Genomic DNA, 286,971 nt, shown 5'->3' with positions numbered 1-286,971 from the left:
TGCCACCTCTGCATTCCTGGCTTCTCCTTCAGAGGCTGCAGCTTAGCAGACGACACTGAGCACTGGGAAGAAGTGGTGGTGAAGGTCTGGGGAGCCCCTGTGCCTAAGCTGGTCTGGGGCAGCAGTGGCAGCTCCTGGCACAGGGGCTCTGCAGCTGCCTCTGCCCCTAAGGAGCCACCTGGCAGCTCCAGCAACAGCTGGGGGATTTTATTAGAAAGTTGTGTTTTCTGAAACTCCGCTCTGTGCTTGTGCTTTGATTTGCTGTAGAGAACCTCCTCAGAACATTTTCAGACTCTCTGTGTCTCATTAGGTGTAAGAGACCTGCACATCTCCCTCGTGATGGGAATGTTCTGTACATCTCCCTGCTGGAAATCTCCTGCACTCTCCCTCATGCTGGGAATCCCCTGATGCTTTCTGGAAAGGCTGCTCCTGTGCAGTTGGGTCTCTTTGGAGCTTTGCCCTGGAGTAGCTGTGGTGGAGCCTCAGCAGCACAAAGTGGGAAGCAGTATTCCCACATTGTTTTTCTCATTTAATTATCAGGGGAAAACCTCCAATTTTTCTAAAAATCCTGTCAGTCTCACTTGTGAAATCTGACGTACAGCCTAAAAATAGCATTTTGGTGAGAGCTGAGAGCATCGACAGTGAACTGACTGGAGGAACAGAAGTTGGCAAGTGCACACTGCTCAACATTTCCAAAACTAATTTTCCACATCAAGTCTCCTCTTCCTTTTCCCTGTGCTATTTAAACAGAAATGTAAAAAGAAACTGTTAAGGAAACCCACATATGTAATTGTTAGGGGAGGAAGAAAGTTTTGTGGCTGAGAAACAGGAGAAGAGCCAGATGATCCTGTTACTTCTCCTGCCACAGACTTACGTGACCTTGGCAGGCCGACGTTTCCCAGAGCGTTGACTCATGTTGGCTGCTGGTTCCTTGGACACTCGGGGCAGGACGGCTCGGCCGGCTGCTTGCAGAAGTGTTGAGCTTTCAGATTTCCACTAGGCTGCTCAAAATGAGAAAATGCAGTTTTCAACCCTGCTCCTGAAGTTCCTTTCTGTTCCTCTGAAGCGATGAAGGAAGTCTGCTCTGGTAGCTGGGAGCAGTGGGGCGCTGGCCATGGAGATGTGATCACTCAAACCAGCTGAGTTGTTGTTCCACATTTCCTCATCTGCAGGATATTCCATCAACAGTCAACAGTGAGTTCCTGTATTAAAAAAGCCCTGTGCCCCCAGGAGCTGGGGAATGATAAGGCTCCAGGACTGCACAGCCCCCCCATTATACTCCTGTTTCTCCAGAGAGTTGGATTTCTCAAGTGCAATTTGTGGTGTGGTGTTTGGGGCTAATTTTCATGTGAATAAATGGGTCTGGTGAGGGATAATCAGGGACCTCTTCTTGGTGAAATCAAGCCATGAAACCATCATTCCCTAGAAGGGAAAAGAAGAGGTTGTTTTTATCCTGCACCTTCCCAATATATGAGGGAAGGCTTTGAAGTACAAAAATAGTTGCTGTATTATACACATATTGTAGGATGTTTACCACTGGAGGCTAATGCCTAAACAATGAATTTCCAAGCCACTCCAAATGTGATCCGACTTTATTCTAAACAGTCATGAAAAAAACCCTGATTATAACAAATGAAACTCTGCTATTTGTTTTCTTTTCACAGTTGGAGATTCTGTACACACAGAGAAGTTGCTTAGAGTCTGAAAGTGTTTATCCTGCCAAAAATAAATGTTCTAAAAATGATCACTTAGCATTTTCTGCATCTCTGCATATTTGTTTACCATGAAGAATCTGCTTACAGAGCTTATATTGTATTTTTTTTTACATTTCAACTTCAGTGAAGAAAAATTGAGCATGCTTCTTACCAACACCCATTTCCACTTAAAGTCATGAAACTGTGTTGTAACTATTTTTGTGTGGGCTGTGGTTACTCCAGAGAAGTTTATTTAGCAACCAAAGGTGATTCGAAGAGCCAGATTTTCAAAGCAGCCTTCTAAATACAGCATGATGTTTGAAATGGCTTCTGTTTCTGTGTGTGAGAGCTTGTAAACTCGCAAGTTTTCATGAATACAGATGGTTTTGTATCCAGTATTAGTAAATTTAGAAATAATAATATTAGCCCATTGAACAAAATTCACATTACAAGAGCAGTGCATGTATCAGAACAGCCTTTTTCCAGGAAACTGCAGGAGGACATTGCTGGGGGAGATTGCAAATTCTGGATGTTCTCAGCCCCACCTGTGGTTTCTCCTCCCCTACAAATACTGGTTTGTTTGTGGATTTGCATATTTACAGAGAATCTTTACTGTTGTGTTTGAATGTTTTCAGAATTAATGAATTGAGCCTCCAATGAAGTTTTATCACCATTTTACAGAGACGGAGACTGGGAAAGAGAAGTAACTTTCCTGAAGTCTAATAAGATGTCTGGGGAGCTTTGGAAGATGTACAGCTCTTCATCCTTAGGAGGTGGCAGCTTCTTTTACCCTGTGCCCACCATGGCTGTGCCATCTTTGGAGGGTGAGCAGTTCATTGACCCTATTGCTCTGGGCTTAATGATGGTCTCCTGGGGAGGCTTCTACAGTTCTTCCACTGCGTGTGTTAAAAGTTTGTCTTGTTCCCTTCCAGACCTGTAGAAGCCACTCAATGAATTGCTAATGTGCAGTGGGAGGAAAAAGCCTCTAGAAGCTTTGCAAGTGCAAGATCACAGAGCACTTGGAAAAGCAGAAGCACGGTCTCCCCTTTGGCAAGGGGATTGGAAACCTGGCTGTCTGCCTGAGGCTTATTTGGTGTTGGGAATCCTTTCCCCTCTAACTCAGCTGAGCAGGAGGAATGGAGGGCAGGAGATTCCTCAGCGGGGGCAGAGGAGCACCTTGTGGGTGCTGCACCCTGAAAGTGAGGGATGTGATGGTCTCCCAGTGGGGGCTGGCTCATGCACAGCTGCCAGGGCCAGCATCTGCTCTCCCATGAGCAGTTTGCACGCTGGAGTGGTCCCCTCTCTCAGTGGGAGATGGTTTTGCCATGAAGTGTAACGCTCTTGCCTAAGCTTTGGAAAGAATGCTGTGAGTCCTGTGTGGAGCAGACTGCAGACAGGTGAATCAGCTCTCACAGGGTTACTCCTTACTGCAGCTACTCCTCGATGTTTCCATGTGCAGGCTCTTACCCCTCTTACCCCTCTCTTTGGCCCTGAATCACATCTCAAGTACCATGGGGTCACACATACATTTAGGACTTGTTTTGGTGCTGGTAAAGCTGCCCGTGAAGCTGAGGAGCATCACCCTGCCCACGTGTGAGAGGGGCTGTGCACCAAAGGGTGCCTGTGCCTGGGAGCACAAACATTCCCCGGGCAGTGGGAGCTCTCTCCTGATGCAGTGGCTCATCACTGCTACTCTGGGGTTTTCTTGAAGTAATTTTTAAATAGTTGGATAATTTTCAATCTACTTTGCATAAAGCTCAAAAAACTCTTCTTTATTCTCTCTCCTGATTGCAGATGAATATAGAATGCATCCCTTAGCAGAGAGAGAGAGTGATGAGGCTATTTCTTCTCTTGCCAGCTTGGTGCTAGGCAATGGGATTTCAGAAACCACCCAAACTGCTGCTGCCAAGGCCAGATTACATGGAGAAGAACCTGTTTTCTCTCCTGCCCAGTCTGTACAGATGCTGCCATTCAGACAGATGTGAATCAGGGTGCTTTATATTGCTGGCTTAGTGTCCTGTTCTTAGTTATTCTATTTAGTTGTTGGTTAAAATGGTGTTTAAATGGGCATGAGAAGTGAGCACCAACACTGTTAGAATAAAAAAGCAGGTAGGAACACTTGATCATCAGAGCTGTACTGTTCTTCTTGTCTGCCTCGTGGTGGAAGGAGCCTCTTGACCCCTTTTCAGGTAAAGGCACTGTTGGTGTCAGTAATGAGCTGTGGGTGGGTGAGCATGTCCCATGGTTTTTGGTGACAATACCCATGTGTTGTGGACACAGGTGCTCAGCAGTGTTGCCTTTTGCCTTTCTGAGTGCTCCAGGACATTTATTCACCTCTGAGGACACTGTTAGTCCTGCCACAATGAGTTTTAAGGACATTTTGACTCTGACCTGCTTGGAAAGGGCTTGGTGTCTTCCCAGCTGAGCAGGTTGATCTGTCTTGCCGTGACTCTCTAGTATGAAAACAAGGGTCTCCCTTTTCAAACAGAACATATGCTGGGCATGCTGGTTGGTGGCAGATACATAATTTTATTTTTTAGCTTGTCTATCTCAGTATGTTTTTATTATTAAGCCAGTGTCATTCCACCCACTATTCAATATAGAAGACATGATGATCAGCCATAAAGGTGAGGAGAAGCTCTCTGTGTTTGCAGTGAGTAGCAGCCTAACAGCTAAACTCTTTACTGAGCCATTGTCAGATGTTCCTGTCTCCATGGAAGGGTGCAGTGAGGTGAAGTGCTTTTATTATCGTGGCACTGACTGAGTAGAGCTCATCTAAATAGATGTCACTTGCCACTTACCATGAGTGACAGTTGCTGTGTCATAGCTCGCACAGACACCTGGAACTGGAGCCTTCAGCATTTCTTCTGACACCGTTGCTTCCCAGCCTTTCTCTAGGCCACTAGTCCATGCATTACCTGTGGCTTGGCATGAGGGGTGACTCAGTCCAGGATGTTCTCATCTGCTGTCACTGTAACTCATCTCCTGACAGCATGTGTTTGAATCCAAGCCTCACATGCAGCAGCCATTTCCCCTCCTGGAGCAGGGATGTTCGTTGCAGTGTGGATTCCATTACAGTTCCATGCCTCAGGAGCTCTGCATTCGCACTGCCAGCCTGGGAATAGTTGGCATTGAGCAAAAATTGCTATTGTGTCAAGGATTTGGCCTGGCTCCCTACATGATGAAAAATAGGCACAAAGCCCAGACAGCATAATGCACTTGGTTTCTTGCTGTTTTTACCTGCCAGATCTGGAGCAGAATAAGCACTTATGGCTGATGTCACTCTTTTTTAGGTTCATATTTATTTTTACAGGCATCTGACTAGCTAGATTAGTGAGATCTAAACTCATCCTACGTAACTCAATGCAAATATGTCACATGACTGTTTTGACATTTCAGGTTCAGGGAGTAAAGTACACCCTGACCTGCTTGCCTTTAAAATGCCTGTGGTCTAATTGAAGAGCTCATAAGTTTTTTCAATAACTAGTTGAGATTTTTCTGTTTCCACTGCAAAGCATCTTTCCCCAGTTTTTTTCACCATATAGCCAAAATGAACAACACAAACATACCTAAAACTTGCTTTTAATGCAGTCCTGGCACCACGAAATACTAGGTTCAGTAATGAAGGCAGACATGGGATCCACATCCCATTTTGGAATAAAAGAAGGATTTCCTGGTGCTGGAAATACAATAAATTGCCCACATATCAATACATTTTAGACCTCACATACATCCTGTGTGACACCTTGGCATTTCTTAGGGTAAGAAATATTCCTTGCTGCAGCCACAGAAGACAAATCCCACAGCAGTTGTTGCTTCCTCAAAACCCAGCTTTGACTGCAGAGGCAGAGCTCAGCTGTGCCCTCCTCCAGCACAGCTCAATTGTGCTTGAACTCCAACAAGCAAAAAGTTATTTTGGCCTGGAAAGCTCTGTGTTCAAGGCAAGGCTGCTTGAGCAGGACTGTTTCCCTGCTGGCCCCCTCCCTGCCTTCCAAGGAAAACAGCAGAGCTGGGCTTGTGAGCTCCTTGGGGCTGCAGTGGCCCCGGGGTGGCAGGGCTGGGTGACATGGGATCAGTCCCTTTGGTGCTCAGTTCTGCAGCCCTACAGCCCAGATCCTGAAAGCAGATCCTTGAAGAGAAAGCTCTGAGCTCATGCAGATCAGTTTGCAGGACTGAGCCTCAAGAACCACAGTAATTAATAACCACTTGGCAAGGCTGTCCTGGATTTCAATAGGAGTTTTGCACTAGAGCAGGATGAGAATACAGCATTAAAATAAGGCAGACAGTTCACAGCAGGCTGAGGAGAGAGGCCAAAATCAACAGGATAAAACTCTCCTCTTACAAAAACTGCCCTAAACCTTTTTGTCCACACACAGGGCCTTAATTCAAGGCTTGTTGAAGTCAATGGGGAAAAAAACTCATTAATTTCAATGGGTTTGAATTAGCTTGAACCCCAGTTCTGGCCAGAGGACAAGTATTTATAAGCTGGCCATGGATGAATTTAAATTGGAAACTAGAGGCAGTCTCCAAGTGCAGAGCAGAGGGGTTCTGGAGCCACCTTCAGCAAAAGGAGAGGTGGCAGAAATATCTTAATAATCATCAAGATGGAGCTTGACTGACCTAAAAACGAGGCTGTGTAATGTGGTGGGGCTGTATTGCAGTGCAGAGGTCTCTGGTCCCTTCCCACACCAGCCAGGCAGTGGGGTGCTGGCCTGTCACATTCCTTCTTTTCCTGTAACTGCAGTTCACAAACCCCTATTTTAGGCAACTTCTATTTTATACTTAGCTTCATTTCAAGGAGGTGATCTATCTCCAAATTACTGAGTATTGGGGTTATTTAGCATCAAATGCTCCTGACAGGCTTCACACAAACACCACACTGTCCCAGCTAACTTGGCCTTCTTGTTATTGTACTGACGATATGATTTCCAATCACGCTACTTTTTCTGTTAGAGAATTTGTGATTGAAGTATCTTTTTCTGAATCCCCTTGTGTTTCATCTGAGCTTTCATTCCCTCCCCAGCACGTGCTCCTGTGAATTCCTGAAAGCCACAATGACAAGAACTTCTAAAGCTCAAACCTCGATGTTTGGTGTTTCTCAGATTTTGTGACTGTGCCTCATAAACAGCTTTGATGTGGGTTGGCATCTTCCCTGCTTTCCCAGATTGTCATCTTCTCCCTCGAAGTTTCTGCTTCTTTGCTGTGTTTTACTTTGCTTTGTAGTGCCATGAAGTTGGATGGGGATTCACAGGATCAGCAAAGCCCCGGCCCCCATCCCTGCAAAGAAGGATGCTCAGTTCTGGCATCTGAAGTGGGCAGAGTTTACAGCCAGGGTAGTGTTTGTAAGCATCTGGAATACAGAAAATCCATTTCCTAGAGGTTGGTGTGGTTAGTAGGAACCACATCATTAGGTATTTAAGGAGCTGTGTATTGTTGGATGTTATCGTGAGGCTGTAACTCTGCTCTGCTCTGAGCTCCCTGTCACTGCCTGGCTCGTGTACAAGTATAGTATTAGGCCTTTAATTAACATGATGTTATATAAAATATGTGTGATTCGAATAGCATGCAGTCCTCACTACTGAAATTAATCAGACTCTAAATAAAATTAAACCTATTTTTTGGCTATCAAGTTTAGCCCACTTTAATGGAAGAATGATAAATTACTTGCCGTAAATATGCTGTAGTACTGAACATAGCTTTGATCCAATTTTGATTTCCCTTAAAATCCTTTACAAAGCAGTACTGTCAGATATTTAACTTATTTTATTGCAAAATTTAACTAGTACATTTCCAGTGTCTCTTTCCTTATAAAAAAAACCCCAAACCAAAAAACCCCCAAATTTAAGACACTGATAGCTTTTCACAGACAGTAATTTTTTTAATCAAATCACAAGTCAAAAAATAACACTTCTCAGAGGATGTGAATTAGAAAATTATTTCAAAGTTAAAACAAAATTATATTTTTTCTTGCTTATTTATTCTTAGTGCAGAGTGAAGCATTGCCAACAGTTAATTAACTATTTTTAAACAAGATTGTTAAAATAAAGGTTCTGACAGAGAATTTAGTAAAATCAATAACCCAGCTAGAAATGGTGTTAGGTTTCATAAGTTACATTTTGATGCTAATGACATGGTAAAAACCCCCTTATCTCACTTAATTTAATCATCCCTTGTGTCAGATTGAGAGCTACATTGTGAATGAATAGAGAGCAGTTTAACCTGGAGGATTAAAGCCTGTAAAATTACTCTGGGTTTGCACCAAAATAAATCAGAGCAGAAGCTGGTTCTTTTTTTTTATTCTTCCAGAACCAAAACACAAACATGAGTGCTCTGAAGAACCTTCATGATACAGATTTGTTTTTCTGAGCAACTGTGAAATGAACTGACTTAGAGCTTGTGCCAAATTTGGCTAAATTCCTGCCAAGTCTGGTGTGCTGATTTGTGTGGCAACATTGGCAAGCAAAGTGAAGGTTTACGTTGCCTGGGAGGTTACACATGGAGACAGGACTGGAAGTGGTTCCAATTCCCTCCTGTTCTGCTCTGTGCCCACAGCCAGGCTGAGGGAACGCTTCTCTTTTAATGAGCTCGTAGTGAAAGGCTTGGGCTGAGCTTTAAAAGCCATTTTCAGGGCACATGGTGTGGTGTGGCCTTTTATCAGCGCCGCTGTGACATGTCAGGAGCGTGGTGGTGGTGGGAATGGGGCTGTTTGCTCTCTGGGTAAGTGCAGTCACAGCTATTTCCTGCGCATTCCAGGGATGGAGGAGCCGCCGTGCCAATTCGCTCTTGACATATTTACAGGCAGAGAAGCCACCTTTGGACTAGTTCTTGCAAACATCGTGTTCCATTATGAAAATGTTCCCAAGGCTGAGGGTGAGGAGTCTGGCTCAGAATATCTCCTGGCCCAGACAGTGTGGGCCAGTGCCTGATCTCAGCCGTGCTGGGGAACGTCTGAAGGAATTCCATTAACTTTTCGGCATGTGTTCTGGATGAGCAGTGGAGCTGAGGTTAGAGCCTGGTCTTCATCCTTCAAGAGGTCCAAAGTGGACTGAATTGCTGAATTTTTATTTTCTCTGTTTTCTAAGCAGGAAATAGTCCCAAAGTGCCCTTTTATGGGCCCTGCTTTCTCAACTGTGAGAGTCTGGAAACTGCAAGGACATCCACTGGTATCCAAATTCCACAATTAATAATGCATTCCCAGAGTGGAGGGGAATCGCTGTGGTTGCCAACAAGGGCTGGTGATTCTGCATGTCAAAAGCAGTATTGAAGAGCTTTGTGAAGGCAGCTCCAGCACCATCAGGGCCATGAATAATGAATAAAATGGATGTGCAGTTCTGATATCAGCCAAGCTTTTAAGTCCATTCTTAAATCCTGGGACCTAAAGCTTATGTACATAGTGCTTTACCAAACAGAGCTGGCTATCTGAGCTTAGGCTTGATTTAGATGAAATCATGCTGTACAGAAAAGAAAACAAATGCAAATGGAGCAGTGAGTGATGTTTTCATGGGGCTCTGAAAGTGATGGGAAAATTCCCACTGCCCTTTAGCGACCCTCAAACAAAGCAGCATTACTGCATGGGTCTAGAGGAGGAGAAGGCAAAAACCTCTTTGGGAGGTGATGACACTGGCATCACAGTCTGGCCACCTCAGTGCTGAAATGGAGGTTTTTCACTTTGCTGCCAAAGCCTATTTGCCCTTGAGCTGAGAGGTGTCTCTGCAAAATGCCACTCTGGAGTAAAATTTTTATGACCAAATTCTTACCTCTTGGGAAAAGACAGTGTAAGAGGGTTGCTAAACTTCTCACATGGGCCTAAATGCAGGCCCATGTATTTCTGTGCTGAAAAAGGCCAGCTTGTATTAAACCTAGCTGGGAGTAGGCAGTGCAGATGTTACAATGATGTGATGTTTAGGTTGCATTTTGCAACAGGTAGGTTTCCTGGCACTGGAGCTTGACAGCCTAGTTTGCAAAATTACTGAGGTGGATTCTGCTTGCTCTTACACGTCCTTGGCCACTGGTGAAAAATGAGAGGTAGCACCACAATGGCAGCTGGCCCATTCTCTTCTGTTTCATCAGGTATAAGTGTCTGTTCTCTAGTGACAAACCTTGTTAATAACAAGTAAGATACAGTAAAATGGTGAAACTCTTTAATAACAGAAAATATATCTCAAAGAGAGCCTGGTGGGTCAGCTAGTCCATGTGTCTATGGGCATGCTGGGCAGGGAAGAGCTGCTGCTGAACCCCAGAGCCTGCTGCCTCCTGACTGCAGCAGAACCACCAGCCAGGTTATTTTTGTGCTGGACAGGGATGTCTCGAGTCTTCCAGTTATCCCTGTTGGTGATAAATTTTGCCAAAACACACCTACTACTGAAATCATTGGATGTTTGCCACTGTCTTTGTGATGAACCAAAATGGGTCCAGAGGGGCGTTGTCCTGGAAAAGGAAGGGTTTTAAAGCAGACCTCAGCCAGAGCCTGTGGAGATGGTGGAGTTTGTTGTGGTTTGGCTGAAGCCTTCTCACAGGACAGCCCTGGCAGGTCTGTCCTTGCTGTGTGAGGGTTGGGTGCCTTCTGCAGGTTCTGCTGTCAGTTGTGGTCCAGGCTGGGATTCAGGAGCGTCTTTCATCCTCGTTGGAAAGGCACAAACAATGCTGGGGGCAGAGGAGCTGCTGCTGGGTGTCTGCTGGGACAGAGTCTGCCAGGCTCCCCGGGGGAGGCAGGGCAGCCCAGCCTGCCTGTCCCACAGCACCCTGCCCTGTCCCACAGCACCCTGCCCTGTCACACAGCACCCTGCCCTGTCACACACCTGCCCTGTCACACAGCATCCTGCCCACAGCCACTCCTTTGAAGCCAGGAGAAATGGGACATGGCAGCCTGGGAATGGTTTGTGGTGCCAGAACTGGCTTCCTTCTAATGCTGAGTGTCAGGTGGGATCCTGTGGGTCAGGGGAGAGGAACAAATCTGGAGCAAACAGTGTTCAAGGGGTGAATGCACCAGCCTACCGTGAGGAGAGTTTTAGTTACAGACGTCAGGAGCCCAATGGGTCTGTGCTGTCACCTGATGGAGCAAATATGTCCTCACTGGGTAGGGAAGATGGGAGTGGATTCATGGCATCTTGTGATTTCAGTAAGTGGCAATCTGCCTGTCATTATCACATGAGAGTATTGCACAGGGATTCCTCAGACTTCCTGAGCCTCTTGTTGCTACAGCTTATGGATGACTTCCTCAGACACTGGAGTATCTCCTGCTGACTTCTTGGAGTTTACAAGTGTTCATTGTATTTCAGTGCTGAAGATATAATGTATTTCAGTGTACAGTGTATAATGTAAAATGTGTATAAAGTATAATGTGAAGATACATGTATTTCAGTGTTAAAGGTATGAAAAGAGGCAAAGCTGAAGATGTGACTCAGGTAATGAGTCAAAGAAACAGTGGGATTTTTAATTAAGTTTGCTCATTTTCTTTAAGGCTGACAATACATCTGAGAATTTGACATTTATTTATGAATGCATTCCAGGTTTGCATGCTGCATATCAAACCCGAGGACAAGCCTAGAGAAGGGTGGGGTGCTGTGCTCAGATACTGTATCTGACTTGCCCTCCTGCCCGCAAGAGAAATTCTTTCCATCTGAGTCCTCCCGAGGCGGTGCTTTGGCAGAAGATTGTCTTGTCCCTGCTCCTGCCCTGAGTCAGCTGAGAAGGTTTGCTTTGCTTTCATCCACTTCTGCCTCTCCTCTGGCATCCTGTCTGCCTCTGAGTGGTGGTGAGTCCCCTCTGCTGTGCTCACCAGGGTGACAAACCTGTCACCTTTCCTGCCTGCTTCTTGTTTCTGCTCTCTGTTGGAACCGGTCCTTGGGATTAAACAGGATCCCTCTCCTTTCCCAGGTGTCCTTCTCTGCTGCCTTGACCCACAGTGTGTCCTGACACCACTCCTTTACTTCCAAACGTGTTCATGTGACATTCTTGGGGAGCAGAAGGGTGGGGAGCTGGTCCCTGCCCACGGTGCAGGTACAGCAGCTGCATCTCAGGGCAAACTCCAGACTGAGGTGCTGCTGCTGCACAGGCAGGCAGCAAAAAGCAGGGTGGCTGTTCTCCTCCAGGCTGTGCTGAGCCTGCCAGCCGTGGTGAGCAGCAAGCACAGTGATTGAGTCCTCAGTGGCTCCTGAAGCCAGGCTGCAGCGTGAGCCCAGGTGGTGCTGGCTCTGCTGGGTGAGGAGGCAGCGTTTGGGGCTGACAGGCGCTCTGCTTTGATGGCCTTATCTGCTCTTTGAAGCCAAGCAGCCGCTCCCTGCCCGTACACAAGTGATAAGCTCCATCAGATCCTGCAAAAATAAGGGGCTGAGTTGACTCAGCCAGGACAGGAGCCTGTGACTCTGAGTGTGGGTGTGCTGTGGTTTTCCCACATCCATCCCGAGTGGCTGGCGTGGGCACAGGGTGGCAGGGCTGGCAGCTGCCTGAGGGGCTGCCCAACATGAACAGGCTGGGCCTTGCTGATTTAAATGCCAGAAGAGGCATTAGAGTCATTCCCACCTCCCAGGCCCACTGCACAAAACAATGCCAGGTCCTCCATATCTCCATTCAAACCCCAAAGTGGTCACTAGCTCAAGAGGATGTTTCTTTAGGATGGTTCAGGTGTCATATGAGGCTTGCAGGAGCCCACAGCTGTGGTAGGGCTTTGCCCTCTAAATGTGGGGTCACCAGAACTGGCTTGGGGTAACTCAGCATTGAGCCATTGCTCATGGGGCTCCTGTGGGTGGAACGTGGGGAAGTGGTAAAGAGCTGGAATGCAGCCAGACAGCCAAAAATACCAGGAGCAGGGCACAATTATTTACAAAGCAACGGAATATTTTTCCTCCCTTTCCCTCAGATTTTTAACAAGCTAAGAATTTTAACCACTAAGGAATTTCATCCTAAAGAAAAGTGGCAATTGACTGAGAGGCAGAGGTACACCTCCACCACATTGTTTAATAACAATGAACTGAAAGTCCTAATGGCAGTAGATAGTGCTTTCTGACCCAAAGAATGCACATTCCACCTTGAGAGGAAAAAAAAGGAGATAGAAAGAAGATAATGAGAAAAAAAATTGGTTTGTGTTCATAAATGCTTGTTTGAAGCCAAAGGATTTCATGGCAAAAGTCTCTTAGATCCCTACAGTCACTACAAGCAACACATAGAAGATTTGAGCTCAAATAACTGCAAGTGTTGAAATTCAGGCTATTTTGGGTCAAGAAGCCAGTGGGGAAATGCTGTCTTTGTGAAAATTCGGTTGAAGCTAGTTTAGAGCAGACAGAGAAAATTACTTGAAGCTACAAAGTCAAGTTGTCAGAAGTGCGTTTCCCTTACCAGGCTGAAATGTGGCCTAATTCAGCTCCTACAAAAAGTTCTGGAGGTGTTTCCATTGATTTCTGTGAGTGCTGAGTCACCAGTAGCTGCTGAGTCACCAGCCCTGAGCACCCATCAGGACTGTCAGAGCCCTGGTGAGAAGGCAGCTCTGATTCAGCTGAGAATATATCCTTATTTTTATGTACAATATAATACCAGTTTGTGTTATTGCCTTGCCTGCAGCAGCACTGTGCAGAACAGAATTGCCTGACAGCTGATGAAGTGAATGTTTCTTAAAAATACCTTCTGAAATGACAACTGCTTTTTGTCCCTAAAATATATAGGAATTTTGTATTCCCTCCTTGGCTTCCTCTCCCACCTTCTGACAACAATAAGAAAAGAAAGCAAAGGAAAAAAATCAGCTTCTCAAAAGAACTAGATTGAACTTATTGCAAATTGCTTTTTAACAGCATATAATCAGGAAATTTTGGAAACTGGTTTTCTTTTTGTGAATGTCTCCTCAGTGCTGTCACAATTCAAAACAAAGGTGGATGTGCTACATGCTTGTTTTGGAGTCTCTGGGTGCTCTGGAAGGGCTGCTTGTGAGTCCATCAGCAGCACGTGCTGCCTCTGGAGGGGCAGATGCAAGGGCCATCCGAAGGAGCAGGGGGGCAGGTGGCAGCTGGGTGGGTTGGGGACAGGTTCTCAGCCACCTCCAGTCTCTGGCCAGGAGCTCAGAACCACAGGGCTGCCCTGGAGGAGCCGTGGTCGCTGGGAAGTGCCAAGCAAAACAAACAGTACTGGAGGTTAAAGAGCTCAAAGGGTGTTGGTATCACAGCCCCCAATCTCTGCATCTGCTTCTGCTGTTCCCAAAGCATGACAGAGCAGCCAGCGTTGGGAGGTCACTGAGATAACAGGACCCTGCTGGTGCAATGCTGTGTCTGTGAAGGAGCACTCGCCCAGCTCCAGGGGGATCTGCTTTCCTTTCCTTCTGCTCGTGCCACTCCAGACAAACTTGCTAGTCAGTCTAATAACATTTAAAGAGTTCTAGTAACAAAAGCAATGGCCAGGACCTGGAGTAGCCTCTGACACCCTTTTATTGATGTTGATGCTCGATGGACTGGTGCTGTGACACCTTGGGGCAGAGGGGGCAGAGCCTCTGCTCAGAGACCTCTCTGTCTGCAGTGACACACATTGTGAGGTACACGGGCAGGAGGAACGTAAAGCTGCCAATCACAAGATCAAGCAATTACTTGGGCTGACAATAATCTCAGTTTGAATTGCAAAAATGTGTCTGATCCTCACTTACAAGGGCATGAACTGCACGCGGCAGGGCCGGCCGGCAAGGGCTGGGCCGGGCGGTAAATTTGGTCTCATTTGAGGAGATAAGGGGAGGCAGAAAAACATGTTTACAGTCTCTGCTCTGGTACTTTTGGGTAATTGATGGTATTTTTAGATGCTCTGGTACTTGTAGGTGTAAATAATGGGTTTTACATGAAATGCATGAAATTTGGGGCCTTTTCCAAATGATGTCGTCAGCCCAGGTGCAAATTGTCAGTGCCATGCACAGCTGGGAACAGGGAGCAGTTGGAAATAGCAGATTTTGATCTGTAAATCCTAAATTCGCCTGTTTCCACCTGTATCACTCCTGCAGCTCATCCCTGGCAGGCCCTGGTGCTGGTACAACACTGATCTCACCTGGAAATCGCACCTCAGTGCCTGATGTGTTTTATCTCCCTTCAGCTGATGCCTATCTGGTAATAGAATTTCCCATGGGTTATCAACGCTTCACAATTAGATGCTTAACATCCCACTTAATGCAAAACAGATTACATCCTGGGAATTAACAAAACAATCAAATGCCTTAAGGGATAATGGAAGATTTTTTAATCGACATGTATATGGTTTTTTATATATGTATATGTTTATACATACACACATCCATAGTTGTGAAATCTAGAGATGCTGATCAGCTTTCGCTGCTTGATTGGTCTGGATGGCTCATTCCTGTGTCTGTTCTATTTTTCTTTCCGGTAGAACCCGTGTTCCGTGGTGGCAGTGCCGTGTGTTGCCCTTCCTGCGGTGGCAGGGGCTGCCGCAGCCCGAGGGTCCGGGCGGTTCCGAGCGCTCCCCTCCGTGCCCAGCCGGCGCTCTGCTCCCTCTGCTGGCACCCCGAGCCTGCTCTGCTCCCCAGCGCCTGTGCCCGCCAGGTGCTCAGCGATGGGACCCGGCAGGGCTGTGCCCACCACGGCCAGGCCACTCGCTTTGGGAATCCCTCCCTGTGCCAGGGATGCGGGTCCGGTCCTGGTGCTGATCCCAGGACAGCCACAGCAGGGGCTCTGCCTGCTGAATTTAAATATATCTGGTCATCTCCAGCTTTATCCCAGAGCTGATCGTCTTAACCCCAGCTCTTGTCATACTGGGGCTGGAGCTGTCAGGAATAGTTGCATTGCAGGAAAAAGCCAGAATTGTTTCCTTTCTGCTGCCAGCCTCCCCACGGAGCAGAGCATTTTGCCTGTGATTTCCAGTCCTGCTGTCACAGCACTCTTGGCACTCTGGCTTGCAGAGGAGGTGCATGGTTCAGCTTCATGGACCTGGCCCCTGGGACTGGAGGAGGCAGTGAAGGGACTGAAGGGTCACAGGAGCTGGTGAAGATTTATAAAAATTACTCAGAAATAATAAGTTTTTAATACTATCAAGAGAGGAAAAATTTATTCAGTTCACTGCCACAGTACCTACACATGATGGGCTGAGATGCCCAGCAGTGAGAGCTGGGTCCTGCTCGCTGCCTTCACCCACTCGTGGGTGCCCTGGACACCCTCAAAGCCATGCAGCTCTGACCTCTGTGACTCTGTCTCTGCGTGACCTGTCCCCCCTGCCCGCTGCTGTGCCCACCCCAGCACACCCAGGCTGGAGCAGAGCCCTGGGCTTCCTGTGAGGAATGCTTGGCGTGCCTGGGGTCTGTGTGTTACTGGGTAAATTGTGCTCTTTTGGATGCCTGCCCTCAAAGAAGAAGAAATTCCTGTTGCTGTCTGATCATCCTTCCAATAACTGACCAAATGCAGTAGTTCAGGTCCTGACACACACAGTGCTGATTCATTTAACTGGTGATTTCTGGAGGCAGCAGCACCATGATACAGTGCACCACACACACACAGAGAAAAATCCAGTTGTGCTTTAAAGCATGCAAATAAATGCCAGGCATATCAGTGCTACCTCTCTTCTAAATACACAGATATCTCTATCTGATGGATCTTTACAAAGGCCAATATGCTTAATCCCAATTTACAGATTGGGAAATTGAGTTTTCATCCATAATCATCCAGCAGGCCAGAAATAAAAACCTGGTCCTGTGAGTCCTGCCCCTGCTTATCCTGTCCCAGTGACAAATCTCATCTCAGTAACTTGTCCTGTCCTCCACCACAGATGAGCTGTGGGGTCCCTGAGCCTTCATGGATGTTCCCAAGGCTGCTGCTGGGCGATGGCTTGGGAGGAGGTGAGGAGCCCAGATCCTTGCCTGGCCTCACCTCTGCCAGCCATAGGCACTGCTGGCACCAGCCAGCATCCCTGTGCTGCTGGAAAAAGCTCAAGTCCTGGCGTGCTCCAACTTTGTGCTGCAATTCATTTGCAGTTTTAAAGCAGAAAGTGACTCTTGGAGCCAAACAAATGCCTGGCATTTGGCTGTGCCTGTGTTTTCCTGTGGCCAGGCTGACCTTTATGAACACTAGAGTCACAGCTATGACAGGCAGCTCACTTGAACCCTCCCATCTGGGAGCTGGGGAGGTTTTGTAATTGCTGGAAAAGCCAAAAAGTCTATCTTCAGACCCTGATTTTTCCTTAGCAACCAACTTTCCTCCTTGATTTCTCTTCTCTTCACCTTTCCCTTCCATGTAACTCACAGCTGATCCTTGTTCTCATAGCCACCCTTTATTGATGCAGATGCAATCAGCAGGGACGATGAGCAGTTGCAGAGTTCAGCCCAACCCCATGAAATCACTCAAAAATGTGCTTAACTTCAGTAAGACTGTTCTTGTGCTCAGTCTTAAACATGTGCTTTAGTATTTTTCAAGTCCTTAGCCCTCTCACAATCTCAGCTGGGTCATTGATTACCCGAGGAATGGCAGGTTAGGAAAAGGCTCCTGTTGGGATCTGTGTGAAAGTGTTTTTCTGAGCCCACAGTCAGTGTCTGTTCTGATGGCAGATGAGTACAATTTTGTTGTCCAGGGAAGGAGTAGAGCCTGAAATCCCCTACTGAAGTCCTCTTAGATATACCTGTAAAATGCTGAGTATTAGGGAAGTGCCTGTGGCACAGCTGCTGCATGTTGTGCTGTCCTCATCACTCCCAGCTGCTCACCAGTCTCTCGTTGGCTTTTTCTCTACTTGTTCTGACCCTTACCAAGTGTCCATCTCACTCAAATGTAAAAAAAAAAAAAAATTAAAAAACCTCAAAACCATCTCCCCCCAACCCAAAGATATCATCACAAACTTATGGAACAGATTTTTAAATTTAAATTTTCAGTTGGGATTTGCTGTGTTTGCTTCAGGATGTCCTTGACATATTTACACTTTGCCTTGAAACCATGAGCATTAGGCATCAGTTCTTTTCTAGTGGATACAGAATGCTCCCCTAAGAGCTGGCTTGAGGGATGAAAAGAAATTGTGTGCTCCATTACTGCTATGTAGTGATGTCTTATAGAAACTGTGGTTAAGGTCTGATTTGCTAAGTGACTGTGAGGCACATAATTTAAAATGTTTTGAAGCTGAATTGATATTGCTCTCATTAGTTGTGTATCCTTTGTATCCTGCCTGCTCCTTGCTGTGTTCTGTACACCACCCAGCACTCTGAGTGAAGTTCTCAGCACTCTGCAGTGAAGTTCTCAGCACCTGCTGAAGGCAAATAATGATAATTAGTTCTAATGCTGTCCTGTTTCACACCTCTTCTAGCCTGCCAAGGTAGATCACTAGGAGATGTCACCAAAGCAAATAATCACCACCATGCCAAATGGCTTGGCATGATTTCAGTGCATAGCACGAGGGTTTGCCTGCATGATCCATGACAGGAGTGCTGAGCTTCTGCAGCTTTGCCTGCCTGGTATTATCTGTTCCCAAGTTATGATTTGCACTGGTTCTGAGTCTCGCTCGTGCTCAGGGCTCTGACATACAGGTGAGTTGCCACAATGAAACAGGTTCCTGCATGTCAGGTCCTTCACCACAATTGCCTTGTTCGTGCTCTTGCCCAGCAGTGCAGTTATCCCCTTTTTTTGTGGCAGGGGAAAACTACTTTGGCTTACTTTGTATTTGCCGAGGGGGCAGAGAAAGCAAAAAGACAATTATTACAGAATAGCTGATACCTGTTACCTTGTGATGTTATTCCTCTTCCTAAAGTTACTTTGTGTGTTGGGGTCATGCTCGTGATTTAGGGTATGAACTTGGTACCAAGCAGGCAAATGCTTTCATGGATCTCCTCCTTACCTTCAAACCATGAGGAACTGTCTCCATTGGATGTGTGTAATAGATGTGCCTGGGGCTGTTCAAGCTGGGGCAAGATATCACAGGCAGAAAAGAACCAACATAGGAATATTAACAATGCGTTCTTTTGCTGGTGCAGTTTTCCCATATGATTACAAGTGATGAGTGCTCTGTGGGAGTGAGGGAAAGGAAGATCAGCCCTGTACCAAGAGGCTGTGCTCGGCTGTTCACAGCCACACTCTCTTTACTGTTACTTCATTTGTTTGCTCTGATGCGTCTCCATTCTGTCCTGAAGGCTAACCACATATCATATATATTTAAAAGAACAGTAGCATGCAACTGGTAGAGATGTTAGGGTTCTCTTCCCAAAACATGATATTCCTGCTGAGAATATGAAGATAAAGGCTTTAATCCTTGGGAACAAAAGGGCGTGAGTAATTCCATTTCACTGCATGACCTGGAATCTCCACCCATATAAATACATCAAAGAGTAGGTATGATTTCACTCTCTGACACCCATGCATTGAGGTTCTCACCCTGGGAAGCCAGGAGCTGCTGTGGCTGGGCTGAGCAGTGCCCATGAGGCTGGGTAACAGGGATATTTGCAGCATTCTTTGATCTTCCTACTGGACCAAAATTATTCACATCTCCCTAGTGTTGCTGAAAACTTATCCAAGCACTCAAGGCAATTATTTTTAAATGTATGTGTGTTTTGGGCCAAGTCCATGAATCCTGACTCATGACTGACTCAGCCCTTACTTAAGCAAAACTCCACTTGATTTCACTACAACTGGGGGCAGGACTCTGTGATTCCTGCCCCTGCCAACGGGAGCTGCAAGAGCCCAGCCCCAGCTCTCGAAGCCTTCTGCAGCTCCCAGCACATGCCAGTGCTGTGGAGCCTCCTGCACTTCTCTGGATCTTGCAGACAGCAGTGCTGTCTACCTAAAAAGAGCTGTCCTGCTTGGCTGCCCTGCTCAAGCCACCACATGGGTGATGGAGAACCACGCTGGTGCTGTGTTCACTGATAATGCTTGGAGTAAACCTGCCAACAGGCCACAGGAAATTCTCTGACCCACATTAATCAGGAGCTCAGACTCGATGGTTGTGATAGCCTGACCATCTGGCTGAAAACTGTTGCGCTGCAGATTGGCTGTAACTCACTGGAGTATTTTAATTCTATTATAAATTCATTTCTAACATGCTCAGCTCTCCATTGCACACTAGATGCCAGGATGGTTAGGGTAAAGAGAGAAATTAGGTGATATGAGCACTGGGAAGAGTAATCTAAAATACCCAGGCAGGTCTGCATGGCAGAAGAGTAGCTGGTGCTAATGAGCTGGGCTGCTCTGAGCTGCTCTTTGTGCCCTGTTTCCCAGCACTGCTGGCTGCAGGAGGGCACAGCACTGCTCTGACCTGGCTCCCTGCACTCATGACTGCAGGAGTCAGCTCAGGTCTCGCCAGCCTTATTAGCTCTGGCTGGGTGCCGGCAATTCCTATTCAAGCTGGCTCTGTGCAACGTGCCTGGCTGTCTGTGCCGTGCACATCCCGGCATGGGAGTGGTGTCCCAGTGTCAGGAATGTGGGACAGAGACGCTCTGGCTGCCTGCTGAGAGCAGCACGGTCACATTCACACAAAGGAAGAGCTCTGCTGAAGCGAGCTGTCCTGCCTGGAGGCAGCCCAAGTGTCTCTGTTCTGGCATGGATAAGCCAGAAGTCACCCAAGGGAGACTGAGAGTGAGAAAATAGTAATAAACTGTCTTGAAGTGTCCCTGCTGTCCAGCAGTCCCAGGAGAGCTTATTAAAACCCAACCATTTTCTGCATAGCAAGGGTGACTGCCAGTTTGTGGCTAAAGCAACCAAAAAACTTCAATGGAAATGTTACTTATGTGTGTCATTTAAGATAAAGCCCCTGCGTTTTGCATGGCTGCACCTTGACAAATGGCCTGATTGGTTTTATTCCTAACTACAGCTAGAAATAACAGAGCTGCTGTGCATATTCCCATCATTTGTGTTATTTAGATTTTTGGCCTCAGAAGAGGAAGCATTTGTGGGATTGGACTCAGTGTTTGGCCTGTCAGCTGTTGCTGCACCCTTTGGTGCCTTAGACTGTTTCTTTCATCAAAGTAAACAGGTTTGATCTCCAGTTTGAGTAACCTACTGTTGTCTTTTGTAATGCTGCATTAGCAGGCTTGGAAGATACATTTTCTGCCAACATAAACACTTTCTTGACTAATAGAAATGAGTCCTTGCTTGCATTAGTTTGCTGCAAACATTACAAGGGCTATGAAATAATTGTAAGTAGATGTCCTCATCTGAATCTCCTTTACACTACTGCAGGGCTCCCACAATAATGACTAAATGAGGGTCTCCTCTCAGCAGGCAAAGGTTTGAAAGGTTTGTTCCTTTATTCTCCCTCCTTTTTTTTTCTTATTTTGTCTCTGTCTTCTTTTGAAAAGAGAAGAACTGGAAGCTGCCTGGCCCAATGATCCTCTTTATTGCTCTGTCTCCCCGTTGCACTCCAGACTTCCTGGGAGGACACATAAAAAGTGACTTGCCCTGTTCTGCACAGCACTTCACCTGTGTCATATTTGCAAAGGAATTTTGTCTCAGGTATTCTTGAGAGGTCAGTGAGTTGCACAACAGGATTTAGTCATTTGTCCCTGGCCATTTCTGACTGAAGTCTCACTTTTACTGTCACAGCTCCTGCTTTGCTGTACAGACTTGAGATCAAAACCCTTCTGAAGTCAGCAATTATTCAAGGCTACCTATGGCCCAAGCAGCAACTGTATCAAATAGAGACAACTCTTTGAAGAAATGTAAATTTCAGCACATTCACGTTGAATATGGTTTTGGCTCTGTAGTTGTGAAAAAATACAGAAATTACCAGTTGAGTCACCAAGATCTAAGTCAAGACTAGGGAAAACTAGTGAGTAAGGAAATTCTTCAGCATTTGTTCTTTTGTGTTCACATTCTTATGACTTGAATTCAAATATCTGCCCCACACTGAAGAACCTGGAAACAAGATCTTCAGGTCTTTCCTAGTTGTAATGAGAACACGCCCAGAGTACATGAAGAGAATTAAAGGAAGGAGATTTCCAAAACCTCTTAAAACAGCAAGCTTCTTAATTTTCCTTTAGAATTCAAAGGAGCCATCCTACAAAATATTTAAGGACTGAAGCAGCTCAGCCCCAGCAGAGTGCGTGGCTGGCTTGGTTTGCTCAGGCTTATCTAAATTCGGTCCTGTAGAAGTGTGAATTATTGACTCCTCTTTTCTCTCCTTTACAGTCCTCAGGTACCTGGAGGGCATCCCAGAAAAACAGGAGGGTGAGCCAGCCTGCTCAGACATTGATGCTTTCTGAATCTCACTGGCTAAGCCCAAGTCTGAATATTTAAAATCCCCATGCAACACCCCCTGCCCCAAAAGGAAAAGCAGCAGCTTCCCTGGAAAGCCAGACCATGGCCAGGGAGCCAGGACACCTGCAAAGACACACCTTGGTCCAGAGGCTGGGCTTTGATTGCTGTGGGTGAAATTCATAGTGTGTGTGGAGAGAACCAACAAGGCTGGCAGTGCAGTGGGAGTGAATAATGCAGAGCCCTTTGCTCGTCCTGTTGCACAGGAATGATTCCCACATCCTCCAGGCAGTGCAGAGTGAATCAGGTTTGAAGAGCCTCTGCAGCACTACTGCAGCAAAGCAGGAAAAATATTACAAAGTAGAAAAGACTTTTGGTCAAATGCTTTTTCTCTGGTTGGTCATCTGACTACTTCATGCCTAAAAGTGTGTTTTGTTCGTGCAGCTGCTGGAGTTAACATGCAGCACCTATTTATGGGTTCCTGGGCAGCCACTCCTTCCTCAGCACAGCACCTCCACTGACTGCAGCAGGATCCAGCCAGGCTGTTCTGTGCCTGCCAATCCTCCCTGCTGCCCATCCATGGACCTGGGACTGGCACAAAGCTCAGTGTGGCCTCACACTGCACTTGCTGTGCTTTTCACAGGCTCCTCACACCGTTTGCTTCTTTGTGCAGGACAGGGCTTAACACCCTCCTTTGTCAAACCTTGAATTAAAAAGCAGTGTCTTAGCAGCTTTAGACAGGATTAAGCAGCACAAACCTCTTACACACAGAGCTTACATTAAGAAAGCTTTTCTAAGTTACCAATGTGTGATGTATCTGTCGCTCTCCTGTCACTTTCCCTCTCAGCTGGGTTGTTTCAGAGGGGATAACGGGAGCTTCACTTCCCCTGGGACTTGGGTGTTTGGTGCCTTTCTGGTCTTCTGGTGCTCCAGCCAGGATTTCTAGAAACAGGTGCCAAAGCCAGACCTGGTGTGGGCAGATGCAGTTTCAATTGCCTCAGCAGGTCTGTGCCAAACTGCAGCAATTGCAAATCTCAAGGCAGCCTGTGCTGGGAAGAACAGGGGACTGTGGCTAATCCTAGCCTTGTCACTGACCTGCTGTGGCACTTTATCTGCAGCTCTGCTATCCCCTCAAACCTGTATTTACATATTTAGAAGACATGACCTCTGGATAAGAGTTCCTTTCTTATTCTTTTATGCAGAAGTTCACATAAGGGGTTACAGTCATGCAACACTTGTATTGCACAATTCAACGTGTGAGAAGTTTTCCTGCCCCATGAAGAGGCAACCTGGAGAAGAGGGGAAAGCACTTGTATCTTTTTTTTTTTCTTGCCCTTCCTCACAGACTCCCCTTTGGAAGATATTTATTAGGTGGGGAAAAGTACAGTAAGATGCTGCATGGCTCAGCAAAGCACCTTCCTTTCCTACAGACATAGGCTCTCGTTACATCTTTAAAGAATCACAACAAAGAAAAGGAGCTGACACAATGAATTTTGATCTGGAAAATGAAATCTGACATAACCAGTAGTTACATTTTTCTTATTCCCTGGTAGTTTGCCTAAAGGCAGCTTTTAAATAATTCCTGCTTTTCACCTCCTGAGAAATAATCTATTTGCTTCTGAATTAATTAGGCAGCATCATAAAAACCCTTTAGAGACTTTTCAAGCTGCTGATCTAACTCTTAACATATATAATGGGCCTGATCCTTAGGCCAGACAGTGGGAATTCTGCTTTTAATTTTGATGGGAAAAGGAGCAGGCATTTTATGTGTGATGCTACTGAAAAAACAGGGTTCTCAGTAAATAGTACTGGATGTTGTTTTTGTATGAGAGCTTTACTGGTATCTGTCTCTGTGCCTGGTATCTGTCCCCATAACATCTTGAGTCTCACAGTGATGAGAGAGAGTTGGTCCTTCCTTATTTCATCTTCCTTGGACAATCAGTGCCAGAATTTCTGTTGTGTGCTGCCCTGAAGAGCAGACACGTGCAGGGTGGTTAAGTGCTGTCTCTCCACTTGGAAAGTCCAGAGTGTGATTGATCTGCCCCAGCTGGGCCACGGTGCAAGGCCAGGCAAATCAGTGGAGCTCTCACGTGCAGAGCTGATCATCTCAAGCTTGGCTGTGAGATGTCAGCTACTCCAATACTCACCAGCTTAAATCAGCATCAACCCAGCAATAACATAGCTTCCTGTTAATCTGAAAGGTGAAAATAAACAAAATAGATCTCATTGATACAATTCTAATTTTTTAAAACATAAAATACCACCCAAATGGAGTGTCACTGACCAAATTTAAAACATCTATACCAGTTTGTTTGCAGGGTGATGTAAAAGCTTTTATTTGACAAAGTAAGAGATTCAGGTAAGTTTCAGGCTCATGAGTTTTTCATGATGTTGGGCTTTATGGCCTGGATGGTCTCTCTCTGTTCTACCTTCCTTTGTTCTCACATTCCTGACTTTGCCTGTTGCCAGTGGCAATATCACCAACACAAGTCAGGACAAGGATTAGATCAAAAGGTGCACGAGGAACCAAAGATGGCTCTGAGTAAGATGTGGAGCTCAGATTAGGAGATCTAAACACCTGTATGTCTTTCAGGTGTAGGTTTGGGTACTTCTGGCTCTCTGCTGAGGGGTTTGCTTACACAGCTCCAGGAACATTCATGGTCAGCAGGACATCTGGTGACTTGTCCCATGGCACTGCACTGCTCTGCTGAGTGCCACAGGCTAGAGAAGCACGGATTTACAATATAAACCAGAGAAAAACTCGTTTCAACAATCATCATTTCAAACCTCATTACTCTGCAGGGGTTTCTGCTAGCGTTTAGAAATGCCACAATGGTGTCCATACTAACATTGCTGTTGTTTAAAACTCAAAAGCAAATTCTTTCCTAAACTCAGGACCTGTTCCTCTCTCTTTCTGTTACCTGATTTTGAGTGCAGCTGTGACCTTCCTGCCCCTTCCCCAGGCTTGGCTTTGCCAGAGGCTGGGCTGCCCTGACAGTGCTGCCTTGGGGAACAGGACAAGAGAAGGATTTGACACAAGAAAACCCAGATTGTCAGTGAGAGCAGGAGTAGATCTAGCTTTGTATCAGTGCCATTCTCCTCAGCTCTCCTTGCAAAGCAGGCAGTTTGGTGCTTTCCCTGTAAAAGTTTTGGCTGTTTAAAAGGTTGGTGGGGAACCCAGTAATCTGGGAGGTGGGGACTCAGGAGCCAACTCCTAAACCAAACCAACTCATTCCAGCAAGATCTGTGGAGTGCAATTAAAAGCCCTAGGCCCAGAGGGCTGTCATCTGGCATGTTCTTTTTTCAGCTGGTGTCAGACTTTGCTTGGGGTTTTTGCTGTTGTTTTTTGTTTGGGTTTTTGCTTGTTTGTTTGTTTGTTTTTGTTTTTTACAGATCTGCTCATATACATTTTATGTGCTGGAGCTTTACAAAGAATGAATTATTTTTCTGAAATAGAGAGGTCAGTTACTTGTGTTCCTGGAATCAACTTGATCTTCCATGTCAGTCTGCCCTGGGAGGTTTTTGAGTCAGTGTGTTCTCCCTGCTCTGTATCAAGCCTGAATTTCTAGTTAGGAAAAAACATTGTTGTGGGCTAATTCAAAGAGTTACAGCTTTATTTACAGTTTAGTTGCCACCTACAGCAATGTAGCTCATCACTAGGATGCCTTGGGCATGTTTCCACTTTATAACTTAGTGAGGCTGTTTACAATATTACCAACAGAAGAAATGAAGGACCAGGGTAGAACTATGGCCCCACTTAAATCAATGACAAAACTCCCATGGACTTCAGTGGGCCAGCATTTCACTTAGTACTGTATGTGAGGAGCACATATTTTATTGTGGCCTCGATGTCTCCTTATTCAGCTGCTTTTCTCAAAGCATTTTCAGACCGTGGGCAGCCTCGTGGGCCCTGGCAGTACCTGGGTACCTGTTCTGTACTGGTAAATTGCTGGTTTTTTAATGTCACATCCATCCTTTGCTGTCCTCAGAGCCCTACTCTTTCTCTCTGGATCTTGGAAATTCTTTTGCTTCCTTTTCTACAGAAGCTCTAGATCTGCATCCAGATCACATAGGGAGGAGAAAGAGGAAAGGATGGTTTTGGACTTTTCATGGCTCCCACAAGGATCTGGAGCTGAATTCATGGGTTGGGCAGGAACATCAGTGAGAATTCCCCAAACTAACAATTCATCCAGTTCATAGCAGAAATGGGTTCATCCTTCTGTTCCCTGCCCACAGCCTTCTTTGCCTTCCCCCCAGTTAACTTGTGAAATTCTGGGCAGATTTTATGCACATACACCTACTCAGCCTACTCTGTAAAGGCACACACATAGGTACACATAAACACTCTGCACAGCCATGCCCTGCACATGGTGTACAGGTTTGGTAATATTATTCCTAGCAATTAATCCGCCTGTTCCTGAGTTTCTGGATTCCTGTTTAATCTCCAGAAAGATAATTTCTTTCTATATCCTGAGTGGCAGTGATATGTAAAGGCCAAACTGCACTGCACAGTGCCCTTTGGGAAGAGACTGCTGCTTAAAAGCCTTCCAGATCTTGCTTGCCACAGAAGATTATATTTGGAAGGATGGGAAAGCAACACGAGAGGCACATGGAGCAAAAGCTGTGAGCATCAGCAGTTTACTACAAGTAAACAGTTTCACTTCTCGAGCTGTTGTGTTTGTCAGTCTAGTAAACAGGATCTGACTGCAGTGAGATAACAAAGCTGTAGGCCTAAACCTGTCCTCCTCCTCTGCACTTTGAATTATACACTGCCCACACTCCTGTCAGCCACCCTGTTTCTTCCCTCTGTGATCCACTATTGCAATATTTAAGTCCACCATTGCAGGATTTAATTCCATTATTGCAATGTCCCTGCAGAGTCCTTGGTTTTGCTGGGAGCAAAAAATCACCAACCTGGCTTCCTGCTCTTACAGGGATTTACAGAAGAAGGACTTAGTTAACTGTCTGGGATCAGGCAGCATACCATAGCACTCCCAAACTCCTTCTGTTTGGAAAATAGGATATTGCTGTCCATTTTTTGTCCAGGTCACCAAGAGGCAATGCTGGGAGCTGTTTCTGCTGCCCTGCTCAGAGAAGCCAGTGGTACCCCTGTTTCTTCCCTCTGTGATCCACTATTGCAATATTTAAGTCCACCATTGCAGGATTTAATTCCATTATTGCAATGTCCCTGCAGAGTCCTTGGTTTTGCTGGGAGCAAAAAATCACCAACCTGGCTTCCTGCTCTTACAGGGATTTACAGAAGAAGGACTTAGTTAACTGTCTGGGATCAGGCAGCATACCATAGCACTCCCAAACTCCTTCTGTTTGGAAAATAGGATATTGCTGTCCATTTTTTGTCCAGGTCACCAAGAGGCAATGCTGGGAGCTGTCTCTGCTGCCCTGCTCAGAGAAGCCTTGTCTGATAGCATCTGCTTTCCCTGAATAATTGCAGACATTCCCCTCTCCACTCATCCCTCCAAGCACCTTGGAGTCATAAACTGCCATGCTAGAGCAAATGGAGTCATGCTCAGGGAATGATCTTCCCATTCAAGGTGAATCTTGATACCTGACTATGAGAAGACCATGCACATGCTAAAAATTCCTTGCTAATTTGGGTTGCCAGTTCATCAAAAACATCCTCCCAAGCACGCACAGGATGTATTAAGTTATGGTATAGTAAGTGATCAGCTTGTCACACTGACATTTCTGCTCCTTGCCAGAAAGTCCTGGACTTCATTATCTCTCTCAAGAAATCAGATCTCTGGGTGTCACCCTGCAATAAATTTGTGTAACTGGAAACCTCTCCCCAGGCATACAAAGATCTGAGGACAAGTGGGCATTGCTGTTCTCTAAGACTGGTGTATAAATATATCCTGCACTGCCATCCCTGCTCTGGGACAGCTCCAGTGCAGCCCTAGGTGTGCAGACCCAACCTCTGGTGTTCTCTAAGACTGGTGTATAAATATATCCTGCACTGCCATCCCTGCTCTGGGACAGCTCCAGTGCAGCCCTAGCATCCTCTGAGTCTTTGTCCAGGGGCACTTTGGCACAGGCAGTGACATGTGGTGAGGTGGGATATCTTTGGGGCTACCAAACAGGTTCAATTATGTCCAAGTTACTCCATGGTGTTGCATTCCCATTTTCTGTTCTGCTTAGAAAAGCCTGGAAGTGCTGCCTGTCCTGCTGCAGGGCAGGTTGGCAGGGTGGCCCTGGCGGTGTCAGGACATGCTGTCACCTTGGTGACTTGAAGACCAGTAGGAACAGCACTTGTAAGTGAAATTTCCTCTGTGTGGTGATCCTGTTGGTGAGGTTGTAGATGGCCAGAAAAATCTGGGATCTCCAAGCTGCTGTCCCTGTACATGATCTCTGACCAATTTTGTGAATCAATCTCTGCCTCAGTTTCCTTTTCTGAGAGCTGGGGTTCCTGCTGAGTGTGTCAGTGGAGCTTGGGGCAGCACAGCAGCTCAGTTGTCCTCTGTGGCTCCTCAGTGTGGGGAGTGAAGAGTGATGTTACCCCACATGGTCTGGGAGCCACTCCAGCAGGGCTGCAGAGGAGCATCCAGGCTGATCTCTGCTGATATTATCGTGAGGCAATGATTTCTCACCAATGATGAGACTCATAGTAAGGACTCCAGATTAGCTTGCAAATGCAATGTAGCAAGGCAATGATTTCTCACCAATGATGAGACTCATAGTAAGGACTCCTGTGGCGTAATAATTTTCCAGATTAGCTTGCAAATGCAATGTAGCGCGTAAGAGTTTGCCAGGCACTCCTTGACTTCCTTCTGAAGCTGATTTTTGGGATACTTTCTCCATTTCAACATTACTTAGAGGTATTCTTAAGGAACACCAGTATAAATAGTCTACTGTGTTTTGCAGAGTTCATGCCAGTCCATATTCTGTTTGCCTCATTCCATCCCAAGCCATTAGCCCACATGATTGTCTATTATTTGCAGCCTTGGCTCATTAAGGTGATAATTTGATAAAGCAGGTTGTTGTCTTTACCTTGGGGGCTCTCCTGTGGGCTGGTAGGTGGCCAGCCCTGTCACTGTGCCCCTGTTCCCAGCACGTCCCGCGCTGTGCCTCTGTGATTTATGGTCCCCAGCGAGCGCAGCCCGGCGCACGTCCTGCTCCTGGCACAGCCAGCCAGGGAGTGTCCTGGGAAAAACCTGCAGATGGAGCGTGGGGGAAGGACTGGGGGAGGTTTCTGGGACCTTCCAGGCTGTGTCTCTCCCTGGGTCCTCTCAGTGCAGACAGGACCTCAAGGAGGAGGTTGTTCATCTCCTCAGAGGAAGAGCCTGGTGTTCAGTAACTCAGGTACTGCAATAGGCTGAGGAGGTCACAGAGGTCTGTGAGGGTGTCCTGGGTAACTTTCCCTTCAGAGAGTAGTCAATACAACACACAGAGAGTGGAGAGAGCTTGTTTCAGCCCAGCAGCAGGGTAGAGGCTTGGCTGGGACCACCCTGCTGCCTTGAGGCTCAGTTTGTCACCCAGGGGCCTTGGAGAGACCCAAGGGGTGAACACAACTTCATCTAGCAGTCCCATGCAGGGTTTGTGTCAGAGACATCCCAAAGGTAAAGCTGAGTCGTGGGCATGTGATGGTGACACAAAGTGGGGCTCATTCAGGAGCACCTGCAGGGCAGTTCCTGTCCCTCATGTTCTGCCTGTGTGAGAAAGCTGCACATAGAAACCTGCCCAGCACCAAGAACAAATCATTTCCATGCAGGGACAGCTTGGAGATTTATTAGTGGCATTCAGTGGATGTTACATATTGCTGGGAAAATGATTTTTGGAGACAGAGTGTTGATAAAGAAGTGTTTCTGGGAAGAGGAGCAGGCACTGGGCATTACTGCAGTGGACTGGAGCAGGTATGGAGCCTGGCCACCTGTGGGAGAAGGTAGAAATACCAAAGCAACCCTTTTCCTTTTACTGTCCAGAAACTTGGTGCCAAAATGTTGCCAGTTCCTCCCCAATGATAAAAGGACAAGTTAAATAATTAATAATAATCTGAGTCTCAATGTGACTGCTAAATAATTTTCTGTTAGACATTATGTAAATTTGAAGTATTTTTTTTACTGTTCCTGCATAATAAAATAACTATGGTGATTAATTTTTCACCCTCAGAGTTTAATTAAGATCATTCAAGAGGTTTGGACTCATACACCAGGCTATAAATCACAATCCAAGGCACTGAAATATCTGCCTGGTTTTCAGATTAGATAACAATGTTTTGGGGAGGAAATCTTGCTGACAGATAGTGACCTGAGTTGTCCAGGTCTGGAGGCCATTTGGTCCTCTGCACACTGAAATGATACATACTGGTTATTAATACACAAAATTCAATGTGTGCTTTTCTAGGTTTAATTTTAGGGATGGACTCATTCCATCATCTGTATTCCTGCACAACTCATTGTGGAATAAATAGAGCCTTGTTCTGTGTTACCCTAATCCTCTTTTAAAGCCAGTGCAACTGGACTCTCCAAGGGAGTGAAGTGGGTAGTATCAAGTCACATTTTATTCCAGGATAAATGTGTCCAGGTGTGGTGTTTTGTGGGAACAGCCGTGCGCTCTGTACGCATAAACTCAGCTGGAATCCCTCCTCAGGCTTGGACAAGCCTGAGTTTCCCAGTTTCAGCAGAAGCTGTGAGATGCACAGGGGTATTTATTGTTACTGCAGCTCCCAGAGCTCTTCCAGACATCCTGAGCCCATCCCCAAGGAGCTGCTTTCTAGCACCCCCACAGTTTTCATAGTGCAGAGCAAGGTGAGCAGCCAGCACACTGAGAAGATGGGAGAAAATGCCTGGGGAGCTGTATCTCCTGTGGCACTCCTGGATCCAGAACTTTCCCTCTGTTTTCTCTGGGTGTCTCCCTGTGCTGTGCACACCCATGGCTTTGCCCCACGAGTCAGAGCAAGTCTGCAGGATGTGTCAGTGCACAGGATGGACCCTGACTCACAGGGAAAGCATGTATGGAAAATGTTGCCATACTCCTACAAATGCTTGGTTTTCTTTGCTGTGTGATTTTTTTTCTCTACTTTAAATAAAAACAATAAAAGCTAATGCTGAAAGGAAGCGGTGCAGGTGAGCCCTGTAGAATTTCTCACTGCATTTATAAATAGAAACTCTTTTCAGAAAAGAGAGTCAACTGGGTTTGAAAAAAATAAGGTGGAAGGGAGTTTTTCGGATGACCAGAAGATAAAGCATAAAATGACCATCTTGCTAAATCTTCCCTGCAAATTGTTACTCCAGAGTTACAAAAAAACCCCCCATACTACTCTGGAACACTTATTCCTAAATTCTGCTGGTTTATTCCAGAATGAAGAGTATCTTTGAGGAACAATTCAGTCATAACTACAGTACTTTAAATTCACACCTTGTATTCCTCCCAGTTAATTGTCAAAGGCAAATTCTAACTTTCCTTTTAGTCTCATTGCTGTAAGTCCAGAATTCCTATTTAACCATTAATTTTCAGTCATGGCTATGAAATGTGTCATGTCAAAGGAATCACTCTGAATTTTACCCCACAAATGTGGCCCCCAGTGTGTGAAAAGAGATGGTCTGGATTAATCACATCAAGCCCTGCCTTGGCTGAAGCATCTCAAGCAGTGCTGCAGCAGTGGAACAGAACAGGCAGCAGTTCCAGCTTTGAAAGTCAGGGAGAACAGAATATCAACACAATAATTAACATCTAATTTAGCAGTTAGACCAGGATTTAGGGGGATTCCTGAATTAAGTAATTGCTTCCAGAGGTAAGCAGTTCTGGGGCTGCTCACTCCACTCCCAGAGGCCAGGCACCCACCTCCCTCCAGCTTCTCCACAGCCAAGGAAAGCAGCTCCATTAATGGTGCTTTGGGGAGTTTTGTCTGTGAATGCTGTGAGAAAACCCCTCTCTTGTGGCATTAAAGGAAATGCAAGGGTAGAAGCACATCTTTACAGTCAGGCTTAGAAGTAGGAAATATAAATGAATTTTGGCACATCCTAATTTTCATAGAAGATGAGAATCTCAGTATAATCATCCTTAAATATCTGCCAAAGGCGTGTGGTTTGTGTTGGAGAAATTGGCCACTTATACAGGGGTGTCTTCTGGAAAAATGTATTTTGCTGTGCCACATCCTTGATGAGTAATTCCTTCACTCTGCAGCTTGGGTATCAAAGCACAGTGGAGCACTGGGAATGTCCCTGGTGAGTGTCCATCTTCAGTGCTCCCGTGACCAGCCGTGGCCTCAAGGTGACAACCAAGTCTCCCCAGGGATTCAGGATTTTACATTCCCACCCCGCGGCTCTGCGGCCTCACAGCTGATTCCGACGGCTGAACCACGGGAAGAATAGAAGCTCTGTTGTTTGGGAAAGCTCTGTGATGAAGCTGTGTAACGTTTCCAGCCTCCCGGGGAGGCACAGGGCTCCTGCCGTGCCCAGGACCTCGCAGCATCCTCGGTCCCCTCGCTCGTCTCCTCCCGGCTCACGCAGCTCCGTCTTTCCGCGGCGTTTGGCTCCTCCCCAAGGAGGCTGCACGGCTTCAGCACTTCTCCTTTTTCACGAATGCTAGATGCAGATTCCGGCTTTGATAATTGAGTGCTGTGTGAAACATCTTTCCGATTTCTGGAGCCTCGTGCTGCAGCGGCAGGGCAGTGGGACCCCGCTGCCCACTTGCAGGCAGCTGCTGCTGAGGTTTTAATGTCTGTCACTGGCTTTGCAGTCTCTTTGTTCAGCCTTTTAAATTTTCCTTTATTGTTTTAGCCTGTCTGCAAATATATTTGTTTTCCTTCCAGAAAATCTTTGGCTTGCTCAATTAGCAAGGCAGCTCTTTGTGGAGAGTGCTGGAGCTCACTTTGTGCTATGGGGAAGTGCTCCTGGAGCCTTTGGCTCCTGCACACGGAGGGTTTGCTCCTGCCACCCTCACACCCGGTGCCACTGGACAATCTGCTGCCCAGATTGCTGGGTGCTGCCTTGAGGAAAGGAGATTTTGTGACACAGAGGTCTAAGTGTGTTGCTCTGGTTCAGACCATGCTGTCCCAAGCTGTGATTCTTACCTGCAGATTTTGCTCCCTGCCCTGTTGGGTCAATACCGTGTTTTCCACACACATAGGCTCTTTCACCATCCAGATTTTTTATTTGCTTTTGTCTTACTTAATGGCTGTGCCCCTTTGTTTAGAGCAGAGGTTACAAGGGTACAAGTCGAACATCACCCACCCCATTCAGATCTGAGCCCCAGCCTGGAGACACCCACCCTCAGTGGGGACTGGGCATGGCTCATGCAGCACAGGAGGGGTTTGTAAAGCAGGTGTTGATCTGGAAGGCAGCCCCTGCCTGTCTCTGGGAGGATCTGGAGGCTGTCCCCAGCCTGCCTGTGGCTGGCTCCCATGGAGAGCTGCCCTCCTGTGCTGGGACACCCAGGGGGAAGCCTTGTGGAAGAGGCTGCAGAAACCTCTGCCATTACATCTGCACTGAGTGTTTGCCCGGACACTGGATGAAGAATTTCTCCTCTCAGGGGATTTGTGGCACTCTGTGCTGCTATTTTCCCTGGTTTTGCAGCCTGTTTTAATTGTGGGTTTGCCCCTACAAACTGAGGGCCAAAACCTAATAGAAAGCTGTTTACAGTGCTGCTTGCAAAGTCTTCACAGAGTTCAGGGGCTATATCAGCAAGACATTCCTGAACAGTTCTTCACTTCATATTGACCCCAGTCTGTTCTCCTGTCCACTCTCCATCCTATATAACAGCTCAGGCTGTGCCAGCAGACCCACAACCTTCTCATGCTATTTTGCAACCACGTACAAATTAATGTCATGACTTTGCGAGTGTCCCATGAGCACAGGTAGATATTAGGACAACTCCTGGAGCCTCACAGCTCACCGTGGACATGGGAGATGCCTTGGCCTAAAAGTTGGGCGGATTTGATTCATTTTTCAGGGCAGAAATCATTCTTGCATAGTACCCTCACTGTTGGAGGACGTGGCATTAGGATGACGTCCACGAGGCCCTTTTCTCACAAGTCCTGTGATCTCTGAGGACCCTGCCCCGTGTGCGTGTGAAGGCTTGCGGGCTTGCCACTGGCACAGGAGTGACATTTGCCCTTGCTGGATCTGGCAGTTGTTGGAGAGGTTATTTGCTCTGTGTGATTGATCACATCTGGGCACACATAACGCTGCCTTGCGAAACAGCCCTCGTATGTGTCAGGCTGACTCAGTGTGGCCTGAGGTAGACGTAAGGGGACATTTAAGGAACAATGGTATTTCACACAGAACCATGCCACTTTTTTATTTCTTTTTTTTCTCCTAGAGCAAAAGGCCTTTGTCAGCTGGTGGGAACAGGGTACAATGTCCCAGGGGGCCAGGGGGTCTCTTGTGAGGGCTGTGGACATGGGAGCTTGGCCACTAATGCTGCTACACTCCAACCCAGCCTCTGTCTCAGCAAGGTGAGGCTGTCTGGCTCACACCTGTGTCCTTTGATGGAGAGGATGACAGAGCAGGCCTGATTTTCCCTGCATTGGTGCACCCCCTGTGTGATCTTGGGGAGCTCAGTGTGAGCCACTCCACAGCAGCATTGAGGCCCTGAGTTTGCAGCTCAGTGTGCATCCTTCAAACTCCAGGGGATTTGTCAATAGGAACTGGGCCTCTGGAATGGGTCTGAGCCTGTATCTTTCCTCAACTGCTTTGTTAGTTTTCCCATAAGTTTGCCTTTTACCTATGAGCATGCCAAGCACAGAGTGATGTTTTTGCAGTCCCACAGGCTCAGTGTTAATGCTGGGGCTGTGGAACAGAGCAAATCAGTGCCTGGCTGGCTCATGGCCTGCTGTGATTCCAGAGCTGAAGTTACTGGGAGGATGGGCTTTATCCCTTCAACACCTTCCTATCACTGCTGAAGTGATGCTACCCTTACATGTCAACACTGAGAATAGATCTGCAGCTCACAACCCTGCTACTGGCAACCAGCTCTGCAGTGAAAGATGTCCTCTAATTAATAAACAAATCATCTGTAAATGGATCCATGCGTGGAGCCAGGCACTCCTGCCTGAGCTGTGGGGCTGCTCGTGTAAGGAAGGTCTCCTTGAGCTCATCATTTACATGACTGGGCCTTGAGCTTTTGGCCCAGGATTGTAAAATCAGTTCCCAGCTCCCCAGGCTGCAGTGGGTTTTGGATGCTTTGGTGAAGGCTCACCAAGGCCACCCCTGAGCAGCCCCATGAGTGTCTCAGGAATCAGGACAGCCTGGGGCAGTGTCAGTGGTCCCTGCTCTGCCCAGATGTGGTGCTGACTCCAGGCACAGGGCAGAGCCAAGGAGAGGTCTTGACACCTGGGCTGTTGCTACAAGGTCCTCTGAGTCCCGCCTGAGGCTGGGCTGCAGAAGACAGATGACCTGTCATCTAATGCTTGTTTGTCTGGCCCTGCCGACTACAATGAAGTGCTTTTGTTTTGCCAGGGAAATCTGGGCAGGCCCATCCTGTGAACTGTAAGGATCTGGGTGCAGGTGGAGGATGGGATGCAGCCCAGCCCTTCCCAGGCCGTGGTTCTGCAGTGCCACTGCCCAGGCTGTGGTTCTTCTTTGGCCCTTTAACAAACAGAGGGACTAACAAGTGCCTGGAGAGGTGTGGGAGCTCTGTGTGACTCTTGGCTATGAAACCAGGCCAGCACCAGAACCCTTGTGCATCCCTGGTGAAGCTCTCAGTGACCCCAGACTTGCCTGTCCGTAAGGAAGGGCACGGATGTCTCTCCATGGAAGCTGAACCAGCACACGAGCAGTGAGATCAGCAGCTTCTGACTAAGAGTTATGCAGAACAACCAGGGGGAAGCAGTGCCTGATGTGGATTGATCAATAATGCTGTCTTTTCAGTGTTTCCTGGCAAAAAAAAGTATTCAAAACTCTGCTAAAGGAAATTATATTTTAGGTTGAACTAAATATTTCAAGTTATTTTGAAATACCTTTTTCAGCCTGGAATCCTGTTTGGTTTGGTAGCAGAAAACCTGTCCAATAGTAAGCTGAAAATTTTGAATTTTCAAAAATTCAAAATGTTGAATTTTCAAAAGGAAGTAGAGGCAAACAACTGCTGCATGTGTTTAGGGCAGTCTTAGCTCCTGCTTAGCTCTCTGAGCATCCCAGAGAGGGTTAAAGGGATGAGGGTGTGTCAGTTCTGTGCCAGGTAGTGGATTTCAGCCTGCAGTGGCAGCAACTTTCACACTTTTACCATAGATTTTCTTACAGTTGTTTTTCAAAGCTCTGGTTCTTCATATCCTGTAATTATGTGATAATTTCAGTATTTTTTAAAGCTGAAGGTAAATTGACAACTTTTGTGATTGTACAGAGTATCTTAAAAACAACCAAAAAGTTTTAAAAGGAAGAAAGGCAAATAGAGGAAACCCAAAATTATGTTTAGTTGAAATCTCAAGATTTGTAAGGCAAACTTGTGATTTTGTGGCCTAGGACAGGACTGCTAAGTGCTTGGTGTTGGCAATGCTCTGTTTATTTTCCGTGCTTGGATTTCTGCATGGCTTTATACATATTATGAAAAATGCAGTATTTTATGTTATTTTTTTAAAAGGAAGCAGATTGCTTGGTTGGATGATCTCCAAACCAGACTGTAACATACTATAAAAATTCTACAGTGCACTGTAACAAGCTACAATAGGCTAAGATGTTACTTTACCAGCATAAAAACAGGCATATTAGGGAGGAAAAGAATTATAAGGTATATTGCTTGTGTTCATGGCCAAAAAGAGGAAGAAAAAAAAATACACTGTGTGTGTAAACAGCCCATTGGAATTACAGAACAAAATTTAATTAGATCTTTATAATAAAATCCACATACACTGATTTATGATATATTTCTTTCTCAGCCTTTGAAATGATGGCTGCCTTTGCTTTGAAAACCAGTCATTTGCAGACAGCAGGTCTGTAATTCACAAACTGGCACAACCAGAAGTTTGTGGATTTGAGTTGGCAACTGCCAGTCCCAGCATATCTCCTTCAGAGGCACAGGCTGGGATTCCCAGTGCAGGAGGCAGGGGAAACACACTGCAAAAGGCATCTGGAACACTTCTTTTTTTCAAATGTGTAATTATAAAGATTAAGTAACTTATTTTGTTCATTAAAAAATCAACATTAATGTAATACATAATTATAACCAAAGAGAAAATTTATGGTCTTTGTAGGCTCCATCTAAATGTCATTTTTCCTAGAGGGAATGCTTCATGCTATATTTGCAAAAAAATATGTGATTAGTACTCAAATCAAGGGTGAGAACTAAAAGCAGCTGGAACACAGGCCTTTTTCAGGGCTCAGGACTGGACCAAGCCCTAATTAAACATGCATACAAAAGGCTGGATGGAGCTGCCTTTGCTCACACTAATGAAGCATCAGTTTCTTCTATTGCAGTGCTGTACCATGGACTTCCACTTCTTTGCCCTGCACTGACAGCAAGTCTGACCTCCAGTGCTAAAGACAGGAGTATTTAATGTCTTTGGGAGTTTTATTTTTGTCTTACTTTGGAGTCTGCACGTCACAGGGCCCAGCTCTCCTCTCTGGTAAATGGGCAGAGGCTGAACCAGACAGCTCTCCAAAGTGGGACTGTCACTGGCTGATGGCTCTGTCTCTGTGATATTGAAAACAGACATCAAGGCACTTTTCACTAACACATTCCATCAATGCTAGAGACTTGTCACACAGGGAGCAAACACCCAGCGAAGCAAAGGAAGCATTTACAATTTGCTGCCATGAAAGGAGACAAGATAAATCAATAGGAACTAAATTAGCACAGCCAGTGGCCCTCACACCTACTTTGGAAACTCTATTAAAATCCATGGCCTAGAATTTGCAGGAGGGATTATGTGCATGAAGGGTGAGTCAAGATTTTAGAGTGAGCTAATATAAGTGACACCCACTTCTCAAACTGCCTGAAAACACTTACTGCCAGCATGTGCTGCCAAAGACAAGAGTTCTAGTAAGTATTTGCTGGCTGTCATTGGCCTCAGATAAATCCGCTGGGAGGGGAATAGTGGAGGAGTCAATCAAAAGATAACACTGAGTAAAACTCAGTTGCATAACACAACAAGAAGTCAAATTTAACCACGGCTGAACATATGTCTGAGTACCGGGGGCACAGGCAGAAGTGTGATGGCTCAGTCAGAATCTAGAGAGAGTCAGATTTGAGAAGAACACACAGGAACAAGATCTGACAAATACCCCGTGTGATTGAGCTGGTTGTGTTATTGTGCTGCTCTTGGGTGACCTTTTTGATTCAGCTGAAATTATATCTGTCCTGGGTGTTTGCAGGATTTGTGGATTGATGACAGCATCCCACTGACAGGCTGAGGTACAGGAAGACTTGCTAAAAGCCAAGTGGAGGTAAATATTTCCTTGCAGAAATCTGTTTATTGGCACAATGAATGCAGCATTTGCAGGAAGCATCCTGTGTGTGTGTTCTGTGCAGTTGATCTGCACACACGGGGCAATCTCAGACACTGGGATTGTTGTAGAAGCACAGAGCAGGCTCAGATCTTCAGGGACACGTGTCTGTTGTGTAGCTGATCCTTATATATGTGACAAAACCAGGAATGCCAAAAGTCCAGCAACTGCTACTCTCAAACTGGCTGCTGGATAGCCAGGAATCCTAGACAAGCATTGTTTATCTCTATTTCCCTTTGAAAATTCCACCTTTTCAGCAAATCTGTAAAGTCTTCTAATTCTGCTATGCATGACTTGTATGAGGGGAAAAAGAGCTATCCAGGAGAACCTGAACACATGGCAGCTCTGTGCAAAGAAAATAATTGTCAGCACACTTAGTCCTGGCTCCCAAACACCTTCAGGAGAATTTCCTTTTTCTGGTACTGACAGTAGCTAGTAAAGCCCTCAGGACTTGCAGGGGAGGAAGAGCTGGATCAGGGCTGGCTGCACAGCAGTGCATTTTTCAGCTTTGCCCTTTTGCAGAGCTTCCCAAGGAAATGGGTACGTGCAGGCACTGGCTCTGCACTGTGGAAAGGGCAGAGAGCTCAGTCACTTACCCAGGGGAGCTGCAGGGATAAACTAGTCTGGTCCTGCACCAGCTTGGCAGCAGTTTGCAGAGGAGCACAGGCTTCTTGCAGGAGCAGAAAGGCACCACTCAGCACTTTACAAGACAACTTTAAATTGTCAAAATGGTCACAGAGTAGGGGGTTCTGCCAGACTTGGCTGTGTTCTTCAGCTGCATTTACCTTTCTTTACTGTTGAGTCCTTCACCTGGCAGATGCTATAGAAACACAGGGCATTAATAGCATGGAGCACACAATAAAAGCTAAACAATGCAAACCACATGCAATATAAGCAGGAAGATAATTCTGTGTGTGCTCTCTGCAGTTGCTTGGGCCTTAACATGCAGTAAATTGCAGCAAGTAAAGCCTGTGGAGTACAGATCATAAACTTGAATTCCGCTGCTAAACTGTCAGGGCAGAGATCTGACCAACATTATAAAATATGAGAAGTGATTTTAGGAGCCTCTGTTTTGATGAGAGGGATTTCAGAACTGCTTCCCAAAGGTCGGCTGCGCAGCATTTTCAGAATATCAGGCGCCAGGGTTGCTCTTCTCTTTTGTAAACCCCCTGATGTTTCTTGTGCATTGGCACTGCACCTCGCTGGGGGAGACTTTGTTTCACAATGGGATATTTGGGCTGTGCAGTAATGGGAACTAGGGAAAACTCAGAAGGACTTTCATGCTGAATCACAGCTTATCTCCTGCACAGCAGAAGGGAGGATTCCAGATCTTTTCTTCTGCTTTTTACCTTTGGGAGATTTGTGACAAACATCTAAAATTATCCTGGGGAAATAAATGTCTGTCTCCCCTTTATTTTCTGTCTTGACTACAACAAACAGCTGGGAGATAACTCGCCTGCAGCTGGTCAGTCAGGCTGGCTGTGCTGACTTCACGTGCTGGAGGTGAGCTGGGCTGGCAATGCCCACTGGCTCCCTGGATGCCATCCCAGAGTGCTGTGTGCTGCCATATACACCTGGATTTTGCAGAGCAAGAGATAAAACCTAAAAGATGGACTTGCAAAGTTTCTGTAGTGGGTTTTTGGTGGGAAGGCTTGTCCAGTGCTTATACACAGGGCAGCTGTTGCAACTTCTGATGTGCAAAGTGTCTCTGGTTCATTTTAGGGGACCTTGGGACTGCATGGGAGGTAAATATGAGAAGGGCTGCTCATGCAAAGCCTTTGTGGTTGTGCTTTTAATGATTGCTAGATATCTTTAATGTGGAACATATTTTCTCTTCTCCCTGTGTGGTTTGGTAGGGTTGGGAGAGCCTGTGGTGCTGGAATTCTGCCTTGGATGAGCGGAAAGGACCTTGCAGGACTTCACTTGGGGCTTGGGGTCCTGTAGGCCTGGACCTTCTTCCTACTCCAGCCCATTTCCACCTCACATCTGTTCCGTGGTGGTGCCTGCAAGTCAGCCATGGACCACACTCTAACTGAGAGGGGCTGCTTGCCCACCCCAGCACAAAGATGCTCTTGGAGGGGAGAGCTGGAGGGTGTAGGGTGGCTGTACCTGTACTGTGGAGCACCAGAGAGGAGTCCCCTGAAGAGAAGGAGGGCACAAGGTACAGGCATGGCCAGGTGAGGTACAGGGGTGGCCAGGTGAGGTACAGGGGTGGCCAGGTGAGTACAGGCATGGCCAGGTGAGGTACAGCATGGCCTGGTGAGGTACAGGGGTGGCCAGGTGAGTACAGGGATGGCCAGGTGAGGTACAGCATGGCCTGGTGAGGTACAGGGGTGGCCAGGTGAGTACAGGGATGGCCAGGTGAGGTACAGGATGTCCAGGTGAGGTGCTGGCAGGTGGCAGCTGCTGTGAGAAGTGCCCAGGTGCCTGTCCCTGAGCCTGGCCTTGGTGCCAGGTGCCTGTGCACTCCAGAGAGGAGGGTGGCAGGAGCTCCACTGGCTGTGCCAACAAAGACTTGTGCTCAGCCTCTGCCTGTGCCTCTGGAGTGCTGGGCTTTCCCAGGGATGGACAAGGACCTTAACATGTATTTAAACACATGCTTATGCTGCCCTTGCTAAGGGAAAGGTGAGGAACATCAGCCTTGTGCCTTGTTTCATCCAAAACACAAACCAACAAAAGGGGAGGGGACTTCATTAGGGCTAGAAACCAGTGGATTCCCAGGGAGAGTTGCTGACTTTTCAAGTGGCTCCACCAGAGGCTTGGAGGACTTCAGGCAGAGCTGGTGTGAGGAGGGAGCTCCTGTCCCCAGGGGCTGCTCTGGAGCTGCTGTGCCTGGCCGTGGCACAGCTCCAGCCCTGGAGCTCCTCCTTGGCACTCGAGCTCGGTCATCCTGCAGCTCCCCTGCATCCCAGTTGTTATTGATGGCACACCTGGTGCCAAGTAGGACCTTTTCCATTCTTAATCTGTGATTAACAAGGTTGTTAATGTCATTCTCGGCTCTGCTGAAGCCAAACAGAGTTTTATGTGACATACTGGATAAAGGCTCTGTTTGAAGTAGTCTTTAATCTTAGTTCTAGGATTAAATCATATGTAAACAGTCACATTTTATCAGCTCCACTGCAAAGTAATTTATTTGTTAGTCTAATTTTAGTAACTTGTAGGTAATTCAATACTGTTTGAAAGAGGTTATATAGGAGTGAACAGATCTAATTTTCCACCAGTAGAACAAGTAAAGCAGTCCCCTGGTCCTGCAAAAGGCCTTGCCTGTTATGGATAGCTGCATGGATTTTAGAAAAGCCATTCCAAATGTGTGAAAAAGCAGCGTGACTGCATGTGGGGCTTTGCAGGACCAAGGCCTGCCATTGTGTTTTTTTGGCAGAGCTGTTTGACATTGCAGTACATTTTTGTAAGTGCTCGTGTTGCATCTATTTTTACTGTGTTGTGCAATTGGACTTTTAGGACAGAGCTATAACTATTGAGCACTGTGCTGGAGTCACTGTATCTCAGTGGATGAGATAAGATTTTCCTTAGATCTAGGGGAGGATATAGCTGTGGTATCTCTGTGACAATTTCACAGACATTCAAAGATGGGGAGTGATCCTTGTGAATATAATTATTAGATCAGCCTTTACTATAGGACTTGATTTTTCCTATTGGAAAAATTATTCTGTGCTGGAAGTCTGAAAGTTGTTCCCACGTGAAATCTGATGTGTAGGATGTGAAACTTTTCCCTTTGCATGAAGGCATTTCAATGTGATTCCTGAGTGAACATGGATATGGTTTTATTGCTGCTTGGTGCTAACAGCTGAAGGAGGTTACAGGAGAAAAGGGGCTGCAAGTGGATTGGCAGTGAGTGATCACAGTGAAACTTGAACTCTGGCCAGGAATATTTCACAAATGGAGACTCTCCTCTCCTTACAGCACCTGGGATTTCCAGGTGATTTTGATGGGAGTAGGGGACTCTCAAAGACTCTATTTCCTATTCCTGCTTCTAGCTAGACTTTGTAGAGTCTAATTCCAAATGGCCTGACTGTGCCTGCCTTAGCTCCTCTTTGAAAGACAAACCTTACTCTGTCATGGGGGAATTTCACCCATAAGTGCTGAGCTTTTGTTTTTCTGTCAGGAAATTCAGGCTGAATAAATGCCAAGGAAATCTTAAATGTTCCCCCTGCTTTTCTGCCCAGCCTCTTGCATGCTAGAGTATTGGTTGTATCCAGATCAGTCACACTGGTAACTGGAATTCCTCCCTAAAGGATCAAAGCTGTGCAATGTAGAGTAGGAATGCCTTTATTTGGATAAAATTGATCTAGAAATTATAGCAGCTGGCCTGAATTCTTGGCCATACACATCCCAGTGCTTTAGAGGCAATGTTTACAGGAAACATTCCCTCTTTTTTTTTGCAGTTCAGCTGGTTGAAGACATCTCATTATCTGCCTGGCTTGCATGTCTGCATTTGGTGAGGATTTGAGTTTAAAACACTTTAAAGAATGCTCTGAATTCATAACCTGCCAGGGCTCTCTCTTGGTTTGTCTGATTGGGAAATCTGGATACCAGGGCAGGAAAGGCCAATATGAGAAGAATAATGTGACTCAATTGACTGTGAAATTCTTCTAGGAACAGGTGTAATTGTGATCATAAACATTTGTGAGATGTTTTACTACTAGCTTTAATCCCTGCAGAGGGGAATATTTAGGAGCAAGGGAATGAATGTGAAAGTAACTTCAAAGGCTGAGTTAAAAGATCAGGAGCTTGAACCTTGGGTCCAGCCAAGGAGTAGCTGAGCACTGAGGGGCTGTGGCTCCCTTTGGTCCATCATTCTTGTCCAGATCAGTTCACCTGGGACCCCAAGAGGCCCTGAAGGGGATCCTCAGGGTGGTGGTCACCCAGCCACTGTCCTTTCCAGCACAACCTTGCATTTTCCATTAGTCATGTTTTTTTTAATGGGGTAGCACAAACTGTGTAATGAACAGATCACAAAACCCAGGAGGGGGGGAAGAAATGAAGAGCAGAATTGTGCAGCTGTGGATGTCTGTGCTAGAGAAAGGGATGCTGGGCTGGAGTAGCTCTTTGAGAGGGGGCACAGAGAAAGCAGGTGAAAAAGGTCATATTTCCTCATGCCTTGTGCAGGGCACACAGCTTTTCTTCAGAGAATGCACAGGAAATGTAAAAGCAGGCAAGGGTCTGAGAACTGCCCAAGGAAGTTTGATATAGGTTGAAAGTTCTTCCTGTGCTTAGGGCCAGCGTGAGGAGCAGAATGCCATTTGCATTCCTCAGGAGCTCAGGTTTGCTCAGCTCCTTGCAAAGGCCTCTCTGACAGATGAATTTTTCCCACTGCCATTAAGGAAACACAACTCGGGGGTGATTTCAAAGAGGGAAAACAAGGAGCTCTAAAGACAAACATGTAGGAAGTGCTATAGAGTGATAAGGAAGCCACAATGGTAAATCAGAGCCTGAGGAGGAAGGATATGAAGGGGCACACAAGTATAAATCTCTCTAAACTGATCAAGGAGCTGGTGGGGCCTTTAGAGGGATGTGAATGGAGAGTCAGTGGCTGGAGCTGTGAGGAGCTGAATGAATTCCTTGACTTGATAAGCAAGGAGAGCAGCTAGAGGTCACATACTCTATGGAGGACAGGGAAACACAGTGGTTTTCTATCTGGGGAGAGAGAGAAGGCGTATTATTTTAAAGTTTTATGTGTGTGTAACTCAAGCAGATAGATGGGAAATTAAAATTACTAAAATTGACAAGTCACCAATTTTAGATTAACTTCAACCTACAATAACTGAACTTGGTTTCTGGCCTTGGTGTTTGAGAGATCCCTGGGAAAGCAGTGGTGTCTGAGGAAGGAGACACAAAAAGCATTGTCTCCTTATTAAAAAAAAAAAAGGCATATAACAGCAATTAATAAAAAATAAATCAGGCAAGTTGTAAAAAAATTTGCCTAAAGTAGCTATTACTAAAGAGCAAGCAGCAAGCAATGTTTGAGAGTCATTTGGTAGAAAGTGAAGTAGCCCTCAGTACCCAGTCCTACATTTCTGAAATCTGTACTTTAAAAGGGCTGAATGTACATTAAAAGCAGCAGCTGCCACAAAGGTCTGGTTTTGGAGACAAAGATCTGGTTTTGGAGAGAGCTCTGAGGTGCTGCTGCAGTACAGACTGTCCCACAGAGCAACCTGCACGTCAGCACCTTCCTGATTCCCCAGTGCCAGTGAAAATGGAAAACACATTCCAGTCTTAATGGGGTGGGATTTTAGACTGCCCTATGGTCAAACCTGCAGTGTTTTACATCCCCTCTGTGCTACTTGTGGCCAGCTGGAGCAATGGCAGATGAGCAGCTTGGTCACACTTGTGCTTCCAACTGCGCCGATCTCTTGGACTGATGGTTCCAGCACACTGAGACACAGGATGCAGGACGCAGCAGGATGCAGCAGGATGCAGCAGGATGCAGCAGGATGCATCTCTGCACTCAGAAGTTTTCATTGTGGTCAGAACTATTGCACATGGGATTTGATTGAATGACAGGGTCTGAGCTTCTGCCAGACCCCCTTCTTCCACACCCAGCGCAAGCGTGAGATTTCATCCTGTAGATGCTGTGCTGACAGCAGAGGACCTTTGTCAGATTATTTCAGCTAAGCTATGGCTTTTCAACTTTATTTTTAATTTATGGAGCTCTAAACATTTGACACTGCAGATCTGAACCTTTTTACAGCAAACCTAAGCCTATTTACTGTCTCCTTGCTCATGTAAATTCTTAGGAGTTTTTCCAGAAAGAGTCTGTGTGCCCAAAGGGACCATGGTTTAATGAAGTTACTGCTACTCAGAGCCTTTTTCATTAGCTCTGTGAAGATGGAGAGAAGCAGAGAGAAGGATGCAATACCCCAAGCTCTTCTCACCTTCCAGAAACTAGGAATGCTCTTTATTTAGAGGAGAATTTCAACAGAGTTCCTAAGACCCATGTCCCACTAAAGAGCAGAGGCACAAGGCTCCTCTTGTGAGGTGTCACGTTACCCAGGAGACAGACTGAGCAACTGAGAAATGTTGCAAGTTTTTGGAAAAGAGATTTATATATAAATGTGTTACGGGAAAAAATACCACTGGTCATACACATGGTAATTCTTCTGTCTTACTTTGTTTGCTATCTTTCTTTCTTTATTGTTTTCAAAGATTTAAAGGAATTTAATTAAAAAGGCACTTTAACTACCCTCTTCTTTCCAGATAACAAACACTAAAATAAAATGAAGTGAAATAGCAGAGAGCCTGCTTTATACCCCTTTTAAAACGGAACACAAAAGCCAAATGAGATCATTGGGTTTATCGGGCAAGCTGTTTCCAGAAAAGATGAGGAACTGCTCCTGCCACTGTGCAAGGAACAGCTGAACTTTCATCTGAAAAGCCATGGACAGTTCTCATCATCCATCTTTGGGAAGAATAAATCCAGAGTGGAATTTAAAGGTGACGGGGACAGTGAGTGGTGCCTGCAAGGAAAAGCCAAAGGAGTGTGGGTCCAGTAGGAGAGCTGGAGTGAGGGCACTGCTTTCTGCAGCTGCTGCAGAGGAAGAATATTATATAAAAGAAAGGAAATCTTTGGCTGGCAGAATAATTATAAACTGTCATGCAATACACTTAAAATGAAAACAGGGAGGGCTCTGAGTCTTGGAACAATGGGTTCTGCAAGACCTCGGATTGGGGCAGCAGAGCAGGGTCCCATTTTGTAACCTGTGCACAAAAGGGATTGAATGTGGAGCTGTGGAAGTGTCTGGCTGCAGTGATCCTCTCCAAGCCCACATGCTCCCAGAACAACATTAATTTCTTCTATCAGCCTGATACTCCATAAGCAGCTGTCTAGCTGTGGTTTTCCAAGGAGCCCAAAGTAGCTTTTATCCTCTGATGGAGCTCTTTCTTAGAGCTGGGAGATGGGACAAAAGTGCCATCAGTGAGAGGTTACAGACCAACAGGACATCCATTGCCTCCTCTGGAGGTGGCAGCCTGGCTTTTCTCCTGGTGGCTTTGTGACAGTGACCTGCATCTCTGCAGGGTGTGCTGCCATGCCTTCTGCTGGCAATGGCTGCCTCTGGAAGCTGTCCCCTCACTGTGGGGACACCTGCAGCTCCTGGTGGCTGCAGATCATCCCACTGAGTACCAATAGAGCCTGGAAATGGGCAGGAAGGGGAGAGATGTGTAAGGCTGCTTTCATCCTGCCCCAGAACTGAGCTGTCAGTGAGTGTGGAGCAGGCCTGGGTCTCTCTGCTGGTCCCTCCCAGGGCAGGAGCAGGAGCAGAGCCTGGGTGTCAGATGTCTGTCTTAGCCTCTGACCAGCAAGAGAGCCTCCATCTAAATCAACAGCAGCTCTCCAGACCTCAAAACATGGCGGGCGGGTATTTTTAGAAGCCAATCAATCAGTGGTGACTGTTCAAGTTCAGACAAGTCAAACACAGCCTGCAAAGTTACACACAAGTGCTGTGTGTCGTGGAAGGTTGGTGAGCCTGCTTGTTCAACAAGCTGTGCCAAATCTGTGAGCAACAGAGCCCAGCTCTTTTAGAGAGATAGCTGGAAGAGGTGTAAACAGACTGTGGACTGTAAAACACACACTTTTTAATTGAAGCAATAAATTGCAGACTGGCTTCTAGGAAAACCTTCTTTCAAGGTGCTAGAATTGTTTTCAAAACCTGGACAGACCCCTAGGTTGTGGGGTTTCTGTCTTGACCTTATTTGCAGGTGAGGAAGTTGAGGCACAGTAGAATGAGCTGTAGATCACTAATATTGAGCAAAATAAAGGATCCTCCAAGGAGCTTGCAGGGTCCTCTAGATGCTATTCTAGTGTGTGGGGATGAAATAAAATAATAATAATGAATCATCTCCATGAAAAATGCTGGTGCAGCCTGGACTCAGACTGAACCTCTAAAACCAGAGACCAACAAGTCAGCACCCAGATTAAAAAATGTTATGATTTCCAAACCCTCAGTTTATCCAGGTTGAAAATTATCCTGGTGTTTTCTGTTGTCATTGACCACAGAGAACAGAACCTGTGGCTCTTCTGTCTGCTTCTGTGCTGCTTCTTGTCCTTCCCTCCATCACTGCAAGGCTTTGGCTCCAGAGCTCCACACCAGAGTCCTTGCACAGCTGCACAAATGCAGTGCATGATCTGATTCTGAAGCTGGGCTGAACTCGTGTGTTCAATGCCAGCTGAATTTATGCTGATGTATTGGAAATACATTTTTAGGAAAGATTCTCTATAATTATTGCATTATAGCTACTGTAGGGTTGCTCAGGGTACAGTAAACAATTGCTATGCTTGTTAGAGGCCATGAATACAGAAAACCATTCCTTCCTGTGAGGTCTGCTGTTAAATAATAACTTGTCATTTCGTGGCGTAGGGAGTGAGTGCCCTCGAAGGGACAATGCTCAAGCCAGTGATCCAATTCCTGCAACTTCCACCACGTTCTCAGAGCTGCCCTGGGCAGGAACACTGGATGTGCTGAGGGGCAGGACTGCAGTTCCAACATTCTGCACCTGGATCTTCTCACTGCTGCCTCTGTTGCTATTTTGCAGTAGCACTCAGGGACCCACTTCCCCTGGAATTTGGGTCTCGGGATGAAAGGCAGGTGAGTGGGGAAAGCTGTGAATGTAACAACTAGGCAGGGTCCAGCTCCCATAGGAGTGGCAAGAGAAGGTGTTCAGGCACACTGAGGTTTTTAAGGAATAATTTCCTGATCAGCAGGTCTAATGAGCAGCTTTCACCTGTGTGCTGTCTCCTGTCTGCTGTGAAGGGAGCACTCACCACTGCCTTTTCCTCGGGGAATACTAATGGTGTCTGTATCCTCCAGCTGTCCTCCCAGTCACCTCTGGGAGCTTCAGAGCTTTGAGAGATCCTCTCCTCTCTTGTGTTGAAATTGTCTGATGCTGTTCTAGAACTACTCACACACACACAGAGTCAATACATGTAATGCTTTGTTTCCTTAGGAATCCCAGGCTGAACAACAATCACCTCACCATTGTCCCATATGTAACATGCAGTTGTGGTTTTCATGGTGCAGCAGAAATGTGGGGACACAGCTGTGGCTCAGATCAGTTAATAAAATGCAATTAAAAATCTCAAGGCTGGAGCAGAACCCAAGAAATGTGATGGAGCTGCAAAAGCTGGGCTCAAGCAGTGAGCACCAGGCAGGACAGGTGATGTGTGTCACTCTGGTGTCTCTCAGGCCCTCTCTGTGGTGGAGGGACCTGCCCCTCATTATATGGTCACAAGAAAACAATGGAAAAACATGGCAATGTAAAAACTGAGTGTGGAAGCAGCTCAGCAGCGATGTGTGAGAGGAAGAACACTTCAGGTGCACTTTAATGATGGTTTATATAGATTGGAGAGATATGGCTGAGGATGGACACCAGTTGCCTCTGGGGAGATTGCACTGAAGCAAAACTCTGGCAGAAGCTACAGTTTTAGGAGGTCAGTGCTATTGAATTCTCATCTTGCATCAGAGTGAAATATCTGCCCCCACTTGTGACCTGAACAGCTACCCTGGCACTGGGGGAAGGAGCCAGATGTGGATACAGATCTGACATTTCCCAGAGGAACGGTGACCCCTGGGCCCTCCACCCCTCCACCATAACACTCTCCATGTTTAGGGAGAAGAAGAGGATGATTGAAGGAGGGAATGGTTGTCTCCATACTCAGCCCTCCTGCTTTTTTTTGGTTTGCATTGCAGACTCCATGTTGTTTTAATGTAGTTCCTTGTATTTAATGTGTTTTTATTGCTTTCTCTAATAACACTGACCAAGCACTAACAGCCAAATTAAACAAGCTGTGCCAATAAGCCAAACATTTCACTTCAAGCAGCAAAGAGGATGCCTCTTACCCCTACTCAAGCTCAGACATGTAAATGAAGGACCTCACTGCTCATCAGGGACAAGGAGGCAAATGCTGCTGTGGTGCAGGGCAGGGCTGGGCAGTGTCCCTGCCCTGGGCTCCCTCCCTGCACATGCTGGTCCTTATCACCCTGGGTCTTGAGGTGGGAGTTGGACAAGGTAGAGGCTGCTTGCTCTCAAGGTTGTCATGTAGCTTCTCATCTCATGGGCTTTATCAGGCTGGGTCTTGTGTTCTTGTGGCTGTAAGCACCTCTGAACCACTCTGACTTCAGTGGGAGCTGAAGTTCATGTTCTGCATCACTGAAAGCCTTTCCATGAAATTAAAAATCAGCCCCAAACCTCCTCCCCTGGTGCTGATCTGTGGTGTGATGTTGACGTAAGTGTACAGGAGTTTCAGCAGCTGGGTTGCTGGCATTTTCATAAGTCATTTTTCTAATTCTCTCTGTCATTTGCATAATATTCCAGAAGTTTTTTTCACTGTTTGTTTTTCCCCAACATGTCCCAGCCTTCATCTCTGTCCTCTTAGTGCTGTTTCCTGATGTTCTCTGTGATCTCCCTTGTTCCATCTTTCTTTTCTCTGGTTTCCTCCCTTTCATATTAGCCCAGATTTGTTCACACTGGCTCAGCCCACCATCCCAAAGGGGAAGCATATCTGTTTCATTCCTTTCTCCATTTTCCTCCCAGCCCCACAGCTGTTCCTTCTCTTTCCCATTCCTTCAGGCCTCTCTTCTGTTCCCAGTGCCATCACTGCCTTCTCCTTTTCATCTCCCTGTCCAACCCCTTTCTTCCATCACTGGAGGTCAACAACAGAGAAAACAGAACATGAACCAGGAGGGAGATGTTACAGCCAAGAATGATGTGCCTGGGAGATGCCAAGTATTGTCTCCCCAGCGTTAGTCCAGACTGCTTTCATCTGGCTGGGCCGGCTGAACCCACCAGCTCAAGCACTGACACAGTTTTTGATGTTTTGTGCCACAAAAAGAGAAATTGTGCCACACCTGAGAAATTCCAGCCTTTTGCTCCGCACATGTTGAAGGCCAAAAGCTCGGCAGTGGAATGAGGTGGAATGTGCACATCATTTCCAACTTTTCTTTTCCCCACCATGTGCTGCAGTTTCCCAGCTAAGCACCAGCATCTGTAGCTGCCCATGTCTGTGCCTTGGCCTGTGTAATTATGTGTTTTTTAGTTCTGCTCAATCACAAGCAATCACGGAGCTGCAATTTCAGCTGGGACAGAAAATGATCTAACAAGTTGGCTCGTGTGCGATTACAGAAGATACATTCTGCCGCAAATTTGTTCTGCCACTGCTTCGTGCTCCTAAGTGGAAGGCCCCAGGGGCACAGATGAACACGAGGGTGGCTGGTGTGTGACTCAGGTCTGTCTGTCGGCTGGGGTGAATCAAACCTACAGCTTAGACATGCAAAGAGCTTTTCACTCTGGAGGGAACTGCGCTGCACTGTGTGTATCTGCCTCAGAAACAATCTGACCTGCCTCAGGCATCTCTTTATGGATTATGGGGAACCTGATCTATCAGCAGGTCTGCCAAAACCTAATGCAGCCCACAGCAACCCCCTGTGCAGCGCAGAGAGTGCATGGATTCCCCAGAGCTGCTGTTTCACTCCCTCCACAGCTGTGGCTGCACCTCCTGCCCCTTCCCCCTCACCTTTCCCTGTAATCCCTGGCTCAGGCTTTGCCTTGTGCAGCAGCAAAGGCAATGTCATGGCAGCCCTCCTTTGGCTGTGCGGCGGGCTGCGATAGCCGCAGTCACGGCTGGGATTGCGTGGAGCTCTCTGTGCCATTATTGTTCTCTGCTCCAAGCTGCAAGCAGCGAGGAAAGGACTCTCAGCCTGTCCCTCTGGAATCATCCCCCGGGCTGAGCGAACCTTCTGTGTTGTGGGGTGTGCACCAAAGCCAGGAACGGCGATTTTTTTGTGGGGAAATAAGGAGAGAATCCTCCACCTGAATTTAGAGTCAATATCCAGTTCTTTCACAGTGATTGCTCAGCACTGATTGACATTTCAACTGTGTTTAAAAGGACAAGTAGAGAAATACAGGAGGGGAGTATGAGAATTTCCAGGGCCAGTGCAGGGTGTGCTGAAGGAGAAAACAATGCAGCGATTGCCCCCCTGTCAGACCCTCGTGGGGACAATGAAACTTCTTAGAGGGTTCTTATTGCCAGGGTTTGGGACAGTCAGAGGATGTTTCCTCTGGGAGCAGTGATCTGCTCTCACAGGTTCCTCTCCAAACCTGATTCAGAGCAGTCGGGTACCTCAGTGTTTAGCAAATGTCACAGGTGATGGCTTGGAAATGCCCATCAGCAATTTTAGTGGTGAGTACGTATGGAAGTGAGATGAAGGAAAAGTCAGAAAACACTCTTAGCTTGCCTATCCCCTTCCTAATGGAGATGAGAGAATTAAAAAGTTATGCTGTGCAAACTGTCCATTTCTGATCATACCTTAATGTCCCCCTGCCAAGCTCCATGGCCCATGAAAATGCCCACCCTGCTCATAGTATTTAATTGTTTTAGCTTTTGGTAAATGATCTGTTACAGCCTGTTGAACATTTTAAAGCATTTCTTGCTAATGGATTTTCACAATGTGGTTTAAGGGATGTTGTTATTAATAAATGTAACTGCACTGAATAGTAATTTGATAAAGATGAAAGAGGCATTTATACATTCCACTTCCCCTTCAGCTGTTGCTAAGAATTCACTCCTTCAGAATATATTGAATTTAATCTTGATTTTTTTTGTTAAAACCAGGCTATTATATTCTTATTTTATAAAGGGAATATGAGTAGGGTTGAAGCAGTTGTGAAGTCCCCTGTGAAGTCCCCAGTTCTTCTCAGCACATCAGAGAGGTTTCCTTGATGTAAGAGAAAACAAAACTGGCACAGGTATCACATCCAGCATTGGTGGAAAAGTGTAAAGGCAGTTTGGTATTGGGGGAGGGGTTTTTTGCAAGATGATTAATCAATCTTAATATTGATGGAAACATGAAAAGGAAATAATCTCTCCATGCATGATAGCCAATTTTTGCTAATGGTCTGCTCTCCATTACGCTTTCATTGCAATGACTGAAGTGCTTTGTTGTGTATAAATTAATTAGGGACTTGCATCTCAGTAGTGAACAGTGAGTGATTGGCTCCAGTGAAACAGGAAATGTGGAATGTCTAAAGGCTGGTATCTGCCACAAAAATGGCTCTGTAAACACTCGTGGCACACAATAATGAGAAGTACTGTGAGTTATGTTGGGAGTGCATCATAAAATTATCATTGGGCTAAACAAGGGAAATTGTGAGGAGGAATACTTGGAGAAAAAAAAATGAGAAATGTTCTTTTCTGAGAAGAGAGCTTTGCTTCATTAAGATTTGGTCCATGCAGAGACTGATGTCTTCAGCACAGGAGACAGGTATTAATCATGGGAAAGAATTTGTTTGCACAACCAGCAGAAAGGCAGTTTTCTTAGCAAATAAGAAAAAATTACTTTCTCTTTCTGAATTGAACTTCCAGTTAAAGATGCATCATATCCAAATGCAGAACCAAAAATGAGCAAAGGCAGCATGAAGCTGGAGGGGGCTGAGACAGGGACTTTACTCAGCTGCTGGCAATGTGACATTGTACAGCTCCTTCTCTTTTCTGTGGCCCTTCCATTCCTCCCACCTTCTGTGTATTTTCTTTGTTGGCTCTTTTTGAGAGCAGAGGATTTCTCATAGCCTGTGTTAGTGCTGCGTGTAACTGCTCCAGATGCTATGGTGATATTGAGAGTAATAGCTCATCTGCCACCCAGCTCATTCCCTCAGCTCATTCTTTTGCCAGGCTGCACATTCTTGTGAATAGGCAGCTAAGAGATTGCTCTATAAAGCAGTAATATGGATCTGCCTCTTATAACAGGAATAAGTTCAATGAAATTCAGCAGGAATAAAATGGGTACTTGTTATAGAGGAACTGAGACAATCTCTGCAAAATACACAAACAGTACTTACAATAAAGTTTAAAATTCAAGACAAGAAAATGGTGTGAGATGTCGGCTGCAACTTGCACCAGACTTCTCCCTGGGGATGAGTGCATTACATTATAATCATTCTGTTTTTCTGGATTGCTTTCCTTGCAGAGCAGGCTATAAATAATCATTATTGGTACTGCAAGGAGGCAGTGGGTTTCTGAACAACCATGACTGAATTCTTAATTTGTTAGTTACTGATACAATGCATCTGTTTTACTAATTATTTTAATGATGTTTTATATGCAAAGGAAAGAATCCAAAATTACTGAGGGTTTTGGGTTGGGTTTGTTTTCTTTTTTTTTAGATTGCCAGTCAAATTGGAGGACAACCTACCTGTGATTGTCTGTGTGTTTGTAAATCTTGGGTCTGGACTGGTGACATTCAGTTTGTGTGTATGGTTTAGCAATGTCAGCCCCGAGCCCCCAGCTACTCTGCAGACAATACCAATGTGCTACCAGCATCCCAGGGGGGACATCTTATTACTGGAGGAGGATTCTCAGGAATGAAAATGCAGTTTTATCCTTCTCAAAGTGCCCCTTGCCAAGGTCAGCCAGGAGCCCTTACTCCGAGTGATGCGTTGTTAATATTCCCCTGACTCGCTAAGTGTGAGGCAGACACGGATTGCAGCTCCTGTCCTCCCCAGCCATGCCCTCGTGGACATCCATGGCCTGACAGCTCCCATCACTGAAGTCAGTGGACCTAAAAGATGAGGTATTTGATGTAGGAGGAAGATGAATCAGGACTGTGGCCAGAGTCCCCTTGATTTCAGGGAGCAGGGCTGTGGCCGCTGTCCTGCAGAGCTTGAGAGCAGAGTGCTTCAGTGACTGTCCCAGGGCCCAGCTCAGTCACTGTGCTACAGGCAGGGAGCACAGCTCCCTGACCTGGCATGCTGAATGCTGATGGGTGGCCCAAAATGTAGTTTGTGGCCAAAATGAGCTTATTTCCTCTTGCAGATCCCATCAGGAGAGCTCCTGAGGCAGTTCTGCTCTCCTCTGTGCCTCTCCCCCAAGGAATGCAGGTCCTGACCACACACACTGTCCACACAGAACCTCTGCCTTGAACTTTGTGCCTCAGGCTTCAGCTTTGTGAGCCCTTAGGTAGCCCTTCTGCAGCTGCCTCAGGCCACACACAGTCATGACACTCTGCTGGAGGTGACAAAGCTGGCACTGGCTCTGGGAATACCTCTCCTGTATGGAGTTAGACAGGTGAGCATAATCCACTGGAATCCTGAGCACTTTGGCTTAGCACTTATGTGGAACAGGGTGGAGTGAGCCTGCAGCTGGCTCAGGAGGCAGTGGTGCCCTGCAGCCCCTCCTCAGCTCCTCACACAGCATGAGCAGCCTTGTCCTGAGGGGCTGGAAGGGCTGAGGGCGCTGAGGGGCAGCATGAAAGGGTGTGTTTCTGATTTGGTGTCATTTATAGGTGATGTGCTGGAAGTCTGGCATTGCCAGAGTGAGACCTACCACAAACTCAAGACAACAGTGTGGAACGTTGGTGTCTCCCTGCTCTGAGCTACCTCACCTGCAAAGGCTTTTGGAAATGAAGACAAATGGAAATGTAGCCTTTGGACTGGTTATTACTGTTACTCAAAAGCCTCAGACATCCAGGCTCTGGCCTGTTTGGGCAGTTGCTCTGTGCTGCTGAGGATGTTCTGCTCCTTTTCACTAGAAAGCAAAAGCAGTTTTGTGCCCAACAGGCAATAGGCTTTCCTCTTGTTTTTTGTTGGTCTCCTCCACTGCCTTCCCCTGCAAGGGGGGAGCAAAGGGTGGTGCAGCCTGTGGGTTTAACTGGACACCATCCCTTTAATGTGGAGTTGTATTTTTCTCTCAAGGCCAAAAATAAATGCTACTGAAGGACTAAACAGACATGAAAAGAAGGCTTGGACACTTGGAAGACAAGACTGCTTTGTGTTTCCCAAAGCAAAGGGCCTGTTCACAGGAGGTTACTTTTTTAGACAAACACTAGTCCTGTGACACTGCCAAGGTCAGTAGGTGCCCAGCAGAGCACTGTGAATTCGAGGCAGACATGCTCTGGGAGTGGGGCACAGCTTTTCTCCCCGTCCAGAGTATTTACAGTATATTAATGGAGAGGAGAGAAATTTGCTTTGCTCTGCCATTTCATCTCTCCTACGGGGATGGAACATGCATCAGTTTGCCAACAGAAGAGCTTCCATTCATCTTCCATCTTTCTGGGACAGCAGCATGGCCTTAGTGCTGTGGCAGGTGTCTCATGCTGTTTTGGGAAGTGAGGGCTGTGCTGCTGCCATTCTGCAGCTCAGAAAACAGGGAAAGCAAGGACATGTCACAGGCAGGATCCTGGAGCGATTCTCATGGCAGCGGGGAAAGGTAGTGAGTGGGTGGGTGACCCCCTGCTGAGATTCAAGTCCCACTTTGAGTACAGATACCCCACATGACAGTGATTTTTAAAGGGGTTTGCATGACCAGTACATTATTATGATGTGTATTTTCTAGAACTGGCCCTGTACAGCCAGTTTAAGGCAAGCCTCTGCTGCTTGTCCTGGCTGCATGTCTAGGACAGGTCAATCCAGGGTCTGGGTGAGCTTTGCTTTCTTCAGGAACCAGACAGAATTCAAAGTGAATAGCTTGGCACAGACACCTCGTTTTCAGGTGAGCAAGGTCTGGCTGCTGCAGCAATCTCAGTGGGGTTAGCAGGCTTTGTACTTCACCTCAGGCACTTAACTAATTCCTCGTAGAGTGCAGTATGTTCTGAAGTGTGATCTTTATGTCTCAGTTGTCTATAAAATGAAAATGCTAGTTCATCCTGAGAAGGATTACAGTGTCTCACACACACAAGAAAGGCAAGTGAAGTTCTTTCACTGTCTCTAAAGCGCTGAGCTCTGAGTCATCCAGAGCCTGTGAAGACTCTGGTTAAGAGTTCTTCAGGGTACCTCATTAGGGCTGAATCTCCAGCACTGTCTGGAGTCACACACCAAAGTATTCATCTCTCAAAGGACAAACGTTGAGAAATTAAGGGAACAAAGGAGTGGAATCAACTGCACTGAAGACCTGAGGAGCTGAATGTGATGGGAACTGGATTCCAGAACTAGCTGGAACATGCAGGAGGACAAACCCTCAAGGGAAACTCCAAAACCAGCCCCAAACACATGCAGGAGTTTGGTGAGAGCAGATGAGGGATGGGCAGAAGGTCTGAGCAGCAGTGGGTTCAGGTGCAGCCAGGGACTGAAATCAGAGATCTGTAGGGGAACCAGTGCAGGCAATGACCACGTGCCTCTGGAGCCCATCACCCTGCACAGGGCTGAGCCCCTGTGCAAGGGCATGTTCAGTCCAGCAGTTCTGGACCTGCTTTGTGAGCTACTCTGTCACCTTTGCCAGGAGTGTGGCATCAGAGAAGAGTGTTGGGGCAAGACTGGAGGAACTATTTGCCTCAGTGTTCCTGTTTTAATTTGCTGAGGTCAGAAAATATAAGGGTAGAATGAGAAATGTCAAAAGTAAAGTTGTGAACCAGATTTTGAAAAGGAAATGAAACAGATGGTAGCAGGTTTCAGATAAATACAGAAGAGGAAAAGAGGAAAAACGTGGTCATTATATAGTGAGAATGGGATTGAGATTAGACTAGTCTACATATGGTCCAAAATCAATTAAAACCACTTTACCTACGTTTTCATTAGAGATTATCATATTGGACAATGGGCAAAGGTGGGATTTCTAGTAGGAACATACTTAAGGGAATGAAAATTATCACATGTAAGACGGAAGGAAAAGCTTAAAGAATTCCATGTGCTCAGATCAAGGTGCCCTGGCAGATTTCCACCTCAGGATTTGGAAAGAACTGGCACATTAAAGGAGCTCAGCGTAACCTCATATTTCTCTTTGATGACTGATTTTTTTTTTCCCAAGACAAATGAAATACAGGTGATATATTCTATCCAGACATGAGTCAAGAATCTGATATTACACCACATGGGAAATTAGTAGCTGAAGTTGAGAAGATGGGGATTAGTGTGGATGGCAAATGCAGAACTGCTAAAGCCAAGGACAGGGAGCTCTGTGGGAAGGAGAAATGCTGGACAGAGAGTGGAACTCCTCAAGGCTCAGTCTTGAGCCAGTCTTACTTATTTTGCTAATGATTCTGGCACAACTGTAGGATTGTCATAAAGAAATTTGCTGAGGACACGGACTTTGCTAATACAGAGAAGGATCAGAGCATCAATCAGCAATAACTTAATGACAGAATTCGAGATAGAATAGACAAAGTATAAAGACAGGCAGTTAAAAATTAATCATTAGAATATCACATTACTCACTTGAGAAGGACAAAAGCAGGGTGGTTAAAAAAAACACACAGAGAGAATTACTTGCTCTGAGGGATAACTGTGAGCCACCAATCTGATATGGAAAGGCAAACACAGTCCTGGAAGATACAGGTTCACTCATGTTCAAGGAAGATTAGCAGGTACAGAGAAGGGCATTAAGGATCATCAGAGGGTTTAGAACAAGAGGAGACTAGAAGAGCTTCATTTGTTTAGTTTCTCAAAACAAAGACTAGAGCAGATAGGATTGTTTTTGGTAAATACATCTGATAGGTAAAGATCAGAGAAAAAAAGAGAATTGTTTAAACTAAATTATGATGCTGGCACAAGAACAAATGATATTAGGGCTGGAAATTTAAAATGAAGTGTTGGAATAGCCTGCCAAAAAGTGTGATATGATGTAATTGATTGTGATAGTGGGAGACTGGCTCAGTAATGCTGAGCCCTGTGTTCCTAGAAATGTGCAGCAGACAGGATTTTGGCAAAGTGGGCACTGGCCTCTAACAAGGAGGAGGAGCCCTGTGCTGCCTGTGGAAGCAGGAGAAAGCATAACTGGCCAGTCACCAGCTTTGGAAATAGGGGAAAGAAGGAAGCTTTGATTTCAGCAGCTAAAGTGAGATCCTTCCCTCCTCCTCCCCTATGGGAACTGGCAAACTCAGCTCTTTAATGGTTCAAGCTCATCTCAGCCTTGCCTATAAATAGATAAATGAGATTCCTCCTGTCCCAGTGAGTAATTCTGACATCCTCCCGCTGCCTCAGAGAGCTGAGTCACAGGCACTCTGCACTCCAGGCCCTGCATTACTTACATGGTCTCAAAGGAAATTTTAACACATCCAATGAATCATCAGGGATTGGATCATGTTTAAAGTTATTCCATTGGCATTTCCCTTCCATTGTAGCAAGTCTGCCAATACCTAAAACTTTGGCTAATCTGGACTCAAAACACATTGTGGAAATAGCATGTTGACATATACAGCTACTAATAAAATAATAATAAAAAGTCTTTTTAAATTTGCACCAAAAAACCAAGTCACCCTTAATGGATTCCTCTAGTGCTTTTGGACCTGCTCATTTTGTCAGACTTTTCCTTTTTCTTTAGCTGCTTATTTAAAGGATCTTAAAATTTGAAATGTTTAATATTCAGTCATTAGGCCCCTAATTTAATCTCCTGCAGATTTCCTGCCAAAATATTATTTGCACTGAGATGAAGCTTGCAGCCCCATGCTCACTCTCTCTCAGAGACACACATTCCTGGTCTTACCCATGATAAAAATGAAATGCCTGCAAAGCAAAGACAAAACCAGAGCAGTGGTAAGTACAGCACACAGGGCAGTGATATCACTGTATGAGCCCCATGGGGCATTGTCACTTGTCACCTTGCCTTCTCCCAGGTGGTACAGAGTGGTCTCATTGGCTTAGAAGCAACACAGCATTTGAAATGAGAACATCTCTCTTTCTCTCCTTCCTTCAGAAAACATCTGGAAGAGCGGAACATTCTCCAGCAGAATTTGGGGGCTGTGAAACAAATACTGAAATATTTCTCTCTGTTGGTTTTCTGGCTTGCCTTTCATATCTTAGAACTGGTTGGGACATTTCACTCATTATTACCAGACTTGGTTGCAGTCAGTGAGAAATGCTAACATTTGCTGGTTTGCTGCTGTGGTTTGGTATCCTTAGACCTAAAACCTGTTTTGTTCTTTTGATAACCCTAGGAAATCTGTGTCGTATTTAAATAACATTTTTCTAGTACCTTTTCATCAGGCAGTTCTCTGCCTGTGCACAGATTGTTAACAAGCTTTACTCCACACATTCCAGCCAGCGCTGCAGTCGCTCCATGAGACGCTTCTGTTGTGAGGCTGGCTGGGTTATTTATCAGCCCAGCACAGCCTTCTCTGCCAGTGCTGCCAGCTGTTAACTATACAATAGCATTGGGAACAAAATCAGTTCTGGCTCTGCCAGCAGAGTTGGACATAATTCAGCTACCTGTTGACAAATGATGATTTGTTTAACAGCATAAATGATAATATTTTTGTAGCCAAAAGTTTTCACACTCCTCTGCAGCTGGTAAAAAAGCCTGAGGAATTCCCAGAAGTTCCTCACTTGTGTCTTTTTCAAGTTTTCTTACAGCACTGCCTTGTATTGTTGTCTCTGTGCAGGAAAAGCCATCCTCCATGGGCAGAGCAGTGGTGTCTGCATGCTGCTGGAGCAGGGCAGCTGCACTCCTTGGTGCCACTTGGCTGCTGGGCTGGGCTCTGAAGCAGCAATGCCCACTGGGCAGCTGGGCTGTAGGGATGCTCCAGGACGAGCCAGAGGCCTGAAAACAGGCCAGGGTTTCTGTAGAGCATTAATCACCCCGTGCAGGGCCGGGCACTGGAAGGGGTGAGAGTGCTCACAGCACACACATGGTTTCTATCTAAGCTTTGTTTCAGCTGGATCTTCCCCACTAACGCATCCTCCTTTAACACCTTGTACTCATTTACTGCAGGGCTGTTTAGCAGCACAAATCAATTAAGTGCTGCAGAAACCCACTGAGACAGGGAGAGTTCCCTGCCTCTGGTTCAGCCAGGGTGGGAGGCATGCAGAGGTTAAGCCTGTGCTTTTTGCCACACAGGGAGCGAGGGTGAAGCATGGAGCAGCCCCCAGCTCATCTTCTCCGTGGGTTTCAGCCCTCCCAGCACCCTCAGGGAGACTCACAGCTGCTCCAGGAGATCTGAGGGTCTTGAGGAGCTTCTCATCTGGCATCAAATGATCAGAGGACTGGAGAATGCTGGCCCTGCTGCCATATCCCACTGAGACTGGCCAGGAAGCCTCACTGAGAGGGCTGAGCAGTCCTGAGGTACCCAGCTGTGTCCTGTAACAGGGATAGGTACAGTGAGGCCTCCAAGCTCACCTGCATGTGTCTCACAGGTTTGTCCCTCATGAAATTGTCTATACCTGCTGGGGAAATCACTGCTCAGTGGTTTAGCTACAACTGGCCAGAGGGACATGGTCAGGAAGTAGCAAAGTCACAAAATATGAATGAGAATAGAGTCAGAAAAAAATGAGTGGCTTTAAAACAATCATTTGGTTGGTCTTGTTCCAAGTGTAGCACCAGCTCAGCGTGCCAGGCAGAGCTCAGGAAGTGCCCCATGGGAACAGGATGCAGAGATGTGCCTCTGCTTCAGGCTGGGCTGGAGCTGCTCACGCACAGCACAGGCTCCAGAAACAAGAGAGAGTAATGCAAGCCACATGATACAGCTGATCCACACAATGAAGGAAGATAAAGCCTAACCAAGCAGTTCCTGCTCCTCGGGGGTGTCTCTCAGGAGGGCCTGAGGCTGTGGGACATGCCCTCAGCTCACAGAGACCATTAATCATGAGTGTGCCATGGTCCCTGGCTATTTTAATCACTGTTGAAATACACACTCCTAAAAATGGTATTTGATTCCAATGCACATGATTTCCTCTGACTTCCTTTCCCCCAATTAAGTGCAAGCTGTAACTACTTGGAAATCCACACACTGGGACCCACAATTTGCTTCTCACCTGTCATGCAGCACAAACCACTTGGTCTTACACATAGCATAAGATCCGTGGCACCAGACATAAATAGCTGTAATGTCATGTAATGGGGCTGGGGTCTGAGTGTGGTACCAACCTGTCCTGTGCAATGGCACACTGGAAATGTCACTGGCTCCTACTGGATCATCAGTCCTTCCCTGTTCTTTATTCTGTAATGATTGAAAACCTCTTATACATGCAGGCACTAATCAGGATGTCAGTCTCTTGTCAGAGAAGTGAATGAATCATCAGAGGTGGATGAACTGGGAGTATATTTGTTAAGGGTAGGCTGTAGAAACCAGTAAGTCTTTAATTTTTCCTTTAAAAATGCTAAGCAAAAGTCTCAGGAAGTTTAAGGAGAAAACAAATTCTTCTTCCACAGGTTCAGAAGTGCAGCAGAGAGTCCTTGTAGTGCTCAGCTTCTCTCGTGAGGCAGATGAGCAGCCTGAGGAGTCTGGGGCTGCCTTCTGTTGAGTGCAGCCTAAATGCATCATGCCCAGCTCCATGGGCTTAATGGTGCCCTAAGTTACAAACTGGGTTGCTACAACTCTGAACTTCTCTGCATTTCTTGTCTATGAGGCTGTTGCTATTGAGCTTAAAGAACCAGTCTGAGTTTACAGACATAAAGAAAAAGTGAAGTTTACAGGAATATCAACTTAAAAATATAAGGAACATTTTGAAGGTACAGTAATCATCAGGGACCCCTTCAGTATTTGTCACACTGAGCCAGGTCAGGGGCCCATGACACCAGAAAAAATAGCTAAGAGCCTCCTCACAATTATAGTGTGGGATTTAAATCACTAGACTTGACAACATTATTTACCTGGGACACCACAGCTGTTTTTCTTGTATCTTTAGTATTAATGAAACAGCACATACTTTTTTTTTCCTTTTGTTCTATTTCTTTTTTAAGCTGCATGTAAGCAGCATCAAGCTCAGTAACAAGAGGACTTTCTGTCTGTTGGGCTTCCAGGTTAAGAAGACAAATCCTGCTACAATGACATAACAATTTTTTCGAACTTGATGTTGCAGAGAAAGGCACAGTCATGCTGTTCTAAATTAGCTGATAAGTTTGTGTGCTGAATTTGGGACCTAGGGATGTCAGCTCACTTTTCTGGGGTATTGTTTTAGTTTTTCTGTTTAAAAAGTACTAAGTATCAGCCTTTGAACCCCAGGCAATACAAACTGGGCACCAGAACAGGGTCCAGCGTCCAGTTCATGTGAAGTTTGGCCCAGCCATCCCACTGGAGAAGGTGTAGTTTCTTTCCCATCAACTCCAGCAAATGTTCTCTCGGTGAAACGTGGCCAATTCTGGTCCAATTAAAAAGACAAAGCCCAATAACCACCTGCTAAAGCTAAAAGTTCCTTGAAAGCTTAGATTTATTCAATCTTTCTGAAAATCAAATGTTTAAACTATGACAAAAGTTTGCCTAAACAACTGTATTTGCTCTGTGAAGCAGCTATTTATTCATCAGAAACTACACCAAAGTACCACAGTGCTTCAGTAAAAGAAATCCATACATTTGCCTGCAAAATGTATTTCCTGCTCTGATTTTATTCCACATATGTGTCTGACATACAATTTCTGTTTGATTGAACATACCACATTAAACTGTTCTGGACTGGAGCTGTGCACTGAGAGCAGCTGATAACAGTGCAAGGCATTTCAGCAAGCATCCCCTGCAGTGAGAGATTCCTTGCAGGCATTAACAGAATTACTTGCACTTGAAGAGAATTTTTCCCCCCCTTTTCCCTGTTGGGATGTCACCCTGCACCCTTTGCTCTGTGCTGCCTCAGGTCAGATCTTTGTGGGCAGTCACCAATGCAGATGCTCTGCACCTTCCAAGGATGGGCAAAGCAGCACCAGTGGTGGCTCAGGCTCAGTTCATCTGCTATTACCTGTTTCTCAGAGGAAAAGTTGTGTGCATGTGAGGGTGTTTTATTTCAACAGGATCTATTTTCATGTTCATCATGCTAGCACAGACTAGGGATGGCAACTTGAAGGAAGTCTGGGGCAGTGCTTAACAGCAGTAGAAGCTGAGGGTATCACCTGAGACTGAGTCTGAAAAAAACCCATAATTGCCTGCATGTGCTTTTCAAAACACCTTCATTTTAGGTATTTCTGCTTTTTTTACAAGCTAAATTGGAGGTGTTAAGTGGCACTGAACTTTAAAAAGAAAGAAAATTCAGCCTAGTCAGATTTGTTCTTGAAGTCTTAGTGGCTTCGTGTGGGCACTAAGAAATGCACTTTGGTCTGCTGACAGTGTCCTCAGGTGCTAAAGAGGGACCAGCAGGGCTGGATCCCACTGCAGGATGTGCACAAGGGATGCTGCATGTGAGCCCCTGGCCACGTACCAAGTGACCCTACAGACCTCTGCTGCACCAACCCTCCTCTGACAGGCAGTGTGGCACCTGGGGGAGCTGCTTTGGGAACACATCTGACAAAAACAGCACCAAATCATGGTGCTCTCCTATTTCCCACGTGCAGTCACACACATGGAGGGTTTTGGCCAGGATAAGCAGGCAACTTGCAGCTTGCCAGAAGGAACAAGATACATTATAAAGTCCTGGAACAGCTTCTCAGACATTTCTATAGGCAGAGCTCCCACAGCACATAAGAAAAACATCCATTCATCAGGGTCTGGGCTGCAGGATGAACTGCAGGAGTTGTGCTGTGTGCATCCTCTGTTAGAAGTTCTGACTTGACCTTAAAATCCATGGGTGGCTTCTCTTCACAGTGGCAGAGCTGAGGTAGGAAGAGGCTGGGGAGGCATATTCCAGTATTTCAGGGCAAAAATGTATTTATTTTAACATATAAATATCCCGATTTAAAGTGTTGATACTAAAGATAAAAATTGTAACAGTAACTCATCCAAAAAAGTTACAAACCCCCATTCCCGATCCTCCTGTTTTCATCACAGAGAATATTCCACAGCAGCAGAGTGTTGCTTTGCAGCCTGTGAGCAGAAGAGATGATTGGGTCACTTGACTTGTAGGTGTCAGAATCAGAACAGATTAAACTAATTCCATCCACCCATCTTGCCAAGGAAACATTCAAGCCCTCTCATGTCATTTCAGTATCCAAAGAAGACAGAAGAGTTGCTGGATACAGAATCCTTGTGGAAAGGAGCAGCAGATCTGGGGTTTCCTATGATGAGGCAGTCTCAGAAACCACAGGTGTCAAAGCAGAAAGTCCCGACACAAACAGTTCCAAAAGTGTCACATTCCTGGAATCAGCTGGCACAAAGGACACTCCTGGATAGTTCTGTGGGGCCTGGAGCAGCCCAGGTTTCTTTGCTCCCTGCAGGTTGAACAGAATCCATCCTCCATCGATAGCAGTGCCTTCCTTGTGCCCATTGTCTGTCTTATCTGTCACACTGTCACTGGGACAAGGATTGTCCTTTAGGACTTGCTTACACAGCAGCTGCAATAGCTACAGCAGGATGACTCCATGTGAACACTCATTCCACAGCCACGGGATCAGCTCCTGGTTCATACCATACCTTAAGTGGAGCAGCCTCAGTGTGTCAGTGTGCCTTACAAAGTTAAGCCAGACCTGGGACTCAGCTCAGGGTTTCTAGTCACTTCTCCTTTATAAAGAATTCAGCTTTAAGAAAAGCAGTTGAAATGCTCCTGAGAATGACAAATAACAAATGAGTAAATCTTGCCCCAGAGCCATAAAACCCAGTTTAAAGAAAAAAAAAAAAAAAAGCATGCACTCCTAATCTATTGGCATGGGCAGCATGGGCATATAAAGCAGTATTAATTGATAATCATATCAATTAATTGATAAAAATGCTAAAAGCCATAAACAAAGCCTTTTCAGAAAGGTAATAAATAAGTAATCCACACAGACAATGTGAAAGGACTGCTGCTGCTGTGGGGCCAGGGAGCCATTAATTTGTGTATCCATACCCCTAGAGTTATTAAATGATAAAAGCTTTGAACATTGTTGCAGAGTTCAATGAAAATAAAAAAATTTACTCAGCATACAGAAGATCTCAGAAATGCAAGTAAAGTATTAGAATGCATAAAGATGGCAAATAATTGAATATTATGGTTCTGTATAACAAATTGCTTCTTTGCATGCAATTACTTCATCATGGTCTGAGACACGAGAGCAGGAATAAAGCTCAGAGAAAAATGATGTGGATGACCAGAGACCTCCAATGAGTTTGCTCAAAGAAGAGTAAAACAGATTTGGGAGGGGAGGAATGGTTTGGGTAAAGGCTCTTTCTGTGGGCTTGGGGTGCATCTCTCTAGTTGCATTTATTTCTGGCGGGGGGAAATGTCAGACAGACACAACAGGGAGGGAAAGCACTTGGCTTCTTTAATTTCTCCATCTTTGTGCTCCAGTTCTTGTGCCCTGAGCATCATGAGAAGCACATGCTCCACACCACAGGTCACAACTCCACGTCCTTGTAGTTCTGCTCCAACAGAAACACTGTCCCCAGCCTGACACCCTGCTCCGGCTGCCAGCCCTCCCTCCCCAGGGCCGCCTGCCCCCGAGCTCTCCTTGCAGTGCCACAGTTGACTATTGCAAGAACAATAAGGATTTTTAGGGGCATTATGACTGGGTTAGTAAAACACAGCTGCCCCTGAAAGTCCCTCATTTTTCTTGCTGCCGTTCAGTCGGTCCCCAGGAGGGCAGGGTCTGGCAGGGTGCATCTCTGCAGCGTGGCACACACAGCTCTGCTGATGTGCCCAGAAGTGCCCCAGCCCAGCCCACATGGCAGGGGAAGGTGTGCAGCTGCCTTGCCATTGCTGGGGGCTCCTCCTCAGTGAAGGCCATGCTGAGTTCCAGCGGAATGCCAGATGGCTCGTCCGTCACTCGCAGGGATGCCACCAAACGGAGCTGGCACAGCTCACTGCAGGCCCTGGAACACCCAGCCAGGGGGGCAAAAGGCAGGATTACCTTGTCCTGTGGGTACTCCTTGCTCTGACACCCATGTGAGCAGAGGTCTTTGGCCAGAGGAAGTGGAGACCCCAGGGCTGACCGGCCCTACACACATCCCACACTGGGTCACACCCTGCAACCCCGGGGGCCCTTGGAGCTCCCCTGGGGACTCGCAGCACTCGGGTCACAGCAGGAAAGTTCACATCCATCTGCAGCAGCAGCTGCCTTTAATTTATAAAAAAGTGCAGAATTTTAGGGAATTACTTCTGATTTCTTAACAACTTTCAGCTAAAGTAATATCTGAAGAAGATCTACACATTTCCAACTAAAAAGGGGCTAAGTATTTGGCTGGGAATTTTCAACCCTCATTCACAAGTCCTCCTGGAAATCCCAGCCCAGCCCTGCATGTTCTTAGGGCAAGGAGTAACACTTTCATTTCAATTGATCAGTATTTTGATGGCAATGGACTCAACAGCAACTACAGGCAGATTCCCACAATTCTGCTCCGTTGTTTCCCCATGAATTCTGCCTGCAGGGAGCTGGGGTGGGCTCCATCCCATAATGGGCTTGCAAGCTGTTGCCCTTGAGGACTTTGTGACATGCTCAAGGACCTCCAGGAGAGTTTGTGTCAAAGCAGGGAACCCCTCAGCACTCTCAGGTCCTTTCTTATTTTCCTTCCCCTTGCAGAAAAAGCATCAGATTGGTGCCTCAGTAAGGGACCCTTTGCCAGCATCATGCTTGCAGGAGTTGCCATTCACACAAGGCACCTCCAGGGACACACACACAGCTGGTGTGACCAGGGACGCCTGGGGAGTCACAAAGGTCCCAGCCCTGTGCAATACAAGAGAAATATCCTCACCCATCCCACATGGGATGACACTCCATGGCAACAGACAACCTGGCATCCAAAAACCCTGGAGACCCTCTCACGACTTATTTTCATTTACTATTTCTTCTGTAAGTCGACTGAAAGCAAACTTCAGTTGATTTACAGAAGAAGTTTGACCCATCCATGGCAACAGACAACCTGGCATCCAAAAACCCTGGAGACCCTCTCACAACTGCACAGAGCCACACCTTATTTTCATTTACTATTTCTTCTGTAAGTCGACTGAAAGCAAACCCTATTCCCCGATTTGGTAATAAAACATGAGCCATTATTTGGATCCAAATATTATTTGCATCTCTGAGAAAGTTACAACAGCCGTGTAACAACAGTAATAATAAAAAAGGCAGCAGCCTTCTAAAACCTAATGACGTTGGTGTCCTAAATGAAGCATAAAAGCCAGAGCCTGTGAGAAGCAGAGCATGAGTCAGAGCATCAGCAGTCCCACACTGAAAGCAGCACTCCTGGTTCTTCATTCATTTAAGGAATCAATTCTTTTGGAAAGAGCATCAAGTAGTTTTTAGGACTAAAATGAAAATGAAATGCATGTTGCTATTATTTTCAAACATTTTTTGTTTTTATTTTCTTCTCCTTGGATTGACAATAAACAACTCTTTGTAGCTGAGGGGAGCCCCAGGCAGGATCAGATCCCTGCTGTACCACTATGGAAGAAAATTTGATGAGCCCCTGCCCCAGGGAGAGGACAACCTCCCCAGCAGCCCCCACCATGAGCAGGCAGAGCAGACCCAGGGCACAAAAATGCAGTAAATGGAGTTGTTGCAGCCTGGGCAGGCTGTCTCACCCCAATTTTATTTTACTGTCATTGGGTCATTGGCAGAATTGAGTGAGGATGGATATGTGCTGAAGGGGAACACCCTCCACAGAGGTTTTGCATGTTCCCTCTTGGATTGCAAAGCCAGCACCAGGCTGTGCACTACAAGAAGAGTGAATATTGCCTAAGCTGCTCTTGGCTCCCTGCTGCCCCCGTCCCACTTCCAGATAAAGCACAATCAGATTCTGATGATCAAAGCATACATCTCTAGGTTACAGTGATGTTAACTCAAATTATTTTTGTCCTGCTGTATCTGAAACTTAGAAAATGCAAGAGTAGAACAAAACCAAAGTGAAGGTAGAAAATTATTGCAGTTTCTAGAATTCTTCCAGCTTTAGTCATGGAAGGGGATTGTTAGAAGCGGACAAAAGGCTGTTTCCCTTAATTTTTTTAAGTGTGAATTTTGTCTTGACAGTTTCCTTTCAGAAACAAAAATTGAAAACAAATTGTCCCATACACAAAACAAAGGGACAGATCCTCAGCTGGAATGGACTGGTATTACCAAGTGAGTAACACCCACTCACAGGAGAGAGTCTGAGCCTTTTAACCAGCAGCTGCCCATCCTGCTGTGGCCCGACAAGAGCTTCAGCCTCCTCCATTCAGTTTAGATGGCAGCAGTGCTGGATCTGCATAGCTGGGAAAAGATACAGGGCTGCCTTCAGAGCAGCTGAAAGTACAGCAAGGCTCTGAGGACTCTGGGACTGTACACTTCCCAAACCTGGAGCTGACTCGAGGTGCATGAGCCAGTTGACACGACACCAAGGGAGCAACCCATATCAGCACGGCCCTGAAATTAATGAGCTGCTTTGGAGAAACGCTGGCAAAGCTTCCAGAAACCATTACTTGTGGGGTTTGCTTTCTGGAACAAGGGGTGGCTCTGATTCTTCTCTCAAAACCAAGATCAGGCTGCCTGGGACCCAAAAGGGCAGGAACACTGGAGCACTTCCCATCCTCCAGGGTGCTCATCCAGGGCTGACAAGAGGTGGGTTTGACCACGTGCATTTGACATCTCCTCTCTCTTCACAATCCTCATTTTGGAGCATCACTTTTCTTTTCTCCCACTCCCAACACCAGCAGAGGAGCTGGAAAGCCAAAGTTATTTTTAGGAGATGGTACATCTAGGCTCTGTTCATCTTGACTGGGTCCCTTTGAAAATGGCAAGGTTGGATAATCAAACACATTACACAGACTTTCCATAGAGGCCACTTTGCAAACGAGCCTCTCACCATTCAGATACCCAGGCACCAATATTTCAAAGAGGAGCTTTTGATGCTGCCCTGGTTTGCCTCAGCATGGTGACCTCACTAGCATTTATACACAGAACCTTGGAGAACAAACAGATTAAAGCAGCTGACTTTATGTATATAAAATAAAACAATTAGTCATCAAGAAGCTACTAGAGGCTGCCACATTACACTCAAGGGGCAAGAGACCAGACCTAGCTGAGGCTGGCAAAGAAGGTGGCAGTGCTGCCTGGTCAAATCACCCACCCGGAGCAGCTCAGGTGGGAGCTCGCTGGGGTGACGGCTGACACGTCAAACTGGCTGGCACCAGGACAGGGACAGGAAGGGAGAACAGTAGAGCAGCAGGAGAAAAATGCCAGGGGAGGAGCTGTGGCTGGAAGAGGCTCCATGATTCCTGGCAAATTAATCAGGGCATGGCCAACTAGCCCAGTCTGGCCACTGCTGTTCTTGTTAAAGTCTCCAAAAGAAGGGGGGGAAAGGAGACACATCCCAATAGCCTCTTGATAATGGTCCATCACTCATGCTGAGTTTCAGACAACGTCCAGGACTGGCTGGAGGAGTGCCAGGTCACAGTTCTGCCCAGGACCATGCTCAGCACCATCGGCTGGTGGGTTCAGCAGGGCAGTAACCCAAGGCTCTGGCCCAGCAGTCAGGTCACAGTTCTGCCCAGGACCATGCTCAGCACCATCGGCTGGTGGGTTCAGCAGGGCAGCTGTAACCCAAGGCTCTGGCCCAGCAGCGCTGGAGCAGCTGGAGAGGGCTGGGGCTATGGATGATGACCAGCAGTGCCTGTATGCCTGCTGCCTCCAGAGGAGAGTGTTCCCACAGAGCCCTGCCCAGACGGATCAATGGCAGGAAAAGCAGCCACGCTGCTGGCCTCGACCTGCCAGAGCTGGCCCCCAGGGCTCAACCCACCTAAACCCTGAGCAGAGAGTTAGGAGAGAAGCTGCCAGCAAAAGGCTGCCCTGCCTGGGCTCTGCTGGGCTGCCCAGCACTGAGGGAAGCAAAGAGTTATAGGAGAGCAGCAGGGAATTACCAAGCAAAAGGGTTTTTAAATAATTTCACTTTAAACAAAACTGAGGCATTACCATAAAGAAAATGGCCACACCTTGCTACTTACTCAGCTTTGCTGACAAGACTAGCTTTTCCGTAGCTATTCAAATCTAACAAGTTCTGAGTGCCTAACTCACTCTTTTAAGTTCATTTTCAAACTCCAGCCAAAAATCACTTTCTGATTCACCACTTTCTCAGGCACAGTATTATTCAGAGAACGCCTGCAGGCAGGTACTGTGCTGTACAAAGTACATAAGCACAAGTTTAATTACTCTGTGGACAAGGGATGTGATTAATTGTATGCTTTAAGTTAAGCATGTGCTTAAGCATGCTACTGACCTGGAGCTTTAAGTAGCTCTATCAGGTGTTCTGGTGCTCTCCACTTACCAGTTCTTTGAGGTCAAATAAGTGGAAAGAATGTAAGAATACTCCTGTGCTCATACGCTCCAAAGAATTCACACAAAGTCCAGTTTCTGACTTTTTTAAAAATTACACATTTGGACTTATTCTCCCTATTTTTGCACCAATACTGATTATGAGTGTTACAACACTGTATATGGTCAGAATGTATTAACATCAAAACATGAATTTTTAAAATTACACATTTGGACTTATTCTCCCTATTTTTGCACCAATACTCATTATGAGTGTTACAACACTATGTATATGGTCAGAATGTACTAACATCAAAACATGAGCTAATTATTGTAATTTTCAAGCTTTTAAAAAGCATTTGGTTTAGTTTTTTACTTTGCCTGGATACTGCTTCAGGTAAGAACTTAGATTCATTTCATTTGCAGACTTTGTGGATTAGTTCCCTTATGTCTGGGCAGTGTACAAAGTCCTAAAAAAAATAGGGAGCATATAATTGAAACTATTGCCCCTGCTAGCAGTGGGCTCATTGCATGGAAGAAGTCAAGCATAAAATGTGCAACAGCTATGGGTGGTCACGTAAATGCACATTTCATTAGCCACAGCTTACATGATCCTGGGAATTTTTTTCACTGCGCTTTTCCACCTTTCCAGAAAAGGCTTATTCCTAGTTCAAAATAATACAGGAAGGTCAAATTGTGTCCATTCCCTGGGGAGGAGCAAGTAGAGAAGACTGGGACCTGAAAGCTCCACTTTTTGGTTTTTTTTTTAAAGACACAACTGCCCTTTTTGTGGTGCTTGTGGAGCCTTGATGGACTGGACAGAGCCACTCCCCAAGGCAGGCGTGTGACCCATGTGCAGTGCCAGCATCCCAAGGGCAGGGAACACCCACGCCCAGCTACACCCACCAGCAGTGACATTTCACAGGGACAAGCCAAGAGACTTTCACTGGAGCAAAGCATGTGCAAATCAATTTTCAACAAGCGAGGGAGAGCACAGAGCGTTTGGTTACAAGCGAGGAGGCACGTGCCTCTGAAGGGAGCCTTCTCTGAGGAAGTAAACAGATACAATAATTGATAAGTGTTTTGGCTTTGCCTCATCACTAATCCCATCACATGCTGTTCCTTGCCAGCACATTCATGAAAAGTGTCTATTTTGGATACTGGGGCACAACAGAGAAGAGAAAAAACCCCGCAGTTCCCAGAGAGACAGCTGGCCGAGCCCAGGTGCACTCCCTCTTCTCGAAGCACATTGATCTCGAGCTTTTAAACTATATTGCTCTCTGCTTAAGATGTTGGTTTTTGTCATAAGCTTAAGCTTTTTTTTTTTTTTATACTAAATGCAGTAAAATCTTGCAAAGAAAATGAAGTTTACATTATTAGGAATCCCAGACTTAGTGCTGCATGTGTGGGAGAATTTACATGACTTTTCCCTCTCATTTCAGCATTACTTCTTATGGGTAACTCTGAAATGTTTTTTTCCGAAGGAAGCAGATTGCCAGGTACATTGGCACTGGTTACTGTGGTTACACTGGTTACTGTGGAGAATGCCCACTGGTTTTGGGGTCCAACTCTATATATATATAAGCTCCTTACAGCAGCAAGTCACAGGACAACCCCCCTCATTTGCTGAATGTCATTAAACTACACAGGATTTAGCAACATGAAGCTGAGCTAGGTGTCCTTAAAATTGCTATTAGTTCAGAGCCATAAGAATAGGTTAAAGAAACCAAATTCACTTGCCATGGAGATTGAAAGAAAGTCACAGCAACATTCAGAACAGCTGGGTGCTGCAGGCACACCCTGGTGCTGGTGCCTGCGGGTGTTCAGTGCCCAACCACCAGTCCCCTGTTACAGGAGGAGCTTCTCATCTACAAGTTTTAGATCTCTCATACCAAACATATCAAGCAAATCTAAGAGTTAAATGAAACATGTGGTTAAAAACCTTTCCATTTGCCTCAGCGACTGGGAAGCCTTCACATCTGTGACTCAAAACTGATTGTACAAACTTCCTGATTAGTGAGGTAAGAGCTGTCTCCCAGCCTCAAGTATTAACTCACTCGGTGAGACACCCTGACCCTGGGGCCATCTCCCCCTTCCCTCTGCCTTGAGGGGAAGTCCAGACCAAGGCCCCACTGTTTAGACGGATGAAGTTAACTGAACTCCATACTGGGTGAATGAGGAATCATTTTGCCAGATACTTCTAATGAGACGCTTCAGTGAGAATGAGATGTTACCACTCTGTGAGTGTCCAGGTTCATGGCTGCCCTTCAGTACTGCAGGGGGCACACGAAATGCTTGGCAAAAGGGGAAATTCTATCCCTTTAAAAATGCTTTTAATGAACAAGAGGCTTCTGGTTGTCAGGTAATAGCTCAGCAGCGCTGCTTGCATTCAAAGCTGTGCCTGGAATAGTGAAGTAATAGCAAATTTCATTAAAAGTAAAAGCTTTGGTTGCTGTGGAAATCATTCAGGTGGGAGACTATTTCTGGAGGCTGTATTGGGATGTACTACATTTCTTTCACTCAAGTGTTTCCTTCAGGGTGTGAATTGACTCAAGTGGGACAGGAGACAGGAGAGGAAGAGCTCAGCCTGGTGACTGATTCCATACACCTCCTGTGCACTGCACAGGTAAGAGAGGCACATGTAACACAAGATCCTGAGCACAGCTTTTAAAGAAACCCTAATGTTTGCAGCCCACCAGGTCCAGGTCAGAGCTTCAGGGATTATAATCCCATCCAACCACCCTGCAGCACAGCTCATACTGTACTTTGCAACAGCCTCTTCAGATGTATTTTTAAGCACTGAAACCCTGATTGCTGCCTGCAAACAACTGACTGTAATTTGGCATTGATGTAATACTGATAGCTGACCAGTTAGAAAATAGTTCTGTTTGGAAAACACACTTCAAAGTTGTAGAAGGTTTGAAAGTATCAGAATTTCTCAGCAGTTCTGAGCATAGTGCTATAAAATGATAGCGTGCTCGTGACTGTTTGTCTGAAAACATTACCCGTCACCAAAATTAGAGCACGGGATAAATCCTGGGCTGGTGCAGATCAGGAGATCTCTGCTGGCTTACAGGAGATGTTTTATTTAGCACTGGGCACACCTGCTGTTTCTTTGGAGAGCTGTAAATTCGTTCCGTGATGTAGCCACATCTACAAGCCAAATTTATGTATTTAAAGACAAAATTACTATCAAATGTTTTTAAATTAAATTACAGTTTGTGTTCTTTTTGAAGGCAATAATACCATAAAAGTATAAAAACATCCAAAACTTTATGTAACTAGCATTACATAACACCTTAAACTGCTCATAAGCATTTTTCTTACTCTGGATTTATTGCATTTTTATTTGGGGCATGTGAAACAACTCGCTGTACAAGTGCAGTTACATGGGGCTGGGCTGCGGGGGGGTAAAGAGCTCACTGATAGAAATTCTAAAGTGAGAAACATTGCTATGTTTGCAAAGAAACACTGTCTGAAAAAAAATGTTTCATTGTTTCTCACTGCCCTTGATGGCCATTGATACAAAAATTAAATGAAGCCCTGGAAGGGGGCTAGAGGTAGCATTAGTTTTAAAGGCTGACTGCACACAGCCCCTCCGACTGCACAGAGCATTAATGCCATAAATACGTGTGAATGTTCTCATTCAGGCTGTAATTTATTCCCCAAGGAGATGCAAAACTAGCTCAAATATGCTGCAAGAAAACCAAACTCTTCCAATGAAGCGAGTGCAGTATGTGAATCCTGGAGCTAAATTTAGGCTGGGACTTGGAATAAAGTAATGCTACTCTCAAAGTAGCACTTTGAGTTGCAGTAACAAACACTGTGCAAAGATTCGGGGAAGTTCTGCTCCTTTGTTACAATCTATTGTGCATGACATTTTGGGAGCTCTTTACTGACTCAGATTTAAGAAATTCGGCTTAAGTTACTCAGTTGAATTTTATTGTTCAGTGAAGTTGTTTAAAACCCCCCTTCATTTAGGTTGTTTCTAAAATGTGGATTCAGGCTGGTTTTGGGGTGTGTACAGGAGGACACATTCTTAATGTACTGAAAGCTTGATGTAAACCATTAACTGCAGTGCTGAATAATCCACAAGATGGAAAAAATGAATACTGTAAATATCTGATTAGGTTTTTTTTTTTTCCAAATGACTTTTTTTTTGTGTTATGGTCCAAGGTAAATTAAAATGGGTGAGCTCACTTGTGATTAAGCACCTTTCTGTTTCTTGTTCTGTACAACTGTTATTTGCATGGAAATGTTTTTCTTCTCCAGAAATATTTTCTTCCACATTAACAGATAAAGTCACAATTATACAAAATGTCTCTGTAGTCAAAAGCAGATTTTTTAATAAAAAGTACTTTAATATGCAACTGAGACTTCAAGTCTTTTATAGTATCCTTCAAGTGTAAAATACACCCATAATGCAGGAATTGAGGAAACCTTTATCTTTCTTTAAAAAATCAAAACAGCATTTACAGTTTTAAATCAAGCATATTTTAACTGAACTACATTCAAATTCTTTATGAAACAATCTCTCATTTCATACAAGATTTTTCATGCATATTCTGGCTCCAAAGCTCCAAATCAGTTTGCCACAACTTGTTTCACTGGAATTCATCAAAAGACTAAAAAGCCAAGTGCCAAGGAGCCGAGTTCTGGCTGCGGCAGAAACTGCCCAAGCAATCCCCCCTGGAAAGCCCCAGTTCTCAGAATTAGCTGATGCTTTAAACAAGAGATCATAATCAAAATCATAATTCCTGACAAAGTCTCAATATTTCACTCTATAAATTCTTAATTCATTTTCCAGCCATTTGTAGGTTACTGCTGGCTCCACCCTCTCAAATATCAGCAATTGCTGCTGCTCTTAAAGAAAATTCCACTTTGGGGAAATGTGATATTATTCCAGATGTTTCAGTCCACGGCAGTTCTGCCTAACCCAACCTGATCGTTGCTCTGTAATGCAGCTGAGCCTTGAACAGCTTCTGGAATTTATTCCTCAAACTACTGCACTTGCATATTTGAATTTAACCCTACCAACAGTCATATACTCAAAAGTCCTGTTCTTTGTAACAACAGAGCCACCCCTAAAGAGGTTTTTTTTTTCCAAAAACATAAAACCATGACTAATTTTAGCAGGCCTTTGGGCCACTGTAAATTAGTTCCTACAGCCTGCTGATTGAATTAAAGTCTTTTAAATTGAGTTCCTCATCATACTTCAAAAGTTATCATGCAGAGAGATTTTGTTGAATCAAATCTGCTTTCAAATTTTATAGTTTGAGGAAATTCCATACTTGGAACGGGAAAAGAAAAAAAAAGTGAAGTGCATTTATAGAGATTCAAACCAGTTGTGAGAACTGGAATGCCACTATTTTCTTTCATTGGATTTCACCAGCAAAAGGATGGGAAAAGATCCTGGCCAGCCCCCAGCCATCCAGAACTGGCCCTTTCAGCAGACTGGACGGTTCAGGTGATGTTTGCTCCTCAGAATCCCACCTGGAGCAGTGGGCATTATTCCATGGGTGACATCTGCCCACCACTGGCCAGGTTCTGCACAGTAAATGCCTGAGCAGGACTCCAAAGCCTTGCTCAGGTGGGATGCTTTGCATATAAAATAATAATAATAATGAATTACAGCTCTATCAGGCATGATCTAGGAGTCACAACTCCAGCCCTGGACCTATAAATGGTGTCACTAACAAATCTGTATTGGGAAAATACTGAAATCCTGCAAATGGGGGCACAACAACCCACATGGACATCAGGGACACCTGAAGGATTTTCTCCCAAAGGCCACAAAGTACAAAGGCCTATTGCCTGCTGCCATAGAAGGGAAAACCCAACAGCCTAAGCCTCATAAACTGACAGGCCAGCAAGAGCCAAATAAAATTCAGGAAATTTATCCAAAATCAAATCTACCGACCAATGTCTTGGAAATATTTTGATTCATCAGTGCTAAAGAAATATGCCATGAATCCAAAGCCCATGAGTTGGGAAGGGGAAGCTGTCCCCCGACCATCATCCTGGCTCATCTTCTTCAGTCTACAGCCACATGATTTCATTTCCACACTGCTGCTGGCTCACACCAAGGCTCACACAAACACCCAGGCTGGCAATGGGACCTGACAGAGGTATTCTGCCTTCAGCAAGGAAGGGTTTCCCTAGCCCAGCCACCAGACACTCCCATCTTTGGGATCTGAGCAGTTGTAACCCTCCTTCTTCTCACTTGCACCCTCAGAGCAGTCAAGCCCAAGAGAAACCCCTCGACTAAGCAAGAATCACACTGGCAGAAGGCGACAGCAAAGTGCTTTGGGAAAGTCATGCAGGTGCCACCAATTTACCTTTGACAGGGCTGTCACTCGGGCTGTGGCAAGGAGCCAAAGCTTCAGAGGTGTGCCCCCGCTGTGGTCCAGCACCAGCCATCCTGCAGCCTCCTCCAGGCTCTCCTCCCCTCCTCCCCTCCCCTCTGGGACCTGGCACTTTTGGGTCCTCAGGAAGGGAAGTGATGAAATCAGCAGGAGCTGGAAGGATTTTCTCAAGTAGGCCAGCAGTGGGAAGGAGAAGCACATTCCCCTCCCCGTCTGGTTTGCCTCTGAGAGCTGAAGAGCTGGCCTGGAACAGGAGCTGGCATGGAGCACAGCCCAGCTCGGCGTTCGCCATGTGCAGATGGAGCCAAGAGCGGAGGGGAAAGCGCCTGCAAGCTGGGCACACACTCACTGCTCCAGTGCTGTGGGGCTCAGCCCTCCCCACGGGTGCAGGGCTCTAACACAAGCGTGCCCAGCGTTCTGTGAAAGGTCTGCACTGAACAGCAGAGCAGATCCCAGGCACGATCCGACTCCAACCTGTCCCTGATTACACATATCTGTAACCCAGACAGACACCACAGGCTCGCTCTGCTCTGTGCCCTCCTGCAACTTCAAATACAGCCCTGGCTCGAAGGTCTCTATTTGCAAACATAGAGGAACAGTGGTTCTTAAATTGCAGGCAAACATTTGACTTCACTCAGGGCAATTCAAAGAATATCCTGCACAAACCCCACCCTTCTGCCTGACAACTCAAACCTTAATGCCTAGATAGTTTTCTTTCAGGCCTTATCACAGATAAAATATGGCCCTTTTTTTTTCTTTTTTTTTTTCTCTGAAGGAGTAAAACCTGCCAAATATTTACCAACTCTTTCAGAAGGCTGAAAATGTCACCCCTACAGTGTAATAAACTTCCCCGGAAAGGCCCTGATAAATAGAAAGCCTTGCTGTACTGCCCAGAACTAGTTTAGTGTGGCCTGAGTATTGCCAAGTCTGACTGACAAAGGAAGCATATTTGTACACACAGAAAGATTAGCAAGAGAGGCATAAAGTTTATAAGTGAAAATAAAACAAAGCCCCATTATTAACCGGGGAGGGGGGAATAATTGAATCTGCATCCCAGAGAGCACAGAACATTATGAAAGCCTCAGAGCTAAAACAATAATTTAAGAGCTTGTCCACAACTTGCAGCAGAAGCTTGAACCATCTTCTCTAGCATTTGGAAAGTGCTAAACCATGGTCTACCCCCAACCCAGCCTTCAGAGCAATATTATTTAAAAATAAAATATTTTTACTTGGTAATTTGACCCACAAAAAGTCACTTGGGGCATGAGGGAATGTTCCCTTCCAGCCTGAACATTAATTCAGAGAGAATGTTTAAACTCCACAGTGTAAACCAGATGCTGAGAAGTACATCTGCATTGTACTGTATGTTCTTTGGGGCACAGACAGAAGTTGGAAAGTGCCTGTCAATGCAGTGTGTGTGGCTATGATCTAAATAATCCCAATAATGTGGATGAATGGAGAGAAAGCCACATTCCTAGTACCAGCCAGTCTGTCAACAGAGTCCTTGCAGCTATAGACAACTATATCCACACTAGTGCAAACAGATGAATATTGCTTAAAAAATGTGTCCTTTCACCTTGGCAAATGCCATTAGGAAAAAAACTCTAAAAGTGACTAGGGAGTTGGAAGCTCAAAGGTACACATTTAACAAGCCTTGGTGACCGTAAAATGCTGAGCACTCACTTTCTACAGAAGCCAGGCTTCCACTGAATCCTGACTGGTACACTTAAACGAGAAGGTAGTAACTGAAATTATGCTGTATAGTGCTCCAAAATAGGTTTCAGAGGGACAAAAACTACTTAAAGGCAGGAAAAAACTAATTGCTGCTGGGAAAAAAAGAATCCAGATTATGTTAAACCTGACAAAAGCTAAACTCGGCTGTTTACCCAGCTTAACAAAGAACAGCACAGTTAAGAAACTCTGGTGTGAAAGGGAAAACTTCATTTTAGCCCACCAGCATGTCCAGGAGCCCGACCAGCAACACACCCAACCTCCAGAAAAATCGCTGCTTGCCAGAGATGCCTAACAAGTTGCACAAGTTGGAAGGAGTGGGCTGAGGAGGCACAGGAATCTGCTCCCCGTCCCCCTTTCACACCATCAGGTTTTAATGTTAATGACACGGCTCCGCGTGCCTGGAGTATTTTTACACTATGCTCGTCTTCTTGTAGCGCCGACTTGTTCCAGGGAGGATGATTAGAATCAGATTTCTGTGATTTCACTGCAGATTTGTTTCGTGTAGGGATACAGATCTGCAGGGGAAGATGGCTGCAAACAGGCCAGCAGAGTGGGCTCCGAGGGGCTCTCTCCTAAAGGGGTAACAGAATCTTTGCATTTATTCCTTATGTTCAGGTAGTTTTCCTGTTTGTGGCCACTAGACTGGGTTCTTTGGAAAAACAGGCATATAGAGAAAAGAAATGGGCAAAAAGTTTTCCTTGAAATTTTGGTTTCCAAGAAAGCTCCCAACCAGAATAGGTTCATGAAGAGAACAGGCCCAAGTAAGACCTGACTGCATCCACTGTCCCCCAAGTCAAAAGAAGCACCTGAGGGACCAGACACAGGAGATAATTCTGATCTGTCAGGGTCTGTATGTGCTGACATGTGTCAGAGCAATAGCTATTAATACATGTTAGTGTGCTGCACGCAAGTGTTTGGATATAAAGGGCTGAAGGAGAAAAAAATATGCAGAGGTCTGTAACAGCATTTGTAAATTTCTCCTAACTGCAAAAGAAATAGCACTTATTTTTAATGGGCAATGGCTACAAAAAATTGTGCTGAAAACCGAGTTTGTTCGTAAAAATTTCATGGGAACAGAGCATAAGAGTTGTGTGAGTCTGTGTACACTCATACAGAATGTAGACTCCTACAAAGCTATATCAGACAGAAAATTAAATTCTAAGTGGCTCAAAAAACACATAGGAAGATTTTAATCTTCCATTCGCTTTTATAGACCTTAGCCATGAGAATACTGTTGCCACTTGGCCTTTTTCTTTACTGGAGGTCAATATCATTGACTTTTTACAAGAGAGAAGTAAAAACATCTCTACATAAATCAAAAAATTATGAGGACCCTCAAAATAGTTCTAAGAACTTAAAATGCAATGTAACATAACACAGAAGGGCACAGAAGTTATAAATATGACGCTATACAAGCCAAGAGTAATATACACACCCGGAGCTGTATATACACCCGTGCCCAAAGAAGGAGCACAAACCAATGTCTGCAGACGCGCAGTGTGCCGAATCGAAATCCGACAAATAATAAGGAACTCCGGAATGCTGGGTGGTAAAAACGCTTAGGTGAGTAAGAGAATTTCCGGCAGCCCGCCTGCTCCGTATGGATGTGACTAGATTTACTAAAAAAAGAAAAAAAAAAAAAAAAAAAAAGAAAAAAAAAAAGAGAAAACACATGTGTTTTTAGAAAGTGAAAGCGGAGGGAAGGATGCACATGGTCCTGCGGGAGCGAAAGCGAGCGCTCTCTCCGCCAAGGCAGGGCCGGGCACAGCCGGTCCGGACCGCCGCGAAGCCGCGGGGATGGCGCCAGCACCGGTAGGACGCGCACGTTTAAGGCCTTTTCCGAGGCAGAAGAATACAAAATGCACTTACGGTTCGCGGAGAACCAAAACANNCCCGCGTCCCGCCCGAGCCGCCCCGGGCAGCGCCGGCGGCGCCGCCGCGCTCCGTCTTCGCCCGCTGCGCGCCCGGCAGGTCCCGGGAGCCGAGAACTGGGACTTTGTAGGCCAGTTGAAGACACGAACCTCTCATCTCGCCCGCAAAGACCCAGCCCTCAGCTCGCCCATCAGGCGCAGGCGACCACTACTCACCGCTATCTTTAACGAAACCCCCGGCGGCGCAGAGCCCCCGCCCCGGGGCCATCGGGGACCCCGCCGGAGGGGGATCATTCCCCCGGCCGAGGAAGGCAGCGATCCGCGCCGCCCCCTCCCCGAACTTGAGAGCTGTCTCGGTCCCGGCTCCCGGAGCCGGTCCCGCACCTCGGGCCGGGCCCCGACGCCCATCGTGACTCGGCACCGCTGATCCCGCTCCTGCGGGAACTTCGTGCGCGGAGAGGCGGGAGCGAAAACACCAAACAGAAAATCCCGAGCCCCTCCGTTACCTGCTCTGAGTGGAGGGGGGCACGGGAAAGGGGCTGGTGGGCCCCCGCCGCCGCCTCCCCGCCCAGAGCCGCAGGTCCTCGGGAATCCGCACGGGAAGGGCTCGGGCTGAGCCGCAGCCGAGCGGGAGCAGCGGCAGCGGGCGGGCGGCCGCGCTCCCCTCTCTGCCTCCCGCAGCCGAGGGACTCGCAGATGGGTATTTAAGCCGGTATTGATCACGGTGGGATTTTTCCTACCCTTTCTCTTTGCCCTTGCAAAAGGCAAAAAATAAAAATAAATAAATAAAATGCGTTGCCACAAGGGACGTTGCAACATTTCTCTCGGCTTTTCAAACGCGGCGTTTGCCCCAGCGAGATTGAAGTGTCCCAACACAAGAGCAGCAGAGAAGTAGGGGAAAGAGGGGGAAAAATACCAAAACCACCCAAAAGCAGAAAGAAAAAAAATAAAAAAGCCAAAATCCAACACCCAAAGCCATCAAACCGGAGAGAGACGAGCTTGCTCCGTGCAGCGTTGCGGTCCCGGGCGGCGGGGCTCCCGTCCGGCGCAGACACGCGTCCCTCAAAAGTTCGCTCCACGTGTTGCGGCCGCGTCCCGGGAGGGTCGGCGCGGCCCGGCGCACCGGGGCGGTGCGGGCTCGCTCCGCCGGTCCCGCGCCGTTTAAGGAAGCGGCCAGTCCCCACCCCTGCGCCGGGCAGCTCCCGCCGCAGCCCGGCCCGGCGGCTCCGGCAGCTCTCCCGGGCTGCCCTCCCCACCCGCTGCCCTCCGCGACGCCGCGCCGGCACGGNGCCCGCGCACCGAGGGCGCGGCGCGCCCCCTGCCGGCCGCTCCCGGCGCTGCGCCAGCGGGGCCAGGGCCGAGCCGGGCCGGGGCAGAGCCCGGGACAGAGCCCGGGACAGAGCCTGCGGACAGAGCCCGGGACAGACCCCGGGACAGAGCCCGGGGCAGAGCCCGGGACAGACCCTGCTGACAGAGCCCGGGACAGAGCCCGGGACAGAGCCCGGGACAGAGCCCGGGACAGAACCCGGGGCAGAGCCCGGGACAGAGCCCGGGACAGAACCCGGGACAGACCCTGCGGACAGAGCCCGGGACAGAGCCCGGGACAGACCCCGGGACACAGCCCGGGGCAGAGCCCGGGACAGACCCTGAGGACAGAGCCCGGGACAGAGCCCGGGACATTCCCTGCAGACAAACCCTGCGGACAGACCCTGCGGACAGACCCCGGGACAGACCCCGGGACAGAGTACGGGACAGACCCCGCGGACAGACCCTGGGACAGACCCCGGGACAGACCCCGCGGACACCCCGGCATCTCCCGGCGGCGACACCCGCTCCGCACCCCGCACGCACCCAAGCTGCTCGCAGCCAGCATCTCCCTACACTGCTCCCTGCACATGTCCCCGTACTGCTCTATGGGTATCTCCCCGTACACCTCCCTGCACATGTCCCCGTACTGCTCTATGGGTATCTCCCCGTACACCTCCCTGCACTGTTCCCTGCACTGCTCCCTACATATCCAGTCTTCTCCTGCACACCTTGAAGTGGGCATGGACTTCATACCTTGGGATTCGATACCTTGAGTGTATCCCAGGTATATCAGAGGACAAATTCTACCCTTCCATATGTGCCAAGTCTCTCCAGTAAAACTGTCTATGACCAAGAAAATCTGGGCACAAAGCGCATCTGTACCATGTATGGATAAATTGTGTAATTTCTTTACACGACACTCAGTTGTAAATGTGTTTTTTAAGAAAATGCCACAAGGACCTGAAAGGTTTTGGGTTCTTTTGGGTGACTTTTGTGCTCACGCATTATGTAATGGAGTGCTCATGTGTGACATAATTGTGCACTTACGTGTGACGTAATTATGTGCTCATGCATGAGGTAATTGTGTGTTCATGCATTAAATAATTGTGTGCTCATGCATGACATTATTGTGCCCTCATGCATGTGGTAATTTTGTGTTCATGCATTATATAATTGTGTGCTCATGCGTGAAAAAAATCAAAGCTAACAGCCAGAGGCCTCATCTTTTAAATCTTTGGTTTCAGCACCCAATGCTCCTCTCTGTCATCTACACCACATTTTTTTCCTGTGTCTATACTGAGGACAAGGCAGCCCTGTGTATGCGTTGTTATGGATGTGGCAAGTGACTCTACCTGGCCTGCGTGGACAGAATGCCAGAGAGAGAACTTGAACTGCTCTGCCACAGAACTGCTCTCCATCAGCACTGAAGCCATCCTCTACACAGAAGAACGTGTTCCTTGGCTAGAGGCCTGATGAATATGTAGAGCCAAGGAACATGTTGTATAAAACTGATAGTAGAATGCAAAGTGAATCATGGACCATGGGCGAAAAGGTTGGAAGAGGGACAGAGCTCTATGAGCCTTTTGAAAATAAGACATTCTGGCAGAAGATAGAAAAATAAAGAATTTCTTGACCATCTGGAAGGGTTCTGCAGAGATGATGCCTAGAGAGTACAGTAGAAATTAAGACTTCCCAAAAAGGTGTAAAAGACACTCGCCTTTTCTCTGGTGAAGGGAATAGCTGCTGTAGAAAGCACTTACATTGAACAAGAAAAGGCTCATCAGCTTTTAGGAAATAAGAGACTGCTACTCTTACAGGATGCAAGTTACATCTGCCAACCTCACTCTCATTTTTTAGGGTTTTTTTAATACTTTTTTTTTCTCAGTCTCAATCCTGTAGCTGCTTGAAACACCACAGAATAATTCCGAGAACAACAAATTCACAGCAAAAAAATGTACCTATGTGTATGGAAGGTAGAGCATGAGCCAGGGAATGGAGTTCCTCCCTAACTGAGCTGATGGCACATTGCTTCTCTGATGTCCCGACCAACTGCTTAATTTGCTATTTTCAGCAGCCTCAAAACATGTTGCCTCTTGTCTTGACCTGGCCCCCACTAGTGCTGATGTGAAGCGCCACTTAATTTTCATGAGAGCAGAGCAAGACTTTCACACAACATTTTTGCCCAGCAGGAGCTCTTTTGCAGGGAGCCTGATCCCATGGGATGTGCTCAGCTGCTGGCAGCCCATTCCCACTTCCACTGATGCCCCTGGCAGCCCTGTGGTAGTAACAGGATAAGGCATATTTCAGACAAGTCTTCACTTGGCAGGAGGTACTTCTGTACCTGAGAAGGTCAGGTCTTAGGACTTCATCTCCTCTCACAAATACCTGCTGGCTGCCCTTCATGGTGTGCAGAATCCATGCACAGGGAATGCATGAGTACACCCCTGTCTGGATGGGAGCTGGGAAGAGGATTAGGTCTGCATAGAATTCAGATGTAATCACAAGCATATCAAGTTGTAAAGCATCACAACTTACACAATTCTAAAAATAAACATAACCAGTTTCTTTCAAGCTGTTTGGCAGGCAAAAGGTTAATATATTAATAATGTTTGACTAGCAACAGTCCAGAACAATAACTATGGAACAACAGGTTCTGTCACTTCTGAAAATAGCCCTCTTTGGGAAAAAAGAAAACATTTTCACAAGAGCCACAAACCAGATGGAGCAGCTTCTTTAGAGGTGTTCACGAAGTAGAAGCCAGGTGTGAAATTTCTAAAGTCAGGAGGGATCTTCTGTGGGTGGGAGAGTGCCCTGCCTGCTGCTGAGTGGGACATGGACCCTGTGGATGGTGCTTGGTCCAGGTGAATGAATACATGCATTAATCTGAGTCTGTCTTTCTCAATCCTGCCTGTGCTTATGCAGTACCTTTCTCTGCCAGTAGATCCACTGATTTGCTAACTCTTGTGTGTGGTACTAAGCAGCACGTGAGCAAGACTGGCTTGTAGCCAACAGTTTGGTATTTCGGCATCTGACCTTGTTGGGAAAGAGAGTGGATTGTCAAAGATGTTAAACTTGAACACAGTGTAACGATAGAAACAGTTCAAATCCACTGATGGCACAGGATGAAATTCTGGTCTTCACCCGCAAATATGAATCCATGCCAGAGACAAGGGTCAGATCTGTCTCTCCATCTTTTTTTTTTTTTTTTTTTTTTTTAAGCCAGAACAGTAGGAATAACAAGTTTGTGATTAAAAGTTCAGAAATGTGCAAACACGATGTACTGCAAGGAGCTGGCCTGACCCCATGTACCTGAGCAGGAACACCAAGCAGGCAGGTTCATTAAGGATGCAGAGGAAACTGCAGTCCTTCCTCTGAGATCCTTACTAGAAGCTGGTGGTTCACCTCAGAGCACCCATGTAGCACCAGTGAGCTGCAGCCTCCAGTCACTCCAGTCACAGACATGCTCTGGTTCTCTGCTCAGTGGCCAAGGCTCTGCCTGTCCAAAGAACCTCTGGCAAATCATCCATACAAGAGGAATGCCCTACCAAAAATTGGGCCTTCACATTTAAAGCATGTGTGCGTATATTGGAGAAAGGAGAAAATCACAGAACTAATGAGCTCTGATTAAACTCAGAAATAATGGTTTCCTGTTCAAACACAGAGCTCTGTCTCTTCTTAGGACAACTACCTCATCCCCAATTGTGTCTATTAAAGACAATTACTGGGGGAGACAGATATGTGTAACCAGATGTGGAAATAACGGTCAGCACCATATGCAGTTTAAATTCTTTGGGCCTGAACAAGTTACATAAAAAAAAATTGTGTGTGTATGTTTGTGCACTGTGGAGCAGCTGTCAATGGGGAAATCCCCTTAGCCCACTTTAATCCTACGTTCCACAATCCCCAGGGATTAAACAAATGCACTAACATTATTTACTGTAATGCTCCCTCCCTGGGGGGCTTCAGTCCGTGAAATCCACTCCAGCATTTGCAAGTTCCAGTTGTGAAATAGGCTGTGCACATTCTATATTTGGTAGCTCACAAGTACTCTTTCAGTTGGGCCCAGAGTGATGAAAGGACAGGAGTCAGGAATTCAGCCCAAGCAAGTCTCAAAGGGACCAGGCTCAGTCTTGGAGCTCATTTCTCACTGTGCAGGTCTTGCACAGGCACTGAGGCATTGCAGTGACTGCTGAGAGGGGACAGTGATCGCAGGACTCTACAAGATGCTTCCCCAAAATTAAAGATGCTGCCACAGTATGAGTCCTCCTATCTGTACTCTGGACATATTAAATGAGGCTTTAAACCCTGATACACAGTGGAGCCTCACACAGCTCCCACTTTCCTTTTCCTATGATGAAATCTGTGCTCAAATCCCAGTGAAATTAGGAACAGGGATTCCCCCAATCCAGATGCATAATCCTACAATCCCAGTAAGGCTGTGACAGTGCAAACTGCACACCATTGAACTCTTGTAACCATCTAGGTACAGTTGATGGCCACAATGCCCAGCAATAACCCAGACAAGATTCAGGCTCCCAAGGACCCTCTGACATACTTGCAAGGCCAGCTGATTGCTCCATCTCTTGCTTAAGCTTCCCATCCAAGTTTATTACAGCTCCTTCAAAGACAGTAAACATTACATTCTATATTAGGCTGTCCTTGCCTTGAATTCATATACAGTTTAAATTCTTTAACTTGGGTGATTGTACCAACTCAGCACTAGTTTGAAGCAGTGCTGCCACAAGTGAGCTGGCAAGGCAGGGCCCCAGAGAGCACCCTCTGAGACAGGCACTGCTCTTAGTGCAGGGATGGTTTGGCCCCATGTCCTGCAGGCACAGCAAACAGTACAATTCAGAGGCAAAGAAGTTTCACAGAATAGCTGAGGCTGAACCTCTGGAGGACATCTGGTCCCACGCCCTGCTCCAGCAGGGTCACCTAAAGAAGGCTGCCCGGGGCTGTCTCTGGATAGCTTTTGAATTTCTCCAAGGATGGAGACTGCACAACCTGTTCCAACATCAGTCCTGCTCACTTGGAAAACTCTTTCCTTATATTTGCATGGAACCTCCTGTGCTCCAGTGTGTGCCCTTTGTCTCTTGTCCTGTTTGTTGCTGAAGCTTTTGCACTGATATCTCAGGCTGGCCTCTGAGCCTGGCTTTGGCACTGTAATCGCCAGGCCTGTGCAGAATGCAAAGGCAGTTCCTCTCCATGAGATGGCACTGCTCTTAGTGCAGGGATGGTTTGGCCCCATGTCCTGCAGGCACAGCAAACAGTACAATTCAGAGGCAAAGAAGTTTCACAGAATAGCTGAGGCTGAACCTCTGGAGGACATCTGGTCCCATGCCCTGCTCCAGCAGGGTCACCTAAAGAAGGCTGCCCGGGGCTGTCTCTGGATAGCTTTTGAATTTCTCCAAGGATGGAGACTGCACAACCTGTTCCAACATCAGTCCTGCTCACTTGGAAAACTCTTTCCTTATATTTGCATGGAACCTCCTGTGCTCCAGTGTGTGCCCTTTGTCTCTTGTCCTGTTTGTTGCTGAAGCTTTTGCACTGATATCTCAGGCTGGCCTCTGAGCCTGGCTTTGGCACTCTAATAGCCAGGCCTGAGCAGCTGTACTGTGCAGAATGCAAAGGCAATTCCTCTCCATGAGATGCAGAGAATCACTTAGGTTGGAAAAGACCTTTCAGAGTCCAACATTAACCCAGCACTGTTAAGTCCCCCACTAAGCCATGTCCCTAAGCAACACATCTTTTAAATCCCTTCAGGGAGAGTGACTCAACCATTTCCCTGGGGAGCTCTTTCCAAGGCTTGGCATCTTTTTGGTGAAGAAATTTTTCCTACTATCCAACCTAAGCCCTTCCCGGTGCAACTTGAGGCCATTTCCTCTTGTCCTATTGCTATATTAATCCAACACCTGACTCTGCTCCCATGGCACTGCATTTACAAACACATAATTTCATCAGCTCAAATAGAATTTTTTTCCAATTTACAGAAAGATCATCACAATAAAAGCTATACTCATGTTACTGCTCTTCATCCTGCAACAGCTTGCTCACTGCAATGAACTTCATTCCTTGGTAAAAGCAAGAGTGTACACAGATAAAGAACCCTGCACACAAACCTTCCAGGCCTAGGCTCGGATACTCTTTCTAATTATTTTTTTTCATATAGTTTACAGCCAGGAACATAAGAAAGTCCATTTCCCTGGGGAGCTCTTTCCAAGGCTTGGCATCTTTTTGGTGAAGAAATTTTTCCTACTATCCAACCTAAGCCCTCCCCGGTGCAACTTGAGGCCATTTCCTCTTGTCCTATTGCTATATTAATCCAACACCTGACTCTGCTCCCATGGCACTGCATTTACAAACACATAATTTCATCAGCTCAAATAGAATTTTTTTCCAATTTACAGAAAGATCATCACAATAAAAGCTATACTCATGTTACTGTTCTTCATCCTGCAGCACCTTGCTCACTGCAATGAACTTCATTCCTTGGTAAAAGCAAGAGTGTACACAGATAAAGAACCCTGCACACAAACCTTCCAGGCCTAGGCTCTGATACTCTTTCTAATTATTTTTTTTCATATAGTTTACAGCCGGGAACATAACCTGAGAGGGAGTCAGGGAGAAGAGCAGGGCTTCTGTGAGCAGCAGGCCTGTGCTGCTGAGGTTAAACAGGCTGTGAAGAAGGGATTGGTTATCTCCCATCCATCCCTCTTGCTCCTCCTTCCCTGCATAATTGCAGTCATTTGAGACACACTGCCTGGAGTGTCAGCTGGCATTTTCTGGGTTCCCCAGAAGCAGTAGCTGCCATTCAGCACCACTTTCTTAATCTAAAATCTGTTTCACAGGTTCTCCTGGGAAGCTGAGCGCTGCTCTGCACTACATCAGCACAGCAGTGAGGACTCCACTGCCTCTCGTGGGTGCCCTCGGAGCTCACTCACAAAATCCTGTGGCTGTCATTCCCACTGGTACCCCTGGCTGTCAGAGGAGCAGCAGCATTGCTGTGCTGGGCCCTCCATCCTTCCTGGCCAGGTAGGAACACCCTGACCTCTCCGTTAATATCTAATTACAGATGACAGTAGCAACCTTGGGGATCTGTGTAAGAGTTTCTACTCCTATAGCAAAGCGAAAACACAACTGGGTTCCTCACAGGGGAACTTCCCAACTGCTCCCCTCACACTTCTGGAGAAGTGTGTTACTGGACACCAGTAACTCCGTCCCTTGAATACAGAATAAGGATTCTCACTCTGTCTTTCCTACAGTGACATAAACAGAGTTTTCAAGGGGAAAAAATAATTCTTATTTCCTATCTCACTGTCATTTTTAAAATTACTGAATGCTGCAGCATTCAATGGATTACTATTCACAAACACGTACCTGCTCCTCTGGCAGAACAAATCAAGTAATTTCTGTTTCTGCTGGAGCCTTCGGCATGCAGACAAAAACATTTTTTATTCATCAGTGGTAAAAGGCTACAGCCATTTGACTTTAAACACAGACATGCTTCTGGGCTCTCTTCCAGGAAGTCTGTGTCACCCAGGCTTTAGATCGATATGTTTGTCTGCAAAGTCACCCTTTTGATCTGTAATTTTTCATTTTGACACAAGAAATGCCTTTTGGTCAAACTTCAGCAGTCCATTAAATTCCAGGCATAATAGAAATGGGAATCACATTGCTGTAGCCATGTGAAGATTTCCACAGTTTGGGGTTTATTTACTCACGGGTTAATTTACTCTGCCATATATTTGGGACTCGGACAATGCTGCAAATGCTGTTCTGTGTCTCATCTGAGCTCACTGCTTCCTGCCCAGTTTGGGGTGGTCTCACTGGCACTGGCAGCTTTATAAAACCCTTTGTATGTCTAGTTGTCCAACCTGCAGGAAATGTTGTTGAGGTTCAGGACTGAGCACATGAGCATCCTCCCGCCCTGGCCATGCTGTTCACCTTACAGAGAGGGGTCTGGGCTGCTGGGAGAGCCCCCCATCATGGGAGGGCAGCTGTGCCCAGCCCGTGGCCCAGCTGGCTCAGCATGGTCACCCCTGGCACACCACGCTCTGTTTGCACAACCCAGCACAGGCCTTTTCTTTCCAAGGTCAAGGTTTCAGGGCTTGGGTGGCTGGGTTTTTTTCCTCTCTCTCCTCCCCCCCACTTTTTTTTTAAGGTGCCAGCCATCCCATGGAAGTATAACCCAACAAGCAGAGAGGTAGGAAATCAGTCCAACACATTATTAATGGGAGAAGCGGATCTGCCCAGCTTTTGGGCCAATCCCCCTGCCTGGCTCCATGCAGCAAGGTCCCAGCAAGGCTTTCCAATGATCTCACTGCTATTTCTGACCCAGACACAGCTCCTGCCGTGTTCCCAACACCCTGCTTTTTGGTTGCTGAAGTTTGACCCAAGGGAGGATGCAACAGACACTCAGGAGAGTCGCAAAGTGTTGAAAATGTTCATATAATCCAAACAAACCCCATTATTTTCAGTGCCCATTCACATCTTACCTTTCAAAAGCAAACATTTTCTGTCAGCCTCTTAAAAACACATAACTGAGAAATACTGCTAAAATTGAAATTTTTCAAGAAATACTGTAAAAATTGATTAATTTTTACACTTATTTTAAAGCAGTCAGGATTCTGAATAACTGGTTTGTCAAGCAAGAGAGGACAGGGAATTCTGTATTTAAATATGGCCAAGATTTCCAGCAGTAACACATCTTCTAAGTACTTTAATTGTAATATGGTTTTATTAGGTAATTAACAGGATCCTCATTTTAATCCTCATTTAATAGCTCCTCATTTCATAGAGGTGTTATATTCAGAGAAAGGCAGCCCAGTATTTTCTGGGAAAACAAAATCAAAGATCTTAAAGCAACTCAAAAGGGCCACCTAAAAATTTTTATGTTTTCAGTCAGGACTTGTGTCCAAAATAAACAACTCTTTCCTCAATCCACCAAAACCCCCAAGCACAGCACAGCTATGATCAGATCATAAATGCCTTGATTAAAGTTCATTGGCTGGCACTTCAGGACTTTAGCTACTAATTAAAGCCAAAATCAAATTTATTGCCTGAGTGAGTAAGAAGAGGGGGCGGGAATTTGGGAGGTGAGCAAACGTGACCTGCCCACCACAGCCCTGCCCTGAAGACAACAACAAGGGCAGGATGGCACACACAGAACTGCCTGTCCTGAGCAGAAAGGATCCATCCCCTCGTGGTGTTGTTCCAGAGGTGAAGATGCACAACAGCAATCCTGGCCAAGGCTCTCCCGTGGGCCTCTCCCTGGGAATTCAGCAGGAGCCTCTGAAGGACCTTCCTCACAGACACCCAGGAGCTAGAGGGAATATTCCAGTTCTGCAGAGACTGAAGTTAAGCAACTGGTGAGCTGCCTGGATGTGTTATGGCCACAGAGAACAGCGATGCCAGAGCTTTATTAAAATACCTGGTTCACAGTCCTGGGTTCATGGCACACGTTTGGGCAGGACCTGACTGCTCGAGTTTACAGGATGGGAAACCTGCTTCAGGGAGAACCTCAGTTTCACAACTGGTTTCGACCAGAAACAAACCCACAGAATTCTGAAAATCTCTGCAAAAGCTGCAAGATGGCTTTTGAACCAGTAGAAACATTTTGGTTTGACATTCCACTGTGAAATGATGTAGGGGGAAAAAAAACATCAAAAGAGGGTGTTTCAAAGCTGGAACTTTCGTCCTCAAAAGCCTCCAACAATGGTGATGGGATTTGACAGCACTCTATTTTGCAAGTAAAATAGTGTCTGAATTTTTCTAAACAAGTTCTAAACTGCATTTCCTGCTTTTATATCAAAACATACTACGGCTTGTTTTGTGGGTTGCTAATGACATCCTGCACAACCATGTTGTACAGACCTCCCCAAACACCTCATGCACACACACTTCCAGTCCCTGCTGAGAAAGGCAAACAGCCTCCTGCCCAGTCAGGTCCAGGCCAAGTGTGGCACAGAAAACAGCAAATCCAGCTTTTTCTTAAGCATCAAAGGAAGCAGCAAATTGTTTCAAAGAGACTCCTCTGCTCTGCCCAGATATCTGGCTGTTGCTGACTTTGCAATACAATGACTCTACTCTTCACATATTGCAAGCTCTCTGAAAGCAGCAATAACCAAAGTGATGTTATACAGAGGCAGCAGAAATACCCTTGCACGTGTCATACTTTGCAGAGACTGATCAAGAACCAAGCGATTAGGGTAAATTCTGGTATAAACGGTACAATCTCATGGAAAGGGTGGTCAGACATTGGGACGGGCTGCCCTGGGAAGTGGTGGAATCGCCATCTCTGGAAAGGTTAAAAGATGTGGTTGTGGCAGTTTAGGGGTGAACATGACAGCGCTGGGTAAATGGCTGGACTCAATGATCTTACTGGGCTTGTCTAACCTTACCAATCACATGATTTTAACTGCTTTAATAAGCTCTTGCTTATTCCAGGATTCGGCCTGTTTGTGAGAAGTACATCAAACCCAGCACGTACAGAGAAGGCGCCAGCAGGAGGATTCCTCACACCGAGCGCAGCATCACAGGGCAAACATCTGCTTTGTTCCAGCTGTGATTCACCCAGTTCAGGACACAAGTCCTGGAAGTGTCGTCTGCAAGGGGCTTTCTGTATCTGGGGAGCTGTGGGTGGCACCGGGGCTCCGGGGGATGCTTCCCCAGGGCTGCCCGTCCCACCCAAGCTGTTCTGCGGCACAGACACGCGGCCCTCGGGGACACGCGGCCTGCCGCCCGCTGGAACGTCCGCCGACGGACGGATCACCGGCACTGACAGCAAAAACGAGCTGCAAACGAGGCGGCGTCCGCGGCCTCCCCGCGGCGGGGCTGCCAGCGCACCGCGCTGCCTCGGCAGGCACGGACGGGGTTCGAACCCGCGATCTTCGGTTTACGAGACCGACGCCTTACCACTTGGCCACCGCGCCCGACGGGCTGGCTGCACCCGCGCGCCGCCAGTGGAAGGCAGCGAGCGGCGCGGCCGGGCCGGGCCGGGCCGGGCGGGACCGGGCGGGACGGGGCGGTGGGATCGGGGCGGGACCGGGCGGCCGCGCCGTGCGGACGCGGGGCGGAGCGCCGGGAACGGGAGCGCGGGCGAGCCCTGCCCCGCCTGCAGAGCTCGGCATCCCTTGCCCCGTGTCGCTGCGGCGGAAAGCGCCTCCTGCTCCTCGGAAAGCCCCTTCCCCGCCGTGTCCCCGGGCTCCGCTGCTCCGGCCCCGCGGAATCCCCGGTGAAGCTTTGCTTTCCTTCCTCCCGGTGCTTCTCACGGCATCGCTGCGGAACCACAGGGCTGCCCCGGGAAGCAAACAGCAGCTGCTCGGGACGAGGGCGGTCCTGCCGGGCTCACACACACCTGCTCCCGGGGCAGGAGGCAGCCCTGCGGCACCGCCCGGTGGGGCACAGCTCCGGGCACGGCGGGGACTGTCCCGGCACGGCGCAGCTCCGTTCCGGCACTGCCTCCCGTTTCCACCCCTTCCCTTGGGACGCTATCAGGCAGTCTATGTTTCCTGATATTCAAACTGAATTTTCACTTTTTACTTCAAACCCATTACGTTCTGTTTACATAGTCAAATCATAATAGCATAAATCATAAATACAATACTGCATTATTAATATTTCCTCCTTTGGGTTTCCAGCTACCAAATATTTAGTCTTATGGCTAACACTTGGTTAAAACCCAAGAAATGAATCAGCTCTCATTTTTATCACCACTAGCTGTAGGGCAGGAGGGAAGAATTTGAAGGTTGTGGTTTTGAGCTATTATTTAGCTTTGAATTGAAATTTTTCATCCTGGTTTTTAGTTTTGAACCAATGTTGGGCAGCAGAAAGTAATCTGGTATACATACTCCTCCTGAAACTGCAAGCCAAACCAAACAAACAAAAATCAAAAAAAAAATCCAGGCACAGTTAGAACTAATCTGACATAGTATAATCACTATTTTCACTTTATGAATTTGTAACCAGGCCCCACTCTCTGCTGAATCAGATCTGAGTTACACAACCTTTATTACAGGGATGCATCCTGTGTTCACAATGCGCTCCTTGCTCAAATAAACCAACCATGTGAGGCCTGATCAGCTCATTCCAAAGAGAAACAGTTGCTTTCCTGAGGGTCCCATTTTTAGGTCTTCATATAAATACTGCAAAGAACCTATCCAAAAAAGTAAGGTTTACTTTTTGAGGCTAGAGTCATTTGGGAAGTCAGGATCCCAGTGATATTCAGATCCCGAAAACAGCAGGATGGCAGGAGCTGCTGGGGTTGCAGAACTCACAGATGTTTTTCAGCCACATCCTGCACCCTCTGGCCCTGGACTTTGCATTTCAGGGCAGTGAAACATCCCTGAGCACAGGACAGCCCTGGCAAGGCTCCTCCTCCCTCCCCAGCTCTGGCACCGTGATGGGGAGAGCCCGGCTCTTTTCTGCTGCAGGGAAGCTCTGCTGTGCCCATGGCCCAGCCCTGCTGCTCCCTGGAATGGGGCCACTGAGAAGGGGCTTCAGGGCTGCACCTTTAATCCAGATTTACACTGTATTTCCAAGAAGGAAAGCAAGCCCCTCTGCTGCTTTTCTTCAGTCCCCCATTCACTGCTGTGCACAGCCAGAGCTGAGGGACAGCCTTGGACAGGGGTTATTCTCTGCTGTGTGGGACAAGTGCTCAGGCTGACCAGAGGATTCCTAAAGGGCTGAGAGCAGCTCTGCCCAGTGACCACTCAGGTTTCAAATAAAAGCTTGAGCACGTTGAGAAAAGCCGCAGGGTGGCCAAGAGAGACAGTGCTTCACAAAACACAACCAGCAATTTTCTCCAGTACAGCAGGGAGAGAGCAAGCACAGCCTTTCAGCAGCTGAGCTCCATTACCTCTGCTGGTGCCACAGCCCAACTCCTCTGTCTTTTCAGCAACGTTTGTACTTGAGTCATAACCCCTGTTACACACTATCACATCAAAATACAAACTGCATCCTCGTCTGCTAAGGCACAAAGATCCCCGTGTGATGGAAATTCAGATTTAAGCACCATGCCAGAGGACATGCTGACATATGATCATTGCAAAGTCATTTAAAGATCACCATTAACCCAAATAGCTACAGTTATACATCTGGGACAATTTTCAATTTACTGGTCATATGGCTCTAAGGACGGATTTCACCCTGAGTTACACAAGCTACGAAAGTCCCTGCTGCACTGTGTATGTCAAAAGGCATTTAGAGAGGAGTGACACATCCCAGATCCCAGTCTGCCATCAGAGACTCGGGACAACACTGAAACATGGGCCATCACGAACAGGGAACAGAGCAAGGGAAAACATCAAAGTCAGGGCCTTGAGACTGCTATGCTGAAGAAAATGTGTCAGCCAAGACAACCTGAGCAGATCAGAGCCTGCTGCCAGACTGCAGGAGTTGGGTGATGTACTCCTTTGGGGCTCCCATGAGATGTATTTCCTCTTTGTAACAATTGTCTTTGTCACTCCCCGATCCTCTTGCAATCTCTTTCCTACTCTGCTACTACCCCAGCTAGCCTCTGTCTGCCTCCAAACCCACTTTTTCCCCCAGAGGATCAGAGCAAGGCAACAGTCACCTCCCAGGAGTTGTGAGCTTTAATTCCCGATTGTAAAATGACCGAAGGGTCTCGCGTCTCGCCAGCCGGTGAGAACAGCATAACTTGCTAGAAACCACTACAGACTTTGTGATACGTGGTGGGGGTGATTCCTGCCCCCAGAGTAACACGTGATTTGCTTTCCCACTGTGTCATTCTCGTGTACTAGCAAGTGACTGCTGTGCAAGTAGGTCAGTAGTACAGCACATTAGACTGAGCTGCTGAGGTTTGGGAACAAAACTGCTCCCTGTCTCTCTGTGAAGTGGTTTAGCATACACAGTAGGGAGTTTTCTTTGAGCCTGCTGTTATAAATCTGAATATCCAACATCTCATTGCTGGGAGGAATTTGGGAACAGGAAGCCTGAGAAGACACACGGGTACGATGCTCCATGGATTATTCGTGCAGTATCTTTGCTCTGATTCCCCAAATATCCCCCAAATATCTGTACCCACTGTGAGAAAAGCTACCTCAAAGCCTCATGGGATGGTACTCTAGAAGACATATACCAGGTTTAGAGACTACTGTCAGTCAAATGAAAGCTCTTTGGTATAGTATGATCACTTGAAGACCATCAACATGTTTTTGAAAGGAAAAAATTTGCCCTGCAAGGCTTGAACTGACTAGTGAAGTCTTTTCAAAATTCCCTTTCCTCTTCTGCCTTGCTCCAAGCCCAGCTGGAGGCAGAGATCTTACCACCTTAAACTCTGCTTTGTATTTTAAATAATATGCCATAGGCTTGGTTCCCTGGCACCCTTCACTATCTTTCACACAGGTGCAAAATGGTCACATTTTGTTAGCCCAAGGACACGAGGTGACTCTGGAGGTGCAGGCTGGGGGTGGGAGCAGCAGCTTCTCAGGAGTCAAACTTCAAACCCATGTAATCCCCTGTGGAAACACATCCCTGAACCACCTGCACCCCGTGGCTGTGTCAGGGTGGGCTTTGCTGGCATTCCCAGGCCAGCCCTGATGGTTTAATCTGAGATGCTGTTAGGCAGCTTGGACAGGGCAGGGAATTGCACTGGGCCGCTTGAGGGGACACCTCACCCTGCAGCGTCCCCAACACATAAAAAAAGGCTCCCTTTTTCCCAAGCAATGAGCATCCAGCATTTCTCTGGGCTGACAGTGTCTGCCTCTCTGTCAGCAGCATTTTCCCAGAGCACTGGACCCCTCCGTTGGGCAATGTGCCCACAGACACCAGCTCAGGACTGGCTGCCCGTGGGGACCTGCCCATGGCACACTCCCCTCCCTCCACACAGATCTGGAACCTAAGCTGCTCCTCACTTGTTATTGTCTTAACTCCAGCAGTTAAAATAAAAGCCCAGAGAAGAAGCCAGCAGGTCTGGTGGCTCAGACTGGAGGTTAAAAGAAACAATTACCTCAGAGTGTCGGTCGAGCAGGCCCTGGGTGTGTCCTCCGCCCTCGCACCTCACGCAGAGCCTGTTCCGCCAGCGCGGGCTGAGGTCAGTCCTGGCCTGAGCCAGGCCGAGGGTCTCCCCTGGTCTGCACACCTGGCACCTGTGACAGGTCCTGCTCCCAGTCACGCCAGAGTGTCCCAGCACTGTCCTGGTCCCTCACGGACAAAGCCTGTGGTGCTGCTCCCAGGATGGCCCCGGTACACCCGGGAGCCTCGGCCTCGCCGGGGCCGCCCATGGCAGAGCTTTCCCTCAGGACTCCCTCTGGAAGCTGCTGCCTTTGTTTAGGTGTGAGACTCCCCTCAGCACCTGCCCTGGGGTGGTCGCTGCTGGCCGTGCCAGCTCAGAGCCAGCACTGGATCCCCAGGACACAGCGCCAGGCTGGGCCCTCCCCGCAGACAGCTCACCGCTCCCCAAGGAAGGAGACACAGCACGTGCTCGTCAGCTACACGGGTCAGAAAATAATTGTATTTCAGTCACATAAAAAAGCTGGAGTCAAAAAGCTGCAAACAGCTCCCAGCTGGAGTTCCCATCAATTGAGAAGGGCAGCGCTGCTGGTGGAGACATTAACGGATTGGTCCTGTGAAGCTTGGGCTTGGAAATTTAACACAACTGTGAATGTCAGGTAAGGCATGTACTGAGCAAGCATCTTCCCTGTGTAACTTATGCAAAGTTAATGAAGCTGGTGTTGGGGCAGGTGAGAACAGAACTGGGCAATCCTTCTTTAAATGAAGCACAGAAATAGAGGTGGACCAGGGAGGAAGGTAAGTAGGGACACAATCAGTCACTCATCACAGACAATGCTTTAGTCATGCAGGGAAAGCAAAGAATTTATTTACATATCTGATTGTACATTACAGCTACCTGAAGGATTCACATCAGCAGGGACAGTTTTATTGTCCCCAAAAAGTATTTCAAGAAAATACAGAGAAAATAGTGTAATGGCACATTGCAACAGTACTGACATCACTTCACTGATGTTATAAATTACAGAATGAGATTTAAAATAGTCATATGCCACTTCTGCTGGCTGCTTTTTTTCAGTAACAATGGAGCAAGTGAACTTTGCTCATTTTCATACCAAGCAGCCTTTGAAATAAAAAATAAAACCACTCCTTGCTTCTATGGCAGCTTCCTATTCTGTGAAATAGGTGTCAAATTCAGTAAAAAAATTTCTGCTCTGTGAGAGTGGAACATATTCTTTTACAGATAAAAACTTTGTTTTTTAAAGATTTAGGGGATATTGATGATTTTTTTCCTTCAGACTTACCACAGTTTATTATCTCACTCTCTGGGGGCTGGTGAGTGGGGTATTGATAAACAAGGTGTGAGAGAGGGAACAATTGTAGGATCTCATCACATGAGCAGGGTCAACACTCCAGAAATGAAACCACCAGCTCGAGAAGAGGTTGGAAGGAGGGAAGGACACTTCTAGCACCAGGGCCCTCGTTGCCACTTACAGATGCCCAGGCTCACAAAGCACCTGCACAGCTTCCCAAATGCTGTGGGAGAGTGCTGTGCTACAAACCCCAAGGGAAAGAGTTTGTTCAGCATCTGCCAAAATGTGAAGAGCAAGACACGCAACCTCTCACATCTGCAAGAGGAATGCAGACCCAGGTCTGTCCTTAGGAAACGCTGCCACAGAAGCCAGGCAGGGAAGACAAGGAGTAACTAAAGCATTTTAGGCACTCTAAGACGGAGAGTCTATCAATTGGTAATGCTATTTCTTTTTCCATTTCAATGGTCAAAGTAAATCACTTGCCTGATCCCACAAAAATAATCCCAGAACAGAAATTAACCTGAAATGAGCAATGTGTTCAAATGAGGTTTTGGTCTGGTGCCCATTTCAAGTATAAAAGGAAGCAAATTTGCTTTAATGGAAATAAAAACTATAATCACCAAGTCAGGACTGTAACATTTAATTAAGTGTTTTATTATTTTGAATTAACTTAAGCCAACAAGTGGGTCTCAAAACAATACTAAAACAATAAATCTGCAGAATGTGTGTGACATTGCCTTACAAGAGACCAACCATCTGACACAACATTCCTAAAAGAAGACAAAGAACTGCTAATTATGTTAAATTTCATTTGCTACGTAATTTAGACCATGACCTAGTGCTTCTAAAAAAACCTGTACAAAATGAATATTTTTTACATCTCAGAGGCACATGAATACAAATCTGATCTATTTTATATATACACATGTACATTACAAGAAACCAGATGATTAAAGAAGTGTATATAAAAAGTGTCCAAAACCAGATGATAAAATGTGAAAATAAAATGTATCTTCACAAGAGAGAAGTAAAAGGCACAAGTACTAAAATATGTAACCATGCAAAAAAAGTGACTAGTCTGTGCAACAGAGAAAAACAAATGGCTCTCACAACGGATTTTACAGTAATTCTCAAAATGTCTCAGCATTTAAATATATATCAGTGCAACATTTACTGCCCTGTAGTGTACTGAAGTATTCACAGGATACTAAATTCTTGGTTCTCCTTCTGATGTCCTTTCTCCAAAGTCAGAATAATTTAGCTATGGATAAAGTAGTAAATAAATCAGGGCTGATGCTGGGGAGTGTGAGTTCCTCACTGGGAGGAGGAGTGTCTGCAGCCCCCTTAGCCCTGCACAGATGTGTCCCCCAGAACAGTGACAGCAGAGCCGACAGCTCAGGTGGCACAGCTGCTCCACTCACAGCACCTCCATTCCAGGGCTAAGCTGTCCAAATTACATGCAGAAGGCCATGTTTGCTAATGTTTTCATTAGGTTTAAAGTTTAAGTAAAAACGAATCAGTCTAACAGTGTGTTTGAGCAGGTCCTGCTCTTGCAGCCGAACAGAAGCCCCAGTGAAGGCAGCAAGCTGAAGCGCAGAGAACACCAGGAGCCGTCAGCTGGCTCCACACTGTGGCAAGCTGTGGTAGCCCTGCCTGCAGACGGTGCCTGCAGATCCTCAGGGGCTGCTGCTGTGAGCTCTGCCCTGTGCTGGCCACGCTGAGCTGCAGCCTGAGCCTCCAGAGCGTCAGCAGAGCGTGCAGTGGGACAGCTGCACAGACCGAGGCACATCCCAGGATCCCTCCCCTGGATCACCTACTCACCCTACCTGCTTGTATGCCATGAGAACCAGCTACAACGTTTTGTCACGTACATGGGACACAACCACAAAAAAGGCAAGGACAGGACTGGCCTGGTATAAAGACAGGACTGAAATTCTTGCCTTGGTAGCTAAGGTCACCCTGAAGCCAAGAATATTGAATTTGTCCCTCCCATCTGCTCAAAGTTCTGCCCCAAGGCACACACTCAGTGGTAGCTGGGGAAAAGACCAAGAATGTAAATGTCAACAGAATGCTGAGGCCCCAGAAAGAAACAACTCTCTTGCACATCAGACCAACTCCCAGTGCACTATGCAGAATGACAGGATTCAGACCCAGCACTGACTGCAATCTTCATCAAACTCTAAAGCTACATGCAGAGTTTCATTAACTAGAAACCTATGCATGATTTAACAGCAAACTGCTCCTAGGATCATTATTTTGAATTCAAAAATACTGAGATGCAAAGGAACAAAATGTCAGAACTGTGGTACTATGTTGTCTAAAACCAACCAGTCATGACTTCTTGACAGTATTTCTTGATTAACAAATGACTTGACATGAATATGAGCATTGCTGCTTACAGCAGGAGCTGCTCAGTTAAAGTCTGAGTCAAGTTTTTACTTAAATCAGTATAAGCCAAGCCACTGATTTGGCAAGTGTTTGATCAGCTGCTACTTCCTTCCTTCCTTGGAAAAAAATCCCTCAGACCACACCATACAGTATTTGTTTTAAGAGAAAACCACTGCATATTCACTGCCATTAAAGAATGTAAAAACCCCATTATTTTATTTGTAAATTCTAGTTTTTAGACTCATCACATGTCACGGGCACTGTGATGCACAGACCAGTGAGCAGTGCCTCATGTAGAGCCCACAATGTGTGTTTATACATCAGCTCCAAGCCCTCATTTCCAAGCCAGATTAGGGAGCCTAAATACTGTCGGTCTAGATCCTCTCTGGAGAGCAATGCAGTTCTACCAAAGTAAATGGAGCATTGCTGCACTCAGACAGAAAAATATTTGTTGATACACATCTTTGAGAATTAATAATGCTGTGTTCAACTCCCTACAGAGCTGGCTGAGAACTATCTGAATTTTTTCCCAAAGACCGTGAAAGGAAAGTTGGCAACAAAAGTTCATTGCATGCTGGGTTTCTTTGAAACTTCCTACACATTTGCATATTTAAAATTCCTTTAAAATAGATGGGATAGTTACAGTTCATCAATGTTGCATTTAAAGAAAAATTCTTTAACAGCTTCAGTCTTAAACAGAAGCTATTCAAAAAGCTGAAAAATTGTCTTTTGATATCAAAGCAGTTTTGATTCAGCATCATTCTGAAATCAGAACTAGGCAGCAGCTGAAGACGAGTCTGGAGGGAAGCAGCCAATATCAGGTTCATCAATGTTGCATTTAAAGAAAAATTCTTTAACAGCTTCAGTCTTAAACAGAAGCTATTCAAAAAGCTGAAAAATTGTCTTTTGATATCAAAGCAGTTTTGATTCAGCATCATTCTGAAATCAGAACTAGGCAGCAGCTGAAGACTGGAGTCTGGAGGGAAGCAGCCAATACCAGAAAAAAAATTGAGAGACTACATTTCAGGTACTCTTTAAGTGCAAGTTTTGAAAGAGGTAATTTTTCTGCAGTACCTTGTGTGGGATTAGCAGCTTCTAGCCAAAAGCCAGTCTTTTTTTTTCCACTGTCCAGAAATACCTGTAGTGGTTTGCAACAGGTTTGTCCAGAATATCATTTAGCTTTTCAGAATCTAAGGTCAAATGAACCAAGGAACAGATCAAGATACAGTAACTGGGATTGTTTGCATTCCCAAGGGTTAAATGTAACCTTGGGTTTGACACAGGAGTGTTCACTGCATCTGTGTATTGCTAGAAGGAGATGATACCACGTTTCTGTGTCTGAAGTGATTTACCCAGCTTTTCAGAATCTAAGGTCAAATGAACCAAGGAACAGATCAAGATACAGTAACTGGGATTGTTTGCATTCCCAAGGGTTAAATGTAACCTTGGGTTTGACACAGGAGTGTTCACTGCATCTGTGTATTGCTAGAAGATGATACCACGTTTCTGTGTCTGCAGTGATTTACGAAGGGAAGGGAGGCCCTTGTTCCACCAACAGTAACACTGACAGAGGCAGGCTGTACTTTTCTGGCCAGCCTGAGAGAACAAAGGATGTCCACAGCAAAGAAGTAAGAAATTTATCAGAGAACAGACAGCAAAGTTGTTGCAATTGGGGAGACACTATCTCCTGTCTGTTCTGCCAGTGTCTGACACTTGATCAAATTATGCACTCTCTGCAACACTGGTATCAGATTACTCTTCTCCCTGCCCCAGTGAGCCATCAAGTGATCCTTTATTACCAAATTACCTGCATGTCATAAAACACAATGACTTCTTTTCTGGGATAAAAGGGTTCTCCAGGGCTTGAATTGCAAGATGAGTTGGTCTAATATCTGCAGTTACTCAGTCTAAGAATGCAATTGCTAATTAGTATTTTTAGAGGTGGATACCTTAGAGGAAAATATATCTGCCAGTGAAATGCCTCTCCCACCTCCAACTCACATTATTTGTCAAACACAGTAAGTATCTGGATATGATTTCCACAGTAACAGATGGCAGTACCACACCAAGGGCCCCACAGGAGCAGATACCTCCTTTACACAATAAAACACGGCTACAAACACCACCAACATGGTGGTAAGACATCTCTTCAAATGCAAACACTGGAGCAAGGAAGAGTTTCTAAATACTTACACAGCTGGGTACAGAGCTGAACAAGAAGTCCTGCAAGTTTTAAGAAATTTCCACTGCTGAGTACCCTTGGCTAGAACATTCCTTTTGGGATATCAGCCAGATTCAGTGACTACATGTCACTACTAGTGACTGTTCACCTCCTACATACAACAATCACAAAAACTGCACAAAAACTTGGCTTTCTTTATAGTAATGTCTTCTGTTCAAGTCCACAGGCTTTGCTTTCAGTGCAACAGTCCTCAACATTTGCTGATGTTCCACCCTAATGGGAATGGGCTTTAGATCACAGAAATTTTGAAGCAGAGTCCAATTTACTTAAAAATAATTATGGGAAAACATTCAGTCACCAGCCTCAGCTGCAACAGCTTCACTCTAACTGAAATCCACTGCATGAGAGCAGGACAGCAGTGCAACACAGCCAGCTCCAGAAGCAGGGCTGCTGTGTCACCCAGCCCTGCTGGTCACAACAGGTTTGCAACAACCTCCTGACAGTGCAGAAGAGTTCTCTGTGGCCTGCAAAAAGAATAAAGTCTCTGGCACTACCCACAAAGAGCACCAGGCAGAGGGAAATGCCACCACTGAAGTGCAAGTGAGGAGTCCTGCAGGCAGGAAGCACCGAGCTCGCTGAACTGTTCCTCTCCCACCTTCTGGGCAGCACATCCAGAAGCAGCAGCAGGTGGGAAAGGTGGATGTGTGGGCTTTCCATGGGGTTCCACCTACTTTCTAAACAAACAGAAGCTGCTGCAGTGTTGCATCTTACACCATTCCCAGGTAATTTCCTCCAACTACCCCAGAGCCTCAGGAAGCCAGCCCTGTGTTTGAACCAGCCTGTCCCACTTCTCCCAGAGCACTGCAACCTTTGTGCACTGGGTGTTGTGTCCCCCAGTCATTCCTCTGGTTCCTCTCTCTTTCCACTTACTTTACACCTACCTATGCAGATACATAGAAACAAACTGGTTTTATTTTCTTGCCTTCAAGAAAGCCTGACTTCAGTACATCCCCTGCTTCCCATCACTCCAGTAACACATCACTGAAGGCAAGAGCACAGAGATTGCAGAAAAAAATATATATTTACATCCCTAAATGAATACAGTTTTATGTATTCAAATTCAGGAAAAATGCATCACATATACATACCGAGAAACATCAAGAGAATACTAGGGGCAAGACACTGCCAACAGCAAGAAATACACAGAAAAGCACAGTCATTGCTACTGTAACATTCTTCTGGGGAGTGTATTCAATAGAGGAAACATCTCTATGCACTGGGGAAAGCCAGATACTCTGGCTGATTTTTCTGTGCCAGTTGGTGTGAATCAAAAGTGTGAAATTTTTACTTTTAAAAAAAGTGCATGGAATAAAATTTGCTTTTAGCATTCAATTACCCAAATAATTCCATAAGCTCCTTATATAAGCTACATTATTAATTAAAAACATCCTAGCCCTACAGTATGGATCCAGCTCTGGAGAACACAGGCACATGTTGAAGTCATCCCTATTTAAGGCAGCATTTAAGCATACACTCAACTTTAAAGCTTAATGTTCTGTCCCACTGACATCCATGAGCAGATGCAGTACACACTTCAAGTTAAGCACCTGCACAACTGCTCATCTAAACTGGGATGTGCTCCCTACTCAGAGCTTTGGATATGCACATGTGTATGCACATATGGACTGGCAACTCCTGCAAGATGAAGCTCTTTTCTTTTTCTTTTTCCTGCCCTACAGGTAGAAGCCACTCTGTATCAGACTGTCCTCCACTGCTGTGCCAGGACCAGCAGTTCCTCTGCACAGCCCACCCAGAAAATGCCATTCCCAAAGGAGTGCAGCTGTCTGGGGTGGGAAAGCAACTCAGCACGTCATGTCGAGGGCTGGTCCTCCTCCTCCCCCTAAGGTGAGATATTTCATGCAAATACTTTTTGTTCTGTTTCTTTTTTGTGTTTTTTTTTTAAGAACTGGAATGTGTTCCTTCAGGGAAATCTTTAAAATCAGGGTGAGGGGAAGGGGAAGAATCCCAGAATTCATCTTAATGGCCCATAATACACCCCTGAAAATAGGGGAACAGATTTGAAACCTCTTTGCCTCAATGCTACAGGAACCCTGGCATAAAAAAACACACATGCACACACACTAGATAGAGAGCAGGCTCAGAGCATCTGAAAGCAGGCTCCAAAGTGATTTTACATGAAAAACACTTGGTGTTGACAGTGGCAAACAAATGGATGGTGATTTTTCATAAATAGCAAAAATTCTGCAGTATCTTCTTTCCTTCCCATTTACTTTGTGTCTTTTCCCAAATTTTGTGGGGTTTCGTTGTGTTTTTGGGTGTTTTGGGGTTTTTTGTTAGTTTGTTTTTAATCTGATGTGTGGTTTAAGTACTAAAACTAAATAAAATAGGAAATTACACAGTCAGCACCAGTCAGGAACTGAACCTGGGTATGTCAATTGGCTTGTGGTACCCAAATTCCAGGAAGAACAAAGAAAAAAATTCTTGCTCCTAAAGTTAGGGCCACATCCATATGTTTCCATTGTCTATTTTTACCTTTACAACTAGAGGTAGAGTCATTTTGTCCAGTATCTAAAACAGCATGATCCAGTTATATTGTTATTACATTAATATACAGTATCCATCTCATCACAGGTATTGAAAGTGCATGGAAAGTCTAACCAAGCCAATTCAATGACAAATAACAGTGTACCAACATCATATAACACACCCGTGCACCCACACTCACACCTAGTGTGTATTATATAATTTATAGATTCATTTACAGTATCGGAGTGCTGCTTAGATCCAGTGGCATGTGCAGAAATATCAGGCAGTTGCTGCTTTTCCTTCTCATATTCTCTTCAATTCTTTATTTCCAAGATAGATGGATTGTGGTCCAGGATTGCCAAAATTATCTTGTCCATATACTGTCGCAATCTGTAATTTATCTCTTCCTGTTCTTTGAGGGCTTCCATGAGCTAAAACACAACATTTCCAAGTTACTCCTGAAATATTCTCAGTAATTTATGTAGCAGCCTGAAACTGAGACAAGTGAGAGACCAGTGCCTGCTCAGGATCACTAATTCCTTTTGTGACACATTTTCTAAATCCAGCTCCTCCCTGTATCTGTATTAGAAACAATTCTGTATGTTACAGGTCTTTGCTATCAAAGAAGGTGCTGAACAGTCATCTCCAGGGATCTTCTGGCAGGTCATTTGAAACAAGTTCCCCACCTAACATGCCAATCCATCCTGCATCCATACCATGGATCAAATGCTTCATCTCAGAGCAAGGGCTTCATGATACTCTATATTTCATAACTACTGAAATCTAAAGTTGTTTGCATGAAAGGCTGCTGAACAGAACAAATATTTCAGTGTTTTGCACCAGGAAAAACTTGTGTTTCCTCTGGATCATGTGCATACTCTCTCTCAAAAAAATCCCCAAAACAACCACTACATACTCCACAAGAACAACCCACTTGCTATTCAATGTTCTGTATTAAACACATGTGTTTCACCAGATTTTTGGGCTGTAGAAGGCCCCTCAACCTCTCTACAGTTGAAGACTGCTTTGCTTTTTATCTCAATGTTTAATGCCAAACTGAAAAAGCTGCCAAGGCATGTCAGAGCCCCCAATCCTCCTAAAGCTCATGTTACTTGCCTGGCCATTTTCATAGGACTTCACAGAAGTCCCACCCTGAATCTGCAGATTGTTACCTCTGTTCTGATCATGCAGGAAAAATGGCACAATGGGAACAGTTTGTGCAGGTCTGTGACGTTTTGCTGAGTCTGGGCCACAGCTTTCAGGTAGTTTCCTCCTTTAAAGAGGGAGTGCTGGATACTCCTCACATGAGCCAGAGCCACGAGACTGAGAGGGACAAAGTCAAATTTTTCTTGACAATAGCAAAAGCCAGTTTGCTTTTACCTAATTAGAGCTCCACAAGTAAACAGCCTTTCTTCACAGTGCTCTGGTTCAGCAAGAAATTAAGTTCTCAAATATATGATTCAAGGGCCTTCACTTCAAGGGCCTGCCCAGGAGCTAAGGCTGACAGGTCAGTCCAGTACAGACTGGGTAGAAAGGACTTTTCTGTCTCACAACTTTTCTTGATGAAGAAATGGGAAGTTCTGTCTGGAAAAGATAGAGCATCAAGGACAAACCATTCCTTTGATCTCCTTCACCACTAACCTGTCTTCTTCCCTGGGAGCTCTCATGTATCCACTGGCCTGATCTCACAATCTGTCCTGGAGCTCAGAGGAAGCTACACCAGCTGGACTCAGCCCACATACAAACAGGTTTCCCAGAATATCTTTCAAACACTACCAAGTTATTATTTGCACAGAAGTTACTTTCTCCAAGAATTCAGCTCTGCTACAGGGAATATATAGTTCAAATATATAAGTGAGACCTTGTTACTGAAGTAACATAGACCTAAATCTAGAACAGAAAGTAAAAATTTAAGTAATAGCAATGGCCATTTTTGTATGAAATTAATATCATACTTTCACATTACTCTGCAAGGTACAAGATGTTAGAACTGCAAAACAGTTCACGGTGATCCTAATAATTCAAATTCTTTTGAGAGAGAAATGGGAGAGTTATAACATAAGGATACCAAAATAGTGTTAGATTTAAGGTAATCTTCTAACATCCTTGAACTCTTAGCAAAGCAGAATTTTCTGCTGTTCATTTGTCAACTTCAGATAGGTCAACCTCGACAGTCAATTACATTGAAAATTCTTGGATGTAATATCTGATTGCTGATTAGAAAAGCACATTACCTCATCTCTTGATGCAGAATCGATTTCAGCAGCCAGTGACTGGGCTTTTGTTTGTGTTGCAAAGAGATTTTTAGCTTCATAAAGACTGAGGCTTAGAATCTGTCCATTAAGATCATCATTTTGGTCACGAAGTTTCTGATTCTCCTATTCAAGGATGAAAAGACATGGTCTTTTAAGTTCTTCTTTCATTAAAAAAATATTTTAACATCACAGGTAGCCTGGATGACACAGTGAGGGTGAAGCTGCCACAACTCTTACCTCCAGTGACAAGGCCTCCCTGCCTGAATTTTCCTGGGGCACAATTTACATCACCAGTGCAAAGAAGTTCTGCATGGAAGCAACAAGGCTCTTGTGCTTGTGTGAGAAAGGGGGGACAAAATCTCAAGGCAGAGTACTTGGGCTTGCATTTTTCAACGTATTCCTGTACATTTGATGTAGATTGAGAGGCCTTCCCTGCTCACCTGCTTCAGCCGTTTTATTTCATGCTCCATTTCCACCTCTCTGGTTTTGGCGTTGAATTCACTCAGGCTGGAGGAAGAGCTTCTCCCGCGCCCAGGACGTTCACATTCCAGCTTGTAGAGCTGCAGGTGCTCCAGCTCCTTCCGCAGGTCTTCGATGAGCTGTGGGCAGCAAAGAGGCCCTGTCTGTGCAGCCCTCCCTGCAAACAGCCCCCTCTACTCCAGCAGAAGCACTCCCTGAGGCCACAGTCCTACAACACAGCCTCTTCCTCTTCCTTTGCAAGCACAGGTCCCCTAAACAGCCCCAGAGCTGGCAGTGGCTGTGATCACTAAGCTTCATGCATGAGAAGCATAATTTCCCTTGCAAACAGAGGGAAACGTTAGGGCACACACCTCTCCAAGAGCTGTAAGCCTTTGGGTCAGAGATTGGCACTTTTTAAGTATTCTTGCAGCATTCATTGCTCTCCGGGCACCCTTCCCACAGAAACACAATCCAGCAACAGCTTGACTGGACATGGTGTTCTCAGTGCTCATCCTGTCTGCCCATTCCTTCTCACCAGGGCTTCTATACAGGTGATATGAAACTGCCTGGTCTTGCATCCCTCTTCACACTTACCTCCTGCGTGGCTTCCCTCTCCTTGTTGAACTCCAGCCTGTTCTGCCGCAGCTTGTCCATCATCCTCTTGTACAAATCCATCTCATCCTTCAGTCGCAGGCTTGTGTCCTCCAGTCTGTCTGACATGCGCTGCCTCTCCTGGAACGAGAGGGGCACTTCAGAACAGGGGCACCCCAGGGGCACTTCAGAACAGGGGCACCCCAGGGGCACTTCAGAACAGGGGCACCCCAGGGGCACTTCAGAACAGGCTGCCAGGAGCAGGACACAGCTCAGCTTCACAACAGGAGCTACAGGCACAGCTGGCCATAAACTGCCTTGTGTCTCAGGATGTTCCTGCCCCTAAAGGCGACCAGTGTTCCAATTTCATTAATAATCTTGTTTAGGGAAGGAAAATTTAAGAAGCTGGGCCAAGCACTGTAAGAGTTTGCTCTTACATAAACTGCTGTTAAATTGCTCAAGGACTCAGGAGTTTTGTTACCTCATCCAATCTCTCTGTTTGGGATTTCAGCCGTGTGACAGTGCTTTTCAGATCACCATTTTCTTCTTCCAGTTGCTGAACCCTGTGTTAATAACAAAAATCTTACAGCAAATACCTCTTCAAGAACATAGACATGCACAATAGCATGCTCTAAAAAGCCATCTCACTTGCAACTTGATACAAAGACCAAACAGGGAAAATCTTTCTAATCACAGCACTTTTTAACGTGCATTTTTGCTTGTTCAGTTCTAAGGCCCAAAATGCTACACTGACCCTCACATTCTTGTGCTCCTAACAACAGGTAGATGAAAAAACATAAGTTGTAAAAAACAAATGCAGGCACAAACGTTTGCTAGAACTGGTCACAGTTCCCTCCTTGAGTCTGTGCCAAATATCCAGTTAAGCTGTGTACATGGGCCACGTGGATTAAAGCATTAATGTAAAGCATCCTCCAAGCTTTTGGGCATTAGACATGTGACTGCAGAGCTACTCTACAGAGCTGCCAACCTGCCACCATCTGTGCACTGCCTGCTGGAGAACAGCCTGCATTTACAAGCAAAGTAAAAACAAAGAAAAGCAGACCTTTTGCCCTGTTCAGAGGGGCATCAAGATGTTTATTACCTTGTATTTAGCAGTTCAATTTCAGTGCCTTTCTCTTTTTCATACTTGCTGTAAGCTTCTCTATGTCTCTTTATCTCTTCTTCCAGAGTCTGTTCTGCTGAAGTTTCTTGGTCTTTCAATAATTCTTCTAGCTCATGAACTCTAAGGAAATAAGATCTCATTTAAGTAACAGCTTCAGAAGCAAATTCATTGCCTCTCTCTTTCCTGCCTACTCCTTTGTTTCATTCTAATTCACCATCTATTTTGGCATTTAACCTCTCCCAGTATCTCTCATATTTACTAATAAACACAGAATTAAGCAGTATCAGTTCATCTAGTACTCCTTCAGTCTCATGAAGCTGAGACTAAGACCCAGCCTTCTGCTCTTGCAAGGAAAAAACCCCAACCACCAGGAGTAACCTCTCTTACAGCAGAAGAGTTTTTTTCTGTTCAAGTCAGTAACATCTCTGTCAAAAACACTTGTCTGCAGGCTTCTTCTTGCTGAAAATTCAGCAAGGCAGCCCTATTCCACCCGGACTTCTCAAATGAACCCTTATTTCATCTGTCAGCATTAAGGAAGAAGACTTGATCATACTCTAGAGGTAGAAATATTCCTTCCCCACAACTGTGCTGGCGAGGAGACCTGGCTCTGTGCTTTGTTACCTGTGAACCAGCTGAGTGTTCTCTTGTTTCAGTTTGCTCTTCAGGTCACCATTTGTCAGGCTATCGTTCTCCAGTTCTGTCACCTTCTTCTCTAGGTACGTTACCTGGAAGGACAAGCAAAAAAGACTGAGTTGAATCTCTCTTCAAACACCCCTTCACTGTTCCTAACTGCCATTTAGCCACTCTACCATTTTAAAAGGGGGCATATTTCTCTGCAAAGCCAGCAACAAAATTAAGCTCCACACTTCTGAGTTCCCCAGACCCTGCATGTTCCTTGAAGGTGATCACTGCAAATACTCCATAAAGAAGTCCTAACACAATGCCTAGATCTGTGCTTGCTCAGTTCTTGTGTTACTGCCAAGCAAAGTTGTAATAGTAATGAAACATCAAGGACATTTTGAAATAAGCTACTTCAGATCATGGGCAATTCTGAGCAAGACCTCGATCCCCTGATACTGAGCTCCAGCAGGATTGGCTGGGTACATTACTCACAGGGCACAGAGATTCTCACCTTTTCAGTGATATCATTATCACACGAGTCTATACTGTCTCTGAACAAGTCTTCTGTGCTGCCATTACTGCTGCTGAAGTTACTGTTGTGGAAGAGTTGTCTGAAAGATCAGAAGGATCATTATTTTGCTTGATGAGGAGGGAGGACAAAGAGTCTGGCTTCAGACGTTGAACATCCATGGTAAAATGTGTGCAATCATTTCAGTGATAATTACAACTGTTTAAGCCCAAGTCTTACAAGAGACTGGTAGCTAAATGAAGTCATACTGAGCACAGTCAATGACATTAGTTCTATGGAGTGAGTTCTTTGTTGCATTTGATAGGATCTGCCACTAGCATTAACATAGTTTTAAAAATACTTAAGTCTTATTCACACTAAGCACTGAATCATATTTGCCTTATTACAAATTTAAAATAAGGTCACCACTGCACATTGGTTGGTACAGTTAAGCTAGAAAATTTCATACAGTAAGAACTTCAAAAAACCAGAAAAAATGAAATATCAAGCAGTTCCCACTGCAGAAGAGAGTCAGAATATGTAACACTGGAGATTATCTAAAACGTCCTTGAACCTTACAGCCCCCCCAGACCAGGGCTGGTTCACTCAATCAAAGGAAGATGACAATTCTGTATGTCCTTTTTAAAGGGGTGCTCCTGCTTTCCGTCACATTTTGGCAACAGCAGCAAGGCCCACATTATGAGGGTTAAAGAAGCAGTAGCTGGACTGATGAAATAGCAGTACACAGGAATACATTTGGCAGACAAGGAAGCAAAAACTATCTATATTTTTAACAGAGCTGTTTTCCAGTTCAGGAGCCTGCTCCAAGAGTAACAGGGGCAACATTCATACCCAAACACAGGCCCCCTCCCTTAAAAACTTATTTTGGTACATTTTTGTTTTTCTAAAATTATTCCTACTTTTGTCTCCCACTCCCACTTATGGAATTGTTATGGCTGATTCCACAAATATTCATACAAAACTTGTAGACTCTTACCTTCCAAAAGCTGTGCTTGATATTTTCCTGTTAGGGCTACATGGATACAGAAGGAATGATATAGGAATTAGACACTTATTTGATTCAGTTTCAATTGCACAATGAAATATAATGGACTTTTTTAGCCTACTCAAAAGATGATTCTGTAAAACAATATTCTTTAACAACGGAATCAAAAGCTGCAATTACTAGGAACGCAAAGATGAGTGAAGCCACAAATTACTGTGATCATTAATAAGTCAATTTGCAAATACTGTTACATGTAGCAGAGATTTGTCAGTGTAAATCAGAGAATCTAACATTAGAAACACCACAAAGGGACACCAAGTTAGTGATGGACATTTATTCTGGATTTCCAGTTTTTAGATGATTTTATGAACAGTTAGTTTATCCTTCCCCATAACGCTTCCCAGTTCAGCACAGGAACTGAGGTCTTTCCATTTTTACAGCTCCCTTATGCAGCCAGAGACTGGTGCTATCTAAATGAAGACCCCTTGCTGCACACAGCACTGGAACCAGACCAAAATATCCTGCTGCATGTCTCGGTAAGAGGATGTCACATCTCTGTGTGCACACACACAGCTCTTGGTCAGGCATTTCCTGCCTCCCTTGGAAAATTCCCAAAGCCCTGGCTGGCCATGGTCTGGATGTTGGCAGACTCCTTGCTAGGGCAGGAACATTGTTCATGGCAAGTTCCACACTGCTGTGCATCACGAGAAGCAGCAGGGCAGTGTGCTCCGTCCCAAGGATTATGCCAACAGGCAGGACTCACATCCAGTTTCTAGGGGGAGCTAAAATCCCACCAAATAATTCCCTTCAAAAACTCTAGGTGATTGTTAGAAGCACTTTCTAAGTGCTCAGCACAGCTTAGGAGCAATGGAGTGGCAGAGAGAGAAACGTAAGGAAAAGGCTGAAATTGTAAAGAACTCCAAAAATAATTTCTGCCATAGAATTTATCATTTTTCAAAGTTTTGCTGACATCACAAAAAAAATCCCAGAGAAGCCAAGTACCTCTGCTGACCAGTAGCTTTAGGAGAGGTATATGTAGGGTTATGTGCATTAGCCAAGGATCTGGAGATCCCTCCTTCCCACCTGGAGAAAGCAGGAGCTAACTGTAGATCTGCACTAAGCAGCACAGTGGAGCCCACTTCCTGAGAAAAAATCCTTGAAATATCATTCTCACTCTGCAATCAAAGAGCTCATTGGTTAAAATATTTGAGTTTAGCAATGATATCTGCACCTTAAATAAGAAAAATATTTAACAGCTGATGAAGAAAAGCATTTTGATTTAGGCTACATATGCAAGTCTAAATTTCTTACTGTTTTGTAAGAACACGTGTAAGATGGAATGGGACACAGAAGGGAAAGGGCTTCCTCTCCCTTTCCTCCCGCTATCAGCCAGTCCCATGTCAAGGGGGCATTGCCAAAAGCAGTGCAATAGGCTGCTTACCTGTTTGCTTTCAAGTTTTTCAGCCTGGCTTCCAAATCGTTGAGGAGATTTATCTTTTTGCAGCACTGTGAGCAGTAAACATCCAGTAACTCGCTGTTATAAACATGTCTCATTTTTCGGGGGGTTTGGCCAGCACTGTTTGCAGGAAAGGAGAGATGTTACTGGCTGTAGTAACCAACCCACAACAGGTTCTCCTCGTGACTGTGTGTCAGAATCACAGATGAGGGACTTGAAGAACCATCTCTAATCACAGCTCATCTATGTCAGAGCTGATGATGGCGAGTGCTACTCTTAGGGTAAGTCCACCTGAGCTGAGGCCTTCCAGAGGATGTGGATGTTTCTGGGTGGCTGTGTAAAGAATCAGTTTGGGTGACCAAAAGAACAGCAAAAGGTACATGTGGTCACTGTGATGCACATAGCAAAGGCAGCTACAGGAGTATATTCAGCCTCAGCAATGCTCCACTCTCATCTTGCCCATCTTCCCACTAGAGCCTGGCATGCAACCTGAAGAGTCTTCTCTCCAAGAGAAAGGCAGGAATATGAAGAACAGTGGTCTGGTAGGAAGTCACATGAACCCCCTCAGATGATAGGATGATAGGAACTCTGGAATGAGGAGGAAGGGAGAAGTGGACACAGGTCTACAGAGGAGATAACAGTACCTCTTGGCATGATAAAGAGAAAATAAACTCAAATAAAATACAGCAATCATGGCATGATGTGCACTGAGCCCCAGGAATGAGAATGAAAGTGCTGCATAAACCTGAGGAAAGAGGGGATGAAAGACACGAGCCATCACCATGAAGGGGCAGTGGAGAGGGGTCTGGCTTTGCATGCAAGAGACGTGGCCAGGCTGGATTGCAGAAATGCTGGAAGCACAGGGAGCACGTGGGGCTGCATGCAGAACAGAAGGATGCAGTGAGCTTGTCCTGCACTAGCGATGAAGACAAGACCTCCATGGGCTATTGATCCAAGCAGACTAATCCTAGAGAACCTTCATGCTCAGCTCTTCCCAACCCTGCTCACCCACTCCCTTGCCTGAGGGAACGACTGGACAATCTGGACCTGCCTTGGCCACAAGACCTAAGAGCTGCAGAGACTGAGGATACACACAGAAGGCAAGGGCACTGCTGTGGATTTGTTGCTCCTAACAGACAGCAGCTACTTGCTTATGTTTCCCAAGACATTCCAAGTCAATAGGATGCTTGTTTCAAATAACCCCCTGAAGATATTGCAGCAGTTCCCCTCACAGATTAGTGCTAAGGATTTGCAGTATCAGAATGCTAAACGGAAACAGCTCTCTTGTAAGTCTTCACTATAGCAGGGTGGGTACATAATGCTACATTGGTTTCCTTTGCAGCAAATCCCTTCCAATACTAGCCCTGAACTGAGGAATTATTGTCTGCACTAGAAAGAAATCTTTACAAGCGAAATAGCCCAGTTATTTCAACAGAACCCAACAGAGGTTATCAGAAACAACATATTTGCTATAGCTCTTATTATTACATGCAGTCTGTCAATTAGAAGGCAGGAAATGAACTGATAATATTTTGCTTTTAAGGTGAGTCTATCTAACCAGTGTAAACTCTGCTATGGTCAGAGAAGAATAAAAATGAAAATTGTTTGTTAATGAATAAGAAGCAACCTGGAAGATACAGATGAGCCAAGGTCAGAGTAGGCGTTGGTTCTGGTCTCATCATCAGGACATGGGCTACTGGGAGTAAAATCCACATCATCTCCTTCCCCATAGTCTTCAAACTGTTCTTCATTACTGATCAGGGAGGCGGTGGAATAAGTGGAGAGGTCAGATGCTGCAGAAGGGTTGTGAGGACTTGACCTGAAACAAGAGGTCAAAACATCTCGAAGGCCGACTTTGACAGCACCTCACCTCACATGGAACCTTCCACCTTCACAGGCTGTCCCCTCCTTGAAGCTGTAAACCACCTTTGTGTTAAAGCCCTGAAGTGCTAAATGTACCTGATATGCAGCTGGCAGTGTGCCTTGAGAAACAAGAGCATGAGAATCTACCAACAAGGTACCTGTGTGATAAGTTTGGATCAACACAAACCATTTTGTTTTAGAGAGCACACTTTGATGATCCTCAGCCACCACTTCCATGTGAAGACCACATGGGGATTTCTGCTCTGAATGCAGGAACCATGCAGACAGCTCTGAGATGCATGGGATAGTGAGAGGAACGTGTAAAAGGCAGAGGCTGTCACTCTATTCCACAATCAGAGAGTTTCCCAGTAATTCAGATACACCCTCTCCCACACCCCAGCAATTCCAGCCACTCTCCTCTGTGTGCTCAGAAAGAAACCTCTGCTCAGCATTTACCAGAGAGTCACTAAAGCTACTGAAGTGACTAATGGAGGCTGGGGTCCTGCCCTTCCTTCCATCAGGACAAATTCTGTCTTGCAGAGGAGATATGGACCACAAGAAAAGGCTGTCTAGCTACCAAAAAAGTACCTAAAATGATGTTAAATGGGTAGGGAGTAACAGGACCCAGTGACTTCAGAGAAAGAGGGCACGTAAGTAAACAGACCAGCAAAGTCAGGCACCACAGGAAAGCAGCTGGCAGAGCAGTTTTGAGCACATCAAATCCAATAAAACAGAGCAAGGTGGCTGCAGAGGGTACACAGGGTTCACCTGCCCAGACTCCAGACTGCCCTGTGCAGTGCACCTGCAGAGTGCAGGTGTTTTACACAATTGCTCAGCTCCTAGCTTGGTGAGGCAGTCAAACAGACAAGCCAGTAAATTCACAAAAAAAGTTCTTACAAACAAACTTCTCTCTGCAGAAAACACACCTGGAAGACCTGAAATAGATGCTTCATTTGTGAGGCCCTGGCATTGCCTAGCTGCTCTCTCTGCAGCAGAGCCCAAGGCCTCAGCAGTACAGACCAAGCACTAATGGACTCTGCTGGCACTTTATGCAGATTGGGTTAAGTTTTTCTCTCCCTCTGCTTCAGTGCACAGTGCTTGTATCTCCAGCTCCACCAGCTGAGCCATGGGACAGTAATTCCCAGGTGACATTGCTCTCCAGCAGCTCAACAATATTTCCTCCTAAACTTCTTCTGAGTCTACCTGGAGCCTCTCAAGCTCTCTACAGGGAGAGTCCTCTTCCTGCAATTCTCCACTTGTGAGCTGTAAACAAGAGATGCACCAGTGCTCCTTCGGTGGATGGTGCAAGCATCATTTGCATATCCCTTCCCTCCAAAAGCAATTAGTAGAAGAGGAAGCCTGCCAACATTTCAGATGTATGCTCTTTTGTTTCCCCTGTTTCGATGAGATCCATTTATAACCTGCAACTCATTTATCTAATTCGCATTAACAGAAATTAGTGCAACTCAAGCCAGGCACACTATTGAAGGATAAAGATAAGAATACTCATACAAGAAATAGATGAAACTTATCTAACAAGGCTCCTTGGCTGAGGGATTAGTGAGAGGCTCAACATATCACACTAACATTTATTCATTAAGTGCTGCTGTACCACAGACATACTTGTATTGGTAAGTTTTTGGGAGATCTTACAATCCTGCTGCTGTCTGCATCTCAACTGCAGTTATACCAAGTGAGTTTGGGAAAAGCTCCTTGTAACACTTCCACCAAGACTAGAGGCCTAGCAATCACACAGCCATTTGCAAAGGAGTTGCTAAAACTGACTGATTTTCCTCACTGTAACACTTTCTGAAGGGAACTTTCAAGTGTTTGGTGCTGTTTTGTTTGTTTGGGGTTTGTTTTTGAAGGTAATCTCCTGTTCTTCAGAGCAAGATTTCAGAGGGCTGATACACAACCCACCTGCTTCTCTATTGCCCAAAGTAAATAGTTCTAGTGCCTCTTTTAGCACAAAAGCATGAAGCTTCTCATGCATTCCCCCACAGATTTACCAAAGCTGAGGAGGTCTCAGAGGATAAATCAAGGTCTATCAGAGCAGAGCAGCTCTTGGTAGCTCCTGCCTGCCCTAGAAGGAGGGTAGAGGAGGCACAATGCCTTGCCCACCCCCTTCACAAGAGCCTGACTAGCACAGCTGGGAGGAAAAACATTTCAAACACAGCATTGGAAAAAGTCAGTCACCACAAGGATGGGGCTTTGGAGAACTGGGAATGGCAAGCAAAGGAGACAAGTTTGATAAAGAGCTGATGGAAACTGTAATTATCTTGATAAAGTCTCTGAGGTTGCTTGGGCAGATGGGAGAAGGCCAAAACTCAGCTAGCTGAGAAATTCAGGAGGAGGGCAGGAATGAGGCAGCACAGGGAGCATCCGAGGAGGCCCAGGAGAGAGAAGAAAGGCTGCCTTAGCAACAAACAAAGCTCAAGAGGCACAAATCAAGATGACAGGCCAAAAATAGGGAAGACAAGGCAGAGGCTTATAAAGCAAGCCCAGCTGAGCTCTGCCTGGTGGTAACTGCAGGATTAAGCCAAATTAGGTTCTTTTCCCCCACAATCATCTTTAACCAGCACTCCCAGGTACACACCTGGGAAGAGTGAAGTTAGGGTTACAGAGACACTGGTGTTAACAGCAAACTATGGTTATACACACACATGCCAGGACACCCCGTGTTAATCACAATTTACTGTTGCACAATAAAGGCTATGGAAAATTAGAAGCACAGAGAATTACCTTGGTACATGAATTCGCAAAGCAAATCAGCAGAGCCCACAACACCAGGTACACAATTAGATGTACAAAAGACTGCAGCAGTATTCCCCATACTAAACTGCTTCGCAGGAAATATTGTTTTAATTCCAGCATATAAAGCTTATAGCAACAGAGAAGAACCTATGTTTTGGGGGATGCTATTGCAGTGATCTGGAGAGACCCAATGCTTTCACTTCAACACACAACATGCAAGTCCTGTGAGTGCTCACAGAACGTGCCAGAAGGAGCCAGGACTGAGACTATCTAAGCCACTTAGAGGACCTGGACATCCGTCCCCCTTATGCTGTAAAGGGATGTTAAGAGTTTCTAAATCCATCAGGCATCCTCAGCCTCCCCCAGCAGGGATTAGCCACATCAAGGCTCCTTCCTCCCCGCACGCGCCTTGGAGCGGGGCTGGCAGCACTCACTTGTCACCGGGCAGGAAGAGGCCACCGAGCACGCCGTCCTTGTCCTCGCCCCGACAGACATCCGAGGCCTCGGAGCTCTGGGCGCTCTCGATGGCACTGTCCATGTCAGACTCATGGTGAACCTCCTGCTGCGCCAGCGTCATCGCGTCCTCATCGGGAAACAGCTCCGACTCGCTGTAGGTGCTTTCGCTGTCCAGGTAGGCACAGTCCTGGATCTCACCGCCCTGGCACGAGGAAAATCGGGAGTCGGTTCAGATCAACCCTGAAGGCAATTCAGCAGACACACGAGAAGCAGCAAGACACTCTCTGGATGCCCTGGTAAGCAAGACTGATACTGAATAAAAGCCATGAAACAAAAAGCTGACCTGCTTTACAAAGCCAGCTCCTACAAGCCAGTAAAGTAGCCTGTACCTTCCAGAGGGCTCATGTACTGCCTCTGACTTCACAGGAGAGAAGGACACACCACCCAGCTATAAAATGCAGTCAGTTTCACCCTAATTCACTAACAAAATGTACTCGAAGTAATAAATATCCTCGAAGTTTTACAACAAAACCAGGCATCTTTTGAGAGATGGTAATATATTAGTCACCAAGAGTTAGTCCTCTAGTCAATATTACAGATTAAACAAAAGCAAACCAGATAAGCCCAACAGTTTACCCTGTCTTTGAGGATGGACAAAAATTTCTAAGATGAAAAAATAATTGGCAGGCATTAAATTGTTTAGGGTAAGTCTTGGTGATAATCAAAGGTACATAAGAGCAGGAAAAAAAAGGGCAAAATCATCTCTTCCTGCTTCCTGGAACCACATGTCTTGATTAGATATCAACTAAAATAAGACATCATTCTCATTACTGCAACTCCTTGCTCTTGCTGTCTGCCCTCTCCCTCCCCTTCCTGCCCCACAAATACTAAGAATAGCCAAGACAAGCTGGGTTCTATTTGCTTGTCCCTGAGGCACAAATAAAAATTCTTAATTGAAAAAATAAAGGCTAAGATTTTCCTCTATCCTCTGATAAGCAGCCACACAATGCTACTTTGACAATTCCCATCCAGCATGACACAAATAACTCAGAGCTGCAGAGCAAGTCCTGACTCAGAGCTCTACTCCAAAGCTCATCTGGAAGCTCCAGAGGCAGCCTGACCATTGAGCTACTGCTAGCACGTGAAGCTTTTACAGCTGAGTTCATTGGCACAAGGAATGGAGCATTTGAGGGATACACCTCACGTTTAGGCACAACTGTCATCCCACCCAGTAATCCCAAGGCACTGGCACTATCACAAGCACTCCCTGCCCTGCTGCTGAGCACATCTGCTGGGACACTGGCCCAGTGGCACCACTCAGCTTCAAGTCCACCCCCACAGCCTCTGGACACTCTTCTGCTGGAGCCAAGGAGGCTCAAATCCACTTTTACAGAACAGCGATATTCTGTGCTGATGACACCAACTGTCTTTTCCACTTCAACAGGAAAAGAGTCAGGCAGAAACTGCAGCTTTTCAAGATTTGCAGAAACTCCTGTTAGAAATGCAGGTCTCACCATCCACCTTTTTCCTGAAATACCAATTTATATAACTCTGAAATCTCCTAGCATATGGAGGCTGAAGAAACTCCAAACAACCCCACCTGCTCAAATCTCATTAACTAATGAATACCCCAGCAGGGAAAAGAACAGCACTGCCTGCTGTGTTTGAAACTCCAGGTACACACTCAGAGCAGACACCTGGATGCTTTTCTAGCTGAGCTTTCAACAAGCCTTCCAGATTAACAAGCAATGTCAGTGAAACACCTGGCACTACTCAAAAAGCCTTTTCCCACTTTTCTGTGTCAGCTTTATTATGCCTGAAACTTTCCTGAGGTATTGCTCTGAGAGGTGTCCCACAGGATTTATCCTTGGTCTGTACCACACAGTACTTATTGAAGCCACGCTGCCTCGTGCAATCAAATTCACAGCTCTGAGCTCCTCATGGCCAGCGAGCCCGGGTCGGGCAGGTCAGACAGCAGCCCTGGAACCTGCCCTGCCCCAGCCCCGGGTTCTTCAGCACACCCGACCTGACCTGCACCCTCCCAAAGCCAGCAGGGACAACGCCGCTGCTGCTCTCTGCAAATTACCTTGGGACATACACATAGCACAAGCAGTAAGTCCTTTTTAGTAGGTGTTGAAAAAGCAAAGATTGCTAAGAGCAATTACCATGTTTCAGGAGTACCCAGAAGTGTTTATTTATCTAACATTTTCCCCAAGTTTCCTCCCCCACGCCGAGCCCCGCAGGCACAGACATTATTTTCTTAACAAGTTTAATACAATGAAGCCTGACTGCTATTATGGAATTGCACCAGCTGGTAGAAGTCTGATCCAGGAGGGAAAGAGGGGCAAGCAGTACACAGTGGATCCCTGAAGCTCCCAAGAAGCATGTCTTTTTCAGAGAACTTGGAGAAGTCTCCGCTTAAGCAAGTTTTTACAGCAGGAATATCTCTCCGGTATTAAACAAATTAACACAAGAAAGTAAAGGTCAAGAAGATCAAGAAAGACTCCCTTTTTGCTCCCTGTAGGTAACACCACACATTTGCTGTTCTAATAATAGCAGCTGAGGTGCTTTTTGAGGAGTCCATTAGCAATTAAATGTGCAGTGTCATCTCTATGGGCTGAGGCCTCACTTCTCCTCTCTGCCCCTTTCTGGCAACCTTCACACGTTTACTTGTACAGGAGAGCTCATCTACACTACAGCACACACTCCACTGTCCCCAGCCTGCTCAATGCCAGGGATTCTTTTCCAAAGTGTAATTCCTCTATTCCAGCACTTTAAAGAAGTCTGGGGGGAAAAAAAAGGAAGAATAAAATAAATCAATTTTTCGAGGTGATGGTCCTCAACACCTGCTTTACAGCTTCTGAAATGTCTCACTGCCAGACCTGGAACCCCTTCTGGGAGCAGGTCCTCCTTTCTGCTGATCCCATCCTCGAGCAGTGGGGAGCTCAGGGACTGATGGAGCTGGATAAATGGAGAACAGGGGCCAGCCGAGCTCCTTGGAGGAGCTGCCCCCAGCTGCTCCCCCACAGAGGGAGAGCGGATGCCATATCCCAGGCTGCCAAGGCCCCTCTCACAAACCTGGCCCGACCCCACTGCCTGATGCAAAGTGGATGTTTAGGAAGCACATCTCAGTCATGTCACACACTGAAGACCTCAGCCCTGTCAAAGCCAGCAGCAGCACGAAGGACCTTGCCGGGAGCAGCAGGGCTCAGCTCCAGCTGCTGTCAATTCCCGCTTTTAAGCGCTCAAGGTCCACCTCCAATCGGTGCTAACACAATTTCAGGCCATGTTCAGCAGCCAGCATCAGCGACAGCCACCGTGCTCCAGCCTGCCTGCCTGCTCCCTGTGGGCACGAACTACACTCTCCACCACCGGGCTTTGAGAGCTCAGAGGTGTGGAATCCCTGTCCCTGAAAACACAATATTCCTGGCACATGGGGACGCCTCGTGCAGATCCCTTAAAGCACAGAACTCTTATAACACCACTCTGGTATCTCTTCAGCTCCCTGGGTGAAACCAGCCTCCAGTGCAACTGTCACAATCACATATTTAATTAAAACTTTTCCTTCTGTGGCCTAAATAATCAGTGGGAGAACACAGACAAAGGATCTTTAAAAAAACTGATACAGGTTTAAGTAAGCTATTACAAGACAACAGAATCTGGCTGTGCCACTGGTAAACAATATACAGGCATCCACACCTTACTGAGTAAAGCTGTAAGTTATTTGAAGCTGTAATTGTTCAGTGATCATAGTTTCTCACAGAACTATATTTCCAATGATGACATCTAGCACAAGCTGCTTACAAACCACACCTAAGGAAATTAAATTTAAAAAAAAAAGGAAAAGTCTGATTGCACACATTAGCCTCTCAAATTATTCCTTCATAGTTTAGATATCTACAGTATTTCATGTACCAAATTAGAAGCTGGCAAGAACAAGTGTTATTCAGGTAGCCTCAAGAGAGCTAACTTGAGATTAAGGAGAGTTTAAGAAGTTTAAAGATGAATAGACACTTCTAGCCTGAGTCATTTGTTTCCAGAGCACATGTCATTAGCAGAAACCAGCAACAGAATGAGGTTCTGACGACTTGAATATGAATCACTGGGGTTGTCGTTCTCCTAGGCAGCTTCCTTCTTTGTTGGCCGAGTCAAAAGAGATAAAGCTGCTGCTTCTGATCTTGGAAGATTCTCATAAAAAGAAAACCCAACCCTGAACGTTAAAACACCACCAACACAACATAGCTGCGGGTATCTTTAAAGCCCTAAGTGGTTTGCACTTTATCCAATCGGATGCTCAAGATAACTCCAAGTGCTTCACAGGCAGCCGGCCAGACGCTTGTATAGCAACTGTTGAATATTCAGCAACAGTTTGCTCTATAGAAGCACCTGCTGCCCACAGATCCAAGGCCACTTCACAGAAACTAATGAATTCCCTTCCTCGAAAGAGGCTTTGTGTGGCTGCATTGAAGGCAGATGAGTAAGCCCAGCCTGCCTTTGCAACAGCCACCCCAAACAGAAGCAGGAGCCAGAAGACAGCGATTCCCATGGATTCCTTCTGATCCTTGTGGGGCAGGAAGGCAGTGTCAGCATTAGGTGGGTATGGGAATACAGCTCTGCCTTGCCCTGCAGTGACCTGACTGGGCTTTCCCAGGTTGGAAGCAATCCCCGAAATATGCATATAAAGCAGCTGAAAGCTAGAAACTTGGCTGACTGACAGGCTACATGACATGCCTACACCAATACATTCATGCTGAAGAGCAAGCCTCATTAAAATTCGCTCCCATCACAGCCGAATCACCAGCACCCCTGACATTTAGACAGCCTCACAGTATGCCAGAGGAGACAGGGAAGAAAAGAGGATCCAAGTATCCCACCACTCTGCAGTCTGATTAGTAAGAGCTGGACCCATCACACACAACCAGAAACAAGAAATGCCACATGCAGAAGAGCCATGGCCCTTCCTTCACCAGGATCATGCCTCTGACCCCTCTGACAAGCTGAATGTGCTGTGGGACAGATACAAGCCTGAGTTCTGCACCTTCCCCAGCCACTTTCTTCCCAGCAAAAGCACAGGAATGCAGAAGAGCCATGGCCCTTCCTTCACCAGGATCATGCCTCTGACCCCTCTGACAAGCTGAATCTGCTGTGGGACAGATACAAGCCTGAGTCTCTGCACCTTCCCCAGCCACGTTCTTCCCAGCAAAAGCACAGGGAAAGTCACCTCAGCACAGCTGGAAGAGGTGCCATGTGGAGGTGTGCCAGGCTTGGTCTCAGATGAAAGTTACTTACTGTTGCACTCCATCATAAGAGAAAATCCAGGCTCTCTCATCTTTATTTAAGCAGCCACTGCATTGGAAGGCAAGCATTCTCTTAATTACCGACTGACAAAGAAGGGTGTGAAGCATTTCTCACTAATGTGTTTTAGAAACAGCCACTCCTCTACAAACATTTGCATATTTACACCAAGTGGGCTACATTTTTTAAAGCACAGGTTTTCCCCAGCGTATTCCCTTTCCTTTTCAGTTGTCAGGCAGAGGTGGGGAGGTGCTGAGCTACCCTTTGATCTGAAGGGAACCGGAGAGATGAGGAAGAGACAGAAGAGGAGAATGCAGAGATTACACATGTGGCTCTGTGTCCATGACGTGAGCGAGCTCTCACCCATGGCCGGCTCGCTCCTGCCCACATCTTCCTCTCTCACCCAGGCTGCTGTGCCTGTGCACAGGGGACAGCAGGCTGCTCACGGGTAGGCTGATGGGGAGGGAGGAAGTCACAGAAACCACTTCCATCTCCTGCTGCAGAACACGGAAGAACACCCAGTCTCCTCGTATAACTGGGAATATAAAAGCTCTCCAAGTTCAAGATCAGCATGCAGAACACTAATATTCTGCTAAGCTGTTCAAATATGAAGAAGTTATTTAGGGCCAAAAGTTAGTCTGGTCAACGCAATAGCTTCCTGTGATTGTTTAGTTACTCAAATCTAATATTTGAAGCTCCATTTAAGCAAAGCTTCACACATTGTTGTGGGTATTGGAAGGAACTTCTAGGGGAAAGATTATTCCTAAAATCCAGATCTTGGATTGAGTGCTGGACAGCATCCTGGAAAGGCAGTGAGGAGTCCCCAGAGAGAGGGCAAGCCATGCTGCAGTGCACTGCCAGCCTCGCCTCCCTCTGCAGGATAACATCTGTCTCTCCTACAATTGTGCAATCCAAGGACAACAGGTTTCGACTGGAAGACCAAGCTTCAGCTTCTGGGCTGTTCCTGCTGAACCACCCCAGGAGAGGGCACGGAGGTTCTGAAAGGCTGCTCTGTGCTCTGGCTGGGAAGTTCAAAGGGACATCGTGCCTTTTCCAAGGCAGAGGAGAAAGGCCATGTGCAGCCAGGAGCCAGCCAGGGATCGCAGGAGTCAGGAGTGTTTACACTCAGATGTCACTTTAATTGGCCATAATGGAGATGCCAGACTTCATCATATGCAGGGTCCAGATCCAAGCACTCCTTTTCACAGGTCATTGTTTATGCTCTGGAAGTTTTAGCATTAAAAGGCTTTAGCAGATTGCTAATCTGATCCTCTGAAGAAAGCAAAAACATAAAAAGCTCTTCCTTTTACTTTGAAGTTGTGTCCCATCACTCCCTGGGCTGTTCCCCACTACTAGACTATCATACACTCATCAGCCATCACTGGAGGGTCATCAAAGCAAAGAGAATCCCTTTGCAGGCAAAAAAAATATCCTAATTTGCAGTGTTTGCAACAAGAGTACATTACCTTCACCATGGATGAGGCCAGCACATCAATCAGAGTGTTCAGATTTAAACCCACCACATCCTTTGGCACTTTGTTCCAGCATTGCTTAAGTCACTTTTTACCTCTGAACTTCAAGACAGTTTCCTTTTTCTTTCACGTATCTAGAGAAAGAGGTGTGAAGTGGCACCGTTGCTGACACACCACGAGAGTGTCACAAACATCACTCAGGAAACCCCCAAGTTTCCACTGTCCACTCCAGTAAGAGCAGAAACGATGTCTAATTACCCGAAAAGTCTCTGGTAACATTTCTAGAGTGAAATGCTTGTGCCTGTGCAAGCTGGCAGACCTGCTCAGAGCGGTGACACAGCCCTGCCCAGAGCGAACTGCTGGGACAGCCCAGCAGGGACCCCCTGCCACCCCCTGCTCCCCGACCCTGCTCAGGCAGCTCTGTGCTGAAATGAGCAGTGGGAGCTCAGCATCACCTTCGAGCGTGTGTGGGAGTGCTGCAGACCCTGGTTTATAAAACCTGGTGTACAACTAAAAAAAAAAAAAAAAAGCCAAACCCTCATATTTGCCTAAAAAGATCTGCAGAGCAGATAATACATGTGACATAATGAACCCTCTTGAGAAGCCTTTGCCTTGAGATGAGACAATCTCATTCTATTTTTAAAGTCAGAACGGCAGTAACAGGGAGGGAGGACAGAAAATGTCAAACTCTCAGCAGGGTTTGTTGCCTGGGTCTGAACCTGCCAGCAGGGCCATGAGGGCAGTTCTGGCACACTGGGGGCAGCAGCATTCACCATTCCTTTTGGCAGGAACACTTGGTGGCAAAACTGTGCCCTGGGTTGTGTCCTGAGTGCCCTGGCCAGATGTCACAGCACTCCTCACACAGCAAACACGGAGCTCAGGGTCAAAGGCACCCTAAAGATCCCCCAGTACAGACCAGTCTTAGAACCAAGGGTCACAGGAATGGTCAGGTTACCTTGCTTTGAAGCAATGGTACAATGAACACCCATGCTGATAAAGAGCTGGAGGCTGCTTTCAAAAAAAAAAATGTCCTAGTGCCTAAGGCACAGTTGAGCATTCACTTCTCAGCTCAGACCCCTAATTAACCAGCTCGAAGTTACAAGATGCTCTTTGCCAGCGGTGGTTGCTGCTCAGGGGACAGCCGAGCTCACGGCCAACATGTTTTCCTTAACCAGCCTCAAGGTCACCCTGAGGGGCCTCAATAAATAACAAAACCCTTGCATCACACTTGCCCGCGGGTGCTGCAGGCACATCGGTGAAGAACTCCCTGAGCTCAGTGCTGCCCCAGCCCCTGGGTGAGGAGGAGGAGGAGGAGGAGGAGGAAGCACCTCCTGGCACCTCCACAGCACCATTAGGCACAAACAGCGCGAAGAACAGGAAGAAGCTGTCCCAGGCAGGAACAGTTCTGCCTGTGTCTAAGCTAATTATTCACAGGAACACTGGTCAAACTCCCTTCCCCCAAGGAATTTGGAAACTATAATTTTGGCATTTATTTTCTATACTACTGCAAGTCTGGTCTCCAGCAAACACAAGGAAATAAAGCCATTTAAAGAAAAACAAAAAACAAAAAAACTTTTGCCTCACAACTCTTCTGTCTTGCCACCCACCCGGGTTAGATTACACTGCAGTCTCCAGCAGGGAGGGATGCTGGGGGAATGGGAGCAATTTCAGACCCCAAGAGGTAGAGAAACATCTCGAGTTTCTCCAACACAGTAAGAAGTCCAGCCATGCCTGATGAGGAGCAGTTTATGTTGGCAAGCACAGGGAAAGCATTAAGGATGTGGCTTTGCTGTAGTTTATACAGAAACACTTCCCAGAGCTCTTTGGTCACTCTGATGTACACAAGCCTAAAAGGTAATTTAGGCTTAAACTTCATGTTTAAGAAATACTGAAGTAGCTCTGAAGAGCTCCTCATTAGGAGAAGAAAGGAGCTGCAGGACCTTGGCTGCTCTTCAGCTGGGCAAACCACAGGTTAAGGCATTTCTCTTGCAGGAATAACTGGAATTGCAGCCTTTACCCAGCAAAGATTGCAAGTGCTGAATGTTAAAAAATTTTAGTCTCCCCATCTATTTATGAAAGACATTTTATTTATTTTTAAACAAAGTCTCTCACATACCTGCTCTATTTTTCAGTGAAAAAGTGTTTTTTTTCAGTTTCAGCTGGGCAAACCACAGGTTAAGGCATTTCTCTTGCAGGAATAACTGGAATTGCAGCCTTTACCCAGCAAAGATTGCAAGTGCTGAATGTTAAAAACATTTAGTCTCCCCATCTATTTATGAAAGACATTTTATTTATTTTTAAACAAAGTCTCTCACATACCTGCTCTATTTTTCAGTGAAAAAGTGGTTTTTTCAGGTTTTTTTCCTTTTATTCAGTTTCTACAGTGAAGTTAAAGCATTTAATTGCAGAAAGGCTGCCACGCACATCATCAAGCTCCACATATGACAAACACAAACTAAGAATCCACTAATCATAGACCCTGGCTTGGTCAATAAGCTGGGTTTTTTTGATTTACACAGTAAATACACATAGGCAGGAGATACCTTTGAACCTGCACAGACAAAGCAGATGGGAACCAAGAAATCCTTTATAAGATTAGGCTGCAAACTGAAAACACAATTCAAAGCAGAGTCATATGCAGAGACCCCCTACTCCTAACCAACACTATTCAGCATTGGCTGCAACACAGTGCCCAGAGCACTGTTCTGTGCTGTCAGGAAGCACTGACAGAGCCTGTCCTGTGTTTGGTGCAGCAATCAACCTAAATGAGTAAAGAAAGTACAAAACGAGTGACATAATTATGCTGCATTTCAGAATTTTAAGGGTAAGCTGCATAAACATGGCGAGCATTTGAAGGTATTAATATTTGGATAATGGTTAATACAGAAACAACCTATGATTAGTTTAATAACCACTTAAAGTGTTTCACTAAGACACTATTTAAAAGAAAAAGTTAAGATCAAGCTATGCTCGACAGATGTAACAGCACTGGTTAATCAATAACTGGAGCAAAGCAATTCCATTACCCCTGCTATTCTGGCATGGGAAGTGTTTTGTTTTGCACATGGCAAAGATTCCCCGACTACCCTGGTGGTAAGAGCCCCGTCAAGACAACCACAGCTGAGAAACATCTGCACATCAGGTGGCTTCTGGGAGACTTGCTGCTGTGTGCAGTAATTCTTCAAATAACAAACTTGAAAGAAACCCATTAAAATGATTTTAAAACTGCTTGGAGGCTGCCACATCTTGTGTTGGGTACAGCTCATGCTCCTCTCAGTTTGGGCAGACGCTGCCAAACAACCACCAGAAATTCCACCCTCCTTCTGTGCCCAGTTGTAAGAACAATATTCCACGCCACTACACATATTTGGTGGTGACACCAAGTCATTCCCCACCTCCCCCAAAAATCAGAGGCAGAAGAATAACTTATGTTGGGAAAGGGCAATCCAGTCCCATCACTGGAGCAATCCCCCATTCGCATGCCATCTGAATGGAATAAAACTATTTTCAACCGAAGTAGTTATGATAACATAACAAAAGGGATCAAAATAATCACAATTTATACTGGTATAAAGGTAATAATATAATATACTAGATACAGGTATCACTGAGATCACATTTAGGGAGTCTACTCTGAACCCATTTCAGAAGTTTTCTCCCATCTGTGCCTCCTCCTTACCCACAGCAGATAAATCAGCCGAATACCATGAGAATAAATAATTCTCTCTGCCCCCAAAACCACCAACCTTAAAAATGTGCCACAAGCAATGAAAATATTGCTACCACCAAAGCAGCAACATTAAAATTCCACCTCAAAACCGGCACAGCACAAAGCAATGAGGGTGCCTGCCTGCCCTGGGATCTCTAACCACACGTCACTTCTGCCTAACAGAAAAGCACAATTGCCCTTCTCCATTTCAGGGACACGACGAATTCCAGGCCAGGAACTGCTCAAATCTACAAGATCTCTGCTGTGAAGCTTTCATATGGTGCCAAACACATCTCGCACAGGCCCACGGGGGCAGAACCGCTTCACCCACCGCAGCAGGGCGATGCTGGTCCCACACGAGGGCTGCAGGCAGCATCTGCACTCCCAGCACAGGCTGCCGTGACAGCCACACGCTAACCACAAACCATCTTTTTCTGCCTATGTCACTCGCATCCCGGAGCCAGCAAATGCATTCAGAACCACATTTGGGTATTAAAAACATTCAACAATAAGTAATGGCAATCCAAACACGTTGCCAGCGCCACAGAAAATAATTCCAGAGCAAGCCCCCTGCTTGCATTCATCCTTAAAAAGTACTTGTTTTTCCTCCTCTTCCCCTTTTAAAGGTTTAAATTCCAGGTATTTGGGCAATTCCAGGTTAGAGCTGAGAGCTGTAAGAGGCTCAGCTATGCAGGAAGACATCTGCTTCTTGCCCTACACCCCCATTTCACCCCACACAGCTGCTGACAGACACATACGCTTTTAGATTCTCCCGTGTAACAACATCCCCAGGACCCGCTCGCTTCCACAGCCCAACCTTCCAGCACACACAACTCCGGAGCGAAAATCCCCTCCTTCAGCAAACAAGAAAAAAAACCCCAGCAGATTTCGCTCTACCTGCAATTCCACGCATTTCACGACAACGCCGACACCGCACCGAGAACCCCAGCGATGCTTTCCCCGCTCGCTTCTGGATCCCCACCGCAGCAGAGCGGCCTCAAGGATCCCCTTTCCACCAGGGATCCCCCTCTCCTCCGCGGGCTCCCCGGAGCGGCAGAGCGGGAGCCGCGGCGCGCAAAACCCGCAAAACCCCGCCGCAAACTTCCTCCTCACCGCGCAGCAGGCACCGGCCGCTTCCCGCCTTCTCCTCCTCCTCCTGCTGCTGCTGCTGCGGGGTTCCGTACCTGGCTGGGCGCCGGGAGGCCGGAGCGGTGCCCCCGCCCCGTCCCCGCCCCGCGGAGAGGCGGCGGCGCGGCCCCGGGGGCGGGCGGCCCTCGGAGCGTGCCCGCCCCGGCGTTGCCGGGAGACGCGGAGGGGCCGGGCCGGGTACCCCCGGAGCCGGGCCTGGGTCCCCCTGGAGCCGGGCCTGGGCACCTCCGGAGCCGGGCCGGGTCCCCCCGGAGCCTGGCCGGGTACCCCCGGAGCCGGGCCGGGTACCCCCGCAGCCGCAGCCCCAGCGCGGTGCCGGCGGACAGCGGCGGAAGGGCCCCGCCGCACGGGCTGTGTGCTCCCGTGGGTGTGAGCGACACACCCGACCCCGCTCCCGGGTTTAGTCGTACTCACTCGGTTTTGCTCGAAAAGAATGCGGTCTTGCTCAAAATTATCTGTAATTAAAATTATGCGCAATTGCTGGTGAGGGGGGAAGATGCCTAGGGTTCCTGAGGAATGAAATGTGGCTTAAAACCCGATTAAAACCCGATTATTTCTCTCTATATTATATAATGATATATTATGTAACTTTGTATTATATATACAATAAAAATTTATGTAATTATATGTTCATTATTTATGTATTTACATATTACTATGCAATGTATATGTTTTTATATAATTATGCGTGTGTAAATGGCACAGCTTGCCCAGAGAGGCTGGGGATGCCCCATCCACAGGTGTTCAAGGCCAGGGTGCACAGGACCTCCCCATGCCAGGGTTATGGACAACCTTCCTGCGGATGGTGAGTGTGCAGGAACACATCTGAGATGGAACTGAAGAATTTTTACAGACTGATTTTGGATTTCTGATACTTCCTAAGTGAAGAGGCTGCAGTAGCAGGTGCTGAGAGCTGTCAGGTCCCCAGGCAGGGACAATCTCTGGGGACATCAGGGGTCAGAGGGCACAGCCTCACCTGCCCGGTGTGCCCTCATTCCTACAACAGAGTCACAACTGAACACATGTACGGCCTCCCTGTGATGGTGACAGGCCAAAGCACCCTCAGTGTGCTCAAAGCAAAACAGATCCTGTTAGGAAGTGATGTCTGTTTTGTCCTTGATTTTAATCCCTTTAGTTACAAGATAATGAGAAGCAAAACAAAAAGGCTGAGAACAGTCACACTGACTTTGTTATTTTATATTCGCTTTACTTCTTGGAAGTTGTGTAACTTCCTTTTTCGCAACACCTCATAAGAGCTGTGTTTACTGTGCTGTCTGTGCTAATAAAGAAAAAAAATAAAGTAAGAAAAAAATAAAGAAAATCTGTTTCTGTGGCTTTGCAGCATTAGACTACAAGGCAGAAACAAGAATACAAAAAATCACATTTTTCCATAAAATTTCTATCTGGGAGCCAAACCCTGCCCTTACTGACTGTCACAGTTGTCACTGCTGCGTCACACATGGAAGGAAATCTTGCAGATTCAGCCAGCAAACTAACACCTCCCTCCCAACTGTAGTGGCACTGAAAGTCTGGGAAAAGGAAAGAATCCCCAGTCGTTACCCTGCCTTTTGACCTGGCCATATTCCAAAGCCTCTCTTTAATGTCACCTCCAGGTATTTCAGAAGGGGCAAAGCTCTTTGGGGTGTACTTTTGAAACAATGCTCATACACAGAGTTACAAAGATGCTGTACATGTAAATCACTGAAAGATCACTTAAGTACTTTATAATTCTAAAATATTTTGGACTTTATTGTGTCCAAAGACAGGGCACTTTCCAGAGAGGCCCAAAAGTTACTTGAAGCAGGGGATAAGGAAATTCTCAGAAAACAGAGCAAAGCAGGCAGACACAAACCCATCTACCAGCATAACACCTCATGTCCCATGTATTCCCTGAACCTACCCTCATTTTCATCACAGCCAGTGATTCCTAAGTGTAAAACATTGCTGTGCAAAAAGCAAAAGAAGAGAAATTAATCAGCCCCAATTCTTATATATATGCAATGCTTCAAGCAATTCATTGAACTTGACCCTTTTCACAGTTCACTGAAAGAAAATGAAAAGAATTCCATCTCTGCTGAGCACAGAAGTTTTGGAAGGGCGGGGGATGCCTGAGGTTCAGTGGAACAGAGTGAAACAGCGACAGATGAAAGCCAAGCGCAGCTTCAGCCAGCACAGACTGCATCCCCACGTGTGCAAGGAGGGCACTGGGACTGGCAGGGCACAGCTCGGGGATGGGCACAGCTCGGGGATGGGCACAGCTCGGGCAGGGCACAGCTCGGGGATGGGCACAGCTCGGGGTAGGTCCCCGCACAAGGGGACCCAGCAGACCCTGGGCTCCCTGCGGGAAAAGTGGGGCTCCAGGGATGCTGAGAAACTGATCATGAACGGTACAACAGGAATTAAAAACCCCTCCCCAAAATCCTCCTATTCATTGATCTAAATGAATGGCAAAGCAATTTCTACAAGATGGATTTAGGGATAGACAACTTTGCTGCTTTTTAAATAGGACACTTCTAAAATAGACTTCTAAATAGGACTTTTAAACAGACTTCTAAAATCTGCTTTTCCTTTCAGTATTCAATTTGAGAGAGACAGTTGTATGTCAGGGGCTCACTTCAGAATAAACAACAATCACACTTGAAATAGTTACATGCGTGGTACATTTTGTAATTGTTTCCTGAAAGACGCAAGTCAGAAGTGTTTGTATTGTTACACAGATCAGGCACTACTACGGACGTTATGAAACCTGACAATTACAGAACCATTACCTGACACAGATCCACTTTCAACAGCTTGTGATAAGAAAAACATAAAATAAGCATTAAACTGATAAAGCAGCAATAGTTAAAATGAATATTATAATAGAAATGTTAAGAACATATGCACAACTGTGGTACACCTGCTGAACACACTACTGAGTTTGCTACCCAGGGCTTTATATTTATTACACAGTAATAATTGAGAAGGCACAAATCTCTCATTGATAGATGCATTTCTCATAAAGGTCCTAGAAAATATATGGACTTTAGACAATCACTCCTCATTAAGGAGTGACTGTATAAAATCTTTATTAAGTAATAACCCTAGCTATAATACAGGTTCATTTCTCACTTCATTAAAGCTAAGCCTGATTAAGTAGAGATTGTTATAAGCTGCCTTTGATCTCCATTGAGACAAAACCCTTATTTTTATACATTTCATAGTAAAGTGATAATTTTCTGTTTAATATGACTTATTATTTGTTTCCTACAAAGGGAAAAGCAGAGCACGCCGTCATGGCTGAAGGAGGGCAGGTGACCATCACTGGCTTCTCTTGAAGGAATGAGGATTAATTTTGGGAGTGACACAGGCCTTTAAGTGTTTCATGCCTAAGAGCAGCAAGGGTGCAGAGGCAGGGTGTCTGCATGTCTGCCCGGGACAGCAGCTTCCCCTTGGTGCAGCTGCAGCTCAACCGAGTCAGTGCCACGGAAGCAGAGCTTGCGTGATACATTTTTCCCATCTGAGACTGGAGGCCATTCTCCTGTCATGATTTCAGGCAGCTGAGGAATTAGTGCAGGTTAGCGATTGCTCAGATGACCAGAGACACTGAAATAAGCTCCAGGCTTTGTGTGTGGTTGCAGGAGCAGGCTCTGCACACTGAGACCTCCTGAGCACGGTATCTGTGACCCCTCAGCAGCAGACCTGCTGCCTTTCAGAGGAAAGCCCTTCAATGCCTACACTCAACCTGTGCCATCATTGCTGGACCCTGGAAACGGCAGGGCGTCCCTTCACAATCAGTTTCCACCTTAATTAATCTTGTTTTTTCCTAAGTCTCACCCTCCATATGCCACTTGTATTAACTGAACCTGCAAAGTACCTGTGCTGAGTCCTCTCCAGGGTTTGAGCAAGGAGCTGTTAACAGAGACTGAATTTTATCCTCATTACCACAGGAAAGAAAAGAGATAGGTACATTGGTAAAAGGATGCTTGGCACTGCCAGATCCCACAGATCTCCCAAACAGACACCATGCATCCTGAAAAAAGATGCTTGCAGAAGTATGCCAGAGAAAATCTGGGGAAAATATTCATTATTTGGATGGTTAGAAGAAGATTGCTGAATATATCACTGAGTGCCTAAATCAAAATTACTGCTGTCCCCTTCCCTTTGCGGGTGGTGAGGCACAGCAGGCAGCTGGAATGAGATGATCTTTAAGGCTCCTTCCACCCAAACCATTCTATGGTTCTGTGATTCCATGATTTCCAGTAGCACCCAGAGTGCCTGGTGAAACCAGGGGCTCCTGGCCAGGAGACACCGAGCAGGGCACATCACTGAAAGGGCTGATGGCAGGGAAACCTGCTGATCTGGAACAAAGCACTGCAGCTTCTCTGGAGCAGCTCTGAACAAAGGCTGGCACCTCCTCTGCTGTTCCAGAGGCAGAAACCTTCCTCTGCATCTCACTAAGAGATCTCACTGCTCACAGGCGAGTCACCCTAATGACAAGAAACTGGAGCTGAAATGTGAAGAACAGAGACTAATTAATAATGAAGGTAATGAGATCACCAGAATATATATACACCAAACCTGCATCTTAATTATCTCATGAAAACTGGCAACTCCAATCATGCTTCAAAAGCCTTTAATCATGCTCTCTCTGATGAATATTGGTGGCTATTTTACAGAGACTTATGTAAAAATACCTTTTGTGTAGGTTTTTCCCCTACAATAAGAGCTGGCCAAGTTACTACTGTGTATAACTGCTCTGCTCCAAAATGAGATATCTCAGACTTGCAATTACAGCTGGTCTGATCTTCATTTCATCTACTCTCATCTTATTTTGGAGTGCTTCCTTTGAAGGAAATGCAGTAAGACTGGTGTGAGTTACTGCAGTATTATTACGAATCCCTTTTATTATGACAGAACAAACCAAGAACAATCCCTAATTAAGGCAGTTTCTGCCAAAACACAGGGAGCGTACAGTCCCTGCCCCAAAGACCTTGCAATCACAAGAGGCAAAGACACTTTGAGGAGGGAAAAGAGGACAGAATGAACTTGCTCCCAACTACAACTTGTTCCCATGATTTAAGGGGAAGTCAGGAGGAGGCTGAGATAGGATGAACACAGGACAAGTGAAGAGCAGGGGAGCTGAAGACTGCAGAGGGGGCAGAAACAGGCTGCATTTACAGCTGGCAGAGCCTTTCCAGAACTTTCTGCAGTTTCTTCCCTGCCCTCCCCATCCCTTCATCCCTGAACAGGGTGAGGAGGTCAGCTCCAACTACAGCTGCAGGGGAACACTGCTCTGGGTGCAGCAGGCATAGCTCAACCCCTGCTCCCACCCCAAAAACCAAAACCCCAAGTGCCTGCAGAGAGGCTTATTTTAGTAAGTAAGGAAGCAGCAATTTAGACTCTACACCACAGGGGTCTGCTCTCCCCACGACCTTCAGAGCAGAGAGCTTGCTTGTGTCCTGTCCCCAGGAACAGCCAGGCACTTCAAACAGCTCCAGTCAAGTGCAGGGCTCGCTGGAGAAGGTTTCTGTGCAAGATGAGGGCACTGAAGGCAGGACGGGGCCACGAGCATCGACTCCTTGGGCCTGGAATGAACTTGGGCCCGACTCTGTGACATGCAATTACAGCATGAAGACATTTCAGGAGACTCACCCACTGCTCTCTCCAGAGATGAGCTGCTTGTAACCTCCCTGCCATCAGCAGGTTATACTTCGGTTGCTTAATGAGGCGCTCAGAGGGATTTTCTGTGTTCTCTCCAAAACCCCTCATGAGGGACAAGTAGTCAAGAGCTGTGAGTGCAAAGGCCAGCTAATGGCACAGGATACATATCCCCCTCTGAAATGCAGTTTATATTTTGTCCATCACTGCAACTGTACCATTAGGTTTTCATGTCAAGCTCTAAGGGCATCTCAGAATTGTACCTGTGAATCCATGATTAAAGCACCTTTGTGAAAAGCATTACAAAAATATGCCAGACACAAAATCTATTCTATTTAACCTTTGTCAAAATGCTCAATAAGAAAAAAATAAACCAAAACAGGCTACATGAGCAAATTCAAGTGAAAAATACATAGCCTGTCCTTTAGAAATGGGCTGGGAAGGGCATGGACACATCCACTTTGCTGACAAGAGCACAGAAAGGAAAGGAAAGTGTGATCATTCCTCAGCCACCTCTGAGTGTAAACCAAGGTGGAGGCAAGTGGCTCCATATTTCACCAGACAGATGGAATCACATTTACTCACCTGTCTCCACTGTGGCTGTAGGGAGAGGAGGCTTCAGTGCTTTTTCCTAGCCAAGCAAGCAACTGGCCAGGGCTCAGGTGAGCCTGGAGCTGCAGATGGAGCAGGGGGCTCTGACAGCCCTTCTGACACATGAACCTGCTGGATTATGCTTTGCATGGTCTGTAGAAGACAGGCTGCTGCCAGAAGAACTTTTTAGTAGTTTCAGCTTTGAGCATGTTTTTACAACATGTTTTTAAGCTTTTAGTCCCTTCTCTGTGCAACACAACTGGTTAGCAGAGGAAAGGAAAAGAAAAAGAATCAGTTGGCCAGGGTAAGAATAATTCATGCTCACCAGGGGTTAGTATTTCTCTCATGGCACACAGCAAGGCTGCAGGACAGAACAACCAAAAGCAAGAACAAACCTGCACTGAGCTCATGGGTGCAACTTCACTTTGGTCCTATTGCTCGTTTGCATTAACTCTCTTTAATCACACAATTAAACACTGCTTCCCACTGGTCTGGATGTGTTCAGGACCCTGGCTGGCTGGTGCTTGGCTTATCAGCAACTATTCAATATCTGCTTTAGTCTCTTGATCAAAGTGCAGCTTCATGTCTTATTTATGGCTACTACTAACAGCCTGCTCTGCAGACAGAACTATTTATTTCCCCCTAAGCTTTTCTGTGGTGTTCATCACTCTGACATCTGAGTGCTCTGCAACGATTAATTTATCTTCATAAAGTCTCTTCAAAATGAGAGAAGATGGTATTCCAATTTTACAGATCAGGAGCTGATGTGCAGACAGATTGAGGTCAAACATTTCCACTCATGATAGGTCCTAGTATGAAATGTCTCAGATCTAAATTTTTTCAGATACCTTCAAATATAATGCAAAAAAAAAAAAATAAAAACAAACAAGGTTTGTGTGTTCAAATAAAACTCTGACTGGCTTCTTAGAAAGTCAGCTGCAAGAACAGGAGAGGATTAGGGACTGTAAATGTTGGTTATCAGGAAGCAGCATGAAAACTTTCTGACCACCAGTCTCAGGAACACTGAAAACCAGTACAGATAACCCATGTGAATGCAAAATGCATTATGAACCTTCGATGAAGCAGCAGAGTATACCTTAAAAAACTAAACACATAGGGATGTCCTCAGCAGCTTAGGACACAGGACCAGATCCTCAGAGCACAGTTTAACGTAGGAGGAATTGCAGGTTCTCTCCACTTCTTGGCCCATTGAGCATGGAAAAAGCAGAAAGCTCTGTAGGGTAGAAGACCACCCTGGTAAGGAAAGGTTTTGTTTTATCACAGTGTTAAAAGCATCTGTGGATCAAATGTGCCAGTATCACTTTACAGCATGAAAATGCTGCCCAGGGGACTCTCAAGACTCATCTTTTAAAATGCTGATACCTCTTTGTCAGTTTTAATAAAAGACAGCTACAAAAACAAAGTGGGCCATGTGGTCTCAATGAAGCAGAGACTGTGGCAATCAATAACAGAAACAATCTGCACTTACTCTCTGGGAGAATTTGCTTTTAGCAGCAACATTTCTATAATAAGACATCATTCAAGAGCTCCCTTCAATTTTTTTTTGGGACAATGAGCCCACTGTGCCCAAAGCACATCTGTGCTTATGGAGATTTGCAAACCAGGACAGTGTTTAGACTGATAACTTGACCATGCACCATATGATGATAGATCACAGCTTGCAGGATGTTTGATCCTTCCTTCTCTGCCCTCAAATGAACAGTTTTCTATCTCAAAAGAAAACTTCTCTGTCAAAATATTGACTTTTAATGCAACATAGACATTAGTTTCTGCTTCAACTCATGATCTCTTTCACAGAAGGCCTCACAAGTGCTCACAGGTCTGCCCAATAAAAGCTCCTGTCTCCAGCCCTGTTTTTTAGCAGATGAATAAGGTTAGGAAAGACAACAAAACCTGGGGAGAAGAGGGACATGGAAGTTAAAAGAAGACGTTTTTAATTTTCTATGCCTGAAAGACACCAAACTGTGCCACAGGAAATGCTTTTTAGTTGGGAATCCTGATACATCTCAGGCCCCAGACTGTGTCGGATTTAGATAATCTAAATTACATTGCAGATCAAAGTTTTATTTGTTTGGAAAATTGCATCTGATACCATTAATCTTTTCTGTCTTATGAATCCAGAGCCATCTTCATGTAGCACATATCTATAATGGGACTCCTGAAGCAGATGGTCATCTATCCCAGTGCCACCAGGGAAAAAACACTCACGGGCACGAGGTGGCCTTGGCTCAGCCCCTGGCACTGACAGCTGTGGCCTCTCCCTGCAGGCTGAGTGGAGAGCAGTTGTTTTCAGAGGCATGAGAAGGTTGCAAAGTGCAGGAGCTGAACTGTTTGCTGTGTTTGGCCATTTCCCCCAGGTCGTGGTGTGGCTCTGCTGTCCCACAGTGACCTGTGACCTCTGGCAGTGCCAGCACTGACCCCTGCAGGGCCCTCCCCGCCAGCTGAGCTCCATCTCCCTGTCACCTGTGGCCACGTGGTGACAGCAGGGTGACAGCCCCAGCCCCTGCACTCTCCATGGGTACAAGAGGGACATGAACTCATCTGGTTCTGTGGCTCTGCACTTCAGTGACATTGTGGCACTCGGCTGCTGCACCTTTTCTTTCACTTTTGGCTCTTTGCTTCACCAAATGAGGAACCAGATGTTTCCAGTTCCTCTGACACAGAGACACTGCCACAGTTGTGAGCAGGGAGCTGGACTGTCAGGCTAAACCTGTTTCAGTATGTAATGTTCATAAAATCATTTCAGTCCAAGCTGCAGCTGCAGCAAATTCCTACATGCCCGGTTTGGGATTACTTTTGGGTTTAGAATCTTGGATCATGCAGAATGTCAGGAATGGGCTCAATCACCAGTTCTATCCACAAACAGAAATCTCATTCTTGGATATGGCTAAAAAGTAGCAACCACTAAAATATTAACATTCAGATGGGAAACCCCCACTACTTCCTATAAGTATTGCCTACAAAGCATTTCAGAGGCATGGTTGGATATTACCAAGCGAAGTCCAATCTCAGTAAGAAACATACAGATTCTAATTTAAAAGTTACACAGGGACAGTCTTATCATCTGGAACATGAATTCTAGCTTTAACAACTCAGTACAGACATCAAAGTCATCCAATTTCCAACCTGGGCCATCCCTAGCACGTTCCTTTACCTCTGTGATTTGTGGCTCCTATCCATCACCCATCTCCATCATACTGAAATCCAGCAAGCCAGGTACTTCCATGGACTCTGTACTGCAGCAGCAAGAGACAGGAAATCAATTTTCTGTGGCACCAGAGAATGGCAACTCAATGCTTTCCATGGTATATCATTTTGGTGGATTTTAATCTTGTCCATGAGAGACAGGAGCTGTTGTAGCCACTGTCGGTTTGAGGCTCTTTTTTGCAACTCACAGATATATAATAAGCAGAAGTTCATTGGGGAGAGAGAAACAAGATTTTTGCGTGATGAAAGTGGTGCTTTGGAAAAAGCTTCCACAACTCCAGTGAGACAGAAACACAGAATAAAAAAGAAAAGGTAAATTTTTATCAAGCCTTGCAACCAGAATTATACTGTCTTCCTCCACGCCACCCTCGCCCAGCCAGATCCCTCAGTATTTTGTTCTGGTCTAAGCCAAGACCCAGATTTGAGGCTCCCCAGGGGCACAGCACTGTACTGAGGTAAGCCAGCTGTGTAAAAACCTGCAGTTAAGTCAACAGAGTTCAGAGAGCACTGAGAGAGTGAGCAGCAGAGGGGATTTACCTAGAAATGGAGCATCTGTGAACCACCAGTTGTTCATAGGGACTAATGGACTTGCCTTGCTCCCCTGGTATTTTTACTTCAAAGGTACATAAAAATGCCTAGAAAGCTCTGTCTTGATACTACAGCAAACAGCCCTACAATGACTTTGACAAACTAACACCTAATGCTGATGAGAAAGCAACAGGGATTTTTCTTGTACAGTCATTCCGTGTTTTGCCCTTTGCTCTGGCCCAGCCAGCTGGAGCCTCTCAGGGCACAAAAACCCAAGATCCCAGACCACAAGACATAAAAACATTTCTGTGCACTGATTGCCTCCTCACAATAACCTCATTATCACAGCTGTCAGTCACCAGGACAAACCAGTCACTACATGGGAACCACTGATAAGGGGTGCTCACCCTCAAATGCACTTGCTGCCTGGAACAACACAAGGGATGGCAGCTTTAGCACCACACGAGGCTCCTCCAGGCCAGAGGAGCAGGAGGTGTCCTGTCCCTCCACTGCAAGGGACTGCAGGGGTCCCATGAAGAGATTCCCTTCAGCCCTGTCACACCACGGGGCTGGCTCAGTGTGGAATTGTTCAGCCCCTTCAATTCCACGCTGAGCCAGCACTCACATTGAGATGATTGTTTATATCTTCTAGAGGTCCTGTGATCAGGCTGGAAAATGTAAGGGCCTTTTTTCTTACAGATTTCCCAGCACATAAATCTTGTATCCATGTGCTATCCTGACTTAAGTGGTTCTCCAAAGCTGCCATCATTAATCATTCACCTGGTGCATGATCTCTCTATTTTATCCAAGTCCTTGATATACTGATAAGGAGTGGCTACAGTCCTGACCATGCCAATGTAAGGCTGGATCACTCATATCCAGTTCTGACCTCAATACTCCTCAATACAGTGGTGCTACAGTGAGAATTTGATCATGATTTATAAACCTGAGTAAGTAAAACGTTTTTATCAAGTTTCAGAAAAATGCTGTTAACATTTTAAAGTCAGCAAAAAATCTTTCCCATGGCAGGAATTTTCAAAAACTTACCCTGAACATACATTGCCTGAGCCAGACACTTTAACAGATTGACTCAGAAAGCATTTTTAATATTGGCTATTAATAAGTGCAAATGTTCACAATGACAAATGCAATGTATTTTTAGTCTGTACTGGGACAGCAGCCTGGTCTTCATCAGCACTTTTTGTCAAACCTTCCTTTCACACAAACCCCACCTGTAAGCCTGAATATACAGGCACACAATCAGGAGCTCCTTCCAGCCTCACCTTCCTGTTCCACAGCGAGGTCTGTCAACACTCACACTGCTCTGACTGCCTGCCAGGTGTCTCTGCTTCCTCTTGTCTTGTTCCTCTCCCAGAACACAAGAATGTTCTTACAACTGGGACTGCTCAGTGACTGTAGCTTAGTTAACCTGGAATTATCCAGTGTAAATCAACTCAGCCTCAGGCTTTGCAGCTAAAATGAATGGATTAACTCATGATACAGTTAAGTAGGAGGAACAGGCTCTGTACTGTAAATATCACAAATGCAAATGTCTTTCATAAAGTCAATTCTTTTGTTGTTATTTTTCAGAGTATGAACTGGGCAGCAGTGAGGAGGGAAGGGGTGGCTGTGAGCCATCTGTCCTCAGCAGCACACGTACAGGGTCCCTGTCACCTTCTGCCCTTGCTTTAATTCCCAGCTCAATACCTGGGGCACAGCTACACCAACAGCTCCAAAATCCAGCACTGTGAATCACCCTTGCCATGCTGTGAAGCCTGGCTGCAAGCAAGGCAAATATTTTGAATTGGATTCCTGTGGCCTTTTCCCTGGGTGACACACACAGTCTTAATGGTTCCCAAAAGAACACTGTGGTAACCATAAACTGTGATAAGTTTGACAAATGCCAGCTGATGTAAAATGGACCCATTGTGTGTGCTTAACTGGAAGCATTCAGGAACTCACATCTTGAGTTTGTGGTTTCTTCTGGATCATTGCAGTAGTTTCTACACATCACAAGTTTAATCCAATAGAGGGTCATTTTTAGATAGAGAGCACCAGAAAGGACATGAGGAAACCTGGGGTTATTGCAGAGGGAGCCTGCACAGGTGGCTCAATGCTGCTCACCTGCAGTGCTGCTGTTTTGTGAACAAATAGCTTCACTCGTTTCCCCACATGGCCCAGGAGAAGCTTTTCTCACTCACTGGCCTTTTGGAGGTCCTGGCATGTGCTGCGGGGCAGACAGGAACGAGGAAGGAAGTTCCACAGCACACAGCTGGGATACCAGCTGTGTAATTTTAATCGGTGTCATTTTCTAACACCTGCATGAAGAGAAAGAGTGGCTACTGCCATCTCACTGCAAAGAAATCTGACAGAGAGAGGCTGTGCTTTTAAAGGTGGTCAGACACCTACTTCCCATCCTTTAATTGCTTCTGTTCCATATTTGTGTGATAAAAGCTCCAAGAAACACAGGCTTTGCTGAACAGCAGGACTACAGCCTAGGTGGTCTCCAGCCCTAAAACTATTCTCAAGTGACCTCTCCAAGCTCAGACAAGAAATGTGAGAAAGTCAGGACTTGGATGCTTCTTTCCCCATTCTTGCAATGGCACCCCCAGGACTCAGTGCAGTACCCTGCTAGGATGGATGCTGCACAGGACTGGAATTACCCTCATCCTGGAAACATCTTCCTCAAGTATTTGGCTCCACTGCTTCCCTCTTCCCTGAGTAATGGGGAAGGGTAGGGTGAGAGTATTTCACAATTAATTTTCTGCTGTGGAAGAGAGAGAGGTTGCATTTCCTTCTTCATCTGTGCTTTTGTTCAGTGGTGCTCAGACAAACGACTGAGCCCTGGGCAGCAACCTGGAGTGACAGCACTGCTCTGGCTCCCCAGCAGACTGACTCAGCTATCTGTGAGGCTGCCTCACTGGACCAATTCTCTCTCCTTCCCAAGTCATGCTGCCATTTTATCATTAAATCACCATTAATATCAAACATGGAAGTCTCCTCAAGCCCTGAATCAAGTCCATCACAGAGCTCTCCAGCTGAAACCAATATTCCAGCTGCTGCTCCTGGGAAAACCAATGACATCAAACTATGCTAAAAGAAGCTGGCCACCAGATAAAGGCAGCCCAATGACTCAGTGAGCACCAGCACTTTTGCCCAAGCCTGGTCTGAAAGCTACTGACATCAGTAGCAAACCTTTATTTCATTTGGCATTAGCCCTCAAAACTCTCATTCAATTAATACTCACTCGTGTTGGGTCCCAGCTGCACTTCATGAACATCTCTGTTGCTTTAACCCCCCTGTTAGGTGCTGTTGTGCCCTGCCTGGGGACAGTATTGATCCCATGAGTGCCTCCAGGCAGCCAAGGCTTCCCAGAGCCAGGAGACAAGTGGGAAACTTCTGGTGCCCTTCATCCACCAAGCTTAAAGGGGGACAGGACAGGAAGTGTGTCCCACCAGACTGCTCTGCTCCTACACCAGACTTCCATATCCATCTTCCAGGTCTTCTCACTTCCCCCATGTTTTAATTGCTTCTGTTTTACATCTGGCTGACCAAAGCTCAAGAGAAACAATTTCAAAGGCTTCCTCAAATCACAGTATAACAGTAGGTGGTCCCCCTATGGCAATCACACATCTGAAAGTTAGGAAAAAGGAAAACGAAGGAAATAATTGCAGTGTCTGCACAGGCCCCATGCTGTCAGTTATCCCTGATGAGATGTGCCTGCTCCCTGTTTCCTTCCTGCTAGCTCAGCCCCAGGCAGGCTAGCTCAGCCCCAGGCATCCCTGACAGCCCAGGGATGGATCAGCACCATCAGTCACTCCTACCTGGTGTCCATCAAGACTGAAATTTGCCTTCAGCTGCCTGAATACAGACATTTAATGCCACTCCAAAACCTCAAGGCATTCACATGGATGTGACACAGCCCCTCCAGGAGCCCACATGAAGTACCACGAAGAGCAGGCACGGGCACCCAGGAGAGAGGGTGAGAAGAGCCACAGCCTCCATGGGGGCCTGGCTCCTTATCCCATGTTTTGGGATGTGAACACCAGTTCACTCCACAGCTGCAGTTTGCTGGGCTTCTTAGGCTGCCTGCGTGGCTGGAGCTAAAGATACCCCAGTCAGAGGCATGAGCCTTTCTACCACCTGAGCACGCCCTGGGCGTGTGAGGTCCGTGTGAGCAATCCCTCCTCAGCCCCTTCTGCAAAGTGCAAATGCCTTTCTCCACCCCAAACTCAGGAATGCACAAGACCCAGGGGATTGTCCTTCAGGCTGCAGACACTGCAGGGACTCACCTGGGAACACCCCAAAAGGTACACTGGCTCCTCTCAAGACACTTATCGGATTACTGCTGCTGGCTCAATGCTTTGTGCTGTAGGTTCTGCCAGACGGCTTTAATCAGCTGGTAATGTGACACTTCCTTCTCTAAAGACCTGGGATCTACTACCCTGGCAGCATGCCTTTTCCTCCAGGAGGTCAGCCTGCATCCCTGATTTCTCACGTGTTGTGTCAGAGAGATGAAGGGGAAAAAAAAAAAATCAAGGCAGTTGTAATTTCGATGTAAACCTGACAGGACATCCTGCTCAAAAAGGATATCTCAAGGAGCTCTTGAAGCTGGCTCATTCCAGCTTCAGGCAGCAGGAGAGGCTGAGCTCAAAACTCTTGACTTACTCCAAATTCCCACTGGGATTAAGTGCTTGACGTGATTAAGGAATGAGAAGTGAATCTCAAAAGAAATCAAAGGTGACACAACAAACCGTGGATACAAATTTGAGCAGAAATGCACTGCAAAAGGGGTGTTATCTACTAGTCCAGAAAGTTTAGTGAATAACCTACCTTATGAGGTTTCTGGAGACAGGAGTGGTGCTCAGATCTGGTGCTCAGATCCTAACTGCCCCAAAAGTTGCCCTCCAATTCTTACTTCCTTTACTTTTTATGTAGTTTTCTTGTCCAACTCCCATCTTTCACCACTCTCCACTCTTTTGCTAAGCCACATGTAGCAAGCAATGTCAAAAAATGTCACAGGAAAAAAGCCAGCAAAGGTGCTCCCTCCACAGCCATATGTGATCTTCACTTTGAAAAGTCTTACAAAACATGCTGAGTAAAATACTTCCTCAGGCTAAAAACTTGGACACCCCATCTCCCCTGGACGCACTGGTACCTTGCTTGGAGAAGGAGCTGGAATCACCTCCTGCCCCTCTCTTTACCCAGCAGACAACAGGATGAAAATTTCTGGCCGGTCTCTCATGCCACACGTGACCAGGCAAAGCCAATCTTGTTATTGCTAGCATGCAAACTTTGCTGTCACTGCTTGCTACAAAAAAGCTTTAGTTGGGCATGAATGAAAGGCAATGACTAAAACATTGTATGAAATTGATTTAATAAGGTTCAATGATTGAAACAGGAAAGATTTTCCTTGACAAATTGTTACAGGCCAGATTCAGCCTTCTGTGACCAGCTCTGCTGTCAGCCTAATTGAAATGTGTGCAATAAAGGGGCAACAGCTTTTGCTCTCAATTAACTCGGAAGAAAAGTAGAAATCTTTTCAATCCTTCTGAATTACCAGCCCTTCTTTCATCTGTTTGGGTTGTTGTTTTATTTTTTTTTCCTCTGTGTATTAATACAGCTATTAAGAATATTTGGGGATACCATAATTCACAACCATAATTTAGGACCATGTATTAAATTGTTTTAAAAGACAGAATTAGAGAACAGGAGCAAAATGGTATTTTATTTTGAAGAAGGAGGTAGCAATCTGCTACAAATACCACTTATAAGGGCTGCATGTAGTCCCAGCTCATTCTGTCACAGACTTCTGGCTGCAGATTGATTTGGATGTATAGAGTGTTTCCTAGATTTTGGTTACAGATATAAAAACTCCAATTCTTCCACTCTTGATTGTACTGACCAGCACATCCTTTGGAATTACTCCTTAAGGCTTAACTAAACTTTGTTTGTGGGGAAAAACAACACCTCCTGGTAAACGAGTGCTTGAATCCGGATACAACAAAATTTGGGGCCAACCACACCTTGTGTGTTTCATCTGAGCCAAAGCCACACTCCCAGGTGTGTCTGGACATGCTGCTGAGCCCTGTTTGCCTTGAAAGCAGCAACGTGTGTGTTGTCACCCAGATGGGGATCCCAACATCCTGAGCAAGCAGGAGGCATTATCTGGGCTCCAGGGAGGAGCAGCCACTGAAGCTGCAGGCAACTTGATGTGAGAATCTCCTTCTCAGGAAAATATCCTTATTAATAAAACAGTAGGAAATGCAGAAAAGCAGACTGATCTCAGAGTAAAATGTTTCTTTGGAAGTTCCCTGAGGAGTCAGTAGCAGCTTGTTATGGAACTAACAAGGCTTTTACTGCTGCAGCCATGTGAATGAGAAATATTTCAGTGTTAGGAGCAGCTAATAGAGGCACAAAACAGGAAAGCTGGGCAAGCAGAACCAGTGCCTTGAATAACAAAACTCACAGTGACTGAAAACCTCCTGAAAGGTTCTGAGTATGAAACAATCCATGACCTAATTAGGTGTCACTGTTGCTGAAAAACAGAGGAAGGAACAGAAAGAAACCAGGGGGAAGATTAAAGTGAGAGAGACAGAGAGTCCTTAATACTCAGGAGATGAGTCCAAGCTGGAGCTGACCAAGCCTGACGCTTTATTTAACACACACAAACACTCCATGAGGGAGGAGGGAGGCACAGATGAAAGGAGACTTGCTCCATGCTCACGGAAAGTCTCCTCATGGAGCACATTTTATACACTGAGATGAATGAGGGAAACTGACAGGAAACACCACAATATGTTGGGATCTGGAATTAACTAATATCCATGCTGATTTCTGCTACAAAAACAGCACATTTTTCTCCAAGGGGAAAAAATGGGTTAGGAATCCCTAAGCAGCCTTGTAGGGAACAGGTATTACAGTGAACTGGGCCACAGCATGATATGCATGTGATCTATTCTGCATCTTTCCCACGATAATTCCCCATCAGCCATGGCAGGAGCACAGTTCAGAGGCAAACTGGCACCTCTGAGCCTGACAGAGGACAGTTCACGTGCACAGGTTACTTGGGTGACACAAAGGAGTTCTCTGCAGGAACAGCTCAGCAATGCCAAAGCTACACTAAACCCTTGAGGCCATCACACGAGGCTGCAGGGGAGTAATCAGAAATATCCATATGGATACTGCTGTGGAGGGCATTGCCTTTTCCAAGGCAGGAGGGAATCCCAAACCATCTAATCAACAGAGACTACACCCAAGGAGTTCACCACACACCACCCCAACCACCATCTGCCCAAGGGAGCACAGGACACACCTCTCACTCAGCAGGGCTGTCAGATTCTTTCTGAAAACATGACAGGCCAGACTCTTAATTAGGGTGCACAGTCCCAGTGTTGACTTCAGTGAGCTCTGCTGGTTTAAATGACAAGGTTCTGGTATCTCCCATGTGATACTGGAAGTGGAGGACAGAGGACCAGCCAAATCCTTGTCACCTCTCAGCCCGAGAGGTCCCTGGCTCTGTCACAGCTGGCTTCCCACAGACACTGCTGTGAGCAGCTCAGGGCCAAGGAGAGCTGATGAGGTGCAGCAGCCTCATCTGGCTGCCAGTCAAGTATGACAGCCTGCACTTGAACTACACACTCATTCCAGCAGGGAACCAAAGCTACAGGGATTTGGCCTGAGCATCAGATGTGTGAAGCCTTTGAACTAAGTTCCTTTAAACTCACAGTCTCCCCACAGAAAGCATTTGTACAACTGCCTGATCAAAAAGCATCGATAAATCGAGTCGTGACTTCCCTTCCACTCACTGCAGTGCCCCCTATTCCCAAAGGATCAGGTCTGAGTCCCTCACTCACTGTACTCTGTGACTAATCTGCTTCGTCCCCACACCAGGAGCTGCTGCTGTTGTGGGGTGGTGGCACAGAGGGTCCCTGTCCCTGGCTGAAGGACAAGCAGACACACTCAGCTCCCTGGCAGCAGCCTGAGTTACCACCCAGCACTGATGGAAGTTGTGTTCCTCAGGATCAGGCAGCTGAGCTGTTGCAGAACTGCACGTGAGGAGCTGTGCCACTGCCCTGGCCTTTCCCTAGAGCAATACAGGTACCACTGCAGGGAGCTGCGTGGTGCTGTGAGTCCCACAGCTCTACCCTGACATGTACCTCACAGGAACGTGCTTCTTCCCAGGATGTGCCACTGTCTGTGCACAGCTGTGCCCCAAAACGCTTCAAGCAGGAGAGCAGACACGCCTGCAGCCGCTGCTGTTTGCATCAAAGGCACAGGGAGAGGTTGCCATGAGCACCGAGGCAGCCAGTCATGCCCACCCACGCCAGTGCAGCCCACGCAGGGACATCACATGCCGGGGAGAAAGGCTCTGTGTGGGCTCGCTCTCAGTGCTCAGGGAGAGCAGCTCCTTCCCCGAGGCCACACTGAGGCTGTGACAGAGGCTAGAGATGGATGCAGACACCCCTATCCTAAACCAGCCATACACCACAATCATATCTTCTCCTCTGACTTGGGATAAATCTCCAGGGGTTTTCCACAATCAATTTTGCTCCACTAAAACCAAACACAAACACTTCAGAAAGCAGAAAAGCTTGGTGAGAATAAAACCTCACAGCACATTCCAGTTCTGCTTAAGAAAATAGACACCTTAGAAAACAGGGAACAGCTTAGCTCAGTTTTTCTCTTCAAGCCTGCTTCATCACAGTGCCCAGGGAGTGGGAATGGCTCTGCAGGGCTCCTGTTGCATCAGCCGTGCAGGGGGAGACAGCAGAGCCAGGGGCTGTCCCTGCTCTGCTGTAGGTACCACTGCACACACAATGCCACCGGCTCACCCTGAAAAGAACAGGCTGACAAAGGGGGAAGCTTTCCCAAGGGGGATTTGCTTTCCCAGTCTCTAAGGTTTTCTAAGCCTCCTTCAGTCCCATACCACTCAGTGAATGGCTGGTTAAAGCAGCTCCACACTAATTGAAAGCAGGCTGCTGTATATTTTAACTGCGCGTTTTAGCCTGATTTTTATCCCTGAACTACAGCACGCTTAACAAAGATGACTTCAGAGGGGAAAAAAACACTCCTTAATTTAAAATTATACTTACTGAGAGTGACTGTGAGAGTCTCTACGGGAACTGCAGTGTCTCTAAAGCCCGTCTCGGCAGCAGCAAAGTTTTCTCTTGCCTTGCACGAGCGGGATGCGAAGCCAGAGCCGGGACACGCTGTGTCCGCGCTGCTGCGGGCTCTCCGCTGTGTATCGTTGCCAAGACACCCGGGGCAGACTCCAAAGCTTCCACATCTCGCCCTGGCCAAGGCATTCCTAATCAAATGCTCCTTTCAGCACGGCCACGGGCATCACACAGGGCTGGGAACAGCATTGTTGTCTTTGATTCAGGTAAATATAAACTTCCATTAAGAGCTCTCATCAGTTTGAAATAATGCTTATTAGCGAAACATTTTCTATCTGGAATTGTAACCGATGTTAAAAACTATGTAAATTTAAAAAAAAAAAATAAACTTTCTGCCTCACCCCCCCTGCTTTGAGCTGCTCCAAGATCTCAGAAACAATGGCAGGATTGAAGTCTGCCCCCAGGTTTGATGCTAAAATCTGCAGTGGAATCAGCTATTTCTGAACAACTGTAAAAATCTGCCCTGCCAAAATGTCATGATCTGCAGGTAAATGATTCTTGATGGAAGCACGGAATCCATAACATCAACTACTGAAGCCACACACAATTAAACTTTCGCATTATGGCAATAGGTCCCGGACACTCAGTTCTCATGGTGCCAAGGTTTTTCTCAAAGATATCACAGTCCAAAATACAAGATGTGTGAAGTTTCAGAGCAACAAATAGTCAGATAAGAGAAAGACAGAAGTCTCAAGTGCAGCAGAAGCCAAAATTGTCTATTTGAAAAAATTACAACCTCTCTGCTACCTCTCAAATCAGTATTGCATGTGGTCTGTAATATTCAGACTATTACAGGGGTATTTTGGGCTCTCATCTTTTTGAATTTGTTTGTCCCTTCATAACGTGTTAATTGTGTTAATGGCTATTCCGTCTTAGTGGTGGCTAAGATGGAAAAGGTTCACAGAGCTCATGGAAGCCTGTGCGAAACCAGAAGAGGTGAACAGACATTTAAAAATCCCATTTTCCAGTGTTACAGCTGATCCTAAATGCACTCCAGCTTCCTTGTTCAACATTAATAAGTGTTTCTACAGGTAAGTTGACTACAATAAGAATGTTTACATTATGGAAGTCAGATCAAAGCATTTTAAAACTATCAGTATGATGGATCTGACATGTTTTTTTCCCTTTTTTCCCTACTGCTTACAAACAGGTCTGAAAATTACTTCTTGAGTTAGGGGAGGCAACATTTTTCAGTATCTTTCAAATTTTAATGGTATAGAAAACATACCACCTGCCCTTTTCTATAATTCAATAATAAACTATACCAACTACCAAAATTCAGATTTCTGCAACAATGGAAATTTTTGAATGCTGAATTTTGCTGATGGGGGTTGCTCAAAGTGGAAAGGATCAAACATTCCCAATAATTAAGTTTGCAGGGAGGATATACTTTAATCCTCTTCTTTCCTCCTACAGGTACCATTATGGGTGAGTAACTTAAAATGAACTCCTCGTACAAGGCCACGTGTAGGATGGCCGGAGTAAAGCAGTTAAAGGTGCCCTCCCCGAAGGGCCTCAGCTCCTGACTTCAAATAACAGGGTGGTAAAGGAGAGTGGGAAGCAAAAGGAGACAATGAGGTCAAAAAAGTATCACAGGAAGGTAACTCTGGTTTTGCACCTGAGTTTTGACACTTCACTGTACTCCCAGACACATTCTGGAAGAAGAATGAACTGCTCTTCTGCCAGCTCCTGGCACTGCATTTACGCTGAGCCCTGGAGTGCTCTGCCTCCAACCAGTTTCATCACTCAGCCCAAAAGAGATTAAGCGTGAATAGTTCTGCCAAAAGGATGATCATCTGTTAATGGAACTAGTTCTGGGCACCGCAGGGAGCGAGGCACCTGAGACAGCTCATGCTCTTTACACACAGATGCTGAAGGCACAGGCAAGGCTCTGTTTCTAGGTCAAACCACTGCACAGTTGGGGCTGGTGTCGGTAAAATTTAGGAATACAGAACCAAGGGTTCAGGGCAGAGAGTGAAGATTGTTTTCCAGCAGAGTTAGGATGTCCTGGGATATGAACTGAGAGGGAAAGGCTCCACACATCACAGCAAAGACTGGCAAATGTTAGACTTAAATAAACCAAGCATGTTTAAAAATGTATCTCTCCCATTCACAATTTCCATGAATTTTTCAGAAGATCTAAGAAGGTCTAATTCTGAAAAGGTAAATTAACTCCTTATCTGTTCGCACTTAAAGCTTTTTAAAAAGCAGGCCTGAAGTCTGGAATAAATTCAGCAGGCAGCAATGTCTTGACCTTACACAGGAATATTTGCTTAATAAAACTATGGCTTTATCAGGCTGTTTCCTTCTGTTTCCTTTCTGGTGGGTAATGGAAGGTACACCCACCACTTCACTTTGACGTGTGTAACCCAGAAAAGCCTCAGCTCGCTGTAAAAACGCCAAGTGATACGTTTCTTTGTTAGAAGATGCCTCGGGGCTCTTGTCGCATTCTTCTAAACACGTCAGGAAAAGCGAAATGCATTGTTAACAGCTAGTAGAAAAGCACTACACATTAGTCATTCTTCTCCTGAATGGAAAAGAACAATTTCTCATGAAATATCGTTCCCATTATATTCCTAGATTGCTTTGCTGGGTAGCTGCCCTGTCTTTCACAAGCCTTAGGCTGAAAATAGGGATTCTGAAAGAGAAATTTTGATACTCCTGAAAAGAATTAAAGGAAAATGTGAAAGTTCTCGCTAGAAGAATTGTGTAAAGACTGGTGCCAATCAGTTTCTTGAAGTGTTCTTAAAGATGAAACAAATAAAAATCAAGTCAAAATGAAAAACGGAAGCCTCTACTCTTGAAAGACATCAAAATGAGAAACACTGAAATTCACAAATAATTTCCTTTTCCCCAAGCCAAAATGTTGTCAAAATCAGCATTTTATGGACATTTCAATTCTGAGAGGAAACAGCTTTACCACTGAATTTGGCACAGCCAGCATCTCAGAAATGCCAAGGCAAGAAGAGAAGCTGCAAGGCCCAGCGAGAAGCAGCAGAGCCAGCGGGTGCCGTGTCCGTGTGCCCAGGGCTCCCCGGCCCTGGGCCAGCCTGTTATGAATAAAAAGTTGTCTATTTTGTTTTAGGTTGCAGAGTTAAAAACAAGTCAGACCAGTTGCTGTTAAGTTAGTTTCATTGTTAAGAGTTCTTCTTCAATTACCTGTTAATGGTTGGTGATTAAGCATTGTCCCCCTGATGCTTGCCAGGGAGGGACACCGGGACAGACCCTGCAGGTACCAGGAGAATGGGAGTGGTATCAGAGCTGGTATGCAGATGAGAAATGCATTGCGCCCCGAATTTTGCAGTTTTCCAGGAAAACCCCTAAGAATTACGAACCAACATAGAACTAAGTGACGTCTAAGGATGGGAACGTAGTCCAGTACCTGCTTGGACCCTTTTTGCTTCTCACCCTAACCTAAAAAGATGTTGATTAAAGAGACGACCCGGGGCGTTAGACCAAAAAGCAGGAATCTGCTAATCTCCCGTGAGGACGGAATCCCCAGCTCTGCCTGCAGACCAGGACAAAGCTGCATCACCCTCCTCCTCCTCCTCCGTGCCACGCCTGGGAGCAGCGGCGGCGTGGGCACAACCTGTTGATTTCTCCCCACCTGAGCTGATTCTTCTTAATAAAGGCATTAAAAAGGAGAAAGATCTCCTGCCTATTTATTTCAGTTCTGGCACCTGCAAACTGCCTGGAGGAGAGAGAAATTCTGTGGACTGGCTGTTGTAACAAAGCCTGATTCCACTTGCTGGAGTTCCAGTTCTTTAGGATCAAAATCTGGGGGGAAAAAATAAAAATCCCAGCCCTTGGGAGACTTAACCAAAACCTGCACCAGTAAGAAAGAGACTGAGTCCCAGCATAAAAGAAGGCAGACCCAGGGCAAGGTGTGAGCTCCCTCCAAGAGTGCATGTTGGAAGTTGCAGTTTTTCATAGGAAGACTTTATTTGTTTCCAGCTTGCATGATTGCTTCTGAAAGCATGGCTTCCTCCTTTCAGGATTTTCCTGCAGAACATTTTGCGAGTTGCTCTCCAGATGATTCACATTTAGTCCCGGAGACTATTTTTAGCTGCTTTTATTTCAGCACACGTTCTTGGAGAGCCCCTGCTATTTATGTGGTCGACATTTCCCTCCTCTTGGCTCCTCTGGGGAGAAGCTCCACGAGGCAGTTTTTGGGAGCACAGCCTGCACATCATTCCTCCCTTTGTGTGTTCCACACAGCAGAGCTGCAGCACTCCTGAGGTTGGCAGCAGCAGTTTTTATCACCATGAAGACAGATAATGGAAAGCAAATAAGCCAAGGAAAATCAAACACACTCCAGCTCCTCAGAATGTTTGCAAGGCCATTCTCAGGCTGGTTTGGGCAAAGGTCTGATGATCTGGACACTGAGGGCGTAATCATGCAGCAAACACAGAGGCAGTAGCGTACAACTGAGCAATAAAAACCATGAGAAAATTGCTGCAATATGTCTGGGGTAAACCTGACACCAGGACATGAAGTCACCTCTTTGTTAGGGTCACAGAGCTTGGAAAAAATGGGAGATATTAAATTATCAGTGGGTCCACAGCCAACATCAAGTTAAGTGTACATATGCTGTTCCAGTTGGACACTGATGTCTCAGGGATTAGTTTTATAGTGTTGACACAGATATTATGGGATCTGGCTAGCAACAACCCAAATCATACACACCTAAATAATGTTTCTAGCCAAAGAAGCAGCTCTGCAAGTGGGAAACTGCCTTGTATCAGCTGTCACTGATTTCTTTCACATATGGGAATAGTGCTGAAGTATGAAATCATTTTTGCACTGGTCAAGTCCCATGGATGAAGTTCTGTCTTGCTTTAATGAAACCCATAAAAAAGGCTATTTTTATGACACACAAAAGATTAATATTGTAAAGATTCTGTTGTTCTTCCAAGTGTGGTTAAAATTTTTGAATTGGTCTAAATTTTTGGCTGAATAGAATTTGGATTCATGCATGCACACACACAGTTAGGACACATCACAAACATTGGGGAAACCCAACTAAACCAGAAGGGAATGAGCTGGAGGCAGAGGCGAAAAGCAATTTCAAGGTACACATGTTAAGCAGTTTTAATTTTTATCTTTACTGTCTTCCCTGGTTTATAAGTAAATCTTTACCATGGAGACATCCAGCACACTCTAATATACAACCCCATCTTTTAAGAGCATCCTCTATACTGATCCCCAAAGTATGGCTCAAGCTCATTATTTTATAATCTGCTAGGTTAGGAAGAGCTCCTGGGAGCCAACATATGGATGCACTGTGAGCACATTACCAGCAGCTCCATTGCACTGAGCAGTGGAGCTGGGCACACTCTTTCCTTGTGGCCAATATGGTAATAATTAGGGCTGCTCTGTGGTTCAGTAGACTAAAAGATTTGACAGACCCAATTTATCCCAGGAGTAATTCAAAGAAGATGGAGGAGTTACACCAGGAGTCATGGCCCACTGTGCTCTTCTCCTTGAAACCCCTGCTTGAAAATATGAGTTATTTGCACAATGAAATCAGGGCTACTAAACAGTAATTAGACAGCTACATGGGAAAGAATTACCTGATGATTAATTAGTATGCTGTCAGATATGATTATCCTGGATCTAGGGAATACAGCACATTTGTTCTTTGCTCCTTACAAGATGACAATGGCTACATAAAGCACTTCTACCCTAAATCCCTGAATGAACAGCACAAGAGCACAGGCACTAGCACTCAATACCCAGGGTTTTAATGAAGGTAGGAATATGCAGGACAGACTGACACAGCTCTGTCCTGTCATGGTAGGTCAAAACAGATAAGAAAACAGCTTCACAAAGGCACCTGCACCATACCTCAAATACACTCAGTGCACCACTCCTGACATCAAGTGTGCAGCCTTACAGCAGGAGAGAAGCAATTTCTGACCACCTCTGTTTGGCCATGTAGGCATCAGGCTTCAACACCATCAGCTCCAAATTTTAGCATTGCAAATTTTTTTCAGCCTTGTAAATTTTAAAGATGCCTCTAGGGACTGGAGGATAAACAGCACATTCACCTGTGGCTCCTGAGACACCAGGGAAAGGCAGGAAGGCTGATGTGTAGGGAGAAGCAACATTTCCAAAACTGGCTGCTTCTAGCAAAACACAGCCTGACCTAATCAACTGAACATGCCTTTTGTACAAGGGTGCAGCAAACTTATAATGCCACCCTTGTGCAGTTCTGTAAAGTAGATTTGACACCTACCAATCTCCCTAGACGAGGACTTCATAAACTACTGCAGGTAAGCAAGACAGGCATGTGCCTTCAGCACCATCCCAAGCTTTGATCCTTTGCCTGGCTGAGGCAAAGGAGCCCTGCTTTGCTCTGCCTTTAATTTGGGCAGGCTCTGCAGACAGAGGAACAAGGAAAAGCACTCTGGAAAATTATTAGCCTTTGAGATTCAGTATCAAATTCCACCTACATGCACAGAAGTACTGCTATTATAGATGCTCAGATAGAAAAGCTGGCCCAGCAGACAGGGCACCAGCTGAGACCCAGGTTCTCACTCCATCATGGACATCTTCTGTGACCTCAGTGGTATGCAGGAACCTGGCTTATCTAGAAACCAAACTGACTCTGCCACCAACCTGGCCCTTATCCCTGAACAGCTCAATTTATCTTCAGACTTGGATGAATAACAATTTTCTAGCTCCCAGAGAAGCTGCAACAGGAATTCATTAGAGCCTGTGAAGCACTTTGATAGTATAATAATGGAATAAGTATTGTAAATAGTTTTTATGCTAATTCCTTCATCTACATAACTCTGGCCTCAGCCTCCAGGAATTTAACTGATATATGGGATGTGGAATAAATCTCTCTGAAGTTACAAGCCTCTCTACCAAGCTTGCAGATCATTTCCACATCTCTCCACCCATGCAGGGCCACCCCACAGTTGTCCCTGCTGGATAAGGGAAAGCAGCTTCTGTGGGATGACAATGAGTGATAGCCCCAGTGCACTGGGAATTGTGCTGCTTCCCTCTGCTTTGGCACCAGCCTTCAGGGCAAACAAGAAGGATGGCAAGCCCTTTAAAATCCCCTAATGACTGAGGCCATGCCCACCCAGCTCTCTGGGATGGAGGTGTGTGGGCAGCTTTTCCTGGCTGGTCCATTGCTCCAGCTGGGGTCTTCCCACTGCTCTAAGTAAATGTCATTAGCACTTCTCACATTCCAACCCTCCTGCTGGGGCAGCTCCTGCCAAATTCCTAATTCCAGATAAACCAAAGCACACAGGTGCTTCAGAACCAGCCCCTTCAGAAGCATCAGGAATAAAGTCCCTGTGCTGGTGACACAAGGCCCCCCAGGCACCACCTCCCTGGGAGCCCTCAGCAATGCCACCAGGGTGCTGAGCACACTGTGCTGAGCTTGGCCTCTGCCTCACCCCTTAGCTAGACAGCTCCCAATTAACAACCTTGTGTGGGCCCAACCAGCTCCAGACAATATTTTCAAATGTGACCACTGTGAAAGGAAAAAAAAAAATAGGTCAAGGGGATTATGCAGGGTGACTAATGATTGCTGCATGCTGGGCTGAGATGTGAAGTCTGGCTGTGTTTTCAAAGGTGCATAATAACATGTCCTGGTCTGACCCGTGGTGCTGTTGACACTTTTTCTGAGTTGATGCCTCCTCACAAATCCCCATTAGGCTGGAAGCTTGAACACCCACCATGAATGATGGCAGTTGAGTGGAAGGACTATCAAACTTTGCAGAACTCCCATTTAAGTTTCACTTAATTTCTTAAAAGCCAGGCAGCAGAGGCAATTATTTAACTGTCAAGCCCTTTTGGAGTTGTTTGTTGAGGGATGTTCTCTGGCTTGGGGCAGGAAATGGTAATTCAATGGCAGTTCTTTGGAGTTGGACAAGAGATAAGAGGAGGGGGCTACTCTGCTCAGTAGAGCTGGCAGCTACAGTCAGGTGAATATGCCCTGCCAGCCAGCCTGCCATCCAGCCAGCCAGAACTTACAGTTTATACTTATTTTACTGATAGGGAGAACAGCATGGTATATGGAGGGCATGGTTCTGCTGCCCTTCTCAAAAATCATGGGAAGTTTGTAGCAATAGGAAAATGAATTCAGCTGTTTTCTCACCTGGTCCTGTGTTTAGCATTAGAGTCCCTCAAAATACACCTTTCATTAACAGGGAAGATAGAATTCATTTTTCTGGGCTGACAAATATTCATTAGCCAAATATCTGTATCAACTTCTCTATCCTGGTCACAGAAATACTCCTCTTTCTAGCTACAGAAATTGGAAGAAAAAAGAACTCGGCTATAGCTCAGCCAAATCCACAGTTCCCCACAGGAACTCTGGGGCAACAAGTGCTGCAGCAGCCTGAGAGAAGGACAGAAAGCAGCCTTTTGTTTCTATTATGGCCCCTTCACAGGCATTAAGACTATAAATATCAGCAGAGCGAAGTTTCCTCGACAAACACAGACATACCAGGAAAAACATAACCTCTGGTTCAGCTTCACTGTGAGCAGGAACTGGGAGACATTTGGTGTCAGCAGCAAGGCCTTCACAGGGGCTGTTGGCAGCCTGGCAGGAGCAGGGTGTGATGATGCCAGACTGGGTGCTGCTGGGCTGAGCCTGGAGCAGGGAACAGCAGGTGCAGATCTGCTCTAGGAGGCAAGACACCTTCAATTCCTACAACATTTATTTCAGGGTGCCTCAGGGAAAACTCCCAGCTTCAGCAGAAATGTACAGCTGCCCAATAAAGCTCACGAGTGTGGGCAAGGCTGTGACAATATTAGCACCAGACCTTTCAGACTGATTGGAGCCTTTTGGGTGATATTTGCATTTATACAAAGCATGAGGAAGGGCAGCACCTAGGTACATCCCCTAGCTGCCTTTAGATTAGATCAGTTTTAATTCCCAGGTGATTCTACACTGGCCAAAGGACAGAAATTCCTTGCTGTAGCAAGAGCAGAGCTCTGAGACTTAACAGGAATGGCCCAGGCAAGGCCCTTCAGTGGGGTCCCACTGAGGCATTGCTAAGCCCAGCCTTGCAGAAGGCTTGAGCTCCTCACTCCTGAGGTACAGTACAGAATGCAACAGAGGATCCACTTCTGCCCCATTGTTAGATCTCTGCAATCACAGGCTGAGAAGAATAATTTTGTACAAATCCCCTGATTTAAATCAACCCCGAAGTGACTTTTTAAAGAAAAGCCTGCTGGAGCTAACAGTCTGATTGTTCCATAAATCAATTTCTTTCCCAAGTGTAAAATTTCCATTTGCTCATTCCGTGTCTTTCATCCTAATTAAATAGTGATGTGAAGTAATCAGCAGTATTGTCAGTGGCCTGGTGCTGCACAGATACTTCTGAATATACAATATTAGAGGGAAATGAAGCTAATGAAGAAGATTCCCACCCAGCACCTGCACCATGACCTACAGTGCAGACTGGAAACATCCACTGAAAACCAAGACACCCATGGCTGTGGGGTGAGTCCAGCCAGTGCCCCCTGTTCTGTAAAGAACAGGTCATGGAAGGGGCCCTCCCTGTGCTAAATATGCTCTTTCTTTACCATTTCAGCACGGAGCAAAACACCTCTACTTACCTTTCACATTCTATTTCCATAATCTGCTCAAATTAAAACACTGAACTACTCTTAAACACTGATCCCTGCCCTTGACACTCACCTCTCCCTTCTAATTAATCATGTTCAGTATGGAAGTGTTCTGATGCCATGGGAATAGAGGCAGTGAGTTGTCAGCACGGGGGAAACTTTGAGACCCCCTGAGTCATGCAAGAAGCAGTTACAGATGGTGGAGTGCCCCAGGAGGCAGAAGGTGTGTGGTCCACGTGGTTCTTGTTAGCCAGGGGCTCTCGTGGAAGCATCAGGAGTGCCAGGGCAGCCCCAGCCTCCTGGAAGTGGGATGTGGTGCCTTGCCAAGCTGGCCTGCACATGTCAGCCTCAGGGAGCTAACAGAGGTGAGAGGGGATGTCCTAACCCAGTCTGAACTCCTGGGAGCTTATTCAGGAGAGCCCTTCCTCTCTTGGGTATCAGTTCCCCCACAGGAGAGAAGACATTGCATAGGAAGGTGAGTCCATGCACAATGGACTTTAAGTCAAATTAAATATGACCATTTCACTCAGTAAATCTTGAAATACTCCTACTAGTGCTGGTTTCTTCTCTTTCCAATGTCTTTCTTCTAAAATGAAATGATCTGTCCTCCCAGGAGAGAGGCAAAAGAATACAAGACAAGCACTATAAAAATAGAATCAAGAGAGACTGTCTCCTCCTGTGAAAGTTTTTGATCTAGTAAGACTACACACAGCCTAGAGGAAAAGCATGTCCCTCAACAGTACAGCAAGTAATGCCCTGGCTCTATGTAAGGAAATATCTGATGATTTTGTTTATGGGGAAAAATTAGTGACCTTCAATAACTGCAGAGAAAGTGCTCCAGGACTTTCCCCAGCTCTAGGACCTTGCCTCATGAAGCACATGGGGCAGTGTTATTCAGTACATTTCACTGCTAAAACTTTTCTTTGTAAACCAGCAGGGTATCAGTCACTCTTGGCAGGGCACCTTCTACAATATCTGAGCACAAACTCCTTCCCCTTTGATTTGAGAACCACAACATGACACAGGATATCTCCTGATGGCAGTGTTTTGTCAGGGTGCAGTAATCTGAGAAGGCTTCCTCAGAGGTTCTTTATAGGCAAGGAATTGTACTAGAGAACGGCTGAACTCTGAATTTACTGCACAAAACTCCCTTTTATAATTCCCCATTATATCTCACCATTGCTTGGCAGTGAGACAAACAGAAACATTTAAGTGCAGTTTCAAAACACAGTTGAGGAGAGAAAGTTGATGATTTACTCTGCCACTTGACTAACAACTTCCCATGTGACAAACCTGTGGCAGCTCCCACAGCCAGATCACCCTGCAAAGTGTGATTCATAGTGGGATGGTTGTTGATGCTCGTGCTGAACAGTTCAGAGGAAAACAAATATCTGTGAAAGGCAATATTTATCGATAAGTCTCATAAAATATTTTGTATTACTGATTTCCATAAAAATCAAATCTCAGAGATGCAGTGAAATACTGACTTCATTCATTATTCAGGCCTCCTCACTTTTTCACAATAATAACTAGTCTGTGAAAATTCTGAGGAGTGACAAGCCATTTTAAATTCTGAAACGCTGAAAACCCAAAGAGAACCCTGTCGAAGGTGAAGCTGTAAGAGTTGGAAGGAGGGATATATATGGGTAAAGCTCCTACTGTAACAGTCTCAAAAGCTTACAAGGTGGGAAAATAACTCCCAACCAGCGCAGCAGGAACACAAGCTTGTTTCTCTCATGTTCTTAAATTGATTTTTATCATCTAAGAATCTGACAAGCAGTTCTTCGTGGCTCTTCAATACCCCTCTCCATTAAGGACAGTTCCCACCTTCCATGCACCAGACCTTTCCATGATTGTGCCTCAGGGCATTGTAACCATATGGTCCATCTCCTGATGAAAGACACATGCCCCAGTTACCCACAAAAACGTTCCCCAATGGCATTAGCCTTCAAGGACACAATAATTAAGAACTCATTGAAGAAACAAACACCAATCATTTTTTCCACATGCATATGACGGTAATAAATACAGAACAGTTACAGACATAGGAAACTTCTTGTGGAGAACATACAGAAATACACAATGTTCTGTCTGTTACTCTGTCACCAAAACACGACAAACATCCTCTCTGTCAGTTGAAGAAGGTGGCAGCACAGTCAAATCAGTTGAGAAGTTCCCCCCATTTTAAATGAGGTCAGGCTTTGTTGGAGTGCTATGAATAAATTTCTACCGTGGGCGAGACAATTTACCTAAGTATTGCAATATTCTATACAAATGGGTAGCCAAAATCTATAATGTATTTATACCATACATATGTATATACATATATACATTAATACCATATTTATGTATTTGCTCTACCTATTAAAGGGTGCAGAGTCTGCAAACCTTCTCTCCTCCAGTCATTATCCTGCTTGGCTCTAGTGGCATTGCACAAACACACTGAGAAAGCCTCTTCCCCAAACAATATGTGGAGTGACCAGAGACTGATGCCCAAAGGTAACAAAGGCAGGATTCACACCAGGGCTGTCTCCTCACTGACTCCCAGGCTCCATGGCTCAGGACAAATCAAAACCTCTTGTGAAGTCAAACACTTTGTTATCACAGTCTTATTTACACAGGCTGGAACAAGCTCCAAGGAATCACCCTTTTTGATATGCCTTTTCTGCTTTGTGCATTCCCTTTCCAAACCTCTTCAAGTCCTGGTGGTTCAACTGAGCCACCAGATTCACACTGTCAGCCCAAAATGCTCATCAGCATTTGCGTCAGCTCTGTATCAACACTGCCATGGTTATATTATTATTATTCTAACTTACACTTCCCAGCAGCTTATCATAACTGAGTTCCAAAACAAGCCTGGGATCAGGGCACACATCCACCCAAACAGGCTGCTCTGTCTCATGGCCTGCTCCCCAGCTGATGCTGGAGTCAGCTGGGCATTTACACGAACGGCCTGGGTTAAAAGGTGAGCCAAAGACCAAGTTTGGCAAATTAAATCCTAATTAACATAGCCTCTCAGGGGCCTAATTAATCTTTCCTAGCTCTCTGTAAACTCAGAAAATGTAACAATTGATAGTTTATTTCCTATTTCTCATCTATAGCAGTTGGAGCAAGGACAGTTTCTCTCCACTTGAACCAGTGCTGAAACTGGTTTAGGTTCTGCAAGGCAAGAAATTATCTCCCTGTTCCATGGAGCTTAGGATGAACCTCAGCAGCCTCTTGCTGGCACGTAATTGCTCAACAGAAGCTGCATTTCTCTGCATCCCCATCCTAGACAGGGCCTCTGTGTCCCTGACTGAAAGAAGGTCAAATAGCCCATATCTCTTCTTAATTTTTAATCGCAATTTCATGCTGTTATTTCAGCTGCTGGAGGCAGTGTAGCACAAATCCCTCAGGAGTAATTCCTAGATACTCTCTTGTAGGCTGGCCTACTTTTTCTTCCTGTTCAGTTACAAATTGCTTCTCTGAGCCCAGATGTGTGACAGTGCTGGCAAAGCCTGCCTTCACCCAGACAAAGACATTCTACACTGCAGCATGTAAAAAAAAAAAAAATTAAAAAAAATCACCTTTTGATTCTTCTCCAGTTTCTAAAAACAGACAGGATAATCTGGAAGATCTTATTTTAGCTCTACCAGCCCAGCTGAGTACTGGTTTAATTTTGAACAGTTCTGTTGCCTCTGACACAGGACATTGCCATGGTCCCCTTGCAGCACTTCAGTGACACTTGGCTGTGGCTGAGTCCCACAGCAGGAGCAGGTCACAGCCATGCCAGGACAACCTGCAGGGACACCTGAGAGAGGAGGACAAAGACCACGTGTTTTTGTGGGGACTTTGGATGTGGCAAGAGCTGAGACTGATGTGAGAGACAGAGGACGTGGGAAAGGTGTCCTGGAGCTTTCGTAACTGGGAGAAGAATTGGGCAATGTCATGAACTGTCTGGGTCACTTTGGTGGCAATTCCTGAGGCTACTGAAATAATGTATTTGAACCCTACAATACTGTCTCAGCACAGCAACAGCTGTGTGACAGAAACGACTCCTGTAAGGTTTCATCTATGGAAGAATGTTTTTATTTTACTGGGAAAGTTTCTAGCAGTATGTGCTGCTATTGTTTTGAAAAATGAAAGAAGCTACCTTCAAAAAATGACACTGCTCTCAGGTTCATCAGAGAAGTTAAAGAAGCAGTCAGATCCTTTTTGTTTGCTTGTGCAATGAGGGATTTTGCTGGTTTTATCAGCTAGAAGAACCCTCTGTGGTTGACTTTACAGTTTCATAGTAACCTGGAATCTTGGTTTTATCAACCAGCTTTTACACGTTTACATAGACATTTCTTCTTCTGAAAAAAATCAACAACCAAACCCACAAACAAAAAAAATACACCAACCAATTTAAACCAATGTTATTTACTAAAAACCCACAATCTATATTTCAATTTCACAGCCTTACCACTGTAAATCCTCCAAGAAGAAAGACAATTGTGCATTGTCCACAATCTTCCATAAATTAAGCAGAAATTTCCCCAAGCAGCAAGGAGAAATGATACAAAGTAGAATAAGAAATTTTAAAAAAAGAACCACCATCAATTTATGAACTGGAGGACAAAGGTTTCCTTGTCAAGCAAGTGTCAAGCAAGTCAGTGAATGCTGTGTGCCCTGCCCTCACAGAGCTACTTTTATTACAGATATTTTGGTATTTGTGTGTCAGTCAGGACTTGCTCACCACCCTCTGACCGAGCAGTTGCATTTCTTTCACAGGAACACAAAGCAAAGCGAGTGCTGTCATAATATTTCTTTGCTTTTGCTGCTAAGACTGCTGTACTCAGGACACACCACAAATTGAAGTGGACAGATTTTCCGCACATCAAACAAAAGGCAAAAGGCACTAAACCACAAAGCCATACTTACCTGAAGGACTAAATCAATAAGGATGTGACTTCCTCAATAAAAGACACCAACTTTTAGCTTTCAGTCATTTCACAGCTTCTACCTAAAGACTGTGCCACAGCCTAAATTGGTTTATCCAAGGATGGGAGGAATATTTTGCCATAGCAACTGACAATTTCAGAAAAAACACCCCCAAAACTGTGCTCTGTCAGAAAATCAGCAGATTAAAAGGTTGAAGATAATGACTCAGAAAGAAAATTCAGGTTGAGACAGAAAATGTCTATTAAATGGTTCTGCCAAAGAGAGGGGTGACAGGCTTCAAAATGGTAAAGCTCTGAATGCTACACAAAACTCAACCTGGGCCTAGAAAAGAAATACTCAAAAAAAAAAAACAAAACAAAAAAAGAGATACTGATAACAATCAGTGTACAAAATTACTTTGCTGTGGATGCTTGGAAGGATGCTCAAGCTGGAGCTTCATCTATGCTGCCAAGCACAGCTGTGACGTCTGAACCAGGCAGTCACACTTCCCCGTCTCAAACCACCCAGCCAAATTAAGCCCTAAGAAACAGTAAATTTTAACTCAGACACAACCCTGTGGGGAAGTAAACAATCTCTGGCCTCTCACTGATTTATGCTTCTATTACAGGAGACCAGTGGTTCACCTGCAAGAGCAGGTGCTTAAAATTTAAACCAGCTCACTGGTAGAATTTGTACAAAAACACGGTCACAAATTCAGCCCAGATGCTGGATTCTCGCAGTGCCCTACCTGAATCAACACTTTGCACTGAGACACTCCATGCTGAGGGCTCTGGCTTCTCTGCCAGGTCACCCCCAGCCCTGCTGGCCCCAGTGGGATTGCATTTGGGGTGTTGTGCCAAGAACTGCATGGCAAAAGATTTCTCCAGCCTACAGGCTTGAAGGTCTCAGAGTATTTTGTTGACCCAGCCCAGATGAGAAAGTCAAAAACTCAGATTTCTCTCTAAAGAAAACTTAAAACACATTTTGAGAAAGATAAGAATTATTTTTGACCAGGCTAGAGTGTGTTATTTGAGTTATTTTATACCGCAACTGAGCAAAAATGAGTCAGGGGCGAAGTAATTTCCCCTTTAAAAGTGTCAGTGTGTGATGTTCCACCAAACCAAAAATGCAAGCTGGTTTAATAAAGAAAATAATCTTCAATCTCTTTTATGGCTGTGTTTGCAGGAGTTGGCATTTATTTTGTTGAAAGGTGCCTGCCTTGCCCCAAGTGCAGAACTGCTCATTCTCAGTCCAGCAGTTCATCAGGGCAACATTTCAGAATCAGCTTGAGCAGCCAGAGAGGCAGGCTATTTTTATGCAGGTGTTTTGACCAAGGACAGTTATTTTTGCATGTATGCACAAACCTAAAAAATAAAATTCCGAATATCGCCAGGTGAAAGCAGGCAATTTCCATGTAAATGAATCCCAAACGGGGGCACACCGTGCTCTTCATTGCTCTTGGTAATTGCTCACTGGGGGTTTCTCAGCAGTTGTAGTTAATGTTGCTTTTTGATGCTTGAAAAAAAATAGAAAAATGAATTGCTGAGGGTACTGCCTGTGGAGGTTACAATAAACTTCTCACTGATGCAGACAGTGCACACTGCCTGTGTAAAATCCTGCCTAGGAACAGGCACTTTTTTCTCTCTATAGCTGCATGGCTGTACTTTACCAAGCTTTTCTCCCACCTTGCTCCTCCAGCAAGGACTCAGACAACGACCTTGGGAACAACCCCAGATGTAGATCCAACACCTGCCAGGGTCTAAGAAGTGTTTCTACCAACTTCAGCAGGGGCTGGGATCAAGCCTGAGGCTGGGCCTCCCAAAAGGCCATCTCTGGAGATGCTGAACATATTTATTTCTCAGGGAATGCAGCAGAAGCTGAGGGGAAGGAGAACCTGGCAGATTTAGGAGCACTAGGTCTAACACAGACCTCTGGATGTAACAGGTCCCATGGTGGCAGCAGGACACAGGAGCCCCCCAGCAGCTTGGCAAGGGGAGCAAACATGCCCTGTGTGATGCCAGGGGGCAGAAACACCCCAGGTCCCAAGCACAGGGAGGGGAATCTTCACACTGAACATCTGCAGGGCTGAAAACACAATGGGAGCCAACGGTGACAGAGTGTGGGTGGTGGAGAAAACTGGAGGATGATGATAAGAAACGGGAAAAAAGCTTCAGTTTGATGTATTTAATACTGCTTGTCCTTACCACACAGACTGATTTCTTCCCTTGGCCATTGGTTGAAAAGGTATTTCCACCTTAACCACTTGTGTACTTTTTTAAAGATAGGAGTGTCTCCACTATTGCTGCCACAGAAGGTGGAAGGGAAGATGTATTTCACATTAAGATAAGCAACACCTGTGTTTGATGTTAGGAAAAACACTATCAAGAAAAACCTTCTAACAAATGAGGTCAGTTATTCTCTCCAATGGTGGAGTCATTGCTTCTAAACACAGAATATATGAGATGAAAATTCAAAATATTCTGGTTACAGGCTCTCCTGCTACTTTCTTCCACAGCCTAGTGAAAAACCCATTTGCACCACAGTGTCTTCATAGTGCAGAAGGTCCCCTCTGCTCTGACACAGGTGTCTGGAGATATCCTCAAGCAGCTAGTGGGGAAAAAAAAAAACTTTTTTCAGAAGCTGGTGAGGGACTCCTAATTGCTACTGAAAATATTTTCAAAGCAGCAGAGCAGCCAGCAGTCCCAGCTCCATCCCAGAGGCAAACACAATTTATTTGTCATGTTTCAACAATTTTTCTGCTGTTCATACAGTGTAATTAATCACTTGGCAGGCAGGGGAACACACAGAGGACTGAAAAGACAGCTCATTCTTTGATATGCAGTGATTGTCCTGTACTTTGGGAAGAGACAGATTCACTCTTATTTACAGATGGGAACAGAAAAAAAAAAGGTATGTGGCAAGTCAATACAGCAACAATTAATAAGAAACAAACAGCTTTGATTGAAACAAGGACCTGCCATTATTGCTCCTTACAATATGCTCTTCCACTGGGTTTACACATATGGCTTTTGGCCATTGATTCCAGCTGAAAAGGCAACAACTCACATGTAAAAACAGCCTGTCCCTTGACAAGGAACACTCAGAAGTGCCCTGCTAGCTGATGGTGAGAGGCTCTGTCACTCAACCCCCTCTTCTGTCACCTACTGGGGTGGTCTAGAGTCAGGCTCCCTTCACATTTGAGCAGCCAGAATACACCAGGTGAAGAGCTGACAAAGGAGCTCCTGCTCCAATTCCCATTTCCCTAAACTTAGAGCACCCAGACCCACAGCAGTGCCTGTCAGGGCCTGCAGTGCAAGCCTTGGCCAGGGAGCTGCAGATGCAGCCAGCCTCTCTCCCCAGTCCTGGGCTGGGTGCCCGGGCAGCCCGAGCCAGCCCGTTGGAAATTCGAGACACAGGCACTCTGCTTTGTTTGAGCTGGCTCAGTTGGGCCTGGCTGTGCACACACAAACTTCAGCTGTGGACTTTGTGTTGGTTACCACCTCCAAAAGGCTATCCAAGGGCTCTGAAGTGCTACTAGATGCCCGTCACAAAGCAAACTGGACTAGGGAGACTTTTGTCTCCCTTCAAACCGAAGCCAAAACAAGAGTTGAGGCCATAGCAGCAATCACTGGGAAAGGAATTTGGGATTGACAAAACGGCTTTTGGCAGATTCTGAGTATTTCTATTACCTCTCTAAAGGCTGTGAGAGACAGAAATTATACTAATGAACAGCACTTGACTGAAGCAGTGCCTCAAATGGAGCACAATACAGATTTTAACCAAATCAACAGACTCAACTCACAGACAGAAAAGGTTTATTTCTAGGTCCCAGAGCTGAAGGGCTCTAGAGCTGCTATCTCCTAACTGCAATCCCATCCTCCTAAGTTTCTTTGGACCAGCTGTCTCTGGTCCAAAAAGAAAACACACTCTGCAGCCAGAATCAATGCTGATGGAAGCCAGTGGGACATCCTGCAGTAACCCACAAAAGTCACACTCCTTATGTTCTGTATATCACACCTTAACAGCCTTGAGCTCAAAGGCAGAGCTCTCTATTTGCCTGTGGTATCACTCTCACAGCCTCTCAATACAGGCCATTAAGAACCTTCCATGGAATGGCCCTTACATTTTGAATTGCATACACAATAGGATTTTTTTTCTGCCTTCTTTTTTTTTGACAAAGTCTTCAGACATTAAAAGCTTGTTGGCTTTTGCTCTGTGTTTACACTGAAGAAAAACAAAAATTAAAATCAGACAATTTAAAAAAATGTCAAATGAAATGCCCCACGCTCCTGGTATCAGGGGGTTTTATATTAAAAAAAATGATTTTAAAGTATTTTTATACAAAAATCCCTTTAAATTAATTGCACTCAGTTGATTTTAATTAAAGGCTTGAGGCTTGGCAGTTTCTTCCCCATTTGATTCAACACAAGCAAACAGCTGGACCAGTTCAGCACTTCACAGTGGCTCCTGCCACTTCATCCCACCTCTTGGAATCACCTTTACCTCTTCGGTTTGCTGCCTTTGGGCTTCAGAAAGCTGCGATACAGGGAGGGGCTCTTGGGAGGGGAAGCAAAAGTGAGAGGACAGGGGAAACTTCCTTTCAAGTCCTCAGTGCAGAGACAGCATAACAATGAACCAGCTCAGAACCTGCCTTTGTGCAAGCACAGCCCCTTGGGTGCAATAAAAAAGACGCACTCCCTTTTAAAGTATCTGTTTGTAGCATCACAGCAGTTGTGTCCTCCTGCTGCCTGGGAATCTGAGTGCACCTGAGAATTAGAGAGACATGCAAAGGGCGTCTGGGCTGAAAATCAGATTAGACGGGCAGCTGCCATTTGTGCCAATGGGAGCTGCCCACAAACTTGATTACAGCACCAGGAATTGACACTCATTAAGGTCTGGGAGATGCAAGGACAGCTTACACGTTTGCCATATGTTTTTCTTTGGGAACGGGGAACAAACTCCATGAACGGTGATAGCCTCAAACCCTCGGTTCTCCTCTGCTTCATCAGCGAGAAAATCCCAGCTTCCTGCCACAGCAGAGGATCCTTAAGGCAGGAGCAGAGGCTGTTCACGCCTTTTCCCTGTCTATAGCTGACATCTAGCGAACAGTTTCCAAACTGCACCTGGAGGACCTGGAGATGGGAGATGGAACCAGCCCCTCTGGAGAGCAGCGGTGCAGAAGAGCCGTGGGAGAAGCGTGGGATGCACAACAGTGCACACCATTCCCTGTTCTCTCCCACACGACAGCTCACCTGGCCTGGGCAGCTGTGGAAGGACCTGGTTCTGCTCCCAGGCTGCACAAATCCCACACTGGGTCTATTAAAGTTGACAAACACTGATGCAGGACCCCACTGCAGTGGTGCCACCCCTGCAGGGACCATCCAGGGGGCTGGTGGACATCAGGAGTGACCAGCAAGGCTTCCAGCACAGCAGGGTCAGGTCAGCTCTTTCTGAGGGAGGGTCACCCTCTGCCCCCTCCCTCTCCAGAGGCACAAATCCAGCACTCCAATGGGGAACTCAGCAGCTGTTACCAGGATTAGCAACTGCAATTCCAACCCTCAGGCTCTCCCGGAGGACGGATGGCAGAAGAGGTGCAGTTGCAGAGTTTAGCAGTTTGTCTTCAAGAGCTCTCCCCAGCACATCTTTGCATGACAGCAGATGTGAAATCTCTAAGGAATACAGACCCAATTGTCACCTGCTCTCAAAGAGTGTCAGAACCAGTCTGCATAGCAACAGGAGAACATGGACTGTGTGCAGAGCCTGTCTGCATTTTATAGCCTCTATCAGCTACTGCAAACCAAGCAGTTTGGTTTATGGCATCTATTAAGGTAACCAAGCAACAGCATGGTGGGTATCTGTGTCATCAGTTACAAAACCCAGGGGTTTAGAAACAAGCAGAGTGGTGATGGGCACTGAGGTGCAGGAAATGTCTCTGTATTTTTTGTATGGACTGTGAAACCGTTCTGTGTAACTGCAGCTCACCAGCACACTTATCACATCCTTCCTCAATACCTGAGAATTGTCCTCACACTTCACTACCTGTGAAGGTGAAATGCTTTTCCTGTTGATTTCTGTATTATTTGCAGTCTGTAACACCACTGACACACAATCCTCCTCTGAAAGCACGATGCTAACTGCACCTTTAATCTTTACGTGGGGGGAGGTGATTAAAACCAATGTAAAGTGAAGAAGGGACAAAGAGATGCTAAAAGGAAAACATAGCAGTGCTCTACTTCTTAGACTGCACAGACACTGACAAATTAAGGATACAAATGAGGACCTTTAATGGTTTAAAATATGCTACACCCACCAGCCAAAATAACAGCAAAGGTTTCCAATGGTTTCCAATTGTTTCTGCTTCCCAACAGCTGTTGAGGCCCTGTTTATTATCTGCAGAAGGTCCCTAAGGACTTGTTCACCTACAGTTTGACTGATTTAATTAGATACAAATCAGTGTTTTCCACTTGTGAGGTGCCAGCGATCTTGTACAGGGATCTCCCTTCACAGCCAGGTGAATACTGAGGCTTGTGAGAGGAATATCACCTAAATGCTAAATACTTTCCCATCAGTTAACCCGTGTTAAATGCAGTTAAACAGTATGGACGGCTTGCTAACAACCACGAACCTATGAAGAGTCAGTCAATAGGCCAAGTAAAACAACAACATTTACAATGATCTAACTAAACATCACTCCAGAGGCTTCCTCAGCCCACTAACATGAGGCCCAATAGTGCTTCTCTTACCTGGTAATAGTAATCAACATATTGTGGCTGGTAGTGCTGGGGCTCAGCGTTTTCAGGAGACAGGACATCTTTTAGCAACTCTTCACAGCCTGGCAAAGAGAAACAAGAGGAAATGGTCAGGCCAAGAGCTTATCTTCCATTACATGGACAATGGAGGAGGAAACACTGGTTTCTAGCCAATCTGCATGCACAAAACTTTGGAAGGCAGTTTTGGGATTTATTTAAATAGGTGTAACACGACTCTGCCTTCAGAGCTCTGCCCAGCACACATTCAACATGAGGAACTTGAAAAGTTCAATTATTTCAGCATGGATACACCAGCCTGCAATGAAACTGAAAGCTGAGCATTGCTTGGCTTGGTAAACTACCCTGTGGGGTACAAACCCACCTCTAACCAAACCAGGCTCTGGAGTCAAACATTGGATTTGCAGGCTTGGCATGAGCTACCAACTACTGCACATCAGTGTCAGGTGGAGCTGCTTCTAATTTTCTCTGGTCCAAATGACAAAGGGGCAATGCCTGAGTGTCACAAATCCACCTTCAAAAAAAGCTTTGTCACAGAGTGTTTCACAAGCAAATATCTGTGCACTGTAACCAGAGATTTGAAGATTGTGTGTTTGCTTTTGTTAACAACCACATTAAGAGCTGGAAAAATCAATGTCTGTGTTTCCCTCAGTCCTTCTCTCATCTGAAAACCTGAGACAAATATAGAAACACTGAAATCACCAGATGCCTCGTTCCCCATTAATTACCAGTGACTCCACTTGGCAGGGAGAGCTGCAGAAGGCAGCAATGACAGGCCAGGTTATTTTAGAGCACCCAGCTCACACAGCCTTGGGCCCAGACTGTGTGAAACCTTCTCAGCATGTGTTGTGCACTATACTGCTTGGAAGCTGCAATTGCCCAGCAGTTATTCCTCCCTTCCATCCCAGCACTAATGCAATATATTGGCTGTGACATTACACCTGGATACCGCTCCCAAAGCAGGTGAGTCAGAGGAAACAGGGTGATGGAAGGAACTGTGAACTGAACAGGTTTATACCATTAGCTGACCTTTTCTCCTGGCTTTACATGAAGGAATAACATCTGTAGGGATGAAGACATGTTGTGGTTATGGAGAGGAGTCCCTTGCAAAGGAAAAGAGTAGTTTAGAAACCAAAAAAAAATGACCAGCTGGAGAAGCCTAATAGAGGGATCACTGTGCTGTCCCTGTCTGCCACACACAGGCACATGTCGAGGTAGCACCTGCTGAATGGAGACATCATTAAGACTTCAGAAATGTCACATGGACAAAGGCAGCAAGACTTTTTTCTTCCTTTTCAGCTTCTGCAGCAAAGTGAGAGTCTCAGGTGTTACTGAGCAGATAAATGAGGATAAATGAAGCTGTTAAATGCCCACTTTGCTGGAGAAGTTCGTGGACAAGAATGTGTGCTAGGGTCACTTCCCAAAGAGGAGTTTATCTGGGATTAACAATCAAAAACATAATCTACTGGCTGACAGGGGAAAGATGTTAAACTTGTTTGCCTGGAGAGAGCATCTTTCTATGTAACTTGCCCTACCTGTAACTGTCACATTTCTCACACAGCCATAATCCTTTTCTGCCTTTTGATTTTAGCTTAAAGTGCCCTGTGCTTGCCTAAGGTTATTTGCTAGTCCTCTCACAGAGGACTATTCAATTTATTGTTTCTACCTTTTGACATTAACAACTAAAGCTTATTGCTCATCAAACTGCCTTGTGCCAGCACCCACAGTGAGACTCATCACACTATGAACTGCTTTGCTAAAAGATGGAGCAACTATTCCTCAAAGTGAGTTACCTCCAGCAAAAAAGGAAAATAAATACCAAGTGCTACACAGTAATGGATGCAGATTAGTGTAATGAACAGAGTATGTTTACAGTGTTCTAGAATTTCTCAACAACAATAGTGTACACCGTAATTCCAAGCTTTACTTTCCTAATACAGTTGTGCTCACAACAATTCTCTCCGAATTTTCTTTTTTTTAGTGGGGAAAGGTCACAAAAGTTGTGGGTCTTCAAATGAGGATTTAACTGCCCAAAACAAGGGTGTGAGAAATGTTTCTACCTTTCCTCCTGTCAAAAGGCCAGCCAGACTGGTCTGTTAGAGCTAGAGTCACAAACAGCTCCCAGATCTCCAGGGTCTGAAATGCAGACTCTTCTGTGTCCCCTCTTTGCTTTTAATTTCTTACCTAAGATTACTCCTGATCACATTCTTTCATTTCCTTTGTTCATTAGGGAGAACCACTTCATGATAGCTCTTGATTTATTCAGTAAAAACACTGTGGAGAAAAGCATTGACTCCTTTATATCCAGCTGACTCAGTGCAGCCCTCACCACTTCACCAGAGCCACCTGACCCAGGCTCTTACAGCCTGATCCAGAACCTGGCCAAGCACCAAACCCACTTCCAGAACATCAGCAGCCATTTGATCACCAAACTGCATAGCTTAAAATGGCAAACAAAGCCAAATCTTGCTTTTAGTGTAGTCACAGGCCAGGTTTCCATCGGTGCTGGCAGATTGAGGGCATAAGTTCATCTGAGCCATTCTCCTTCTGCCAAGGGAGTTTTTAGCGGGGTGTCTGGGTGTGCAGCAGGCAGTTTCCCCTGTGCACTGCTCTTCATGCAAGCTGGCACGACAGCCTGGCTCTCTTCATCCTCCTGGGAAGATCTGCATGTCATTTTACTCCATTAAAAAGGGAAGAAGAGAAGGAAATGCTGAGAGACCATTTTCCTCTGAGATTACTAAACCACATCATTGCTACCTTGCAGACGTGTGAACCTGTTCCAACATCCAGCAAATCAATGAAAAAATGGCCACTGGATTTAAAAATCTCAAGATTGTGCCACTTTTTTAATGCCTGTTAAGAACAAGTTCTCCGTTCTCCTCTTCTCTGTGAGGACACAAATTGGAATCTCTTCACTCCAGAGGACTGATTTTTTCTTTTCCTTGGTTCTTCCTTCATCCCTTTTCACCAGGAACCAAGTCAGGTGATGAATCAGCTTTCTTATTCAGTGTTTTTCTACAGCAGTGCCAATGCAATCTCACCTTTTGCTCCCTTCATCTAAATATCTAATTTGAATTTTTCAGGTACTCCAGGAGGGTTACACAATGGTGTAACATAAAGAGAGAACACTGGAGTGTCTCAAATGCTGTGCCATGTGTGCTCTTATTACCTAGGACATGTTCTTATTAGAACACATCCTGGCTTGCAGTCTGGGAAGCACAGTGAGCTAAATTAGTGTGTCACAGTCTAGACAGAAAATCAAGGTTTACTCTGGCAAATCTCAGTATGGAAATGGGAAGGTACTGGACAAAGATGTAGCAGAACCACTCCTGAGCAGAACCCCATGTGCTGAGATCTGCAGAACTGCCGTGGTGGATATTTCAAGCTGTGCAGCAGTGTGCACCCAAGGCTAGAATCTGTCCAAAAATAACCCATTGCAATGAAGCAAAGGAATAATTCCTGGCTACTTTACGGGCCTCTTGCACTAGAGATGTCCCATTATTGCTATAAATTCATTTTCCTGGAAAAGGTAGAACTGAAAGCCACTTACATGGCTGATTAGAGATATTTCATTTGGATGTCTACCTGTATCATAAGATATTAATGTGCTCAATGTTCTCTCTCCTTTGCTGCAGTTGGGAAAATTTCACCTACATTTCTGGGCAGCACTTGGCAAGAAGACCTAGCTGCACTGAAATAACAGTGAGGAAGCAGAGAGAGGAAAGAGCAAGCCAGGAATAGCTCCAGGTCCTTGTGCACCCATTGCTGCAGCCCCACTGAAGGGTGCCCTTTATGGAGAAAGCACTGGGAAAGGCTGTGCTCGATGTAAATCACTGTGACACAGACTGGCAGCAAGCTTGTGTCTGGAGAAAGGACTAAACAATCAGATCACAAAATGAGAGTAGCCAGAAGCTGCTGAATTTTCTTTCCTGGCTAAAAGCACCTGATGAGCCAGCACGGAAGCAGCTTCTCTGTCCACTCAAGAAACTCTTTGAAACGTGGATGTGTACGAGTTCTAGTTTAACAAAGCACTGAGTCACTCTCTAGCCTGGTCTGTCAACATTATCTGAGTTAAAAATATTTATCCTAACACTACAAATGCTAAAGCAAACACAGTTCATTTGGCCAGAACAGGGTCATCTTCAGTCCTAAGCAAAGAGGATGAAGTCCTTTACAAGTCACTGAAGGGGAAGACTACAACCTTTAACTTTTTCAGGTCACTCAGGTGCTAGACATGATATCCCTTAGGAGATAATTTTATGAATTTACAATCGGTTTTATTTAAAAATGGCTTTTCCACCCTAACAAACATTCAATTTGCAAACAAAGATTCTGGCCACAAATAAACTCAATTTTAGCAAAGCTGTTTCCTGCAAATGCTCCAAGAAGGAGATTTAACCCATAACACATCAGACAATTTTCACAGGCAATTAGGCAATTTTAATACTATAGGAAATCAAATCTGGATACCTAATTGAATGTCGTTGGTTTCTGGCATTTTTCCTAACAGCAAGAGCTTTTTACTTTATCTGCCCTTGGATCTTTAGTGGTGTATTAGACTCATTTATGGTTTCAGGGTGTATTTACTGAAATGAGTGAAGTCTTAGAAAACTCACAAGTACTTTCAGGAGTAGCCAATTTCAGTTCATTGAGCAGCTAAAAGTAATTAATTCCAGGAGAGCTCAGCTCTCCACACTCACTGACAGTCCTTGTCCCTGGAGCCATCCCAGGCACCACCCCTGTCAGTAAGTTATTCTTACCAGAGCAGATAGATCCATCAGATCATTCCAGTCACAGCCTCACTGAAGTTTGAGATCTACAGCTACGAACCTAAATGGGTTCATGCAGACTTTGGGGTTTTCTGATGTGCTTTACTGAAATCCCCATGCTGGCGCTGTCCTGGTCCTAGATATTACAGGCAAATAAACTCCCTTTTACATGACTGCAACATACCCATCTCTTAGTCCATGCTGGATCTTCAGGTCACAGCTGGTAAAACTCTTTTCTCAGCTATGGGGCTGCAAATTAGATTTTATAATTAGTTGGAGGAGATGGCCAAAACTTGGCACTGGTTTTGTGAGAAATATGTGGGCTTGGAGCATCTGAATGAAACTATAAAAGCTATTAAGAAAAAAAAAATCTCCAGTGAAACAGAAGGCCAGAAGTACTCTGCTTTAGAACAATTTGTTTTGAAAAAACACCATCAAATTTCATACTGTATTATTTCACAGTCCAAATAACCTGTCAGAGTCTGAGCTAGCAGAACAGCCAACACCCCTTTTGGAACATTTCTTTGAAACACTGCGTAAATTTGTATTCTTGGAATTTTCATTAAAAAGTGCTAGGAACTCACAGAGAAACATATCTACTCTTTAACTTTTAGGTGCTTATATATTAGCTCGCTTCTAGAAGCTTTCCAACCAACTGCAGTAATTAGATGCCTCAGGATCTAGGGAAGCACAGAGATGGATTTTTGAAGGCACATAATGGTCTGTGTTACTATTTTGAAGATGCAAAGGTTGCTATTGCTGCAAGTGGGGAAGTGTATAAATTTACAGCTGTGCTTCTTCCACACTGTTAATGAATATGAAGGAGCCCCTACAGCTCTCCAGTTTCAAATTCCATAACCCAGCATAACTAAAATGTCCTTAAAACTTCTACAACATGAGGGAAAGACTCCCTTGATGCAGGAGAACAACAGGCTGTATGATTTCATAATAAAAAACAGTGTTTCTGCTAAGGCACACAGATTCATAAATGCAGAAATGCTCTGTGCTGACATGGCTCAGTCTCTCACGTTATAACAGCCATGACCCTCCAAACACTACACAGCAGTCAGCACTGTTTTCATGGTTAAAATAAGCTATAAAGTCAGAATACATCTGTCTTTGTATTAGTTCTGTATTAGTCTGTGTTCATACAGTACCCTCATCACTGTGAGCTGTAACACCGAGGGCAGTAGGGGGAGCTCCCCCTTTATTTGTCAGGGTTTGGGTACTTTTAAGCAGACTATCAAAGTAAAGAGACTATTGGAAAGACAACAGAAATCTTAAAATACAAGAAACAGGTCAGACTCAGTTAGAGGCTGGTCCTGCAAACATATCTGACTGTGGAACTCACTAGCCTGCAGAGCACAGGGAATTAACAGCTCCACTCAAGCTTTTAAGTATTACAAGTGGCAGAAAATATTTACTGGATCAGTACAATATAAATTCAGAACAGGAAAAACATTCATTGGCTCTGCTGAGCAAACAGTAATGGTTCCCATGCTGACCCTGCTGAAATTAATGGGAATTCAGCCTTTGAGTGATATTCTGGCTGCTCTCAGTGTCTCTAAGCAGTGCCACAAAGCACTTAGGTAAGAGGCTACAGGTGTTATTTCATGGCAATTGCTCTACAGGCAGGCAGTTATTAAAGCCCTGCAGGCAGCAGATAGAGAGGGCAGCTTGAGCACAAGTAAAACCTTCATACTCTGGCATTCCAATGAAATTGCTGCAAAGCTTTCAATTTGATGGCAAGCCTATCCCTGGCTCTGGCAAAGCCTAACTGCATAGGGAAAGCAACCTAGACAGCAGGGACTCAGCACAGATGCTGAGGCAAAGTCCTTTAATCCACAAAAGACCAGCAAAAGAAGCAAAGTTTTCCATAAATAGCAAGCACCATACCTGTCCAGTATTCCACCCCAGAGACAAAGTGGGAAGGAGCTCTTCCAACACTTTCTGCCCTCTAGCACACTTACCTCCACTTGAACCATCTTCTCTACCCCTTCCCAAGGTCCTGCTGTCAGTGAGATTGCTCATCCTTACCCACACCTCCTGCTACCCAGCAGCTGAAGGAAACTAACAGTTTTCCACCTGACAGTCCCAGCAGCTGCTGCAGAGCTACGTGACCCATATGTCATGAGGTTTATGCAGCTCCAGGAGGAAACAAGGTTTGGTGTCCTTTTGTGGAGGAACACAACACTTCTCATGTGTACCATGCAAGAGTAAACAATGCACTGGTTTATGGAGAAGAGAGAACAAGCTGCAGATTTTAGATCCAGGGGTAGGAGTTTCTCTATCAACCAATTACAGAGCATTAAACACTTAGGTGTTTGGGATTTTTTCAAGTTCCAGTATTTAGCTTTGCACAGAAATCCAACCCTGGATATGAAATGCTCAACCCAACATCATCAGAGGTCAGCTCTGATTTGAATCTGTTGCTCTTAGATGTCTCATGATTTAAATAAATTCAAGGCATTGAACCACCAAAAAACCTTGACACTATATCACCTCTGTGCAGCAAACAATTTCATCACCATACTGTAATGGCAAGCATTTTTAAGACAAATTAATTTGAAATCTCATAAATAAGAAATATAGTAAGGCTTTAGGATTGTAAAGGTTGAATTTAAACATTTAGCTTCCATTGCTAAGAACAGCATAAGTTCATACTCTATTACTGAAAACCCCAGTGGATTTATAGTAGCATCTCATTTTGCTCTATTAATCTGACTGCCCCAAGCAACTGTAATAGGCTGAGATGTCAAAGAATCATATTTATAATCTGTTGCTGCCAAGACAAATTGCTTTTGTTTGATAATAAGCCTGCTACTTCCCTTGGGATGTGGCTGCACTAAAACAACATGGTGGAGGCTTTCCATTCTGAAAGGCAGACATGCCCTTTATGAACTTTAACATAACCAATTTAATTTTTAAGGAAAATATGGCAGGTAGCCAAAGATGAATAAAATTTCCATGCTATGAGGTGAGCAATAGAAACAGAGAAGCTGTGAAAACGTGCAGCACAGTGTCTTATCAGAAATAGATACAACTGCTGCTGCTTGGATGATAAACACTTAGCAGTGAGTCTGTGTAAGTGTTGAAATGCTAATGATGTGCTAAGGGAGCTCTAGGTGATGCTGCAGAGCTGGATTATTTCTCTGCATCTGTTCACAGATACATCCTAACAAGCATCACACAAATGATTTGGACCCTACATGCTCCACAGCTGGGCTTTAAGCTATTCATAAACTTGGTGTGCAAGGTACACCAGGTTTGTCCCGGTCACATCTTTGCAGGATTAAACCTTAGGATAAGAACACAAGAATTAGCTCCCACAGGGTGAGCAAGGATGAAAAGCCCCAAGGCCTCATGACTGATAACTCAATATTCTTGAACTGTCCCCACAGTACAGGAGATGCAGCTGCCCACTCCATCACTGCTGGTACGTGGACAAGGGCACAATTACCACAGAAGAGATGTTCTGGGTCATTTCTATCCCTTCCTGACCATATTTTGTGCATTTGTGCAATCTTTAGACTGTGAATTACAGAAGACACCAGATGATTTACAGATCTTGTATCTTACTTAAACTAGAACTCAGTTTGCTACAGCATTTTCTGCTCAAGGAAAACCCCAAGCAGAGACTTTAGGGTCTGTGCACAAATGTAGTAACTTTTCTCCTGGGCTTTCTCTTGCCTTCTCTTCAAACACATCAGTGTCACCTTGGATGGTGTCTCCAAAAACATTGATGAGAGTACCCTCTCACTGTAATTTTACCTAATTATACACTGTCTTTGGCTGCCATAAACTTTAATTAAAAGTACTGTGGTTTTACGTGTTTGCATCATTATAGCTCCATAATAATCTCATCATAGAAGACTCTCCAGAGGCTTCTCCTGGAACCATTCCACGATCACTGTGACATTCACCCTGTCCCTGAAGTGAAGCCTCTGGGCTATGACCTCACTCCAGCACTTTAGAAAGGACACACCTCGTGTCCAGAACAGATGGATTATTTCACTATGGGAAGTTAGAAAAGCAATCAGCAGCAAATCAGCTGAAGTCCCTCCTCACTGTTTTTTGTTGCCTTTAGCCTAAGCTCTGAAGCATAACCACGTCTGTGTCTTCTGTCAAGGACTGTTTCCTTGGAAAGGAGGTGGCTGGAGCCACCTGATCTCAATCTTCAGGGTTTGCATCACCAACCTGTAATTAACTTTCTTCCTTCCAATACATGACCCCAAGTACCCTAACAACATGAATTAATTATACCTTTCAGATACCTCAAGGCCAATTTAATAGTCTTAAATTTCCTAGTAGAGAACTGAAAGCCCAAGGGCTCCCTAACTCCCTGAGGTAAATCAGTGGCAGAACCAGATCAGAATCTGGAAGTATCAAGCCTGTCAACCACAAAGCTACTCTTTTCTTCTGCTGTATTTGTCTTTAAACCACAACACATTTATTCTGACAAAAATTAGCAGTAAACCAATGCCCAAGCACCTATGGATGCAGGAACTCTAGCAGTGCTCACTATTAATACATGAGATGCACAAAAAATAAAAATATCCTGGCTCTGTTCCCAGAGCTGCTCTACTGTCACTACAAATAACCAGAGTTAAAAGAGAGGATGTCTTTGATCATTACGTTTTCTGCAACCAGAAAAACATTAGTGGAACTGAACGGGATTATTTTTAAGAAATATGCACATACCTTTGATAGCAAAAACTCCGTGACAGAAGTCCTTAAAATTGATTCTTCCCAAATCATTCGGGTCCAAGTACTTTGCCAGTTTTTCCACCTAAAATAAAAGATGATAAAATATGTGTTGTGTTTGGTGTATGGTCTGTTGCTCTGATACAGTCTGTATCTTCTACAGAAGACTACAAGTTGAAGAATACTCACACTGTTCACTTGAACCAGCCAATAAATGGTTCTGCAAGGAGAAATCATGTCTTGTATGACCTTGGTGCTAACCAAGGCATGTGCCTGACCAAAACTTCTTCAGCTGGGACACATCAATCCTGTCCCATGGGGATCTCAAGAGGTTAATAAGGGGAGAATCTGTGATTTATGCTCTCACCATAGAGCAGGGTGCTAACAGAATCTCTTGCCTAGGAGCTCTTGCCATGCATTCAGCTCAGAGGAACTTAAAATTTAGTGGTTCTCCACCCCCTCCTATCACAAGTTCTCAGGGAAGGGGAAAGGACAGACCAAGATGTGCACAGCCCATCAGTCTCATTCCCTAAATAATCTAGATTACAGGAGAGAAAACTCATTGGGCACGTGGAATGAAACCAAACTCCCTTGACACAGCAGAGAATATAATTTTTGTGTAGGAAAATTAACAGTACAAAAATATATTCATGTGATGAGAGAATGGTTGTTTCTAGTACACAACCACTGTTGGCATTGTACAAACAAGCAATGTACTTACTCCTTATAATCTCAGCTCCACAGTTTAGTCTTTCTGATCATTATTCACCAATAGAATGAGATTATACTGAATTTAAGCCCAGCCACCAAATTAGTACTTGCCCCAAAAACGGTCTGGCAAATTTTTCAGGAAGGTTTTGGGATAGAGGAAGAAAAGCAGCCTAGACTGGAGAGGTTCTTGTGCTGTCTAGAAAAAAAAGGAATGGAGAAACAAGTAGCCAAAGAAGCATAAAGTGAGAGGCAGACCAGTGCAGGGAGGTGAGTGCACACCTGGACCCACAGCTGGCTGCTCTTTCTGACAACCACTCTGCTGGAGCTTGAGCACATCCCCTTGTGTGCCAGTGCCTTTCCTGCAGCACCTTGCAGGGACCCTCACTGAGGCACAGGCAGCCTCTTACTGCTCCTAAGAGCTCACAGGCAGCTCCACACAACCCTGCCCTTGGCTGGGCCCTCCAGACACCCAGGAGTTTGAACAAGCTGAGTGCAGGACAGCAGGAGTGGAGGAGGCCACACAATCCTGCTGCAGCACCATGTGTGTGAGCTCAGACATGTCAGCCTGAGCAGCAACAAAAGCCCAGCTGCAAAGATGCAGCAAATGAATCCAGATGACCTAGTTTCTCAATTTTCTGGTGTGTTTTTTTCCCACGTGCTAGCAAAACCCAGCAGTTTCCCAAAGCCCTGCAGATAATGCACTCATGTGTGAGCATGACACTTCTTACAGACATTTCTCAGTGCCTATAAATTCCCTCTGTACCAATAACTGCCATGATAAGCCAAAGGGCTCATTTAGAACATGCAAATCTGGATGAAAAAAATGAAAAAAAAAATTTATTTATACGCAAAATTCTATATTGAATGAGAAAGGTACAATTTGATCCTTAAATTGAATCCTTTCCCCTCTCATTTTCTTAGGGAAAATAAAAAATCAGCTTGTATAGGGAGGGCAAGTAAGGAGCTATATGATGAGTTCAGAGCCCATGACAAGTTAGACATTTTTTTAAAACTTTCATATTGCAGGAGGCTTCCGCAGCTGCAGTCCTGCCAGCTGGGCAACAGAGCCCAGATATCAACTATGGTGTGACTCATGATCAAATTTCCACCCTGGCATCACAAGGAATTACTGTAACCCCACTAATTCAGAGCACCTGAACACACATCTGTGTTTCCAAAAAGAAAACTGCTTCACCAGAAACCTCAGTTTGTGGTTAATGCACACCAGACTAGCTGAAAATCCTGACTGAAACCAATTAAGTAGAGACATGCTTGATATGGAAAATCCAGGTTGGTGTTATCCCTGTCACCTTCACAAATAACAATTGTGTTTTAAATTTTAATGCACAGATTCCTGCAGCCAATTGGGAAGCCTCTAGTCTATTTAATATTGTGCTATAACACAGTGGTGTCACTGGGTGTTCCCAGTGAATCTGGCACTTTTAAGTTTATTTCTCAAAGTTGATCCAATGATTTTTGTCCACCAGCTGCTCAGACATTTAAAATTACACTTTTAAAATCAAATTAAACGAGATGTTATGTGCCTGGGAGTGTGTATTATGGAGGAACAGAGGATATGTTCATATTTAAGTCTAAGCAATGTCTTAAGAGTAAATGAAATTATCACCTGAGCAAAGTGCTTCAGTGTCCAGTTTCCCCTAAATCTAATTTGCAGGTTTTCAGTGGGATATTACAATGCAAATAACTGACATCAGTGCAGGAGATGATGAAGAATTTACAGAACAGCCTGATGGAATTAAAGCTAGCAGTGCTCACATCTTCAGCCAGGAATAAACACAGCTCCCATCACAGGTCAGGGGATAAAAGGATTTTGATCACCAGGGACTGAGTTTGGGTGGATACTTGCACAGGGTTTGTGCATTAATATACACACAGATTTGGTACATAAATCCCTGCATACTTGCACAGGGTTTTCAAGCACCTGCAGTGCACTTGATCGTGCATTTTTACCAATCACTTGCTGGAATAAGGCAAGAAGCTCTTCCTTGTTAATTCTAGACTGAAGGCATTGCTTTAAGTGAAATTTCAATCTGTGGCCAAATAAACTACAGCTACCCCTAAATCTTCTCTGGTGTGCACACTCTATAAACCACCCTTCTACTTCACTTTGTAGAGAAATAAAGTCCTCTCCTCCTCCTTCTCAGAAAGAGTTGGCTCCCCACAATGAATCAGAAGCTGTTTTATTTATTCATTGCCTTGGGAAACTTATGGATCTGTCAGCCTACCTGGCAGGCTGTGAGACACTGAAGCCTTTTTTGCAGTCAACAACCTCCTGGGACTGGGGCAGTCCACAGCCCCTGCCAGGCAATGAGGGAACAGCAGCCCTGTCCGTGATAATGGCACAGGTGGCACAGCCCAGGTGGGACACGCAGGATGGGCCAGTCCTGGGCACACTCAGACTCCCGGGCCCACATCTCTGGGCTGTGCTGGGCTTTGCTCATCCCCTGGCAAGGGACACAGGGCCACAAAACCACCTGCTGCCAAAATTCAGTGTGAAATGAGTGTGTGATTGTTACCTACAGGCAGCACAGGGAGCATGGTGTGCTCCAGAGTTTGACATCAGAAGTCATCACAATGAGTAGGGGCAGTGTTTTGGGCTGGGAACACTCTGCACAGAGCAGTCCCCCACCATGTGGGATAGACAGCACAAACAAGGATTGCAAACTAGTTCTTCACTGTAGGAAGTGAACAAAGGCAGAAAAAAATGAGCTGCAGGCTCAATAATGCAGCTGGTTCTTTTGGCAGCTGCAAGTGTCTCTAATGAACACTTCAGTAGCCATCCAATAGTCAGAGAGAAGACATAAATCTGAGAGAGAAGGAAGAAATAATTTTTCTTTGGGAAACAGCTGGAGAAAACCAAACCTCTGTCCCTATTGTTTAACTCTCCTGGATGAATGGGTGATTACCCTTTCAATTCAAACATGTTTCTCCACTGGAACAACTGCTCACTTCAGCCAAGATGCTGCCTCCTGTCCCTTGGTGTCCCAGCCATCCTGACTGCCCTGCAAAGGCTGCTTGCCCCGTGCTGCTGCCTGACACACAACAAGAGGCTGGGAACACTTGAGAAAGCAGAATGGAAAGGATGTTTGTAGCCGAGGGAGAGGAGAAAGGGGAGAAAAGAGGACAAACCACTGACAGACCTCAGAAGACATCTATTGAAATGGATCTTCTCTTGCAGGTGAGTTCAATACCGGGGCACCTGTGCTGAATAGCCAAGGAACCCTCTGCAGACCCCTGGCCAGCTCGTGTACTGAAGCTGCCATCAGTACTTTTTCCAGCAAAGATTTTCTGTTTGGAACTGAATCCTGCTTCCATTCACAGGCAAGAAGAAACTCAGACCTCTATTGACCTCACTTAATTTTCTTCAAAAAATAAGAGATTTTGTTAACACAAAAAACATTTGTAAGATTTAGAACTAATTGAGTTCAGAGGGACCCCACACCAGCTCTATCCACTGAAATCTTGCAGCAGGATCCAAATCACAGCCAGAAGATGCCATTTGAAATAAACAACTTGTCTCAGTAATTTGCCTTCATACTGCAGGAGTCTGTGAGCACGTCTCACCCTGAAGTGTGAGCAGGGAGCACCTGGGAGCTGTGACAAAGGCAACACAACATTTTCAGGAAAAGGTCAGGCTGTGCTGTGGCAGTGACATTTGGGCAGGATCTCCTGAGGCAGAAGCATTTGTGAGAAACCTCAAAAAAACAGCAAAAGGAGATTAAACATGTAAATGCCGCAGGGTGGAATTAGAGAGCTTCCCACATGATTTATAAAAGGAGCAGCAGAACTGCACTTGCCCTGGTTTCAACAGACTGGCCTTTCCCACATTGGAAAGGGTCTAAGTTTACACCTGGACAGCTGGAAATGCTGCTCTGGCTGCAGGGCTGGGCAATGAGGCCACCACATGTGTGAGAGCCACCCCTGTCCTCTTCACCACCCCTGGGTTCAGGTGTTCTTGGCACTGATGTGGTCCCAGATGTTGGAGCTCTTCAGTCAGAAGGGCTGTCTTTGATGAGATGGGATTTATAGATGGAGGGGGAAGTAATGAGATTTCACTCTGATATTGTGGCATTTCAGGGAAGCAACACAACAAGAGGGAAGTAATTTTACATTGCATTGGAGAAACTAGCACTTACACAGTTGTGGTATCCACTATCATATGAGATGCTGAAAACACACACGTTGCAGAGAACTGACATACAATTAAAACATCTTATGCAACCAAAAAGAGAGTTTTCTTCTGTTTAATTTGGCAAAAGGGAGATCAAATGATCATTTGTTACTAGGTATAAAGACTTCTGCAAGCAGGGAACTACAGGTTCAAAAAGACTAGCAGAGGGGAGACATAAAGGACCATTATCTGCAAAATAAAACTGAATAGACTCCAATTAAAAACAAAGCGCAATTGTTTTATCAGCACTATTGTTTACCCACCAGAACTACAAAAAGCAACTGGAGTCCCTCATCTGAGGCCTTTTGAGAAGGTGAGACACACCTAGAAAATTCACCTAGCCTAGAATAAGTGTGTTATAATCTGAGCTGTCACCATTTCAGGATGTCACATGAGATGACCTGATGCTCTCCCTGAGCCTGACCCTACAGCACACAGGACCATGTTCCCAGCCACACATGTAAGGAGTGGAAGGCCAGAATTTCAGAGTCATGAGCCCAGCAAACTGCCAGCCCACCCAGTCCTGGCAGACTGCATCGTAAATAATTCATACCACTGCAAACAGCATCATGAATTTCTATCAGCCGCTGTCTGATCCCAAAGCAGGCAGGGACATACATCATTGCTGGAAACAATGGCTTTGAATTTGCTTTGAATTTTGATTTCAAGCATCACTCATTGCCCCTTTATCTGCAGGCTTCAAGCCTGATAGTTGGTTTTGCTCTGAGCTCTCTGTAAACAGAAAGGATTGTTTCAGTTTCTGCTTTAACTATGCACACCCCATTTACCAGCTGGAAGGCAGATCTTGGGACTGTGTCATAAATGACATAAGCAAATCTGTTGAGTAATCTTGGCCTCAACTCTGAGCAATCTGTCAAATCCATCATTCACTAATGGCTGCAATGCAAAAAGTCTAATCAAATTCAAGGGAGGCCATTTACTTGTCTCCCTTGTCTTGTGTTAGCATAACACATAGAATTGCAAGTTCTTTCAAATATGACCTGAGTCCATGGGGCCTCAGTCCAAGGGGAGAAAAATATCCACCAATTATCCAGATGGAGAAAACGTCCACCATGCAGGGCATGTGAAATGTATCAGTGAATCACAAAGGCACAGAAAGAAAGAGGTGGCTCCAGAAACACTGCAGGTGGCTGAGTGCATTCAGAGGCAAAAGGAAGCTTCCAGTGCTGCTGTGTGATGGATGCTCTGTGCAAGCACCACCTGGGCTCAGGTGGGTGACAGATGGGGAGCGCGAGCAGTGCGGAGCCGCAGCACACCCGGCAGGGCAGCGCTGCCCTTCCCCGGGGCACGACACAGCTCCAACCTGCCCAGCTGGGCTGGCAGCACTGCACAGAGACAAGGAGCACAGCAGGGCAGGAGCTGCCTCCTCTCACCTTCTGGAGGGAGGGCAGGAGCTGTAGGATCCATATCACAGCCCCCGGGGCAGGAGGGTTTATCCTGACTGGGAGATCCCTGCTCCAGGGGCCATGGGGTTGTGGCACCGGGGGCAGAGCAGCAAGTCTTCCAGTAGCATGATGTCACCAGCAAATTATTTCATCTGCCTTGGCTTTCCCTTCTTTAACATGGTGATGGCAATGCTGACCCCACACTCAGAGTGCACCATAAGGCAGTGATGCTGCAGGCTGCAATGGAACCTGCCTGGAGCTGGTCCCTGCTGTGGCTTGCAGGGTTTCCTGCCCTGTCTCACTTGCTCATGGGCAGGTGCCTGTCATCTCTGAATGCATCTGCTCCACTGGACAATGCAACACCAGGCATGCTGGTGACCTGACACAATACACAGATATTTCTAAACTGTGTTCTGCTGCAATGAAATCTGCCCCACTGGGCAAACCCTTGTCATCATCTCGTTTTCAGCATTTTGTTATGTTAATAGCATTTTATTATCTTCTGATGGTAAAAGACTGAGCCACACAGTACTGCTGAGAGAACAAATTAGGGATGGACTTGTTCAAAACATTCCAATATGCAAATGAGCTATTAAGCAAACATAATACTCCATGAACCTCAATAAATGTTTGTGTATAACAGAAATACAGGCAGTGTTAGGAAAATTGATGCTATGATTTCTGTTCCACATGGAGGAAACACTTGTAGTCTTTAACACACAATGACACAAATTTAATTTGGGATAACAACAAATACAATTCTTGCCATACACACCCCAATTTTCTAGGTATCATCCTTACAATTAGAATGTCTAACACAGATGAGATCCAAAAGTCATTACTTTTAAGGAACTCCTTCTCTCACACCATATATGTTCCTGGTTAACTTACACAACAAAATGTTTTACAACTACAAAGAATCACCAATGAAGTTTGAAACAGAGTGCATGTGAATAGCTCTGAATCTGACCTCACTTGAGAAAGGATCATTGCCTGGAATTAAAGTTTTCAGAACTTCCTCAGAGTGCACATTCCAAAGAGACCGTTCACAGATACAAAAACTACCTTCCCCCATTTTATCTTCAAGCCAGAAACCAGCAAAATCCTGGTGAGATTTTCCTCTGCCAATCTACACCTTTGGATGTAGACTGATTATATACACAATTGTGGATCAATTGTTTATACACACAACAGCCATAGAAAAGTAATTCCCATTTATTTTGTCCCTCTTAATGCAACATAGCAGGTGACAATGAGCAAGTGCCAGAATCATAAGACCAACCACCCTCTCCAGTCTCCCCCACAATCTATGGATATGTGAGAACTGAGAACCTTTCATTTAGTTATTTAAACAGCTGATTTAAACAGGATTCCATTTCCCTCCTTCCCTCTGATGCTGTGTTGCAAAACAAGACATTTGGCTGGGCCCACCAATCTTACAGCAGTCTGTGGGGAATCCCACACAGTCTGGAATACCATGGGAACAGAGAGCAAGGCTAAAAATATGCCGAGCCATCTGTTCACTCCACAGTGATTTTTTTGTGTTGTTCTGGAAACAAAGAGTTAATGTGTTGAACTGTTTTCCTAAAATCACTGATTCACTCACTTGCTAAAATAAGCAGAGCGACATTAACACCTTCTCTTCCACAGCTAGCAGAATTGAAGCCAAGGCTGCGTGGGAAAACAAGGCAGTAGCAAAAGCTGAAACGAGGCACAGCCCCTTCTCGTCCCCATTAGCATAAGTCAAATACAGCAGAAAACAGTCAGATCACAAGAGACACATGAGGCAATTGGTCATGTGGGTGCAGCATGTTTTCCTTTAAACAAGGAGCAGGAAAATGTTTGCATATCATCAGGGCTTATCTACAAGTGCTGCAGCATGGATTGATTTTCAGTGAAAATATTCTTCCTCTCTGCAGCTTGTAGTGTGTGTGATTGTTCTCGTCAGTACATAAAGGGAACTCGCACAGAATAATGTTTTTCATGGCTTTTAGTTGCGAGACATCAGCCAAACAGGATCTACTCTCAGAATAATTATGGTGTTTTGTAGTAAAACTGGGGAGAGAGGTGGGGCCCACAGTGCCAGAAAACACCTTCTTGGTGCCTTCCTTGCTGACACATCTGCATTTTAATTGAAGTATAATGGTTTGCAAAGAGCAAACCAAATAGCAAAGGCCAGCAGGAAGGAGTTGGAGAGGGTGGGGAGGGCAGAGCAAATCAAGTCAGGTAGGCTGGTTACAGGGAGCAGTGCAGACATCAGGGGGCCTCCAGTGAAGACAGCGCTCAGAGCCAAACAGGAGCTTCAGAAAACCATCAAACCAGAGCCAAAAGCCAGTGCTGAAATCCAGGCAGTGGCTCCAGACTGCACGGCTGACACAAAATCAGAACAAGGCACTTTTGTGCCAGCCGTGCGATGGCACTTCACTTGCTCATCTCTGATTCACAGGTCAAGAACACGGCTAAGTGCAACGGCACTCACAAGATATTGTATCACCCAGTTCTGCCAGCAAATCCTCACAAGGCTGCATTTCTAACCTCAAAGTTACAAAGCAAGTGTTACACTTCAGACAACCACTTCTCTTGACTGTGTGCTTTATTGTTATATTCTCTCCTTAACACGCAAAGCTAACCCAACCATATTCAACCATAGCACACAGTGCTACGCTTCACACACATCTACCTTCAAAAAGAATTTAGATTTTGGTCTGAGAGCCAGCCAGAGGCCCACCCAGAGCAACATAATTTGGGCATCCTCAGGTCTCTCAGCCTGGTCTCCTGAAATCAGTTTTGAACTGTTTAAAGGGAATGTGGCTGGCTTTTGGCATGCTCACAGATATAAAGCATGAAATGCAGGCCTTGAGATCTGATCTCAAATGAAAAAGCCTGAGCAGCAGTCCTGGAATTAAACCGAATGAAAAAAAATTCATGGCAAATTAATGCTTTGACACAAAAATGAGTATGGGAGGAATGAGGATGGGATGAATCCAGCTCAGGGAGACACACATAAGATGACAAACATCAGGCAGAAAGGTATGATTAAAGGAACAATATTCCACTTAGCTGAAGGGAAAGATCTTAACCTTTAGAAAAGTGTGGCTGGGAGATAATGTCCTTCCCGTCCTTCCCCGAGGACCAGAGAAGGAAATGAGCAGTAAGTCCCACTCATTATGGTGGGATAATTACCACTTCTGGAATGAGGGTGACAGGTTTGAACAGCAGCTGACTCCTCTGCCGTTAAGCCCAGGCAAGCAGGATAAGCAGGGGTGAGCACGAGTCCGGACTGTCAGTGCTGAGAGGGGACAGCAAGGGACCCCCCAACCACAACAAACAACAGCAAAACCACCCGGGGCTGAGGGAAGGAGGGAGCCCTTCCTGCCCAGCCCGCACAAGCAGCCAGATTGCTGAGCACAGCACTCACACCGTGTTAATCTCTTCTAATTCCCCCCTGTGCCTTGCTCCAGGCAATGCAACAGCCCAGCAGCCACCGCAGACCTCACGTTCCCATGCCATGAGCAATCCCCCTGTAGAGAAACGTGCCATTCGAACTGCAGTGGAGGAAACTTTGTATAAAATCACACACAGAAATCCACACTGCTCTTTGATCTACACCAGGGAAAGCCATTAGACGGAATGATAATCACCCAGCATTTTTGTGTAGAAAGGGTCAGAAATACAAAGCCTGAGTGCATAAAAAAGGAATGCTCTTTACAGCCTTAGAAGCTGCACAAGGGTGCTTCATGTTCCAGGACTGCCTGCACTGTGCATCCTCATTAGCCATCACAGCCTGTTCAGCATTATGGTTACAAGGCTGAATGGAAGAGAAATCCAAAACGCAATAGAAAAATCCCAAAAAGAGATGAAGGTGAACAGCTATGATGGGACTGTACTTTTGTGTTTCAGCAGTGTGCCAAATGAATCTGCTATCAATTAGTCTTGGTATTGTAAGAAACCCTGAGAGGGACTGGACCCAGCATTCTTGGGTCACTGCACACACTATTGGAAAGATAGTACCTGACACAAAGGTAATTTTCTCAACTGACATGTGATTTCACCTCTTCTTATCCAGAAACAGATGGACTGCAAAGCGTGCTGGGCCTGGGGACTAAGTAGGAAAAAGCAGATTTTGAAAAAGAGATTTGGGTAATGATGTGATGACTTCCATCAGCTGGAAAAATCACATCTCTCGGGCTCAGGTAAGCAGGTCACTGTTCCCAGTCCAGCTGTCACTCAGGATAATAGTCACTTGAGAGGCATTTCTGTCCAGGTGTGTGGGACTGGACTGTTCATGCCTGTATGTACAGCACAGAGGTCCACAGGGCTGTTCCTGTTCTGAGAAATTGTTTCCTTCTAAAGCCTTTTAAGAAGTTACTGTTTTGATCTTGCTCATTTCTACAGCTGCCTTTTCCATCTGCCTTTTAGCAGGGATGTAGCTTGTCTTCTCTGTCAACATTGTATATTTATCATCTCCCAGTGGTATATGCTAATGTATTTTGATATCTGTTGATGCTTTGTGTATCAGTATGTGAATTCATTTTTTCCCACATTAAAATCAAACCAAACAGCCTGACCAAAAAAATTTGTCATTTTGATTTTTCCAGCGAATATAAGTTCCCTGTAGTTATTATGACAACATGTCACCACAGGGTCACAGGCAGTGAAAATGAATTGCTTGGAAAGCAAAACCAACCAGCCTTTCAGTGAAAAAACGAACAGGCACTGTTTAAGGGAATCAGGAGAGCTTCTCCTAGATGGACCCTAGAAATAAGGTAAGAGATGGTCACTGGACCTCAAGTTATTATCTCTGGTGCAGAACATCCCCTAGAAATGCCAATCAGATTATGTGCAGCTCTGCTTTAGAGCATCTGTACAAGAGATGAGTGGACTGATTTATCCTTCCCATTGTACCTCACCCCAATTCCAGGTACAACATACAGAGTAAAATACTATTTCTATACTAGCTGAGTCCCTTTAAAAGTCAGAGAAAGAACTTTGACCCCAGTTTCATTCTTTCAGTTCACAGGCTCTTCTTAACTTCTGTTACCAGTTTAAACACCCTTGACAATTTATTGATTGCCTGTGAAATCCCTAAATAGGTAAAAACTGATTACTGTGTGTTTTCCAGACCTTCCACAGCACAACTTCTCTCAAATACTCAGAGCTTCTGCTGCTGATGCCTTCTCCCAGCCTGCCAAAAGTGTGCTTGCATCTCTTTTCCTCCAACATGAAGGTGCCTTGTAGGAATTACAATCAAGAGGTGAGAGCATGCAGAAATCACAACAGATTTATGCTGCAAGGTCCTCACCCAGCTGCATTTCACTGCAGCGCCGGATCAGAGAAGCCAATTCACTGCTAATAGCTGAACATGTACCAGCCCCCCAAAAAACACAGGTTTTGTGCTGTTCCTGTCTCTGCTGTGTGTTGCCTGCTCAGAACATACCTGGTACAGTAACAAGGATGTAATTTACCCTTTAGTGACAAGGCTCAGCAAAGCTCTGTAGTAAAGGCACATGTGTGAAACATGAGGTGAGCACCTTTCACTGGACCAGCTCAACAAAGGAATTCCCACTGGGCATGGTGAGGTTTCCTCACCATGGACTAAAGCAGTTTCATGGTTTGTAACCATCTTCAGCTGAACTGACATTTTTACATCTGTCTCTCTGCCACTGCTGACTGCGGTCTCAGCCTGGAGGGTTCCCCACAGAGAGGGCTGATGGACTGAGTCTGCCTAATGTGTTCATGGACCAGGTGCCTTTTTGTCCATGTTTTTTAAAATCTCTCAATGAAGAGTCTGCCTGGGGGAGGAGGTGAACCTCAGGGCTGCAGCTTGGTCAGTGCAGAGGGGGAAATGCTGAGGAAAAATGAGCTGGTGCCAAACAAAATGCAGGTGCCTCAGCAGCAGGAGAGAGATGCTCTCTCCCCACTGCAAACCAGACTCTGCTCGCCCTGAAGAGCCAGCAGCTCCCATATCTCTAAATCGTCCTGGTCTGGACAGGATCCATGCACATCCTGTACAATTAGGAATAACAACCTTGCGGGCAAGGTTGCAGCTTTATGGAGATGGGCACCCTGCCAACAGCGACTCTGGCATGGACCAGAGACAAATACAATGTCCTAGCTGGGTGGCACCATGGTCCCCTCGGCTGGACAGCTCTCTGCAGGTCCCCGTGTGACTGCAGTGGGCTGGAGCTGCACAGCCTGGCAAGGATGGAGAAGATGGAAGTGGTCCTGAAGATGCTTTGTCGTGGTCTGGGAGCCACCTGGATGAAGGTGACCTGGAACAGGACAATTGCCATTCCAATACACACACCTAAGCTGAGTTACAGTGAAATGTTACCCCTGATGGCAGCTTGTCCTTGCAGCTCCTTCCAGCTGTGCGTTCACATTTCTCACAAATAAAGGCCAGTGCATTTTTATTAAATGACCAAGCCCTGCCCAGACAGAGAAGCAGTGAGGGGGGTATCGAGGCAGCCAAAGAACCATCACCTCATCAGAAGCTCACAGGACAGGGTTCACAAGAGGGGAAAGTAGACAGGAGGGGGAAACAACTCCCTTAGCACCATTCTAAACCCGACCTTGAGCAAAGCCAGAAGCAAGGAACTTGATGCAGGAACCACTTCTACTGTATTACACAATGAAAGTCATGCTAGAAGAACTTAATGACCATAAAATCTATAAATCACCAGAACCACTGGGAGATTTTTAACTCTAAAAAGTGCTTTTGCAATAAATTTCTAAACCTTGGCAAACAACACTTACCCCCTTATTCGAGAGATGCTGGAAGGCATCATTATGGTGTGGACTTAAATCAGATTTGCCTCAGACCAAGACTTTGACTTTATTCAGGTGGATGTCACTTTCCAGCAGCCACCATAACTCAGAAATGGTCCAGCAGTCAGGACTCCCTACAGCACAGCACATCCTCCACTTTCACTGGTCCAGAACAAATCTCTTCATAGCCAGGTCTGTAAAAGCCTCATTAGGCTGGATCAGTGCAAATGTGAAGGGTTGAGGATTACAAACAAGGAGAGTTTTGAATCTACATGCCTGCTGGTCTCAGCAGCTGTGGGTTTTTGGCCAGTGCACTTGGGTTTGGGCTGTCTATCATGATATAGTTCAGAAATGCTGGTACAGACTCTTGCTCCAAACCTGCATATAAAGGGTAACTTTCTATATGTCTCATGCAGGGAATTCATCACAGGAATTCATCACTTCAATTGCTTTGCAGACTTTGATATGGTGAAGAGCCACAGAACAGAATACATCACTTCTTGCCCAGAGTTTACAAAATGGTTTTTCTCTTCACTGTATTAGGAAATAGGAATAGGTGGTCCCTTTCAAGACCACCAGGGACCACCAGCCTTGCAAATGCCTCTCAAGACACTGCAACCAAACCACAGCCTGCCCAACAGAGCTCTGTGAAGATATCCTTGGTCTCTTACTGAATGGAGCCTACAGGGAGGCTCCAGGTCTCTGAACAGCACAGAACAGCTCTTTCATGTAGTTTGCATCCAGCAGTGAGATCAGGGAAAGCACCAAGGCTCCACAAAAAGGAATATTTTGTCAGTGAAAAAAAAAAGGGCATCATGTATTTGGCCAACAGTCAGGCTATGAGCTGGCAAAGGAGGCAATTTCCCTGCTCCAGGGTGCTTTGCCTCTTGATGATAAACTGTTGTGGCTAAATTGCTTCTGGCTCTCACCACACATCTCTCTGCTTGCTGTGGATTTATTCTGCTGCACTGGTGAGAATTAGGGAAAGGTGCAATAACTGAATTACTGCTGCACTCGCAGATAACAATGGCAAGGTCTTATAAAGGCTGCACGTGTTTTGTCTGGGATGAAAATGAATAAATAATAATAATTAAACAAAATAATCTAAGAGCATAGTGCCCATTGAATGGTGCACCAGGGAATGGCAGCATCAGCTCCAGCCAGAGGTCAGTCTGCCAAGGAAACAGAAGGCAACACTCATACAAAGGGATGAAATGTCAGGAGGTGATGTTTCTGTCCTTGTTGCTGTCAATTTTATGGAATGTGGGTGTACAAAGGACTCGGGAAGATGAACGTCAAGTGCTGAGCTCAGGGGAAGCTGCAGAGTTTTACTCTGACAGCCTTCCACAACAGACCTCAGCCCAAAGCTGCACAAGAGCTCACTGGGGAGGTTGGCATTGGTGAAACAAAGCAGGTGCTGCCCACCTCACCAGTGTTTTGGTGTCAGGTGGCCAAACCTCCCGTGGGCTGAGATCCCCACCGAGCCTTGCCCACCTTGCTGAGGGGCTCTACAGCAGACAGGGCACGTTTCAGGGATGGCTCTGAGTCCTGAGAGGCCAACAGCCAGGACAGAGTCACTGTAACACAAATAGAACCCTGAGCCTGATGTGGTGTGGGGCCAAAGCCCAGAGAAGTGCACAGGATCCTTTCACTGACCCAAACACCTCCTGGCCAGGGTGCAGAACTGGCAGTGAGGATAAGACAATCACCAGCAAGTCCTTCTCACCCCTGGTCAAACTTCCCCCAAGCAGCAGCACTCAGCAGGAGAAGTGAGACTTACCATGGGATTTGACAGAGCTCTGCCAGAAGCCTATCAGGGAAAAGCTGCAAACTGCAAGTGTCAGACTCCTGGAAAATCTTTTCTCTGTTCACCACTTTCCGTTGTTTCTCTTGGTAGCAGAAAAAACTTTCTATATAACATCCTCTTTTTCTAGGACATTTCCTTTCTGCACCGCCAGAAGCCTATCAGGGAAAAGCTGCAAACTGCAAGTGTCAGACTCCTGGAAAATCTTTTCTCTGTTCACCACTTTCCGTTGTTTCTCTTGGTAGCAGAAAAAAACTTTCCATATAACATGGGATACTCTTTTTCCAGGACATTTCCTTTCTTCACTACATCTCTAAGTAAGTTTTTCATTCTTGACCTTTCAGAGTTATCTCTAGCCTTACTCATCTGGTTCTGAAGCATTTTCCTGTGCTTGTATACCAGGATCAATTTCTTGGCTGATTCAAATGGGAAAGCCTCCACTTGCTCCAAAAGACACTTTTTATGCAGGCTATTAATATCCTACTGAGCATTTAATAAAGATATAAATTCAGTGCTAATACAGTGTGCTGAATTAAAGCCTTGCAGACCAAAGCCTTTAATAGGACCTGTGAATCAGGTGCAGGCAGAAGCTTTTCAAGCTTTCTAACCCAGGCCATTCAAACTTAAGACAGAACCTGAGCTGTGGTCTGATGGCTCATTTTATGCTTGGATACACTGCATATTGACAGCAAAGGGAATCTGTGGAAACCACAGCTAAATCTGGGTTGCAGGCTAGTGCTTCAGATGGACAAGACAATCTGTCACCCCTTGAATAAATCATCTGCTCAAAGAAGAATGTAATATATTGCTGTTCTCAAAAAAATCACTCTTTTTCTGTTGTACTTCTGTGGTACTTTAAGCTGCATCCACTGACTGCTCACCTGTGGAAGTTTGCAAACACAGCTGAGGCATTTACTGCCCCAGGGTCTTCCTTCCTTATCATTCAAACACCAGCACCTTCTCACACAAGAGACAAGAAACATGACTCAAGCCCACAATGCCACAAAGCTGCCTCTGGAGAGAAGGTGACACTCGGAAGCATTGAGAGCAAAAGGATGGAAAATAAAAGTGAGAAGAGGAGAGAGATTTCCTGTTCTAAAAGACACAGCGACACAAAGTACAGTCAGATCTCAGCTGTACTCTGCACCAAGCAAGTGTCCATGCAGCAGAGTGCTCCAAGATTATTCAGTCTGTGTCACTGGAAAATATCTCCAGACAATAAGTGTTTTCTATACAGTTTTTATGTGGTTTTCTCTAGTGCCTGCTGAACTTACAACAAAACCTCCATGTTTTACAGAAACAGATTTTTTTGTCTTTATCCTGGATCCTGCTCTTGTCCTCACTGAAAGCAGAACTCTCCAAGTGCTTTTAAAGCATCTAATGGCAAGTTTGGGGAAAAACTGTGCCTTGTTTGAAAGACCATGGTTTAGCCTGGGCAGGAGCTGCTGGCCCTGCTCCAGAATGAGCATAACTGGTATAAAAATAATTCTGCCTGAATAAAGAGCTGAAGACTGAATTCCTTGGGAAAGCCATTTCAGACTGTTTGAGTATGTTAAAAGAGGTCAGATATTAAGTAAATACTCAATTAAGGAAGGAGGGCAAGTAATTAGTAAGGCTAATTCTCTGCTGAAATGGTCTGGATGGCATGCAAAACTCACCCCAGCACCACCTTCCATACAAAATAAGCCTCAGCTCTTGAAAGAGTAGCTCAGCTTTGAGCAGACGTAGGTTACATTACCAGCTCAGTCACAGATTCAGTGTTTTGGACAGGGACAGGTCATCAGTTTCTTTTTGTGTCCACTCCAAACCCCACAACAGTGACAGTAAGTACACACTGAGACACCCAGACACACAGCAGTGACCCCAAACCTGTGTGCATACATAGCTTTGTATACATTAAAGCAAGTACTTTTGGCAATTACAGCACTCCAGGAACTCTAAGAGGCCAAGTGCATGCTTCTCTACCCATAGATTTGTTCTATGTGAAGGAATCTCATTACTGAAAAATAGGAATTTATTCCACTTCAGGCACTGGAACAATGCTACAGTGGGGAGGTGCCATGTAGCATGGACATATGAAAATAAGCAAACATCTATATAAAACCATGTATACAACCAGTGTTATATAAAAAACAGTAGGAGCACCAAGCCTAGCTGGTTTGAACCTACTTGGCTTCTGCTCTCATCTACTGCAACACAGCTCCACAACTGACATGCAGAGGTGGAGAGATTCTAAAAATAACCAGTGCAGGGAGAGGGACAGGAGCATGAGGAGGAAAATGTTTCTTTGGCCAGGCTGACAGATTGGGCAGCAGCTCCCAGTGCCCAAGGAACACCTGGTTCCAGTCCTGCTCCGTGAGCAGCCCTGCACTCCCTAATATCCCAGTGTCAGACCATTTCTGGAATCTAAACATGGCCCAAATACATGCATAAGACATGGAAGAAGGGACTTTTTAAGTCTTAGGACAAGCCAGAAATTGTCAAATTCTCAAATCAGCCAAAAGAGAGCTCTGATATAAGACACAGTGAACTGATGTAGGACATCACCCCAACGCTAAGTCAAACACACAGAGCTTTAATTCAGTAACAGGAATCTAATCCCCAGCCTGGGTGGTTTGAGCTCTCTTATATGAGCTGTACAACTGGAACAATTGAATCAAAAAAATCCTCTGGTTCCCCAGAATAGACCACCAAGCCAATCCAAAATCATGTTCTTGTATGTAAGGTTTCCTCCTTTGCTGGACTACTCCAGGGCTCAGATTTGAGTCACAGCATCCTGTCACAGGTTTATGGCAAGCTGGAAGAAATACTGTTCTTCCCCACTTTCCAATCCCATTCTCATTTGACTACAGCACATTCCAATTCTTGCACAACTGGTGCTGCATAACTGGTGCTGGGAAGAGTGAAAATGCTGGAATTGCTTATGCAGGTTAATGTCCCAGCACATACAGCCCATTTCATTCAGTCACAGAGTTAATCTTATACAGCCTGGGAACAATGTGCAAGGAGACACAACACCCAGGTTTCATCTAACACTTTCAACAACTTTTATTTTGTCACTGACATTGACTTTGGGTTACTGCTGCGAGATGGGCAGATATGGTGAGAGCAGGAGATAAGGCATGAGATCCCACTACAGCGGGCTCATTTGGAATGTGCTGCATCCCAAATTCTGCTCTTGCAAACTGGAAGTGTGTCCTGAGAGCTAAGACCAGAAAGAGAAGTCTGCCTAGATGTGCAGATCTTCCCCAGCCACCCACTAGAGGAAAATCTGAAACACAACAGCAACACACCCAACACTGTGCAACTATACCAGCTGTAAGATTTAAGATTGGCTGGAGGTGTTAAGAGCAAGCAACAACAAGAACACATCTTACTTCCTTCCCTATAATCAAAGGTTTTCTTGCATTCCTTGTGCTGCTTTCCCCTAGTGAAAGCAATAGAGGACAGACAGCCTGTAGTTCTCATATAATTATCAGCTGTCAACTCATCTGCACGACACCCAGTAAGGCTCCTGGTGAGTCAGATGTACAATTAACTTGTTCTTCTCCAGCAAGGGCACTGCATGAGTGAGGGGGTTTGGAGGCTCCTCTTTCTCCCAGCAAACACATGACAAAACTCTGCTCAGTTCAAGCCTGGGAATGGCTCCAACCATTTTTACCTCAGTATTAGTCTCAGTCCTTCACTGCACTGTCATTGATTTGTATGGAAAATCAGCTGTTGTCCTACAGCCTCAGACTGTGGTTAGTGCTGCAGCTCTGTGTCCTGCTCTGTGGATGCTCTTTGCACACACTTCAGCCCAAGCCTTGTAGGTGAATTGCTTCTCCCATATCCAACGTGTGCATGGTCCAGCCAGACTCACAGGTTTGCAGCACCCCATTCACAAGAAGAAACACTTTCAAGCACACAGAAGAGCTTGGAATCCTGCAGTCAGACATGCTGGCATTACAGAATTTCGTTTAACCTCATCTCACTACAGCATACAATGAGCATAATTTGGCTTATTTGATATAACAAACACAATCTCTGCTGCTGCAGCTGATCAGATCTGTGCTGTCATTTCATGGGCTCCTAAAAAGTCCCCTTGGGCTTAGATGTCACTTAGTGCTCTCCAGAGTATCACACTGCATGGCAGATTAATGCTCCATATTTATCCAAAACATTAGACCAACATCCACAGCCAGTATCTTCACTGACCAGTGCAAGCTCTGAATATGGGCTCAGCACTGAGCCCATATGTGTGGATTTTGTCCTTTACAGCTTTTGGAATTAAGAGAGGGAAGCAGAGGCACAGGATATTGCAAACTCATGGCCTGTTTAGAGCAAGTAATGAGGGGTGCAGTGTAAGAAACCGAGGAGAATGGAATATTCAGAGTGCTGAATGTGTGTGAATATTCACATGCTGTCATGTGGCAGCAATAAAACAAAGCATTCTCCATTACTATTGAACAGAACACTATCAGATACACTCAGTAAACTGCAACAGTGGTTCCACCTACTCACCTAAGAAATAAGCTTGTGTCACACACCAATTGCTGAGCAGAGGCCAGGGCCAAAACCACCATACATCAACTGCTCCTGGTCTTCAAAAGGGCAAGATTTACACACTAGACAATGTCAAGACAAAGCACTAATTAAATAAAAGTGAAAGTCACTGGAAATTCTGCTTGGCATTTTTCACTTCATAAAGATAATGGAATAAACTTAGGACCTGCCAAAAGAAGAAAGGAAATATGCCAAAGAAATCACCGTCCAGCACACAGCCAGCAAGCTCAAATTCCAACAGCAGAAAAAAGGCAGCAGCGAATTCTGTGCAAATAACTCACCAATAAAGATTTGGAATGAGAGAAAACACTTCAAGGATGAGCTGCTGAAGTCAGTCACAAACAGGGATCAGTGACACTAAAATCATGGAACTGACCTAAAGTATTTACTTTTAGAAGTGGAAAATTATTACAAATAGAGCTTTGAAAGTGCTGTATATTTCTAAAGCACTGGGTTGCTGATGCAGTCTGAACACTGAGCGAGGACTGAACACTGCCTGCCACTGTCCCTTACTGAGATGTTTCTGCTCCTGCTCATCCACCAGAAGAGCTGATCCCACCAGCACCCCAACTCTGCACTGCAGTGCTGAGAAGCAGACCACAATAGTCAAGTCTAGAAGCCTGTGAGCAGCCAGGGAGCTGCAACGTGCATGGAAAAGGTCTGTCAGAAGGGATGCTAGAATGGGAATTCATCAGCCTCCCCCTCTGGCACAGAGCCCTAACCCCTTGGTAGTAACAAGGGGTGGAGATCACAAACCATGGCAGGAACCACTCTGACATACCTGGGAAGAAATTCCCAGGAGCTGCTGTTTTCCTGTGCAGCCAGAAAAGCAAGAGTGTGAGTGAAGTAAAGCTCCCAGTCAGGGAGAAGGTAGGCCAGGATGTGACCAAAACAACAGGGATCACTGCAGGTTTCCAAAGGATGACTGACACAGACACAGCTTTTCCCTGTGCAGGGCTGTGGGGCTGGGGCTAAGGACTCCTGCACAGCACTGCTGTCAGGCATCTACCCCTTTGACTACATCCTGTGCACAAAAATAGGGAAAATCCTGGCCAGGCAGAGAGATTGAGCAGTTTTTTCACAACAGTTGTTCATACCACATCTCTAGGAAGGAAGACAAAGAGACCTGTAAATATTTAAAATAGCATTTATTAATAATTTCCTTGTTTCTTCTGTATAAATGCTACTTAACTGCTTTGGGAATAGGGCTCCTGAGTTTAAAGTAGAGACTGGTACAGCTGCTGTTTCTGTAGGACAACCATCACAGGTCTGTTCCATCAATCAGCATTTTATTAATGCTCAGTTACACCAATGCTGAAGTAATGGAGAAGAGAGTTAGACCCTTGAAATGTCCTTCAATCTGAAGGAATAAAATTCCTAAAGAGAATTCACTCATCTATTAACAGGAAAGAAGTAATTCTTACATTTTTCTAAGTGCTTTTCCACTAGGTCACTAAAGCCTCTGTTTTCTTTTGTTGGTGTTCCAGTGTTTTTAAGAGTGACAGAGGACACATAGGTTCTCCCTCTTGTTATCTCTTTCATGCCAGTAAAAAACAGAGTATGAGGCTTCTGGGGTTTCCAGCAGCAAAGACCAAAGATAGTCAGTCTAAGATGAAACACCTTTGTTTTTATTTGAAAAGATCAATCTTACCACAAGGACAAAGACATGGAAAACACTTAAGCAAGTGCTCTGCTTGCACTGAAAACTTTTAATTCAAAGGTCTAGGTTTGGCTAAGCAAAATTATGAATCTTGCATACAGTCAGAACTGTACCTTCCTTCACTGCCATGGACAGGGCAACCCTGTCTGTAAAGATGCAGACTTGAGCTGGGTGTAAGTTTTTGCTCTTCCTGAGCAAGAACAAGATCTGTTTTAAGCTGTCAGTAGAGGCTCCAGATCACAGCTGTCACTGGTAAGAAAAGGTAAACAGTGCAGAAGGATGTACAGTAAGTGCCATGGTCACAGTGTTCAGCCACTGCTCTTCAGTCTTTTGTATTTAGCAATGCAGAGCAATCTGCTGATACCCTTTGAGACAATTTCCATCCTTCTCCCTTCTGCATTCACTACAGCTCATCCATTAACATTTCTGCCGAGTGCCCTTTAGTTGATTTGAAAGTGCCAGGACTGATTGTTTGCTGAGTCCGTCCTGCAATTTTAAAATCCAAGCACAATTTAAACATACTGAACAGGCACCAGGAGAGGCACCTTATTTTCTTCCACTCTGTCTCAATGATTCTGATACTTATTAATTTTCCTTGCATCTATTTTTAGCTCTGTCCTAACCACCATGGTCCTTGGTAAAGGATGCTCTTCTAAATACATAGCTGATCCTCTTCCCATTCTAAGGTATTTGTGACAAATAGATGAATCTCTGCTCTGGCCATCCTCTGTGGACACAGGGAACCCTCCTAAAGTCAGAGAAGCTCCACAAAGACCATGGCAGATGACCACAGCATCTTTCTCTAACTTTACAGATTGGTTTCCAGTTGGTCAAGCTCTGGTCATGAACACTCATAGCAGAGAGTGAAATAAAAAGGCAACTTATCTCAACTTCATCAATGCACATTCAGTCTTTTACACCAGGAGAAAGTGAGATGCCACGTTTCAGGTGGTAGCTTCTGACAACACCCCACCTTTGATTTAGGAAGAAGATGGGATGGGGAAAAGTCATATAAGGAAAAAGCCATTTAGAGACAACAAGAGTCCTGAGAATTATGAGTAATTTGGCTGATTTCCTGACAGATATGACAGATATTTCCATACAGATATGACACTTTCACATGATGTCTGGCGTGCTGACTAATGCACCAAACTGTCACAATGTGTTGACAGACCTTCCCTAGTAAAGAGGAACCTGTTTATTTATTGTTAATCCTCCTACTGTAAATCAGCTTCATGGACTTGGATAAATCCTTTTGTTCCCAATGCACAGATTAGCCAAGATGGAGACTTTACTACCCAGGCAGTGCATACAATCTGTACACCTGGAGAATTTCCTGCATATCATTTCCTGTTTCTCAGTTGCTCTGACTAACCTGATTGCTCTTCACTGCAAACAGCAGGGCTCTCTGGAAAGCAGGAAGTGTATTTGAAGATCACCTTAGGTGTGATGTATTCCAGCATGTTTTCTGCACCTGGCTTATTTTAAAAAGTCAGATACAATTGCAAAGTATAGATGGAGGGCACCTATATCAAAAACCTTCTCTTGAGCATTTTATTTTGTGGCATGTGTATGTGAGCTTTCTCACTGCTGTCTGTGCCTCGGGTAGAGCTTAGAGAGCCTTAATAAAGTGTTAGAGCAGTTTAATTTTCCAAATCAAAATATTATTCTTGTAATTCACACAATTTTATTTAAACATTTGAATATTTTATGCCAAACAGGAGTCAATGGCTTGAGTTACAGTGGCTAGCACAGGGCTGTTGTTGGCAACCAGAGTCCCCAGTTAATCAGAAACCACTGCAAAGGAACAGTGTTTGCTTCCAGACCAAGCAGGTTGTCAGAATATTTTGTGTTACCATCTAGTCTGACAGCATTATCTCAAAATGCTGACCCAGACCTGTCTTGAAGATGCACTTTGGAACATCTTGATCAGCATGCTCGTTTCCTTCCCAGCCCTGCTCTCCTATTCAGACTCCCACCTGAGCCCCAGTTCAGCACAACCACAAAGCTCAATTGCCACTTCAGAATTCTGCAAGTTCAAACCCTCTGTCTGTCAAAAAAACTCCCTGGTTCTCCATTTTCTGTTTGCTAGCCTTATGCCCTTAGAGCTGTCTCTCAAAGGCCAGTGTCTCATCAGGAATATTATGCTATGGCTTGGGAGGACTGATTCAATGATACCCTGGCATTCCACTCTAATACCTTAAACATTTTACACCTAGTCTCAGTAGCTTCTTCCACTGCTTAGCTCTTACAGATAACAGAATCAAACAATAAATTAACCACCCTACTGAAGAAAACCTGTGGTACTGAATGGAAATGGCAGATTTTTATTCTGCTTGTGGAAGTTAAGAATGAAATGTACTTTTGCTGTAGAATTGTATAAGTGGCTAAAACCCAGAAAACTGTCCATTTTTACATCTCTCATGCTTAGAGATTAATTTCCAGTCAATCCTGTTAAAATGGATGCCACAAATCATACAGGACTTTTTGAAGAGAAAGAAATATGGTTTAAGTTTAACAAATCACAGTTATATGCATTCAATTTGAGCCTTTTACTCAACCCCACTCCTATTAAACAGAAACCATCAAATTTTTTATCTTAACACACCCAAAATCTACCAACATCCCTAGGAGCACCCATCTCAGTGCTTGGCACAGCTGAGCCCAGGTTTTTCCTCTCCATTGTCTTTACCAATGGTATAAACTCTGTCACCTGTTTCAGACCATTCCTCAGTGCCTGGCTACACTCAGGCAGAGGAGAAGCTGCGCAGGTTATGTCACACTTCCTTGCAACAATGCTGTTTTTAAGATCTTCCCCTGCCTTTCAGAAACCTGACACCTTTTATTTTGTTTTGTTTGGTTGCCTTTGAGTTGATCAATTTTCTGCAGAAGTAAGGAAGTTCATCAAGCTTGTCAGCATCACAAGCTCTGGAACTGCACGCTGTAATTTCAGTGGAACACCAGAAGGTCCTGGTTGCACAGGGATCATAAGCTCAGCTTTGGTAAGAAATGTGTTCCTCCTTTTTCCCCACTTCAGGAAGTGTTGACCATGCCTAGGGCTGTCCATACACAAAGTTCCTGGGCAGGTTAACACACACCACATCTAAAACAGACACTTTCCACATCAGCCCTGTCACCTCTCCCACTTGTCATCAGCTGTGATTCAGTCTTGGCACATGCAAAGCAGTGAAGGCTGTGCCCAGGAGAACTTTGCTGAGGTGCTATATAGACCCTTTTTGATTAAAGATTTTCACAGAACTGCCAAATCCTTTTTTCTTATCCAGCTACCTTGAACTCAGATTTTCAAACTAATTCCACTGAGAGCTCTGGCAAGAAATCTCTACTGCAAGCAAAAATATCAAATGTAAAACATTTCATAGTCAGGTTAACTTAATTCTTAACTTGGGTAACTTTGCACAAGCAGCTTTATTTCCCTTCCCCACCACTCTCGTGAATAGTATTAAAAAAAATGAAGAAAATAGGAATTATTACAGGATGCTGAGTTTCTCAAGAGGAAAGTCATGCATTTATTGTCTGTTCCTGCATGAGCACAGGCTCTACAGTGCAAATCAATGCCACGACTCTCACTGAAACAGGCTTTTACCACCTCAAACCCTGCGTTGGTTCAGAAGAACCCAGGGAACCACTTTCTTCAGCATGAACTTAGTTGGCAAGTGCTCCACCAAACACTTCCTGTTACTGCTCAGATTTGAGCCTTTTCCCCTAAATTAAAGGGGAGCCTGGTGCTGCCTCCCTGCTTACAGGGCTGGGGTGAGCAACTGCTCCCAGAGTGCTCTGCAAGCTACTGGGAGATTTAAATCCCCATCTAACACCCCTTCAACTCCATCTGATCCCCCCAAATGGTGGTAACAGGACAACAAGCTCTGAGCATCAGTACAGCATGGGAAAACCTGTCTTGTCAATCCACCAGTTGCACATTTGGTGTATCTCACTGTTGCCTTCCTATTCACAACAGCAAAGAGGGAAAAAAGCAGAGATGAGAGCACCACTGCTCTCTACCACTCCAATACACTCTTTTTGTAACACTTGCTGACTGAGAGCCAGGCCTGCTGGAATCTAAGCCTTTTTTTCAGATCTCCCACCATGTGGTAGACCCTGAATATTCATTACCTATTAAAAGCTTTGAAAGTGTAAATTCATCCCACAATCAAGTGAACTGATTTATTCACACAGCTGAGTCACACTCATTTACAGTCTGTGACCTAAATCTATTAATCTGGCACCAAAAAACCCCAGTCTATTTTATTATTTTATTTTGGTCATATTAGTTGAGCAAAGATGAATATTTTTAAATTGTGTGGGGTTTTCCTTTCAAGCAGAGCTGACATACAGCCTGTACCGAGCCTGCTTTCCTTGCTGGTCCCAAGAAGTGGTGCAGACATTGCTCATGTTATCTGGCATGGAGTGACCCATTTAACAGAGTGCACAAAATCTTCATGGGAATCACATCAGCTCTTAGTAAGAGTCTCTGAAGTGCCAAGCACCAGATAACACACAGATAGAGAGGAAACCTCTCCTAAAGAGGACTATAACTCCCTCATTAATAACAGAAACCACAACAGCCAGCTCTGACAGAGGGGAAAATTGCTCTGTGGCGAGCAATGCGTTATTGTGTCTAGCACCTCCTGAGCCTTTTCCTAGGGCCAAAGTAAAATTTTACTCTCTGCTGTACTTGGGGAAATAAAATCACATTTTCAAAAATGACTGGAGTATTTTAGAGCCACTGATTTTTAGTAGGACTAGAGAATCATTAAATACAGTGTAGGGGGTAACATTTAAAATGCTGTCAAAATTTAATCTTTTGACAGCCTCTCCTTTCCTCCCCATTTGACAGCTGTGATATTCCTTGAGTCCATTGCTGATATCATAAATAGCCCCATAAGCTTCTGAAGAAAGATGGAGTTTTTAAAAGGTTAAAGTTCAGTACTGTGCTGAAATTGCAATCACAATCTAATTACAGTGTGCACTGAGCACATGCTTTGGGTCTTAAAATCCATTTCCATTCCAGGCTGGCAGCTTACTCCTACAAATCAATTCTTGCTTGTGGGTATTAAGATACACCCAGGTACTCCCTCAAACAGTGACACCCTGTTTCACACGGTGCACTTCACCAGTATTTCCTTTGCATTCATTCACTGCTGTCCATAAGTTTGCAATTCTTTTGAAGGGATCCTGCTTTCCCCTTCCCAACGAGATCCTTCTGCCCAACTGATTCAGGGAAACCACAGGTTGGAGCTGATGGTGGCACAGTGCTACTGACAGCAGGTTCACCAAAGTTAAGCAGGAGTGATGACTAACACACTGACTGTAAAATGGGTACGTTTCTATCAGCAGCAACAGTGGGAGAGGGAACACAGGGGGAAAAGAAGAGAAATTAAAGTCGAAATAGTATTTGGTTAATTAAAGAAGTACTTTCTGTGACTGGCACACACGTTATTCAATGAATGACATAAGCTTCTAAGGCACTGTGAGCTATAAAGCAGTTACACAGTGTGAAAAGAGAAGGGAGGTACCAGCTCAGTGAGGTTCCACTTCACTGGCACTTCAAAGGGCTCTGAGAACACACCTCTATCCAAAATCACCACTCCCAAAAGGCCACTTCTGCAGCTTGGCTCTGCAGAGGTGCTCAGCCTGCATCCCTGTGGGCTCAGGAAACACCTCTGCGAGCCAACAAGGTTAACTGCCAGTGGCTCTTCAGCCATCCTCTGCCATCCAGAAGTCTGGAAGATGAACCTGATGCTCATGGTCCTTCCAGAACAAAGTCAAACAGGGCAGGAGGTGGCAGGTGTGGTGTGATGCTAATGTTTCACAGCTGTTATCCATGACAACCCTTCCCCCTGTAAAAAGGTATTTGAAATGTGCCTCTTTACACTTCTTCCCTAAAATAGAGACATCAGCAATTTCTTGCTATGGGAGGAGTCTACCCTCCTACTCTGCTCACCTTGTACCACAAATCCAGGGAAGCAGCTCTACAGAATAGTGCAACATCTACAAAATGCAAGCAGTGTCAGGCACTGAATTAGGAGCAGTGCCACCAAACAGAATGTATTGCTAAAGACCCACTGCAGCAGCCAACTGCAATAAACCCAAAGGTAATTTATAGCCACATTATGCTGCCAACTCAATCAAGCAAGCTTTTCACCTGAACTGTTGTGTAAATCATTTGTGTTTACGAGCACTTGCACCAATCCCTCCAATGCTCCCTTCCCTTCCAAACAGGTGCTATTTTGCTGTAACAACCAGAGCTTAACAATCACCCTCACTTAAACAGGAGCACCCACCAAAGCACACAAGCCACGGTGAGTCCAGAACTGAAGATGGAAGGCATAAATGCAGAGAATAACACAGTGAAGCCAGAACATCACACATGACTTCAGACAGTCTCCAGCAGAGGCAGTGCCCAGGCAGAGCTGTGGTGCTCCAGAGTGACAGGAGGATTGCAGTCTGTTCAGGATGCCTCCCTTGAGGCACCATCGATCCTCCTGCATTAAATATCCCTGCTGCCTGGTGCCCTCCTCCTCCTCTTCAAACCATTCTGTGGCCCCAGGCAGCAGACTGAGAGCAGCAATTTGGCCCTGCCCGTGCCAATGCACTGAATATTCAGTGCCCACCCCAAAGAAACAGCTGATACAGAGCATCACCAACCCCCACCACCCACTCAGGGAGAAGCAGACAGGAGTACCATGAGGATGCTTCCACACACCAGGGCTGTCAGGCTTCTGAAAACGTATTTAGAATGCCACAGGGGAAAAAAAAATTATTTCTCGGAAAAAAAAAGTGCAGTTGGCAGTAGTGAGGCCAAGAGTACAAGAAAAATACAATAAGAGAAATCACATGGGCTTAGGCACACAGAAAAAGCAATCTGTGCCATGGTCTTTGGCAAAATGCAAGTAATTTGTGAATATTTGACCTTTTCCAGAGGTTATCTGGGTGACTATCTAAATCAAGAAACAAATTATCTGCATCTGCCAGCATTTGCACCACAACAGTTACTCGACCTGTGCCAAATTCTCTGTACATAGCAAATTGTCTTTTCACCCATTGGAAGATATTGTGAGCCTGGTTAGAGCCAAAGCTTCCAGTCCTGCTGAAAGATGTCCAGAAGTCCTCTCCAGTACCAGCAGAGTCACCAGTCAAGGTGACTACAGGACACAAGAGAGGTGGTTATTGATAAAGATCATAATTTACCACCCCCAAAGTCACACTGGCAGTTACAGATGCACTGACCTTCAAATTTAGACCTTCCCAAATGACAGCTGTCACCAGCAGACTGCTCAAACCAATTCCATTCTCTCTCTAAACAAGCCACATTTGCCTGTCTGATTGGAAGCAAATATCACAGCACTTCCCAGTGAAATGCAGCCGACCGTGCAGAGGAGTTTGTGTTTGGCAAAGAGCACTCAATTCCCAGGTGAGGAGGCAAGATGCAATTTTCCTCGGTGGAAACTTCCAGGCCTTGTAATTGCTCAGCAGGAAAAGCAAAACTGACATTATCAAAGCTCCTTTGAAGATGTGTCCCAAAGCACTCCTCAATTCTTTATTTCCAAGCAATCCCAGAGAGAACTGAAGAATGAAACACACAATTCACTCTTCATGCTGGAGGCTAAAATTCACAAGTTTCCCCCATATCTGGCTGCAATAAATGAATCATAGCCAAACGAACATTCATGGACCATAATCCTAAATTCTCTTTACCACATTTTAAAGCTGTCCCTACTTCCTGCACAAACTCACTGATTTTCTTTTCATGCAGATTTCATTGTCTAGTCTCTTTCCTGGCTTGGCATTACTCATGGTTTTGCTTTACCTGTTGCTTTATTTTCCCCACAGCTCTGGATAACTGCAACCTGAACACAACTCCATTAGGCAGAGAACTGAACAACATATTTTCCCTTCCTCAACATCCATAAAGTCTCTGCACATAACTTGGTAAAAAATTGATTTTTCAGCTTTCTTACCAAGTAAAGCAAATCAAACCCATTTATTCTTTTTCATGTTTCTCTGAAGAAAACAGGAAAATGCTTTGTGTTGAGCAAAATTTTATGTTTTGGAGCATTTTTGGAGCATTATTGTTTATCAAATATTCCAATAAAAAGCTAGCTTCAAATGAAATCTATCAAGATATCATACTTATAAAAAATGCCAAAAGCTGAAGTTAATTACATTCCTACCTCTTTAAGGCAAGAATAATGTGCCAGACTCATAAAGCAATTGTTAAAGAATCTGCATAAAGTGTGCAGCAAAATTCTCCTACAGGTTTCTACTGTTCCCTGTAGGTTACAACACTGAGAAAAGTGGCCTTAGCAACATATCCCAACATACACATCTTATATTTCAGGCTTAAAACTGCCCATATAGTCATCTACTACTAAACTAGCAAAGTCACCAATACTTTAGGACAGTTTCTCAAATCTATTAATACCATGCAAACACATGGACAAAGCTGTTTGCAGGTTTGTTTGGATGTTTTATCATAACAACAGAAGTGCCACTGGAAAATAATATCCCATGTTCCAGAAGCCATCTGGATCCCATTGGGGAGGGTCAGCTCATCTGGAGGTGATGGAACACCACCAGAATGTCCCCCAAAGGAGAAAAAAAACCAAGTTTGACAATGCAGATGTATATGTGATGTTATGGAATACTAGAAAAAACGCATATGTAAGTTCTGAAATTGATGAAGCAGATAATTCTGAAACAGCCCTCATTTCACCAGGTCAATATCCTCTGTATTCCAGAGCACACCATTCCAGTTCCCTTCCTTCTAATTTCAGGAATCCTAACAGAGAAAAGTCTCACCTGTTTCTAAGTTTCTCATTGACCCCTAAAACCATAATGCTTTACCCAAACCAAACAGTCAAAGCAGCTTTAAAACCCAAGGAGTACACTGCAGTTTTTCCAGTGCCTGCATTTTGTGCCCTGATGACCCCTAAAACCATAATGCTTTACCCAAACCAAACAGTCAAAGCAGCTTTAAAACACTGCAGTTTTTCCAGTGCCTGCATCTTGTGCCCTGTGCATTGACCCTTTTCCCTTGTTGCACTTGGACCCCACAGTTCAGTCCTGTCTCTCATTCTGAGGCTGAACATCCTTCAGAACTGAAATGGATTCAAGGCTTAGGAAGGAGCCCTGCTATTTATGATTTTAACTGTGAATCCAGCACAGAACTCTACAGAAACAGAAACAACTCTGCATTCTCTCCAAGTGAGGCACTTCAACTGTATCTTGACTAGAAGGGTATCATGCAGTGCTTGGTTTACACTCACACTGCTGTTGTAAAACCATATGTTGGAGTAGCAGTGATTGTGTCTGACACTCTCTTTTATCATTCATGTGCTTAATCACACCCTGCACTGAGTTAACCACGTTCAGGGATGGGTGTTTACTCAGCAGCCTGCGCCAGGATCTAGGTCTGAGATCACGTGTGTTCCCAAATACTGCTTATTTTAAGAACTGCCAGAACTCCTGAGCAGACAGTCTGATGCAAAAATCAGATCAAGGATTTTAAAATGTTTGTGAATACCAGCGTTAAAATCAGATAAAATTAATAGGAGACCATACTGTCAACTGCACAGAGAATAAAAACATTAAACACTATAAGGCCTTTTATTTGTTTCCACTTCATTGCTACAAAAGCACTGCTGCTGAATATGAGTCAGTTGTGCTAAATTGCAGGTAACAATGCAATTTAGAAGCCAAAAAAAATTCTGTATTGGGGATCACCCCCACCAATACTAGACAGCAGTGGCTTTTTCTCCCTCCAAGACTTCCCTTCCCTTCCAGCTATTTGGTTTAATTTGCTTTTCAGAGCTTAATCATATTAGAGGAATAAAATCAATACATGTGAGAAATCCTCTGTAGGATTTGCAAGAGCAAATTTCTGGAGAACATGCAGGCGTATCCCAGACAAAGAACACCAATTTTACAACTTAACAGCATGGACTCAATCAGGATGGAGGGAGAAAAATTTACATAGAAAATATCTGGCCCTTCTGGCAGCTAAATGTTTTAACACATCACTTACATGTGCTACTTTCCATACTGTACTGTCTTCTATGCTTCATTCAAGCATTTTTTTACTCTTGCATTTAATGATATGTCAACACAATATCACTGTACCTGTGCTAAATGCAAACACTGAGGTAGTGATAAAATACAGTCATTTAAATATCAAGAATTGCTATCAAAATTGATTGCCTTTCCTTCAGGCATTAAGAATTTACTGTTTCAGATCACTGACTTGTACTGCAAAACACAGCAATAATCAATTCTTAGCTGTACATGCATCAGTTCTTAGCTGTACCCCTCCGAGCTCTACCTTTGAAATGCAAACATTACATAACAAATTAAACTCATGAGTGCACAGCAAACCTACAGCTCCTCTCTCACCACAGTGCTTTGGCAGACGTTTCATTAACGCTAAGTACCAAGCTTGCTTTATGTCAGCTGTTTAGAAATACATGCTTAGTTTCAGCATTTTTCAAAAGGCTATTTTAAACATATTCACTGCTAGTTCGTATGGAATTAGGGAGGCTGCAGTGGCTGTACCTTTACTAATCCATAAACTGAGTACCCCACTGTTCCACTTCAGAATTCTATTTTTTCCAGTCATTGTAAGTTAAATTAAACATCTGGGTCATTAGCAAATAGAGTTTTAAGGAATCTGAATGCACAGCAGCCTTGCTGCTGCCTAGAAAACACTGTCACGTGGCAGTGCTCTTTGTATTCTTGATACTGTCTAGGCAAATATTCTATTGTTTCTTTCAATAATTATTTCCAGGAAAAGCAAAGAAGAAGTATGGCCTTATAACAATGGCAGTATCACTTGATAACACCCTTTTGTTTCCATCTTTCAGTGCCAAAGTCTCTTCTTCTCATGCTGCAGACTCATATTACCAAGAAGGTATGAGCTGTTCTGCCATTGTGCACACTGACAGGAATTTTGTTTCCTTTAATTTCTGGGTGCAACTCTGAGCTGCAACACTACAGCCAGGAGCAGTGAATTCACTACTGAAATTCACCCAGACTCCTCAGAAAGACTCTGGATTGTCAGGCAGTGAAATCACAGTCCTGAAATTACAGGAAAAGCTCCTTCTGGTGTAGTTACAGCAGAAGGGCTGTTTGGAGTATGACAACCTGAGCTCCTGGGAAGTCAAAAGGAAGCAAGTGAAAAGGAAGCACCAAGGAGGGCTATTAAACCCAGCCACAGCCACAATCCACTGCTGGGGCAGCACTTGAGGTTGATGCCTTTAACTTCAGCCCTGAATGGGGCTGATGACTGAAATTAGCAACAAACATTTCCCTATAACAGTTTTCTTTGGCCAAAAATTTTAATCTGTTCATGAGAAATATGTGAACTCATTTTTAGCTATTTCTGTTCTATACCACTAGTAAACCATTGGCTTTAAGTAAATTACTGTCCACTCACGTGAATAATTGATATTGGCTATACATTTTATTAGCTGCTGAAGTTCCCTTTCAGTTGTGACACTGCTTCAAGTCGATGAGCAGATCTCACCATGACAAAGATGACTGTGCGAGCGCCTGCATGGTTTGCACCTCCAAAAGGTGTTTACCTGCCTCAGAAAGAAGTTGTCAACACACTCAGCTTACTTCACTTGTTGCTTAAAACTGAGTGTGGAGTTTAAGTAGAATCTGGCATAATGAAACATCAACTGGCACTACCCTGAAATACACATTCACACAATCCGCTGCCAGAACTGGGGCTTGCTGAACGTGTCACTCATGATGCTCCCAGACACTTGGCTGTACTGCAACTCTTTTCCCAGTGAAAGGGAACCAGATGGTGAGTGACTCTTGGCATTTCTCAGTGTTATGTGAAGTGTTTCTTTAGCTAGTGAGCACATGCCATCCAGTTAAGTCGCTTTGGAAACAGCCCTTGGTGTCTTTCTTCAGATTTCTACACAAACGGCAAACGCCCCATTCATGAGGAAAGTCAGACCCAAGCGTGGAACCAAAAGTCTCAGCTAGGAGTTTCTGTTGTCCTGGAGACAAAGGATCTCCATGGGAATTATTTCATCCTTTGGTCCTGTTACAGCCTCTGAGTGTTCAATTGCTCATCAGTGGCCACAGAGAAAGATTGATGGAGACAACTCAGTTAAATGCCCACAGTCAGATGGGATGAACAGAGGCCAGAATGCCCAACTGCCTAAAAGCAGAGTTCCACAACTGTTTGTATATGCAAGCAGTGCTTGAGAGCCAGTCAGGTCTGCTCTAAATTCAGGAATTTAGAGACCTGGTTCTGTTCCTGGCTCTGCCAAATCAACACAACCAAATCCTTTTTTCCTCTAGTTAAACCACACGCTTTGCAGGGCAAAGCAAAAGCTTGCAAGCAAACTTGCTAGAACCTGTTAGAAGCAGAGGTTTCAAAACCCATTAAAATAAAAGAGAAAAAAACGTTAACCAGAAACATTACAGTTTATTATTGTGACTGTGCAGGTAAGGAGTGCTTTGCTTGAAGGGAAAGCTGCTGCCTTGCTGCAACAATTTTGCCTTGGGGCAGTTTTCAGAGAGTTGTTATCTTTCAGGAATAATAACATTCAGCATGTTGACTACACACCACACACAAGAAAGAAAAAGAAAACAGAAAGAGGAATAAAAAACCCAGAAAAGGCTAAATGCCCTATAAACCCTACTGAAGTTAGTATTAAGAATTTGTGCACTCCAAACTTTGGATGGTGGTGGCTCTGAGGAGGTAGAGAAGAGATGGAAATCTGTATGCCCTTCATAGATACTCTCTCATTTCACAGGCATGACCCCAGGCTACTGCTGGTAAGTATCAGAATTACTCAGTACACAGTGCTACAAAATAGCATTCCTGTGGCCAGATGAACTCTATAAACAGAATAATATTCTGTTTATATATCATTGCACATGAGGGCAAATCAATCTTCCACTGATGCTCATGGAAAGATTTCTTTTGAATGTAAGGGGAGCCCAGAAGGATGAGGCCCAAGAAGTTTAGCACAATCAAAAATGAAACTAACTGTCATTGACAGTAAATATGTTCTAATGTGTTAAAGGGAACTGCTCCCTAACAGTGTCTCCTCAGTTTAACTTCATGAGATGCATTTCCACACAGAACTTGGTGTGTTCCTGCAGGTGCAAGGTAGGAAGTGCTGTGTTACTTGGGAGAGTAAATTCTCACCATCTCCAAACATCAACTGTGATTCATCACACAAAAAGTTCGCTTTTAACAAGCCTTTAAACTAGAGCAGTTCACCTACAGTGGTTGCCCTGGAGTAAATTTGCACTTGGAAAATTGATTCTGTATTTCACTAGCAAACCTCTTTGGGTGATTTACAAATCCCATTTACTCAGCTGCTCCTTTGAAGTCAAGGGCCTTCCAACACCAACCATACCAGGCACGGAGAAGTAAACCAGAACAAGTTATATTACAACACTGATAGATAAAGAAGTATGACATAGAGATAAGACTCCTCTGTCCCAGTTTTACAAATATCTTATCAAACACTGCCAGTTACAACTGAACGAAATACAAAGCAAGCATTTCTCAGCACTGGCACTCTCTCCTGTGCCTGCCCAGCAAGGCAGCCCATCCTGAAACGATCACTGACAACTGGTACTTTTCCAGCCCTGTCTTTACTGGGATTTCCAGTTTTCTCTTTCTCTCTATTTAAATATTTTTCTACTAATATACTCCAATTCACTCTAAGCTTATCAGATTATTACCTGAACCCTCTGTCACATCTTAGAGAACACCGCTCCACTCTCGCAACCTGAAATATTTCTAAAACCAAAAATGATTGTTATGACCATCAGTGTCATCCTGCTGCAGAGCAGCCAGTGGAATTTTGTCAGTCTTCCTCAGTGCTGCACAAGAAAGCCACTGAATCTGACTCCAAAAAGCAATTTGGATGCAGTTTATCTGGCAATAAGGATTTAAAAATACTTCTATTAGTTTATATAAAATTATACAAGAGAGAAATAAACCCGAAATCAATAAAACTTGTTACAATTACTCATTTCTCCTTAATTTGCTTGTTAAAACCACAAACTGCATCTTCTCATTAAGAAAATGTTTAAGACCTGTGACTATCTGTAAGTAATAAGCCTTCTGTCTCCTGATTTCCTGATTTAATTCACAAGCTGTGTTTCACTACGAGTGGCAAGCTAGAAATAAGAATTTGCTCCAACAATTACTTGAATTCACTCTGGCTTTGCTTCCTCTTTGGCATCCCTCTACAAACCACTGTTTTATTAGCTCCACACATTAATTTGTTTTATTGTACTCTAAAAGGCTGTTTGACACCGGTTTTCTGAACCTCATCACAGGCCCAGCTTCACTCCTCCCAGGCACCCAAAGTTGCTGGGGCACATCGCAAAGCATTGAACAGTGAAGTGCAACATCCCAAGAGCTCTCCTAGGAAAGCGTTTCTTGCTGGTTCATTTCGCTGGAGCTGCAGCCCTTGACTGAATGACTGAAGGGAATGTTTCCAACCAGCGCACGGCGTTGCCCTCGCTGCCTCTGGCCCGAATCCCACTCCCATCTCCACTGATGTCACGACTCACAGCGGTCCCACTGACGCAACGCTCTGCCGAGACCGGTGGCGCGACTCCAGATTTACGCTGTGTCACCGAAGGGCTGGAGGGTGCAGGGATGAGCGCAGCCCTCGCTCCCGAGCCATCCCGGGCGGTTTGGGGCTCCCGGACAGGTGCTTCCCTGACTATCCGGACACCGCTCCCAGAGCCCCACCGAGCTCAGCTCAGCCAGGACGGACAAAAACCGGAATAAAAACAGCCCTCGAAAGGAACCGTCCCTGTACCCGAGGGGTCTAGGCTGCCCCGAGGGATGCTCCGGGACCCCGGGGAAAGAGGGAGCGGGGCTGTCTTTGGGGAGGGCTCCACGGGAAAGGGAAGGCGGCTGATGGCCCTGAGGGCAGGGGCTCCAGGCCGCCACGGCAGGGCTCCGGCACCCCCCGAGGAACGGAGGGAGCCCGAGCCACCCCGCGAGGAGCGGCACCGGGCTGCCCTCAGGCACGAACCGAGGGGACGGGAGCCGCGGGGAGGACAGGTGCGTGAGGGGCGGCCCGGGCGGGGTCCGGCCGGACACAGCAGGTGAAAGTTGCGCGGGGGCCGCGGGCCGCCGCACTCACCTCATCCCCCTGGCCGAACTGCAGCCCCAGGGCGACGAAGTGCTCCACCCGGATGAACCCGTCCGCATCCTCATCGCACACATCGAAAACCTCCTTGAGCTTCCGCAGGAACCGCAGCAGGCTGGCCGGCTCCATCGCGGGCATTAGCTGGAGGCCGGCGGCACGGCCGCGGCCGCAGCAGCCATGATCGCCCGCGCCTTCAGCGGGTGCGTGACATCAGCTCCGGGGAGCGGGGCGGGAGCGACGGCGAGAAGGAGGAGGAAGGGATGGAGGGAGGGATGGAGGAGAGCGGAGGGAGGACGCGAGCCCCGGCGGAGGGAGGGAGGGAGCGGCGGGCGGGAGAACAATAGGGCAGAGCTGGAGGATGGCGCTGAGGGAGGCGCGGCCGCCGCCAGGGGGCGCCGCGGGCAGCTGGGAGGCCCCGGTGGGGCCGGGCGGGAGCGGGGACAGAGAGCGGGGACAGGGGACACAGAGAGCGGGGACAGAGAGCGGGGACAGAGAGCGGGGACAGAGAGCGGGGACAGCGGGACTGGGGACACAGAGAGCGGGGACAGAGAGCGGGGACAGAGGACAGGGGACACAGAGAGCGGGGACAGAGAGCGGGGACAGGGGACAGCGGGACTGGGGACACAGAGAGCGGGGACAGGGGACAGCGGGACTGGGGACACAGAGAGCGGGGACAGGGGACAGCGGCACCGGGGACACAGAGAGCGGGGAGATAGCGGGACTGGGGACAGAGAGACCGGGGAGAGGGGACACAGAGACCGGGGGGACAGAGACCGGGAGAACGGGGACACAGAGACCGGGGACAGCGGGACGGGGACAGCGGGAGCGGGGACCAGAAATCGGGGGGACAGGGAGACCGGGTACAGCGGGACCGGCGACACAGAGACCGGGGACAGCGAGACCGGGGACAGGGGGAGTGGGGACACAGAGACCTGGGGGTACAGCGGGACCGGCGACACAGACCGGGGAGATAGCGGGACTGGGGACACAGAGACCGGGGGCGACAGCGGGAATGGGGACACAGAGAGCGGGGGGGACAGCAGGAGCGGGGACACAGAGACCGGGGACAGCAGGACGGGGACAGGGGGAGTGGGGACAACGGGACCGGGGACAGCGGGACGGGGTGTGGGAACAGTGGCAATGGCAGGGAAGCCGGGCAGGGAGCGGGGCAGGGTGGACAGGAGGGCAGCAGCAGCCCGGGACGCCGCTGGCCTGGCACCCCCCGGGCTCTGCGGCAGCGCACGGCCCCGTTTGCAGCCCCTTCACTGCTCTGTATCCCAGTCCGGTACCCCAAACAAAACACCAGTCACGCTGAAATGTTTTTTCTTAGAAAAAGCCTGGTCTGAATAGTTCCAGGGTAGAGGGGGAAAGCCGAGTGTAGAGAGTTAAGGGGCAATTAAGGCAAAGCAGGACAAGCGCAGCTCCCCGCGCTGCGCTGCGCTCGAGCGAGCAGGCAGAGCCGTGGGAGGGATCCTGGGCACTGACTCTGCCCGGCCCCGCTTTAACCAGGCAGAGCGGGGAACGAAAGGAGGTCCCTGCCTTTGCAGGGGAACGAAAGGAGGTCCCTGCCTTTGCGGGGGAACTAAAGGAGGTCCCTGCCTTTGCGGGGTTCCTCGTTAAAGCTGCCCACAACTGCTGTGCTCCATGGCTGGGTTTTAATTTATCTCTCTGTTCTGCCCCTTTTCTTTCTTTCAGGAGTGTTTTGGAGTGCCGTTGAAGCCCACAGCTGTGAGCTGACAGAGGGGAGGCTGGGGATGGATCTGGTTTCTGCACTGTTTCTTCAGGCATGATGACTCCAGCTCCTGGGGAGGAAGGAGCTCTGGCTGAGTCCGGCTCAGGTACTCACTGCCTCTGCCAGCACTCCTTTCCTGCTGTAGATGCTAAGTGCAGGTGAACATCAATCACTGAGTGACGTCCTGTAGGTGATTGATAAAGCTGTCCAGCTAAAATGACCATGTAAGTGCAGCAGGTTTTGAATCGAGACAGTATCCATTCATTTGCTTCTTGCAGTAGGAGAGGTCCATATGGCCCTTAACAACCCTGAAAATTCCATGATTAGAGCAATCTGCTCAAATTTATCTCTTTTTAGAAACCAGGTGTGTTCTCAGGAAGTTTTATTTCTTTGACCATGAGTCTCTCATCACTTTTATGTGCAAATTCAGGGTTTGGAAAGAGGCTGGCTTGACAGCCCTGTAGCCTGCAAATCAATTGTCAATCAACAACACACTGACAGCAATACAATTCCCCACATATCCACCCTCAGAGAGATAAGGAGCTGGGTCCAGAGCCTCTGCCACTTTGATCTTCTGTTATTTTTTACAAAGAAAATCACAGAAGAGTTCTCCTTTCCCCCAGTGATGTACTAAACGGTCTTTCCAGTCTGAGGGGAAAAAAAAATCAAAGTGCAGAGATCAGATATGAACCTTGGGAAGCAAAGAATTTCTGAAGAGGTATGAGGAGATGTGAAAGGAAAAAGGGAAGCAGAATATTTGATCAGCAATCTTCTCTGAAGCTTTTTAGTTAGAGCAGGATTCTTGAGATGTGGGGATGTTTAGCTTTTATCTTGAGACCCTTGAACTCCTCAGTTTATATGGGGACTGAGCTCAGCACACCCCTTGGGGACACCTATTCAAAAATATGTGAGGTGGTGGCCCTTGGAGTTGTGGGAAGACACCCGTGTGGAATCAGCTCCTGTTAGTCTAACTGCTCTGAAGTCAGTTCAGCCTCTTCAAAGGCTCAGAGCACATCTGTGTCACTGATTATCTCAGTGGCTCCTTGTCTGACTCCCCTCTCTGTGTGCAGGTGGGCAGCTGAGCAGGCCCAGACTGGGAAGTGGAGTCACAATAAATATTGTGGTAGGAAAAAATTTTAAAAAAGAATATTCCTGTTTGTCATGACCAGAGGAAGAGTTCCCACACCTCAGAGGGGTTGTGCTCAGTTTCATGAAATCCAGTTAATTTCCACTGACTCTCCTTTATCTTCTGCTGGAAGATGAAGGAACTTGGTCTAGGCAAGTAAGGGGCAACATGGATTTAGATCAAAACTGTCATCATTAAAATCTGTGTCAATCTTGCACTAATTTGGAAGGGGTGGATGCAGATTTGGGTTTAGACACTGTGTTTGGGGAATTAGTGCTGAAGTCCAAGAACTGCCACAGATTGGCAGCAAGCACTGGAATGAAGCTGATAAGAGAGGTGGAAAGGTTGTAGAAGCTGTCATTACAGAGAGCTGAATATGTGGAGCAAATATCTGACAGCTGGGAGATGATTTGATAGCACTGAACACGGGAGAACTGGGATGAGAGATGCTGTCAGTAGGGTCTGTGATCTTAAAGCCGGGGGTGTCTTATGGGGACTAAAATCAGGACAATGAACCAAAAACTTGGCACCCACTTGCTGGGCAGCTGCTCTGCCAAGGTGAAGTTTTTAGGGCTGAATCCAGGAGGTTGTTTTTTATTTCCAGGGGTGTAGCTGGCATTGCTCCTTGCTCATCCCTGCCTCTCCACTTTGAGGTAGGGCATGCACCAGTGGGTATTTCTCCTTACTGGTATATCTAACTGCCTGTTTAATCAGAGATAATTGGCAACTTCTCCATTTGACTCATGAACTATGTGAAATAATATTTTACATAGTGCCACTCTAGTTTCCTTCCAGAATTTGAAATATGACTAGTGGTAGTGCTACCATATTTGCATGCTGAGAATAAATAGATCAAGAGGAAATATTTCATTGCATACCACACACCATGGCTGTCATTTGCAGGATTTCTTTACAATCAGCTGCTTTTCCATCAATGTCAGTTCCACTCAGATAGCAAACTGTAATCTGGTGTCAGAAACACTGTCTAAGGAGGGCACTCCCCAGGGCTGATGGCCCTATATACAATTCTGGTTGTGTTCCAGTCACATCCAGAGACCCAGTCCCTAAGAACAGCTTCAGAGCACAATTTCTCTTTATTTATTCTCACAATATAGCTTTCCTTGAATATTTGGCTTCTCGTAGTCTTACTGTATTTTGAATGAAATCCTGTTTCCCATTGACTGCTCTGGTTAACCACAGATAATAGATGTACTTTATCAACTGGACATTCTCTTTCAATGTCACAAAAAACAGGTAACAGGCAGAAATAATCAGCTTATTAACACCCTTGCCCCTGAGAACTTAAAGATATTACTTAAGAGATAATGGCATTTTCTCAGACTAGCTTGAGTTTGGAACAGAAACAAAATACTTGATTTTTTTTAATGCCTTTCCTCTAATCTATTTTTCTATTATAAAATGTTAAACAGCAAGAACAAAACTTAAAAATTTTGTAGAAATGTTTCTACAAGCAAGGATCTTCCTTTGAAATTTTCTTAATACTATAGGACCTCACCTTGTAAAACTTTTACTGGATTAATTTACACAGTATGAATGCTCTTGCTTGATTTCAACAGCATTCTTTCCAGATTATGAATTAGGCATGAGCAAAACCCTGTCAGATGAGCCCAGCTAGAGAGCAACTGCACTCAATTCAAACATATTAATGCCTTATTTGTTTCTTCTTACAGCACACATACTACACAAAGACCAAACTACCTGTTCTCCCGAAGTTAGGGCTAAAATAAACAATCCTCTGCGGAGGTTCCCATAAATCCGATTCCACTGGCAATTCACAGGGTCAAACGAATATTCCCTGGTGTTCCTAGGACAGCACCAGGGACAGCCAGATGCCAATGCCAGCGTTCCCCTGGCATTCCGAGGTCTCCTTACTCCACCGAGTGGCCGGTCACTCCACTGCACGTCTGCCACCAACCCAAGGCACCCACCTGCCGAGGCTGGCAGGGGGAATAAAACGTCAAGCCACGGTGAATGGACGACATTTGTTCCTCTTCCACATCCCACAGTCCTCCAGATCCCCTGGGGCCAAACCTCTCTTCTTGGTACATTCCAGAAACCTCCCTGCTGCTTCCCCACTTTTCTCCAAGGAAATCTTTTCCCAAACCAGTAGAGGGAAGAGTTTGAATCTGCTTTCTAGAGGGACCCCTTTTGGGGTCACAAATTTGCCCTAAACCAGGACAGTGCCTCAGTTCTTGCTAAGACAATGCTATCAGCTATTTCATGACAGTTTCAGTGGCTGGAGTAAATGAGAGGTTGTTATTTATTTAGGATTCTGAGAGCTGGAAGGAGCTGTTGTGCCTGACCAAGTCTCTTCTTGACTATGTATTATTAAAAAGAAATGTTTCAAAATAATAGGTGTCTGCAAGACTTCTCTCCAAAAGACGTGGATTAAGATTTTGTATATCCTTCTTTTTAACACCCCTATAATATTTCAGAATTATACTGTTATTGCTTAAATAATGCTCCTTTCTTTCTGGCTAAACCCAGAAGGTTTTAAGAAGCTTCTGTCTGTTGGGACTCTTTGGTACAAGAAGGTATTAACAGGCCTTCTGCTTCAGGATACAGAAAAGCAGGAATTCCTGCTGGATATGCTTTAGGTGTGAAGGATAAAGGCAACATTTGAGTAGTAGGCATTAAGAAGAATGGAAACAAGAAACAAATGGTCAGATGAAAAGGGACAAATCCTCCTCTGTGGGATGTTTTTCTCTCTCCAGAGCACAGGAAGTCTGAAGAATCCTGGATCCTAATTCAGGCACCTCAGCAAGATGAGATGGACTGTGACCTCTAGGGCAGGTCCTCTGTCCTGGCATTTCCAGGTCTTCATCTTGAATCCAGCCAGGTGACTCAAGCCTGAGGACAAAGGAAGGAACATTCCACAACCTCATGAAGCAGAGCAGCTCTCCCAAAGGAACACAGAGCAAATGAAGTCAAATCAGTTTTACTCTTGGTGTGCAAACAGACAAAGGAGCATTCAGGGAAGGGCAAGAGCACAAAATCCTTCCAAGGCAAAGGTTCAGGGCTTGTTCTTTATGACAGGGGACTTCCCTCTGGAAGAGTCATTTATGAACAGTGTTAAGGCAGCAAATCACAGCTTAAAAAGTTCAAAAGCAATAATTCATTCAAGGAAAAAAACGCCTTTCCACAAGCACTTGTGCACAGTATCAGCAAGATGATGGAGGCTGTGTGCCCAAACAGCCACTGTGCCTCCTTTGGCTCAGGATCCAGATTCACACTCCTCCAGAGCCCTGCTGCTGGACAGGAAGTCAGACCAGGTGTCCTCCCTTCCCTAGTGCTGCTGCTGAGTCACCATCCTGAGCATTTTGAGTGCCATCTCTCCTTGGTCAGCTGGTACCTAGCAAGGAGAAAAGCACAGAATAAGCAGCTGCTGTAAGGAAGCAGAGAGCAGCCACACACACCTTCAGTCTCCTTCCACCCCAAGGACTCCATTATTTACCATGTGCCCAGCCTTGAGAATCCAGAAGAAAGCAAAGTTCTTATAGGCCTTGTGGAAAGCAGCTGTCTCAGCAGATTCTGGAGACACATACAGTGCCTTCCACCTTTTCTGGCTGAACTGCTCCAAGTCAGGCCACTGCAGTTTCCGGATCCATGCCTCCTGCCCTGTTGGAAATAAGAGACAGCACTGACTACCAATACTTGGAAATTACCAATACTTGGTTCCACAGCAGCTTGGGAGTCCAGTTCAGCTGGGCACGCCCTGAACTAGTACAGTGAAGTTAGCACAGAGTCTGTGTGTTCAGATCCTAAAACAAATTTTCTTATGCCTAAGAAAATTCAGGACAAACTGAAACAAACCAATGGAGGGGAGAAGGGAATAAGTGAACAGTGAAGGTGTGTATGAAATGGGTTTAGGATTGCACAAGTTGAACATGTGCTTCCTGGAGGCTCTGCAGCCCTAGAAATTCCAACATATTTCACTTTGCACCTCAAACACCTTGAATGTCCTGCCATGGAGAAGGATCAGCCATACCAAGTCCCCCTCCTGGAAATCAGAAGAGGCACTGTTTCTCTCTTTGTTGGACACTCATTGAGAGGAGGCTGAAAAGGCTTTCTGTTTCCAGGTGCTGCTAGAGAAGGTGGAGGTCAAGACAGCAACAAGATCAATTCTAAGACTCCAAGGGGGACAAAGCTTTAGCCTGCCTGGGAACTGCTGGAAGAATTTACATGTTAACCACAGCTCAATTTTAGATGAAAATGTGATAAACTGGAGCATCACTAACTGCCAATCTGTTTTGACAGCCTAAATACCATGCTTCCTGGATTTATTGATTGCTGTGTTGTTCATGAAGGGCATCTGACTATCTAAGTGGACAGAGACATACAAGGAATAAAGCCTTTCACAACACAGGAAGGTGTTTGTGGAGTCTGTGACTGCAGGTTCTTTAACTCGGTGAGAAAAGATGAGCAGAAGGGCACACAGCAGCCTTGTTAGGCATTTCAGCAGCACTTGGCCTGGCTCCCAAACTACCCCTGCACCAAACCAGCATCTTGCAAGCAGCAAACAAAGCCCAAGGTGTGCAGGAGCCTACAATGAGAGCAGGTGTGATCACTGCACCCTCCCTCATTAATTACCAGCATTCTTTGCCTATGAATGAGCATGCACACATACACATCTATGTGCCTATCCAGGAGGATTAAGTGAATTATTAGCTTCACTGAAACAAGCAATTACTGATGTGGCAGATCCATTTCTCAACAGTATAATGGAGGCAAAGGATTTGCCTCTCTCAGAGGGATATAAGCAAAACATCCTAAGTGCTGCTCATTTATGACTGTAGTATTTAAGCACTGCTAGTTAGGTAAGAGGTTTGCACAGGAGACTGGAGAAATCTGGGTATCAATATACTGACAGCTCCACATTGTATTCATCACATGTTCTGTTTCCACCCCCAGTGAAGAAGTTCCTCACCCATGGTGTCAACAATGAGGTCCAGCTGCCCATTATAGACTGTCACACTGATATTGGCTGCCAAAAGCTGATCAACGATATCGATGACAGGTTTCATGAAGTCCTCAGCCATGTTCTCAAAGACCTGTCTGGACTGACCTGGTTGGAACCAGAAAGACAAATTTTAAGTCATGAAGGATGTCATCCCCAAGTTGGGACAGAAGCATGGGCTAAAGGCTTTAAAATGGAGTTCACAGCTGCCCAAAAAACAATCCTAGCCAAAAGTGGCAGTGATTTATCAGTCTGAGGAACAGGAGGACCAGACAGCAGCTGTGCTCCCACTGGAGCTCATAGACAGTGCTGTAGTTTCTGGCTCCTATTTACACACACATCAACCCTTTAAGCCTGTTTTACACCCCCTCCTCCATAAAATGCCAGATGATACCAGACTTCTGGCAGAGAAAAACTAACAGGAATTTCAGCAAGACTGCATGAAAGACAGAAACCAGTTCCTGAAATACAGGAACTGTATTTCTCCTCCTGTATTTTTAGTTACTTGGCTAAAGATAGATATGAGCAGCAGAATCAGAACCCACAGGCCTGCCCCACAACATCTTCATTTCTGAGAAGAAATCCCCTCCTTAGCCCCATGGACAAGGACAATTGAATATTGCCAGAGTACTTTCCTACAGGATGCAACAATGATACCAGACTTCTGGCAGAGAAAAACTAACAGGAATTTCAGCAAGACTACATGAAAGACAGAAACCAGTTCCTGAAATATAGGAACTGTATTTCTCCTCCTGTATTTTTAGTTACTTGGCTAAAGATAGGTAAGAATTTGTAGGATATTGAATGTGACCAGATGCCAGAGTATTTTCCTACAGGATGCAATACTGTAAAACAGTGGCAATGAACTCATCAGGTGCACACTAGCAGACAGGAAAGTACCTCCCCACTTCACACAGTCAGGAATGATCATCAGCTTCTTTCTGATGGGCCCATTCATCAGCTCATCAAGGCTGCTCTGGTGCATTTTTCTGACGTGGCGCTGATAAAGCCGAACTGAAAAACAGCAAACACCCTTTGATCAGTGGCACACTTAAGACCCCATCCTGCACAGACAACAATCTTCAGTGTCAATCATGGCCAACAAACCCTTTTCTAATGGAAATGCAACACCACAGAGACAGATTTGCTTACTTTTACTAGAAACCACTGAAGTCAACCCTTATTTAGGGCAGGATGATACAGGAAGACCCCATCCATTCCTGCTTTTAGTTAACACTGCACTTTTCTGGGCATCAGCTTCTGCTTTAACCACTTGGCTCTTCTCAACAGACCAGTTATTTTTGATCTGCAGTGTTTTACTTTCAGGAGTTGATTTCACCTTCCCTTATGAAGCCAACAGAAAAAGAGCTTGAAAGAAGTTCTGCACATGTGTTTTTCACATTGATGCACAAAAATAATGGAGCAATAATTTAATCAGACTGTTTCTACTGATGAGACACTGGCATCCTGTCTTAAAGACAGAAATGAAAGACAGTAAGAGGAAGTAACTTAAAAGGTCATGAAACAACGTTGCAATTATACTGACTGCTTCCTTGCTGTAATTTGTGCAGGATGTATAGGTGGAGGTGTCATCTATAGGGTTGTTCCACATTCCTATCTGTCTCCACTTATGCAACGGCAAACAAGTTCTGCTCGAGAGAATATCAACATCCATTTTAAGGATGTGCTACACTGAGGCTCTTTCCACTGTCAGGGTTGAGGGGATGTGAATGGAAACACAGGGCCTCAGAAGTTCAAGTACTGAAATACAACTTACTGAGATGGAAATTTTCCTGTTCATCTGATTTCACTTCTGGTACCTCCTTAGTCAAGATGTTATAAAAGTTCACATTGTCAGTGTTCTGAAAACACAAGATAATTTCAGTAACACTAATAAAAACATTTCTCAGAGACGAAGAACAATCCTTCCTGAAAAGAAAAAAGAGAAAAAAAAAGTAAATCCTAAATAAAGGACTCGGTCACTTTACCTGCACACCAGGAAGATACTTGTGAAAAAACTTCATTTCTACATTTGCTTTGAGAAGCGAGAAAGAGATTCCTCAAGCCTGTATTGTTCACACATGGGTTGTGCCAGAGATGTTATTTACTCCTCTGAAGCAGATGTGAAGCTACAGGAAGTCTTACCCTGCATTACTCATGGCAGAGAGCTGCAGTGCCAGGTGATGCTTTTAGACAGCCCCTTCTGCCAGGCCTGGTTTAGTGCTGCTCTTGCTCAACATCCTTCCAACCTACAAACCTCCAAAATCTAAAATGCTTCCTCGAGAACATGCTGGGTATGAGCCAGCCCTCTTCTGGAGCTGCTGACAGCTGGATGTGCCCAGGCACTGCAGACTGGCAGCCCTGATGCAGCTGACAGAGGCTGCCTGAATCCAAGGACAAATGTGAGCAGTGCTGCCATTAGAGAAGTTACTCCAGATTCTTGAAGCCCTGCTTTACTTGATTTTTGAGTTTTTAAAGTTCTGATGTTTAGGTCAGAAATCAGCTCACAACAGCAACTGCACAAGAACTGCAGTGCCTTCACCTGCCAGCACCACCACAACTGAGAGGGGAAGCAAAGTAGATTTGAAGAGTAAAACAGGAACTGAAAGCTCCTCCTGAACAGCAAGAAGTGAAACCAACTATGTGCAAGGCACTGTCAGTTATGAATCACAGCAAAAAAAAAAACCAAAAAATACCCAAAAAAAGAAAAAAAGGAAGTGGCTCCAGATTAGCCTTTCTGTCCAAGGAAGCCAGAGCCTTATGTGAATTTAAGAATGAGAGGTAACCAAGAATGAGATTTTGTAGCAACTTTTTAACAGGAGAAACCAAAGCAAAACTTTACCAGTCTTTTACGCTGGAACTTTCTAAGTAACGAGATGCAGTGACCCACAGTAACAGAGCATAACTTGAGGTTCCTTTCCATCCTGTGCACCTACTGCAGTTCTTCAAATAGAGATGTGTGCTTAACTTCAAGTTTGTGTCTTGGTGGATGCAGTTTTCAATATTCAAAGCTTTCCAGGAGATAGAGTTTATTTAAATTGAAACTGTGGAGTCAAGAGGACTAGTTGTCTGCTGAAACCTCAGTGCAATACTGGAAGACCACAAGGGCTGTCCTGCCCACTTTCTCTGTCACTCCCCCAGCAGGGCATAGCAAACACTCCTTTATATCAGCACTGGGATACAACAAATCCTGGCAAAAATGACTGGGCAGAGGGTTGAAGAATTCATGCCAGCTCAGCACTCATAGAAAGGATAACTTGAAATCATGTGCCTCCCCAGACAGCAGTTAGTTCTTAATGTTAGTCAAAGATCTCACCTCTTCAATGACACCTTCAGCCTTGCCCCAGAGCTCAGTAGCCAGCCCATATTGATTTTTATTTATTGCATCCATTATTTCTTTGGCAACAGCAGTCACCTCTGCTAGACCATTATCATCAAGGAGAGACTGGAAGACAAACACAAAGAAGGACAGCTTCAATTACAATTCCACATCCATTTATTGCTAACAGCCTCCATGCTTTCGAGGTTTTATTCAGGCCAAGATAATCTTAAAATTCAACATTCATTTGTACTGTGTGGCAGCACAAGGGATCAGGTGAGGACCAAGAGTTTAAGAAGGTACTTACAGTGCTGTAAAGGTAGGGTCCCCAGGACAGCACAGAGTCTAAACAAACAGAACAGATTTCAAACATCAAACTGGCAATCGATTATTGACATAAGATTTAACTTGCTTCTCCTTTACTGGGGAAACAATATTTATGAGAAAAATAAATGGAGATGAATTAATCAGTAAAAAGGTACAGTAAGCTCTCTTTAATCCTAAGGTTATGTACCACAGAGCAGGTTCTTTACAAATCCTGCAATATCATTAACCCCTTATGAGTTAACCAGTGAAATTTATTTAAAGCAACCAACATGTTCTCCCCCCAGCACTGCAGCACATTGCCAGATGTCTAACAGGAGGATGGGAATTATCTAAACTGATCTGTTTGAAAAGTCACAAGGGAAAAACTAAGTTATAAAACAAATCTGTTTTATAACAGCTTTGTTTGCAAATTCTCAAGGATCAGCTAATGGCAGACAGATAAGAGTTTGCTTGGTATTGTTCTGTGCTGCAGAGAATCTGTGAAGCCTGCCCTTGCCAATACCACTGAAGGAGCAAGAGCCCTTTAATTTGCTTTTTATCATCCCCCACACACAAATCTCACTTGCAGCCTTGTGAATCACTTGGTGGCCACATTTCAGCACAGGAATCTTACAAAACACAGAGGCTGTGGAGATGGGCAGGGACATTTTGCCATCCTTCCACTTCAGATACAAGTGTGCTCCTTGCTGCCTTTGCTCTCTGATTTCTCCTAATCTAGATACATTCTAAAAAGAGATTCTTTAGTCACAAGAAGACTTGCAAGGCTGCAGTATTTATTTTTGATTTACCAGACTCACTAGAGAGTTAATTCACTTCAGGCAGGGATGGCCTTTTTGAGTTCAGGCACTCATGGAATGATTACAACACCCAACAAAACAAAATAACAACAAATCATCAACAGTCTGAGGAGTTTAAACATACCCAAAGGAGAAATCCAGGAGTCCCCAAGAGCAGTCCCCATAAAATTGCACTTTATGGTCCCTTTTTGAACAGCCTTCGTGAATAAGAGGAAAAACAAAACAAAACACCAAAAAATTAAATTTTAGCTATTCATGACTCTAGAATCAGTTTTCTTTAAGTGAAAAAAGTAAGTGGCACTGTGAATTAGGAAATAGAGATGGTGTATTCCAGAAAATAAAAGTACTTGTAGAAACCCCCCTTTTGAAATGAAAAGTGAACTGTATCCTCCAAGCACTTACCTTGTGCAGCTCTAAAGCAACCCCAGCAGCCATTTTGCCTCCATAAGATTCAGAAAATATGTAGAATGGGATGGTCTGGGGAGAGAAGAACCACACAAGGAACTCGTTGCATGGAGGGCAGAAGACACCTCCAACCATCTCCCACATCCCACAGCACCCAGGCACTGTTCACCTCTCACCATCAAACATTTAATGTTTTTCTTATTTTAAGCTGCACACTAGGTTTCCATAACATCCTGGTGACTTGCTGGGGTTGGTTCTAAAGTATTTTGGAACTATGAGCAGCTGTGATCCTATATATGCTGCTTGGATCACTCAACAGACAATAATCCACCCCAATGCTTATCTCACCAAGCCCAAAATCAAGATACAACTTCTGAAATGTGCAAAAGAAGAGACAGTGGTTATACCTGCACCACACACTAGCTAGCAGCAAAACACTGCTCATCTGGAAGTCTGTTCCCTAATTATTTTTGAATTCTATTTAAAAGCAGAGAAAAATACAACAATAAACAAGAATTCAATTCACTTACCTGGAATTCTGTTCTACACTTGAAGAATTCTCCAAGAAAAACCATCATATCAGAAACCACTGTGGTAAGGTTTTGGGCAAACAAGCTACAATCATCCACATAACTGAATCCAGTGCCCACAGGATTATCCACAAACAAGATACTGGCTGCCTGCAACTGTAGAAGCAGAAAGAAGGTTTGTATAAAACCTCAGTTCAGCACCAGCAAAAAAACTTAGTTTTGATAGCACAAATGATTAACTGAGCCAGCAAATCCCTGAAAAAACTTGCAGAAAAATTAGGTGCAACATAAAGTCCTTCAATTTGCCAAATCTGTAATGAGAAATACACCCAAAAACTGCCAGTGATCCAGAGGGAGGTCACCTAGGGAACTCCAGAGCACTTCAGACTATTGGTAACCCAGAGCACAAATATATTGCTCTAATTAAACTTCCACCTTCACAGGCAGCTGTAATTTGTTTTCCCTTGAAGGCCATACTGGACCTGTAATTATAAGCCATAGGTTTTACACTGCCAGCCACCCAGAAAAAGCTCTGTGACTGCACACAATGAAGCTGTGATCTGCAAGAACACTTTCTACAATTTCCCTGCTCTCTCCCAGACATGTGCATTTCACAGTTCCATGGAATAGACATACTTCATTAAATCAAATTAACGTCTACCCCTCAGTTCTCAAGGCTATTCCTATAAGCTAATTTAATAACCACAATATTTTAACTGGAAATATTATAGTTCTACTGAACTTTAAATGAAAAATTGTTCTGTGTTTTTTTGCGTAGTGATCATCTGCTTACACAAGCAAACAAACATTTGTAATTAGTAGTTAGAAGCCGAACTCTACTGTACCCAGGTTGTATTTCTTGGTTTCAATTCTTTGTCTAATGGACCAATCTCTTCAAAGTTCCCATATCCACAGCCTGAAGATCCTGGACCTCCCTGCAGGGAAATATCAAATGACACAGATGTTGAAAGGCAGCATGGCATAGATAGGACAGATGGAACAAAAGTAGCCAGTAAGAAAAGCAGCCAGTAAGTAGAACGCCAGATTGTACATTTTTAGAAATGGCTTTTGCACTACACGTTAATTTACAGAGCAGGCTCTGTTCCCCGTGGTCTCGGGCTATGCACACACATTTCTGAAAGCAAGAATTCAACAGAAATGCATCACCCTCTCATGAGAGCTTCTGGTGAGCTGCCTGCTATACGAGCACAATTGCAAAACCTTATTCCCCAAATATGGAGTGCAAAAGTTAACTCTCTGCTAACTGGGATTTTGCAAGTCATTGGCTTGATCAGCATGTACAGCTTGTGGGTTTCACACTGATGAAATAACCCAGAAAGAATAAGAACAAGTTCTTAAGTGATTCTATTCAACATTAACTTCTGAAATGTACTGTGGAGAACATGCCACCACTTTTATCAAACCAGGATTCTTTCCATTTAGAAATCAACCTCAATCTCTGATTATTTTATTTATTCTCTCTGAACACTGTTTAGACTTCAAACTCTCCAGGGAAGGAGCTGGGAAATTGCAATGCACAAAAATCACTACTGTTGTATGAAGATAAGAACAACCTCTGTTATTGCAATCAAACTTGATGCAGGGTGAGCACTTGAGGACACCCCACAACTGCAGAATGAAATCACCCTTATTTTTCCCAACCCCAACACCACATTCACAAGACAAGGCATTTAGAACAAGGCAGTTTTAAATTCTGTTTCTGTAGAGCTGCACAATATCAGATATCAGACTGAACCAGCCACAGATGGAAAGAATTATTGCTTAGGTGTCTCTCACCAAACCTTACCTGAAGCCACAAGACAAGAGGTAACTCTGTGAAGTCTTTGGTTGGGTTATTTGCATAGTAGAGCCACCAGAACATGTGGGCCTTGTTCCGAACCTCCACATATCCCCACACCTCTTTGGGCTCCTGGGGCTGCCTCAGAACTACACCTTGAGGGGAAATAACAAGAATAAGCAACTAGGTAAAAAGACTCAGCTTTGGACTTTCCACCAGAATTGCTCCAAAACATTACATTTCAGTCTTGGCTGTGATAATTAGAAGTGCTACTACTATTAAAAGAAATTACTATAAGAAACCTGCCTATACTTGCACCCCCACCCACAACTGAGTTATTGTCAATGAATGAAGTGTGTAATTAAGTGCTGCCTTATCAGAGCCTGCCTTTAGAGCTGCCGCCAGAATAACTGCCCAATTGCTGGAATAATTTGTTCTTGAAGTGTTTTCAAGGCCTGGGCTGAAGGCACAGCCCCAGTGAAATAACTCCCATAGCCAGCTGCAATTTCGACAAGGATCACAGAATATTCTGAGTTGAAAGGGACCTAAAAAGATCGAGTCCAATGGCTTAGCGGGGATCGAACCCGCGGCTTCGGAGCTCTTGGCTCCCTGACCCGAGCAGCCGAACTGATGGCAGCGCGTTGAGCCGGGTGTGTGCGGGGACCGCACCACCCCACAGTCCCCACGGAGAGCACATGCAGACACAGGGTCGCTTCCGAAGGAATCCAAAACATAACTGAAGTCAATAAAGTCTGGTCACCTTACGCAGTCAATCTACTGTTCATCTCGCACACGGAACAGACCTTTGACACTCCATCCCTTAATCTCAGGGATCAGGGCAGAAGGCAACAGTGCACAGGAGCAATAAGGCTTTTCCACGGCCACGGTGGCCAGGCTTTGCTGCTCCCGCCGGCACTGCCGCTACCCTCTCCGTCCTTCGCCACCGCCAATTTCGTGCGGCTCAGCACGGGCCCTGCAGCTGCGGGACACAGGAGTGCCGTGCCCGGAGGCGCCGTGCCCGGAGGTGCCGCGCCGCGCCGCGCCGAGCCGAGCCGAGCCGAGCCGAGCCGAGCCGCTCCCGTCCCGGCCCGACCCGTCCTATCCCCCTCCCGGCCCGGCCCGGCCCGGCCCGTCCTGTCCCCATCCCGGCCCGTACCTGCGGCCAGCAGCAGCGCGGACAGCGCGGTCGCAGCCCGGAGCACCCCCATCGCTCCCTCAGCTCCCGCGGTCACGGGACCGGCCGGGCCGCCCTGAGGCGCCGCCCCCCGCGCCCGCCTCCTCCGCCTCTTCCTCCGCCTCCTCCTCCGTGTCCGTGATGGCGGCCGGCGGCGGCCCGGTGCGGCTGCGGCTGGTGTTCGACCACCCTCCGCCGGCCAGCCCGGGCTGCGCGCTGTGCTGGCTGCTGCTGGAGCCGGGCCAGGCGCGGCTCGTCACCGACCTGCTCAGCCTCATCCGCCATCGCTTCGGCTTCAGCCGCCGCGCCCGCCTCAGCCTCTTCCTCGAGGGGGCGCTGCTGCCGCCCGCCGAGAGCGCGCGCCTCGTGCGGGACAACGACTCGCTGCGGTAGGGACCGGGACCGGGACAGCGGGATCGGGACAGCGGGACTGGGACCGGGATGGGGACAGCGGGATAGGGACAGTGGGATCGGGACCGGGACAGCGGGATGGGGATAGGGACCGGGGGACAGCAGGATCGGGATAGGAACCGGGACAGCGGGATCGGACAGAGAGGGTGGGATCCGGACCGGGATCAGGACTGCAGGACCGGGACAGCGGGATCGGGGGTCATTCCCGCACACGCACCCATGGGTGTCTGTCGGTATCTGAAGGCCGTGCCAAGAGGCCGGAGCGGGTTGGTGCCCAGCCGTGGGACAGAAGGCACAGCGGGATCGGGGGTCATTCCCGCACACGCACCCATGGGTGTCTGTCGGTATCTGAAGGCCGTGCCAAGAGGCCGGAGCGGGTTGTGCCCAGCCGTGGGACAGGAGCGGGCAGGAGCCGATGCCCAGGAAGTTGCGCCTGACCATGGTGTTACCGATGAAATTGTTTCTCACCCTGAGGTGCAGGGCCCTGAGGTGCGCTGAGACAGCGGAGTTTCCCTCACCATGGTGTTACCGATGAAATTGTTTCTCACCCTGAGGTGCAGGGCCCGTGCGCTGGGACAGACAAGATGCGGAGTTTCCCTGACTGGGGATATTCCAGAGCCCTCTGGACACAACCCTGTGCCCTGGGATAACCCTTGTTAGGCAGGGAAATGCGACCAGCTGACCCCACTGTGGTCCCTTCCTGACCCACTCTGGGATTCTCTGAATCTCGGCGTGGTTTTGGTGGGACAGGGGTGGGGCTCCCCAGGCTCTGAGCTCTTCCTTCCCTGGGCAGTGCAGCAGGAGCTGGGTGCCCACGGGCACTGACTCCCAGCACCTGAGACTCCCCAGCATGTCCAGAGGGATGGAGGGAGCCAAGAGTTGGAAATGTTCCCCAAGATGGAACGGGAGCCTCTGCCTGCAGGGGAGGATCCAGACTGTCCAGGGAGGAGCTGGAGCATCTTCACTCTAGGGGAACTTGCCTGAGCTGCTCACATTTGGGGAAAAGTGTTCATTATGCTGAATGGTGGCTTTTGTTTTGGTTTTTTTTAACAGAGTAAAGTTGGAAGAAGTAGTTGCAGATGATTATGAAGAGATAGATGATGGCTTTATTTACACAACAAAAGAAGACAAAAAAAGGCACAGACAGAAGGAGGATGAGGAAGAATTGTCTAGGAATGAAGGCAAGCATAAAAGGAAAAAGAAGAAGGAGAAGCATAACCTTGAGTATTCCTCTTGTAGGGAAGAGACCTCTCTAGATACTTGGGACTCTCAGAAAAGGTACACGAAAAGAAAAAGAAAGGAAGAAGTTAGGGGAAGAAATAGACTCACAGAAGGTAAGGAAGAGACCTCTACTTCCCATTCTAAAAAGATGAAAAAAACAGAGAGGGAGAAGCAGTTGGCAACAAAAAAGAAGGATGAAAATCAGACAAAGGTTGCTGCAGCAAAGATGGCTTTAGAACGGGCAAATGAGAGCTTGTCTCTGAATTCTGGTAAAAATAGCACCAAAAAGACCACAACACAGTCCAGGAAAAAGAGGGTGGGAGCTTCAGATTCCTCCAGCACATCGTCTGACAGTGACAGCAGTGAATTAAATGTAAAGGAAAATAAATCTTCCCATAAACCTGTAGTGGTGACACTTCCCAAAGACAAATCCCAAGCTGCTTCAGATTCTGATGTGAAAACTAATAAAGTGACTGTAAAGTCTAACACTGAAAAGACTAAGACTGCAATTAGTAAAAATGCTAAAAAACCCCAGTCATCTAGTTCAGATTCTGACTCGAGTACAGAGGAGGAGAAGGTGACACCAGCACAAGACAGCACTGCAAAGGAAAAATCAGTGCCAAACCATGTGGTGGCTGTAAAAGCCAGCACCAAGGCTCCCAAAGCACAGAGCTCCTCTTCAGACTCTGATAGTTCAGATTCAGACACACTTGTCATTAAAAAATCGGCAGCAGGTGCTGGACTGGGTAATTCCATAGTGAGGAGCTGCACTAAACAGGTGCCAGCCAGTGCCCCAGGAGCGTTTGCCAGCCCCAGCCGTGGAAGGGGGCGTGGAACAGGAGAGGAGAACTTCTGGAGAGCACCTAGGGGCCGAGGGTTTCGTGGGATGATGAGGGGCCATGGGAGAGGAGCAAACCCTGGCTTCTTCTATAACTACAGCAGTGAAGGCCAGAAACAGAGGCAGTTAAATGAAGCTGCAACAAACACTTCTGTCCTTGTCCAGGTGAGTGACTCACACAGGCAGAGGTCACCTTTCTCTGGCAGCTTGAACTGTACAAAGAACCTACAGGATGAGAGTAATTCAGCAGAATAACTGCAGAAATAGATGAGTGGGATAAAGGCTGAGCTTTTATTTACTGTAATTCCGTTTGTCAGCCTGAGGATGTGTTTATGAAACAACAATAAAGTTATTGTATTCTATATCTAAAAGCATGTACCTTGCTCTTCTCAGTGATTCCTGCAACTCATACAGCATGAACATTGTCTTCTGTTTTCACTGATACAGTAATTAAATCAGTGGGTTACTCTTTGTTTCACAGAATCCGGTGGAGATTCCCAAGAGAGACTATAGTGTGTTACCTCTTCTAGCTGCTCCACCCCAAGTGGGAGAAAGAATTGCCTTTAAGGTAAACTCTGGAAATGCTGAATGTTAGTAGGTTAAGATTGCTTCATTTGGGAGTCGGTTAAGATTACTTCATTTGGGCCACTCCTAAGTTTCTGACCTAACAGTTTCTCTGAAATATTCACTTGTAAAGTTGTAAAGTTGTAAAGCCTGGCTTTGATTTTTGTCAAAGTTTGGAGCATATACAGAAGTTAAGTGCATTTCTTTAGACTTTCTGTAATTGTAGAACACTAGAAATGCTGTCTCTGCTGCCATTTCAATGCAATTTTCCATGTAAATGTTATTGCAAATCTTACAATACAAATAATTACACTGCACTGCAAAATAAAAAAGTAAATGAAATCCCTGCAGCTGAGGAGACTGGGATCCATCTCCCTGATCTCCTCACACAGCCTGACCTGAACGTAAATCCTTTGGAGCAGCAAGTCCTGGAGGTCTACCTGGGACCATGATTAACATTGGGCTCCAGGAGTTGGAGACTTGGCTCTTGCACTTTTCTGTTGCTGAAGAAACTGTCTGGATGTAGGTGGAATCATCAAAGATTGGGAAAAGTTACAATTTGTTACTTGTATTTCTTTCAACAGCGCCTGGAACTAACTGAAAATTACAGTCCTGAAGTTTCAGACTATAAGGTACTGGTTTTCTTTCCTCCCTTCATTCACTCACAGAACTATGATGATAGGTGGGGTATGGTGTAAATATTTTATGCTGTGCAGTGTTTTACCTTGTGTCCAATTGACTTCATAGGCTATTCCTGGTGCAGCAGTAAAAATCAAAACTCTAGAAGCTGAAACTAATTGAAAATTTGAAAGATGTAGCTGTTACTAAAAAAAACAAACCAAAACAAACAAAACAACAAACCAACAACTACAAGGATTATTAATAATCATCAATATTTTAGAGATGACAAAAAATGCAGGTCCTCAAGTAGAAGAATGTAGCTGTATTTGAGTCTACTGCTATTGGAAGTTAGGGCAAGTTCTTAAAACTGGTGCAAGTAAAATTTTGTTGCTGCTTCAGATAACTTGGTTTCTGGGTAAGTACTGATTTAAACTGCAAAGTTAGTGACAATGAGTAACTGGTTTATTGATGCCAGTAGTTACAGATTGCTGAGCATTCATTCTTTGCAGATTTTATACATGGAGACTAGAAAATTTGATAGCCAAATATACTTATTTCCTCTGTCAGCAATCAAGTAGTGCACTGGTTGTAAATATGGAATACTTAACCAGTGCTGAAGTGTGTCTTACCTGATTCTTTTCTTGTTGCTTTGTGAAGGAGGCAAAAATACTCAGTTGGAATGATGAAAAAAAGCAGATTGAACTTGAGATCCTTTCGACATCAGCAGGACAATGTACGTACCTGGGGACACTTCATCTTTCAGGAGTATTCCCAATTTCCTTGGGATCATTTTCAACACGCCCCTCCCCTCCTCATTCCTTCCCCAAAAATCTATTTAAATTGAGAAGTTCTAACAAGTTCTAACCCTTGCTAGTTGAGCTGAAGGATGCTTATGGGTATTTACAACGTATTTTTTTTCAGTAGCTTGAGTGGTCAGTAACTCACCTCTACTGTGGTTTCATTTTCTGAAAGAAATTATTTCAGAAAGAAAGAAAATATTTTATATTATTATTTTGAGAGAAAGTGTGAGGTCATAATGGTGTATCTTCAGTGGGTGTGGAAGTGAGTCCCTGCAAGGACAAGATGCAGTTCCTGAGACCTGAAATGTTTAATGTTTTTTAAACTGTGTATCTTGCAGTTGCCATTTAAGCCAGAATTAGTGAATTGTCATATGAGCCTTTTTCTCAAATTTCAGCAACATATTGTTGACTTTCTCATGTGAGTAGTCAGATAATTACCTTAATTTTGGTGTGTAGTATTCAGTTTTTCCTCAAGGTTTTGTTACAATTGTGAACCCGGACACTGAGCACAAAGGAAAAACCCAACAAATCAAACCCCCAAACCAAACTGATTTTGGCCGGCTTTTGTGGTAAACATTTCAGTTTCTTTGGTTTGTAGCTGGTTGAGCTGTTTGTGTGGTTTTCAGCTGCCAAGGAGCCAGGGAAGTTCGACCTGGTGTACCAGTCTGCAGACGGAGCGGAGCTGATCGAGTACGCGGTGCCGCAGGACACCAAGGTACGTGGGGCCTGCCCTGAGTCCTGCCAGCAGCTCTGCACAGCTGCCCCTTGCCCTGCTCCCTGCCTCTCTTCACCTCAGGGATGTTCCCTTTGTGATTTGAATCGATGGAAGCAAAAACCATTGTTTCTTTCTAGCAACAATGTGCATGTTTACATCATAATAATCAGTTCTTGGTACTCATTTAACTGGGGTCACAGTCACTCATCAAAGTTCTTGTTTTGGCTAATAAACAACATCACATCTCATAGAGATCCTTTCTCACCAGCTTTTCCTTTCATTGCTGTTGTTGTGCACCCTTTCCTACCCAGGATATCTGGCAGGTTGAGGCTCACCAGTAGGATCAGTGCCCCACAGGAGGAGCTGTGATCTCAGTTCAGTGGTGCCATTGTTCAGGTCTAGGCAAAAGCATAACAGCACAGAAATTGCATCTGCTGGTGCTGCTGGCCCCTGCCAAGTGCTGCCTGTGGTTTGTTTTCAGATAACTGAAAGCTGGGATGCGCTGATAGAGCCAAGACTGATTGTGGAGCCTCCAGTTAATGGATCCAGCATTGAAAATGGAACATCTAGGATGTGAGAAGATGTGAACAATTGTACAGATCTGTTCTGTGAAATGCTGCCTTCTGGTTCTGAGGGTGGCAGGTGCACTGGTGGACGTTACTGTCTTAACTGTTTTTCTTTTGGCCTACTTCTTTATTTTTCCCCTTAGGCTATGTTTTTATGTAATACATGAAAACTTTGTTTATTATAGGAAATCTAATATAGATCTGTTTGGTTTGAATATTTATATCCTACTGTAGCAAGCTGCAGAACTGGAATAGTTTGATTAAAAGATAAAACACAACCCTATACTGTGAGTAACTGTTTAAATGTCTGGGTTTGGCTAGAGCTGTATAACTGCCAGAGGTCATTTTTATTTAAAATTTTATTATAAATATTGTTGATATGCAGACTGTCCCTCTGCTTCTGCCACAGCATACAAATGCTGTGACTTTGCAGTTACTTAAAGAGTTCACTGAAACATATTCAGAAAACCTGTGGATGTCAAGCTTCTGTGATTTTGTGGCAGATAAATAGCACTGGTAACTGTCAACTGTGCTTAGAACCAGTGGAATATAACATGAACCCCTGGCACAATTGTGTCCCACTGTGTTAATCCATGTAGGCTCTGAAAGCCTTTATTGTTGGTTTTAGAGCAAACCACCTTGCCCTTTAAGTGCTGAAGTTTCTGTGCTGCCTTTCTTCTTCCCTTTCCAGCAGCAGAATGGGTCACCAGGTGCTGGCAAGGCACTGCACTGACAGCTCTGGTAATTATGAGCATTGAAGGGGTACTTTGTACCTCGGGAGTCTTGGCAAGTCTTACACTTTCAGATAATCCCTGTGCTAGATAGTTGACTCCTACAGAGAAGACATGGGAAAAAACAAACCCTAGATACAAACAAACACCTGAAAATTTGTACATTATGATTTAGCTGTCATGTACTCTGACCTAGTGCATTAATCCATTAAAGTACTGTGCATTTTTGTGTCAGCCCTAGTAAAATGTCTTGTTTGTGAAGGAATTGTTTTTATACAAGTAAAATTAATCTGTGTTTTGGTTCACTTCAAATACCAGTATTTCATGCTAGGATTTGCTTTTTTAGAGAAAAGTTCAGTTAGATTCATGTGGCTGTTCTTGCAAACTGGATGAAAAGAAGATGCCAGACATGAGCACAGTCATGCTCAGACAATGGGGATTAATGGAAGGATTGTTTTCCTAAGGGAAATTGTTAATTCTTAGGAAGTTGCAAAAGCTAAATGCAAGTGTTTCTTGTTCCATTGCCTACTCTGCATTTTTGGCATGAATTCAATGATGCAGAGTCATTCTGGCTGTGCCAAACAGGAGATGCTGGAAGACAAATACACCCCTGAGAGAGGGTGTTTTGAAGGTAAAATCTTGAGTTTTGTTTACCCATTGTTACCAAGTTTGCATGAAGCTACTGCTTTGCTCATTCAAATCAGACCAAGGGGGACAGGCAGCCTGAGGGAACTGCCCAGAGCCCTCCCTGTCCCATCCACTCCTGCTCTGAGGAATCTGGGATGGGACAGTGTGCACATGAATCCCACAAGGAGGTGGTGAACAAACCCTCACTGCTGCCTTGCTGTCCCTGGGGCTCTCCCATCTCTCTCCAGCCCCTTTACTGGGGGCAGGAATGTGGGGTACAATTAATCCCACTGTGCTTCTAAAGCCCTGCTTGGGCTCTGGGGGCATCTTGAATGTGCAGTGTCTGGGCAAAGGGTTAGATTTAGTTCAGAATCACAGGAAGTTCTCAAGTATTTGCAAGCAAAATTGAGTATAACTTAAGTAGCTATTTAAATGGTAGCAGTAATTTTTTATGTTAAAACTTTATTGTTTCATAGACAGCAGAAGTGGTTGGGTTTCCTCCAAATGAGAATTTCAAGCCCTTGTTGACACTGTGGAACTTAAATTGCTCATCTGAGCTCTAAACATCCTGTGCTATGCTCCAGAAGCAGAAGCTACAATTGTGAGGGTTTATATTTACCCTTTTTATTTGCATACCTTTGTCTATATCACTTGATACCACATGAGTGCCACAGAAGAATACAGTGAACGTGCTGAGTCTTTGAAAGATGGCAGAGGCTTAGTCCAGATAAGCCCAGGGTGTTCGTTCACCTATGGAAAAATAAAAAATGCAAACATTAACAGCTGCTCTTTTGTCCCATCTCATGCACAGCACAGCTCTCTGCGTGTTCCTTTGCAGCCACTATCAGCCACCCCCTGCCAGGTGTTTGCATTTCCTCTGCCAGCAGTTACAAAGTCCTGCACAGCACATCCCAGCCACGCTGTAAACCTGTGGCACAGTGCCCATCTCCTAGAAACTCCTCCACCCTCCAGCACATGACAGAGCTGATCCCTGAACTTTTCCTCCTGTCACAGCCCTGCAGCCCCAAATGCCTGCATTGTCCTTTCTGCACCTGTATCTGTTCCTGAGCAGTGACTCAGAGCCCTGTGGCACACAACCCCTCTACAGCTTATCCTGAAGGAGTGTTAAAAGGCTGGAGGGATAACTGATGTAGGTACAAGTTCATGGTATCTGTGCAACATAGCTTCACAATGATTCTCCAGATTTAATTCAATAGTCCAAAAGAACTGGCCAGGAGTTTGCACTTGTAATTGTTTGCACAGTGATTGCTCAACATAGCTTCACAATGATTCTCCAGATTTAATTTAATAGTCCAAAAGAACTGGCCAGGAGCTGATTGCACTTGTAACAGACCACCCAACATGGCTTCTTTTGAGTGCTTTATAAAATGAGCATGAACATGAGCCAGCAGTGTGCCCAGATGGCCAAAAAGGCCAAGAGCCCCTGGCCTGGATCAGGAACAGTGGCCAGCAGGAGCAGGGAGGTGATCCTTCTGTGCTCAGCACTGGTGAGTGCACAGCTGGAGTGCTGTGCCCAGCTCTGGCCCCTCAGTTTGGGAAGGATGTTGAGATGCTTGAGCGTGTCCAGAGGAGGCAACGAGGCTAGAGAGGGGCTGTGAGGAATGGCTGAGGGAGCTGGGGGTGTTCAGCCTGGAGAAAAGGAGACTCAGGGGTGACCTTATCACTCTCTGAAAGGTGCCTGTGGCCAGGTGGGGTTGGTCTCCCAGCCAGCAACTGACAGACTGAGAGGACACAATCCTAAGATGTGCCAAGGCAAGTTTTGGGTAGATGCTAGAAAGAAATTCTTCACTGAAAGAGTGGTTGGGTGCTGGAATTGTCTGCCCAGTGAGGTGGTGGAATCACCATCCCTGTAGTTTAAAAAACAGGCTAGATGTGGCAGGCAGTGCCATGGTTTAGTTGAGGAGATGTTGGTTTAGGTCATAGGTTGGACTAGATGATCTTAAAGGTCTTTTTCAACCTAGTTCATTCTGTGATTCTGTGTAACTCCTAAACATTCTTGGAAGTCCCCAAGGACTAATGCCAACAAGATCACCTGCTAATACTTTAAAATGACATTAAAGGGAACCTCAGCAGTTCTCCACACAAGGTGTTCTTTGCCCACTGGACAAGAGTTCAGAGCACACGGCTCCTGCTGTTGCAGCCCATCAGGTTCTGTTTAAATTATTGGGGGACCACAGACTTTGTGCCAGGCTGCTCCTTTTATCCCTGCTGCCAGCATGGGTGCAGAAATACAGCGGGCGCCAAGGAAGTTCCTGGGACACCAGCAGGCAGGGCAGAAGAGCGAGGAGGAAGAGACCACTGGAACGATTTGTGGTCAAGTTAAGACATGAGTACTTGCCATGGTGCTGTTCAGCATCAATGTCCCTGTTAGAAACAGTGATTATTGAACAGTTAGACTGAGAACAAGAAATTTGAGGAAGCATCTTCTGTTGCGATGGTTTCCACAATCACAAAGCAGTAACCTGTGTGCTTTAAAAACATCCCTCAGCTGTCGCAAACAGACGATTTTTAAGGTCCTTTCCAGCCCAAACCTATGAGTCCGTAGGATCTCCAGCTCCAGGTTACCCGCAGCTGGGAGCGGCTGGGGCGGTGCTCGGGGGGATTTGGGGTTCGCCCCCGCCCTGAGCCCCGGGCACAGCCGGACAGCGCTGGGCTGGCCGGGAGCGGGGCGGGCAGCGCGGCTGGGCACCGCTTCAGAACCGACCCCGAGGCCTCGGGCACTCCGGGTGACGCCTCGGGCACCTCCGGGTGACGCCTCGGGCACTCCGGGTGCCGCTGCCCCGGCCCGGAGCCGCGGCCCGGCCCGCTCCGGGGTCCCGCTCCTGGCAGAGCCCCGGCACGCCGGCGCTGCCCGGCTCCCCTCAGGGGCGGGCGCCGCAGGGCTCGTCCCCCGGCCGCTGCCCCTCCCGTCGGGGCGGGGATGAGACACGTAGTTTTCCGGAAAGCCCGGGCCACAGTTTCGTTTCTCCGAGGCCAGGTTTGTTTCGGGTTCTCGGGGCAGCTGCGGACGGGGCGATGGCGGCGCTGGAGTCGGAGCCGGGCCTGTCGGGGCTGGAGGAGGAGCTCACCTGCTCCATCTGCCTCTGCCTCTTCAGCAGCCCCGTGACGGTGCCCTGCGGGCACAACTTCTGCGCCTCCTGCCTGGAGCTCAGCTGGGCCGGCCTCTCGGGGGGCTTCAGCTGCCCGCAGTGCCGCGCCACCTTCGCGGGCCGCCCGCAGCTGCAGAAGAACACGGTGCTGTGCCGGGTGGTGGAGCAGCTCCAGGGCCGCTCCGGGGCCAAGGGCGAGGAGGAGGAGGAGGATGAGGATGGGGATGTGGGGGGGTGCTGCGCGGCGGAGCCCCCCGTGCCCTGCGACAGCTGCCGGGAGGCGCCGGCCGTGCAGACCTGCCTGACCTGCACCGCGTCCTTCTGCGCCGAGCACCTGCGGCCGCACCGCGACAGCCCGGCCTTCCGCGACCACCAGCTCTGCCCGCCCCTGCGCGACCTGCAGCTGCGCAAGTGCCCCCAGCACAACAGGCTCTTCGAGTTCTTCTGCAGCAAGCACGGCGCCTGCATCTGCTCCCTCTGCCTGCTCGAGCACAAGCTGTGCCCCACCAGCCCCCTGGAGCAGGCAAAGGCCTCTGCCCAGGTGAGCAGCCGGGGCTGAGCTGGGGTGACCGGTGGCCGCCGGGGCTGGAACACCCTCCCAAGGGCTCCCCGGGGCTGGAACACCCTCCCAAGGGTTCCCCGGGGCTGGAACACCCTCCCAGGGGCTCCCCGGGGCTGTAACACCCTCCCAAGGGCTCCCCGGGGCTGTAACACCCTCCCAAGGGCTTCCCGGGGCTGGAACACCCTCCCAGGGGTACCCCGGGGCTGGAACACCCTCCCAAGGGTACCCTGGGGCTGGAACACACTCTCAGGCGTACTCCGGGGCTGGAACACCTTCCCAAGGGTTCCCCGGGGCTTGAACACCCTCCCAAGGGCTGGAACACCCTCCCAAGGGCTTCCCGGGGCTGGAACACTCTCCCAAGGGCTCACTGGGGCTGGAACACCCTCCCAAGGGCTCGAACACCCACCCCCAAGGGCTCCCCAGGGCGCCCCTTGGTCCCTCGGTGCTGGAGGAGCTGCTCTGGAGTGCAGGCAGGAGGCCGGAACAGGACGTCGACTGTAAATTGTAAATCTCGTGTCTGGCAGTGCTGAACTGTTATCTGCCCTCCAGCATGTGCTCAGGCACGTCCCCAGAGCCATTCCTTGCGTTTTCCCCGTCTCTCCAAGATGTTGCTCAAGAGCAGGGGTCTGGGAAGGCGCTGTCAGGAGCTGCAGTGGCAGGGCTGGGCTGTCCTGGGCTGGGCTCTCCAGTGAGGCCTCCCACGCTCTGTGGCGTCACCCAGAGCTCTGAGCCTCCTCTGCTCCCTGCCAGGCTTCTCCTGCCTGAGGGGCCGGCATTCTGCTGCAGATGTTCCTAAGAAGAAGAATTATAAAAGTATCCTAGGGAGATCTCAAGTATGTAGATGAAAGGCAGAAGGAGGGTCATGGAGTAGAAGGGAAGGAAACCTGGCCTTTCTATTTTCAGCACAGCTGAAAATCAGTGTGGATGAGTCAAGTATGCTGAAAAAGTTTAGGTGGTCAAACTCCCATCTGTTCATGGGTGTGTATACAGCTTAGCTGCAGAACTTAGCCCTGATTGAGCTTAGCAGAATCTTGAACTAAAGGAACAGGTAAATCACATCTGAGGGAGAACGTTCTCAAAAGGAGTAGGGTGATCAGTAGCATCAACTGTGCTGGAAGTCCAAACTGAGAGTTAATGTAACGTTTATTGGTAGCATGAGAACTGTGCTGATGAAAGCACTGGGTCCTTTGTGAGGAGAGTGTCAGCAATGGCATCTTGCTCTTGGGAGAGGTGGGGAGGGTGTGGATGCCACAAGCCACACGTGTGCAGGACGGTGCTTTTACACCCCCTGAGCTTCAAGGGGAGGTAGGTTTTAAGCTGAGAGTACTAAATGCTTACAAGAGTATTTAAAAGTAAGAGCAGACATGACAACTGCCTCTCTGAAATATGTTCTGGTCTCTCCCGTTGCAGTCGCTGCTGAAGAAAAAACTTACGGAGCTGCATAACCAGAGTGAAAGAACTGCCCGGGCAATGAGCACGGTGAAAACAAAACAGAGCCAGTCTGCTGTAAGTGGGGAGCTGCTCAGAGTGCTCTCAGGTTGCCAGGCACCCACTGGCCACTGCATGGTGTTAGTGATTGTACCCTTGTGACAGGGCTGTAGTGCTGAGGCTGCATTGGCAGGAGAAGGTGTTACTAGGAAAGAACAGAAAAGAGGAGTTTTGGCAGGGCCAGACAGCTCTGTGGGAGATGGGAGTAAACCTGGCACTGTGCTAGGTTTTATACTCTCCCGTGGGGTGAGACTGAGAATGGGCTCCATTCCTTGTGAGTGAAGGAATTTTCTTTCCAAACCACATAGAAATCAACAGCTCTGCTCTTGCTTGTTTCAAGGAAGAGAAGCCCACATGTTCCTCAGAGGCTTTCATGCAGTAGCACTTAGAGTATTTTGTTTACAAACTGTTCTTTTGAAATCAATACCTATCTGCTCTTGTCTGCCCCAGGAGACAGCTTCAAGAAAGAAGGAATTGATCAGAAATGAGTTTTCAGAAGTTAAAGCTGTAATTGAAGAAAGAGAAAATGAGATCATGAAAGCAATTACAGAGGAAGAAAAGAGAGTTTGGAATAAGTTTGATTATATTTACAGTGTTCTGGGAAATAAGAAGAATGAAATTCAGTCTCTCAAAGATCAGATTGAGATGGCACTGACTGAAATTGATGATGTTCTGTTTTTGAAGGTAATGTGTCATTTAAGTGTGAATCCAGTTCTTCATTCTAGAATGCAGAATAACAAAAACCTGCTGTGGTCATCATACTCTCTAGACACTTCCAGTCAAATGGAAATGCAGTGGTGTGCAAGAACCTGCTGTCAAAGGATGTCCTAAAAAGTACACAAATATTAGTGAAAGAATGCTGAATGGGTGACTCTCCCAGTTCAGCCTCTGCCTCTGCCACAAGCAGGGAGGGGTCTCTGGGCAGGAGTCACCTCCCTGAGGTGTGGCAGCTCTGTGCTGTGACATGGCTGCTCATGGGTTACCAGTGGGAATTAAGGTGTCTGAGCTGCTGCTGGAATTTTGCCACGAGCTGTGTCTGACTGTGGCCTTTGTTCCCTTGAATTTGAGATGAAAGCACAAACTGCATCCCAGTTAAAAGTAAGCTGGTTGTATTTTTCTCTGTGTGCTACACAAGGTGGTCTCTCATTTGTTGTTTCAGAGAGCAGCAGCACTGCAACGAACATCAACAAAAGAGGCTTTTGTTCCCGTAGTTGAAATGGACCAAAACGTGATGCATTCCACTTACCAGTCTGCCATTACCCTCAAAGACATAGTGAAAATTTCAGTCGATCAGAGTCGGGAGAAAAAAGAAGAAGGTACTGTATCACTGGGGAAATTGGCATTTTCTGCTTTTGCTTTGGGCTGAAATGAGGGATCTTTCCAATACAAATACAATTTTTTAAAAAAATGCAACAAATACAGTTGGTTAATATAAACTGTGCCTTCCAATCTCTGCAGTGTTCCATTTCCACACAAAAACATTACAGTCTGGGCTAAATTGGGAGACAAAACGTGCCAGTGTTTCTTTGCTGTTATCTATGCTTGGATAAGCTGATGAGTATCATGATACTGCACCCTTCTGGCACAGCTCAGCCTTTCTTCCTTGCAGTAATTTATGGTGTTACTGTGTAGCAGGGGTGGATGTGGTTAGGATGTGGATTTGAGGGGAGATTTGAAAGTCTTTAGAGTAGCAGGACTCTGCCTGCCATAAGGCAGGAAGGATGGAGAAGATGGCAAAATGTCCTCACTAATGCATGTTCCTGGCCATACAAACCATAATGTAAATTATCACCATTGCAGCCAAACCTGTGAAAATTAAGGCCCCTGTAGCAGCTCATCCAAACAAAGCTGTTGGGAAAAAGCCTCCTGGACCACGTAAGTACTACAGAACACCATCCTCTCCTAGCTATGGCTTTGCTGTTAAATAAGAGTTGAGACAGTTAGCCAAGAGCTGTTTGCTGTGGTGGTGCTGCAGTGGTGACCTGCAGTGAGCACCTGGGCACAGGGAAGGGAGGGTGCTTTGTGGTACTTGGGGATGCATGCCTTGTGAGCTGGATGGGGAATGCACAGGTACACGGGTGCATCAGCCTGTAGTGGTGTCAGTGTAAAGCAAAGCAGAGCCTCCCCACCCTCTTGTTGGTGCAGGTTTTGTTAATTTATGCCAAACACCTTTTGGTTTCTTTGATAGATTCGTATGTGTAGAGTTCTGCTTAGTTGAGTTCTGTTCATGTTCTGATTGCTTTCTTCCTCCCTCACAGACCAGACCCACAAAGAGAAAACCATTCCCCAGGGGGTGACAGATACCACCAGTAAGTGTTGATTAGAGGAGCCTTACTCAAACATTTTGCTGCCTCCAGTCTAGGGCTGGGGTGATGGTCTTTGTGGCAGGTTATACTGGGCCCTTCCAGTTCTGTTTTGTCCAGATACCAGAATTAATGGGCACTGTAGCCTGTTTGGATGATCTTCCATGTTTTCTTTTTGAACTAAATGTAAGTGCTAAGAAACAGCTTCTGTTACGTCCAGGGAGCTCTTGACACATGGTCCAAGTGCTGGGTGTGGAGCAGTCAGGGGCTGTGCTGGGGAAGCAGGATGGAGTGGAGCTGCAGCTCCTGCTGCTGCACTGAAAGCTCTGCTGTAAAGAGGAAAGGAATAGTCAGTGTTCCTCATGGGAACAGGAGCATTCCACGTGCCTGAACACACTGCTCCTGGAGGGGAGATCAAGCTCCTTCCAGGCTTATGACCCTGTGAAATAGGAAGCAAATGGAAGGCTGTGCTTGATGTGCAGCTTTCCAGTGTGAGGGTATCTGTACATGGCTTCAGCCTGCTGGACTGTCAGCTCTTTACTGCTGCAGTTTCAGAAGAGCCGTGGTGATGGTATTACAGCTGACACAGTCTTAACCAGTGGCTTTTGCCTCCCAGTAGAACTCACAGTTTACTTTTTTCTTTTCCCCCCTCCAGAAGAGAAAAAGAAAGCTGCTAAAGTTGGTGAGTCCAAACTTTCATCATGCGTATTCTAATTTTCATTGATTGCTCTTAAAATAATAAGATGGTCATTAGTGTTGGTGTATTGAACAAAAGTTCAGCTTCTACTGGCCACTGTGGGAGCAATCAAACACTGAGAGAAGTTGTCCAGAGAGTGGGATTTTCAAAACTTGCCATGACAGTGAACAGCGTGAGCTAATATTGAAGTTAACCCTGCATGGAGCAGGAGGCTAAACCAGATCAGCTCCAGCCTGAGTGTGTCTGTGATGGGGTGTTAAACATGTGAGGTCTCTTCCCAGCTGGCCAGACTCTCTGTTCTTCTGTTGACACAGCACCAACCACCACACCAGCCACCACAGCTGCTGCTGGTGCTGCTAAAGAGCTGATCGACAGCTTCCTGAAGAAACCCAGAGAGGAGCTCTTGCAGTGTAAGACACCCAACATTACACTCCTTAAAGATGAACTTTGCTCTTGTTGTACTGGTGTTATGTGTCCTCTGTAGTGACCTGACAAAAATACATCTGAGGGGGTTTTGTTAGATTAATGGGTTGTGAAAAAAGAAGGAAATTTCTGGAGAAAAAGGGGGCCAGGAGGTTTCTAAGTGGTTCTTTTGCTGGATGCATCAAATTAATCTTCAGCACCTGTGAATCTTCTGAATGAAGATAAATGAAGTTTTTCAAGTAAGGATTTCGGTTTCCCCAAAAAAAGACAGCATTAGGGTAGCCTAGAAACACACTGTAATGGACTGGATTCTTTTTAAAAAGCCTGAAATGTAGGCTTTTATGTGAGCCCATGATGGCTTGTTAAGATGCTATACAACATGGCATACCTTTTGCTGCCAGATCAGCCATGACCTTCTTTTGGGGTATTGGGGTGATAAGGGGATCCTGTGAGGCTGCAGGAAGGAAGAAAACTCACCCTCCATTTGCCTTGTGTGACACAGAGCTGCAGTTGAACCCAGCAGCTCGTACTGTGACCCTCAGAACTGGCTGCACTGAGGAGGAGAGCAGAGCTGGCAGATAAACGTAGCAACAAGTGCTGAGGCAGGACAGGATAAACAAAAGTGCTTTGTTCTTCAGCACCTTCGAGTGACTCGTGTCATTGCAGATGCTGCCAACATCACGCTGGATTACAACACGGCTCACAACACCGTGGTTCTGGCTGACAACTACACCAGGATGTCCATCTCGGACACCTTCCCAGGCCACAGGTACCACCCTCAGCGCTTCACCGATTACCGCCAGGTGCTGGGCTTCCAGTGCTTCAAGAGAGGCATCCACTACTGGGAGGTGGAGCTGCAGCAGGGCAGCTTCTGCGGCATCGGCGTCTGCTACGGCAGCATGGAGCGCCAGGGCCCCGAGAGCCGCCTGGGCAGGAACTCCAGGTCCTGGTGCGTCGAGTGGCTCAACTCCAAAATATCATCCTGGCACAACGACGTGGAAAAGTGCCTGCCCAACACAAAGGCCACCAAGATTGGGGTGCTGCTGCACTGCGAGGGGGGCTTTGTGATTTTCATGGCAGTGGGGGAGAAGAATAACTTGATCTATAAATTCAAAGCCCAGTTCACTGAAGCCTTGTACCCAGCCTTCTGGCTGTTTTCCAGTGATGCTGTTCTCTCTCTCTGTCACATGAAAGAGTAAGGTCTTGTATCTCAGTTTAGTTCATTTACAGCACAGATAATCTGTCTCAAAGATTGATTGTTTGATACAGAAATTATCATCTCTTTTAAGCAGTTTAGGAAATCTGCCAGTTCTTTGGACTGAATTGCTAAAGCCCTTAGTGATTTAGCAAGATGTTGGTGATGGTACAAACTACAGTGGTTTGCAAAGGTCTTGGCTGCCCTGAAATCAAAGTTATGATGCAAATCCTTGTTAAATGTCTTCAGTGGCGCCTGTGGCTTCTGTGGTTTCCTGTAAAGGAGCAACAGAATTAATGTGTTAATGGGTAACAATAACCCCTTTGAGAAAGAAACAGGAAGAATTCCCTGACAAATTCAGGCTTTGAGGGAGGTCTCACTGTTGCCTTTTGGCCTGTGCACAGGCTGTTGTCCATACAGGTGTTCTCAGTGTAGGACTCCACCAGATGCTACAGAAGGAGCTGCTGAAATCCCTAAGTTCAGGTCTTATGGCTGTAAGTTATAAAAACCACTGTGACAAATCTAATCAGAATGGAACTGCGGAGACTTCTAGAATTGAGGGGAAATAAATGGTATTAGAATCACCAGGCAACAAATGACATCAGCCCAGACACTGGGAATACACCAGAGAGTTGTCAGGAAGACATTCTGCAGAGCAGTGGTGTGCATCCTGTGATGAAGATTGTGGGATGAAGCATTCTGTGTCATCTTCTGACCCAGAACATGCTTCACATCTTCACACTGAAGGCTCTTCAGTGCTGGGTTTTTCTGTGTGTGCTGGGGAGTTCAGGGGGTGTATTCCTGCTCTCAGGTTCTCCTGTTCTGTTTCCCTCTTTATGAGGTGGGATATTCTCTGCTGGTGTATCTTTAGCTTAAAGAAGGGCCTCCTGTCATAAAGCTTTTCCTCTTTATGAGGTGGGATATTCTCTCCTGGTGTGCCTTTTGTTGTTCAGGTGGTAGAAACTGGATTTCTTGCCTGTTTTTGGGACTCCAATTTGAGGAGTCTCAAGACAGAGTGCAAGTACTTGGAAAATGCTGGTTCCTCTCTGCGTGAAGCCTGTGGGCAGACAGGGTGAGTCTTGTGACATACAGAGAATTAGCACAAAGGAGAATATACGTCCATTCTTCCTGGGATGGATTTTTAATTCTACTGGTGTTCTTTGGGTTGTGGTATGTCTTCAGAAGTTCTCACCAGGTACAGAGAAATCTGTACTTCTTCCTTACAACTTTAAAACCATCTGGAGGCAATCAAGGTATTTGGATCTCATAGTTATTAGGTCTGTACCTTGTTGGTGCCTCTGGACTTACTGTGCCAGCTTTTATTTCTTGTAGCCATGGGAAGCTCACATGAGAGCCTTCCTGGACTTGGATTTCTAAAACTGCCCTTACAGGACTTGGTGAAATAGAACACAAAGCCACTGCTGGCAGTTTTGCAGGGAATTGTTAGAAGGCTTAAAAGAACCTCTGTGACTATACTCCACATTAGCCAAAGTGCTCTGGAGAGAGGCTTTCAGGAATTCAGGCTTGGTGTCTATTATTACTTGGCTTGTAAACTCTTAGTACTTTGTCAAGGATAGCACAAGTCTCATTTCTTCCAATGTTTTGGTCAGAATAGGATATGGAATCGATGGTGGACCTAAAAGTGCCATGGCTGTCTTTGGAGCAGTTCTACTCTCTGAAGGCTCTCCACTTTCCAAAGCACAGCCAGCACTAAAACTCCCAGCCTGAGCAGAACCTGCAAAAGGTGCAGAAGGAGGCTGTGTCCTGCTGGGAGCCAGCAATGGGTGACAGACTGGGTTTTTTGCCCTTCCTTTCAGTAGTGAAAGATAAGAGCAGTTCCCTCTGAGAAATCCTTTTGCTCCTTGGCTGTGCACAGCGCTGCAGTTGCACTCTGCAGGGTGCTGAAGGAGTCTGTCCCCTTGGTTGTGGGCAAAACGTGCTCCAGCGGTCTGTGCAGTGGAGAAAGTCCCCATCCTCTGTTCCTTGCTTCTTGACTTCAAAGAGGTGTCAGTACTGGCCTCTGAGTCCGTGGGCTTCTGTGGCCGTGGTCTGGAGGGACACCCAAACAGTAAAGAGCAGCTTTTATTCTGCCTCATTGGACAAAGTGGGATTCTTGACATGGGACACTGGGGCAGGACCAACGTGTGGAGCACATAAGGTGTCCTGCATTACCAGGCAGTGAAACAAGCCTTCTGCTGGGCTCCTGATCCTCTGTTTTGCTTTCTTTTGTGCTATGAATAACTAGAAATCGTAAAGTTCCGCTAATTTGGAATTCACAGAATCACAGAATGTTCTGACTTGGAAGGGACTCACAAGGATCACTGAGTCCAGCCCTTGAGTGAGTGATTCATATGGGGGTGGAAATGGGGACCTTGGCATTACTAGGACCAATCTCTGGGCGTCTGAGAAATGTTGTGGTTAGCTTCAGGTGTCTTGCGTATTTTGAAACATTAGTGTGATATAACTTTTATAACTAATAGTAAATATTAGTGTGTTTAGGAGAAATACTGCACGATAAATGATCATTTTAAAGCCTTTTCATCACAACTGAAGTGGTTTTACTCGGGCAGTACCTGTAGGAGCTGCACTGATTTTAAAGAAGACATATATAGGATCATATATATCAATTGTAATTCTCTTTTTAGTATTACAAAGAAAGCAACTTAGTCTAGAAAAAGAACTAATTCTGGTGTTAACACCATTGATTTGAATTTTATTATACAAATGAGAGTAAATAAAAAAAAAACAGTTGCTGAATGAAAATAAATGAATGTTTAATCTTTTCTTCAGTTAAAGACATCAGTAAAGCAGTGCATTTAGAAAAAGATATGCTTATGCAGTTATAAACCTGTTGATTACAATGATATATCAGCCTGCTCTTCACTCTGTGTACGGTGTGTTATTGTTTGTAGCTGTGCCAGCCACACACAGGCAGGGCCAGCACCACGGGGTTTGTGCCACCAGGTCCCTGTGCCCACTCCAGGGCTGGCTGGTGACTGACTGGTGATGGCTTGAATTCAATAAAAACTCACAGTAAACCCTAACTCGGAATGTTTTGTTCTCTGCTCAGGCTCGAAGCAGGGAGGGAGGCAGAAGTGAAGACACAACAAAGGACAGATCTTGTAGTGCATCACTCACTGGGCTGTGGGGGAGCTGGGCAAGGGCAGGCAGAGCTGTGGTGTTCTCTGGACTGCTCCTAAACTGCCTCCTTCCCCTGAGCTGTGGGTGCCGTGGGACAGAGAGAGAGAAACAGCAAACAGCAAGTGTTCCTCACAGCAGCTTGTGAGAATTTTCAGGGAGTTGTAAGGATGTGATAAGTATAAACAATCTGCAGGTGGAGTTTTTCTACTTTATCTTTCTGTTCCAGGATGTGATAACTTAAGTATAAACAATCTGCAGGTGGTGTTTTTCTACTTCATCTTTCTGTTCCTCTCAAGGACGTGTGTGAGGAAGGTGTTTTTGTTAGTAGCCAATCAAACAGAACCCATTGTATCACTCTATTTAAACCGAATGACTCCCTCCCATTTCTTCCCCCCTTCCTAATTTTCTTCCAATTAAGTGTCTGCTACTTCTCAAATAATCAATGTCAGTTAAAAACGTGTCACAGTGTGGTCGTTGTATGACTTCTATTCAAAGCTCATGTCATTTAGACTTTCATTGGCAGCTATTTTGTCCCATAAAGAAGTTCAAGACAGCAATTTGTGAATCTTGCTCAGCCAAGTAGAACTGTGGAAAAGAGGAGTCATTCCAGAAGTCAATTAATTGTGGCCTGTCAGAGTTCTCCTCATTCAGTTTTCTGCAGGCCCTGTCATTTTAGACTTTCATTGGCAGCTATTTTGTCCCATAAAGAAGTTCAAGACAGCAATTTGTGAATCTTGCTCAGCCAAGTAGAACTGTGGAAAAGAGGAGTCATTCCAGAAGTCAATTAATTGTGGCCTGTCAGTTCTCCTCATTCAGTTTCTGCAGGCCCTGTCACGGGCTCACATCTGTCAGCCCAGTGTTGCCCAGGCTGCAGTCAGATGCCATTACATGGGAAATAATGGGTTTATTCACACCATTTATTGGGTTCTGGGTGGTAGGCACATTTGTGTATCATTTTACGGTGTAGCAATTCCATTTACATAAAATACAGGCAATTGTGTGAGTCTGGCTGAAGCACTAAGGGAGGGTGGGAGGAGCCACCAATCAAACAATAAAGGCTAATTGAAAAGAGGCAGATAATTTAAGTGAAAATACCATCATAAGCAATTCTTGACCCTAAATTAGTTCAACAGAACTTTAAAGAGGCAACGTAATTTGCATTTTGTTTGTGCTTAAACTCCTTAATGTTTTTTCAATGTCAGAAAAGAGCACGTACTTTTTACAGCACCTACATTCCATTTTAAAAATCAAGTAGTTCTTGATGAAGAAAGAGCTTTTTTTGCTTTAGAGGTAGTTTTTTCCTCCCAGGTTAGAGGAAGTTTTCACATTTGCCTTTAAAGGAAGAGAAATCAAGCAGAGATTGGGGAGGGGAGAAAAATACCTAGAGAAAAAGCACATAACATTTACACAGAGCAAGAGATGTTAGAGAGACTTTTCTAATACTGAGCACAGGCTGCTTTCTAACCTTCCCCAAAATACTGTCTTTCCAAAATCCAGAGTTATTTTGTGAGGCAAAGAAAATGTGATGAAAAAGAAATTATTGTGAGTTAAAAGTCACTTTACAGGGCTCACAGAGCCATTATCTTCAGGAAATCCTCCAGGTCCAGTTTGGGTGGAATTGTTAACTTTAGTCCTTGGTTTTAACTCTGCTTCAGATTCAGTATCAAAGATTGGGCTGAAATTTTTCAACTCTCAGCCAGCGTCTCTCCTGTTTGAGCTCAGACTCGCAGGGGTTGGCTCCCCTTGCTCTGGCAGCCTGGTAAACCAGCAGGAAATCCTTCAGCCGAGGGGCACAGCCCAGCCAGGCTTCCCCAGAGTGTTCACTCCCAGTGAAGGGGAAATCTCCCCCTGCCTCCTTCACCTTGCACTGCAGAGGGGTTCGGATGGGGCCTCGCCACTCCCCACTCCCCTCCTCCTGCTGGAAAATCCTGTTCTTCTGCCTGGAGACCTTCTGGACCCTGACACCACCCTGGGACAGGTGGTTCTCTGAGTTGTGGGAGACGCTTTGGATGGATCCTTTCACCACGGGATGTGAAGAGGACAGGAGGTGGTTATGGAGCAGCAGGGGAACAGTGCAGGCACTGCAAGCTCACGGAATGAAAAAACTGAGAGCAGCTTTGCTGGGCAGATTCTACACCTGCCACCTGCACGTGGACACATTTCTGAGCTTACACTGCATCCTTTGCACAGGGGATCCCCACGCAAGCTCTGCTACCTCCTTGGAATTGTGCTTTATTGTGCTCAAAGCAGCTACACCGGGGGAAAAGCTTGATAACGAAAAGTAGTGGAGGATAAATAAGCACATGACAAGAGGTCAGCTCAGGGATTAATTTTTTTCAGTTTGTGTTCCAAGACAACGACTACCACAGATGCCTCCTGCCTGACTCCAGGGGACTCTGGAGCTTTTACTTACACAGCACTAACAGAGGCTGATCCAAGAAGAATCAGAATATTATTTGGCCAGAAAAAAATGAAAGCTTCTTAAATGTTTTTCATTTAAACGTTTAGTGGGTTTTTCCCCTCTCAAAAGACAATGTCATCCATCCACCAAAAGACACTTTGGGAGATGATGAACAACCCTAAAACTCTTAAAGTGACTTTATTTGAAGCCTCATTATAAATCACTTTGCATACCTGTACCTGCTTCTCCCAGAAGGATCCTGGCTGGGAGGAAAGCATAAGAAGCCGTTGTCTCTGTCTGAAAGCATTCTTTGCATCCATCATATGGAGAATGAAGCGTCCCATCTGACAGGTGTTTGTTGTCTTGAAGCCACCTTTATCATTGTCACTGCCCCCATTTTTCACAGCAATCAATTATTCTTCTACTAATTACATTAATTTCAATCCCACATCCACAGAAGGCTCAGAAGCATTCACCATTTGAGAAAGAGGGAAAACAACACACAAACAGTCTTAAAAAGGTTTGATCGTGGCATAATACAGGAGCTGAGAGGCCAGAGCCCTTCTCTCTTTTGTGCAAATGAGACCAGGGAACAGAGGAGAGGACTCGGGGAGGGGACTGACACCATGACAAAGTGGCCCCACAGGATTCACTCACTTCCAAAGGCCGAACGAACCCATCTGCTGCCATCAGGGGAAGCACTGAGCCGCTCCATCCCGGCTCTCGCAGCAGCATTCCCCCTCGCCCCGGTCGGGCCGTGGGAGTTTTGCTGATTTGCTCTCAGCAGCACCTCGGCCCCATCTCCAGTTCCTACTGACACCAAAACATCTCCTGTTAAACCTTACTTGGAACTGCTCACCACAGGTAAGGGTTTGTAGGGCTCCTTCCCCTCTTCGAGTAAATAAAGTGCAGCAGCAGAAGCTGCTTTATTCAACATTATTTATATATTTATTCAACATTACCGTTGAAGCCTGGGAATTCAAACCATTTTAACCACACCTATTGCAAAGCCACACAACCTCAGCTCCTCCCAGGGCTCAAGAATGAACCAGGAGCAGGCAAACAGCTGCCGAGAGATCTTTGCAGGTCACCAGTGTTAGTTTTACCTCCAGAGACATTACTATGCTGTCTAGAATTTTTCCCACGTGTTGAGGTTTGAGATGCTCAAATTTTTCAGCAGGAATTTTGGGCAGTAGCATGGCCACAGAGTTAAACAAAATACAACTTTGTTCTCAAAAATAAGCCTAAACTCATCCGGCTGCAGCCCTCCCAGAGCCAGGCAGTCATCCTCATCCCGGGGCTGCTGCAGAGTTGAAGACTCACATTTGTTTTTATGCATAGTGAGGAAAAGGAAAAGCTGAGTTTAAATACTTTAATCCACACCCTTAAATCTACAGAGAAATACAGTACAAATAACAAGACAAACAGATGCATTAGGAAAATCAGTAACAGAGCCAGTGCTGTGAAAAATCTGTATTTACCAATTTTTATGAAGAATATAGAGCAGATGTTTCTCCATAGAGAATTTTAGGGAGTGTAAGTCACAGAGAGAGGCCATGGTACAACCAACTCAAGTTTTCAGTTTCCCCATAATGTGCAGCACCCACAGAACAGGGCAGTTCTGTGGCTCCACTGAAGCTGCAGCTTCTCAGGCTGAACCTGGCCCAAACCACACACTGTGCCCATCTAACCACTGCACTAACCATCCAATCTGTATGAGACAAAAGCACACTCACTGCCTCTGCAGCAAATAAAACCAGATGTCTCTGCTTTTATAACAATGACTTTTAAGGGATTACCTCCTTACCCTTCCATTTCAGCCTGCCCTCTCTTCAAAACCACAGGAAAACCAGTTTGAGGTTTGAAAACATGGCTTGATGTCAAGGTAAAAATTGCCAATTTTGATTTAAACATTTATTCTGGAGGTCCAAGATCACGGTAACTGGTTCTTTCATGCAAGCAAGAGCTCACACCCTGTACAGCTGAGAGCCACGGGCTTGCTCTGGGTTTTGCTCTCTGAGGGGCAGGAATGGTGCAGTGTCTGCTCACAGCTGGGCACGAAATACAGAGCTCCAGCTACACCATAAGGAAACAACTGATCTGCCAAGAGTCCCCTGATCACTCCCACTGCTCTGTGGGAAATAAAAACATACTGAATCCCAAATGTCACCTTTCTCAATTGAAAACTGCCTAAAATGTTACGAATTCTATTTTTTGAGCTATTTATTGCACTTTAGGCTCATTTTTTCCTTGTTTAGCGCCACTTTATAACATATAGACAAACATTCAATATAAATCCCACGTGGCAGCATCACAGCATGTGTAGCTAAAGAATATACTTTTTAAAACTGTTACCATGCTGACATTTCCTTGTAAGTAGCAATTACTAATTAAAAGTTACAGCTCTTAAAAGCAACATTTTACAGTATTCTGATCACTACTTACTAAACAATTACTATACATACTGAAGTTACAAGCTACAAAAATAAAAATCCATTCTGTTTAACTACAAAAATCCTAGAAAGAGAGGATGGCTGGAGGTACTCAAAGGATTACAGCAGTTTGTAGCAGACAAAATGGCTTTTGAGGGATGTAAACCTTGAAGGTACAGAATGCAATAAACTCACATACAATGTAAGTTCCTACATAATCTTAAAAAGAAAACTATTTTTATGCTGAAATCTACAAACAAGTTGCAAATTAAACAATGCAAAGAATTAATTACACACAGCAGTAGGGGGACAGCACAGGACACAGGGCAGTATTAAAAAGTACAATTTTGAGCACATTCATACTTTTGAACAGTTAAGGGCCAGATCCTCAGCTAAGGTCAGTCTGCACAACACAACTAGGTTTAGTCAAGGCATGTGGCTTTATTCCAGCTTGAAGTATCTCCCTGAGATGCCCAAAGCCTGAATTGGGTATTCAGCACTCTTAGATGATAAAATCATGATCACGTCGTGCTTGAGAACTGTGGCCTCAACATTGCTGAAACAAAGAAAGTGTAAATTCTCTCCATTTACTTAATTAGCACAGGAAGAAGTGGATTCTGCTGCTTTGTTCAAGAAGCACCTCTCATTTCTCAGAAGAAACCTGCATCTTTAATTAAGTGGTTGACATTCAAAAGAATCAGTTACATCCTAGCATTTTTGAAGACAGTCTAATTTAATTCCAACTGAAGACTTCATTTTTTATTTTCCAAAACAAAGAAAACTGCTAGTAGTCATTACAGTAAGAACACATGCAGATTTTAAGTGTCCTGCTCTTCCCCAGAGAATAACTGGGTTACAGTGCTGCTCTACCAAAAGCATTTGTTGCCAGGTAAAAACCAGTAACTACCCTAACACTGATGCCATTGTGCTGATCACAGCTGAAGGTGCAGAGCTTTTTATTTAACCACTGAGATACAGTAACACACACTGTAAAAGCTTCAGTGCAATGTAGCACACAACCAGAAGGAATTGGCCAGACTGAAACCAAACCCTTCAAGGATCAGTTCTCAGAACCTGTGGAGAAAAGGGACGTTCCTCCCCAGCAGCAATGAGAACAAAGATTGTACTTTCAATACAGGCCAGGGGTATTGGGGAACCTTTAGTGGTGATGGTGGCTGGAAAAACCAACCAGGTGGGTCACTGGGCCAAGAACAGCTCTGTGAAGCCATTCCAATTTTCTTGTCTGACAAAGTGACAGGAGGTTCTGTGCACATAAAAATGCCCAGCACATCCTCTCAACCTGAGTGAACAAGTACAATGGAGCCAGGCAAGGAGCTGAGCCACAGAAAGGCTCTCCACGCAGATTTATGCTTTTTGTATTGCCTGTCACAGGACTGAGAACCTACCTTAAAGAAAGTTATCAGAAACTGACCAAACTTGCTACTGGATGCAGCAATACAACTAAAAAATAAACTTCATGGACTCACTTCAAACTGCTTGACAATCAGTGTTATTGTTTACCCTGTACATTTTACACAAAGCTATAATATACTGGCAGAAGAAACAGTTTGTTATTTGGCTTTTTAAAATATTGTTTTCTCTATTTTTCCAATGTTTATGATTAACGGGATCAGGGAAAACTCTCCAGTGCAGCACAGGAGCTCAGCTGCAGAGTCCCCTCTCCAGACACAGAACAGGCTGTGGGGGTTACTCTACAAGGAGTAACTCCTTGCATGGAGGAGCTGTTTGCAATGGGGCTCTGTGCACCTACGTTTAAAAAGCAGGGAGCAGTTTACAGATGCACACCACAGCTCTGGGCAGCTCCAGCTCTGCTCCAAATGAGCCAAGCCCAGACTGCTGTGCCAGACAATCCTGGAGCCCACTGCTGAGGCCAGACTGGGGCTAAAACTGGAAACGGCTCCACCAAGTCATTCCAGACAGGCTTTAACCCAATTTGCAGCACAGCAGAAAGGAGGAAACACTGAGAGCAAAGATCAGCTGGAAACAGCAAGGCTTCCCAGACTCCAGGGCTAACTGTGTTTTACAAGCCCTTTTTCTGCCACACAAATGACAGCTACAGAGTCACAATGGACACTGCAGCCTTACAGAATGTTCTCCAAACCACAAATACAGTTTCACAAGAGGCCTCCCCACAGCCACCACGGCCACATTCACTGCCACCACTTACAGTGCATTGGTGAGACACAAACTTCTTCACCTCCAAAACCAGGATCATTCAGCAGTGGTTTTCCCAAACAAGCACCCAGTTAGACACTACCTTCACTTTGTTTCTCCAGCAGGAATGATGGATTTACCCTTTCCAGAGGATTTCACACATGCTGGACTGAACTCATGGCAAGCTGCAGTGGGAACACAGGGCGACTTCCAACCTTGGCATCAATTATTTCTTTTCTAGATGTCAGCAGTCAAAAGAGTAAAGTTTTTCAACAGTTAAAGGTTCTTGGGCTATAAACCAATTTGAATAATTATCTGATCAACTTCAGGGAAGTCTAAACTGCATTATGAATAGTTTAAAGTAGCCAGTGGTGTCACTTCAGATACTGCTTTTCAGAGCACATACCCTGCTTTCCCAGAGATTCCTCATTTGTTTGTAAACAACAATTATGTAAGAACTACAGCACAGAACTTAAATACTTTTAGGGTGCTGATGGTTACAAATTATTAAAAAAATAATAACTGGTAAGATTTTTGAAGCTAATAGAAATTGAAGCTCATAACTAAAAAAGAAAGTTAATGGATTCATCTAGCATAGCATACTTAGGGTTTTTAAACACTTTTTACATATATTTTACTATTATTTTTCATCTATATTTACATACAATAAAATAATTAAAGTTATGTGTATAAGGCTAATGAATATGGAATTTACAAATGGCTTCTGCTTTACAGTTCATTACACTCTAATCACATTTTCAGACTGCTACAAATTCACTGAGAATCAGTAGTATTGAAGTTCTAGTACATACACTTTCTACAAGGAATACCATCAAGTTAAAAATGCTTTCCAAAGAGGATTACAGTTGAAGGTTTTAAAAATACTGACGTTGCCAAGTTTCAATAAATTATTTTAAAATATAAATAGATTGTTCACTGTTAATGCAAACATCATTTTACAGATTTCCAAAAAATGGTTTCATCTAAAAAAACTCTAGAAACACAGCCTACTTTACCCAATGGTCTCATTTTCAGTCAGCATAAAGAAAAAAAAAATTAAAACCTGGGGGATTGTGACAAAAGCAGCAACATTCCAAGTTCAGACCAAAGCTCTCACCTTCTTACAAACTTGGCTTACACAGGATAAATTCTCTTCCTACTTGGAAGAGCACCTTCAGTAACTAAACTGAATTTACTCAGTGAGATATTTTAAACCTCAATTCAGTTCTCACCTGCTGCAGGCTTAAAATTCTTACAATAAAAAGAACAGGAGTAAGATATTTTACTTTTGTTAACCATGAAGATGTTTTCACCTGAGAAGCTTTTAACCTGAGAAGCTTCAGACACGCCAAGCTGACAGTCCCTGTGTGCTGCTGTAGGTGTTCTGAACCTCCTTTCTTTTAAACCCTTCTCTCTAAACAGCTAATAAAGATGCTCCTTTGTCCAAGTCTTCCTCCAAAAACCCTGGCCAAAAACTATGATGTTGCTATTTGCAAAATCTAGAATTAATCTCTCACTGAACTGAAGCAAAGTCAAGTTACAGGATCAATCAGTGCAAGTCATGGTACAAGTATTTTGAATTGTATGTTGGGGACTCAAGACCTCAGGGTACTCTTTGGCTTACAAAGCCACTGAAAAAGGTAATTTTTTAAATAACATTTCCAGAAACCTTTGGTCCAAAAGCAATTTTCTTGCTGAGTACCTTCCCCAGAGCTCCTAGATCCTCTACTCTCCCAGTGAAGCTTATTAGAAATGACTGCACAAGCAGGTGCACAGAGTTACTGCTCTTGCTCCCAAGCAGAGATGGCAGCCAGGAGCAGGCTGCTGTCAGAGCATCCACCCATGTTCTGCTTGGTCTGGGGCAGGTGGAAGCAGGTCAAACCCCCAGCTGTTCCCCTTTCCAAGGGTATGAAACATCTCTCTGAAACATGGTGCTGTGTGTGTGCAGAAGACCTGACTGCACAGCAAGGAAGGGGTGCAGCATCTGTCCCTTTCCAGCCATTAGAGCTGGAAAGGCTGGAGGGCATCCCCACCAACCCAAAAGCAAACCAGTTGTAGTAATTCAGCTGTGAAAGTTTCCATGAGTGCAGAAGCATGGCTTTCTCCTCAGCTCCAGTTCATTCACAAGTATGAACCTTAGTTCATAAAGCTCAGTCCTGATCAGACATCGATGTTTTAACGAGCTGAAGTTCCTCACTGCTGCACAAGAAATTCCAATTGCACAAAATCTCCAGGTCTGGATCCACCTGCTCCCTGCTCTGGTGTCACTCTGACAGGCTGGAGGCATCATCATCATCTGTCTGCTCCCCAGAGTGGTACAGCATCAGGGCGTGGGTCTTGTGAGTGATGGTGACAGTGCAGGGCCCCTGTGCCCAGGGCTCCCCATCCACCTGCATGGGCATCTTGGAGCTCTTCAGGATCAGCTGGTGCCAAACACAACAACACAACCACAGCAATCAAAACAGCTGCCACCAAACACAGCAGCACAATCACAGCAGCTCTAACTTCACCTTTTACAACTGCAATACACATTCACAGCCTGCCAGGGAGAAACTGTGAGTGGCACTCACAGGCCACCAACCACAGCAACACAGGTCTGTGTATTATAACACAATAAGTTTTTACTAAGCAAAGAGAAATATCCATCTCAACTGCAAACAGCAACTTCAGATCTGATTCAAGCAGCTGAGTGCTTGAGATTCTGTATTGTGTATTAAAAAAAAATTAGGAGAACAGTCCCCAGGCAGCACTTACCCTCACTGTGTGTGCCTGCCCTAGGCGAACAGGATTTGCCAGCTTCACCTGGATCTGGGCACAGTGGAAAGAACCATGAACACCAACAACTTCCAGAAGTCCATCATCATGTCTATGAAATAAAAAAATGAGATTTCTTTCAGTGATGCTGATGAGCTCCAGCATATCTGCCCCAACACTACATCCTCTTATTGCTATTCCCAGAGAGAAGACAAATGTGCTACCACTACATTTATGTATTTGTGCTGGAGAACAAATCCCACTGAACAGCAAAGAAAGCCATCAAACCCCACAGCTATGGAGCAATTCACCAGTCAGCACACCCGAGCTGGCCTCTGGAAATCATGGATGTATGACTTTCCAAGGCTCATTGTGCACGTTTAAGGCTCACAGTGGATTTCTCTTCCATAAACTTGTACAATTTTCTGTCTTTTTACTCAGATATTCATCAAAAGGAAAATTTTTTAATGGCTTAATTTTTTAGATCTGAGTAAAGGACCTTGCCCAAGTATTTTTTAGAAATTCAGCACTGTAAGCCTTGTAACAAAACTATGAGTATATTTATATAGATGCCTTCTGAAGAAGAAAGTCACAACAGGGAATAATCACTGTTTGAAATTCTTTTCTTTTTCTCTTTGGTATTGTACATGGGAGTCAAAATGTTGGGACATGTTTTGTTTTTACTTTCCATTTTAACCTCTAATGAGATGTGGTAATTTAGATTCTGAAATGGATCCATCTTCTACTTTTTGAAGGCTCACTTTATCATTAATACCCTCTCCAATGCTTCTGCTGTCTGTCATGCCAGACATTTTGAGCAAGTCTTAAAACCCCCTTGATGTGTAGGATGCCTTTACTCCCAGTCTCCAAATCAAGGAAAATAAACAAATGTGAGATAGCCTGTCCCAAGGAACCCTCCCAGCCTGCAGACAAGCACAGCCTGCTGAGGGAATTCCTTACACTGCAAGAACTATTAAAGGAAAAAACAGAGCAAAAAATGCCCTCTGTACCTTGCCAAAGGATAAGGTTCATCCCCCATTCCTTCCCAGAGCCTGCAGCCACCTCCCCAGTATCCAATATTCAGCACAATGATGCCTTCCAAATTGGGCAACTCAATCCTCTCACCATCCAACTCTAGCTTTAAAAGACAAGCAGAAGTTAATTACTGTGGATCAAATTCAGTACTTCAATAAAACTTATTCACTTTATGCATTTAATAGGCTTCCACTTATAGAAAAATTGGCCCTGCACCAAGAAAATGTGTTTTCTTTCCATATTAAAAAAATCCTTCTGATTTCACAAGACATCAGATAGTAAATTTCTATTAGTAGAGAAAAGAAAAAAGGAACTCTCACTTATGTAAGCCTCTAGTGCTATGGCAAATTATAGCTGAATATCAGTGCTTGCACTCACAGAACTGAGTCAAGGCCAGAAAAAAAAATCAGGAATTTTCAGTAAGCCCCAAGACATGAATTCCATGAAGTAAGCTGCAGACAGCAAAAGGAACACAAAAATACTCCAAGGTCATAGCCACCCTCACACAAATATCATTAAGTGCAAATATTGTGAGGAGCAAAGCTTCTCTCCTTTTCTTTCACAAGGTAAGTTTTTGCACTTCACTGACTATCCAGAGAATAAGCAAGTAAAAAAACTTACCTCAACTTTTTTGTTAAGATCTTTACATTGTTGTACTAAGCAGTCTTTGGTTCCATAAAAAAAATAAACAGCCTACAAAAAAATCCCAAACAAAACAGGGAGAAAAGAAAATATTTTTAGAAAAAGATGTAACATAGGAAAACTATTTGAAATATTTATGTATAGTTAGGGCCATGCAAACCTTATCTAAAACATACATATAATATATTTGCACATCCTTGAACTAAGCCTTCCCCATGAGAGGAGCTACAACTTGCATAAGAAACTAGATTTCCACTTGAAAAGGGAATAAGCACTTAACTCATGAAGTTTCAGAGCAAATGAGAAATTCTGAGCAAAAACTGAGCAAACAGCAAATTTTGTAAGCAAGCAGAGGCAAGGCAGAACACTCATGAGTAGGCTTGCCAACATATTCTACCATGGAATCCCCTTCCCTAAGAAAAGTTTATTCAAACTCTTAAAATGGCAAGAAGAAAAGTAGTGGTAAAGGAATGTGAACCTAAAAATAGCCTGAGGTCAAATCAACAACTCCAAGGAGGAAATGCCCCTTTAGCAAACACACCTTATTGATGATTCTGCTGGAAAACAGAGAGGGAGTTTTCTCACGATGGGCATGGAAATTCAAAGCCATAAGAGCATCAGGTCCTACAGAGAAGTAGTTGTTCATTGTGAATACCTGTAAGACAGAACTTCCAATTATGCCTTATTAAAAAACATTATTAAGGTTTAAAATTCAGAGTGTTTAATGAGAAGTTGATAATAACAACAAAATTACATACAGGTATTCCATAGAATTCACATTCATACTTGCAAACCATACCTTTGGTTTCCTTAAGTTGTAGTATCCTTTGTTTGTTACTTGAACCTTCCACCTGAAAAACAACAGTTGGTATTTAGATTTGAGACAGACAGTCCTCAGAATCAAAGCTGTAGCTAGGAATCTCATATCTATACTGGGATTAAGGCAAATACTCAAATTTAATTAAATTATGAGAGTTAAGCCCTGTAGAACAACAAAAAGACTAAATTCAGACCTCAGTAAGGTTGTAGTTCCTTCTGGCAATACTTGTGTTTATGTAAAGAAGCTGCTGCCATGGTCTATCAGTAGAGCTACAGCAGTGTTTGGTTCTACACATTTTGTCTTTTCACTGTTCCTTACCTGTCTAGTTTGATTCCATCTGCCTCCATGACATTTCGTAAGATCTGCTCTACAGGCACTTCTCCAGCATAACCTGCACCCCAGCCCAGTGTATTAGACAGGTCATTCCCTGTTCCCAGAGGTAAAATTGCAACTTGTGGAATATATCGTTCTTGCCCCTAGGATACAAAACCACTGCATATTAGCTCCTGCTTCAGCACTCATTGTCTCCCTTCCATCCCCAGTGCTCAGATTAGATCAATTCACCTTCCCAGCAGCCTGTCCCACAGAGCAGAGCTCTGGGGCTGGCACAGCAGCTGGCACATTGAGCTACTTACCCAGACATAAGGTGAAGGAAGGAAATGTTAAAGCATTGTGAGAAGAGAATACAAACACAATATGGGAGCAACACATTATGAATACTGAGCAGAGTATTCCTTCCCAGGGATGATGCTTGGATCTGGGAAGTGACACGAACACTGAGAGATGTAACACACAGGGCTGTGAACTGCAACAAGACACCAAAAGGCTCCCAAGACTGAGGTGAGGTTAGGTCTGAACAACAGATGCACGGAGTACCAGTGCTCAAGCACACGCAGAAATACAGATGCTCAAAGGAGCAGAGTCAGTGTCTCAGTTTCACACTGTCACCCACAGATGGAGCACAGTGACAGGAGCTGCTCAGAACAGCCACCTCAGCAAAGGACTTGTTCACAGGAGGGTGAACAACTATTTCAGCTGTACTATGGCCTCTGCAATTCAGCTGTGGAAAGCACTTGTAGTAAACTGGCACCTTGGTTACTGTTTTATCCAGAAAGGTTATCAGCCAGGCATCAACCTGTATTTGAGAGTCGAGATAAATGAAGGGAGCAAATAACCTACTGCTGATAAGAAAAAGGTTTTTCTGATTAATCTCCACAGTTTACCTAACACCAACGACTCAATTTGAACAGAACAAAGAAAAACACAGATTTCATCAACTATATCAGCACTAAGGGACAATATATCAAGTGCACAGGACCACACAACCATATACTCATATTCATTAACCTTAATAGGTACTTTATTTCTACTTTATCAGCACACAATAATTCTCAAAGAGGTTGTTGGACTATGTGTGAAGTTGTAACAATGGCCTTCAGCTACAACATTTTATGTATTAACAAGAAAGCTGCAATAAAAAACTTTAATATAAATCCTTTCTTTCAGCACTAGAGAAAAAGTTTATTAGGTAAAGCACTAAAGCTTATTAAAATTATTTTCCATTCTTAATTCTCTCAGGAGTTCTTAGGAGCATCCCATAAATGAGAATATCTTCCATTTCAAATCCACAATAAACAGAGTTATTTTTTTTCTCCTCTATTTGCAGCTAATGGGCAAGGCTGCAGACAGACAGACTCTTCAGAACATATGGCAAGGAGCAGAAGCAAATGACTGCACTCACTCATGCACTGGCAACATAACCAGAACAGCTGGCAAAATTATGAGGTTATTATAAAAGATTGAGTGTGCTGGGAGAAGGGAGCACTCAGAGCACACTAGCCAATATCAGCAATACCATTTATGACAATATAAATCTGTTCAGACAAAGAGGAAATAACAATGCAGAAAATAGCCAGCAGCTTGTTCTCTCCTTGTTTTGCAGTAAAGAACTACTACCAATATAATTTAAAATCTAAAGTGTTCATATTCTCCCTGAACTACAAGGAATAATAAGATGCATTTCCCATACCCTTTCCCAATATGAATAAGCAATTATGCAAATATTCCTCTGTAAGCCTATTCAGGAAGATGAAGGCAATAAATGCAGGTAAGAGATGAGAGGTAGAACTTTGGCAACATCAAAACTCATTTCACCTTTTAATTTAAAACACAATACCTTTATCTTCATTTCATCAATTGCATCCAGGACCCAGCCCACTGTGCCATCCCCACCACAGACCAGAACCCTGACAGCATTGCAAGGCAGCCAAGTGCAGAGCTGGAGAGCTTTAGCAGGTGCAATTTTGCTGAGATCAAAAACCTAGAAAAAAGGAAAATAAGGAATTCTGTAAGTTCACAGAACAGGACTCAGGATTTGGCTCACAGATAAACAATTTCAAGAAGTTAACTCTAATGTAAAACAAAGATTCCCCGTTTGCAATATTACATTAGCAAATGAGTTGTCTTGACTTTCATGAGCAGGATTTGTTTCCCAAATTCACGACAGAGCACCAGGTGCCTCCCTAGGATTAAATGGCATTGATAAACTGAGCTGACAGAACCCTTGGAGAAGTCTGTATCTAGAAGCATGATGATGAATTCTGTAAAGATGAAAGACTTCAGATAAAAGTAACTTTAAAATACTCAGCACACAAAGAGGTTTATTCTTTAAAGCCTTATTGGGATGCATTTGAGACAAAACCACAGTGATTTCTCTTGGGCTGTATTTTACAGCTGGGTTTTGAACTTCAAAGGAAGAGTATTAAGGTGCAGCCAGGAAATCCAAGAACAACTGTCTGCCTTACACAACATCCTGAGCCATCCCAGTGGAGTTTAAGGGGAAAGCAACCACACAAAGCAAAACTGTCAAGGCAGACATTTCCACAAATAAAGTGAGGATTCAAATACAACTTTCCTATAAAGAAGATTTAAATGGCTCATTTTCTAAAAAGGGTACACTGTTTCAAAAGTCAGATACTTCTGACTGAATTATTATGAATGCATGTATTACTGTAAGCAAAAAAAAAATGGACTGGTATTAGAATCCTAACAAACTTGGGGCTGGGAGAAGCCTCTGCACATTTTGTTGCTCTCTGTGAAGCTGTACCTTGCTAAAAGAACAAACTGCATGAATTTGTTTTCTTTACTGATCTTCCACAAGACCCTATTGCCATTGTGTAAGCAAGATGCCATCTATTCTGCTCTAAATTTATTTATTTATTATGGTGGCTTTGCACTGTAAATACCTGAACGGGGTTCAGCAGCATTTTAAATTCTCCTAGTAAAGTTTCACCCATGTTGTTTCCACTACGAGTGTTAGCCAGCACCATTACTGGCATCCAGTGTTTCCTGCAGTAAGGGCCCACCTGCAAAAGGTAAAAACCAGCCTGTCACAAAAATACTGCACGTTTGAAAATGCTTACAGCCCTGCTCCATCCCCTGCAAGGGCTGAAATGAGAAAGTCACCAGTCAGTTTGAAGCAGACAACACAGAAATACTCCTGACACATAAAGGCTGAAGATTCTGCAGTGCTCAGGACAATGAACCCTACAATGCACTAAAAAACTCACAAAAATTCAAGGAAGTAAGGTAGACAAATTTCAGTATTTTGGAATAAAAAAATCCACATCTGCTTGTATTTCAACAATGACATTAATAAAATGACAAACACCACTGAATTAACACAGCAAGTACTTAACAGATCTTGAAACATTTACATGACAGTTGCTACTGTCACAATGTATTGAGTTTCAAGGTCTGTCTGTGGGTTTGGGTTTTTTTGGTATATTCTAAACCCAAGAAGCAGCAGGCCATTACCTTTTCATAGTTGGTTCTTTTCTCTTTACGCATCTGGTTGATTGCAGACAAATAGTAGGGTGGAATAATTAAATCTCTGAATTCTCCAAATGTACAATCCTCAGTCCTCAAACAATCCACCATGCATTCATCATGAACAGTGTACTGACACCACACACACCTGAGAAAAGACCAAAACACACGAAAACAATCTTCAAACAGGCACATCGATTTTGCTCATTTATTTTAGACTTTTGGCAAAGTATTTATGCTTACATGCACCATTATAAGTAATATTTTCATTCCCTGGAAGCCTATGTATTTGCTATAGAAAATTACATGAACTGGTCATGTGCTTGCAGGTCTAGGAAAGCATTTGAATTCTGCTGAGAAAAAAATCCAAATTTTAAATTAATTCAGTTCTTTTTAATTTAAAAAATAGGTGCTGTAAATATGCTCCTGTTTGTAATATTAACAGTTACACTGAAAGCCTGAAAAGGAACCTGAACCCCTGTCCATCCTTCAAGATAAAACACTGGAGCTCAATTCAATACAGTGAGACAAGAAATGAATTAATGCATTCCTTAAGATTGATAATACCCCTTTAAGCCTGAAATCTAAAAGGTTATACAGAACTGTACAAGGCTGATGGGATTTAGTTATGCAAAACTGCTTTGCTTTATGACCTATTCTAAAAGCTGTCCTGGAAAACAAGACTAGAACAAGAGGAAATACTGCAATATCCACTTCCAGCCTCTGCAGAATGTTAATCCTCATTTACTACATCCAAAGCCTTGATTTAAGCAGCTGGGAAAGCTATTTTTGGAGTCCTCCTGACTAATCCAACACACAACTAGAGTATCAATGACGCTTGCCCTATACTCTCTCTTCCTTCCTCTCCCCTTTGCCTCCAAATTCCTGCCCTTCCCTCTCCTACACACACTCTCAAGGTTTTGTTTCTGATCATGTGCTCTTTTTCTCTGTAATTCTGCTTACTTACCAAGCAGTTTGACAGTGTCACATAGAAGCAAAGCAAAAGCTGGCAGAATCTAGGTTGAAAACATCCCCTAAGTAGGCTGAAGTAACACACTGGGGCACCTGCCATTGCATTTTGGCACTAACAACTTTGCAAGCAGCCTTACTAATGGCAGTGCAAATCCATTTATCGTATTTTTAAAACACTCTGAACCACAATCTTTACCAATATATTGCAGTAGCTTACAATACTTCCCTTTAGCTGTTTTGAGCATCCTTAAAAATGAACCTGAAACCTCTACAGAACATTGCTTGCTCTATTTACACTGAGCAGAAGCCAATTTTGAGATGCACACTTTGGTTCTCTGAACTGTAAGCTGTGCCAATCAAACTGCTCAGGCTATCCAGTGTACAACCAATGAATTTATCAGAAACTTCCTAATATCATCCCCTAAAATACAAACTCCCTTGGACAATGAGAGTCTCTTATATATAATTATACAGGAGCCTGCACATCATGCTGGAGTAATGCAATTAAGAGAACGAGTGGAGTGAGATGCAACGCCACACTCTTAATCCCTGACTCACAAGCACCCATTTTAATTTCAGGTTCTTTGACTTTGGTTTAACAGCACTTAAAAGTTGGTTTATCTTATCTGACTACTGCAGGATGTCTTTTGGGGTGTGGTCTCCCAACAACCCTGCGGAAAACACAACACCGCAGCGCTCCTACCCGGCCAGACCGCCTCGCAGTACCTGTAGTCGCAGAGCTTGGGCTGCGTGCCGCACTGCTGCCTGCAGACCGCGCAGCAGCTGCAGAGCGGGACATTGCCCCGGACCCAGTGGTGCGGCATGGAGCCGGGCGCTCCCGGGGCGCCCCTCACCAGGATCTCCTTGCAGAGGAAGCGCCGCTCCGCCTTCTTGAGGCAGGCCTCGCAGACGCGCAGCCCGCAGCAGCCGCAGAAGGCGCCGCGCAGGATGTGCTGGGCGCACACGCAGCAGTACGAGGGCTGCCCGAACAGGTCCGTGTAGCGCCAGTCGTGCTGGCTCTTGCGGAAGATGTCCCGGATCAGCAGCTGCCGCCGCGAGCGCTGGAAGCTGCACCAGGCCGTGATGAGCACGGGCAGCAGCACGGAGCACAGCGTCCACACGGCCAGGCGCCAGTCGGCGCCGGCCCGGGAGGCATCGCCCGAGCCCTCCATGCCCGGCCTAAGCCCGCGCACCTCTCGGGCAGGCGGCGGGGCGAGCCCCGGAGCGGCCCCTTCGCTCAGGGAGCCCAGCCGCAGCTTCACGCACCATCTTCTAACCCCTCCTCAGGGCTCGGCACCGACCTGCGCCGCATCGCGCCGACGGCAGCGTTCCGCCGGGGCTCCTCCGCTGCCCTCCTGCCGCTGTCCCCGGCGCAGGGAGGACGCGGCCGCACGGCCCCGGCCGCCCCTCGCCCCGGCGCACGGCGGGCTCGGAGCGGCGCCGCGGGATGCGCGGGGCGGCGGAAGCGGAAGCGGCGCGGGGCCGTTGCCGGGACACGGGCGCCGCCCGCCCCGCCTGTCGCGACAGCCGCGATGTCGCCAGCTGTCCACGGTGCCTGGCGGAGCGGCTCCGGCTCGGCTCCGGCTCCGGCTCCGGCTCGGCTCCGGCTCCGGCTCCGGCTCCGCTCCGGCTGCAGCTCCGCCGGGCCCAGACCCGAGGCGAAGGCCGCGCCGGCTTGGGGCCGAGTGACGGCGGTGTTTGTGTCTTTATTGCCCAACCAGAAATGTTTTCCCCCATAATTTCGTTCTGCCCTAGAATCATGGAGTCACCAGAGTTGGAAGAGGCCTTCACGGTCACTCGGTCGGACCGGCACTGCCGCTGTGCCCATAAACCACAGCACCCACAGCAGGTCCGGATCCTGCGGAGCAGCTCCGGCCGTGGGGACTGCACACCCCTGGGCAGCCCTTCCCAAAGCCTGCCCACACCGAACGATGATGAGCTCCAATCTGACTCTCCCTCGTCTCAGCTTGGCCATTTCCCCTGGTCCTCTGTAGAAAAGCCCAATCCCCACCTCAGCACAACATTTCAGGTGGCTGTGGAGAGCAGTGAGGTTCCCTCAAGTCACACCTTCGTCCTCCCCATGGTTGTGCTATATTGCCCAACCATAAATGCCTTCCCCTCATAATTTCATTCTGTCATTACGTGTTCAGTTGTTTCCCTGGAGTAGTTCTAAAAATAGTGGCTGCCATTAGAACCTACAGGTTTTTGCAGTTTCAAAACAGCATAGTGAGCAATGATGTAAATCCATACAGCGTATACAAAACTGATTGGGTTCTAGGGTCTTGGTATCTTTAAAAAAACACTGGAAAATGCACATACTGTACAGCTGGGCAACACTCAGATTTCCAAGGAAATTCCTCACTTCCCTCATGTGAGAGCCAATGGTGAACTATGACTACCTATTTCATATGTTCCAGTTGAAGGGATGCATTTCATGCCCTACAAATTGGTGATGCTGGTACCATGTGTTCAGCATGGCACTGCCCACAAGAGCTCTAGGCATTTCTCAAGGCCAGAACCACCTGTTTGCAGTGACATTTGCTAATCTATGTCCTTACCTAACACTATGCTTAATATGCTTTATAATCCTGTTTTCTACTAACTTGTCCTGAAAGGAGGAGAATTATTTGGGCTTTCATTTGTATGGTTCTGTTAATTTGATAGAAAACTCTGCTGTGTTTCTCAGTAGTCATAGTTTGGCTTTGCTAGAGTTAAACCCCATTAGTAAGTACTCAAAGTTAGAGACAATCTTTGAAAAATGGGTGCTTGCCTCTGAGATTAACAGTACTGGGCAGTTGTTTCTTTTAAAAAACAATAGTTTACCTTGGGCACCAAAAACCTTTGCTTGCCATGCTAAATATAAGGGGATAGGCTTTATTTTCACAAGTTTAAAATACCCAGTGTAGCTCTGAAGCCTGAGGTGGAAAAAAAGGCCTTCTATTTTCTTTCCCTCAGGAGAAGAGTTATGCAGAGAATGTGTGAGCAGATAATAGACTGATTCAAACCTTCAGACCAGATGTCTTCAGAATCATACTATCACTCAAGTTGAAGCATAAACAAACATTTGGGACTGACGTAGCTCCTTCAAATAGGCGACTGCCTTGGTCAGGGTTGCTCATTTTGGAACAGACTGAGAGAAAGCAGAGTGAAAATGAAGAAGTTTCTTGTGTTTGTCTCCTTTTTGGTCCTGCTGACCACTGTTACAGGTAGGAATATCAACAAACCTGCATATGTGTGCAGATCTGCAGAGCATAGGAGTAGTATTAGTTTGTCAATCTTCTATTTTAGTATAATTTTTCATATATTTTAATATATTTAATTTTTAACACTCAACTATTTTTATATTGCAGGCTTTCCATGATTTGATTTTTAACTATTATGATGTTGTATTTGATATTTAACTCTCTGCATTACCACACTGCAGTCATTTGTTGTAAACCCCAAAATTTTAGTTTTACTTGCTTACTATTTTAATATTATTTTACCAAGGTCCTGCAAGTGGAATGTTCAGTGCAATCTCTTCTTTGCAATGTATCTAACTCGTTACTTTGAAAAAAATCCTATAAAGCAACACAGAAGAGAACAAAAAGTTGGAAGAGCAACTAATGCCAGTGGTTTGATGGTGCTGTTGTATTTGCTCATTTTATAGTACCATGAATATGTGGGATTTTCTTCATACTAGTAGGACAAGAGAAAACACAAGTATAAAAATGGTTTAAAATTCCATTCCTATCTCTTAGATTGCAATAACCCCTGGGAAGGGGCTGTAATGAATGTTTCTAGGAATAAAAAAACAGGTATGGAGACATTTAATTTCACAACTGATAGATAAAATACTAACTTTTTGATAACTTTAGAATTAATTTCTGCTGTTCTGTCTTTAGACACTTCACCAATTTTGTCTGAAAAAGATGCCAAACAGATGCTGAGGACTCGTCGTGAAGACAGACCAAGAAAAGCTGGTTTCCCTGATGAACCCATGAGGGTGATTTATAACATTTACTGTTAAATTACACTAACTGAAAAAACCCAACACCAAAATGTTTGTGCTGAATATTAAGTTTCTATTGCTTCCAGGCAATATGTTATGAATATCACTGTTTAAAGCAGCTGAGTTCTTCCATGAAATATTAAAAAAACCCCTTTAAATTCTTTTAATTACAGTTAAAAACATTCTGTAACTGCTGAGTATTGCTCAGGAAATGTTCACGTGCAGAATGAAGAGATTATTTATCATGGTTCAAAAATACCAGTCAAATTATTGAGAAGAAAGTGGCTTTTAATTTATAGAGATGTGAATTTCATCAGCTTGTTCCTGAAAAACTAAAAAACAGGAAAGGTCTTCTGCTTACAGGACATTCTGCCTGCATTCTGCAGGCAGAGAGGAGATGTCAGTGGCCAGTGTGGAGGCTCAGGTAGTTCTCAATCAGCTTTAAAAATCACTTTCTTTTGTTCGCTTATTTATGGGTGCTACAGATAGGATGTTTTTTATGATATTGTGAGAATTTTTACTTGCTGGCTTAATGCAACAGTTTTGGGTTTTCATGCAATATCTACATTTATTTCTTTCTAAACCCTTTTACAACAAAAGTAAAAGAATTAAAGAGCCTTCTGTTTTCCTTGCTTTGAGAAGACCTAACACATAATCTGCACTCATCAAGGGTACTTAAGGTATTTTAAAACTACTGCCTCTTTCTTTCCAAAGTAAATAAACGGAGCTAAAATCACATGGTTGTGAAGAGGCAAAGCCCACAGAAGCCAGGAGCACACAAGGGGTTGTGCATGATGGGCACAGGGGCTCAGTTCAGCAAGGTGCTGAACACTTCTGGACTCCACAGGACATGAAGAGCACTGCGTGCCTTGCAGGACTGCAGAAACAGCTTCTGGTTTTCCTTTCCAGTGGGTAATGTACACCAGCCAAAAAGAATCCACCTGCCCAACCCTGGGTGAACTCACTGCTTGTCAAAGGGGACACCACAACAAACAAAGCTGGCACAGATATTGCTCCATGCTTGTTGACAGCCTTACACTGAAAATTGCACAACACAGCCAAACCCCAGCAGGCTGCACTGCTGCCCACAGCACTCAGGACTGGGTTATTTCTGAGTTGTTAAATAAGCCCTGTAGTTTTTGCAAATGAGCAGGAGTACAGCTCTCAACTGCTGTATAACCACAATTAAGGTTATGTGGTAAATGTAACAAATACTGAATACAGAATAAATGAAGCAGCAGAACAGTTGGATTGAGGTAATTCCTGTATGGCAAGAAGCTACATGCATGCATGCAACATTTAATCTGTGGTTTAGTTTTAGCTGGTCCTGTGAGGAGCAGGGAGTTGGACTTGGTGATCCTCATGAATTCTATGACTCTGTGTGGGGAAGGATTCAGGGCTAAAGAAATATTGGATTTCTGACTCCGCTTCTCTGTCCTTGCCACTTTCTGTCCTGATTAGGAGCAAATACTTTTTGAGAAATTCCTACCTTTTTTTTTTTTTTTTTAATCTAGAAAGCAAAGCTGACCCTCTGCAAGAAAATCCAAACATAAAAGTATTTGTTTTGCTCCCTAAATGCTAAGATTTTTCTCTTCTGATAAAAAAAACAAAAATCAAACAAACAACCCTCATTGCCCTGTGGGACGTGGAGATTTTCCATGTGAATGAAGGTGCATGGCTGCTGCATCCCTGTGCACAGCTTGTGCACATGGACTCAAGGAGAAAAACTGATTTTGTATGGATGCTTTGTAGCAGAATGAAATGAATGCTGGGATGAACCCACCTCTGTTCATCTGTTTTAAGCAAAAGCTGTTTGTACTGGGCCAGATCATGCTGAGCTGGGGAATGTAATTTGCAATTCTTTGTGATACTCTTTGACTTCCACAGTGCTGCTTGAGTCAAAAACCTGTTCAGATACAGACAGAAAGATCAGCCCCATTTGATTATTAAAAGAAAATGTAATTTATGTTGTCAGCACGTTTTAAACTTAATTTGGCTGAGATCCTGCTTTTGATAATGTGGCATCTTCTCAGTCACATAGTTCTGTTCCCTGCCAGTTCTGTCCCCAGAGATCTCAGCCAGGTCTCCTGGTAAGCAGAGAAAGCCCAGTGCAGGGCAGGATCCTGGTGCTGGGACACTTGGCCAGTGCAGAGGGTTTAGGCTGCAGCTCCCACTCCAGCAGCTCCCACTCTGCAAAGCACCGGGGGATTATTTTGAATGAATGTATCTGGTGTTCACAAAGCTTATGAGCCCACTAGGACTGGCACTTTTTAAAAGTAAATTTTGTCCCTGATGGAGGTCAAGTTTTTGGTACACAGCCTGCTTTATTTCAATACATTTTTTGCTGAGACCAAAGCCTCTCTCTATCAATTGGTGTAGGAAATTCACATTATTTTTTTTATCACCAGTTAGCACTGGTAATACATAAAATAAATATAAATGTTTTAACTTATTTTGATATTATGAGCACAAAAGGTATTGAAAATTCAAACTACCTATGCTTAAAATAAAACCAGAATGATTTTGTTGAAGGAATTACAAATGGGGTTTGATAAAGCTGTTGGCATTTTATAAGATGTAGATTTGGCATAAATAACAGCTTAAATTTGATTGCTGCAAGTATTTTTAGATTTATACATTTTTAGAGTAATGGAAATAAACTGTCTGCAGCACTAGAATAGCTTGTGGCTTGGGAAATGTGTAGGTATTGTGTGCTACCTACTAGAACCCTTCAGTCCTGCCACATGATCCTGCAAGGGGTTAATGATCTTTAAGCAGCAGGAACCAGTTTTCAAAAGGGGCTATAACAAATCTATTTGTGAGAATCCTTTGTACCCTCAGGCACAAGAAAGGCTTCTGTGTTGATATGCAAATAAGAAATGTGTATACAGAGTTCCTAATTTATGAATATTGTTGTATAATTCTTGCTCAAGACCTCTGCTGGTCTGCAGATGATGTCATTCACTAAATATTGCTAGGCTGGGGCAAGCTGACCAGCAACACCATTCCACTGTAGTTGATTATTTTAAGGGATAAATTAATGGCTCTTACATCAGCTGTGAAATTATCCTGGGTCCCTGGCCTGACGTTAGAATTGAGTGATTACACAATTAAATTGCTTTTGCTTTTCTTTAAATAGGAGTATATGCTTTACCTCCAGCGCTTGGAGCAGAGATCAGAAGAGCAATTCCTTGAGCACTGGCTGAATCCTCACTGCCTGCCACACTGCAACAGGGATCTGGTGCACCCAGTCTAATGGGTTTGCCTGCCCTGCAACTGGTACATATACATATATATGTATTTCTTCTACAATGCATATTTTTTTCTCCATAATGGAAGGCAGAGCCACACACTGGGAGAGAAGGGAATTACCAAAGGCTGGGGGAAGCACCTTGTGCTGAAAGGTGTTGGGCAGCTGAGCAGGGACAGGGAACAGAAGTGTCCCAGGCATCAACTCTGTCACTCTGAACAGCCTGGGACACTTCTGTTCACATTAATAAAACTTTGGTTATGCATTTCGTTGCTATGTGGGTGTAAGCTGGTGACTTCAGACCATTCTTATTAATGTGGCTTCAAATTGCTCCTGTTTCCCTCCTGTCTGCTCCTGTTCTTTTTCCAACTGTTCTGTTTAAGTCTTGTACTGGTTCACTTAGCTCTCAGTGGGACTGGGGCAGGATTAAACTCAGTTGTCATCCTGGAGATACTCAGTATGCAGTCTGACCTGCAAGGAGGTTTTTTAAACAGACATGAAATTTGCCAACTGAGAGAAGTTTGAATAATCACCATAAAAGTGAAGCTATATCACTCCCACTTCACTTTTTAGTATAAGAGTTGCAGATTTAGCTTCATATTTTCAAAAGTTTTAAGCAGTAGAATACAGAGATGGTATCTGTCACAGCTGATCTGTTATACCTTTAAAAATTGGGACATTGTGGTAGATTTCAGTGGGGCTCTATTAATCCACAATAAAACAAAGGTCTGAAACTCATTTAAAAACAAAAACATAACATTCCCAAACTTCAGCCTTAGGAGGTAAGTTGGCAATTTTCAAAAAAATCTTCCAGCTGAGACACAGTTGAAAGCTGGCTCACTTAGCTACAGGAATTCTTTCCAACAGCTGCTCCCAGGCCACTGTGAAGAATTAATGTTAGAAAAGTTTAAATGATTTGAAGCCCTTAAGATGTTATTCGTGTGGTCAATGTCAGCATGGATTTTGATATTTTGGGTTCTTTTTTCTGCAGATCTCCACATGGATTTATACATGATTGTGTTAAGGAAGACAAGATTGTTCCTGCATTGGCTACATGCTCCCTGTAGAGCAGAACCTTTCTGCAGTACAGAGCAATCCTCATGGTACAGCAGATCTTCCAGCTCTAAGTGGCTTGATGAGTTCTAGACCACCATGTATTTTCTACCAGCAATGATTGTATGCATGAATAACTCAATTGAGGGTTTCCACAGCTTATTAGTCCTAGAGTATCCTTTCAAAGGCACAGGTTCAGTCTGTCTGAAGCAAAAGGAACTTGGAGGGAGAGGTCAATAGAAAATTGCAGAATGCCAACATGCAGAAGGCCACCTTTCTGGGCTTTGGAGGAATCCTTAATTACAGTTTTCTAGGTTAAATAACAATATTTCATGAGGACACAACATTTATGTAACACTATTTCCTACTGCCTGATGAGTGTTTCATGTATTGTTTCATAATAAAAGCTTGACTTAATTCCATTTGCAGATGATTTTGTTCCCTTAGTCTCCTATACTATATTTTGACAAAACTCACTGGAAGTGATGCTCAGTGTTGTGAAGTACTAAGGCAACATCAGAAGACTTTCTAGGATCAGCAGCTGGGAAGCCCCATGGTGCAGACTAATAATTGTGTAGTTTCTCTGCACAATTATCCCTTTCCCTTGTAATTCTGCCAGGAGAGGCAGATGAATCCAGCCAGCCCTTTCCTGCCTGTGTGCCTTTATAACTTATACCTTGGAAAATAATATCTTGTACAGTCAGATGGGAAACATATGATACCTGCAAAACAACATAAAAAATGTTTTATGGCTCTCAAATGACTGCTGTGATCTGTAATGGCAACAGAGACATATGATACCTGCAAAACAACATAAAAAAATTGCTTTATGGCTCTCAAATAACTGCTGTGATCTTTAATGGCAACAGAATTAGTTATGAATGGTAACTTTCAGAGCTCCTCACTGCAGTCATACTTGAAGCCTGAGGACTGGGAGCAAAATAAAACACAATTTTATGAATATCTATAAGGCAATTAGTGCTACAGAGCTCTTGACAGGCTGGACTAGATCAACAGTTTTTCTGGTATACTTTTCTTCCAGTAAAACAGCTCTCCTAGATGACTCCAAGGAAATAATTTAAATCTCAAAGCATCAAAGGCTTGCTTTCCCCTACTGCCAAGATAAATCACAGATTAAATCTGGGAGTGTGAAAAAGTATAATCAGGCAGCTATTGTGTGCTTCATTCATAACTCTCTCAATACAGACATCTAAATTTGCATATCTCTTTGAGCTAAAGTCACTAGGTGAAATCCTGGCTCTGTTTTTATTTGCACAGTGAAAAATTCATTTAATGACAATTATGTCAACTGTCACCCTGTGAAAGTCGTTTTTCAAATACTTTTTTGAAATGAAAGAACTCCCACCTGGCTATACTCTGTCATTTTGAAGGTTAAGGAGAAGGTTAAGCAGAAGGTTCTGCTCAGTTCTCAGTAACACTGAGCTAATCCTGAGGCAAACATGGAATATTGTTCATTGCTTTGCAGTTTGCTTTTCCACATGAGGGCTGAAGGATCTCATGTAGGTATCTCCAACCAAAAGTGAAGTATTATTAAGTCTAATCAACAAGGAGAAAACTAGAAACATAGAAAGGTGAAGTACTTCCTGATCACTGATCCACATTCCCTCCCACTTCACAAGGGAGGGAATTATGGTGTAGTGCTAAGGATCTTTAGCCCATGTTGGTGTCAGGCTGATGAGCAAAGGAGCCAACTCATATTTGCACTCCTGTTCATACCAAACTCATCTCTCTTGTAAGTATCTACATCTCTGTTCTGGGCTAGAACTGACCACTGAAGAACATCCTGGTCCCTCAAGGCAAGAAAAGCAGCAGACACCATATAGGAAAGTTTGAAACATAGGGAATAATGGGAAGGAAAAAAAATGAAGGAAAGGAGAAAGAACTAAAAATGTTGAAGTTAAAAATAAAAGAAACCTAGACTAAAGCCTATGGGTGTCTCTAGAATCCTGTGATCATGAAGAACATAGTTACTGCTTTTTAAGACATTCAGCTCTTCTGCCAGATTTAAGAAGCCAAGTCATCCCTTTATACAAATTAATTTTGCAAGTAAACACAGAAACACCCTCCAGCCTATGGGAGAGGCAGCCAGAGGAGAGGAGCCAGCACAGCACAGCAGACTCTCCTAAGTTTGCTCATCACTGGCAAACACTGAAAGCTGAAGGGACAGTGAAGGCATGTGACTGCTTTAGACTATTGCCATGGATGCAGCAACCCCTCATCCTGCTAATTGTGTGTGTTTCTGTATGTCCATAAAATATACACAAAATTTTACATAGAATCCAGTGAACTAACGAGAACAAGATCTGAGGATCAGGTATAAATAAATTAGCTCAAGCATTTATTGGGACTCAGTAGTGAAAAAACTTATAATTAGCGTGAAAAGTAAACACTGCATAAATATACTTAGTTATAGCTACAGAATTATGTAATTAAGCTTTTTTTCAGAGTCCTTCAGGTTTTTTTAAATTCTCTTCCCCTACACAGATCTTTCCTTCAAAGCTCTGCTGAGCTTGAATTCCTCTATAGTTAAACTAGATCGAATGTGTTCAAGGTTTGGTTTTTTCCATGTCTAAAATCTTGGGGAAAAATGCTGGACTTTCCTACATGCCTGCAAACCAGAAGAACAAGCATTCTGAAAGTTAAATACTGAAGGTGGGAAAGCTGGAAAAATAGTTGTTTTCCAAATGCTTTTAAAGAGAAGGATTAAAACAGACCCGGGAAAACCTTTCATCCATGATAAGCAAGATCAGGAGCTGCAATCATTGACCTGATTTACATCCAGTGCCTTTCCGGAGCCCACTGCCCACTAGATGCCACTGTTTCTGCATTCAACCACGATCCAGCCCACAAGGACTGAAAGCACCACATCTCTCTTCCTGCTGCTTGGTTTTTTACTCCCTTTCTTAAAATGTTCAGCTCAAATGATCAAAATCAAAAGTCATCTCTATCCCATTAAATAAAGACCTTCAGCAAATGGCTGGTTTTTCCCCTCTGGGTTGCAGACTGCTCTGGGTGTGGGTGTAGGTCTGGTTGTGCTTCATTATGTCACAGCAAGAAATGGTTGAAAGTTCCTACAAGCACATTGTAGTGGCTTGTGGCATTTTACTGCCTGCTATCCACACACAGATGCTAATACAAGATTTTGTGTGTTTACAGAAGCTGTTCCCCCTCAAAGTAGATAATTTGGTTCATGTTCAGTTTCCCCAAATTAAGCTGCAGACTGATCAATTGGTAAAAGCATCACTCTTCAAGGCATGACATTATCTTCCTACATTTATTATCTTTAGCAGCATAGGGAGCTATGTGTTAGTGCTGTACAAAGTGTACTGAAAAGGCAGACTGTGCCCAGGGCCAGAAATGTAGTATCTCTCTATAAAGAGCAGATACATAACATCTGCTCTAATTTTAAATGCACAAGAATCCATTGAAAAAAGGCAAAGGCTGGGATTTTTGAAAGCATTAACTTCTTCAGCAAGGCCAGAAGATTTTATCACAGACAGATAAATAGGACATGAATAGTTACACTAATGCCACTAAGCACTTTGGCAGTTCAGTTAATTGGCTCTTTCTACCAGACTTACCTTGCAGGAAAACATGCACCAGAAGTTCTTATTTACCAAGCCTGGAATTTCCAGAAAGCTCCCTGAAAGCAAGTCAGTCACTTGCTTTAATTGAAATTCACTTTCACAGTGATGAAGGTAGTGGAAAATGCAAAACTAAACTTACCAATTTTCAGTTTAGATGATTCAGTATTTGTCTGCTTCTCAGGGAGGCTGAGCAGGTGAGCACATTCTTCCACTCACAATGACAGGACAGCTGCTCTGGAACATTACTGAAACATGAATATGAAAAAGAATTACAAAGAAAATGCCTACAACCATCTGAAATTATGATATAATGTGTATGAAAATATTTCCCTGCAGTACTCCAGGGATTTTTTCCACCCCTTTTTCAATAGTTCCAGCCCTGTTTCAATTGTCAGAATATTGTTTTGAATGAAGACTTCTGTTACTCCCAGTGAATGAATGCATAAATAATTTCTGAAGCAGTGGAGTGAAATTGGATTGATTGAATGTGATCACTGCAGTAGGAGCCTACTTTAGATTCTCAGTGAGAACTTATTTTTTAATGACTAAAGAGATCAGAGTGGATTTTAGAAGGTTATCTGAGCCTTTTATGGTCTACAAAGAGTAGAAAATCTTGTGAGAACGATGTACCTTGAGATTTCTGATGTGTGATTAGAAATGCTGAGTGATCTGTCTCCTAGCTGGCATTTTAATCCCTTTTCAGGTCTGGGGGTAGAGATGTGCACTAAAATGAGAAACATTAAAAAGCAGAAAATGTTCAATGAACCCTGAGTTAATAAAATTCTCCTTATTCTATCAAAGCAGCAGGGCCAGTGTCAGCTCAACATGAAACCAGAAGTTTGGAGCACTAATGTTATTCCAAATCTCAAGCTCATCTTCATATTTTGGTGGGTTTTTTTCAGTAGGAGATGATCAGTTGAAGTGCATTTCTTGTTTCCACATTTGGGGAGATTTGGATCTAAAGATCCATTTGGGCATCTTTCTATATAACACAAACATCATGCACATACATTTATTAAATTGAGTGAGCCAACCATGAATACAGGAGATCTTAGACCAAAGGGAGGCAGAGCATTGCTTCATTTTGTATTTTGTGTTTATCAGAATAAACAGCACTACTAAATGATTTCAAGAAATGAATTCAGCAAAATGCTGGTGTCCAGATGTTCAGAATGTACCTGGCTTAGAGATTTGCTAAGAACCTTTGGTGTGACTCTGAGTATGTGCCTGTAGTGTCCATAAAACTGAGACCAGTCCTCAAAATGGACTGGAATATCTGATTCACAGCACTTCTGTCCAGATATCAACAGAGCTCAACATTCCATCACTGCAGGATATACTTCTACTTCCCATGCCCTGTATAGGATTAGTTCCAGCATCAGTAATAAACTCCTGTGCTTCTATTACCAAAATAAGGTTTATAAGCACATAACTAATTAGCAGAGCATTTTTTTTTCTTTTTTTTTCCTCTTCCCTGGCAAATACTTTGATTAAGATTCTGGAAAAAAAAAACAAACCCAAAAAACAGTAAAAAAGGAAGAGCAACACTGAGTGGCAGCCCCAGGAAAAGCCACAAAAGGGGTTTGTGCTCAATTTATTGGTGCCATGGTCCACACAGGAGCAGCACTGGGCTCTCCCCTGTAGGGAATGGAAGACTCCAGCAAAACAGGGTCAGGCTGTTTCTGCAAGCATAGAATAATACTGGGACAATAAATTCAAAGGTCCAGTGGAAGACTTTAATTTACTGGGAAATGACAATGCATCTGAGGCCAACCTGTGTAAAATTTACTCCTTCATTTCTTAGTTGCCTGCTGCTGAACATCTACTCTGAGGCTGCAGATGTAGTTACCACTCATGGACCATCCCAACCTGTCAGAGTCCTACTCAGAGCGGGCTGGGTTGGTTCCTCACCTTGCTAAAAATGCAACTACAATGACTTAAAAGAGATAAAATGCGTCTTTTCCAAATTTTATGTTCACAGAGCAAATTCTTCCTGGAAGCAGGGATGGATCAAGGCTGAATTGCTACTGGTCACCTCCCAGAGTCCCATGAATGAACCAGAATTTCATTTTTCACTTAGAAAATGTGGTTCTACTCCACTGGGTACGAAGAAAAGCTAGAAATACAAATTGTGTACAGCAGACTCTGTGCCTTTAGGGAGGGAGCAGTTCCAAGGTGTGTGACATCTTATTCTTCCCAATTCTGACATTTATTGGGCATTCTCAGGGGGGCCAAGTTCAAGTCTGAGCAGGAGCCTCATGGTAGAGCCATAGCTGTGCCTTCATTCAGCTCTGCCAACTATGCAAATACATTTATTCAGTTCCCACTTGTGAAAACCATGATTTTAGGCTCATTTATTCGCACAAGGAAAACAAATAAATGAAGTGGATCTGTGTCTCTATTTATTTTTACATGCATATATATTTATGAATATTTTAAAGTGCTCTAAATTATAGAAATGTAGCTTGGGTTTCAACAGTGGATGGATCTGAACTGCACTTCAGCATTCCAACTGCAGAAATTAAGGTTTTCAGAAACATTTTCTGCCCAGAGTAATTTATTTTTACGTCCTTAATATTTGAGTGCATTTCAGTGATACACAAAGTTTTGCTTAGATCAAATCTATAGCACCAGAGGAGGGTTGGGGGTGAGTTGTTAGTATTTAGTATTTTATATAAGAGTCATAGCAGAAAAAGAAATATCCCCTTCCTCTTCATTTACCATTTGATACTTTAGAGCTGCTCAGGGAAAGACAGAAAAATGTCTTTATTTCACATCACACAGCTGTTGCACTGCTCGAGAACAACAGTTTAAATATTAATATGACTTTGGGGCTAAAAGCTTTTATTAAGAGACACTTCAATACAATGAATTTCAGCCAAGTGAACAATCACAAAAAATGAGTCAAAGACCAAAACCCCTCCAGCTGATAAGAAGCCAATTTATTTATTTATTGGTGTGTGCTTACAGAACTCATCTGTGTGATTGCACCAGCTCCAGCTTTCCAGCCCAGACTCAGGAAAGAATTGCTCGTGGATGTGAGAGACCATGACCTCTGGAGTCACAAATCTTCCTTTTCTCACCTCAGGCTTTCACTGGAAATTGGACCTGCTCAGGTCTTCTCCACACCAGCTTTGGTGAACTGAGGATAATTCTGTGCACTTTAGGCTGCTTTTGTCAGCTGCACAGCCCCCTCAGCAGCTGTGCCCAAGCTGCCCAGGGAGGTTAAAGCTTTCTTGCCCACTGCTGCTGCTGTGTCTGTGGGTGAATATTGTGGCTGTCTCACTTAGCTCTGCCCCTGACCAGCCCCTGAATTCATCATTCCAGCAGCACCTAGGGCTGACTCACCCCAAAGGAGCTCGTGGCAGCTCATCCACCCAGGAAACAAACAGGAATTTCCCTCAAACCAACCGGTCTGACAGTGGATTTCAGAGTGCCCTGAACAGAGGGCATTGCTGTAACTCTGGCTGGGATCCATCCCCAGGAGCATGGATGATGAATTGACTGGGCTAACTGAGGCCTGCAGCATTATTTACACCCTGAGACTGCTGAAACATCTTCAGCTCTGCTTAGGAAAGGAATCATCCTGCACAGTCTGAAATTCATGGCTGCCAGGGGCTAGGAGGATGCTACTTCCATCAATCCACTTGCCCATCTATTTCCTGATTACCAGGGAGGATAAATGTTCAAGCCACCTAGCTAATTTATTCCCAAACTTTAAATTCTGCTCCATGTGCATCAACATCTTTGCTGCTGAATCACAAGCCACACTCCCACACCAGCAGGTCTGATGGACACACATGTGCCCAGAAGGATTTGCCTGGGCAGAGGGAAAAGTGGATTCCAGCTCTGGGCTGCACACAGTAAATCACCAGCACACAGAGAGAAGCTCAGGGACAACAGAAACACCAAAACGTGCTTTTTTAGAACATAACTCCTTAAATTAAACAAGACAAGAAAATATATGAAATGACAGGTCAGTTTTTCCTTAACTATTGTCCCAATTTATTTCCACACATGTGTCTCATTTGTTTTCAGCTGTGCCTGTCTGCTGTCTCTATCCTGCAGGAGATGGATACAGGCATTATCAGTGAAGAAGGACTACAAAAGATACCAAGTTTTTATTAGCCTAGCACTTTTTGGTAGCTTCCTTTGAATTTTGGAATTCAGTTACAGACGTGCCCAGTGTTCCCTGTCAAAACTCAACTCCCATGGCACACAGAGTGCAAACACCTCCCCACACAGTGTTGTGGATATTATGTAGACAAACTCACTAAAGTTGGGCTGCAATGGCTGTGTCCACCCCGTGGTGACAGAGCTGATTGATGTTGAAAGGAGCTGTAGTGGTTACAGAAAATCAGGGAGATCAGCATTTAGCATAATGTTATCACTCAGACATTGTTCACTTCATCTGTCTCAGCAGAGTTTACTGCCTACAGACCTCACCTCCTGGTCTCCATCACATGGACAATGCAGCCACTGCCCAAATTGATTGGTATTAGGGTGGGGCACTTAGGAACAATAAATACATTACCTTGACTGTCCTAAAAATTTTGAGGTGGAATAATGGACTGCATGCTCAGAGGAAATCTTTAAATAAAGTAGCTTAATTCTGCTTAAGAATTTGCATTTAACTCTGTAACTGTGTATTATTTACTAAGAGCCACACTTTCAATAGAAGCTCACTCTAAGTCTGAAGATTTAATGGTTGCAAAAATACAAGATTGCCTTAAGAAACTGTGCATGGCTTGGTTAATGGAGACCCAGCCTCCCCAAACCCAGGAATAAAACAGACTACATAGATGTGGGCATGGAAAATTGCTCCAAATTTTATATAAGGAAAATAGAATCCACTGTTTTAGAGGCAGTATCATAAAGTTTGATGTGCCTATTTTAAAAGCATTTGGAACAGATATTCCCTCTCTCTGACCAGACAGAAATGTCTTTCCTTCCAGCTTTAATGCCAATTCCAGAGGGGGGGAAAAAATAAATTGAAATTCCTGGCATTTTAGAGCATATTGGGCAAAGTTGGAAGAAGTCTGAGTGGGAATAAAGCTGATGGGGGGTGTGATGGGAGGCTCTGGGGCTGGGACAGCAGACCTTGGGCTGTGTTTTGATTGAATCAGGTGAGGCCAGCAGGGACAAACACAGGACTGGTCTCCCAGAGCAGGGAGCCCCAGTCTACCTTCTGTGTGGAAACTGTCCCAGCTTTGCTCTTTGATCCTTCAGCTTAATTCAATCCAGGGGCAGATCAGAGCAGAACTGGGTGTGTGAGGTGCAGGTGTGCACGTAGGTTTGGGGGATGGAGGATGGACACAATGGGCAATTGGTGCTGCCCTTCCCAGCATGTACCATCCCTGCAGCATCTAGACGAGCTCCCATTCCTGTCATCCCTTTCCAGGGTCCAGGTCTGACACTCAGAGGGCCTTTTTTTTTTCTTTTTTTTTTTTTCCTAAACCCAAGAGTTTATAGAAGCAGAAATTTCAGTTATGAGAGCTGATCTTTGGGCTGCCAGATTGCCTTGTGAGGTTGCAGACCCACAAGGGGCTGCACTCTCCAGTCCCTCAGGAGGCTGCTTGCTCTGGAGCTGCCCAGGAGGCTTTGCTGGGCTGTCAGCCAGGCAGCCCATCCCTCAGGCTGTCAGCCAGTCCCTCAGTCCCCCAGCACTGCCTGCCTGCCCCAGAAATGTGTCAGCTCATCCCATCCTGCCATGGCTGCAGCCCTGCCTGGCTGGTGCTGCTGCAGAAGCCTGAAACACTGAGCAGGTCTGAGTAGATCTGTTCAAACTTGCAGATGAACCCCTAGAAAGCTGCTGCTGCTGCCAGCCAAACCAAACCTGCCTATGGGACAAACACTTCTGCAGGGAGTCTCTGCCAGAGCCAGAGGAGCCCAAGGCAGCATGAAGTGCTTCTTTCTCCCTTGCTCTGAGCATCTCCTGCCCTGTAGTGGTGGTGCCTCAGGGATGATTGTTGGCTCAGTCCTTTCACTCTCATCCAGAGCTATTCCTCTGTGCTGACTGAGAAGGACTCTCCCATCTCCCAGGAGGAGAGCAGATGAACT

General features: G+C 45.3%; 7 protein-coding genes, 2 long non-coding RNA genes and 1 other non-coding gene across 17 annotated transcripts; 5 read left to right on the top strand and 5 right to left on the bottom strand.

The window, feature by feature from the left end:
• Window positions 1-80,206: 80,206 nt before the first annotated feature.
• LOC120505545 (translation initiation factor IF-2-like) lies at window positions 80,207-82,119 on the bottom strand. Its single transcript, XM_039716206.1, has 3 exons — window positions 82,015-82,119; window positions 81,159-81,577; window positions 80,207-80,928 (listed from the first exon to the last, which is right to left on the bottom strand). The coding sequence occupies exons 1-3, from the start codon at window positions 82,117-82,119 to the stop codon at window positions 80,328-80,330; spliced, it is 1,125 nt and encodes a 374-aa protein (XP_039572140.1). The 3' UTR covers window positions 80,207-80,327.
• A 10,222-nt stretch (window positions 82,120-92,341) lies between these two features.
• Window positions 92,342-92,413, bottom strand: TRNAT-CGU. Its single transcript has one exon. It is a non-coding gene; the product is annotated as a tRNA-Thr (tRNA).
• A 4,896-nt stretch (window positions 92,414-97,309) lies between these two features.
• Window positions 97,310-103,256, top strand: LOC120505671. Its single transcript, XR_005628268.1, has 3 exons — window positions 97,310-100,797; window positions 100,975-101,348; window positions 101,526-103,256. It is a non-coding gene; the product is annotated as an uncharacterized LOC120505671 (long non-coding RNA).
• Window positions 103,257-103,397: 141 nt separating this feature from the next.
• Window positions 103,398-216,067, bottom strand: RAB11FIP4 (RAB11 family interacting protein 4). Of its 7 annotated transcripts, XM_039716420.1 has the most exons (15): window positions 215,746-216,065; window positions 179,499-179,586; window positions 170,005-170,093; window positions 117,953-118,176; window positions 114,529-114,720; window positions 112,887-113,021; window positions 111,437-111,472; window positions 110,443-110,542; window positions 109,932-110,035; window positions 109,290-109,430; window positions 108,669-108,750; window positions 108,191-108,328; window positions 107,578-107,736; window positions 107,117-107,260; window positions 103,398-105,313 (listed from the first exon to the last, which is right to left on the bottom strand). In XM_039716420.1, exons 1-15 carry the CDS (start codon window positions 215,887-215,889, stop codon window positions 105,197-105,199), a joined length of 1,893 nt encoding a protein of 630 aa, XP_039572354.1. In that variant the 5' UTR covers window positions 215,890-216,065; the 3' UTR covers window positions 103,398-105,196. The 7 variants fall into 7 exon arrangements, with proteins under 7 accessions (XP_039572354.1, XP_039572356.1, XP_039572355.1 ...); XM_039716422.1 differs by lacking the exon at window positions 114,529-114,720 and having other exon boundaries at window positions 215,746-216,067; XM_039716421.1 differs by lacking the exons at window positions 179,499-179,586; window positions 215,746-216,065 and adding an exon at window positions 176,768-176,809.
• An 841-nt stretch (window positions 216,068-216,908) lies between these two features.
• LOC120505672 lies at window positions 216,909-221,762 on the top strand. Of its 2 annotated transcripts, none has more exons than XR_005628271.1 (2): window positions 216,909-217,589; window positions 221,345-221,762. It is a non-coding gene; the product is annotated as an uncharacterized LOC120505672 (long non-coding RNA). The 2 variants fall into 2 exon arrangements; XR_005628270.1 differs by having other exon boundaries at window positions 216,909-217,641.
• On the bottom strand, window positions 221,553-232,018 carry SCPEP1 (serine carboxypeptidase 1). The gene is made up of 13 exons (XM_039716430.1): window positions 231,920-232,018; window positions 230,773-230,918; window positions 229,811-229,900; window positions 228,966-229,121; window positions 228,433-228,507; window positions 228,155-228,227; window positions 227,214-227,251; window positions 226,904-227,032; window positions 225,365-225,449; window positions 224,488-224,601; window positions 223,558-223,695; window positions 222,085-222,248; window positions 221,553-221,982 (listed from the first exon to the last, which is right to left on the bottom strand). Exons 1-13 carry the CDS (start codon window positions 231,969-231,971, stop codon window positions 221,917-221,919), a joined length of 1,326 nt encoding a protein of 441 aa, XP_039572364.1. The 5' UTR covers window positions 231,972-232,018; the 3' UTR covers window positions 221,553-221,916.
• A 25-nt stretch (window positions 232,019-232,043) lies between these two features.
• Window positions 232,044-238,638, top strand: COIL (coilin). Its single transcript, XM_039716429.1, has 7 exons — window positions 232,044-232,326; window positions 233,402-234,572; window positions 234,889-234,975; window positions 235,556-235,603; window positions 236,250-236,325; window positions 237,019-237,107; window positions 237,589-238,638. The coding sequence occupies exons 1-7, from the start codon at window positions 232,079-232,081 to the stop codon at window positions 237,682-237,684; spliced, it is 1,815 nt and encodes a 604-aa protein (XP_039572363.1). The 5' UTR covers window positions 232,044-232,078; the 3' UTR covers window positions 237,685-238,638.
• Window positions 238,639-241,859: 3,221 nt separating this feature from the next.
• On the top strand, window positions 241,860-251,853 carry TRIM25 (tripartite motif containing 25). Its single transcript, XM_039716428.1, has 9 exons — window positions 241,860-242,682; window positions 244,114-244,209; window positions 244,642-244,875; window positions 245,351-245,507; window positions 245,992-246,066; window positions 246,450-246,500; window positions 247,150-247,176; window positions 247,506-247,601; window positions 248,281-251,853. The coding sequence occupies exons 1-9, from the start codon at window positions 242,068-242,070 to the stop codon at window positions 248,811-248,813; spliced, it is 1,884 nt and encodes a 627-aa protein (XP_039572362.1). The 5' UTR covers window positions 241,860-242,067; the 3' UTR covers window positions 248,814-251,853.
• Window positions 251,854-255,709: 3,856 nt separating this feature from the next.
• On the bottom strand, window positions 255,710-270,431 carry DGKE (diacylglycerol kinase epsilon). Its single transcript, XM_039715931.1, has 11 exons — window positions 269,736-270,431; window positions 268,026-268,185; window positions 267,455-267,574; window positions 266,386-266,529; window positions 264,528-264,685; window positions 264,189-264,240; window positions 263,931-264,044; window positions 263,369-263,440; window positions 262,723-262,850; window positions 261,713-261,824; window positions 255,710-261,381 (listed from the first exon to the last, which is right to left on the bottom strand). Exons 1-11 carry the CDS (start codon window positions 270,179-270,181, stop codon window positions 261,223-261,225), a joined length of 1,665 nt encoding a protein of 554 aa, XP_039571865.1. The 5' UTR covers window positions 270,182-270,431; the 3' UTR covers window positions 255,710-261,222.
• A 1,659-nt stretch (window positions 270,432-272,090) lies between these two features.
• On the top strand, window positions 272,091-277,725 carry CUNH17orf67 (chromosome unknown C17orf67 homolog). The gene is made up of 4 exons (XM_039715932.1): window positions 272,091-272,215; window positions 272,894-272,994; window positions 276,140-276,279; window positions 277,242-277,725. Exons 1-3 carry the CDS (start codon window positions 272,161-272,163, stop codon window positions 276,254-276,256), a joined length of 273 nt encoding a protein of 90 aa, XP_039571866.1. The 5' UTR covers window positions 272,091-272,160; the 3' UTR covers window positions 276,257-276,279; window positions 277,242-277,725.
• Window positions 277,726-286,971: the final 9,246 nt, after the last annotated feature.

The sequence above is a fragment of the Passer montanus genome, unplaced genomic scaffold (genome assembly GCF_014805655.1).
Source record: "Passer montanus isolate IOZ18808 unplaced genomic scaffold, ASM1480565v1 scaffold35, whole genome shotgun sequence".
NCBI lineage: Eukaryota > Metazoa > Chordata > Aves > Passeriformes > Passeridae > Passer > Passer montanus.
Note: the sequence above shows the minus strand (reverse complement) of the source record. Positions and strands in the feature narration are given on the sequence as shown.

Excerpts from the sequence above, each read along its gene's own strand:
- RAB11FIP4 (XM_039716420.1), bottom strand. The coding sequence starts at position 215,889 with ATGCCCGCGATGGAGCCGGCCAGCCTGCTGCGGTTCCTGCGGAAGCTC. Across the intron at positions 179,587-215,745 it reads AGTTCGGCCAGGGGGATGAG|GTGGAAAAACTGGCAAAGTA; the intron begins GTGAGTGCGGCG and ends CTTTTATTTTAG. Across the intron at positions 108,751-109,289 it reads ATTGAACTGCTAAATACAAG|GGTTCAGCAACTGGAAGAAG; the intron begins GTAATAAACATC and ends TTATTAACACAG.
- SCPEP1 (XM_039716430.1), bottom strand. The coding sequence starts at position 231,971 with ATGGGGGTGCTCCGGGCTGCGACCGCGCTGTCCGCGCTGCTGCTGGCC. Across the intron at positions 228,228-228,432 it reads TTGCTTTAGAGCTGCACAAG|GCTGTTCAAAAAGGGACCAT; the intron begins GTAAGTGCTTGG and ends TTATTCACGAAG. Across the intron at positions 222,249-223,557 it reads CCTCATTGTTGACACCATGG|GGCAGGAGGCATGGATCCGG; the intron begins GTGAGGAACTTC and ends TATTTCCAACAG.
- COIL (XM_039716429.1), top strand. The coding sequence starts at position 232,079 with ATGGCGGCCGGCGGCGGCCCGGTGCGGCTGCGGCTGGTGTTCGACCAC. Across the intron at positions 232,327-233,401 it reads CGGGACAACGACTCGCTGCG|AGTAAAGTTGGAAGAAGTAG; the intron begins GTAGGGACCGGG and ends TTTTTTTAACAG. Across the intron at positions 234,976-235,555 it reads GAGAAAGAATTGCCTTTAAG|CGCCTGGAACTAACTGAAAA; the intron begins GTAAACTCTGGA and ends TTCTTTCAACAG.
- TRIM25 (XM_039716428.1), top strand. The coding sequence starts at position 242,068 with ATGGCGGCGCTGGAGTCGGAGCCGGGCCTGTCGGGGCTGGAGGAGGAG. Across the intron at positions 242,683-244,113 it reads AGGCAAAGGCCTCTGCCCAG|TCGCTGCTGAAGAAAAAACT; the intron begins GTGAGCAGCCGG and ends CTCCCGTTGCAG. Across the intron at positions 245,508-245,991 it reads TCGGGAGAAAAAAGAAGAAG|CCAAACCTGTGAAAATTAAG; the intron begins GTACTGTATCAC and ends TCACCATTGCAG.
- DGKE (XM_039715931.1), bottom strand. The coding sequence starts at position 270,181 with ATGGAGGGCTCGGGCGATGCCTCCCGGGCCGGCGCCGACTGGCGCCTG. Across the intron at positions 261,825-262,722 it reads GAACCTTATCCTTTGGCAAG|ACATGATGATGGACTTCTGG; the intron begins GTACAGAGGGCA and ends TTTATTTCATAG. Across the intron at positions 261,382-261,712 it reads GGCAGGCACACACAGTGAGG|CTGATCCTGAAGAGCTCCAA; the intron begins GTAAGTGCTGCC and ends GTTTGGCACCAG.
- CUNH17orf67 (XM_039715932.1), top strand. The coding sequence starts at position 272,161 with ATGAAGAAGTTTCTTGTGTTTGTCTCCTTTTTGGTCCTGCTGACCACT. Across the intron at positions 272,216-272,893 it reads CCTGCTGACCACTGTTACAG|ACACTTCACCAATTTTGTCT; the intron begins GTAGGAATATCA and ends TTCTGTCTTTAG. Across the intron at positions 272,995-276,139 it reads TCCCTGATGAACCCATGAGG|GAGTATATGCTTTACCTCCA; the intron begins GTGATTTATAAC and ends TTCTTTAAATAG.